General features: G+C 38.9%; 4 protein-coding genes and 1 non-coding gene across 9 annotated transcripts; 4 read left to right on the forward strand and 1 right to left on the reverse strand.

The window, feature by feature from the left end:
- Positions 1-5,302: 5,302 nt before the first annotated feature.
- On the reverse strand, positions 5,303-6,637 carry LOC121505650 (E3 ubiquitin-protein ligase TRIM35-like). The gene has a single exon (XM_041781166.1). It carries the CDS (start codon positions 6,635-6,637, stop codon positions 5,303-5,305), a length of 1,335 nt encoding a protein of 444 aa, XP_041637100.1.
- A 12,689-nt stretch (positions 6,638-19,326) lies between these two features.
- On the forward strand, positions 19,327-123,564 carry glceb (glucuronic acid epimerase b). The gene is made up of 7 exons (XM_041784256.1): positions 19,327-19,476; positions 26,690-26,739; positions 68,946-69,049; positions 92,437-92,966; positions 105,902-106,147; positions 118,778-119,070; positions 122,323-123,564. The coding sequence occupies exons 4-7, from the start codon at positions 92,450-92,452 to the stop codon at positions 123,052-123,054; spliced, it is 1,788 nt and encodes a 595-aa protein (XP_041640190.1). The 5' UTR covers positions 19,327-19,476; positions 26,690-26,739; positions 68,946-69,049; positions 92,437-92,449; the 3' UTR covers positions 123,055-123,564.
- Positions 123,565-146,148: 22,584 nt separating this feature from the next.
- On the forward strand, positions 146,149-168,681 carry paqr5b (progestin and adipoQ receptor family member Vb). 3 transcript variants are annotated; one of them, XM_041784360.1, is made up of 8 exons: positions 146,149-147,309; positions 150,595-150,722; positions 160,075-160,280; positions 160,802-160,928; positions 162,335-162,379; positions 163,391-163,487; positions 165,658-165,802; positions 167,738-168,681. In XM_041784360.1, the coding sequence occupies exons 1-8, from the start codon at positions 147,256-147,258 to the stop codon at positions 168,016-168,018; spliced, it is 1,083 nt and encodes a 360-aa protein (XP_041640294.1). In that variant the 5' UTR covers positions 146,149-147,255; the 3' UTR covers positions 168,019-168,681. The 3 variants fall into 3 exon arrangements, with proteins under 3 accessions (XP_041640294.1, XP_041640315.1, XP_041640305.1); XM_041784381.1 differs by having other exon boundaries at positions 160,185-160,280; XM_041784371.1 differs by lacking the exon at positions 162,335-162,379.
- A 1,546-nt stretch (positions 168,682-170,227) lies between these two features.
- LOC121507798 (kinesin-like protein KIF23) lies at positions 170,228-186,883 on the forward strand. 3 transcript variants are annotated; one of them, XM_041784141.1, is made up of 23 exons: positions 170,228-170,299; positions 170,975-171,041; positions 172,371-172,499; positions 172,768-172,873; positions 173,174-173,310; positions 173,398-173,510; positions 173,615-173,785; positions 175,928-176,040; positions 176,233-176,354; positions 177,307-177,409; positions 177,517-177,596; positions 177,726-177,845; positions 178,035-178,194; positions 178,339-178,503; positions 178,737-178,903; positions 179,028-179,201; positions 181,470-181,688; positions 181,925-182,239; positions 184,470-184,703; positions 184,914-185,002; positions 185,833-185,893; positions 186,069-186,109; positions 186,252-186,883. In XM_041784141.1, the coding sequence occupies exons 1-23, from the start codon at positions 170,286-170,288 to the stop codon at positions 186,265-186,267; spliced, it is 2,916 nt and encodes a 971-aa protein (XP_041640075.1). In that variant the 5' UTR covers positions 170,228-170,285; the 3' UTR covers positions 186,268-186,883. The 3 variants fall into 3 exon arrangements, with proteins under 3 accessions (XP_041640075.1, XP_041640082.1, XP_041640088.1); XM_041784148.1 differs by lacking the exon at positions 184,470-184,703; XM_041784154.1 differs by lacking the exons at positions 181,925-182,239; positions 184,470-184,703.
- Positions 186,884-232,591: 45,708 nt separating this feature from the next.
- trnae-uuc lies at positions 232,592-232,663 on the forward strand. The gene has a single exon. It is a non-coding gene; the product is annotated as a tRNA-Glu (tRNA).
- Positions 232,664-288,358: the final 55,695 nt, after the last annotated feature.

A 288,358-nucleotide genomic window follows, 5' to 3' on the forward strand; every position in this document is an offset into this window, starting at 1 on the left:
ACTAGCCATTCGCATTGACAACCGTTTGAGAGAAAGAGCGCAGAGAGAGTCAGCAAAGGCCCTCCAGCTCCCGTCCGTAGCTCCCCCTCTGGTCAGTCTGCTCTTCAGTCTCCTGAACACACTAGGTCTTCCGTGACTTTTCCCCACTCATGTTGATGAACCCAAGACGTTAGGCCGCACCCCACTAACACCCAGTGCGCGCCACAGACGCTTTAACCTTAGACTGTGTATCTACTGTGGTCAGACAGGTCACTTTCTCGCTACTTGTCCCCAGACGCCAAAAGACAGGGCTCACCCGTGAACGAGGGCACTCGGGTGAGCCAGACCTCTTCCTCCTCTAGCCCTCCCCTGCGCATAGCCGTTCCGCTAGTGTCCTCTGGGGCGCGATTCCGTGCCATTAGTGCGCTTGTTGACTCGGAGCTGTCGACAACTTTATTCAGGACACGTTAGCTCAACAGCTCCAACTCCCCCTTGAACCCTTACCGACTCCTAAGAACGTCACGGCCTTAGACGGCAGGTTGCTTGCTAAGGTTACTCACCGGACAGCCCCCATAACCCTCATTATCTCGGGTAATCACAGCGAAAAAATTCAGCTGTTTGTTATTCCGTCCCCTCACGCTCCCGTTGTTTTAGGTCTCCCTGGCTCCAAGTACATAATCCTCAGATCAATTGGAAAACCACTACCATAACCAATTGGAGCGTACACTGCCACTCTCACTGCTTGCGTTCAGCCAATCCACCGGTCAGTCGTCCTTCCGTCACTCCCACTCCTCCTGATTTATCCAATGTCCCTCAGGAATACCATGATTTAGCCCGGTCTTCAGCAAGGACCTAGCCGTCTCTCTCCCTCCTCACCGTCCCTATGACTGTGCGATCGATTTGCTCCTGGCGCGTCCCTGCCCAGTAGTCGCCTATACAACCTCTCCGCCCGGAGAGAGGCCATGGAGACTTACATCCAGGATTCGTTAGCCACAGGTCTCATCCGTCCCTCCTCGTCTCCTCTAGGAGCTGGTTTCTTTTTTGTCAAAAAGAAAGACTCCACACTCCGCCCCTGTATCGATTTCAGAGGACTTAATGACATCACGGTAAAAAACAAATACTCACTTCCCTCATTGACCCCTCTTTCGAGCCTCTCTGTTCAGCCCAGGTCTTCTCCAAGCTAGATTTAAGAAATGCCTATCACCTCATCAGAGTTAAAGAGGAGACGAATGGAAAACAGCCTTTAAGACCCCTATTGGCCACTTGAATACCAGGTCATGCCTTTTGGTCTCACTAACGCCCCTGCAGTTTTTCAGGCTCTCATTAATGATGTGCTCAGGGACATGCTCAATCGTGTTCGTATATCTTGATGATATACTTATCTTCTCCAGGTCACTCCAGGAACACCAGCAACATGTTCGTTTAGTCCTCCAGAGGCTACTAGAGAACAGACTTTATGTCAAACCCGAGAAATGTGAGTTTCACACCCCATCAGTCAGTTTTCTAGGTTTTATCATTGCCCAGGGCCAATTACAACCCGATCCTGCTAAGATCAGAGCAGTCACTGATTGGCCCGTCCCAGGTAACCGTAAGGAACTCCAGCGATTTCTAGGCTTCGCAAACTTTTATAGAAGGTTCATTAGAGATTACAGTAGGGTGGCTGCTCCCCTCACTAGGCTCACCTCCCTAGTTCCCCTACCGGTGGTCACCTGAGGCTGCTGAGGCATTCACCAGGCTCAAGACTCTGTTCACGTCTGCTCCGTCCTCAAGCACCCTGACTCCTCCCTCCAATTCGTGGTGGAGGTGGGCGCCTCGGAGACCGGGCGGGGCTGTTCTGTCGCAAAGAGACCCGTTCACGAAGAAGCTTCACCCTTGTGCCTTCTTCTCTCGTCGTTTGTCCCCGTCGGAGAGCAATTACGACGTGGGAAACCGAGCTGCTGGCTGTGGTGTGGGCACTACAAGAATGGAGGCACTGGCTGGAGGGCACGCGACAGCCCTTCATCATTTGGACTGACCACAAGAACCTCGCCTATCTGCGCACGGCGCGCAGACTCAACTCCCGTCAAGCCCGGTGGGCTCTTTTTCTCAGTCGTTTCCACTTCACCCTCTCCTACAGGCCAGGCTCCAGAAACACTAAACCTGATGCCCTTTCTCGTTTGGACTCCCCTTCTCGTGAGAGTGTTGAGCCGGACCTGATTCTTCCCCCCTCCTGTAGCGTCGGTGCTGCCACATGGGTCATCATCCAGGCAGTCAAAGACGCCCAGAAAGCCCACCCGGACCCCGGAACTGGACCCCAGACCGTCTCTTCGTCCCGGACTCAGCTCGCTCTCCAGTGCTCCATTGGGCTCACGCATCAAAACTCACCTGCCACCCGGTTTCCAGAGGACCCTCGGGTTCCTACAGCAGAGTTTCTGGTGGCGGGCATGACCAGAGACACCCGTGAATTCGTGGCTGCTTGCTCCACCTGTGCCAGAGGAAAATCCTCTCATCAACCCCTGCTGGCCTTCTGCGTCCCCTGTCCACTCCTGGTCGTCCCTGGTCGCACATAGCCTTGGACTTCTCACCGGTCTCCCACCTTCTGAGGGAAACACAGTCATCCTGACTATAGTGGACCGGTTCTCCAAAGGCGTCCATTACGTCCCTCTCCCCAAGCTCCCCTCTGCCTTGGAGACGGCTCACCTGTTGGTCCTCCATGTCTTCCGTATCCATGGAATTCCTAGCGACCTCGTGTCGGACCGCGGACCCCAGTTTGTATCACGTGTATGGAAAGAGTTCTGCAAGGAGCTGGGGGCCACAGTCAGCCTATCCTCGGGGTACCACCCACAGAGCAACGGCCAGACTGAAAGGGCCAATCAGAGTCTGGAGGCGGCCTTACGTTGTGTTGCTGCCCATCATCCCTCTACCTGGAGCTCTCACCTCCCCTGGATTGAATATGCCCACAACTCTCTCACCTGCGCTGCTACCGGCATGTCTCCGTTCATGTGTTGCCTCGGGTATCAACCCCCCCTGTTTCCCGAACAGGAGATCTCGGTCTCCGTCCCTTCCGTGCAGCACCATCTCCAGCGCGTCAGAGAGGTGTGGCGGACAGCCAAGGCGGCACTCGCGCCGGCCGGCGCAATAAAAGACTGGCTGGCGCCACCGCACTCCTGCCCCGGAATATCTCCCTGGCCAGAAGGTCTGGCTCTCCTCCAGAGATCTACCCCTCGAGACAGAATCCAAGAAATTGACCCCCCGCTACGTTGGACCTTTTGAGATCACCAAAATCATCAACCCCTCGGCAGTACAGCTCAAACTTCCTGAATCCATGAAGATCCATCCCACCTTTCATGTGTCACTACTCAAGCCGGTCTCCTCCAGTGATCTGAGCCCTCCTACCGTCGCCCCTCCTCCCCCCCGGATCATCGATGACCATCCCGCCTTCACCGTTTCCAAGATCCTGGACGTTAGACCTCGAGGCCGGGGTTACCAGTTTCTGGTAGATTGGGAGAGTACGGCCCGGAGCGCTCCTGGATTTCAGAAAACTAATTTTAGACGACAACCTTCTTCGATTTCTACAAGGCGCACCGGACAAGCCTGGCAGGACGCCAGGAGGCGTCCGTTGAGAGGGGGGTACTGTGGTGTTTATTTTGGATTGCATATATTACTATGGGGAAATACAGGTTTCCGGAGCTGGTTGCTGGCTGCTAACTTGAATCTGTATCACCTGAGGAGTTCACCCTGCCCCTGGTGCTGTGGAGAGGCACACCTGCAGCGAATCCTCTAATCACACCTGCTATTTAGGACTGGCTGCAGCTCTCTACAGCGCCTGAGTCTTGTCTACATTACCTCACGGTAAACGTCGTCTCCGGGCTCCTTCTCGTGATCCTTCAGAGAAGTTCTTTGTGCTTTTGATGATTCCAGTGATCTCTAGTGTTTGCATTTTTGTGTACATTGTCGCTAACGTGCCTCTCCTCCTTTTTTCCAGTGCCTCCTGCTCAATTCACCACAGCCAGCTCCAGCACTCCCTCACTCCCTCCTGGACTCTTGGAATCCCCTTCCCTGGTGCACTTATCCTCACTATAAAACTGTTAAAACTGCTTCCGTCTCCGCACCTGAGTTCAACCCTTACACTAAACATCACAGTTCTGGTCTGATTTGTGCTAACATGGAGGCAAAACTATGTGACTCACAGACATTGGAGACACCACAACTCCAATTCTCCACTTTCAAAGTAAAAGCATGAGATGTCATATTTTACATGGCAAAAACGGTCAATATACAGGGCAGAGAACTGCATATTCAACAGATAACAGATGGACAGTGAGCATGCAATACTGCATGATCCAATGTGACATCTGACGCTTGCGTGCAGTTAGGACATAGGTTACAGAATCTTTAGTTGCTGTATAGTTGTAAAAATAATCTATGGTTATATGGTTTATGGTTTTTTATATGGTTTTGAAAAGCGCTTTATAAATAAAATGTATTATTATTATTATTATTATTATTATTATTATTATTAATAGTTCCCCCAAAATATACTTAAATAAAAGCTAAACTATTGATTTTAAAAACTACTCTAAGAGTGTAAGTGTACAGAATTGCATGGATGTGAGTTAATGTGATGAGTTACTTTCCAGCCCTGGATTTAACGGCAGGGCTGAATGATTTGGGAAAATAATCTAATTGCATTTTATATATATATATATATATATATATATATATATATATTTTTTTTTTTTTTTTTTTTTTTTTACTAACAAACACAAGCAATAAATCATTATTTGTTACACTATATTGTAAACGACATAAACTAGAGCTGAACGATTTTGAAAAATATCTGTGATGATTTTGAGTTGTATTTCAAATTGGATAGGAACTGATGTATTGAAGGGAGTTATGTTTTTCTAATATTTAATAAAAAAAAAAAAGAAAAAAGAAAATCTTACAAAAAAGAAGGATTATTGTAGACTATTCTAAAAACATGTCTGTGGACAATTGCATGATCTGTAGTGCATAACATCTCTGCTGCAAGAAAAGTTTTAACTGCTATTTTGACGCAAATTTCAGGTTAAAGAAATATCGCATCTACTGCAATTTGCAAAATGCAGCAGACCATATTGTGATTTAATCTAATTTTTGATGAATTGCCCAGCCCTAATTAACAGTATTAAAAACTGGATACCTCCCAGTCCCAAGTTGCAGATTCCTCTGATTTACTCATTTCCCTGAATCTGTGATTCTGTGTCTTTAGGTCAAAGAAAATTAAATTGGAAAAGAAATTCTTGGGACTTTTCAAACAGACCCTCTGAGAGAGTCATCATCATCATCATCATCATCATCATCATGTAACATGCACCTCCTTTGGTAAAATCCTGACTTCACCCTCAGTGTTAAAGTAAGGAAACACTTTGTCAGTGAATTTGAGTTTTAAGGTGTGTATGTGAGTGTTAGTATCAGCATCAGAGAACGACAGTTTCCTTCTCTTACAGTCCAGGTTTAATCTGATCCTCTGGGGTTTCTTCTTCACTGAGAGAACAGTGTGTGAATATGGGGGTGAGCATGTTGTGTATTTACTACCATTGAGACATATTGTCTGTAATATATCCCCTAAGCTTCCCTCCCTTGGCAGAGACTCTGTTAACACACCCAGTGACCACTGAGGACTGTCTCCCACCTCGACGTCCCAGCTGTGAGTCTCTGAGTCGAAGCCCTCAGAGCCCAGGACGGAGCGGAACTGAACAAACCTCTCTGGGTTCAAGGGAAGATGCTGTTTCTCTCCTCGTCTTACACTGATCAGATCATCAGATAGGAAACATGTACAATGAGCGGTGTTTGGGTCCAGAATGACAGGCGTGTAGGAGACCATGTCCTTCATCTTATTCCAGATGTTGAAGCTCAGGTTGCCCAGATGTTTGGCCTGATCAATGAGAGCTCCTGAAGGCATCCGTGGATTCTTCAGCCCGAGGTGGGGCTTGAGTCGTCCCATTACAGCCTTGTAGTTCTTCAGGAATGAGACGTCTTCTTCTCTCAGCTCGTCCTGTGTGACTTTGAATGTGAGTAAAAGAGCTTCTATCTCCCTGTTCAGAGCCTCGCTCTCCTCCTTTATCCACTGACTCTTCTGCTCCTCTTCCTCTCTCACTGCAGCGACTCTGGCCTCCTCTTCCTTTTCTAGAAACTGGTGAAGCTTCTTGAACTGCTCCTTAATCTGCTTCTCTGTGTGAAGAGCCTGGGTGTGAATGTGTTCCAAAGTTTCATCACACTTCACTTTAACTCTTTCATAATCACATAACTGCCCCTGTAAGAACCGCAGAGTCCACCGAAACTTCATCTTGTGTTGTTGAGCAGCTTCATCGATGGTTGTGATTGTGTGTTTAGTGTGTTTTTCTGAATCTTTGCAGACAACACACACCAAATCCTGATGCTCCAGACAGAAGAGAGTGAGTTTGTCAGAGTGCAGACTGCAGAGATACTCACTCCGGTTCTTTAAAGACAAGCTGAATCCCTCTGAATGTCTCCTCTTACAAACTGGACACTCCTTGTTCTCCGTCTCCCTCCAGCAGTCCTGCACGCATGCTTGACAGAAGCTGTGGCAGCAGGACAGCACGACCGGATCTTTACAGATGTCAAGGCAGACTGGACAGCACTGATCTTCCTCTTCCTTCAGCCTGGATGCCATTTTGTTCCACAGAGAAGCACAGAGAGTTTTTCTCACTTTGGCTCTGTGTTCCTTTAAACTCTCGCTCAGTTTGTGGACTCTGGACTTTCACTTCCTGGTTGAAATGTTTGTATTATCTCCCAGTACTCCCTCCCCCTCCTGTAAGAGGAGGAAAGTAACAGCCTGTTTCCTGTTTTTTTTTAGTGACGCTAAGAGAGGAGGCAGAGCCTCTGCAGAGCAGGGAGAAAGGAAACAATCTATTTTTTCTTTTTGAAGTGAAGGATGTGAAAAAAACATAATGTTTCTGGTTACACTACATCATTGTAAGGAGAACTGGTTCCACCTGAGTGCAGTGAATGTGTCTCAAGTGACAGAAGTATAAAGACACCTTTGTCTGGAAGGTCCAGTCACTGGTTAATGAGTATTCCTGGCTACCTTTACACCAGGAAGACAAAAGAACACTCAAAGCAACTCAAAATGAGAAAAGGTGATTGAAAAGTATAAGTCAGGGGATGTGTACAATAGTTTCCATTGCACTGAACATCCCCCAGAGGTCAGTTAAATCCATCATCAAGAAACGGAAGGACGATGGCACATGTGTAAATCTGCCTACATCAGGCTGTCTACACAAACTGAGTGACTGCGCAAAAAGGAGACTAGTGAGAGCGGCCACTAAGAGACACACATGACTACTCTGAAGGAGTTCCAAGCTTCAGCAGCTGAGATGGAGAGACTCTGCAGACAACAACTGTTGGCCGGGTTCTTCACCAGTCAAAGCTTTATGGGAGCGTGACAAAGAGAAAGACACTGTTGAAGAAAACTCAGATTCAATCTGGACTACAGTTCACCAAAGGCATGTGGGAGACTCCATGGTCTAGTGGAAGAAAGTCACAAGCCAAAGGGAATCAGTCATTCAGAGGGTCACTGAGGAAACATGAAACCATGGGCAAAGGAAAGTTATTTTTTCAGGTGGAAAGCCAAAGGATTTTTTTAGAACACAAATCCTTTCTAGAAAACAAAAACCTTATAATTTCCTAATGGACTCATCAATGGTAGATGGACAAAGATCCCAGAATAATATAGAAATGAGCAGCACTTCACCCTCAGAAAAAACAAAGTGACCCCTTCACCTGCTACTCTCTCCTTTGACTCACTTTTCCCTCAAGAACTCCTATGATCTTGTGCTCTCTTGTTTCTAGCTGCCCTGCATGGCTGTGCTGCAGCATTAGCCAGTGCTCTATGCCCCCTGCAGACTGTACGTTTTTTGCAATTTTCTACGTTTCTGGCATGCTAGACCTTGCCAAGCGAATCTCGTACAACATCAAATTTGATGTGTGCAGACTGTATGATGACAACTCCAACTGAACGCTGCTGGATGGCAGGCTACAACGTACACAGGTACAGTATGCAGGAAATAAATATCATCATTGTGCAACCATCTTTGCCACCAGTGCCGTGGTGAATAATGACGCAAAGCAACAACAAATTCATTGTAATTGTAGCATTCATATGCTTAGAAAAATATCTGGCATCAAGATTTTCCTCTTTGTCAGAAGACAAAGTTCTATGTTTTTGGCATTGTCTCCATTCTAATGCTAGATTATTTGTTTGTTAGCGCCACTATGGTATTTATTGTTAATCATTTCTTCCTGCATTCCCATTGGTCTTTTAGTCCAGTGGTTCCCAAAGTGGGGGTTGGGAACCCCTGGGGGGTCGCAAGACACTGAGTGGGGGTCACAAGATTCCTTCCAACAGAGTACTTTTCAATAGTTTTAAATTGTAAAGATTTCTGTAGAAATAAATGCTTCAAATTGATTTAATTTAATATAAAAACATTGTAATTTGTTGAGATTTGTGCTGAAATCAAAGCAATGTTTAAAAAACCCTTCACATGGCGATTCTTGAACGTGCATGGCTGTGTTCAAATATGCCACAACCAATCTTAAGGCAGCCTAACACCGGAGGACTTTGCTGAAACTCTCAAGACTCTAAAAAGACTGACATCTGAGACTCACTCACATCAAAAAAGCCTTTGAGTTTTTAGTCTCTGACTAAGATCTTGCAAAGACTGTTGGTCACTAACTAACAGACTAGTATAGGATTCCTTTGAGATTATTTCCCAAAAGGAAATAATTATTCTGAACAACAATTTTTGAGCAGAGAACATGATGTAGAAGGAGATGGAGATGCCATGTAAGTTAGTATTTCTTCTAATCTGATGTTTTTAAATCATTGACATCGAGCAGAAACAAAAGGAAAGTTAAACACTGAAGCAACTTTGCATGTTACTGCAACAACCGAGGAATTATCCCAGACAAACTTCAGAATTAAAGGACCGTATGAAAATGCAAGTCATCTCACCACAAAAACAAACTGATCAGGCTTTAACTTTGGAAATCCCAGTGGCGGTTTACCATACCTGTCATGTCAGCCTGGAATGAATTGACAGACAAGGCACACAAACACACAGGTGCAGAGATATGACAGCAACTCTGAACAGAAACATTTTTCAATCTCTTGTTATGAGTGGACATTCAGCGGCTCTAGAATGATCTAGGCTCATGTTCACATTTTGAAGAATGAGGTGAATTAATGTGCTTACGCACAACACCGGCTCCCATTGGTCATAGACAAAAGTCGCGTCACTGAGAAACACAAATTGCATACGACCAGACTTAAGACTTACGATAATATCAAACACGTTTGGTAATATTGTAACGCCAAAACTAAAGAAAGACCACCTTAAAACGGCTAAAATCGGGTCTTATGACCACCTTACACCTGATGACTGAGACAACAGGAGCGAGCTGCGATTTTACCGAGACTCCATGATTTTATTCTGATTTTGGAATTTTGCCTGAGACTTTGAAATTGGAGAATATGGCCACCTTTAGGGACAGTGGGGGGTCCTGGTCTTCGTCCATGTTAATTTGGGGGTTGCAGACTGAAAAGACGGTCATCCTAAAGTTCCTACACTGTCAGAATATTATCCACAAGATTTACAGCATAACGAAGGACCACAGTTTTAGAGCCACTACCAAAGATATCCACGGTTGGCCATCTTTTGTCTGGGACAGCCCAAAATTGTATACCAGGCTTTAGAATGCATATAGTGGACGAAGGCATGTACCATTGGTCAAAGCAAAACAGCTGCATGCACAAAATGCAGCGGTTACAGAGCATGTGGAATTTGTGGGTTTTTCTGTTTTGAAGTTGCAAAAAAATTCTTCGCAATTATTAAGAAGGGCTGCACAGTTCATTCAGATGTTGGTCATGGCCTTTGTGCAGAGTTTGCATGTTATCCTTGTGCATGCATGGGTTCTCTCCTGACACTCTGGCAGCCTCCCACAGACCGAAAACATGCCCCTTAGGTTACTTGGTGACTCTTAATTGGCTGTAGGTGTGAGCACGTCTGGTTGTTTGTTTGATAAGCGGTGTAGAAATTATATAAAAGTCTTTATGTAAGATCAAGCATGTGGGCCTATTCCTGATAAGAAACATTAGAATATCTTTTTGTTTCTAATAGCAGTATATGACTTTTTCTTGTGAATCCTGGGGGGCTCGGCCTCTCTTTGATACAAGCAGAGGGGCTCCGGTGAAAAACGTCTGTGAACCCCTGCTGTTGATCACATCATGCTTAGTCTAACTTGAGCATCTGTGCACTGTCACACACACTTTTTAAGCTGCAGCTAACTCCCTAAGTCCCACTTCTTTAACTTGCTGATGATAAATACACTTCTATATTTCAATGCACGTCTTAAAATATGAAAAAGAACAGCACAGCTTGCAGGGAATTGGTTTCTAAAGCAAACTGCATCCAGGCCTGTATCAGTCATTTCCCAGGGTGTCTCGTGTAAAAATTTGCATCCGATTTTCTCCCTTTGCTCTCCTTCTTCCTCCATCAGCAACACAACCGTATCGCTTTCAAGGACTGAGCATGTAAATGAGGAACCTAACTAACAAACTGTTATCAATCCGACTGGTCTCTGTGGGTTTTTGTGTATTTTATGAGTCAGTGAAGCACTCTTCATTAGTGTAAATTAGATTACGCTCAGCACAGATAAACGTGGTGGAAAATAAGATGCTCCAAGAATCAGTGGTTGACATTTTAAGGCCTCAGGAAAGAAATGATTGGATGTTGTCAGGTTGATACAGCCGTACAAGAGAGAAGTTTTTTGAATGTCTCCATCCACAGTGAGACCTCCCTCCTCTCTTTATCTCTGTCCACATGCGCTGTCAGTCAGTTCATTTCTCTCTCTCATGCCCGAGGTTGATGTCAGATACGGAAAGCAGCACTTTAAAGTGGCACACCTGCTCTCCTTTTCCCAAAGTTTAAATGAGAAACGGTCTCAGAATCCCAATAGCTTCGGATCAAATGAATGGTGGGGATTTTGAACGCCTTATCTCTCTCAGTCAGTCAGGTTGGAGTTGGCGCCCGCTACAAAGACACAGAGAGAGGACTACAGCCTCAGAGATCCTTCCAGCTAGCCCTGTGGCTGCGGGGGAAACAGCTACATCTGTTCATAAATTTTGTATCCGATATGTTGCTCCATTTTCACTGCTTTTTAAAAGAAAATTCCCACTAATGTTTCATTTTGCTGATCCTTTGCTATTAGACATTTTTGACAAAAGTTAATCTGTCTGTGCAGCATTTAAAGGAGGGAATTTGATTTTTGAGACAGAGCATTAAGCCTGCTAATCCCTATTTTATGCTGCCGTCGCCCTGGAATGATTTCTGACAGGTATTAAAAGTAGTACGGGTGTTTGAAGTTCATTTTTAAAAAGCTTCAGTGAACTTGGAGGTAAGTAGCGACTTTGAGGGTTTGAGCCACAAAAACACACATAAATCTTTTCAGCTGTGTGTGTTTAATCAGCCTGTGAATGGAAATTTTCAAAGAAGAAGATGATAATTCCCATTAAATTCCCCGTTATTCCTCACTGGGAGAGGTTTGATGGAGATGCTGCATACTCTGCATGTCAACCAGAAATGTGATTACGGTCTGAAATACTCTTTTTTGAATGAAGGACCCTCTCTGAATCTCAGAGCTAACGTGTTCTCTTTCTTGGTATGAATTCTACAGCAGAGGAGAGGGAAAATGATCTGCTTTGAATTGGCTTGATTTGATCTCAGCTTTAAATTCTGCACTTTTATACTGGAGTACTTTTGCCCACAATAGATCTTTCCTTCAATGGACTGCAGAGTTTTATTGTGTGCAAAGGGAGAGGCTGACTTTGCCTATTGAGTGGAGTAATGGGCTGGGATGATCATTTCCTTTATATATTAATCTGTTAACAGCTCCATTATCCTCACACCTGTCACCGCCAGACATGAAGTAATATCAAATTAAACCATGCTTTGTTTCTCTTTATCCTTGAAGCCAGCTCATTTTGAATCAGTTTGAACAAAGATTTTCATTTTGGCCATGTTTATTCAGAAATAATCCACTGGAAACTTTTCATCTGTAGTTTAAAAAAGGCTCCCATTATATAGACCAAAATCTCTGTGCCATATGAGTAGCTGGCAGTGTGACTTTGTTTTGACACATATATGCACACATGCTCCCATGAGATGCAAGCGTACAAAAACAGCTAACACAAGAATGTTCATGTGGACTGAAGATAAGGAGGAGTTGCTACTCTGACCCTTAACTACTTAGAGAGTAAGTTTAAAGAAAATTGTGATTCAGGGTGAGCAGCAACTCCAAAGTCAGCCCTTATTATTGTAGACCACACAAGCTTCTGATAGCGATGTATGAGCCCCTGAAAGGCTAAATGATAACCTCAGCTCATTTTTCCAGATGTGATTTATTCATTTACACATGTGTTGAATGAGTAGCTTTAGCAATAGCCTGTTGGCCAACATTTGCCTCCTTTTCAGGGCTAAATAAGTTCAAGACAGTCTGGCTGCAGACCACACATCTGTGATGACACTCCCACACTCTATTTGAGAAGCTGTCTCTTTTGTCATGGAGGTGATGTAATCTGTCTGTGCAATGCGTAGATTTCTTTTTTAAATTTAAATTTATTCATAAACGTAGTCTGGCAGTTACACTCACGAAATAATAATAATAATAATAATAATAATAATATTGTACAAACATTACAGACTGAGCAACACTGATAAATAAAAGAGTGAAACAGACCAGAGTTCTAGTCCAGGATTAAGTTATGTATAGACCTGTTTAAGAAGTAGTTACATGAGCGCTGGTTTGCTTTAGCTTTGTTAGCGAAATCTAACATTGCTACGCTAGCTGCAAAATTAATCTTATTACATAAGCCAATATAGCTTAGTTAGCTTTTAAGGAACAAGGATGTCTTTATAATCCCCGAGGGGCAATTTGCTTTATTGCCAGCAGTACCATAGAAAGCATTCCTCAAATCAAAAGAATCAAAGACACATAAGAAACAATAGTAATGACAGTACGATAAAAAACATTCACAGCGTCAACTTTAGCAAATTTAGCTGAAGCTAACGTAGCTAAGCATAGAACATAACAACATATATTTCGTACCTGCTTTGTGATCTTAGATTCAGCTATGTAGCTCTATTGTCTACATAGCTTTACACAGCTAATGGAGCTACATAAGCTACGCTTGCCATGCTAGAATGTTTTCATGGATTTTTCCTGTAAGCAGACTGTTTACTTGACTTTATTCGTAATCAGGTTTTTGCAGGCCAGGTTTTTAACTTTTGGTATCCTACTCATTACTGTAACCCTTTCCCTAACCCTAAACAGAAGTTTCATACGTAAAAAAGATGTTTCAACAGATTTTAACTCACAGGAAAATCCAAAGAAAAAACTGGAGCACATGAGTCACTTTTTGCATTTTGATAAGGTGCAGAGGACTAATGTTTCAATGCACACCGTGTCTTCATCAGAGTCAAACACAAGGGAGGCTCTTTAGTTTTACACCCTCAACACAGTTGAACCATTTGGACTCAGTGAAGAACTTAGCCTCATGTTTTTTGTAATGTTTTATTTTGTTGTAGATAACTTACCTTTACAAATTGTCGTCTATGTACACTTTACTTATTGTATTTATTGTGCAAATTTGTTTTATGTTCACACATTTCTGATTTGATCAGAGGGCTAGATATGAGTGCTGTCACAGTACTGGTTCACTGTGTGCTGACTTCCTACTTTAAGCAGCCAATCAGGGTTGAAATTCTGTAATGAGGAAGGTATTTACATTTTTTCAAATCGCACAACTGCTGTTTGACTCTGATGAAGATGCGGTGTGCGTTGACACAGAGATGTATGGTCTGCAGCCAGAGCCCTCTCAAAAAGTTTAAAACAAGTTTTATTTGGGTTCAAAAGTTCCCTTGTACATTGCCTCAGTTTCTGGCATTACTAGTCAAATGATAGATCAGTTGGCACATCCACATTATTAACACTTCCTGAAAATGAAAATAAGGCTCACACCATTTTAAGATAAAGGGAGTTAACATTTCAAACAGGCTAAACTGTATAAAGGCGACAATTGTAGCTTGATAAGAAGTTGATTATTTAGATTAAAATAAAAATATGGTTGTTGCAGCTTAACCTCACAATGGACCATGTTTTTGCAGGCCACCATGAACCTCCCATGTGGCCTTACTACTTGTACATGGCTGTTGATTGGAACTGTAAGGAACTGTAAGGTACGCTTGTGAAGTCTCCACTTTCATGGAGGACTCCATCCTGCCGGTTTACAAAACAAAAACTGTGGTTTGTTTATAAAGCTTGTAAAGCTGATGGTTTGGGCAGATTCCATGACTGTCATGAGGCGGATCCATCTTACCAAGCTTCAAGCTGATAGGATTGTCCTGGTTAGAGAATCTCCAGACCAATAAGCATCATTTGAGGAGAATGAGGCGGTAGCAATGGGAGTAGTTTAGTTGAAGGAAATGCAAGCCTGCAAACCGCTGGTAGAGAACAGCTACACTAGAAACAGTTTTAGAACATTTTATCATTAAAGAAGAGCAAAGAACCACACTGAAAGCTTTGGTCGGTGAAAAAGACGTTTTTGATCTGGCTTGGGCAAGAATTTGATTTACCACTTGGCTCCTCTGATGGTGAAGACTCATGTGTTGACATGACAATGGCTGCCTGTGGAACTTGTTCTTTGCAGTTAACCCCTAAGCAGCACTCCTGCTACATATATGGTTTGTTGCTCTGATTGGCCTGTAATTAATGTGACAGACAGATAGAGTGTCCGATCACCTTCTGAGATCTTTTTAAAATGTTCTGCCAGTCTTAGACACTGTCTGTGAGGTGTTGTCCAAATAGATGTAGAATATATCTTACACCATCCTCCTAAACACTGGAAGTGATAGATCCTTCAAGCCATGGCTCTAAAACTGTCAAACAAAGACACACCTGTTTAGATAGGTAATGATCCATTTTGAATGCACTGCGTCTATTCTCATTTCTGGGAAGTGTGTTTTTGATTCAATACGCTCATACATGTCACTCATGTCATGTGACAGTCTTGTCTTCATGTGTTGCTGTCACTGTGGTGACTGCATTTTTGTCCCCTCTTCTTCTCTGCTTTGTGAAGCATTTGTGACATTTTGTGCATTTTTTTACTTACTTAATTTGATATATAGACTTTATGCAATGAGTGCACATTACCTCTTGTAATAACTCTAAACAATAAAGTCCATCTGCAGAAAGTTGGATTTAATGCTTTTAATAGGAGAGACAGCCTGGCGTCCTTGTGATTACAGTGGAAGAATATAAGACTTTTACAGGAACTGAAAATGAATAAAACTGAAAGTAATTGAAATGTAACCTTTAGAAAGTACATGCTTATATAACAGCATAAAAACTTCAGTTAAAAAATCATTTATTTCCAATCTTTTGACTTTAATCAGGACAGGCAGGTGGTCTACATGTTGAAAAGGTGCTTTGAGTCTAAAGATGATATAACACATCTGAACAACAGAAAGACTGAAAAAATCTATTTAGTCTGCATGACATTTACCATCCTCATCATTGTAGACTGTATCTACACACAGTACTTTCATACTCATACTAAGCATGATTAGTGATTTAAATTTTCATTTTTATTTTTCACCTTTTTGCCACTAATATTTTACACTTTACATCAATTTTTTACCACTTTAAATCCACATTTGCCCCTTTTAACCAATTGCCACTTTTTAATCCCATTTCCTCAAATGCCTTACATTTGCATACCTACATTGTATTTATAAAGCCCGTTCTTAGATCTAGACTGATTTCTCTCATTTACTTGCCATTACAAGGGTAGTTTTCCAGTGATAGTTTTGTTTCAGTCATTTTCTCAAGATAAAGGGAAACTAACTCATTTCAGGAGAACCAACATTCTTATCTGGAGATGATCCAAAAAATTGCCAAGATTTTGACACTGAAAAATGGGTCAAATTAAATGCAAGGTTGCATGTCCTTTTAGGCCAGGGGTCATCAGCTCTATTTGCACAAGGGCCAGATTTTTCTAAACAGACACTGAGGGGGCTGGACATTGAAATTAACTACAAAAAAAAAAATCAATATTTTGGTCTGATTAGTATGTTCATGTAAAAATATTATGTCCTTTAGAACTTTTTAGCCTTTTGAGATCAGCCCCTGTCACCTGTACTGCAGGGGGCAGTTGAAATATTTAACTACATATTTCTGGATCCTCAATGCCCATTACTGAGTTTGATTCTTTGATGGTTAGTCATGATTGGCCACAAACACATAGAAGAAACAGTTCTTCAGTGTAGATCCTCAGAAAGTGAAACAGCACCCTCAAAGAGAATTGTGTAGAAAACTGATGTGAAAAAAACTGCTTTAGTCAAGATAAGACTTTAAGCATATGTTTACCATGCCAACTACAGTCCTCCTCTATCAATAAAGGCATTAAAAGCCCAAAAATATATCACTGTAAAACACTGCATTCTATATCGCTTAAATTTTCTGAATTTAAAAATCTTCCAAGGGCCGGATGGGAAGTTGTGTGAGGGCTGATGTGGCCCCCAGGCGGCCAGTTGATGATCACTGACTTTGGGCTTCTGTAAAATGAAGTGACTAGATACTGACTTACTTTAAGAAATAAATTAAAACTTTGACCTTATCATGCTTGAGAGAAAATGATTTATCACAAATTCAGCTAATTTTCTTTCTTTGTAGGAGTTTAATATCTTTTTTGGCTTTTTTAGATGGGACAGCTGAAGAGAGACAGGAAATGATGGGAGAGAGATTGATGGAGACATGTACTAAACAGTGCCAAGACTGGGAATCAATCCTATGACCAGCCCATTGAGGACTATAGCCTCTGTATAAGAGCACCTGCTCTACCAGCTGAGCTAAACCAGTGCCCATATAGGAGTTTAATTTCTGGTCAGATATGGTAGTCCTTATGGCTAAGGGATCATCAAGGGTTCCCATTTTCCTATTAAGGATTTCAATCATACCATGATGCACAACATGAACAAATGAGAAGACTGACTTCCCTTAACCTCCATGTGAAACTTTGACTAGAGAACAAAAGCAGACTGTGGATAATCTTTACTAATTGGATCTTATGAGCATCCTTAGGAAGCTCTTTTATTGCTTGGCTGTCAACATCACAGTCTTATGTGGGGATATAAGACACTCATGATGAAACTGTGAGATCACTTTCACAGTTTTGTTTCAACAGTGAGATGTTAAGGTCTTGCATCATGCATGCATTGTACCCTGAAGTCTTTTTGCCTGTGAATGATATCATCTTCCTTTATTCTTCCTCACGGATTATTTCATAAGATTTGGCATCAGGATGTGCTGAAGAAAGGAAGAATCACTCTTTAATTTAAGTCTACTGTGAGTCACACTCAGACAGCTTCATGCAAAAGACATTAGCACTCCGAGAAAAGCTTGAAACTGCACTTTACGCAGCAAATATGAACATTTCATAAATACAGCAGGACATGCTTCCCTCTTAGGGCGAGAGTGCCAGAGTCAGACGTTTTTCAAGCGAGGGTCAGGAGTTTGATCCCCAGCTCCTGAGACCAAACGTTAGTGTGTCCTTGGGCAAGACACTTAACCCCAGTCACTTCCTCTGCTGTGCCCATGGCATGTAATTGTGTATGGCTAAAATCAGTTCATACAGCCACCTGTGAGTGAATGGGTGTGAATAGATAGGTGTGACCTGCAGTGTAAAGAGCGCTTTGACTTGTCAGACAACTAGAAAGCGTTTGACGAGTAAAAGCTCAAGGCTGAAGTCCGTTTACCATGTATGCCACAGTGACCTCTGAAGCTTGTTTTTTTTTTTTTTTTTTTGTCAAAATGAGGGAGAAAAGCTGTCAAAGTGGCATCACTAGCCTCTTAGCTCATGGCTTATTCTTCCCTATTCATGTATGTTGCCTGAAGCCTCACTGCAGAAGAGCATAAAAGATACAAAGCCATGCTGGGTGAACACTGGAAATTATTTATGAGCTGTTGTTTGGATAAGGGGTCAAGTGAACTCCAGTATTAGGAAGTCCCTGTACTGTAATGCATAGTTTGGATGAAGTTTAAGTGCAGATACCTGGTATCCAAATTCAAAAATGCATAATGGAAACAGGATGGTAGATGCTAAAGGCTCAGCAATCCTTCAAAGGGATAGTTCTCCCTTAAAATATGAATAAAAACAAGGATACATAATACTTCTAGCCTCTTTGAGATCAGGATCAAAACAAAACAGAATTGGTCTCACTGACAGACTCAGTCTGAAACCAGTTTCTTCTTGTTTATATACACAGCAAAGGAAAAAAGAAGAACACATACACACTTACACATGGAAAACAAAGCTAAAAAAGGCAATAAGAATGAGGTTGTTCTCTGTGGAAGGTTTAGAAAACAAAAACACTGTGATAATGCCTGACAATTTTATTGGCAACCAAGGAAGCTTTAATAGAAACGCATCACAAATGAAGATTCAGAATCAATAGGATGGTCAGGAAATGATGGGAGACTGTATGTATCAGGATTTTGCCACTACTTGCGATAATGGTAAAACAGAAAAATGAATTTTCAGTATTTCCCATACAAGAGTTAAAAGAGGAAGTGCTGCAATTTCCACAATTTTGCTTTTAACATGTCTAACAGTTCTGACAAACAGTATATATATATATATATATCATCACAGGAATTATTTAAAAAAAGGTGCAATTAAAAAAATGAATGGCATGAATTTAAAGAGCAGAATTGTTTTAATTAGTTATAAATATTACTATAAAGATGTTTCTTGTATGTCAATAATTAAAGACAGAAGTTTTACTTCAGTAAAGCCCATAAAGTGTTGCTGATTTGCTTAATGCTGTTTTCCCTGTCACGTTTTTGTCGTAAGGTCTGATTTTATTTATATTTCATGTCTTCCAAATGCAATATTTTAGTGCTCTAAATATAAATAACGTCCTGTGTTAACTCTAAAGCTTTTGGAATTGCTTTGTGTATGAACGCTGCTCTATAAATAAACCTACCTTGCCTAGTGCTCCTCTTTGACTCGTTTCATTTGTATGTATGTGAAACAATAAATTATTTTTATTTTCTGCTCATCTACAATGCATAGAGACTCGCTTCAAGACCTTTCCACAGAGCACTAACATAACAAACCCTTGCCTCAAGCCGGCCCATTTGATTGGCTCGTTGATATCTCACAGTTCTCTTGTTATCTCGCGATACTCAAAATCCTTCCCAGTGAGAGGCAGACCCTCAACTGTATTCAGTTGCTGTTGTGGCTGGGAGGCAGCACGGTCAGTCAGTCTCTTTAGTCAAACCGCTATCAGCCTGAGGAGAAACAGGACTCTTTTACGCCGACCGACCGACTGAAAACAACTCTTACGGCCGTCCCTGACAAAACTCCGGCTCTGCACGACATCTTTAATCCTGCAGGTAAGGTTGCTAACGTGAAGTCTTGTTGGCTCCCTCTGTCCAGACACTCATTTGCAGAGCTAGCTGATATTCTCACAGTTCAGTTTCACATCAGCAAAGACACATTTAAACCCCAGCAGCCTTCGTTTCTTCGTCTAGCACATCATACACTCGCAGCATTCCAACATAAAGTCTCAAAGCCAACCTTTAGCTCGTCGGCCGGTGTTAAAGGAACCAGAGGCGGAATGTGGGAACTTCAAATCTCACTGTTGACTCTGTCTGAGGAATGTAAACCCCCCGTTAGCTTGTATGCTAACATACATCTGCTTAGTATAAAGTAGCTGTTGGCTGCTTCACTAGCTTAGCAGGCTAAGTTGCTTAACAGATGAATACAAAAATTAAAGCTTTGTCCTGTTTGAGAGGTTGTGATGTGGTGGCCACGAGGGAGCCATGATAGGCTTTTTGTGAGTGAACCAGAAACTGACAAACTTCTGCTAGCTAAGGTCCAGTCACTCGTGTTTGTCAAAGGCAGTTTTCAGTTTGTTTACAGCAATGCCGTTTCAGAATTTCACAACTGTTTTATTCCGATATATCTGGGTATCTTGTGAAATGATAGGATTTCTGTTTATGTGCTTAAACTTCAGTGTTGTCCCCCACATCCGTGATATTCCTACCTTCTAGCGACACGCGATTATGCTGACCCCCCGGTTCATGGTTGTCTAAATCTTTGATACTTTTTGGATAGCGCATGTTTGAAAACATAAATCTCTGTTATTTAATGACGGAAAGCAGATAACCCCTGTTTCATAAGACAGTTGCATAGTAGATGGGGGAATCCATCAAAAACTGCAGGCATAATCCTGCACACTGTGCTGTGCATGTTTGGTTGAAATTAGTCTGCAGCAGGGTTGGAGTTTAACTTTTATGGCTGGTGGATTCAAAAGTCTCACAGTCACAGAGATTTTTTTTTTTTTACCAGCCTCCATACTTTCACAAGTAGCATCATTTGTTAACGTATAATAATGAAGGCTTATAGTACTCAAGTCAAAGGCTATTTGATAAAAGAGAGCAAGTGTGTAAACTATTCAAACTATTGCTAATGTTAAACCTCCTTTTTTGACCAGTTCATCCTCAACCATGCAAACATCTATGGGGAACTATAGATTAATTTGCTTTTACTTGTGTTACAAGTGGAAGACTCACTAGACTATTATGTTTACTACAGTCTCACGCCAAAATTCAGGCTTTGTTTAACTACAGTGGACTTGTGACAAGCAAGACATTTATTCAAACACACCTTTAGCAGATACTCCAGTTGCAATGGAGAACTACTCTCTAGTGAGTCAAACCATCCCTGCACACGGCTGCCTGTAAACATTTGACAGCAGCACTGACACAGAGAAGAGGAGGTGAGGGTTTTTTGGTCAGCTCCATGAGCTCGGCTTTGCTCATAAAGTCAGAAAGAAAAAGCTGAAAAAAAACAGGTTTAATTAATGCTTTTACAGTAACAAAATCACTGTTAGGTTAGGCTCACCTGCCCCAGTGGTCTGAAAATTGAGCATTCACCTGACTCTAGGGCTGAACAGTTTAGGAAAATCATCTAATCGATTTTCCTTATATACCAAAAACAAGCTATAAATCATGCTATATTATAACCAACACAGTATTAGATAAAAATAGAGCTGAACAGTTTTGAAAAATATCTAATTGTGATGATTTTGACTTGTATTTCAAATTGGATAGGAATTGATGTGTTGAAGAGAGTTATGATCTTTATGTCATTCTCTTATTTAGTAAGAAAAACATACAAAAAAGTAGGATTTTTGTAGAGTATTCCTAAAAAACTGCCTGTGGATGATTGCATGATATGAAGTGCGTAACATCTCTGCTGCAAAAAAAGATGTAAACTGGTATTTTGAAACAAATGTCAGCTTAAAGAAATATTGCACCCTCCACAATTTGAAAATTGCAGCAGGCCATGTTGCGATTTAATCTCATTTTTAATTAATTTCCCAGCTCTACCAGACACTCCTCAAAAGTACCTACATTTGACAGGAGGTAGGTGCTAATTTTCCCCTGTGGTCTGCAGGAATTTGCCAGAAATTTATAATCATCACAAACAATAAATTACCCTGCATTGAGTGCTCATTGTTTATATTTTTGATACCATAAAATCAAAGCCTGAAATGATGCGCTGAGATTATTACAGAAGAGACCAGGGGGGTGCAGTGAATTAAGAAATCTTGCGTATAAATATATCTGCTGACTTGATTCCACTGGGAACAACATCCTTTTGGCTCTGGCTGACATCAGATACAGTACTACCAGATACATGTCACCATTATGGAAGCATTGGTACAGATGCCTCTGTTAAGTGTAAACTATTTTTTACATTTTTTCGTACACCAAATTCAGTAGGGCTCAGCGATTTGAGGAAACAATCTAATTGCGATAATCTTGTTCAATATTGCGATTTGATATGCAATTTCTTTTTTAGTTCCTCATATTATGCATTTTCAACCAACCTAAGCAATAAATCATTCTATACTTTAACCAGCATAATATTGAATGGATACAACAAGGGCTGAAAGATTTAAAAAATATAGATTTAATTGCAATTATTTACACTCATATTGCAAACTCTACATGAATTGTTGTGTTAATGGGAATGATAGTATTTATGTTTATATCATTTTGATGATACATCTACAAAAAGAAGAAAATATGAATTTTTTGTAAGAAATATCTATATCTATATCTATCTATGTTTGCATGATGTGTAGAGTATAAAATCTCTGCAGCAAAAAAATGTAGTAAACTGGTATTTTGTCACACATTTCAGATTGAAGAAGTATTGCACCTTCTGCGATTTGAAAATTACAGTTGACCATATTTCGATTCAATAAATTTCAATTAATTGCCCAGCCCTAAAATTTAATTTATGAACTTTTATTGGGCCTTTATGAAAACATGTTTGTCTAGTGCCATGACGTCCTTAATAAAGTTTAACTTGAATTGAATTGAAAGCAGGTGTTTGCATTGAAGTTGAACATTCTGGTATTGTGACAGTCTTAGTTCTGTTGCTATAGACTGGAGGTAAAAGATCACTAGTGAACACTTATCCTGAGCCAGCCCCCCACCCTAATCCCTCTGTGTACATTGTTCAGGCTATTTCAGGAAACTGATGGTATGTGCCTATATCTTTTTAAAAAGATGGGTATGAGTATTTCATGCTGATGATTTTTAAAACACAAGGTTTGTTAAAAATATACTCAGTTCAAATCAACTTAACTTGCACAGAGATATTTCGATACAATGAAAATAATGCTGAAATTAAAATAATATATTAGAAAGTGTAGCTAAACAACAAAATAAAGCTGCAAAGTAGAAGTAAAGGATTATGCGCTTATGTGGGTATGATGTAATCAGCACTAATGAAGAAGGTGAGAATAAAGCAGAACAGTATGAAAGCCGACTGAGGCTTTGTGTACAATAAGGACAAAAGATGTCATATGGGTTTAAGTGGTTCCCCATGGTTGAGCCGAGTGTACTGCTGAAGCTGCTCCTATGTTGCTGAGGAGAGGTGAGAAAAATCTATAACTGACATGGCTTCAAGCTAAAAACAATGATTCCTCTAATCCCTCTATGTACAGTTATGATCAGAAGCCTTATGGTTAGCTTTAGAGGCTGCCACTCCAAAGAAAGACTGTTTGTTTGTGATGTTAGACCAATTTTCTGTTTTGTTTTTGTCCGATCTATGCTGACATAAAGGATATACTTTTTAGTAAAACATCCTCCTTTAATGCTGATTTCTTTCTGGTTGGATGATTATGAAATACTTCACTTGTTCTTTAGAGGAGGAAGGGTTTTTTTTTTTGTTGCAGATTTTATCTGCACAGCCTGTGAGAAAAGGCAGAATGTAAGAGCAAGCTGTAAATGAACGTGCACCTCAGTAATGAGTTGTTGGATCCACTGCAGCTGTATTTTTGGTGTCTGTTAAACCTCCACATCATCATGTCCTCTGAAATAGGAGTCGAAAAACTTTTGTTGTTTGACGTTTTGTTGATGGAGGCAGAGGGTGTTACCTACAAGCGAAAGACCTTGTTATTTTCGAGTTAAATAAGCAGATTAACTATAACCATAAAACAATGTAAAATTCAACAGTTTATATACCAATCAGTTGTTTTCTTCTGTCTTTTGTGACAAAGATGTAGTGAGAAAAAGAGCAGAAACCTTCCTTGATATTTCTACACTGCAGAGTAACATACGCAGCTGAAAACATCTGATGGAAATAAACACCGTACATGAGACGACATCTGTGTTTTTCAAAAGACTTCTGGAGCTTATTTCTGCTGGTGTGGACCTTGCTAAGTGTATGTCTCTGAATCTGAATTCCTCACATGAGACCAAATTAAGGAGTGTCCTTGGCTCCTCTTGTGTGCCCAATGCAACATGTACCTCATGCTTACAAATACTTTGATGAAAGAAGGGACAGGAGCAGCTTCATTTTGATGCTTTAAAGAGGTACATTTTCATACAGTAATGATGATTGATCATGTATTTACATTGCTGAAGACTAATTTGGATTTAATATGTCAAACTACACTCCAGGCAAGATGAAAAAGACGACAACTGAAAATCAAATACCCTACATGCTTCTCATTTTGCTAAAGAGCCAGCTGAAACATGTTTGAATGCTTCTTAAATTCCAACTCACTTATCAAATGTTACACTCTCTGTCACAGCTAACCCACTTAGATTTGGACTCTGTAACAGAGTTTGTCCCCATATGCAAGTGTCTGGCAGGGGTCCTGGTTCACAGCTGCCAGAATCTGACCACATGGAATACTTTGTTTGGTTTAGATAACTTGCTGAAACTGCTGTTTGTGGGTAAAAAAATCCTGGGTGTGGAACCTTCCTCAGAGGCAGATAAAAGTATCATTGTTTCACTGATTTACTCTGCTTGAATACAAGACTGTACAGACAGTTGCCAAGTCCAGTAAAATACAAAATAGGTGTGGGTTCATAAGAGACCAATCAACAATGCTAACCAGCTCCACCCAAATGAAAGAGAAGAGAAAAATAAACGCAACAGAGATTTTAATGCAGACCACAGCTAGAGGTTCATTCACACAAGGGCCAGGTACAGTTCTGAAGCATGCACACTTTATTTACTTTGTGGCTTATTTTGACTTTCTTTGGTCAGAAATAACTCTGCAATTCTTTAAATGATAGCCAAAAGGAACACTTGTATTCAGTGCTACATAAAGTTCATGCTGCGCAGCTTTATCGGTGTGCCTGCATGAACAATCGTACCATGCCAAAGCCCCCCTCTTCAATCCATGCCCGAGCTAAGGAAGTGTACCGTGCCTGAGCATAGGACGGAGCACTCACACTAGGGATGCACGCAGTTAATCAGTAAAACGGTTAAAATCATATATCAAATTAGCCGGTGCAGGATTCACTAGTCGGTTAAACTAATTACCTATCATTTTTTTATAAACATGGGCTTGAAGTCCCTGTCTATAATGTTCTTTTAAACTGTAACGAACCTCCCGCCACTAGAGGCCGCTGTAGCTTCAGTTAATGGCCACTGCCTTTGAAAGTTTTTTAAAGTAGTAAATGGAAATAAAGTGGTATGTAGGCTGTCGAGGGTTGAGCTCATGTTTAACTACTCACCTGATGTGGCAAATATCAAAGCACGATATTAATCTGCAGAGAGGAACAAAAACAGGTGGTGCTAGCTTTTAATGCTGGCCACGCCGTAGAGAGTGTATCAGGCTAACATCACACCCGCTGACACAATGACCCTGTGAGGAATTTGACTGTTTTCTAAGGGTTTTCTCCTCTTTAGACTCGGTTAAATGAAATGTAGCATTTAGCCGAATAGAGAAATAAACGCTTAGGAACATCCTTAACTCACACTGGTCAAATAAACAGACTTTGGGGCTCAAGCACATTTGCCTGACATGAGTGTATATGTGACAAAAAGCAGCCATCTTACAGTAGTAGACACAAATGAACACCATACTTGTCAAGTTTAACATTGTATGAAGAAACCTTTAAAAAATGAGTGTAAGGAGAAACGCAACAAAACTGTTAAGTTTGTCTTTGTTTTCAATGCGTTGAACCTTCAGGACACTTTCAAAATAAAACGACTCAACTAAAAAGGCATAAGCAAGCATAAACACTAAATAGGAGATATGTTTATGGCCAAGGTAGCCATCAATATGTCTTTCAACTGTTGTTTTGTTTTTGTTGTTTCTCTTGTCCCGCTTTCTGCATCACCCTCTTCTCTCTGTTCCTGCTTCTCCCCCACCCCCTCCCCAAGTGGCCCTGGCAGATGGCTGTCAACACGATTCTGCTCCAGGTTTCTGCCCGCTAAAGGGCCAGTGTAACAAGGCTAAATTCTGCTAGCACTGAGCTCATGGTGCTAAGCACTTGCTCTACAATACATCAGACCAGCCCTTTTTGTTAGGTGTGTTGATATGACTTCAGTTATGCAGCTAAATAAAAAAGATGATCGATTGTTTGATTCTGAAGGGATTGACAATGCCAGTTGATGCCAGCTAAGCCAATAGAAAAAAATCAGATGCAGTAGCCTGGTTTCAACCTGTAGGGGGCAGTCAATATGTGCAGTTCTTACATGAAATTTAAGTGTTTAAACTTTGTACTCAAATGTTGAAAGTCAGGCCTGAATTATTTAACAGCACTAGTAGATGTAGTACCATAGGGCCCTATGAAATTTAAACAACCAAAGGGAACTGCAGTATCTATGGAATCGAGGAATTATTAAGCTAACTGATACTCGAATGTAACATCATTTAGACCACGGGACTTTATAAAATCTCGAGTCCGTCCGACTCAAGTTTGAAGCCTCACATTGCTCAACACTGAGCTATGTGATGTTTGCCGGTGTTTCATGCAGCTGCTTTGACATGCTGTTATTGTTTAGGAGGGGGTGGGGTGAGTGTTTGTGAAGTGAGGCACAAGTAGTGCCCCACTTTAGTGACCCCCCCCCCCCCGCGAACATGTTTCGGATATACATTCCTCTCTCTAAAAGCACACAGCATTTCACAAATTTCGTTCTATTGCCCAATTCCGTGATTCCGTTAACGTGGAAATCATAGGGCCCTATATCCATTACTTTTCAGCTGAAAATGACGTGGTCTGAGGGTTAAGGTGCATTTTAAATGTAAACGAGCTCCCTCTTACCCTTTCTCTCTTCTTTAAGGTGTGTCCAGACGAGTGGTGTGCTTCTACGGCTGTGTGTGGAGATACCAGGTGAGGAGCAGTTACAAAAACTCATTGTGATGTTGTGAAGACCATAAAGTCTGAACCCAGCATCACATTTTGCATTTTAGACAAAAGTTTGACCATAAACTAAGGACTGGGTTGGTAACTTTTAGATACCCCAGATGTACAACTATAGGCTTCTTATTAAGATAAGAAAAAAGTTGGAGTTGTCATGATATGTCTAAAATCAAAAAGTATTAAAAAAGTATTAAGTATCAAACTCACTTGTAAAGTTAAGAGTACTAGCTTTTAGATAATTTTCCTGTATCTAAGCTGTACGGACTTATAATGCTCTTTTCATGCATGTGTGGGTTCTCGCTGGGTACTCTGGTTACCTTCTACTGACCATGAAGATGCTCATTTTGTTAACTCAGGAGTCTAAATTTCCCATAGGTGTGAGAATGAGTGTGACTGTTTTTTTAATCTCTATGTAAGCCAAGTGATTGATTGGCGAGCAGTCTAGGGTGTATGAAATAAGTGGTATAGAAAGATAATAGATGCATGGATAATCAGCTACACTTTTACCTTGACTTAGAAAATTCTGACTGAGATGGTGTCAAACCTCCAGAAATGCTTTAGAAGTATAAATTCTGAGTTTAAAGTGCAGTATGGGGTGTTGTTTATAGTCCAGATACTTTATCCCCCCACTTGTAATCCAGATCATCATAGCAGTCATTGCTTCAACTTTGGCAACCAACATTGATCACTGGCAGCCAGCCTGGCTACGGTTTCTAAAAGTTGCCGTCGGGCGCTGTCTGGTTTCATTTGGTGCTCTGAATTTACACGTGAACCAGAAAGGCAGTGGAGTGAAACAGACACAAAGCAGTTATTTCCCCTAGTGGAAAGTGAGGTGGAAGATGCTCACATTTCAGAGCCAGAAGGAAAGAGTGGTATTTTCTTGGCATGAAAAAGAGATGTATCTTCATGTGTTAATGTTCATCATACTCTCATATTTGTGTTTTCCTGTTAGCTGCTACACATTTATCAAGACATACTGATTAAATTATGTCCTTGTGGATCATGAAAACAATCAAAATAGGGGGTTTCAGTTAGGAATAAATTGTTTTACCTTGATTTTATATGCTAGTTAAGCTACAGTGTGCATCCCTCAGTGTTTAGGTGCTATAATGAGCCTTACCATTAATAAATGTATACGTATGGTGCTTTCTTTGTCTCTCATCTTCACACTTTTGATCTTCACACTTGGACACACACGGATAAAAAGCACACCTGAACACACACTCTGAAAATATTCACACTTATAGATCAAACACTTGCTAGTGTCTGTAAAGAATCCCATTATTCTGCTGTATAATGTGATAAATATACTGTCTGATACAGCGAGCATGGTCACATTATACTGTTTTCTTTTTAAATCACTGGACATCGTTTTCCAGTGCTTTGTCTATTGGTATAGTTTTTCATCGTGATTACACATGAACAATGTCCCCATGTTATGAGGTATGGTTTAAGCTGTAAACATGCAGCATTAGGTTTTGTTTGAAGTCTTGTCACCACTGCCTTGTACGATCGCTTGTTTCCTGGTTTGCATGTTGGTTTTTCGGAATTACTGCTTTAAACTACTTACTGCCTAAAGCTGCTTAAAACTAGCTGATCCCTGCTTTGTACCAGCTGGCAGGAGATAACAAGTGAAAAAAAGACATATATGTATATAATCCAGGAAACAGATTAGTGACAATTATTGGAAATAAGAATTTGAAGTTAGTTTGTGTATGGTTTATGGTTTGGTTTATGCGAGTTCATAGCCAGGGCAAGTGTGCCAGCAGAGACTTGCAGAGGAAACCTCGTTCCTCCGGGTGTATCTGCACTATTTTTGAGAGGTGGCAGATTGCAATAATTCTGCAAGAAGTTGGCGGCTTGCTAAGTAGACATTCTCCTAATCAGCTCTCAGAATTTACAGAAATGCCAAGAGAGGCAATGCAGTTTATTGCTCTGTGAGATGTTGTTTATTATGTAGGTGGACACTAATACTTCATTTAGGAAAAGATCAGCTTCTGAAATAAACCAACTTACAACCAATTTAGAGCATTACAAAGAGCAGTGAAATCCATAAATCTCAGCACCTGGTGAAGTAATCCTTTACTCTCTGGTATTGATCAACAGCTCCATCCGCCCCTCCTAGATGTATTAAGGCCATTTCCTGCTGTGGTGCAAAATATACCATTTTAGGAGCGACTCCACCAGCAGAATCCAGCATGAAGAAGGATGTTGTATATATCCAGTTTCATGCTGCAGTTCTGTTCCATGTACTGAATTATAGAATTGTTTTATTGTTTATTTACAAAGTTATGCACCCAGTCCTTTCATTTTTGCAGAGTTCCAAGAGTTTTTTTTAATGTGTCTCTGCCTTTTTCAGCCTTCTTTTGTATTTCCAATACTGCAGGGATAGTGTAATTAGGTTGTGGGTAAATATTGTTACAGAAAGACCCAAGCCCATCCAGCATCATGAAGTGCTTTAATGCGGACTCTTTCATTTTCAGTGAGCTCTCCACGTTTTACCATTTTGAACAGGAATGAGGGATTTCAAACTGAATTCACTCAAATTTGAGCCGGCTCACTGGGCTTCTCTGAGAAGTCAGAAATTAATTAAGCATAACATTCAACCACTAAAACAAATTTTTCTGTTCAGGAACGCAAGTACCGAAATTTCTGGACTATAAAGTGCACCTGGATATAAGCTGCAGCAGCTAAATTTAGGGGGAAACCAAATGTTGCTTTCGTTGTTCGCGCAAACTGCCTGTCTCACTCTTTTCCGGCCTCCAACATTTCCTGCTGGAGCCCGCCTCTTAAAGGTGGGGGACGTGGACCGGCTATAGAGCCCATAGAGTTTAAAGGTGGGGGACCATAACCTGTAAAATCCATAGATTTAGAAGGTCCCCTAGTGGCCGTTAGCTGTAACTAATCTATGTAAAAATCCATAGAATAGCCGCATCGTTGTATAGGCCGCAGGGTTCGAAGCATGGGAAAAAAGTAGCGGCTTATAGTCCGGAAATTACGGTAAATAACTCTAATTTGACATATAAATCAAGAAATATTAATGTGCTTTGCTATTTTTTCAGTTTTTTAAAATAAATCAGTAAATTTTAAAATTCATGGATAACAATAATAATTATATTTTAGCATTAAAAATATCATTTGGGTTAAAAAGCTTCTACATATTGGTGTATTGCAGAATTGCAATACACCAATATATTGCAGAAACATAAAAAATGATTTTGGTAATTACCAATGCTTTTAATTTAGGGCAGCTGTGGCATAAACCTTACTTTGGTCAGGGTTAGGGTGGTCTAATAAATTTGTTAAGCACTGTATATGCTTCAATTTCCTTTTTTGTTTAGAAATCACAATATACATATCACATTAAGAAACTATTAAAGTGTCCGTTTTTCCTATATTATTTAGCCTTGGTGTGCATGGAGTTTACTTAGAATTATTTAATATAATTAAACTAAACTCTTTAATTCCTCGAGGACCACTATTTGCCATAATTTTTGGCATACAATAATATTATGCCACCCATCAATAGGCATGGAGTGAAGATCACCCGTTTATTCTGTTGTGTAAAATAACAAAATATGAAAATAAAGGGAAACGAATTTACACAGGGAGCTCACGTTGTTCGCATAAACTACCCATAGAGCTGGCAGCTTTGTGAATGATGCATCACTACATTTTATTTTCCTCAGTTTATCAGATTTAAGATGTAGAGCTGCCTGCTTATCACAGCTATTTTTGGTGTATTTAGAGACCATATTATATCTCTTTTTGCATGAATTTCAAATGGTTGAATATGTTTATCATGTTGTCTTTAGGGGAAGCTACAACTGGTTAATCCTCTGAGCCGTAAGCTCTTCTTTTTTTTTTTTTTTTTTTTTTTTTAAACCATTTCTCTCACCTGGATTTATCATTTTAAAAAGCGTGTAAAACATCAACCCTGTGGTTCACCGTCAAGCTCCAAACCTCATTTTTGCTGCAGCAGTGCCACTTGAATTTTAAAAAGGTTATGAAACTAAAAAGACAAAGGAAAAAACTAAACATAAACCAAACATTTGTATTTGTTACACACAGTAAACAGTAATGACAGATGATAATTCTCTCATCTCTTGGGGACCAAAAAGTGAACAAATAATCATTCTGTGAAAAAAAGCCTTCTAAACATTGACTTTTTACACAAAAGTTTTTGCACTTTTTTGTGATAGCTTTATGTGAGAAATTATTCAAAGCAGTTCCTGTCTGTAGTGACACAGAGGGCCACATCACAGACTCTCTTTCTCTCCGTTAGGAGCTGTTCAGGCCGTCTCCTGCATGAGCTGCCCAGTCAGACGTGCAGTTTTACAAAGCATGATTCACCAGTGCAACAGCCTGCTATTGGCTGGCACAGCTCATGTGACAAAAACAGTCTTGTGGCTAATACTAAGCTAGCAGCAGAAACAATTGAAAACAGGTTAAAAATGGATAGAAAACGTGTAAACACTGTAGTTACTGGTGTGAATTTAATCTTTAAATGCCATCCAAGATCTAGGCATGCGAGAAAAGCCTCCATCGGAGGCTCTGAAGGATAGAATGATTAGAACAACATAACAAAGGTCTTCCAGTGGAAAAAAATAAGTGACTAGGACTTACAGTTCAAAAGTTATTTAACTTTAAATAGCCCGTGTCTTTCTTTGTCTTATACAATGTTAGTCTCAGAGGGTTTACAAACTGCAGTTTATTTAACACTGTTCCTGACTGTTGTGTTCTCTAATTCGTTAACTGCTGACATTTTTTAAGCTTTCTTGCTCTTCTAATTAGCCTGAGTATATGGTAAGGCTCCCTTTGCACCTCACTCAAATGAAAGAGAGAGCTGTATTGGTGGGAGGGTTTGATTATCTTGTTTTCATGATCATGTGAGTCAAAATATAATAATGTATAAACTCACTGAATTGCCCAGCACTGTTGTGATGCATCATTGTCTGACAGTCCTCAGTAAGTCAGTTATAACAGAATGGCTGTATTGTGATATTATCAATATCATGGGCCATAAAGGTGGACTGTGTCATTGTGAGTTTTCCCGTGACTGTAATAGTCACTGAGCTGTAAGTGTGTTTGAATGGCTCAAAAATCTTCCTGATTCTGTGACATTGAAAATGTTTTTGTCTTATTCCCCTTTTGATTTTTGTGGTTTCCAGTAAATAATGATCACCAGGCTCTAACTGCTGAATTTGGCAGAGTGCAGTTTTATGTCTCTGTGCTTTGATTTATTGTTGATGTATGTCCTTCCAAAGCCATTTCAGTCTCTTCTCTGATGAGTGCCCTTAATCAGCACATTTCTCCACACTGTACAAAAACAGTCAAGTGTCCTTGTGGCTTAAGATGTCTCTACTTGGTTCTTATATTCGGCCCTTTTAAAACATAAAGAGGCAAAGGACAAAGAGCTGTCGAATGGTTAGAAGTGTTTTATATTTAACTCCACTTATTTTGCACTCTTTTTGTGGCTCTTGTTCTGCAGAGTGGGAGCAAAGTAGAAACCAGATATACTACTTACAGCATGTCCAGTCCTTTGCTGTGGAAATAACTAGCTTTAAACCTGAGGCTACTGCTTGCTGTCTTTGATCCACCTGCTCCCTGGATTATCTGTTGGACTATAAAAGAAAATCTTCCCTGTTATTACACCACAATGGCAGGTTTAAACATGTCTGTCTCAGTCTAATTGCATATTTTAATGCAGACGGTTGTCTGCCCAAAGCTTGAATATCTGAAGATTTAGCCACTGTGATGTAGCTGGGTTAAAACCAGTGTCTTCTGAGTAACACTTGATTTTAAGGTGTTAGTCCAAATTTGACTTGGAGAAATTTCTATCATATTTTGTATTTGGCTCTACCTCTGTAAAAATGTTCCAGCTAGTGTGCTGTCTTACTTATTCTTCTTAAGTTATTTTCTGTTTAAATTGTGCTGCAGGAATTTAGAGTGTGTCATTTTACATCTATTATTATCAGATAATTCTGAATTATGGAAGATGAAACACATTGAACATAGAAAGCTAATGCAACATTTATTTTCATCTGTGTTTACAAGACCTCTTTTTGGAGCATGTTTATCATCTTAATTAAGCTTTAAAGGAAAGGTCTGTGTGCGACTGAGTCTTTTCTCACACTCTAGAGGCTTTCCCATCTGTTTCCCACCAACAGCCCAAAAAGATAGTACTGACTAATTATTAAATGATTTATGTATTATTCTAAATATTTTCTCTGTACTTTCTTTGGCATTCATTGTGAAGTTAATATTCTACAAACTTCTGGGATCTGTATGCTTGCAAATGTTGCCCTTAATGATGGTTAATAAATCTTGAGATTCTCCAGTTTTTGATGATTTTAGAGAGATAATGGAAATATTTAGGGAGCAGGAAGGGTTGTGCATTTTTTATTTGCCAGATTTAATGTGCATTTTTGATACTGCACATGTAAAAACCTATAAATGTTATAAAAATATATCTACTCTTTGAAAAAGATGGAAAAGATGGTATAGTTGACAAAAGGAAAGAGCAACATTTTATAGTAAGGTGTGTCTGAATTAACACACTTAAGTAATCCAGACTTGAATTCTTCCAAGTGCATGTAGCTTTAGAAAAGCTTGTTCACATCCACTGCTAAAATCCTGCTTTGTTTTGTCCACAACTTCCAGGCCATCAATCATAAACTAGTGCAGAGCTGAGCCTTCTTTTCCGGGGCTTTTTTCCATCTTTAGTAGTGCCACCTCCTGCTCGATATGTTGACTCTTAAACAGTGGTGGGAGGAAACTAGTGACATTACTAGGTGAATAATCTCACATCCAACATAATGCAAGTTGTAAATGTTTATAATTGACTGGTCTGAAGTCAAAACATCCAGAAACAGTCAAAATTGCACAAGATGGGATCACAGTGGTGGTTTGAAAATGGTCTGAAGTTGGTTCCCAGTATATGGCTACCTTTAGTAGGCATATACTTTAGGATTTTAATACAGCAAACAGCATGAACTTCATCACAGCAGCTGACTGAGCCAAGCAGAACTACAAGCTCTCTAAGGCACCAATATCAGAAAAACCTCCAGTGAAACCCATCCCTACATGCACCTTCATCCCCAATGTCTAGGTCAGGGATGTCGAACTCAATCACAGCAGGAGCCAAATTCGGAATTTAGGTCTAACCTGAGAGCATAAACTGTCTCCCTCATTTTCAGCAGTGATGAATTATGAAAAAAAACTAAGCACTGATGATAAATGAGATAAAAAAACAATCAAAATGACAAGTTTAAAGGCTCAAAATCTAAGATTAAAAAGTCAAATTTAATCATTCTAAAGGTCAAGTATGATTTGAATTTAAAACCTGAAAAGTCAACCTATGAGATAAAACGTCAAAATAATGAAATAAAAAGTCAAACTTATGAGTTGTTGGATGCAAAATTGAAAATATGAAATAAAAACATGAGTCAACTTCTTTTCCTGCATTCTGACCTTTTATATAATTTTTACTCTTTTTTTTCAAACTTTAATGACTTAACAAGGAGTTTATATTTACATTTTTATGTTACAAGGAAATCTGCAGAACTCAGTGGGCCAGTTATGATAAAAATTGCTATGATCTTATAACTGTACCATGGTCTGTATTTGGTCCTCGGACCTTGAGTTTGACACTCCTGGTCTAGATCCAAACTGTGTTAAACTGTGCTGTTCCTATGAGATGCTATCAGTGCTATGATCTCATTGTGGTAGCAAAGCAGTATTTGCTACCACCTGGGTGGCTGTAATGCTGTTCAGACAGAGCATTTTTATTGGGGTTGTGAGCCTGAACTGATAAAAATAACCCATCTGTAATTCTGGTGCAGACTATGGAGGGATCCAACCTTAACCATTTAGCTGGGTAATTGCATGCATCCCTTGAGAAAACATGCATTAATTTGTGTTTTCCCTGGCCACATTTCTTAAAATTCATGCATATTTTGTGATAAATTTGGATGGAAACCCCACTAATGAGACAAAGTTTTCACTAGTACAGATTTAATGTAATGTTTCTACAAAAAAGTTCTCCCCTCAGTCACATATTTGGCTGTTAATGGCAATGTCAGAAAGTGAGGAGGGTTTCTTTGTCTTTTTACATGAGTTAGATTTGTGCTTAAAATATTGCTAAAATAAGACATGCATGTTGCTGACAACCTATCCCAATGTTCAGGTTGTTCTCATTGTATTATCATTTAAAACACTAACCTAGGACTTATGCCGTATTGCCCATACCTCCTTCTACAAGAGAGAGGATTAGATGTGTGTTGTTAGTGACTAATCTGGCAGATGGCACTTCTACCGTCAGTGCTCTTTTTCTTGCAGAAGTTGACCAGAAAAATCCTCTTTAAATTAGCCGTTTATTTCTGCTCCTCACATCCCACCATCCTCCGAGCTGCTGTCTTGTGTATGTTGGTCCTCTGAGACCCTTTATTGCCATGATTCACTTGTGCTCTTCTGCTGCCTGCTGAGTGGATTGTGGATATCATAAAACAGGCCAGTTTTATATCCACTTTACACAAAAGACCTGTGTTTAGATGTTGTCCTTTTTCCCAGCAGGGAGCTGACCCTCCTCTGACTCTTTAGTCCTCCAGGGGGAAGGGAGGAAGTCCAGGGGCCAGATCACATATTTTATGATAGGGGGTCTGGCATGGAAAATTAAATTCAGACTTTAATCATTTATTTTCTCAAGAATCCCGTCTTAAAATAAAGCAATGAGAAACACAGTGGTAATACTGGGATTTGCACAGATTTAGGGTTAAACAGCAAACACAAAAATTACTTGTAAGATTGGAAAATAAGTCAAATGCTGGCTGTTCTGTGTTTTAAGAGTCCACAGTGTCATCACACCACTGTCGATAATGAGAAGTGCCTGCTGTTTTCTCTCTCACTTGGGCACTAAAGCACCCCCACCGTGGACCTGCTGGATGTAAACATCCCTTTTCTCTTGACATTATTGCCTCCATTGACAATAAAGTGCCATATTAACTGTAATCCGCCACATATAGCCTCAACAGTCTTACAAAGCCAACTCTTAATGCATCCAAGAACAAAGTAAGCACTAACATTAGTGAAGAGGAAGAGAAGAGAATTCTGTGAGTGTAAGTGGCTTTCTAGCAGACTACCACCCTTTTCACAGAATAGTTAAGCGCTGTTGTGTAAGTTACTGATATCATGCTGTTAGACCATTTTCTTTCAGATGGCCTAAATGTCATTGATGTCTTTCCCACAACATGCTGGGATGTCATGCTGTGATTTTCCTTCTTTAATGGTGTTGAAAGTCAGTTCGTCACTATGCTTGCTGATGGTCTTACCAACAAAGAGCTGATGGTTTACTGCTTACAAGCAACTTCTTAACTCCTGATAAACAAAAAACAAGAACTGTTACAGTATCTCTGATGATAATGCTGTCCATTAACATTATATTGATGCTAATGGTCTGCATGCTGCAGTAAACTGGCTGCTAGCAATACAAAATGCTTGGGGGTACATTTTCATGTACGGCTGTGCAATGTGCAGTGCACCTGCGGTCATTTTATTGTGTGTTAGCTGTATAACACTGCTAACTTTTTAGATTAAAAAATAGGTATTAAAGGAGCAAAAACTGTAGATAGGATTGCCCTCTGGACACGTTGGCGCTCAGAAAAAGTCATCAGGGTGCACTCTTTCAACAATCAAAATGCCTTTATTTTCACAGAGTGGCCATGTAAACCCTTAAAACTCACATTTTAAGCTATTTCAGCATTAAGTCTTAATCATGAAGATTTTGATTCGACTTCCTCATGAAGTACTCGGAAATTTAATATGGCCTTGTATTTATGCTTCTCCCTGACACTTATATAGGTGCAGATATTGCAGAATCAACATGGATGCAAATGCTGTGATGGCAATTTAAAAATACACATCCTCTTAGATGCAGCTAACAAAGGGCCAAAAGGTAGCAGCACGGTAAAATACATGAAGCAGTGCTTAAAACTAAAACATACCACCAGTAAGATTAGATGAGATGAGATAAGATAAGATGAGATAATACTTTACTGATGGATTATTTCAGGTTTCTGGAGAAAACAGGGAGTTGGGAGTTGGTTATAAGTCATTGTTATGTGGAAATAAATGTATTGGCATGAGAGGAAGATTCGGAAACTTCACAGAGACAAAGAAAGACTGGGTTATCTCAAAGTTTTACTTTGAAGCTTCGGTCATTTGACAAATGCACAGGCCAAGAACATTGAATGCACACATTGACAGTTATTTATACACTAGATGCCCGATCCAAAGAGTCACCCGATGTGACCACTTCAGTTCCATAAAAGTACATTCCTTGACCACTATTTCTAGTAGCCTGCCAACTAAGCCAAACATAACTTTGTTACATCATTCCATTGTAGAACAAAATATTTTCTCACTAACAGTCATGCAATATACAAGCTTTGCAAAAAAAGGTAAAATACTGCAGAAACACCAGTCTTCATCTACTCATCTACAATGCTCCATCCTAATCAGCAGTCAATAACAACAGCTAGGCTTGCTACACCTGTCTGATTTGTGCCATCACATGTTGAACTGAGTGATTCTTTAAAGTCAAAATTCCCCTCAATTTTTCAATGAAATCAGAGGATTACTAGCAGCACTTTAATGTTTTATATGCAAAGACTTTAATCACACAGAATAGCTGATGCTGAAGGCTGCATGCAGCTACTTACTGAGCGTGAGTAATGCTATTTAATCTCCGCTCATAGGTTTGTTTCAGAAATTGCAGTGAGTATAGGTTTTCTGCAATTGTAAAGCAAGGTATCCTTGCAAATATGTGGGCTTGGAGTAATAATGAAAGCAGAATATTAATTTGGAAGGAAAAGCAAAAGCAGGAGAGACAATAGAAAGGGGAATTCTAAGTTAAAAAGCTAAATAGTATGGCATTTGCATTTTTAATAGCTCAGTGAGAATAGTCTATTTTGATATTCTTTGATTTAATTACCTCCGGCAAGGAGGTTATGTGATCGAGTGGGTTTGTTTGTTCGTTTGTTTGTTTTTTTTAGCAACATAACTCAAAATGTCATGGATGGATTTTCATGAAATTTTCAGGAAATGTTAGAAATAGCGTAAGGAAGAACTGATTAGATTTTGGGACTGATCCAGATCACCGTCTGGATCCAGGAATTTTTTAAAGGATTCTTTACTATTGGGAGATAGGGCTGCGCTGTTACCACTTTACACCAGGAGATGGCGGGCATGAGTAACTTGTCCAAAGTTTTGGAGTTTATAGAGTTTGAAAGATGCACACCCTGTCGAGGAGACAAGTCGGAGCCTAACAGAGAGAAAGACTGCGAATTGTAGGGAGAATACTCACAATGCTGGGAGGAATAGAGGAATATTCACCCTCTGCCATGACTTTCACACGTAGCGAAGCCAGTGCTTTGCCTCATCGTGTCTCCACCCCACCGGCAAGGGAGTAATCTGCAAATTAGATTTTCGAAGTGATCCGGATCACCGTCTGGATCTAGGAATGTTTTTAAAGGATTCTTCACTATTGGGAGATAGGGCTAATGGTGGAGGTCTGTGCTCCCTGAGTGCTTTTCTAGTTTACCCCTGGAACCATTTGTGAATGGAGCGACCGGCTCTGCAATTTTAATGGATGTAAACAGCACAAAACTTTACGTTTTTAATATTGCATCTCAATGCTAAAATGACTTCCTGCCATCCATCAGGACCATCTCAACTCCTACCCTCCATATGTATAATGTGTATTACAGTCCAGTTCCTTATTACCAGGATGCTAGCAGATTCAAAACATTCAAAAGCCTAGCCAGCCATCTTTTTTGCTTACTAAAACCATAAACAACAGCCAAACTGGACAAAAATGACATAAGTGCTCGTGTTTCTCTTAAATTGAATAAGATTAAACACAAAATCTTCTGCAGAGGAGGAGGCCTGGATCCATCCTCCAAATTAGTTGAAAAACTTGAACTGTCCGCCCAATATGGTGCATATAGAAGTTTTAATGAGTTACAGTTTTTGTTGAAGTATTTTGGTTTTCAAAAGTTGGATCTTCCTCAGAAGACTCAATTTTCCCAAACACAGCAAACAGACAAACACATGATTATGGCTGCCTTTGTTAACATTTAGCCCTCTCTTCTTAGCCAACAAACTGTGTTAATTTTTGGCAGTGGATTGAGAGGGGGTGGGATGAGTCAAGGCTCTCTGTGGGACACGGCTGTTCTAAAGCCTTGCCCTGTGACCCTCACAGCACAGCCAGCCGTAGCCCGCTTCAAAGGCAACAAGCAGACAGCTTGTGTCTGCATACTTTGGAGCCATAACCCCACCCCAGGCACCTTCCTCTGCACCCCTCATCTATGCTAAATACCAACCGACAAAAGAAAGTGGCCCCTGTTGCCCTAAGGCGTGCATACAACTGATATGGACCTATGCTCCCGTCTCATCATTCACCAAGCTTTTAGCTTTCAGAGAATAAGTCTTCAGAAGAAAATGTCCAAAGCTGATTTTTGTGTGTGGATGTAACCAGGATTAAGTCTTTCCAAGGAGTTGTAACTCTCTACGGGGATCGGGATGCTTCGGTTGGCTGACTCATGATCATGTGTGGAGTGCTGGAGCCTTTGCCGTCTGTCCTATCTGCCACTGTGTCAGAACCCAAAAATAATTCCCCTGCCCCTTCACACACATGGGTTAACCTCTCCTCAGGCCGTTTATTTAGTGCTTCTTTTCTGTGCCACAAATGTCTCTTGTGACAGTGAGACTTCCAAGTATCTTTTCAGTGGTAGTGTATAGGGATGCTCCAGTGTCGTCTCTCCCTACTGGTGATCTGGGGACGTTAATAACGCCTCTTTGTGTTTGGCTGACAAGCTGAAAGCTTTTCGCTTCATTTTTACTCACTACACACACTTTCCTTGTCATTCAGTTGTTCAAACAGTTGTGGAAGTGATGCTATAAAAACTTGGCACATGCTAAACAAACAGCACATTTGTCTCCCATGTCCTTGGTTTTTGGTGGCTGTGCCAGTGGAGCATGTACATTGACTTTCGTAGTTTGTGCTCAAGTTTTTGTATCCATTCTGCTTTTAAAGGAAAATGTCTTTTTTGGGGGGTTATTTCTTCAAAATTGTGGCCATTCTGAGCTGTTTGGGTCACGCTGACTCTCTATTTACCACCTCTGCTGCCTCAGAGGGAAACATTAAAAATCAGACTTGAACAAAACAACTTGTACCTGAACAAGCAGGTTTGGCTTTATGTACATTTTAGCTCTATTTCTTATCTCTGTGCCCAGCCAAGACAACACAACAAACAAAAAAGGGGATTGGATAAGGGATATTCTGGTTTAACCTTTCTGTTGGATATTGCTCTGACTGTAGCTCAAATAGTTACAGATTTTTGTTTACAGCTCAGTTCTGCACTATTCTGTGTTTACAGCAAGCATGTTAGTGTGCAGCATCACAAAAGCTAACAACGGTAAAGCAGTTTGGAGGTATTTCATTCCTTTTATGCCAACTTCATCAATTTAAAGCAGTTCACACACAGCTCATGGATTGATAGTTTTACCCTTAAGAGATCTGAGGGACATTTTGGGCTATTCAGTTTGTATTTTCAAGCCATTTTGGCTGTGTTGAATGAGTAAAGCAGATATTTGCCATAGGATCCTTATCTTTAAAAGAATTGTCATCTCCTTTTTTAGCCTAAAATGACTAAGAAACACAAAAACTAATGTATTTGTTCCTAACGATAAAAAATGTCCCATTGAAAACCATTGAAAACCCTGTTTTTGACACCACATTTATCTTAACATAAACTAATGCATCCCGTTGTGTTAAAATTTTCTTTTGGAGTACTAGCTTTCAATTTTTTATTTCATGTTCCTCCTATAGCCTCTAAAACTGACCTATAAAGTGTGTTGCACTGTGGTATAATTCTCTGTAATTCTCTGTCAAAGTAGTTTAACAGAAGAATAGTTTAAGCCTCTAAATGATGTTGTACTTATGAAGGAGTTCTTTTCCATCCAGTTAGCTTATTGAAGGGCTCCGCTAATGTAGTGAAATGTCTCGGGGCAGACTTTTCCATCACCCTCTCAAGAGCCATCTGCGCTGACTTCCCAATGTGTAACTACCTAAAGTGGATAAAGGATGTCTTAGTTAATAGTTTTAATAGCCATCTTTACAACTCAGCACCCCCCCCAGTATGGCTAAACTGGGAGACTCTGAAACTCTCATGCTCTCTGGACAGAATTAGTATTGTGCTACCTTCCTTTGCTGAGCCTCTGTGACATTCACACTTGATTAGGCTTGCAAATGAAGTTTTCCTTCTTTTGAGGTAGGAGGCCCAACCTTGGCCCCAGAGACCTGTTAAGTCTATATTAGATTGGCTGGACATATTAAGCAAGGAGGATTGTAGCTGCAGCCCATGCACTTGCTTCATCAGCACTTGTTTCAGCTCTTCGTCATGGCTCTCCCTACTTTATGTTTCAGTCACATCCAATAACTGAGACTGAAGTAGAGAAAGTAGGACAGAGTGGCAGGATACACTGATGACATGATCACCTATGCAATCTAATGAAATCTATACTCTACTACTTTTCTGGTTGAGGTGTTGGAGTGTTTTATCTTGGAGGTGTTCCTAATATTTTGCCTCCTCTATTTAATTGTGCAAGGTGAAATAATTTCTGTGTTCTCTTAACTACAGCTTGTTTATTTTTTTTCACTTGAGAAGAATGTTTTTTTTTTGTCTATTCTAAGCACTTGATCAGGATTGTCTCAGTGAATCACCCTGCTGTTAAACCTCTTGTTTATTTAGGGAATTCATTTCAATCTTAAATTTAAGCTGAGTAAAGAGAGTCACATTGTTATTTAGTGCTCACTGTTTGTCAGCATGTTGTTTCAGTGCTGTTTGTTGCTCTCAAAAAAGCTGTTGAAGTAGTTAAAAATGCAGTTTATATACAATTTACTTGTAATACAAAGAATTTTTGGATCATTTTTTCACGTTTTTACATTGTAGCTGTGTAGTTTTGAAAATTGCAGCAGGCTATATTGCGATCCATTCTAAATTTCTATTAATTGCCCAGCCCTACTGTGCATTCCTGTTTTGTTTCAGTTCAAATGCTTTCTGAAAGTCTGGACAGCAAAAAAAAATCATGCAAAATGTGCTTATTTTCCAAACTGGATCCAAGCTGGATTTGAGGGTCGTTTGATGGTAATTCCAGTGAGATTACTGCAGCACTTCTGCATCACAAACACAGAGACTTCCATGTCCAGATCTGCTGAACCATTAAGTTTAACATGTTTAATGCTTGGATTAGTACAAAAGGCCTCAATACTACTTCTAATTATTCTCTTTGAACTATTTGCCAGAGAGTTGACAGAAGTGAAAACCTAACCAAATCACAATTTTACTTTAGTCTAAAATTAAAAGTTATACTATAACCAAAAGTTAAATAAAAATGAAAAACTGTTATTAAAATGTACAAACAGGGCTTGACACAATTTTTTTCCCCCTACTATTCACTGTGGCTAATGGTTTTCCAAAATTACTAGCCAGTCTGATTTTTCACTTGCATTTGTTGCCGGGAAATAATGTTTTATATTATTAAGGTTGACAGTGTTACGCTATAATTTACCTGATTTACAATCTTTTGAAATGTAAAAGAACACGGTTCTTCCAAATTTACTGTCTTTCCCCTCATCTAACCCAGGAAAAACACAACTGACTAACAAATGTAGGATGCGGCTTCACCACTTTGCAGTTTATTTAAAAACCGGCCTTGTTGCAGATAAGCATCTATTTCACAGACACTGGCACTAACGGCCAAGCACAGGTAGAGAGGAGAACAAGTTTTGATGCTGTAAATTTTAACCCTCCAAAGTGGCCAGTGGGAGTCGCTGTCATACCTGCCACGGCTCAAATCCACATTTGGCAGGTTGGCTGGTGTTCATAGTACAAGTCTAATTGTATCATATAAAAAGTTGAGTGTTTTAAATTGGAGTAAAAATAACTCTCCAATTTGTCTTTTTCACAGCTCATGGTATGACTACTCAACTTGTTTTTGGTAAAAGGCACTCTGTTAGCCCTGACAGTATTGTACTTTTAGTTCTTCCTCAATGTAGGCAGGGCCCAAAGCACAGCTTCAGGTCACTGCCTTTGAGCTTTTAGTTTACCTGTGCATCTCCTTGAAGCTTTTTGTCACAGCAAGGAGATGCATTTTGTCCCAAAGATGGCTGCAACCAGCAAGATATAGATAGATGTAAGTCATACAGCAGAATGACTCGCATTCCTATGACGCTTCTTGTGACGATGCTGTCTGACCACCCAGTGATCAGTGTTGATGTCACATTTTTGTTAAAAATATAAATGAATGAATAAAAAGCGGCCAGGACCCAGGTATGATACCTAATGGAAATTCAAAAAGGGTTGAACTTAGACAAGTCGAGCCAGCATGAGTTGGTAGAAATGCACCAGATGAGGAGTCACAGATAGCGTCAATAATGGTTCTGTTCATTTCAAGTGTTCCAGTCAGCCACAGTGACAGCGTATACAGTACCACAGCTCTGAAAGTGAAGCAGCTGTTTTTGACTATTTAATGCTCAGGTTTGAATATTTAAAGCTGTTGTTGTGTCACCAAAAGGACAAGGCACACGACTTATGTGCAAAGTTTTTCTGTGCATGGGAATGCATAATACGATGGATGGATGTAAATGAAAAATAGAAGAGCTGTGAGGCCTTGTAACATCTGTATCATGTCTGGTTAGTTATGATGTTGAGCTAAAATCAAGAAGGAAGCAGAGTTAATATTTTCAAGAAACCTGAAGTGCTTTCTAATTATTTGATTTTTTGAATTTCATGTTTAAAAAAGCATTTTCTTTGAGGCTGTCTGAATTAATTTCCTTGACATAACGTCTTATTAATAAAATGTGTTATCTTGTGGAATCACTTCAGTTAGTTAGCACGTCTAATTAGCTTTCTAACAATGTCTTACATCACCAAAGGGAACAGGATTTTTCATATTTTTTAATCAAATGATGTCTAGAGTCAGTTATTTTCTGTTTTTGCTTCAAATGATTGGTTTTACTTTTGCCAGAGCTTTGTCTGTTGCTTTTTTCCCGCCAACAAATGAGCCGGACATGAGTTGTCATTTCCAAACCCTCTCTGCTAATGAGCTTCTGCCCACTAGCAGGTCAAAAAGGTTTTAAGTTGGAGCTAACTGGTCAAATTCAGACAGCTCTATTCAAAATAATCAAAATGCCATTTCTACACCACAGGGAAGCACAGCGGCTCACTGCTGCAGCGCCGTTTCCTCACAGTAAGGAGGCTGCTGGCCTTTAGGAGATTTCCTCTTGTCCCTGTAAGTGAGTCTCTTTCAGTGTTCTGGGGTCCATCCACAACCCTTAGGCATGTGGGCTGGAAATGGAAATCTCTAGGATGCACTTTGTAAGAGTAAGACTTGTGGGAGTATTATTGTCCTTGTAGGTCCCAGTTGAACATGTTACATATGCTGTAAATCACTGCTGGCCAGTGTGTGTTAGAGGCCAGGTAAGTATCAGAGCTGAGATGTAAAAAGGCTTTTTAGTTGACATTTTGAGCAGATTAGAGTTAGCAAAAAATAGAAAATAAAGAGATTGGTTTGGGTGAAGAAAGGTTTTGGATTGGGATGCACTATATTGGATTTCTTTGGATATGCCGTTATATTGAAGGATGAACAAAGAAACAAACTTAAGTCCTTAAAGCATATTTTTTAAATCTAAAAATTGAGGATTAACAGCTAAGGAGTTCTCCACTGTAGGCCACTTGGACCTGCATATAACTCCACAAACTTATTTGTACATATGGCCAATATTTACAAAGGATATAGGTTTATTTACAGCAGATATACTGGTTGTAAGTATCAGTAGAAATGCTCTTATCTGCCAATACTAATGATCAGATTTTAAGCTAATACCTGGTGATGCCAGCATATGCCAATAATACCCTGCATCTCTAGTTTTGGATATCTTCAACACCAGATTTTGGATGGCTGAGAGTTTGAATGATACTTGAAAAAACAGGTAATGCAGGCTTCATATGGGCATTTGAATCATGTAATTATAATTTATATATAATTTTTATACATAGTCTGTTTTATTCTCAGGCATTATGTGACCAAATGCAGTGCGTTGTTGTATTTTCTAATACCGTGATACGCACACAAATATTAAAGAACCCATATCAGCCTTATCAACGTTTCATCCTTTATCCAAAATAAATCCAAAAAGGCAGCTTTTCCTTCCACCACTAAATTGGGCACAGATGGCCAAGTGGTTAGGTTGCAGCCTGCAGCTCCTTTCCTGCATGTTTCTCCCCAGATATCTCATCCTTGTTTCTGACTCTATGCACTGTCCCCCTCACTAAAAATAAAGGCATAAAAGCCCCTAGATATATTTTACAATGGCCCTGATAAATCTGAGGATAGCTGCTTACTAGAATTAACTTACAGCATTAAAATGCATTGCTGTGGAACCCACCACCTCCAATATACCAGTCAGATTTAATGGCCTCGTAGGCTTACGCAACAAGGAATTTGACTTGAGTAAGCTTTGCTCTTTATGTATGGAATTAAGTAGTATTTGAAAAATAAATAAAACTGAAAAAAGTGATTTCAATATGTACAAGCTCCTGGTAGGCATTTTTCCAGTATGAACAAGTCAGTGTGTATTGATGGCATGGTTGCAAGATGCAAAATATGCAAGAATGCTGACTAGACATGATCGGAAGTATAAGATGTGCAAGGATTTACATGAACTGCGTAAGATAATTTAAGATTGCTTGAGATCTTTGGGTGATCACGTATACAGCATACACAGGTCTCAATGAAGAGATAGATATCCACTCCTTTTTATAATGTGTATGCTGTGATTTACCTCTGCCATCATTACTCAGATTTATGAGTTTGTACATTAAACTGCTAGTTGTGAAAGTTATGGAATATTGTCTAGAGACTGGTCTATCTTGCTATTTATTACTATGCTCTATAATTTTCCACTCACTTGGTTCCTTGAGAATACTAAAAGAGTATTAGCTTTATAAAATGACAGGATGAGATGTACAAAACCTCTTGATAGGATGACGGTTCATCTCTGATCCATCAATAGCACCTACAGTACTTATAGGCGCCTCTCCAGTTTAATAATGTATTTTATGACGGCTTCCAGCCTGTTGCTCATTACATTATACTATGGAGGTTCTCAGCCGAGTTACCTATATGTCTCTCTGCATTTTAACACAGTTCAAAAAATTTGTTTTTGCAATTTTTGATCTACGCAGTCATAAGTTCTTGCCCTGTATCTACCTGTGTATATTTTGTTACATTTTACATATCTCTATAATGAGGTTAACAAGTAAGCACTATATCTTGAACATTTGACATTGTAAATATTGCACGTAGCCACTGGGTTGTATGTAGACGTGTTTTTTTTGTCCTTGAAACATGTTCACGTGATGACTCTCAGATCGGATCATGTGATTGTCTGTGTGACTACCTCCACCTGTATATAATTAGGTGCTTTGCACTCGTCACTTTAGTCTGATCAAGAGCAGCTCTGCTCGAAACATCACTACTTTGGTGCAATAAATAATTATGTTTTTGGAGCCCTGCAGTGTGCGAGACATTTTTCTGTTCTTTAATTTATTTTTACACACTGGTATCGGCATCGGTCCTGATTTTTAGAATCAGTGCATCTCTACATCACATTGACTTCTGTATCTTCTGTATCTTGGGAGACTATCTGAGCTGTTCATTATCACTTTTTTTCCACGAGTTGAAGACTCTTGTTTTTGCTCTTACATTTTTACATCCACCTTCTCATTATGGATGCCGCTGAAGTGAATAAGCCGCAGGAACGCTGACTGCAGAAAAAGGAGTGAATGTGCTGTCTCTGTAGAGCTCAACGTATAAAGAAGTGCTGCTGAATAAATAGGCTTTTCTGTACCATCAAAGTGAAGGCATGTCTCTTCTCCTTTGCTTCTCCATACCACGCTGTATACTGCTTCCTTGTGTCTGAGAAGTACATTTGCTATTCAGCTCAGCTCTGACAGCAGCCCTGTTAGCAATGACGAATTTGATGGACGATAGCTTCCTCAATGTCATGTCTCCAACCAGCTCTATCCATCTACAGCCAGAAATGCTGTTGCCAAGGGAGGAGCCCTTGTTTTTCTGGGAGGATATTATGGAATACTACTGTATGTGTACATTGATGGGTTGTCATAGATACAGGTACCTATATAAACAAGTAATCAAGCAGTCAGTTGATATACTTCAACCCGTGTTTTGTTGTCTGTTTAATGGACCGTAGACTCCTTTTATTCCCCAGTGTTGCATCATTGCCTAGAACAAAAGAAAAGGAAATGAGGTCGTTTAAACATTTCTATCTGCAGTAAAGACAAGCATTCAACTCTGAAGGTTTCTAACTGCATCATATAATCAGAGGTTTAATCTACAGTGAGCAGTAGATCATAATAATCAGCCTTATTTTAACCAATTACTGACAGATGTGTTGGATAACTAAATCAAAACATCACTGCAGTATGGGGTTACAATACATGCAATGAATAGCACATCTTAATTTTGTTTTATGTATGGCCCCTGTATCGAGCATTATCTAAACCGCAACCTGGGCAGGGATTAATTGACTAAACGGTTAATCAACTGACCCAACTGACGCTGATCAGTGGGATCAGTGTTTTTTAGGCACCAGTGTTGTAGATCAGAGCTTTTCAAGATGGATTTGCCTGATTCCGGACATGGAGTCAAGCAAATCCATCTGCTTTGCAAGGTTAGCAGAGTATGGTGTTAGCGGAGGTCCACTATGCTTCATGAACCACTGTTCGATGTCGCAACTCCTTCGCTGATGCAAATCTGTACATCTCTGAAAGTACAGTCACTCACTCAGTCACATACAGACTCATGAGCAGGGCTGACCTCGGCAGTCAGCTAAGAATATATGCAAGCTGTGTCAGCTTAAACTGGCTTATTAGCTAGAGCAATACATAACCACATTTAGGAGTGTGGACAAACATGTCAGGAGGACTGAGGGCTAGCTGTGCCAGCAGAGCTAATGTTGGTCACACTCTTCAATATTAATCGCATTGTTTACAAGCAGACAATTTTACATAAGTAGCACAAAAATCTGACTGTTTTCTGAGTGTTTTCTCACCTTTAGATTGGTCTCTTAATAAGAATTTAAATATCTGTTTAACAAACCAGGAAAATAGTCAGCTAGGAACAACCTTAAACCTGGGAGTGAACAAGGAAAGAAATGCAGTTACCCAAACATCCACTGAGGCAGCTTCATAAAACAGGCCAATGCCAGCTGACCAGTATGTTAATATTTAAAGCTCTTAAGCAGAAATAAACATCCTGGTATCAATAAAAGGTATGGATATGTGATATTGGATCTTTGTTGATATCTGGTATGCTGATATCTACAAAATATCTTAAGCTGATTGCAGAAATTTTCATAGCTGCCCATACTGATAATCCACTTTTTAAGCGAATATCTGCCAATACTGATACGAAAGGTTTTGGCTTCAGCATCTTTTTTTAAATCATTATTAGATAATTTCTTCATCATGTTACATTAACAGGTCTGGATTTACTTTCTTGAATTAACAGTTAAGTTTCTATGTTAACTGGGGCTCTGATGGCCTAGTTATTAGTTTGAGTGCCCCATGTAAAGCAGCTGATGCTAAGTGGGTGGCCTTGGTTTGGAATCTCATGCCTTGTCCAGCCTAAAATTCCCCACTTGTCATCTCCCTGCTTTAGTTTTAGAGAAGGGGCATGGTCTCAGTAACAAGTTGGGGCTGCTGGGTGAATTCTGGGAGTATCTAATTTGAGTCTCTCAATTTGAAGAAGATGGAGACAGGTAATATTATAACCTCAAGGCCTATTAAAAGATCTTAATCTTCATTTTGAATGGTATTGTTAAATATATGCTAAACTTGTTGTGTGTTTATCACTATCGATGTTATTTAATGCTTATCTGAATATTTAAATAATTGTACCTGATTGCAGGAGATTACAGTATAGTTAAGTGTAATTATTAGGAACCTGCTTTAGTCATAGCTCCTGATAGTTTTGCTGCTTGTGAACAATACTCTTTTCTTTAGCAAGCACTGAAAGGCCAAACTTGAAAATAATTTGTAAACAACCCTCTCCCATGTGTCAGTGTCCACGGGCCAAGAAGATGGAAACAAGGGCTGAGCCTGAACCGCAAGCTACGTACAGTATACTTGGGGCCAGATACATAAATGATGCATTAGTACAGCACACACACACAAAAAAAATCCTCTTCCCCTACGTGATCTAGTGTATTTAAAAACAGGCCACAGGCAGGTAGAATGATAAAGTAGAAATAATCTTGTCTTCTCTGCGAGGTATTTGGATATGGGTATTGCCAACAAAATCACAGATTTCCATTCATGTTTGACTGCGATACCAATGTACATAATCATAAAAGGGTGCATGCGCTAATTCAGTGATAATATGCAATCAGGTGCTGCAAAAAGCTGCATTGACATGTGATGACAGCTGCTCTGATGTTATTATAGAACCATGCCAGTGCAACACAATTAGAGTAATTGCAGTCTTTCTTTTCCACCAATTAAATGAGAGATTGGCAGATCAGGCAGCCAAATTGATTCACAAACATGTAATTAAGATCATAGACATATGGATACGACATGTCTGAACCATCTCACAATAGCTGATATTGATGTAGAAGCCTGTAGAAGCAAAGAGGCTTAGACATAGACCTGCAGAGGTTTCAGAAGAGATAAAACTTTATTGATCCATAGAGGGAAAATTCTGGTGTTGAAGCACCCAAGACAAAAAGAAGGTGGTAAATATACCATAGAATTTGAAGTAAGGGTAGCTTACATAAACAAAATAATGTTAAGATAGCAGGCATGGCTGACATTTAGAGTGAAATGTGACATGTGATTATGTCAACTGAATTAGTAAGATTGATAGCGACCAGTTATGTAAACAGCTGTGTAATAGCATTTAACATGGGATAGTATGGAATAGGCCACTTTGGTAATAGGTGTAAGATGTTGAAGATGCAATTAGTGCAAGACACACAGATCTGATGTAGCAATGCAGAACAGTGAAGTATCACATCATGAATAGTTCCATCATCTATGATTGGGGATTGAGCTCAAAACCTGCATCCATAAAATGTTCTGAATTTTTCAAACCCCCAAATCAACAGTGTTTTATCTTATCAGCACTGCTATCAAGTAGGGAACATGTATCTATCTATGATCATTTTGACTCATTCTTGTTGCGTATTGAAGGAAATTATCATTTTTATATAATTCCCTTTTTTAATACTTAAATAAAAGAATTTTTGCAAGCTATTCTAGAAAATGTTTAAGTATCTGTGCTGCAAACAATGTATTTTGACACAATTTAGATTAAAGAAATACTGCATCATCTGCTACTGAAAATTGCAGTAGATCGTATTGCAAAATAATAATTAATAAAATTTCAGTTAATTTTTAGCCTTACTATCAAATCTCACTTTATGATTTCACTGGTGTAAAACTAAACATCAGTTCTTGCAAGGGCAACACTAGCTAAAAGCATAGAAGCATTTTGGATATTAAACCAAAATGTTGTACCTTCAATTTGAAGGAAAAAAGACACCAGAGGCGCTGCAGGTGTCAACAATCAAAACACTTACTTTAGCTATTACAGGACAGTTTTTTCCTCATCTGCTCACATCAACTCCGAAAAGTAATCTCAAACTTTGTGCAATTAGTTAAAAAATAAACACATTATGATTAGTTTCTCACTCATGAACACCTAATGAATTGAAGAACAGTCCACAAGACCCTATGTTGATGTGGTTTCAGGAGCATAGGAGGTGATTTTGATGATGTGTGCTAGGATACCCAATGACCTGCATACTTTAGGAAACTCTTGGTTACATATCAAGCTTTTGAAGGCACCACAGATAATACCAGGAGGCACCCTGGGGAGCTGCAGCATCCCTGCTTTTTAACTTGAGCTTTACTCGTCTTATACCATTTCTTCTTTAAATGTAGTGATGTTTTTCTTTAAAAACAGCTTACGCAAACATTACAATAGTTAAACTACACAAATAGAATTGATGATTACATTTATGAGCAATTTAGACAGTTCTATCTCTTCAGCTTGTACCACTTTTGGACCCCTTTATTTTTTAAAGATTTGGTGCATATTGAACTATAAAGATGGATAACAGAGATGGTATCATTTTAGAATATGTGGTATCTAAAATGGGAGTGAATTTGTGGTATGATTGCATAAGTTGTAAATAATTAGAATGCTGAACTGATCTGAAAGAGGCATCTTCACACACTGTTCTTCTGAAAAGCTTCCAGTGGACATTTGGACTTTCCATTTGGAAAGTGCGACAGCCAAGCCACATGGACATTTTGGGTTACAAACTGAGTTTCCGGCTCAGAGACTTGTAAGCAGTGTCAGAGATTTGGCATGGCCTTGTTGTACACCCTGTAAAACTAGAAATTACATCCCGAAATCACCAACAAGCTAACAGTGGTGTAATAGCCCCAGTGCCCTTAGCATGTTCCTGAGTGGCTGTGTAAACACAGATGGTGTAAGGTTAGACCCAAAGGGAAGGAAATGGCCTAAGAGCTGCAGGGAGAGATTGCAGGGATTTATCTGAGAGCAATTACAGTGAGGAGAGAAAACAGGAGATTGACAGTACACTGCCGCCCTCACTGGTAATAATTTGCTTGGAAAGGCCACTTACAGCTAACCCTCCTGAATATAGCACAGCTAGGATCCTCTAGAAGAGAGCCCTTTTTCCCATCACATGAAGGCTTTTACCTTCCCCCTGACTTACATGTTCAGCCTCGTTGCTGGATGGCCTGCAGACACTTGACATTTCTGCTTCATTCTTTAACTCGGCGAGCCGGGGTGATTTACATTTTAAATCTCACCGCAGACACTTGAACGTCTGTGTGTGTGGACTTTTAACTTGTTTTTGTGAAGGTGAATATGGGGGGCTGAAAGGTTCAAACCAAAGCTTCTCTCAATGTCAACAAGGGAGGTCCGGCTTATTCCAAGAGACATGCTATCAAGTGAAATCTAATCTCTTTGCAAAGGGATGGTTATTTTTCTCACCGCGGCAGGACCGCTGTTATTAAATAAACGTGTTTGTTGAAGAGTCACACCAAGAAAAACACAGCATGCCTTCATTTCTTTAAGTATTTCAGCAGGAACCTTCTATCTCTGTAATTATTCCCGCAAAGACCGCTGGTGATCTTATCATTTCATCAGGGAACCTGACCTTAGATTCCTCTGGAGGGAATTGAATAAACTCTTCCTCTCCCACATAGAAATCATAGCAGGGTCTTCTGTCTGCTTCCTGCCCCTTCCCTCTTCCTCTGTTTAACGAAACCGTATCTTCCCATCCTCATACTGTCATCGCCCTTCACCTCCCAGCAGAGGTGAGGCCCAGAAACAGAAAGTTTTATGGCATTCAAAATTTCAGTACTTTTGGGATTCCTTGCACACAGCTGCATCTTTTTTTCATACGGGGTAAAAGGGCTAGCATTGTAGCAAGGAGCAGTGCTGAAATAGGACTAAGTTATTAATGGTGTAAATGTGGTCTACATTTGGACGTTTCTGGAAGTGAGCGTTTGCTTTCCTTGAGTGTGCCTGTTATGATAAATGACCTGAAAGTGTCCCACTTTCCTCTTCATTTTCTATTTCTGTCTCGCTCGTGCCAGCCGTCTCTTCCAGTCCAAAGTCTTGACATTTTAAGAGCAACTTTGTCTGATTGATGAATAATGATACATGCATATGCAGAATTCAGAGAGGAGAAGAATAACCTCTGCCACCCTTCCTCTCTCTGAAGCTCTTTGTTCCCCTGCCTTTACTTCTTCATTCCGTCATATCTGCTGGAGATTGAGCGATATATACCATCAAAGCCTTTTTGAAGCTTCCCACTCTCCCCCAAAATCCTTTTGATTTCCGACAGCATGAGCTGCTTAATATTCCAAACTAGTCGGTGGCCTTTTCAGAGAACTAACAAGGTTCTGAAGATGCAAGTCTTGTCTTCATGTGAAAGGCAGCTGGGGCACAGCCCTCTGCTTTTTCAGAGCTCACACCGAGATGTCTGTGCGACTAACAAGTTCAAAGCTGCTCATCAGATACACAGAGGCCGCTAGGACATGCTCATGTGTCATATGTCTCCTTGTACTTTTTCTGCAAGAGCGCCTGTCCTTTGTCCTTTCAAAGACATGATATGTCCTCCTTCACTGTGGGTGTGACTCTCCGTTTGAGGGGCTATGTGAGTCAGGAAGAGAGACTTTGTTTTGGTTTTCATGTGCTTGAAAAGAAATATTTGATTTGTGTAGATGTGCTCCTCTTTAGCCCTGAGATTCGTTATCATGGGATGGTTATAGGCATTTTGTATGTGAGATGTTTTGACTGCTGTGATAATTCAAAGGTAACCATATGTTTTTCTTTTCACGAATAAATCTGTTTATGGAGGAATCTGGTTTCTGAATGCAACTGCAAATATGAAGTGCCATTACGCCTCCCCCTAATTTAGAACATGCAGTATTATTACTACATTTTGTGCAAATATGACATATATTTGCAAAGTGCATGTGGAGCATATTCAGATGTGGTCAAGCAGTGATGTCTGTGTCTATGGCAAATAGCTCCATTGAAGAGAGTAATTTATTACATGTGATTTTAGACATGAAAGCAACTCAATAATATTCAGAAAAACTCCAACAACTCAAAGAGAAACAGCAGCATGCAGGAAATTAGAAAATCCTCTATCTAAAGCCTGGAAGAGCTTTAGACACAACACTCCAGTATGGTCTGGTTTAGTTTTATCATGGTTTAGCACATTAAACTCTGATCTTACCCATGCTTCCTCAGCTGATGTACATCTCACCAGCCTCTCAGATTATTATAATGGGAAATCCACCTCTTTTTAAGAATTCAAGATCATTTGGGTCAGCTCAGTACAGCTGGTTGTTTGGCTGCCAAACAGCTCTTCATTTGGTACTAGTCTGGCTTTTTAAATGTGCATTAAGTAGCACCAAAGATTGGAGGAAAGGAAACTGGCACTCAGCTATAGTAGCTCAAATTAAAGAGTTTCACAAACAGACTCGTTTGTGAATGGCTCATCATCACCGCTCAGGACTTTCCAGCAAGGTTATTCCATTGATAGTTCATCACATTTCAATTAAAAGCATGTTTGTTACAAAAAATAGTATTTTTTGTAAGTTAAAGAAGCCCCTCTAGCCTCTTAGCTCTGTACAAGATTTGTTGACTCTTGTCCCCCTTCATGTGTCTAGATCAGGGGTTCTTAATCTGGGGGTCAGGACCCCCTTTGGGGTCACAAGACACTGAGAGTGGGTCACAAGATGCTTTCCTAAGAATTAGAAATATTTTCAGTCATTTAAAATGGTATATTTTACCCATTTATTTTCAAAAAATGCATAAAATTAGTTAAATGTAGAATAAAACCATGGTCATTTGGGGAGATTTACACTCTAATCAAGGTAATGTTAAAACACTCTTAAATGTAAGTCTACATGACTGATCTTGAATGTGCATGGCTTTGTTCAACAATCCTTCAACCCCCCTCAGGCGCTGCAGGAGTCTCTGGTCTCTGGCACCTTTATTTTGGGGGTCGTACGCTAAAAGTTTGAGAACCCCTGGTCTAGATGCCACTAGACGCCAGGTCTGCAGGACTGGGTAAATTATGGTATTGATCACCTCCACACCAGGTGAATCATCTAAACTGTGTTAAAAAATCACTATTTGGAAAGGGCAGGGATTGTATTCGAATGTAGATTTTTCTGATGATAACTGCAGCATACAGGTCCATTAAGAGCTTTAAAGTACTAACTTTCCTCTGTTCTCATTCATTCTAATGGCTGATGGTGAAGAACTTATAATGTTTATGTTGGTGTGATTCTTACTGTGGATATCTGTAAAATTCCTGTTTTAAAATTGCATATTTTTGACTGTGCTGAGAGGACTGTGAAGTTGTTACTGTGTCTTGATAAAATAAGAATTTTTTTTTGCAGGTTTTTTTTTTAAATGCATCCTGCCAGAATGTCTCTAAAAGTTCCATATGGCTGATACCAGTGGCGGATTTTCCAGTCAGGCTTTAGTCACATGGACTAGCCCTGATTTTGTCTTGAGAAACGGAATACAATCTTTTTGCTTTTATATGCAGAATAAGTCATTTATGAATTCTGCAAGAAAAAATACAGAGAAAATAGTGATTTAAATAACTGTAAGGTGCAGCCCCACTCTGTTTAGATAAACCAGATATGATAAAGTCGACCTCTGGGCTTGCACCACCATGAATATCTCTTTGGTGGCTGCTAGTTTGAAATATCAGCTTTTGCATACTTAATGAGATAATGAATAATTCCTGCTCTTTGACTGGTTTATTGCTTTTCCTAAAGGTTGTTTGTGTGTTTTTTTTATTTGCTGCTTTTGAAAATTATAACTGTAGTCTGATGGTATAGTCTTTCAGCTTTTTTTTCTACAAGGATAAAAACAGAGTTCACTGCTGAGAGCACCACAGAGGCCTGACAGGCACCAAGGGTATTTACTCAGCTTCCAAAAACTTCCAAACTCCTATTTACTTTCATCTTGGCTTCAAGCGTGTCTTTGCTTCCTCCCACTCCAAGCCTTATCCTCTCATCCTGTTTCTTCCGTTTAGAGCTAGAGTGCTAAGCGGGAGTGGCTCTTAGAGACACTTCAAAATTTGAGTTTCTCTGTTTTGAACTGTGTTTGCGCACAGACTCCACCCGCCCCTCCAGAGCCTGTTTGAGCATGTTGCCTTAGCCTCCAACTGTGAGACTCTTATGCTGACACCACCATGATCAAATGTCTGAATGCAAAGTAGCTTAGAGTGTATGTTTAAAGTGCAACTAGCTTTTGATCCAGCTGGTGAAATGTAGAAATATTTGTATTTTTCTAAGACAATCGACAAATGTAAAATAGTCCCTGCACAGAAAAAATGGAGCTTAGAGTGGGTGAACAGCTGAGCACAGTCTGGGTGTAAAACACTGCAGAGTACCCGTATTTTTTCACAGGCACAAAAAGGGAGCGACAGAGCCTCTAAATATATGCAAAGCACCACAAAATAACATCAGAATTTACTGTCTATATCCCTGAACACTTGTGACAGCCACAACGCATCCCCCCCCGTATGTGTTACAAGCCCACTGAAACCCTCTTTGTCCGGTTAATCCAGTGTGAAAATTACCCTAATGTTTTGAGTGTTGGGAGAGGTTGGCATGGGCCCCATGCTTTGGGAGCGTATGAGTAGCATTGGTGACTAGCTCAGGCCTCCAGGTTTGTTTTAAAGTGGGCTCATTAATTCTACTCTGAATCACACTGAATGCGATAACAGGTTTTTAAAGCAATGATTTGGGCTTGAGGTGTAGAAAAGATCTGCATTTGGCAATGGGGTGATTTATTGTTCTATGCAAATGTGTGATTTTAATCAGACTAGTATAAAGTAGAAGCATGGCATTAGGATTAAACACTTTTTGTTTCCTTAGAAAGGAGGATATGGCCTCACACGTACCTGTGAGCACAAAACGTTTATAAAATCATCTTGAATACATGTCTGACAGTTTTAGAAATATGGAAGCCACACCCATACCTTGACCTTAAAGTTCATCTCTAACCTCTTTGGAAGTTGTTAATAATAATTTACTTTGTTGGTGCAGTAGTTTGTGGCATAATTTCTACCCCTGGCCGCTAGTTGGCGGCAGACTTCACCAGCTGGCAGCAGGCATTTAACTGTTCTCTAGTCTCCTCTGCTTAGACAATGAGATCACGCAAGCGCTCATGCCTACTGCTGCAGTGCAGCTTCTGCTGCATTCTTAGCAGATATATGGACTTGTTTTGGCTTCCAAAACATTAAAAACGGCACAGACTTCTACAGGAGTCAAATCATTTGTAAGATATGCCACGTCAGAGTGAAATACTTGGATGACACGACGAACATGAGCATCATAGCAATAGCTCAGCGGCTAACAGCTAACGTAAAAGAAGCCTGCTGAAGCTATCACTGATTTTTACTCATGTAACCATAATTACCCAATCAATACTTTGTTTTTATTGTAAGGACCTGCACCGTCGTAGTGTTGTTAAGAATGACAGCTTCCATGATACGATTAAAAAAAACAATCATTGAATTATGTTGAATTATTTTACACCTTTTTATGGGTACCATCACTTTTGTTTAAGCCAGTTTCATTAGATCATTTTTCAAATGATTCTGTTCAACCCCAATTTAAAAGCATTGTCTGATTTTCATTAGTTAATTTTCAGTAAATTTTATTTATTATTACTTCTGTCAGTTTAAAGTTATTTCAGTAACCGTTGTAGGTTTTTCTTCCTCTAACGTGTATGTCCACATAAAACATTAAGGATTACCTTTTGGTGTCCAAATACACATGTAAATGCAGTCTTTATAATGCAGGATGGATAGGACACCCCCCCTAGGTAAAATGCTGTGATTTAGATGGTTGTTCTAAAAGTATGCATTAAGGCACACATGCTTTTGCGCATGTGTTTGATCAGTTAGAGAGAGAATTGATGATTTCATTTTCTTTTTGTTTTGCTTTGCCAGCAGCAGTTGTTAGCATTTATTCCAGTAAGCTTCTTGAACTTGATGAAATGTCTGATAGGAAGTGATCACATGTAATAAGTTGGTTCCAGCTCTGCAAACAGAATTGTTAATTAACCAAGCTCTTTACTTCTCACACTCAGGACTGTTGGATATAGCTCCGGGCATCAGATGGTCAACGATTGCTGGCGCCATGGTGGCATCAGTGGTGCGATCATTCAGTGTTTGGCCAGCCACAGGCTCCCAAGAGAGAATGGATGTATTATGAATGCCCAACAGATGGGTCTCCATCTCTTTTTTCCCCCTCAACTACAAGTCCTGATAGATGGCTCCTTGTGTCAGGACAGCAGCAAATGAAGAGCAACTAAGATAATGAATGGCCTAATATCACTCTCAGTCTAGCAGCAGTAAAGAAATATCCTCAGCCTAATGTTCAAAATGTATTCGCAGGAGAGAGCCATAAAGCTGATGTTCATGATTCATATGCAAGGTGTCAGCCACTTGCTTAAGAAAGGTCGATTAAATGGAACAATATGTAAAGGCCATGAAAATGGTGTCAGCGCGGTGCTGAGCTTGAAGAGCCACATGCTAAGCTGCCTACAAAAGAGGAGGTCAAGTCGGCTTTCATACTCTTAGATCACAGGTCCTTGAGAATTCATTTCTATAACACAAACTATAACTTAGTTATGTTTGAAAATGAAAATCCCTGCAGAAATACAAATAATAATCTGCTAAAAAAAAAGCTGTTCATCATCCTGTTTGTTGTTCAATAATGAGTTGATTTGTTTGTTTTTACCTGTGCTAATTATCTGCTGAAGCAAGTTGAAACCAAGGTCACAGAAGTTTCTTTTCCCCAAGGAATCATTCAACAAAGCACTTCAGCATTGCCATTCAACTCCTTTTACCTTTTATAATTTGTTGAAGGGCACTTTCTTAGGATGATAAAAGTTTAAAACTTTAGAAGTCTGCTACCGTTAAGGAAATTAATTTCAGTCGCTGAACATGTCTGGCTATGTCTTTATCGAGTATTTCCTCCAGGACAAAAGTCTGCGAAAATGTTAATCAATCTCTTTCTGAACAGAATCAGTCAGGTACTGATGCACTGCAGTTAATTATTGATATAGGTACAAGTTGATGATCAAAACATTTCACAAATACATGACCTTAGTTATGCTGTGTTGCAGTGTTTGTTTTCCTAATATTTGTACAGGCATGGCATCTAGTTAGCACCCAGCTGCAATAAAGCATACCTTAATGAAGGTTATAATATTCAGGGCTTTTTTTGATTAAAGTAAGTGTGTTGTTTGTGATGCTCTTGAACTCTCCTGAGAGTTCTTTCTGTTGTTTAGCAACCCTCATTCATATGTATAAATGAACCAGACAGCAGAATACCAATGTGGAGCTGCAGCTGATGAAATTGTTTTCACTTTGAATTAATCTGCACTTATAAAATCAATATGAAATTCTGGGGGCCCAAGGTGACCCGAACCAACCACTGCTTTTGTCTTACAGGTAGGGATGCACATTCTTGATGTTTGCTGAAATCTTATATACATTTCTAAAATCATTTTGGACTATGGCAATCCCATAATTCACATTTTTTCATAGTAAATAACACAAAGTCACCCTTTTACTCTTATAATGACAGGCTGTTCATTTTTAAAACAGACATAAAACAAGACAGCCAACATTGGATTTCACCATAGTTTATAAATATTTTACAACCCCAATTCCAAAAATGTGAGGAAACTTTGTTAAATGTCAGTAAAAAGCAGACTTTTTGACCTGGTACGCCAGATGGATTTATTTCACATAACCATCTTGCGTGCCATACATACACAGTATTTGGGAAAGGGCAGAGGCTTTGAAAAAAAAACTCAGGAGGGTGATTGGATGAATGTTCTGTTTGTCACATCTTTACAGGCCAATCAGAGCAACAAAACACGTGGCGTAGCCGCTACCGAGCTGCGCCCTTACCGAAGGATTAAACTCCATCGAGAACGGCATAAGGCAAACCATGGTGACTGTAGACATGTCAGTACACGACTTTTGTTGTTTTTGAAAAGAAAACAACTCACTGCTGTTCTTTGTTCTTCTTTTAACGAAGAAATGTCGTCAAGTTCTGATAAAACTGACACTTTAAGCAGCATCCACGCAAATGTCTTCCACCACAATTGGACCGGCCTCTTGTTGCTGCTTGCTTACGTCACAACTTTGCCACGCCCGAAAGTACTGTCGCTGCCTTGTCTACCTTGTCGCTGATTGGTCCTGTCATTTTCTAACCGGGCCCGAATGTGTCGGATGGGAGCTTTGCAAGATGGATTCACTAGTGAGAAACACAGAAATGGGTGAATCCATCTGCTTTGCAAGGTTAAGAAATTTTACCATTTTATTAAATATTAGCTCATTTTGTGTGTCATGGCAGCAACACATTTTAAAAAAGTAGGGACAGGGCCATGTTTACCGTTGTGTAGTATCACCTCTCCTTTTAACAACAGCACCGGGAAGTGAGGAGACCAGTTTCTGGAGTTTTGGGAGAGGAATTCTGTCCCATTCTTGTCTGATGTAGGATCATAGCTGTTCAGCAGTCCTGGGTCTTATTTGCCAGATTTTTCATTTTGTGGTGCTCCTTTCTGTTGATGAAAGGTCTGGACTGCAGCCAGGCCAGTTCAGCACCCAGACTCTTCTACTGCAAAGCCATGCTGTTCTGATGGATGCAGTATGTGGTTTAGCATTGTCTTGCTGAAATATGCTAGGAATTCCCTGAAAGAGTCGTCACCTAGAGGGGAGCGTATGTTGCTCTAAAACCTCTTTATACTTTTCAGCTTTGATCACTCCTTTCTAGATGTGTGAGCTGCCCACACCATAGGCACTAATGCAGCCCCATACCATGTGATGCAGGCTTTAAAACTGAGTACAAGCTGGATGGTCGCTCTCCTCGTCAGTCTACAGGGCATTTCATCCATGGTTTCCAAAAAGGATATAAAGTTTGATTCATCTGACCACAGAACAGTTTTCCATTTTGCCTCAGTCCATTTGAAATAAGCTTTACCCCAGAGAAGATGGCGACATATCTTGATCATCTTCACATATGGCTTCTTCTTTGCATGATACAGCTTAGCTTTTACATGCATTTATGGATGGAACAGTGAACTGTGTTGATTTATGGAAGTGTTCCTGAGTCTGCAGCAGTTTCCAGTGCAGAACCTGTTTTTAATGCAGTGCCATCTGAGGGCCCAATGATAACGAGCAGTTGTGTTATCTTTGGATCAGGTGATAGATGCAATATTAAACTGTTGCCACTAAAAAAAATGATAAATTAGCTAAGATTTACCTCATAGACTTGCTACAAAGTGTAGTTTTTGTATATATATATATTATGTCTCTTCGGGTGAGTTATCTCCGGAAAAAGGCTTGTAGGGAACAACTTGATGTTTCATATACAGTTTTATCTACTGAACAGCAACTATAAGCACCAGTATGCTTTTAAAAACTTGATTTCCTGGGTAGAAAAGGATTCTTTATTAAGAAATACAACAGCACACTCACATCTACACACCCTGAGAGTTCTTACAGTTTGATAAGCTGGTTGCACTGCTGTATGGAGGCCTTTTTGGTTTCACACTGCACATTACAGTTTGTATTTTACTATCAGCTATCTGATTCTGGCTTTTATAGAGGTACAGCATGTCTCTGCAGTCAGAGGCTCTACGGAGATGCTTCTTTAAGCAAAGCAGAACTCTATCCAGATGTTTAGGTTATCTGGGATGAATGAACGTTGCCTAGAAAATGCAGAGATGGCAGGAGTGGTGCAGGATAAGCTCCAGGAAGAATGAGCTGCTTGAGGCTGACGTTTACTCTCATTTTCTACTTCTCGCCATCTGCCTGCAGCACACCTGCCTCAAAAAAGCATCAGTACTCCCATACAGTAGCCTGGGACTATTGATTAAGACTGCTGACATTTCTACTTCCTTTTCACAGGCTGGGTACAAGGTGTGCCATCTTTTGGATGAAGTCGAGACACAGACACACATACAGATGCACACGCTGCCCTTTGTGTCATCAGAGCATGATAAAGCTGAAAAATCTTTATTAAAAGTAACTTCATTTCACTCGTTAGAGCGAATGAAGAAGGCACTGCAGGGTGTAGCATCAGGCTCCAAATATGAATCATTTTAGGAATTTAGCTTCCTAACTCTGAAGTCTTGGCTCTGCTTGTACTGTAAATCTATAATGTTAATAATGTTGGTATGCAGATTTTTGTTTCAGTAGTGATTTGACACTCTGCTACATGATAACTAGAGCTTTAAGCTGTCTGTTAATCAAAAATAGTATTACAGTTTTGTCGTATGAGATTTTACTATTAACCACAAGGCCAAATTTGACTCCTGAAGTTTAAAAACCTCAGAGAAGAGGCAGTAATATCTGTCCCAGATGCTGTAGGGGTGTTGCCACCCACTCACAGGACACACAATCTTCTCCCAATTCACAACAAAAAAATCTACATTCTGTAGATTCGTCTTTCTGCTCTGCTCTATGTTTGAACCCCTGAGCCACAGTCACATTCATGTCATGACAAGCAGATAGTTTATTGCGGGAAAGCCAGAGTTTGATTTTCATTCCGACATTCCTGCATTTTTAAATGTCAGGTATTCTAATATTTCATTTCATTCATGAGTGGTATGAAGTTCTCTTGTGTTTGAGATGTCTGAGATATTAAGTTGATGCTAGATAAAAACTATTTTCTGATGCTGCTCTTCACATTACTTTTTATGACGAATAATTGAATCAAACAAGTCATTCAGTCTTTAGGTTTGTCTCTTCCTAAATGTTCTGTTTCTGGTCAAGTGGATCAAGCAAAGACACATAGAAGCTGCATGTTTGGCTGCATGTTTGGCCTTGTGTTGTTCATCAAGGGCAAGCAGTGAAGGTATCCATCATGGCTAAAGGTTGAATAAGTATTTACCAATCTCATTGTTTTTCTTATTACACATGGACTACGGCAAAGCCAAAAAGCCTGTACGGTAAGATCTTGAGTGTTAATGGAGGGTATGCACGTGACGTCACAGCAGCACCACTCTCTGCCATTCCAGCTGCTGAGTGGCAGAAGGAGTAGTCTAGAGACAGGAATCCAAAACTAAGCACTGATGATAAATGATTTTTAAATCTAAAAAAGTACAAATGATAGTTTAAAGGCTCAGAACCTGAGATTAAAAGTCAAACTTTTTAGTTCAAAGGTCAAAACAGAAAATTAGTATAAAATGTTTTAAAAGGTAATGTATGAGAAAGAAAGTCAAAATCATGAGTTTGAGGGACAAATTAAAGAAAAAATTCCAAATAAAGAGTTTTATGGTCAAAATATGAATTACAATTTGATGTCATGAGTTTTGTATTTCAACATGTGAGATAAAATTCCAAATCATGAGTCTTTAAGGTCAAAATATGAATTACAATTTTTAAAATGTGAGTTTAATAGTTGAAAATATGGGATTAAAAGTCAGAGTTTGGAGTTGACAAGGTCAAAAATGGAGCTAAAATTCAAAATCCTTAATTTTAAAGGTCGAAATATGGGATTAAAAGTCAGAATTAGGAGTTGGCAAGGTCAAAAATTAGCTAAAATTCACAATCATAAGTTTTTAAGGTCAAAGTCTGAGATTGAATTCCATATTGTACATTTTGAAGGTCAGAATATGAATTTAAATTTAAAAATGTGAGTTTAAAATGTCAAAATATGGGATAAAAGTCAGAGTTAGGAGTTGGCAAGGTCAAAAATGGAGCTAAAATTCCAGATCATGAGTTTTGAAGGTCAAAATATGACTTAAGAGTTAAAATATCGAATTTAACAGGTCAAAAGATGACATTTTAATATCATAATTGTGAGGTGCAAAAATTAAAATATTAAATGAAAACAAAAATTTATTTATTTTCCCACTTTCCTGACTTTGAAATTTTAATGACTTCACAACATTTTCAATCATTGAGGATAAAACACAAAATTAAAAGAAAAAATATTTTTTTGAAAGGTATGTGTATGAGATATGAAAGTCAGAATCATGAGTTTGAAGGACAAAATTTAAGATAAAATTCCAAATCATGAGTCTTTAAGGTCAAAATATGAATTTAAATTTAAAAATGTGAGTTAAGTTCAAAATATGGGATTAAAGTCAAAGTTAGGAGTTGGAAAGGTCAAAAATGGAGCAAAAATTCAAAATCATGAGTTTTAAAGGTCAAATGTGACTTAAGATTGAAAATTGTGAATCTAAAAGTCAAAACATGAAATTTTAAAACTCATAATTGTGAGGTACAAAAATTAAAATATGAAATGAAAATACAAATTCATTTCTTTTCCCACATTCATGACTTTGAAATTTGAGAACTTAATATTTTAAAATCATCAGTTAAGTTTACACTTTTTAGTGGAGGAAATCTGCAGACCTTGTACTGCTGGGCCTGTTATAATAATAATAAAAAACAAAAAGATATGATCTTGCGGGCCAGGTATAATTGTACCATGGACCACATTCGGCCCTCTGGCCTTGAGTTTAACACCCCTGGTTTAGATCCTCAGCTGATGGGATATGTTTATAGAAATGTTTGGAGCTTCTATGTTCATTAATAAAGACACAAGGTGAAGCTGGGATATTACAGACACTACCACAAGCATTCTGTTAGAGATGAATATCAGCTTAATCCTACTCAGGTCTCCTTCCTCTTACCTTAAGAAAAATTAAGGCCTTAAATTTCAGCAGATCTGGGCTTTGAATATCTTCTGGGGTTTAACTACAGCAGAAAATATGTGAACTTGACTCATTTATTTGTTGTTAAATGGATTGCAGTCTATCAAAGTGTTTCTTTTGTGTTGTCCATTGCACTCCCCTCACTACTTTCACTCTTTCTCTATTTTCCCTTCAAGTGCTCTAAAAACTGCGGGGGGCACGCTATGACAGAAGGAGCCCAGCTGGTTTTATTTCCACAATATCTAATTTAAGTGCTCTGTCAATAAGCGCATTCCATGAAAAGATCAATATGCTCTCCTTGACGTGGCAATTTAGCTCCTTCTTTAGTTTAATAGCCTGTTTCAGCCGAGGCTAGAAATACATTGGTGAGATTAATTGCAGAGTAAAGTATCCATGTCACTCTGTGCATATTTGCTCTGACGGATTGGTTGTACGTTAATGACCCCGCTGTCAGCAGGCCTATAAATTCATCACGGCTTCTATTACAAATATGCATTTGTTTCCTCATCTTAATTTATTAAGCATCCCCGTCAGTGTCTATGGAGCATTGATTTAAAGTTATAATTAGTCACAGCGAGAAAAGAATTACAACATTTAATAATTTTCTTTCCTTCAGTAAAGTTTATATTGAAAAGCTGCTGAGCAGGAAGGTGAAATCAATCATAATTTACCTCCAGAAACATTTAGCCTCTTACAGGGTTTTCTCCTAAGAATGTGGAGCCGGTTTGGACTGAGATGCTCAGAGGATGGAGAGTTTCTTCTTCTGCTCATATCGACTGATCTTCAACTGTAACTAATACTCAACATCATGTCAGGCATGTGAATTTTTAACATGCTATTGACCAGTAGCCTGTCAGTTTTGTATTACATTCCTGCAGTATGTGCTTGGAGTTATAAATCCCAAAATGAAGTCTTTGGCTTCGATGCGTGTTGAAATGACAAATGTCATTTTTGTGGAGACTGTAGTTGGTAAAAGCCCTCTGAGGCAGCTGTCCTGAACACAGGAGGAAGATAAGTCTGTGTGGTCAGAAAATACAGTAGGAAGTAAAACACAGAATGTTGCTCTGTTAACATGATTTAAGGATTTATTCTGTCTTTGTTTAGTTTGGACAGTGGAGAGTGGGAAATCAGGAGAGTCTGTGATGACGCACAGAAAAAGAGCTGCAGGTCGGCCTTGAACCCAGCTGACAGCTTGGAGGACTGCTGCCTCGGTACACAGGGTGTGACCTCACTTCACATCAGCACCCCTGTTGTAATTATTTTTGACATTTACCATGTTGTTCTTGTGCATATGGTATATTTTGAGATAGGATAGTGGATAGAGTTGAAAACTGTGTCGGGAAAGAGAATGAGAAAAGCAGGAAAGGAGACACAAGCAGGATGTGAACAGTGTTTTTTTTTTCATTGCAGTACAATAGATTATTGAAAGCCATACTCAAGTCGGGTAACACTGTCAGTTAAAGACAAAGGATTGAACCGAACAAAACAATAATAAATCAGTAAAAGAATAGGGCAGGACAAGAAAAAAGTACCCTGAAATATGTGAATTTCAAAATAGACTGCATGTACGTGTTATGACTGTTACCATTAGACTGTGAGCCTGCATGACCCAACCAAAATGAAATATTCTTCCAGGGTTTTATTCACAATGGATTGGGCGTGACTGGTAGAAAACATCTGTCCTAACTCTAATGGAAGTCATGATCGTGTAATAAGTAGTGATGTGAATCTTTCAGTATCTCATGCTGCAGAATCGATTAGAATCAAGACAAACCGATTCCAGATTTACAACACTTTCCCTATTTCTTATAAAAAGGTGATAAACTCAGAATCTACTCCAGTCTCCTGTGCATTAAGGGGCTGTAAAATGTTACATGACCCTGAAAGCTTTATAAAATCTGCTCAAAATAATGCTTTTATACCACACTAATTACAATAATAAAGAAAAAAGGGATTTTTTTTCTTAAATTGCAAATATTTGATATGAATTAAATATGTGGGTGTAAGCAGAGATATTTATTTCTCAGACACTCATCAGTGGAAAAACAATCAGTGGACAGAACAATGCTGTGGGATAGCAGGTGTTATGGTTTACCAAGTGACCGAGTTAACTGGTGACTTTTCAGCTGAAAGTGTCTGTGGTTGTCGTTTGCATAACAGGGCTGAACGTTTTTTTTGTTTGTTTGTTTTGTTGTTTTGTCTTTTTTTGCCCAATGTTGCGATTTTGATTTAAACGCGATTATTTTGTAAGTTCCTAATTTTTTCAACAAAAACAAACAATAATACATTCTAAATTGTAATCATCACAATATAAGATTAAACTAGGGCTGAACAATTTTGAAAAAAAAATCTCAGTTTGTGATGATTTTGACTCATTTTGCAAATTGGATATGAACCTTTGTATTACTAGGAATAATAATTTTAAATAATTCTTATATTTAATAAGAACAAAAAAAACAAAAATGAAGAAAACAAGATTTTTTCTTCACACTATTCTAAAAATATGCCGCTAGAATGATTGCATGATATGTAATGCATAACGTCTCTGCTGCAAAAAAGTTTAAAACTGGAATTTGACACAAATTTCAGTTGAAATAAACATTGCACCCTATGTGATTTGAAAATTGCAGCAGGCCATATTGTGATTTATTCTGATTTGCGATTAATTGCCCAGCCCTGATGCATAACAATGATAAAACACTGACCATTTCCTGGTAAGTCTAATTTATGCTTAGAATATATGGATTTAATGAAAAACTAAACAAAGTGCTCTCTAAGTTTTCAGTATTGGTTATTATCCCATATGCATTTGGCTTGTTGACACCAGTTAACATGGTCACTCGTTAAACCTTATCACCGGACTTGGATGTAAAACAGATGTATCCTGTTATTTTGATTGTCCGTGCCAGTCAGCAGTTGTTGGTTGATATGTTTCTTTATTTTTACACTGGTTGAATTTGTCTGTTTGATGTGAATTCATGCATATAAACCGTTCTGAAGCAGGCTGCATTGCTTTAGTTTAGCACAATAAGTGAACACATAACTTCAGGGTTCCTCTTACCTGGGATTGTAGAATCCGCAGTGAATCTTAAGACTGTTCAAACCGTCAGACACAGAATTGTAAACATTGCAGACACTGAGAGCTAGTGTTGCTTATGCTAAAAGCGCAGCGTACGAGCCACACATCCTCCTGCTGTATTTGTTATGGAAAACGCACATGGAGGAGATTCCTTGCAGCGGGTCTGCAGTTGAAAATGCATGACATGAGTTATAAAGTACATTCAAAAATATCGATTCTTGAACATTTTTAATTGATTTAAAGCTGTAGAAATTAATATTTGCAATTCTGATGCGAAATGATTTTTTTCAGAACTTCTAGTAATAAGACTGAGATATTTTTGCATAGTGTAAGGGTGGTGACACATTAGAGACTTTTGCCCAGATCCGAGCACACTTGACCCAAAAGTCCAGTTCATTTGATTGATGTGAACACAAGCATACCAGACTATGCCTTATTCCGCTCGAAGAGGTGGCGCTCAGTTCATGTGAACTCAAACAGGACCTGCAGGAAATGTGAAACAACCATGCTCAAGTACTGGGTACTCATCAGCAAGTACTTATAAAGGTAATTTTACGCTTCTCCTGTCTGTTCAAAAACTGCCCTATCTGCATAGCTTTGGCTGATTTCATCTACACAGAGCAGAAATTAGTGTCAAAGTCAGAGGTTGTCACAGCTGCCTCTTCGTCTTTCTTCTTCTTGGCAGATTTGCAAGCCAGATATACATCACCGCCACCTTCTGTATCAGACAGAATAGGCCCATTTGTAGTCAGGCACAAAAAGATGTTACTGTTACAGAAGCAGAAGCATGGTTGGGTCATGCAGAAGCAGGGGAAATAATTGCCTTCTGGCGCTTTACAAAACAATCATGCCTCATGTGAAAACACCCAAGTCTAGTCGGTTTTCTCATTACAGGCTGCCAACAATGGTTTGGTTTTAGTTCTCCAAATGACTCAGAGTTCAATCATTGATCCATCATCTCTGCTATCCTGATGAGGATTGTGGTGGGGGAGGAGTTAGAGTCATCAATTAACCCTTGAACATGCCAGTGCACTGTGAAAAAAATGCTTGAGCACCCAAAGGGAACCCAAACAGACACAGGAAGAACATGCAACCTGCCCACTGAAACGTTTCCACAGGCTGTAAGACTCAAGCAGGAATCCTTTTTCTGTAAGGTGGCGGTGTTAACAATGCACAGCTGTGCAGCCCGCCACTCAAAAATATTAAAATACATTAAATTTTCAGAAGGACGCATGACCCAACAGCTGCGAACCAGAGGACATGCAGCATCTGAAAAGGAGTTGATAAGACTGTGGATAAAGGGTCTGAGGAAACAAAAGGGAAGTGCTGTTTCAGGAGCTACCAGCTGGGACTTCGGTCTGACAATGATAAGGCTTGATTAGTGTCATCAATTTAAATCAGGATTTAATTGGATTTGTGGTTACTGATGCTTGTGGCTCACAAAGGAAAAGGACAAATTCTGAAATTAAAACCAAACCACAATAGCATCTATACATAATTTTGTGTCTATCTGTTAATAACATCTACATCATGTACCCATACTTAAACCTTATTGACTTCCATGTTTTATAATGACAAATAACCTTGTATGCATACATATGCATCCTTTATCTTATACATCTTTAGGATCAAACTCTGTTAGGCATCGATAATAATTTTCCACTTCCTCCTCTGTCCTGTGCAGGTGCTAAGCAGAAATTTCCAGCAGAGCAGGTGGTGGAAAGACTCAGTGGTGAATGTCGTCAGGATGTCCAACCAGTTGACCTTTTCCTTGTGAATGGATTAGAGGTCAGTATCACTGATATCACTGATTCAGGCAAACAACCACTCACATTCAAGGTCATCAGGTCGTAAGAAGCACAAACAGAAGAAAATTATTATTTAGACATCATTAAGCTCTGACATTTTGCTCATGCACAACCCTTTATTACGACTGAGCACTGGGTAAATTTGCTTTATGAAATGAACTCCCTCACTGTGTGTGAGACTAAATAACTCACTCTATATGCGATGCAACCTCTTTTGCATGCCAATTTGTCCCCCGCTTCATTACATGGACAAATTAAATCTCAAACTTAGGCATGCTGCTCGATCCGCTGTGAAAGAAAGCCCGGACTTGCTTGTATGATGAAATGATTAAGCGTAGCTGTTACAAGTCCCCCTAAGCCCTGCATTCATCCTCTTGTCATCAGTGAATCATCTTTGATAGTGTAAGGAGAGACAGGGCTCTTTGAACTAACTCCGGCTTCATTAACTTGCATAACACGGATAATTGTGTCTGCGTTAGGAGAAAGTGCTGGACTTGAGACACTGACACACAACCCGTTCAGCATCGTTAGAATCTTTGGTTCGAGGGCACAACACACTCTCCCACACAGAGCCATCAGCTTGTCATTTAGTGTACGTTAATGTTTGTGGCTTCTATTTGTTAAGAGCCTGAAGTGATCACACAGTGCAGGGTTGAACAAATTTGTTTGATAATCTCATTGTGAAAGTCATTGCGCTGAATGTTTATGTGTTTCAGTGGGAGGCTGAAATCATGACATTTGCCAGTCGCAAAACTTCCCAGGCTTCTTAGTTGACTGGTTGATAATCTAAATTAGGTGAGGGGTTTCAGGAAGACAAAAATGTTGTTTTACACAAGCAGTTAAAAGGTACAGGAACACAGCTAACATCCAGTCAAGGTTTGCATTCTTTTATTTTGAAGATATATTTTTTAGGCTTTTTTTATTTTTACTGGTAGAGGAGGACAATGGATAGAATCTTAAACAGGGATGAGAGAGTGGGGGTGGGGGGCAAGAAAGGAGCCACAGACTGGACTTGAACCTTGGATGCACCATGGAGCACATCCAACCACTAGGCCATCAGCAGGACCATGAGGTTTGCATTCTGCTTCCTTTTTGTTTAATTTAAAGGGGAAATATGCAATTATCACATTTTCAGCTCTTTCTAACAAAAATATGTGCCCCTGGCCTGTCCCCATTCCTTCAAGTACCAGAAGGTACCCCCCCCCCCCAACCCCCCCCCAACCCCTTCAAAGTCAGTGCACAGTCCGTGTACAATTTGGGTCCATGGGCAAGGTCCTTAACTTTGGATAAAAGAGTCTGCTAAATGATATCGTAACATCGGACGTGCCACATCCATTTCCGGGGGGTACGGTCAGGGGTAAGGTTAGACAGATCAGTAACATTTAAAGCCACGGAAACAGCTCTTTCTGAGCAGGGCTGAAACAGAGGGGTTTTTAGACATGCAAAAATCCAGTACCTGGAGTGTTTATTTCAGCAACAGACTTCACAGGCTTGTTTTGGGGACCTCTAAGACCAATATAATCTTGTCTTAAAAGGGTAAAATATGTCCCCTTTAAAGATTATATTGACCAGGAAAACCCTCTTTGAGATCAAATATCATTTTTACCAAAGTGACCTGGACAAGACTGGCAGCAACATATTTTTGACAAAGGTACCTATATAAGTTGTAAAACACAGATTGACCTATCCTGGGCCACAGAGCAGATAGTTATCAGTCTAAGCATCCAATACCTTCAATCTGCTTTAGGGAAAAATGCAAAGAGACCAGCAGGGTGGACACCTTCCAGTTGGTTGGCTGATTGGTTGGTATAAAAACAGAAAGGCTGGGTTAGTTAATTGAAATTTAGCTGAAATCAGAGCATGGCCTGCTGCAGTTTAGAATCGCAATATTTGTTTGAGCTGAAATGTGTGCCAAAATAGCAGGTTAATATTTTTTTTTGCAACAGCAGAGATGTAATGCTCTGTACATCATGCAAACATTAAAGTTGAAATCTTTTTCAAGAACAGTTTGAAAAAAACCCTACTGTCCTTTTTTATGTTTTTTATACCTAAACAAGAGAATGACATAAATGATCATTCCCTTCGATACAACGACTCATGTCGCATTTGCAATATCGGTGAAAAAATTGTAATAAGATATTTCCAAAATGGTTCAGCCCTAAATAACAGGCAGAATAAACTGGCTAAGGACTGAGGCACCCAAGGAGGAGGACTGGCATTCAATTACAGATATATAAGAACAGATATATAACATCTTTCAGCTATTTATCTATGCCACATATTTTCTTTTATTTATGTAAAAAATTTGGTTTGTAGTTTGTAAAAATAAACAAAAGAGATGAGAAGGTAAAGACTTTGCACAGCCTGGTTGTTATGTTCTTTATATTTTCTAACAAAAAATAATTTAAAAACTAAATAACAAGCGGAGAGAGACAGAGAAAAAAAAGAAAGGTTTTTAGGGGGGTTTTATGATTGTTTCTCAGCAGTTTTGTTCTAAAGAGCTCTGAAGCCCAATCACAGGTCACACATGTGCTAGATTTGTTTGTATTGTGGCTCTGCAAGGTTCTCCACCCCTCCCTCTGTCACAGCCTTTACTCTTGATGCCTTTTACGTTCACCAGTCAGCAAATACAGTGTATTAAGCCCCTTTATCATCTCATTAAAAAAGCATGTTAACATTGTCTGCTAGAAACAGATATTAAAATGAGAGAGAAAGGGATTTCTAATGACCCCTGAAAGTCTTCCTCTATGTCTTGACTTGCAGACTTACAGTATTTTCAGTGCACCTTGGTAAGTTTATGCTGCATGCTGTCTGAACAGTATTTATGTTTGGATATTACAGAGCACAGGCTAGATTAAGTGAGTCCTCTTAGTCTTTATTGTTATAAAATATGATCTAAAGTTATTTTTATGTAAGTCTAAATAACTGTGCTGTGATCACAGAAACCATTTGAATACAGGCAGGTTGACACTGAATTAGTTGTCAGTTCATTACTGCATAATTTGTTATAAAATGATTTGTGTAGAGCAGCAACAATCTTGATGGTTTTTTAGGTTTATTTAGACTACCAGGAGGATGCAACAAGGACAGTGCATTGATTGGGTTAATCCAGAGATAATATGTAGGTTTTTCTTTTCCCTAATCCCAGTGACCAATTGATTGGTCAGTGCAGGGTTTTAATTACAATCTACCATGTTTTTTCTTCAGTTGACTGCAACCCTAGAGACCAGCTCCCCCAGACCCAGCAGATCCCAAGCCACAGGAGCAGTTAACCTGAAGCCCTCTTCCACATTTAAAGATAATTTTTGAACAAATGAATGGGTCACAGTGAAAAAGTGTTGCTCCCTACATTCCTTAAACGGCTAAAGTTTGCAGAAATGTTAGGGTAGTTCAGTAAATATTGATTCATAAATGGAAGCATGCCAGTATTTTTGGTCTGGGAGTGGTCAATGAAAGCCAGCCAAGTCAAGCATGCATACTGCTTTGATGAGTTTGGGCCTTCAGATCTTTTATAAGCAGCAATGCTGCATGGTATAAAGCAGGGATGTCCAAACTGTGGCCTGGGGGCCAAATGTGGCCGGCAGTCCACTTTTGATTGGCCTGCAGCAAATCTATAAAGAAGAAATAAATATAGCCCACATTACAACATGAAGCTCTTGCTTACATGTAACATACTGCACAAAGTGGTGCTACCTTGCTAATTCTGTAAACAAACATTTTGATAATAAGAATTGATGTTTTTTTTTCTAATTTGTGACTACTGTGGATGGCAAACAAATTGGCAACCAAAATTATAACAATATCTTGATTTATAATGGCTTTTTTGATGAAGCAAATAGCAGCACCAATAGTGTTCCAGGTGCATAGCCAGTGGTTGTCAGGGCCAACCAGGGCCCCCTGAAATCTGATTGGCCTCCCCAAAATCCTTAAATTGATTGGCTGTTTGCCTTGTCAACCACTAACTAGCCATGTGAGCACTCTCAAGCACTGAGAATATCTTAGCCTACATTAGCCTGGTTATAATAACTTTGATATCCTCAATGGATATCAATGGCACCTCAAGGTGCAGTATATAAAAGTGGCCCCAGATTTGCATATATTCTAATGTGGTCCTCAGTGGAAAAAGTTTGGACACCCCTGGTATAAAGTACCCAAAGATTTAAGGTACTGAAAAGATGCATGAATATTTACATACACAGACATCCCTGTAATCAATGAAAGACATAAAAGCAGCAGAAAGAAAAACTTTTTCGCTGAGAAGATAAGCATGACTTATTCCTAGGGTTAAAACATAGCCCCAGCTGTAACTTCTTTATGAGCTGTAAAATAAGAAGTTTATCAATAAAGACCCCAAATACTTGTTAGACAATGCCTATGTTAGACATAGGCAATTCAACTGTGTAATTCAGTTCACCCTAATCTAATGATAGATGGCAGGTTCAGTGGCTTTGCTGTGAACAGACAACAGAAATAAATTAATTTGTGTCTAAATTAATGCACCAGTGCTGATTTTTATTCTTTGTTTCTGTTGAACATTTAACAGTTCTCAAAAGGATTAAGCTGCAGGCTTCATGTCTGCATCATTAACTGAAAATGAGTTGCAGTGTCATTTGGACTTTTGAACCAGTAGGAATATATTCATTACAGAAGAGGAAAACAAAATCTAGAGAACAAGCCTTTTGTCAGTTATTCAGATTGATTAAACACTTAACAGCTGCTAATTGGCTTTATTTGATTTTTACTGCAACAGTTATTGCTCTCTGATGCTGTGGTGTTATCAAAAAAGAAACTACTAAACCAAATAAATAGCACAGATGAGATGTTGAACACTATTTGAACTGTTGATAATTGCTGTTTAAATGTGTTAAGCTCGGGTGCTTTATAAAGATCAGGCACAATGAAGTGGCAGTAATGTGCCCTAAAGCTGCACTGTTATAGGACACAAGGACATGAATATTGTATCATTTAAAAGAAATTGTAGCTGCATGTCAATTTTGAATTAGTTATGGCTTTGACACTCTCTTAATTGAATCTGCATGTAAGACTTTTTCCACCAATTGGCATATGCATTTTTAGATAAAACTGACCTAAGATGCAGCATGTGTGCTCACAGTTTGAAACTTCTTGCTGCCTGTTGACTCGATCACCCACATGAACTTTCAAAACTTACATCCACGGTAAGATTTGGGCTCTCAATTTTTGTGAATGTGAATTTTTTGAATCTGATCTCGCAGCCAATGTTAATGAATAACATTTACAAAGCGGCATTTGGAGGACCTTCATTCACCATCTGGCAGTAGTTCTGCACTACAACGTGTAGCCAATAAAAATTAGAGTTGTTCCGATTCTGATACCAGAATGTTCTCAGTCAAATATAGGTCTAAATTAATTTGCTAGTCTGAACGGTCAGTCCAGAAAGTTCACACTGGTATCGGATCATTACTCGGTATCAACAGATACCCAACACCTTGGTATCGGAATCGTATGGGGAAGGAAAAATTGGTATCACAACATCCCTAATGGTAATAATAGAAAAATGTATGTTGGAAATGTGATAAAAATCATGTGAAATTCTAAAATTTTTATGATAAGTGACTTTTTGGATATTTGGAAATCAGTACCCCTTCCCTGCAATAGACAGACCATGTCAGTCCAAATACACATCATGACCTGTACCTTTAGAAACCAGAAATGTCGAGAGGCATCTGGCTGCAGCCCTCTATGGTGGGACGTTCAGCAGCGGACCTCTGCACTGGGGCGATGATGGTTGCTGCTCTCAAACATGACAGATGAACAAGAGGAGCTCAGGAACACCTATCCAAACTTTTTTTAAAGCCTCTTTTGTTTGCTGGTTTTAACTAAAGTAATTTTTCTGTAAGAAAATGATAAGGATTCAAAACTGAGTCACTGTTTCCCCCTGTGAGGATTAAGACATGAGAACATCATCTTTATGCAAAAATAAGTGATAACACACACAAAAATGTGTTCTATTTTACCACTAAAGACACAAAACTCTTTTATCCATTCGTTTTTGTGTGTGTGTGAAAATACATTATGTTCATTATCAGTTTTCAGTGAAATTCTACTGTTAATTTCGATTCGCAGCCGTTGTCGTGGAAATCTAAGAGCCGTTGTTGCTAAATGTTTTAATTGTGAGGGAATGAGTGTGTGGTTTTGGACAGTGCCAGTAAGTGGCTGTTTTACACAACAGCACAGTTTAATGAAAAAAAAAAGATCGAAAATCTACCAAGTCTTTCAGTTTTGGCTTGGGTAATATTGCCTACGTCACTACCACAGTATAGAGGTCTGCTGCTGAACGCCCCACCATAGAGGTCTGCTGCTGAACGCCCCACCATAGAGGTCTGCTGCTGAACGCCCCACCATAGAGGTCTGCTGCTGAACGCCCCACCATAGAGGTCTGCTGCTGAATGCCCCACCATAGAGGTCTACAGCCAGATCCTCTTGGAAATTTCTGGCTAAAGATCATGCTGCTTAAACCTAAAAACACAAAATAAACTTGGACATGCATGTGTATTGGTGACAAGTGTATTCATTTTGAAAGTTTTGTATCAAGACAGCTGATGTTTTTTTTCCCCATCAAATTATATTAATTACTATGAAAGTTTCATTTGGATCAACAGCTTAATAAGCCTTCATGTCAAACCTACAGAGAAACGAACCGTCTTAAACTTTTCATGATTCCTGAAATCACCACCCACCAACAATGTGTCTGATCAAGTCATTATGTAATTCTGAAGTTTTACTGAGAATGTTTTTAATGATGCAGGATGGCTTTGTCAGAAGTTTAGGTTTTTGTTTTTGAGTGGGTTTGTTTGGCCCTTTAGCTCAAAAAAATCTTGTTTTCTTGCTGAAATACTTTTTTTAATATTGAGTGCTGTTCTTCTCACTTAGGAAACATTGCCAAAAAAACATCAGTGCCAAAACAAGTTATTGCAGTGCATTTATTTGTTTCAATTGTTGCCAAAGCAGAGTTTGCATTCAGGGACTCTGCTGAAACTCAAAACGCATTACTGTTTCCTTTTAGAATCAGTGCACACTGTCCAGATTTGTGCACTAAATCCTCTCACAGCATGATTTGTCTTAGAATTAAGCATCCTTTCCCACTCCCGGTTTTTCAGATCTAATATTTCTCCATGATGTGTTAGGACAAGCAGCTGGCATGACCTGCATAAAGTTATTTATGCATTTCTCTCTTGTCTCTCCTCCATTTGATTAGGAGTTTGTTTAATCCCTCAGTAGGGTTCAGTTATAAGCTTTTTGGTTATGACCTTCTTAATCCTTCTACAGGAGATAAAGCACACAGTCGCATTAACTTCAAAGCAGTTTACTCTCTTCTAAGCTGCCTTTAAACAAAGCTTTATTACTGAGCACTGGGGCAAGTTTAGTTGTTGGTCTGTTGTGTTGGTGGAGGTTTGTCCGCTGAGCATCTGCTATTATTATCAGTGATGCAGAAGGGAAAGTGACCATATGCTGTTTGCAGACTTGGAGTAACACCAACAGTTTTGGTCTCAAGTGCAAGTTTGTCAGCCTCATGGTGTTACCAGATCTAAACCAGTGTCACTCAGAGCTATATTAGTATTGTGTTATTAATACTGTACTATTATAGTATAAAGAGAGTATAAAATGAATCGGCTTCCTGTTCATTGTTTTCAATACAATTTTCTTAGGCCCTGTTTGGATTTGCAGGGTTTTTTTTGTCTTTTAAGCAGTGTATTTTCAGGCTTCAAAAACCACACTAAACAATGTCTTAATTTCTGGTGTTTTCACAAACATGTCGCTGATTGATCAGGACGCTGATCTGAGGGTTGATTGATGATGAAATGTTTTTTCGCTGCCTTGATATCACTAGATTTGGTGACTTCAAAGCCCATTTGGCAACTTATTTTAAGACTTACTCGACAACAACAAATGCTGTGGCTGTCAGGAAGGCTTTGGTGACAGTTCAGCCGGCAGTTTTCCTTGAAGTGAGTCCCCAGTGCTTCATCATGAATATGCAGACCCCTCTGCTTGCTGTGGCTTCAACTCGGTGCTTTCAGCTGCTGCAACTTTGCGAGAGGACAGGAAGTGAGGGAGGGTCTAAAGGTAACATTTTTTAAGATGCAATGGTTACCTGGTTCTAGTGGCTTGTCCACACTTTTTGTAACCTTAACTTTTCATTGTTTTACTGCCTCAAAAGGGTTTCAGTATCTGGATTTTAAAGGGAATGACTTCCTTATATAATTATTTTTTTGGCTGTTTGCTGTATAGATATTATATTGGGGTTCTACAACATTTAAAAGGTTATGCACCCAGTTTCAAACTCCATTGTGTGTGAGTATGGCACCTACAAGAAAAATGAACTAAATAAGAAATGAGGATCAAATTAGAAATCTCTTTTTCCTCTACATACAACAAATTGGCACTTTCTTCTCCTTCCCCCTCCCTTTCTTCCTCTCAGAGGTAATATGAAAAGTAATGATAAACTATTATCATTTCGTGCTTTCATACAGGAAAAGATTGGACTTAAAAATCCTTGCCTCGTTGTAAATAGTGAGCTCCATCCAGCTGAGAATTTGTTTTATACAGGAATCTGAAAAAGTTTACTACTTTAGCACCTAAAATAACCAACACACACTGATTAATTTCCTCTAAATTTCACATAGGGATAAAGATATTTTTTCATTTTTTAAAAACCTCATGATGGTTTTAAAGGTCACATATAAACTTGTCTTAAAGGGGTAAAATATGTGACCTTTAAAACCTCATGATGGTTTTAAAGGTCACTTATTTTACCCCTTTAAGACAAGTTTATATTGGTCTCAGAGGTCCCCAAAACGCCTGTGAAGTTTGTTTCTGGAAAACACTTTGGTATCAGATTTTGCATGTCTGAAAACCCTCTGTTTCAGCCCTGCTCAGAACGAGCTGTTTCTGTGTCTGTGGTTTTATATGTTAATTAGCTTTCTAACGCCGCCTCTGACTCCACCTTTCTCAGGAAATGGATGTGGCCTAATGGATGTGGATCTCCTGATCCTCCTCTTAGCTGGCAGCTGAGAGGAGGATCAGTAGGGGAGGGCCAGCCAAACCTGGGGGTGGTGCTAACTCCCCACATGACATCATGAGGGGAAAATCTGAGAACGGCATGTTTCAACACACATTTTCGGAAAGGTGGAGAAAGAAGGAGGGGTGAATTTTTCTGATTCTTGGGGGGATTGTGGACAGGTGAGGGGCACGTATTTTTGTTAGCAAAGTCTGAAAAAGTGTATTTTTCATAATATGTAACCTTTAATTTAGCCTGTGGCTGCTGCAGAATCCAGCATCTATGGCTATTTATAAACATCATCTTTTCTCATCGCTGATCTACACCTGGAAAAGAAGAACGTAAGAGTTTGAAACTCACGCTGCTGTGGATCATATTACATCTGGAATCCACGTTAATCAGTTTGACTTAAGAGAACAATAAATATATCCTTACGTATTTAAAAGCAACTGATAAGTCTGGAATTATTTTAAGTATCTAAAAATAAGATGTTTATCCAGATTTGTCAGGTGAATCAGGTCTAAAGTAAGTGTTCAGCAGTATTTGTGACTAGAAATAAGATGGACTGATGTCAGAGTTTTTGTAGAAGTAGCTATTTGTTGTTTTAGCAAGTGCTTCTCCTCATCACATTAATGAAGTCAAAGAATCCCAGATCAGTGCCTGTCTCGACTGGTCTTGATGAAAAAAATCCCAAGTCCAGCCAGTCGGAGACTGAGACAAGACCGTTTCCGAGTCTGCCAAATTGAGAGATTAGGGGAGAAGCGCCTTAGAAAGAGAGGTGACCAAGAACCTGATCACTGCAGCCCTTCACTGATCTGGGCTTTATGCAGAGTGACTAGACAGAAGCCTCTCAGTGCAAAACACAGGAAAGCTCCATGTGCAAGTCAAGCAGGCTTTTTATTTTTTGTAAAAATTTCTAAAATTCTCTTTTGACTTTGTCAATATGGGGTATAGATTAATGAGAATAAGATTTTTTTTTTTTTTTTACTGTAGCATCAGGCTGAAACATAAGAAAACTGAAAAAGTGAAGGGTGTCTTAATACTTTCTGAATGCACTGTAATTCTAAAGAAGTCTAGATGGAACAAACTTTGAGCTGCACGACTGTCAGTTTAAAGAGATAAATAAGAGAAACCTAGACTGATAAATCTGGGACTTCATGCCATGCACTATGGCTTTTGTGAACCATTACACCACTACAGTATCATCCAGCTCTGCTGAAGACAAGGAATGTAATGAGACAATGAACTCACTAATACTCACTTTTTAATAGGATTTTTAGTACCAGTGAAGAAGGGAGCAGTATGCCTGACTTCTTTTCCTTTGCCTTTTCTGTTTTCTATTCATACTATATAGGTAGGTAGAATTCTTTTTAATCCCAAGAGAAATTTTGCTCACCTCACATACACCCTTAGTCAAAAATTTCCGGCAGACTGGCCCTAAAATCTTCTTGAGTTGGTTGTTTACGTATGCATCTCGCAGTGTGAGCCAAAAACACAAAGCCACAGAATCAGGCCGGGAGAGACAACATGTTGAGAGAGGAGGGGTGCCGGTGTCTGTATACATGTTTGTTTGCACAGGAGTGTGCCTGTTTGTACGGAGGAGAATAAAGAGAATGTAAAGGAAGGAATTAAGATTTGCAGATTACAGAAATATTTGAAGTTTGTTGTGTTTCAGTGATGTGTTGTAGACAGGGTTTCTGCCAAGAGAGAAGTGTGAATATTTTAAGGAAAGACTTTTTTAAGTTCATAACCATTTGACGCATCTTGTAGATTGAGAAAGTTGAAATAGTTGGAAAGAGATATTTATAGTACCTCCTCTCCCCTAGAACCATGGTTGAAGCATGAAGAGCCAGGTATTTTTTTTTCATAGCAGATTTTGCCTTAAATTCACCCTGATGCCAACACAGCATCATAATCAGGCTCAGAACCACAACAGACACACACAGAGTATCCTCTCTCCACAGGAGCTAACATGCCTCCCAGCTTCAGCATAAGCTGATAATTTACAGGCAGCCTCAGACAGCCTGCCTCTCTCCAGCAGTGGAGCAGAGCAGTGAAAATGTCAGGAGTTTAGTTAAGGCTACAACACCTGAACCTCACGCATACACCGAGGCTTCTGCTCCAATAGCTCCCAGAGGGTGGCTCATGAGCACTCGGCTTTTATTGCAGCGATGACTGCTTGTGATTTTTACGCTGGAGGACTGCAGGAGAAGAAAAACAACTTTATTCAGCCATCCCTACACTCACTGCGGCATCAGTTTTGACAAGTTGTAAATGTTTTACATCTGCACGGGGGACCAAGACACAGATTAGCAGCTAGTTGTATCTCAGCTACATCTAACAAGGTCACTTCATTTGGTTTTCTCTTTTTTGTTGCTGAAAAGTTTTTATTTCAAGAGACTCTTGAGAGATCTGATAGAATCTTCTCAAGCCTCGTTATCAGGGATTTACAGGAGTAAGTCATCCAAATATTGGCATGCGTCAGAAAAAATATCCAGTCAATGTCAGGGACAATTTTAGTCTTAAGCCTGGGGTTCACTCTCTGCATTTGATGAAGCAACCATCAGGCACCCAGAGGTCTCTAGTATGTTGCAGCCCATCCCAGCTGAAAGGCGAATGCTCACAGTCAGAGTGTGAAGCCTTTGATGATCTGCAGAAGCAGCAGCAGAGCCCAGCATTATCAGACATGTGAGCGCGCTGGGACATCAGGAAATCAAGAGTGTGGAGATATTCTCTGTCACTATGTGAAGCTTGAGCTGCTAACGTTTCCAAGTGTCAGCAATTACATGTTAGACCTGTCAGACAGAGATCATTAATCACAGAGTCAGATAAAACACACCAACGATTTGGCATTTTCAGCAGTTATAAGTGAACATTTTGAATAGAACGGGCATTGTCTGAGCTAAAAAACTACCCAACTATGTTATCAATGCTGCCTGAGATATAACCAGTGACTGTTGTCATGATTTGTGGCCTTCTATTTAGTGAAATGATTCATCAATTGGTCCATGAAATTAAGAAAGCAAAGAACTTGTCAGTGAGACACAGCTTTAAAAGGAACCCTGCATGATCAGACAAGTTCATCTTGATGGATAGATATTTGTGTCTCCCATATGTATATTGAACTAAAAAACTCACTAACTATCCCAGATACCTGCATTTAGAGTAAATGTGAGCTCATAAACTCACCAGGAAGCCACCATGTTTTGGTCCACGCTGGTAGTGTGACATTACAGTGCCGCAGCGCTCCTCACCGTTGCTATGCAGTAACTGTTTTTCTGCTGCTTTCAGCTGTTGCTGCCATAACAGCTTTCATACCAGACATGAGTTTGCTGCGTGTTGGTTTTGCCTCCCTGCTGTTAAAGCTCTGTCATTCCTCCTAAGTTTTACCTCAATAAACCTCCCTACAAGTGACTGGATAGTGGAAGCGTTCTGGGAGCTTTTCAAAATTCAAGCAGTATGCACATACGAAGGGAGTTTCTCCAAAGAAATGCTAAAGTGGACTTTTACTTGAAAAGCGCAAACCAGAAGTGATTTTGCTCTGTGTTTATCTTTACCTGAACCGTATGTAAACAGAAAGCTTCATAAAGAATAGAAGTTATTAAACAGATGCATTTTAGCCCTTGGCCTTTATCTGGTTCGTCAAGAAACAGATTTCAAACATATTCTACCGATGTGGACATAAATATTTACTGTAACAAGGGAAATATGGTTCTGTATTTATCATTTTCCTGTCTAGATGGATAGATAACCACTCATGGTGCAAATAAAAAATAGAAGAGACATCAAATCTTAAAATTCTCTGTGCGTGAGACGTGCAGCGTCTCTGAGATGCAGCCCTAACACTGGCCGCCAGTCTGAAACAGTGGTTACTGCATAGGAATGGAGAGGAGCGCTGGCGGCACTGTGACGTCACAGCGCCAGCTTTCAATAACTAAATATCGGTTATTTTTGAGCTTGATAGGATAGGAAAGTACCAAAGTTACCAAAGTAAAGCAAACATAAGCCATTTTTTTAACCCAAAGACTCTTAATGATCTGAGTTCTTCTCAGTATCACTTGTGTGGTGGAAAGACAAAACAACAATACATTTTTAACAGAGTGAGCTGAGTAGAGTTTGAGTTACAAAGTAAAAAAGGCCATGATAATTTTTAATGCTGAAACCACTTTCTTTTCTTTACAACTAAGCTTATCCAGTTTTCTTGACATTTTTTTGTTTTCTTGATTTTACATCCAAAAACGCCATCATATTATATTTGCATTGAATATATTAAAATATAACTAAGCTAATTAAGTAAACTAATTAATTTCTGTTATTCCAGTGTTAGCATGGATATCAAACTTTTTGAATGAATGTTTTAGGACATGATACAAAGTTTGTCCATGGATCTCAGTGCATGCTACGCCCACAGTTGGAGTTTTTTTAAGCTGAACTCAACTCTATTTATTTGTATAGCACCTTTCATACATAAGACATGTAGCCCAAAGTGCTTTGCAAGAAACAGACGGACAGCAAAGATCAACTAGAAAAGCACTCGGAGAGTACAGACCTCCGCCATTAGCCCTATCTCCCAATAGTAAAGAATCTGTTAAAAAAAATTCCTGGATCCAGACGGTGATCCGGATTACTTCCAAAATCTTATCACTTCTTCCTTATGCCATTTCTGACATTTCCTGAAAATTTCATCAAAATTCATCCATAATTATTTGAGTTATGTTGCTAACAAACAAACTCACAAACTAACTAACAAACCCTGCCGATCACATAACCTCCTTGGCAGAGGTAATAAAACAAAAAAGAACAAAAGACAGTTAAGAATAGAATAAAACAAATTGAGGAAATAAAATCAATACAGAAGAGAGACTAATAAATTAAAAAGTCAGTAAAATACAAAACCATGGATTAAATAATGATAACACTAAGGTAAAAAAATATTAAAGAACAGTAAAAAAAAATTACCTTTTGTTGAAAGCCAGATTAAAAAGATTTATCTTCAGTTTTCTTTTAAAAACATCAGTGGAGCTTGTTAGTCAGATGTCCAGAGGGATTGAATTCCAAAGTTTTGGGGCATAGAAACAGAAAGTTCTCTCCCCAGAAAGTTGAAGCTCTGTGCTATGTTTCAGATGAGAGAGCAGAGGAGAGACATAGTGATGTCTCCTCATCCTTTAAAGTTTTTATTTAATTCCCCAGTCAGCCTGTGTGCTTTTTTTTCCATTCACCTCCATAAACAAACCCATGTAGCAAGCTGTCTGGACGTTACTTACTGTGATAATTAAGCCTTGCTATCACAGATGGTTTTAATTATGATTTTTGTAAATTTTTATAATGGTTTTCATTTAAATCTATAAGCATTTCATGGCCTAGCGGCATAGTAATGCCTGAAGATATTCATGCTGATATCACCATGTCGTGATATTTTGCATCCCATAGCAATTAACATAGCAGGATGGCGAGTGAGCCGACGACCTCTTAGTGCCTCTGAATGTTTATAGTGAAGACAAAAGGTCACAGGGGCGTAAATATCACAGCTTTAAATGGCACTGTGAATTGGAATTAAAAACAAACTATGCATATCCTTTTCATAGAGAACTGCAGCCATCAAATGTGTTTCATTTCTGGGAAAATAACTGAAATGGTGCATTAGTTTATGTAGAATACATCCCCTCTACTCATTTCTCAGGGAACTCACTCTTTCAGGCTGACATATTTCTAAATAGCAGCACTACACAAAGCTGAGTGAGATTTATCATTGTTCCAAGGTCTTCATATCTGGAGAGGTTGCTTGCTATGAAAGCATAATAAAAGTATTTTGAACCCTCTGAATACTCCAGTGCTGTTGTTATTTTTCTGTTTTTAACAAACTCCTCTAAGATATAAGTGAGCCGGAGTCAACATACAACAAGAGCAAAGCAGCTACTGTTAGAGCAACTGGTGAAATGTTTGCCTTGTTATCTACCCAAGCACAGGCTCCGACATGACTCTCTACCACTTTATTTGTGAAAACAGGATCTGGAGAACATTGTTACACTAAGGTTTTAATATAAAACCTTATTTACAAGACATGCCCAGGAAGCAGTACATACTGTTCAGAACAAACTGTGTGAAGTAAGATTCAAGATTAACTTTAGGGAGAAATGTTTGCTGCAGCCATAAAAAAGACACACTCAGTAAATATAAGATAATATAACATTAGATAAATAACAGCAGGTTTTTTAAGTAACAGTGCAAAATTGCAAAAAACCAAACCATATTCCAGTGCCTACCCTGCCTTATTTCCACTATTTAAGAGTGTTATAGACTCAGGGATAAATAAATTTTTAAACCTGCTCAGTCTACAGTGGAGAACTCTGAACTTTCTTGCCGGAGGGCAGCAGCTCAAACTCTGTGTCGAACATGGGACAGATCACTTAAAATCTTATTGGCTTTTCTCAGAGTAGTTTTACAATGACTGGTTAAAGTTTGGATTTCCCTAGATTGGTCCTGACAATGCTCCACAACCACAGCATATACACTCACTGGCCACTTTATTAGGTACACCTTGCTAGTTCTGGGTTGGACCCCCTGTCTTCTGAACTACCTTAATTCTTCATGGCATAGTTTCAGCAAGGGGTTAGAAATATTCCTGAGATTCTGGTCCATACTGACATGATAGCAGTCAGTTTGAGATGATTTGAGCTCTGTGGCATGGTGCATTATCCTGCTGGAGGTAGCCATCAGAAAATGGGCACACTGTGGCCATGAAGGGATGGACATGGTCAGCAACAATACTCAGGTAGGCTGCGGCGTTTAAACTAGTGTTTCTCAACTGGTGGGTCATGACCCACTGAGCAGTTTTCAGTGGGTCCTGAATGTGTGTCTGGAGAAAAGAAGTGGCAAAAGTCTATGAAAAACCTGCAAATATACTGTTTATTTTACTCTTTTATTGTGATAATGGGTACATTTAAATGTTTTATCAATATTTCAACTCATTTATCTTCTTTTCTTGCGATTAAAGAGCTGTTTTTACCATGTTAATTAGGTAATCTCTCAAGATCTCTGGAAAATTGGCTGAAATTTACATGTTATCATGGGGAAAGAGGGGTGTAAAACAAGCCAGTTTTGCCCTGTCTCTTGTTCCTGCCATTCATTCTGTTCCATCTAAGATCTTAAGTGCAACATTTTTATTTCCTAAATGTGCATTGTTGATTTTTTTCAACAAAAAAAATGTGCCAGGAAAATATCCCCACACCATTACACCACCAGCAGCAGCCTGAATCACTGATGCAAGGCAGGATGGATCCATGCTTTTATGTTGTTCACGCCACATTCTGACCCTACCATCTGAATGTCGCAGTTGAAATCAAGTCCCATCAGACAAGGCATTGCTTTTCCAGCCTTTTATTGTACAATTTTGGTGAGCCCATGCAAATAGAAGCCTGTTTTGTTACAACCATGCCTTGGTTGTAACAAATGGTTACTTGAGTTACTGTTGCCTTTCTATCATCTCAAACCAGTCCGCCCATTCTCCTCTGGCCTCTGACATCAATAAGGTATTTTCATCCACACAAATGCTGCTCACTGGACATTTTTCCTTTTTCTGACCATTCTCTGTAAACTCTAGAGATGGTTGTGTGTGAAAATCCCAGTAGATCAGCTGTTTCTGAAATACTCAGACCAGCCTGTCTGGCACCAACAACCATGCCATGTTCAAAGTCACTTAAATCCCCTTTCTCCCTCATTCTGATGCTCTGTTTGAACCTCAGCATTTGTGTCGACAAGCAACTGAACAGGTGTACCTAATAAAGTGGCTGGTGAGTTTGCAAAGAAATGCAAGCTAATGGCAGAATGAGGCTGTGTCAACTCCAGCTCATATTGAGACTAAACACCCCAGTCTGGTAACCGAGGCACAGGAGTTTTTGACTGAAGACTAGAGAAATTGCAGTCACAGACAAAAGCAACAGAGACATTTATCCCTGTAAATACCAAGGCAACATGTGTGGGCGCAGCTTTTTGGCATTGACAACGATCAGAAGTAAGAACTGAGCAAGGCTGCAGGTGGAGGATGATCTGCACTTATTCCTTCTCACAGTGCAAACTTGATAAACATCCATCTTTCCAAGGCAAGCAAAAATGTCATCTTAAAAAACTGTTAATGGATGAGGTATAGTTTTTTACATAAAGAGTTTCAAATATTTTTAAATCCTTTTTTATTGGTGTGGGTGGCGCAGCTTTTAGAGGAGGACCTGATTCCTTTTTAGCAGAGCTCCTTTTGACCCAGACATGGCAGCGTTTTTAAGTCAAAGATGAGCCCCTGTTCTCTGAGTTCACTTACTCTTTCATTATTGAGCTCCAACATAATGAGGCATGCTAAATATTTACATGATAAAATCTGTCATTCTCTGTCAAGTAAAACTCTTAGTGTATCATCCCCTTATTCTCTTTTAATGTCTCTATTTTTAATTTAATGTCATACAAAATAAAACAAATATGCAGTCCAACTCTTTGCATCTTTCTCTTGTTTTTATGCAGATGATTTCTGCCTCTGCAGCAAGTTTCCAGTTGTTTTAACCGCATAAAAATGAGAAAGTAGTGGATTATGTTTCAGATGTTGTGAAGAGTGATAATACCTGGATCTGAACTCTCATCTGTGAGCAAACTTCTCTCACCTGTGACATTAGCTCCTCTTCCAATGCTGATTTCTGTGTCTGCAGGATGCGATGCTCTTCCTGCTGCAGTGCTTAAGCCCTTGTCTATCCACCTTGAGCCTGAGCTCAACACCAGCGACGAAATCACTATAAAAAGAGCCAATTATTTATAGTCGGCTCCGTGACAGGGCCAGTCCCACTTATCTTTCAGGGTGCAGTCCCCTAGGCCTTCCGCCTCGCATTTTCAGCATTGTCAGAGCTCCCCCGACGGCCCGATCTTTCATCACTGCACCAGGCTGACATTTCTCCAAATATCAATGATAGTTTTTATGTGTTGCAATAATTTATCAGGCTCAGAGATACACCAAAGCGCTTTTTTTTTTTTTCCAGCGCTGACTGGAACACAACAGCAAAAAGTTTTTATAACTAGAGCTCATAAGAAAGAAGAATTTGAGAAATGTTTTTTTCTTGTGGAACATAAATAATTCAGTTGTGTGTTGGAGACAAAGATGTGCTGTGTTTTCACGTCTCAACCCTTTTATTACACTAGCACAGCCTAAATGCAGTGTTTGGCTTTTACAGTTCCACTTCTAAGCCTTTATTTAGTGGGAGCTTTTCTTCATCTCCTAAACTTTCATATTAACTTTGTTCACAAAGCTGCTAACAACCTGCAAAGCTGTGGCTGGGCTCTATCGCCTAATCACTGCACATTAATTGAGCTGACCTTTAGTAGTGTCTTGTTGAAGCTGAGGTATTGAAATGAACTTGCGGAGTAATGATTCTCCTCCTCTCCCTCCCCTCTCATCAGAGGAGCGGACTCTCTCGTCACTGTAATAGCAGATTCTTTGAGCAGTAAGCTGCAATTAGTGTGGAGGAGGAGACCGCGCTATGTGTATTGATTTCTCTCAGGCTCAGTGTAAATGCCACAGGAACACAGAGGACATGAAAACATGGATCCAGGCTGGCTGATGGAGTAACATGGCTGGATTGTTTAAAGGATCCATTCATGTATTCATGGCAGTAGAAACAATCAAAACACCAGTTTGTGCAAGCTCAGATATTGTTGAACAGCATTGAATATAATGCTTGTAGCAAGTCGAGCCTGTTCTTTATCAGTTGATTAAAGTGCTGCTTTTGGAAGCTAAAAAATCAATTGATGTTATCACAAAGATTGATAAAGGTAAAAGTTGGAAATGCATTTAATGAGATGCAGACAATATGAACAACCAAAAGAGCAAAGCTGACATTGTTTAAAGAACACAAAATGATTTTATTGATAAAACTTTATTGTAAATACTACTATATACCATTTTCATAACCTTTTTTCTTTGTTCTCTGCACTCTGCCAAAGCTGGGTTCCCTGCTTTCTACAGCTGAGAGGCAGAATAGCTACAGCTGCATTGTTTTTTTTGACAGATTTACCTACAGTGGAGAAATATCACAGATTTTGAATGTCCGACACAAACTACATTACATTTTAGTCTAGTTTTAGTCATCTTGACGAAAACAAAACTTAGTTTTTGTCAGTTTTAGTCATCACAGATCTATTTTTGTTAGTCTAGTTTTTGTCATGGAAAAAAGGCTGTAGACAAACATTTTTAGTCATATTTTTAGTCGACGAAAATCACACTGGTCCATCCTGATGTAAGCCAATTCAATCACCGACCCCAACACTGATGTGGTTTCAAAAACAGCACATTAAATGATTCTGATTATTAAAGATCACATATTTGACCCCTTTAAGACAAGTTTATATGAGTCTCAGAGGTCCCCAAAACATGCCTGTGAATTCTGTTGCTGAACAAACACTCCAGTATTGATCAAGTTAACATATTTCAATCCTTAAAACACACGTTGATCTATTAGGGAATGATAATGAATAAAGAGAAAGACTTCAGCTGGCACATTCCTGTTGGTCCAACATAAAACTCCACTAAAATTAATTTTTTATACAGCCAATATTTACAGCTGATACAGGCCAGTTTTCATAGCCAATAATCTGCCTATATTGTTCTTAGAAAAGACTTGTAAGGTTGTGGCTCACAGATAAAAAAAAAACTAACGCCAGCTCTAAAGTTATCATTTTATTGTTTATATCTTTAAAATGTGATCTGTGCAAAAATAGGTGCAAGACTTTCACTGTTAGTATGTGTAAAGATGATCATGCATGAATATTTGTGTTGCAGGAACAGTGACCTCCTCTTCTGTCTGGCATACCTGTTCAGTATCTTAACTGTGTTACATGAAGGTTTTCTTAATCATACAACAATAAGTGATATTATGTAAATAAATGTGCGTCTAAGGTTTTAGTTGGTGGATCTCGTTTTATTTAAGCAAAACAGAACCAGCTGTTGTTCCTCCTCATTGGTCTGTGAGCTAAACAGCTGTTGGCTTCAGCTCCACTTTGAAAGTGCAGACATGACAGTGATTGAAATGCTCGTTTTACTGTGAAAAGATGCAAAGAATTCTTTTGCTTAGCTTCTCCAAAGGTTGCAGATATCCTTGATGACAGTTAAAAACAAACAGGAAGTTTTTTATGATGGACAATTGGGCAAAAAATAATAAAAGCACCTCATCCTCGTTGCTCATAATGCTGGGTGGTAAATGAGGCATTTTATGAAAAAACAGCTCAACCCAAAGCTTAGAACAGGTCCAAAACCTACAGCTCTGTACATGGACCACACACAATGTGTTCTCTGTGGTGTGTGATCACCAATAGTCTGTTTTTCTTTTCTTTTACCTTGTCTGTCCTTGTGTGCATCTGACTCATCTCCACCAGACAGCAGAAATGTGGGTTTGACACAAATTACAACTTGTCATCTATTTAGGGAAAGATGTTCCACAGTGAATTCTCTCGGGTGTATGGAGTGCCTCATGAATGAATGAGGGAAAATGCTCCAACACTTTTATTGCAGACTTCACTGTTGCTTCACAGTGTAATTTGTCATGTAGCTAATTAACATAGTAATTCTTTTTTTTCCCCCTCACCCTTGTTTTGATTAGCAGTCATTATCTGACAAACAGACAGACTCTTAGCTAAGGAAGTGTCATGCAAAGGTAAACCATAGACTCTTACAGTTATCATAGTTAAATTTCATGTGGATAAAGAGAACATCGGGTCATGTCTTTGTGGGCGTGAGTACTTGAAAAAGACAGCACTGACAGTTACAACAGACCTGCTGCAGGGTGAGAGGAAAGATCCTTATAAGCAGAAACTCTTCTTAATAAAACAACTTTTCCTTAACTTTAACAAAAAAGAAGCTTAGATACATAATTTTAGACCTGTAAGCTTTCAAGATTGAAAGTCTTTATTGTTAATTCTTCAATATGTACAGGAGATATAGAGGACCAAAAATGGGTTTCTCTCTTATCCATGATGAAATATCAATAAAATAGAATGTAGACAAAACCCAGCAAACATCATACATACAATATAAAAAACAGTTTATATTTAAATTGAATGGCCTGTTCTCCTCACTTTGCTGTCCGTTCATGGTCTTGGAGAGAAAAACATAAAACCATCAAAACTTACTTTTTTGACCCCAAAAATGGAAGAACAAGTGTGCCCAAAAAAGTCTTTAGTCATTCTTGTTTTTTTGTGTAATACATAGAAGTCTTTGAGTTTGAATTTCCGTTTTTTTTTTCCTTTCGTCTTCTGTTTTTTCTTTATAGTCTTGTAACTTTTTATAAAACCAAGTTGCATCGCTGCAGCACACATGCAGTGCTGTGAAAAAGCATTTGCACCCTTTCTGATTCCTGATTTTTTTTGCATCTCAGTTGGATTTAAGTCTGGACTTTGACTTGGCCACTCCAAAACCTTAATTTTGTTTGTTTGGAGCCATTCAGAGGTGGACTTACTGGTATATTTTGTGTTTTTGTCCTGCTGCATAACCCAAGAGCACCTGAGCTTGAGGGCATAAACTGATGGCTGGATGTTGGCCTTCAGGATTTTCTGATAGACAGCAGAATTCATTGTTCCATCAATCACAGCAAGTTGTCCAGGTCCTGAAGCAGCAAAGCAGTCCAAGACCATCACACTGCCACCACCATGTTTAACTGTTGGCCTGATTTTGTTTTTTTTCAAATGCTGTGTTATTTTTCCTCCAGATGTAACAGGCCACACACCTTCCAAAAAGTTTAACTTTTGTCTCCTCAGTCCACAGAATATTTCTCCAAAAGTCTTGGGATCATCAAGGTGTTTCTTGGCAAATGTGAGATGAGCCTTTGTGTTCTTTTTTGTCAGCAGTGGTTTTGGCCCTGGAACTCTCCCATGAATGCCATTTTTGTCCAGTGTCTTTCTTATGGTTGAGTCATGAACTCTGACCTTAACTGAGGCCAGTGAAGCCTGCAGATCTTTGGAGGTCGTTCTGGGTTCTTTTACGACCTCCTAGATGAGTCGTAGATGCACTCTTGGAGTAATCTTGGTTGGCCAACCACCCCTGGGAAGGTTCACCACTGTTCCCAGTTTTCTCCATTTGTGGATAATGGCTCTGACTGTGGTTTACTGGAGTCCCAAAGCCTTGGAAATGGTTTAGTAACCTTTTTCAGGCTGATAGATTCCAATCACTTTGTTTCTCATTTGCTCTTGAATTTCTTTGGATCATGGCATGATGCGTTTCTTTATGAGATCTTCTAGCCTACTTCACTTTGTCTGACAGGTTCTATTGAAGTGATTTCTTGATTCAACAAACCTGGTGGTAATCAGGCCTGGGTGTGGACAGTGAAATTGAACTCAGCTTTCCAAGAACTGTGGTTAATCACAGTTAACTCATGGTCTAACAAGAGGGGACATTACTTTTTCACATAGGACCAGATTGGTTTGGATTTTTTTCTCTCCTTGAAAAAATGAATAATCATTCAGACACTGCATTTTCTATTTACTTGGGTTGTGTTTGTGAGATATGAAAATTGGTTTGATGATCCGAAACATTTAAGTGTGATAAATATGCAAAAAAATCAGGAATCAGTAAGGAGGAAAATGCATTTTCATGGCACTGTATTCTTAAAGCTCAGGTTGTCCTGAAAAAAAGGATGTTTAGAGCTTGACTGTGCACCACAGGGTTGATGTTTTACAAGCTTTTTAAGACAAAACATCCAGGGGAGACACAGGGGTTAAAAAATAGCTTAGGGCTCAGAGAGTGAATTATTTTGTGTGACAGACAAAACTGATGTCACGATTTAACTAACACTGCTGCTTGCTTCTCGTTTGCTGGAATTTTTTAGTGCCTTCATAGACATGATGTTAAAAGGAACAAGCTTGCAAACTCACAAATTGTTTTAAATAAATGGACATTAGTAGGAAGAAAGAACACTTTCTAAGTAAGTGTTTGAAAAATATGGGTTTACACTAGATTTCCTGGTTTATGAAAGACTTGGATGTTCTGCTTTAGGAGGGTTTTAGCTGGCCCCAAAGGATTTTCAGGTTTCAAAGTAGGCCATGGCATACTTGAGTTTCAGAAGGGCAGCTAATGACCATTAGAATAATGGAGATTGTATTATTTTAAACACATGCTATCCAAAAGAACTTGTGTATCTAAAAATTTACAACCTTGTTCATAGTAAGCAGTAAGTCTGCTGTGCTGAGTTTTTAGGGTTTAAATTTCTAAACAAGCCGATTCCATGTGATTTGTTCTTGTCCTAAACATTCCTCCTCAAACTCCTAGGTGAAAAAGCTTTAAATTTATCCCTTGTTTTTGTGTCATGCAGGCAAGTTGTGACCATGCGCTGCCTGGCTGCTCGGGTCAACTACAAGACCCTCATCATCATCTGCGCCCTCTTCACACTCATCACTGTGCTGTTATGGAACCGCTGCTCCAGTGACACCACCTTACGCTTCCTGCCCCGCGCTGCTTTGGTGGCTCCCAGTCCAAAGGTGGGGGATGCTAGCATCAGCAGCCAGCAGCACCCTCCTCAACCTCCTGAGCCCCCGCCTGTCGTCGGGGGTCTGGGCGGGATTAAGTTTGAAGAAATCGACTGCCTGATCAATGATGAATCCACCATCAAAGGCCGGCGAGAAGGCGGAGAAGTGTACCTGCCCTTCAGCTGGATGGAGAAATACTTTGAGGTGTACGGCAAAGTGGTGCAGTACGACGGCTACGATCGGTTTGAGTTCCAGCACAGCTACTCGAAGGTTTACACGCAGCGGGAGCCCTACCACCCTGACGGGGTCTTCATGTCGTTTGAGGGGTACAATGTAGAGGTCCGTGACCGTGTCAAGTGTATAAGCGGAGTGGAAGGTAAGACTTGTAAACAGATGTTCATCTCATGGATGTTTTTATATTAAGTTTTTTACATAGCCTGTTTCAGGAACGCCATTTGAAGGCATGAATGTCAGTAGTTTTAACAGCATTACATTACAAAGTCCTGTACTGTACTGTACATCAGTAAAGTTTGGGTTTTAGTTTATATTGAATTTTTTGTTATTGTCATTGAAAGGTTAAACATCTACGAGATACTGCATACACTGTCAATTATTGATGAGACAATGCTAAATATAATATTAAACCAGTCAGTACAGCATTTGTAGTTCCATAAGAGCATGTAAATAAGCAAAGCTTAAAATGCCATATGGCAGGTAGATATTTTTACCAGTATAAGAAAACTATGCAGCGCTATATCCTGCTCTCTGCCTTCTGCACGTAAAAGTGTAAAGCTTCAGCCCAGAGATCTCTCATTCTCATGTGCTACTGTTGAGGTGAAACCAGTCAAACCACACTCAGAATACTTCTGATACGTGGATCAATTCAAATGCATCATTGGTTTTTACTGCCAACAGGTCAGAGCTGATTTTTCTGTGAAATAAAAGCAGCAGTGAGCACAACCATGCAATCATGTCTGTGTTCATCATGCAAGTGACTGACAGTAGTCAGAAATGTGTTGTGTTTGTCCTAATGCAGGTTGGAGACGCATCCATACAGAGAGTAACAACAGCTAGTTCTGCTACACCGGGCCAGTGTTTATTATCCTGAATCAGTGTGTATTGCGATATGTATTGTCTTTGGCTATTTGTATCATGCTGCATCTTGTATCATGAGGGTGTGGGAAATATCCAGCCATAGAGACCGTACGCAGTAGTAGTAGAGGACCCCGACTTTAAGTGTTCATCTGAGGTGCTCAAACCTCATTACAGTGTCTCATCTTGTATATGTATAAGTCAGTCTGTGGTGCTTTACTGGCATACACAAGTAATGATTTAACACAAACAACACCTCTAACTTGCTGTGACTCTTAACTGTGTTGATATATATTTAGTATATAAATAAGACACAACTGTCAGACTTAAATTTGAGAAACCTAGAAGTATGTACGCTGTTTTTTCTTGCTGAACCAAACTTGCCCTGAACCATGGCCCTAATACCGAGGCACAGGTTGACCTGTGACCTCTGTGAATTCTTAGTCTTTTGCAGAGGGAGGTGTAAATCAGTGCGCTCTTATAACACAAAGGGAAATTGTGCTTTTTTATTAAATCCAGCCCTTATCCTGGAAATAAAGGGTTTAGTAAATGAGGTGTAATTCATCTTAGCGATGCATGATAAAAGTTTGATCTTTGAGAAAGTGAATAAGGACTTGATTAACAGGACGGATCAGATTTCAGAAACACCTACTCCATCTCTGCCACCTTTCCCAGACTTCGTTATACTTTTTTAGCACAAACGCTATCAAACATCATTTGTGTCGAGTCAATTAAAGCTTAATCTTTTCTTCGTTCAGACACTGTCAGCAATTCTTCGTAGAGGATGTCAGTAATGTGACTTCACCCCTCCCTCTCTCGCCACACTTTGCGTCCGTCCTCAAAGTTGTTTTCTTCATTTGGTTCCTTTTAAAGTAATTACCATGAAGGATCAATAGCTCATTTTAAAAAGCTATTAGTTCAAACCACATTGTCATCAATAAACTTCAGCGCCTCGCTCACTTGAAGAAGTGGCCTCATGTACTTGCCTCAGATTCCAAAATAGATATTCATTGTCTTTTTCTCTGTTGTCAAAATGCAGGAGCCAACAGTGGCACAGGAGACAACATTACTGCAGGAAGTCAAAACACAGGGGCTGAAAGTTTCCCTTACAAATCCAAATATAACACTGTTGCATTTGATAATGTTGGAGGGAAAGAAAGCTTTGATTTGTATACATTTCACCACAGTTCTGGGTTCTTTGCCCCCTTAGGAGTAAGCTTTTGTTTCAGTTGGGGGGATGCAATAAAAGATGATACATTCACTGGCACAGAGTCAGTAGCTGAGCTTAGCTTGATGAGTAATGATAGCAAGTGTCTCAAAGAGCAATTTGGCGACAGTAAATAGGTATTTCTGCAGAGATGGATTGTGCTGTTTCCCATGTAGGCATTTGTTTTCTACACAGTGATACAAATCTGTTTCTTTTTTCATCTCACAAACACACAGCTATAGTATTTTCTCTGTCTCCTTGTGAAGCACAGATCATATCAGGAGATCAGCCTAATGTATAGTCAAATCAGATTTACAATCGTTCTTGTACTAATGCCCCAGCAAGAGTTCATACATTAACATATACAAAATAGACAGTCAATGCATTTTAACAATCTAACCTTATTACAAAGTTGAAGTGACACAAAAGCAAATTAGAAAATGTTTTTAAAAATGAATGTAAATGAATAAATACAGATTAACGATCATGTTGATTTCAGGCTACACCAACAGAGGCTAATGCTAACTACTCGTTCCCAAAGTACACATTAAAGGGGTCACTCTTTTACCCATTCTGGATTCCTTACAGCACATTGGATAACCTCTTTGAGGAATTATTTATCATACCAAACTATAAAAGTTGGTGGATGTACATCAGTCCAAACCTGTAGGATTGAAAGGCAAGTTGCATACAGCACAATAAATCCTGTTCACTTGTGCATAAAATCCTTGAAAATGTAACCAGTTTTTCTGAGTCAGATGCATATGTGAAGGCAAACATGCATTTTTAGTCTTCTGACTATTCATAAAGGCTGCTATGTGGCCGCATGTCCCACACATACATATTTGCACATGGGCTGGGAAATGTGGCCTGAAATCACTTTTTTTTTTTTTTGCCTTTTCACAGGAAAAAGATTTTATTAGTGCTTTTGTGTTCAGCTCTTTTTAATGCATCTGTAGTTTAAGTTTCATTTCTATCCTGCTGAAGTATGCCAAGCTGCTATTGACAACACCACATTTCCTGATGTGAGCATTCACAATGAAAGCCCGCAAACAAAATAACATCTGTGGATCTAGTTCTAAATAAGTTGTCAGAAATAGGATGTTTATCATCGAATTAACTCAGTTTTGGCAGAGGTGACACTAAGTATGCAGATCAATGGTGTCAACAGCTGCATCTCTGGCTTTGTTTAACGCCAAAGCTGGCTTCTTCAAATCGTTATTACTTATCACTATTTAAGATTAAGTGTATGGACATGTGACTAGGAGCAGGGGATCGAAACCTCGACCTTCTGGTTTAGATGGGCAACTCTATGAAGCCGCAGTCAGTCAATTTCAACCAGACTTTACCTGGACTTTTTCCTGCCAGCCCTCAAGTGTTTTTTCCCCGTGGAGTCAGTATAAAGTGATGTATGAAAGCAGCAGGAAATATTCCGGATAATTCAACACAGGTGAGCAGGCACTGGCAGGGGTCATAGTGTTTATTTCATGATACCATTGTAAGACCATTGACTGTACAGGGTGGGACTAGAACTGTCTGCATGCACAAAAATGAGCCTGCTTCATTATGCTTTCTGTTTTCCATTTGTCTATGTAGTTTCTATTTAATCTAAGTCATGTTTTTTCAAACCCGACTCAAAGGTACAACTGTACTAGATTGAGGCTCTATTAGACGTTTCGCCTTTCTTCCAAAACTCTTCAGTTCGTAAGGTGTCCTGCCCAGGATTATAGCCTCTGATGATCATTCATATGCTAATGATTTTGGTGGTCACCTGAGAGTTGTTGACCCAGTTTACCTCAGGGTTTGGACAAACAGCTTAGGAGGATTTCTGGGCAGTCCTGAAATCTTTCAGAGTGCATATGTGAAAACAATCAGCCATATTAAGCAAGTTTTCCTTTTGAGCAGACATGGAGCCAGCACCAAGAATATATAGCTCTATTATCCATGTTTAGTTTCATGCCATTAAATATGTTTATCCCTTCTTTAACAGAAGCCAGAGTCTTGCAACCAAACAGCTATTGCATTTATAGTAAATTCTTCAAAGAGGCTGTTACATTAATGCAGAGAAATGAAGGATTTGTATTCACAAATAGCTTCATTTATTTCCAATATATCTGATTGTTTTATTATCTTGGTTTCTCATTTCTTTTTGCAGCCTTTTTTGATACAAATTATGCCTCCTTTACCATTATGTCACCAACTTCTTCTCTCATGTAAAGAAATATGTTTAAGGCAAAAATGGGTCAGACAGGATCCTAGCCAAGTCTGTCTATACCTCTGGGCTGCACAGCAGGAAGCAGAGTTATTCTCTTTCTCTCATTTCCTGCACACCATTTTTTTTACCACAAGACGGAGGTAACACATCCACAGTCCCATACACACACCTTTATGCACACACACACAATTTACCAAGGTCCATTAATTAAGCCCAAGGCTTCTCGCTACTTAACACTCCACATGCGCAGGCACACACCTCTCTTCAACTTAGCATATTTTTATAGGTGAAAATAGCAGTTCATTAATTAGCCTGTCACAGTCCTTGAAACCACAGGGCTTAAACAAGGTCAGAGGAGCATTTCTCTCTCAGCACTCCCTGCCACCCATAGAAAAGTTATTTAATAGGACCCTCAGCAAAAGTCATTAAATGTCCTGATGGCCCTTTTACATCCCCCTCTTCTGTAGTATTCATTTGAGATTGAACTTGTGACTGGAGTATGAATCTAGTATGTAACAATCCCATGCCTCAAGCTCAAAATTTTAGGTTGAACTAAATTATTTTGAGACCATTTCATTTAAATTTGTCAATTCACAGCTCCAAAATTCTATTACAGGACCAAATCATCTCTAGTAGGGCTTGTTTCCTTTGGGTAAGACATGAAGGTCTCACTTTTCCCTGTTTCTCCACAGCCTCCATGAGTCAGAGAACAAAAGTCTAGAATAATGAAGCTCCAGCCAGGCTGCTATCATTAGGGAAGTAGTTAATTTTCTCTAATGACACCCTCTTAAATCACAGCTAGTCTCTTTTTTAAGGTCTCTCTCTCTCTTTTTCTGACTCCTTGTTCTGTAGCAGACTATCACCGCTTAATACACAGGAAATCCAAAGTAGGGATGCACTGATGGTGAAAATCAGGGTCAAATCAATACCGATGTTTAAGATAACTTTTAAGTCGACTGCAGATGCCAGTGTTTTTCTATTAATTCTTTTTGGTGTGACACATAATTATGACATTTTGGCAGGTTTTTTTTTTTAAATTTGAAAAAGCAAGATATCACTGTTTCCAATGCATATAATATTCACAACATTATGGATGGTCCTTGATCCCCCATGAGTTTTTTATTTGATTGCGTGTCTCATTGGGAATAACAAAGGTTAATTACAAGAAGTCAAAATGACTTTTTCCATGATGCGTGTCCAATATATCATATTCAAAATCACAGTTGTTGGTGCATATGTACAACAAAACCAGAGTGCTTGAGGTTGTTGCACACTGGAATTATTTTTAATTTCTTCATTGGAACATTCAGCAGATCAGTGCAAGCTTTCACATCAGCAATGTAATTTCACCATGCAAAATTGCGGCTCAGCTATAATTTTTTGGAACCATGGACTTTTTTTTGTTGTTGTTGTTGTTTTTGAAGTCCCTATGGGCACAAATCTGACCAATCAAAATGCTGATTGCTTATGATAGAAGAGTTTTAAGGCAGACAGGAGCAAAAACATCCTCCTCTCCTGCACCGCATGATGCATGAGTTTGTCCCTTAGGAGCAGGCAGCCCGCAAGGTCCACGTGAACGTATATGTGCTATGCACACAGCTGGAGCCGATTCCAAACTAAAAGGCCTTTGCTCCTATTTAACATTAGTTTCCGCTTACCTCCTCTCAGCAAACCTTGAGTGTGCCCTTAATATTATCATTAAAACAATTTATTTTATAGAATAAATGAGAAGTCAGCCCATCCTCCAAGCTAACTTGGCTGAAGAGAGACATTCAACATTAAAAATATGACAAACAAAAGTAAAATACAAAGAATATTATACATATGTACAAATATGTATTGATATTCTAATAGTGTAATTGAGGTGCTATTCATTTTGTCTGTGAATGTGTAAAATATTGACGAATGCATTCACTTTTCTGACATTACAGCTGTTCAGACTGAAAAAACCACAGATATAGATGCATTAGTTTCTCGTACAACCTTTGGATGGCTCAGATAAATTGTCTTTATCTTGAATCTTGGACGCTATTGCAAAGTACTGACGCTAGAGCCAAGTTGCAACAACTCTAAATGAGAGCTGTGGATCTTTTATGATATTTTAATATACTCCACTATTTCTATCCCAGTATACACTGTCTTGATTGTACAGACTTGTACTATGTATGCTCAGAATTTTATCTAATGTAAAACCTTTAGCACTAATTTTGCCAAAGCAAAGTGAATATTTGGAAGAATATGTCTATGTTGGCCATATGCATTTAAAACCAAGACTTTACAGATACTGTTGAAAAACACGCAACCTTTTTTTTCCTCACCGTCTGACATTAAATCAGACTAAACTTTTCCCGTTTTAGGTCAGTCAGGATACCTACATTATTTCTGTTTGCGGGATGCCAGACCTTTATGACTTGGGTCAAACATTTTGGGTGTCTTCTACAAACCTTTCACAAGAGTTTGCTGGAATTTTGGCATGTTCCTCCTGACAGGACTGGTGTAGTTCAGTCAGGTTTGCAGGCTGCCTCTCTGGCACACACCTCTTCAGCTCAGCCCATAAATTTTCTCTAGGACTGAGATCAAGGCTTTGTGATTGCCACTCCAAAACATTGACTTTGTCGAAGGTGCAATATTTCTTTGACCTGAAACACGTTTGAAAATACCAGTTTGATACAATTTTTTGCAGCAGAGATGTTCTGCTCTAATCCAGACAGTCAAGTCAAGTTTTTTCCTGAAGTTTGAAAAACAACTTTTCTTGTTTTGTATGTATTTGTTTTATTGAAAATGAGAGATATTAAATCATCATTCCTTCAGTACAGCAATTCATATCAGTATGTATTCAATTAGATATTTTTTAACTGTTCAGCCTCAATTTAATCTACTAAATATTGTGTTTATTATAATATGGAATTATTAATTGCTTGTTTGTTGAGTAATACATATCATCTGTGACTACATATTTTATGTTTTTTATTATTCACCATATTTTACTTATTTTTCCTCTTTGTTTTTAGCTACTTTGCCATTGCTGTTGATTTTTAGTCATTATCATTAGTCTGCATGTCTTTGTCTGCCTTGCTGCTGCTATTTTTATGCATCTGTGTGGTTGTCCATCTATGTCTGCTGTGATTGTTAGTCTTTATGCCCATTTTATTCTGTTTAATTCAGTCCTTAAAAGCTTAACCAGGGACAAGGACTGCTAATTAGCCATGGCTAGAAGTCTTTTATACATTGCATCAGTTGCATTGTAATTAAATGCAACAATGCTGATGTATCTTCTCTGACAAATAAACTGATAAATAAATTAAGAACTTGATTTGCATATTAAATCACAATCACAATATTAGGAAAAATATCACATTTTGATTATTTTCCCAATATGTACAGCCTGATTTTAGACTAACTGTTGCCATCTTAAAAGCTAAAAATGCAATTTCACTCGAAAGCTTTCCTCGATTCTTATTGCACGTCATATCATGTCTGTATTCTCAGTAGGTTGTGGCACAATGTTCAGCCCTTTAACACATCACATTACAGTCACTATTTAATGTTAATATCAAACATAATGCTTTTTAAATATCTGCTCCCATTGATCCAGAAGCTTCCATGTTTCACACCTGCAGGAGGACTAAAGCTCGTAACATCACACAATGTTAAGATAGCAGAGCTCATTTGCTGTTGACACAGACTTCAGCGGGCTTACAGCCGACTGTAATTGGTGAAAGACTTCATTCTTCAGATTTCTAGAAAAGTCCGCTCTCTGGAGCCATAAAAATATGCCAAGGCTTAACAGCCAATTCCTCATGGATTACTTAGTGTTATTCAGAGAGTAGCATGGCGCTACAGTGTTAGGATTCTGACAGTCATTTGACTTAAGTTGTCATGGGAGATGCCAGTAACGAGACAGGCATGAAGCAAAGTCTGGCAAGGGATCGGAAAGTGTGTCTCGGCATGTGGGCATTTATTTAAGTGTGTGTGTATGTGCATTTATTTATTTGCTTCTCTGTAAGGAACTCATTAATCAAATGTATGGGCTCTCAATCAGGAGCGGATTGTTGAAACTTTTCTACTCAGATGTTGTTGCCGTTGATCCAAGCTCCATGCTTGTCTTATTAAATAAACATGAAAATGATGATTGATTTGTGTTCCATTAGTAGTGCCCCTTCTTCAGGGAATTCACTGGAAAAATAATGCATTTCTGATAGATTATTTTAGTTTTTTGCCACTGGGTGTACTATCCAATGATTTTCAAACTTTAAACTAATCCATTCGTGTATTTTGCACATCAGAAAGGCCCCCCTTGGAAAGGAGTTGCACATTTTATGTCATAAAATATGGCCAGAATTAATTTTTGGGTCCTTAGGTGAAAGTGCATGGATCAAAAGTGTCTTATTTCACATTTAAAGATGCTTTTTTCCTCTTAAACAATTGTGAACTTCAAACAGGATAATAATAGGAAAAATTCCTCCCTCTCTAAGCCATCCATCTCTGCATTTCTTGGTATGGTTTAGCACGAATGGATGAAATATGAAATGGACAGGTACAGATAAAAATGCAAAACTTAAACTCTGCTTGACACAAGCCATCTTTCACTCTGACTTTGTGACAGTAAAAAAATCAATACAAACATATGAACAGTCTTTTTGGATTGCAGTAAATCTCCTCTCTGCAGGGAGCTCTTGGAAGATGTGCAATATCCTCTACCTCTGCCTGTCAACCTGATTGCTTGTTTTCCTGCAACGAGTTTGGTTCAAAGTTATGGAAATCTAGTCCAAGAATGTAAAAAGAAGAGAAATAGAGTTTTAATTAAGAAAGCTAGCTCAATTCTCTAGTATAGTTCTTCTACAAATAGTTGTTAGCTCTAATTTCTTCAGTCTGGGTAGAAATAGATCATGGACCTGTCGCCATATCGACCCTTTCTGAAGTCTTTGCAGAAGGGTCCAGTCAGAGTTGGGTGGAGGGTTTAGTTTTGCCTCATTACTGGCACAAAGTAAGCTCCATATTCTGACAATGAAAGCAGCAACATCAGGGTTTTAAAGTGGTGGGTTTGGACCCAAAAGTGGGTCACAGATCTGTAGTAAGTGCGTCACTAATGTGTGCCTGGGGAAAAAGTTAAAAACTCAATGATGTATGGAAGCCCTAAGCAGACATGCAAGGTATAGCCAATAAATTATCCAACTGCACATCTGAGGATAAAACTGTGTGGTTCACAGTCGTACTGTCATATATTGCTGTAAGTTTTCAGTAAATGACGTCTTAGTCCACTGCTAGCTACTGAATTAAGTGCATGTGTTTTTGCTAATGCATCAGAAAATGATTAACTTACAAGTTGAGCAACTTTCCGAAAATTTTGGGTTTCCTCCAGTTTGTTCCAAAATGTCTCCAGGAATTTGCTTTTGATTTCTTTCCTGATCAGGATGTAGAAGTTTTGAGACAACTTTGGCTCACACTGAATGGATGTTGTCATGCAGGAGGAGGGTTTAAACCTATTGACCTTTGGATATCTCCAGAAACTGGCTGATGGCTTTTAGGCCAGGTCAACCTACATTATATGGACAAAAGTAGTTGGCTGCCTGACCATTATACTAACAGGAACTGTAATGTTAAATACATGTGTTTTGATATGGAGTTGGCCCTCTTTTTTAGCTATTAGAGCCTCCACTCTTCTTGGATGGCTTTAGGAGATTTTGGAGCATTTCTGTGGAATATTTGTACCCATTCGTTCTGTAGCACATTTATGAAGTCTGGCAATGATGGACGAGAAGGCCTGGTTGCAATCTCTGTTCAAGGTGATGCCAGAGGGTCTTGATAAGGTTGAGGTCAGGGCTCAGTGTGGGCCAATCAAGTTCTTCCAAACCAAACTCATCAAACCATGTCTTTATAGTCCTTGCTTTGTGCACCAGGCACAGTCATGTTGGAATAAAAAAAAAAGGTCTTCCCCAAACTGTTAGCAGAAAGTTGGAAGCACAGCATTGTTCAAAATGTCTTGGTATGATGAAGCATTAAGATTGGCCTTCAGTGGAGATAAGGGACCTAGCTCAAACCCTGAAAAACAGCCCCATACCATTATCCCTCCTCCACCAAACTTCAAACTTTCCACAGTGCAGTCAGCAGGTAATGTTCTCCTGGCATCTGCCAAACCCAGACTCGCCTGACTGACTGCAAACAGAGAAGCGTGATTCATCACTCCACTGAACACGTTTCCACTGCTCCACAGTCCAGTGTCAGTGTGCTTTACACCACTCTATCTGATGCTTGGCATTAGACTCTGTGATTTAAGGCTTGCATGAAGCTGCTCGGACATTGAAACCCGTTGTGGCTCCTGCCACAAAATTTTTGTTCTTACATGAATACCAGTGGAAGTTCAGAACTCTTCCACCATGAGTGTTGGCAGCTTTTACACACCATGCACCTCAGCAGTCATTGACCCTGCTCTGTGATTTCATGTGGTCTTCTGCTTTGTGGCTGAGTTGCTGTTGTTCCTTGACTCTTCCACTTTCTAATAATACCACGTTCAGTTGAATAAAAAAAGAAAGGGGTCAACCGACATTGGTTTTTCAAGACAATACCAATTCTAAGTAATTCATGAGACTGATTAACTAGTATTTGGAACTGATTACATTCATGATGACTAACAAAATGGGCTTAATGTGGCAACAATGGAATTGCACGACAAGAAAAATGAAGCAAAATAAACAATTGAGCCACAACTCTATCAAAGTGAGAAATGGCACAGAGTAACACAGTAGCAGCAGGAAAACAGGAAGTGATTCCATATCGTCATGGGTTCAGTGGCACCCAGGGTTAAGTGTTGATTGGGTAATACTACTTCCTGCCAATCAGATTATGTTGTAAACACATTATTTGTGAGGGTGAAAATAAAGCCAGAGAGTAAGAAACACTCTGCAGTGGAACCAAAGAAGTGTATCCTTGCAAAGCAGATGGATTCGCCTGTTTGTGTTTCTCACTGGCAAATCCATCTTGCAAGACTCTCATCTGAACAGATTGGGCCTGGTTAGAAAGTGACTGGACCATTTAGCATAGTTTGAGGAGTAAGAGGCAGTATTTCTCGGCGCAGCAGAGTCATGACGTAAGCCAGCAGCGACAAGAGGCTGCTATAGCATACGTTTTTTCAGATCTTGACGACATTGCTTCATTAAAAGGAGAACAAAGAACAGCACTGAGCTGCTTTCTTTGCAAAATCTGGAGTTTACTCCTCAGTATCAGTGCATACTTACGACGTCACGTTTTGTTGCTCTGATTGGCCCGTAGAGGTGTGACAGAATGTTCATGTTCAAGTTTTGTTTTTGTTTTTTTTCAAAAGCTCTGCCCTTTCCCAAATACCATCTATGGAAGGTTTTTTGTCAGGTTAAAAGAAGTGCACTTTTTTAATTAATCATTCGTATCTATTATTAGTTAAAATAAAAGATATAACATAAAAATTCCAAATATCAGCCTCTATAATGAGTCAGGCTGATAACCAGTCAAACCGTCTAAAAAAGGTTCCATCATACCATCACTATACTGGCCCAAAAGTGCATCAGATCACCAGGAAAATTCTTGTCATACTAAATTACCAGTCCAGCCTTGCTGCTTGATGTATGCACATTTTATTTCAAAATCACAAACCAAATAGTTTAGCATTAAGTGCTGTCATTTAAAGTTGTCTGTTATTTCCTTTAGTTATTTACTTCAGCTGCCCCTTAAGCTACATGTGTGGAAGGTGCTTTGTAAAGATAGCCGAAGAAAATAATTACTGTTATTAACATTTAACACATTATTGCTACTTGAACGCTCAGTTAGAGGAGAGACAAGAGGAAATACAACAAGACTAATGATTATCTCCATCAGATGAGTGTTAACTTTCACATTTGCTTTAATGCATCTAATTTACCATTGAATAATGTTTCTGTCAGAGGCTAAAAGATCAATCATGTACTTTCTGAGTTTTACTCTGGAAGACAGAAAAAATGTTTTTTGTTCAGAATTACCGCTTACTTGAGAACCAGCACAGCTGATAAGTTAATAAGTGATCAGTTTTGTATACAGATTAGATTAGTTTAAATAGATCAGGAACATTAAACCCGGCCTGGATCAGAGTATATGCTGTAGTCCTTTGTAGAAGAGTGGGCTTTGGGTTGCTCATGTGCCCTCCCTGTCACGAGGTCTTTATGTGAACTATTTGTTAATCAGAGTGATTCTGCTGCCTGAGCTATTTCTGGCTTTGTGAGCAGGGAAGCTAGCCTCTGGTGAGATACAGTATCTTAGCTTGAATTTCAACACAACGGCCAGTCATTTAACAAAGCTGCTGGTGGTTTGTTTTCTTACTTTTTCTGCTCCTCTTTTTTCACTGTTTTCTGCTGTGCCTCTGTCTCTAAAAGCCCTGGGATTTAATCTTTGTTATTGTCAAAGTCGATCTTGTTAAGTTCCTGCAGTTTTGAAACTTGAATGTTTAGCATCCATTATTAATGCTGTACCAGTTTTTTTTTTTTTATATGGCTGAGGTTGTGAACTTAGAATGACACCCTTTAAACAGAGTCATTACTTCTGGAAGAAGTAGAAGCTGTTATCTGCCCTCTTGAAGTGAATATTTGCCTGAAATAAACTGCAAAGAGATAAAAAAAGAACACTGATAAACAAGATGATCATCCAAGACCCAGATTTAGAAGCTCTTTAAAACACAATAAAAGAACAACCCATAAAGAAAAATTACAAAACAACCCTTCCTGTGTCTTTCAGATAAAGAGATCTTGCTCTGTTTTTATCTAACATTGTGTTCCTTATCTCTCTTCTCTCCCAGGTGTACCTCTGTCCACTCAGTGGGGTCCTCAGGGCTACTTCTACGCAATCCAGATCGCTCAGTACGGCTTGAGCCATTACAGCAAAAACCTTACAGAGCGCCCTCCCCACGTTGAGGTCTATGACACCGCCGAGGAGAGGGATAGTCGGGCCAGCTCAGCGCCCTGGAGTGTGCCAAAAGGCTGCGGTCTGAGCCGCCTCTATGACAAGAGCAGAGCCACCTCTGTGCGTCAGTTCAGTGCTCCAGGTATGTAAGCCTTCCATGAGCCCAGATGGCCTCCGGGCAAGGAGCTTATCTCCTGTTAACTGTGGCTGTAGGAGGCCCAATATGCGACTTCGCCCTCAGGATGGGATGATAGTCTGCGGTGAGTCACCGCCGCAGACAGGAAATACTGCCAGACAGAGCTGGTTGGCGGCAGACCCGAAAACATAATAACAGATTCCAAAAAATTCAGATTATTTAAGAAGCAGCAGACACAATATCACACATTTCATCCTCTTTTCTTCACTGACTCAGACATTGTCACATTCATGGTGTATAAACACATTGTGTGAAATGCTGCAGACAGGAACACTTCTACTAAACAATATTTTCACTGCAGACTTCTTCTGTTTATGCGGAGCATGAAGATCAGTGGTTGAGATGATAACTCTCTTCTCTGTATTTTATCAGCCGTTGACGATTAACCTCCATAATGTCTGTGGAAGGACAAAATGAAGCTTTAGGCTGTTGTCTTTTTATATTACCCTGCACAAACTACTCTACCATTTGGGCTTTGATGAAAGGTTGCTTATCTAATGCCTTGTCGCTGTTCAGAAAATTCGATAAAGGTTTTTTTAAACTGAAAAACATAAAATCTGGTGCTTTAGATACTAATTAAAAAAGCCCTCAAGGGAGCCAGGTTGGCTTTGTGGGTCGCAGAATTGATTCCTGGTCTCGGCACATGTTTAGTGAACACAAGGATTAACAAACTCAAGTCTTTAGAATGCATTTTAAAGTTGGAGGAATGAGGATGAACAAAAATACTAAAGCTAATAAAGGTCTGTTGATCCTGTATAAAACTTCATAAATGCATTCATACATACAGTGTAGCTGATATTTACTGTTGACATATTGGTCACAAATATACACAGAAATGTTAATATCTGCCAATACTGACATCATGCTGATTATATTGTGCATCAATAATATAAACCTTTACTGTGTAAAATACTTAATGCAATGGCTGAGCTCTGAAATTAAACTTTTTAAAAATGATTTTATTCTAAACAACTTTTTAAGTGCATTTTACCATGTTAACAGGATTAACAGTTTTAAGAACCATGCAAGTACATCTTTACTAAATAAACCTCATGTCTACAAATTGGGATGGTCCAGTACCATTTTTTCCTTCCCGATACAATTCCGATACCAAGGTGTTGGGTATTGGCCAATACAGAGTACTGATCCAATACCAGTGTGAACTTTCTAGACTGACTGTGCAGAATAACACATTTTTTAGACCTATATTTGACTCAGAACATGGCTCAACAAATAGAATCATAACATATAATATCTCTCTGACCCTAAAGTTGTTTTCCTGCTCATTATTGAGTTTTACTGCTAAATATAAAAAAAACAGTAATACGGGGGACTACCTCACAGGCTTTCTCTATTTCTACTTCTTCATGATCTATTCTGGCAGCATCACGTGATTACTGAACAGCCTGCTATTGGCTGACAGACCCTGACAAAGGATCAACAATATGGCGGTTAGCATTCGAGCTAGCGGTAATAAATTATCAGAACTGGCTTAAAATGGATAAAAAGATGTTCAGTATTGAGTCTGCTGGTGTGGATTTAATCATTAAAGTCCCTAAAAGTCACACGAGTTCCAGGCTCACAAAAAATGCTGCCACACGGGATTCAAAGGCATCAATAGCGTCAATGGGGAAGCACAATGACTAACTTCAAGAGGAAAAACAAGTAAGAGGCAACGATTTATGGTTCAAAAGTTTTTAAAGTTTTGATAAACTATGTCACTTCTTGTCGTGTACGACAGCGCCGGTCTGGAAGGCATTTTAATGATCACATTAAGAGAAAAACTGTCACCATACTTTTGTTGCTGCAGTGGGTCCTCTGGTTCCTCTCCACTGCTCGAAACATGGTAACTTGTACATGCAAGGCATTCGGGCAACGAAGAAGAATTGATCTCTCGTTTATAGTGCAACATTTAGCATGTCTAAACAAGCAAAATATAAAGATCAATCAAACGGTATCGGATGGGTGCATAATCTCGTGTACTCGCTTATACCAATACCTGCATTTTAAGCGGTATTGGATGTATCTCTGAAACTGGTATCGGAATCGGGACAACCCTATCTACTAGTTATTTGAATAGCAACCAATGAATGATTAGTTTTTACTCATGAGCCAAGATGCATCATCAAGATCAAAATGAACTCTAGTGCAGTGGTTCTCAAATGATGTGGCAAGGCACACTGGTGTGACTTGAACCAAGTCTTGGTGTGCTGTAGCGATTTGTACAACCATACGTAGTAACTGCAAATATATAATAACTCCAGTTCAGTCAGGACTTCTTTGTCAAGAAACACACAGGATTGCATCACCAGTTTTTCTTTTTTAGCATTTGTAAATTTGCACCTACTATATATATGTGGCTGTTCTAGGAAGGAGGAGCTGGGGTGGGGGAGGGGAGGGTTGTAAAAAGTGGCTTGCAGAGGATGCGGCAAAGCATAGTCAGGTTAGACCAGTTTAAATAAAGCAGCATGAGTATGATTATCTAATAGCGTGCTTAGAAGCAAATCAGCTGGCCATCAGCTGATGAGGGCTTGTGTGAGATCAGCTAATCTCCATTATGTAGAGGCCTGCCTGAACTAATGCTTTTCGCGATTAACTGTGTAACATGCTTTAATGTTGCTGCAATAACAATGACACCACTCAGTATCATCCGCACTGAACATTAGGCATGAAACACTGAGTGTTAATGGATAATTACTGGAAATTTTAAAGGAAAAACAACAATAGGTTCAAGCACTAGTGCGAAAACAAAAAGAGGGATCACAGTCCAGTACCTATTTTGCCTTATTGTCCTCTGTTGTTTTACAACACAGGAATGAATGATTTTTACAACAGGGCACAATAAACTTCTAACCAGAGGAGCTCAATGTGTAGACCATGGTAATGGTCATTAACAGTCATACTGGTCTGCTTCAGAGTTGCCTGTTCAGAAATAGTCTGTGGGGATGTGTGAAAAAATATTAACAATACTTTTAGTGGTCTGAATATGTTCTACATTTGTTTGGGACTTTTGTCAGCTGTGGATCAATACACATTTTGTGGTCTAGTGAGTTTGTAAAGCAGCAGTATTTGTTGAATCGATTCCAATAACAAATATTATCTCTATCTGTGAATGCATGTCAACCATTACAAATATAAACATCATTAAATAATCTGTAATGGGTGTGTGAACTGTAATGGAAGTCTAGAGAACATATGGCCTTGCGATCACTTGTTGGCTTTGGGCTTTTCAGACAGTTTATTGATGCAAAAATACAAACTGTGTCCCTGCCTTACATCTGTGTATGAGTCATAGTCATTATATGTATATTTCAGTAGATCCAGCCATTTTCTGAAGCTCTGGTTCTGCAGGATTCAGAAAGTCTCACATAGCAACTCGCCTGTGACGCTAATGTTAGCTCATTCTGCTCCAGTCGAGAGCGTTCAGAAGTGTCATTTAGCGATCACCCGTCAGATATCATTAGCTCTGGAATGATCAGAAGTGATGTGTCTGTAATTTTATCACTGTGACCAGATGTTTCACATTAACATAAATATGTTCCTGTTTTGTACAGCTCATGTTCAGTTTCCTCCTTAAAGAGAGCAAAGCACCAGCAGCGTCACAGCAGATTTCCCTCACTGACATTAAGCTTGCTGATGAGTCACCCATCGAGTTTGGTCCAAAATGTCATTGAAAACTTTTGGTGGTGTTGTTTTAATGAGATTTAAAGGAATTTGAACTCTTTTGGCAAAGATTTAAACAACAGTAATAGCAAAAAGATAACTTTGTCATCTAAAACAGTTCATTTTCTCCTTCAGTGCAAAAGACCTCAGAAGTGGTGACTTTTGCTCCTTATTATATTATAAAAAGACTGAAGGGTAAAAACTTGAAGAAATCGAATGTCTTTGTATCCAAGGCTGATATAATTCAGAGAAAATCTTCTCCAGCCTCCTCACACTCTGCAGTCATTTACTGTGTGCAGCCCTCTCACTTATGCATCTAAAAATTGATCTATAAAGAGGGAATATTTTGAGAAGTCAAAAACAGACTCCCTCTTCACTCCTCCTTTGTCATTTTCATTATGCTTCAAACAGAAATGTTTTTTTCCAGGCAACAGTATGTGGTGAGAGTTTTATCATTTGAAAGAGTTCATTTGAAGCTCCACTGTTGCATTCACCCACAATAACAACAATCTTTCCCAATTTGCTTTGGGAAATTTACTCTTTTATCATCGTCTATAAATGTTCATTTGGTGAGATGGTGTAATTACAAAAACAAAACCATGCCTGCTGCCTGGTTAAAATGCTCACTCTTGTATTCTCTGCGTCTCTACGAATTTACAGCGTACCATAAATGTTTCTAGAAGAAGAAACACTACTTAGTTAAAGAAATCAGGACTTTCTTTGGCATTATGATCTGCCTTTTTGTTAGCGATTTATGTTAAAGCAGATGCCTAATCTTGATGACTTTCAACTATGATTTGAAGACTAGCTTGCATGAAGCTCAGCAGCTTAATGTGATTTTAAAGAAACAGAGCTATAAATAAGCTATATCTAAATAAATAAGAAGCCAAGCCCGAACAGAAAGAGAGTGAGGGGGTTTCCAGCATGTAGCCACCAACTTTTTTGCCGCTGTAAGCCTGGCCAATAAAGCCCGTTTTTTGCAAACCGCAATACCAGTGAGTGGGAGGTCATTTAATATCAGAGCTGCAGGTGAACAGGGCAGCACAAAACCAAATATTGTGGCGAGGTTAGATGCAACAGACTTCCAGAAAGCTGCCACAGGGGGACATTCCCAAAACACATGTATAAATGATCCAACTGCTTTTAAAGAGCAGAAAGAGCACAGAGGGTCAGTAACTATTTTCATTTTATGCAATTTGACTTTTAAGCTCTTTATAAATAACATTACAATCAGAAAGCTTTTTAACTTTCAACCCTAGCTTTTGCCAAGTGTGAATTATTGTAAGTAAGCCTCAAAAACAATACAAATACGCTCAGTTTTCTTCTGATCAGGGAAACTATGAAATAACCAAACAACTGCTAGAACCCCATATACTTAGATTACAAGTGCATACAAACCCCTCTTATTAAGGCATCATCCCAAGACACACTTCTGTTCATCCACAGCATGTTTTTGCATCGTCGCTGGGATGGAGATCAATGCCTGGGTGCATAAAAATCTAGTTCAGTATTTTGTCACAGAAATCAATAGCATTTAAGCTCATCAATACTGCTGTCAAGCCTCATGGGTTCTTTGATGTAACATTATTTTATCTTATCACTGGTGCAAAAACATATATCAGGTCTTCAATCAATATTGTGCATCAAATTAAACCAAAATGTGCTACCTTCATCTGCTGACTAGAAGAAAAAAGACTGGCTGCCGTGGGAGTAGCATACATTCTAAACACTGGCTTCATCTGCTACAGTTATCTTCTTCGTCGGTTCAGATCAGTGCTGAAAAGTGCTGCTAAACTTTGAAGCCCAGCTGCTTATAATTATTGATCCAATATGGAAATCTGTGGTGAAACTGGACATATAAAATTGAAGTAGAGGACTTAACAAGCAGATAGATGGTTATGAGATGATGTGTTACAAGGTTAATTCTGCAAAAATGGCTATGAGGCTGAAGTAAATAAAATGTGTGTGTGTGTGTGGATGTGATCTATATCACAAATACTCAGTCCTGCAGACCTTCTAGAGACATCTAGCCAGAACGAGGGAGACAAGATTCCTGAGGAGTCTTATACTGATCTAAGAGTCTAGCTGAAACACTTTCATATAAAAAAATGCTAATTTTGTAACAAACATGCTTTTAATTGAAATGGTGGTATACTATCAACTGAAAAAACCATTCTTGATAAGCGACTGAGTGATGATGTGCCATTAAAAGATAAACCTCTTCTAATAAATGGCTCTTTTATGTTGGCCACAGTAGCTAGTTTCTGTTTGAGTGCCAGTTTCCTTGCCTCCATCCTTTGTCGTTTTCTTTATCCCCATTTAAAAAGCAAAACTGTAGGGTTCAGAGAGCCTAGTGGTTAGGTCCAGCACTGTGTACGTGGGCTCAAGTCTGGCCTAAAGCTGCTCTCCCACATGTCTCTCCCCGCAATCTCTCATTCCTGTTTCCAACTCTATCCACTGTGCTCCTCTCTAGATAAAGGCATAAAAAGCCCCAAAATATATATTTAAAAAAACCAAACTGTTACCAGTTTGGGAGCTTTTTGGGGAACAAACAACCAGCTCTACTCGGTTAAGCTAAATGAGTTGGATCGCTTAAAAGAGACAGATTTCCATCTCAACAAGAAAGACTGGTTTGACATCAGCTGAGGAAACACGGGTAAGATCAGAGTTTTATGTGCTGAACTGTGACAGAACTGTACAAGACTAAACTGGACTGCTTTGTGGAAACGGACCACACCCTCATCCAGGCTTTTGCCAGAGGCTTTTTAAATTCCTGCATTCTGCCATTTCTCCTTGAGGTTTTATTTTTTCTTTTGCCAGAATACTTAACAACTTTTAGGACACAAAAGTGGCTTAAGACTTTAGAATGTTTTTATTTTGGCACTTTGAGCGCTTGGCATAGTCATAAACAGCTCAAAACATGACCTTTATGGTAGTTTTTCTCTATGCAGAAATCCCTTCTTGCCTCCACTGAGAGGTCTCTGCTGCTGCATTACATCATCTGCAAAGAACCTGTTGTTAAGACACATGGAGTTTGCTTTTTTCAGCAGTGTAACTTGGATATAACAAATGGAATCATAACTGTTTCAGCCTTTTAACAGAAGCTTATACCATTTCTGTTAACATGGACTTTTGTCTTTCCATCAAATAATAGAAAAGTATGTATTAAGAACTAGGATTAGAAAGGAATGTTGATGAGGGTGTTATTATCAATAAAAATTCATGATCTTCATCCATTGTCTATGGGAAGACATCCTGAGCTCTAACGAAATGTGGCGATGAGACCAGAAATAATTACAAAAACACACTTGTGCCAAGTATTTAGGCAAGGTATTGCAAAGCAATGTGGACACACCAACATACAAATAAGTAGGGCTCATGATAGCGTAGGTCACTACAGCATAGCTACAGCAAAGATTTAATGCAGAGGTATAAACCAGACTCTGGGACGAGGCTCAGTTTCATTCTGAAGCAGAGGTAAAGCAGCAGCTGTGGTTCTTATCTCTGAGTGGTATAAATATGTAAACCGTACATAAAATCTGAGTTTATTAGCAGAGAGAAGTGAAATCTGTCCTAGTTTTATTGCTGTAAAATGACCAAGGCAGCGAGCTGGTTTGTGCTGGAGTTATTTTTGGAATTTGAAGAAGTCAAAATCTTGTACCCAGCGCTGACTGTGAGCTGTCTTTTCTTCTCCTTTGATCTCCTGCTGATATTTCCAGGACACTCTCCCTCTGAGTCTGTGTGTGTCCTCTGTGAGCTGCTGCCTCGCCTGTCATTTTCACCTTCTTCTAATTCTTCCACTTTCAACCTCTCATCATCATCATCAACAATTTCTTTTCATTCCTCCACCCTCCACTTTTCTCTCTCCCTCTGCTCCTCTCACACCTCCCCATACAGCTTCACCTCGCCTTCAGAGCCTTCTCTCTTTCCTCCACATCATCATGTTTTCATCATCACTCCTCAGCCCTCCCTCGGCGCTCCTCTCCCTCCATTAATCTTCCTCTTTCTATCCCCGATTTCAGTCAGTCCTCCACCTATATTTACTCATTTCCACCCACTTTTCACCCTTCAGCCTTTTTGTGCCTCCTAAACGTTGCAATCATATTACCTCTATCCATTTTGCCGCCGTTTTCTGCTCGCTCATCCAAACTTTTCTTGTCTCTGCTGTCAGTTTCTCTTTCTGTCTTTGCCTCCCTCTGCTTTCTCTTTGGGTCTTTTTTTCTCCCCTCTCCTTACTGTATCTAGGGCAGCGGTGTTGAACAGCCTCTCAAATCCTCTGACAAGTGGATCAATCGTCTGTCCCGTGATAATAACCTACCATCTACCATCTGCACAATCCTGCACGAAAACTGTCCAGCTCTGAGCGCCTTTATTGTCTGAATCTCTGTTTCTTGATAGTTCAGAAATGCAGTTTGTTCACACCAAACCCTGCCAGAAACAGAAAAGTGATCCGAGTATGAGGATACCGCCGAGTTTCAGCTGTCGACTCTTTGAAAAAGTATTCAACAACTTTGGAAGGTTTATGTTTATTGTCTAGAAACGTTGAAATAGAGGGCTAAAAGTGGGTTCCTTTGACACTGATGAACAGGAGAAAACACTTTAGAGTTATGAATATTTAGATTTCAGCCCCTGGTAGATTTGGTGACACCTGTGGTTATTGTGGTTACACTGAGTGCTGTTTAATAATTCAACACTTCTCTAGCAGCTTCTTTGTCAGAAACACAGCATCAGCTGCAGGTGTAGCTTATTTTTCACTGCTCAACCAGACAAAAACTTTGTTTTGATAAAGATGTCAGTCACTTAAGGACAGACGGGATTTGATTTCAGCCAAGGGCAATAAGCTGGTCCTCTTGATGACGTTACAGGTGTGCTACCTGTTGCTTTGTCTTCTAATATTTGTGCAAACATTTAAGTAGATAAGAGAGTTTCAGGTATGAGTGCTAAAACCCAGGGATGAGTTAGCATTTCAGCACTTTTGAATTTTACTCTGTTTTATAGGGATGAGGTAGTTTAACATGGTTTTATTACAGCATGAAGCTGATGTGCTGCTCATGGAGTTTATAGCAATTTCTAATTTTCGACTCTTGACCCTAGTTGGGCCTTTATATTTTTTTGTTTTTCCTCTATTTTAGCAGGAAGTACCCACTTCCTACACGAGTTAATGCATGGATCTGCTACCGTTTTGTTTAGCTTTATAATTTGCCAAGCTAACTGTTAGCGCTATAAACCGAACATCAATTCTTCTTCACTGCCAGAAAGCACATCATATGGGCTACTGTTTTAGAGCAGTGAAGAAGACGCAAAGGACCCACTGGAGCAGCAAAGAATGGTGGCTGCGTGACAGTTTTTCTCTGAATTTGATCATTAAAACATCTTCCAGACCAGTGCTGTCGTACACGACAGGAAGTGACACAGTTTATCAAAAGTTTGACAACTTTTGAACCATAAATCATTGCCCCCTACTTGTTTTTCCTCTTGAAGCTAGCTGTTGTGCCTTCCCATTGACGCTATTGAGGCCTTTGAATCCTTTGTGGCGGCATTTTCAGCGAGCCTGGAACTCGTGTGACTTTTGGGGACTTTAATGATTAGATCCACACCAGTAAACGAGACATTGATGCCTTTTTGATCCATTTTAACCAAATTACGATTGTTTATTACATCCAGCTCAAATAATAACTCAAATGCTAACCACCATATTGTGTACTCTTTGTGAGGGTCTGTCAGCCAGTTGCAGGCTGTTCTGTAATCACGTCATGCTGCTCAGATAGAACACGATATAGAGAGAGATAGAGACAGCCTGTGATGAGCCTTGTATTACTGTTATTTTAATATTTAGCAGTAAAACTCAATAATCAGCAGAAAAACAACTTTAGGGTCACAGAGATGCTGTACATTTTGATTCTATTTGTTGAGTCAACTATACAGTGCTTAACAAATTCATTAGACCACCTGTCATATTTCTCTCAAAGACCATCCAGCATCATGAAGTGCTTTAATGTGGACTCTTTTGTTTTCGGTGAGCTCTCCACATTTACCATTTTGAGCAGGAATGAGGAATTTCAAACTGAATTCACCCAAATCTGAGCCGGCTCACTGGGCTTCTCTGAGAAGTCAGAAATTAATCAAGCATAACATTCAACCACTTAAACTATTTTTCTTTTCAGGAATGTAAGTAAATAACTCTAATTTGACATATTAATCAAGAAATATTAATGTCCTTTACTATTTGTCAGTTTTTTTGTAAATCAGTAAATTTGAAAATTCATGGATAACAATAATAATTCTATTTTAGCATTAAAAAATATAATATAATAATAATATAATATAATATAATATAATAATATTTTTTCAATGTACCATATTTAACTTGTTTATTGCATCATATAAAGCTCTTTATTTGCCATAATTATACATAGTTTATAGTAGGTAGGTGAAATTTTATGTTAGAAAAAATTTTTTGTAAATATGGCAAACTTATATTTTTCAAATTTTACCTCTTTTTGCCAAAACATCTCTCAGCCCTGATGAGATATGCTGGTGGGCCAGATGTGGCCTGCAGGCCTTGAGTTTGACCTCTGTGGTTGAACGGTGTCACTTGTGCATGGTCCATTTCCACAAAGCGGTCTGGCTTGGTTCAGTACAGCTTTGTCTTGGTTTAGCTCTCACTTGTGCTTCCTCAGCTGGTGTCTCACCAGCCCCCAGCCTCGCCCAGTGTGATGGGAAATAGGTCTCTTTTAAGAGATCCAGATCATTTGGCTCGGCTCAGTAGAGCTGGTTGTTGGACCTCAAAAAAGCTCTTAATTTGGTTAACAGTTTGTTATTATTTAATTCACATTTGAAAAGCCAAAGAATGGAGGAAAGGAAACTGGCACTCAAACAGGAGCTAGCTACCACAGCTCACATAAAAGCTGTTTTGGAGAGCAGGCTTGTTCATGAACTGCACATCATTACGTGGTCACTCACCTTGCAAGGTTTACTTAGTCTATAGTACATCACAGTTTCAATTAAAAGCATGCTTGTGACAAAATGAAGAATTTCTGTATATTAAAGTGGCTCAGTTAGCCTCTTAGCTCAGTACACAACTCCTCAAAACTCTTGCCTTCCTTCTTCTGGCTAGACAATGCTAGTAGGTGTGCAGAATTGAGAAAGATTGTGATATTGATTGCCTCCACACCAGTTAAATCTGTTAAACTGTGGTAAAAATCACTGTTTTGAAAAGTGCAGGGATCAGACTCAGTATATGTACCTATTTTCTGATGATAACTGCACTGCAGAGGTCCATTTTTGCTAACTTTCCTCTGTTACCATTCATTCCTAATGGTTGTCCCCCACTTCCAGACCCCCGACACACATTCAGGATCATGTGATCACAAACCACCTATTACAGCAACTTGTAGTGAAAGCAATAAAGCCCCATGAAGATTTAGATGAATAATTAAACCAGCATTTTTTTTCCTTTGTCGTGTCACTTGAATTTGACATAGCATACATTCTGCTTGTGTTAGAGTGTTCCTTCACCACACATGCTCATGTATACAAGCCTGCTTTCACACTGACTTCCTCCCATCTGCATGTCATCTCTGACTGCTGCCTTATTGCTAAACAGCCAGAGAGCCGAGCAGAGGAGGTGGATTCTCGTCTATATTCCCCTCCCATCCTTTATTGATGCCAGAGTAATCGCAGGGCCAGAGTACAAATCCACTTACTCTCTGCATTGCCTTAAGTAATGGATTTATGAGTGCATTAAAGAGCCGTAGTCATCCAGAGGCCCCTGCCAGACTGGCTCTCTCCTTCATTCTCCTGCTGATCGACTGTCTTTGTGTTTCGTCTGCTCTTGCTTTCTCAGCTCATATCATGTGAGATCTCTCCCTCTCTCTCTGATTCTCATCGTCTTCTCACTATTGCCTCATTTTCAGTCTCTCACATCTCAGTCTGCCTTTAAAGGCACTTGTGCCACATTTCATTCCATTACCCTCCTTTTTGTTGACTCCTACTCCTTCCTGTCTTCATCCTTAGGGGCACCCTGATGAGAAAAGAGCATTTCTGTGTGTTATTTTTTTTGTTTGTACTGTGCAGAAAGAGGCCAAAGGAGAGAGATCATTCCAGAAAGTGGTGGTGCTTTTGGGGCTTGAAATGAATTCAGAACAGCGAGTAAAGTGGCTGACTGGCAAAAAAGTTGATATTATGTATGTGGAGTGGTGGCAGAGTGGGAGCTGAATATCATCTTGAGTTCATATCTTTGAGTTTGGAGAGGAAGGCGATGTGGAGATGCAAATAGAAAAGTTGCTGCAGTGCATCAAATCTTTCTTCGGCTCTCTTGTTCCAACTTTTCCTGCTTTGTTCTTTTCTCCCGTCTGTCCGGTTCCCCTCCTAATTAAGCCCAGTGTGCAGTGACACATCTGTTCTGAGCATCCCATGAGGAACATGTCCCTGTGTGTGTCTTAGGCTCCGTCATACTGCCACACTCACAGCTTCACACAGATAATATTACAAGGTTCTTGGTTATAGAGAATGGGGTTTTAATCGCAGAATTTCTCCTAACTTATCCGAATCTTATTGATCATCAGAGCATGTGAATAAAGGAGTGAATCTTTCGAACAAAGAGGCCAGCTTTAAAAGACTGAAATCATCAAAGAAGAGAGTGTCAAAGCACACACGAAAGGCTTGAGTCAGTCTGCTTAAAATAGGCCTTTGTCATCCAGTAATCGTCTCAAGTTCTTAAATTCAGTCAGGAGAGGTTCACTTGATTTTCCTGACTGAGTGCACTCAAAGGAATGCTTTAAAAATGTCTGCTCCTGCAATTTCAGCTTCTTTTGAAACAAATTCAACACCTAACCAAACCATTTGTCTGCTGCACCCCACCATCCTCACCCGACCCCACCACCCTCACCCAATCTCACCCCACCACCACAGAGTCCTCAGAAGGTGTCTCCCTCCAGCTGGGTAACTCCAAAGACTTCATCCTCAGCTTGGACATCAAGTTCACCTCTAACGGCAGCGTGTCTGTGATCCTGGAGACCACAGAGAAGGGCCCGCCCTTCACTATCCACTACGTCACCAACACGCAGCTCATCGCTTTCAAAGACCGTGACATCACTTACGGAATCGGGCCACGGACCGCCTGGAGCACCCTGACCCGTGACCTGCTCACCGACCTCAGGAAGGGCGTCGGGCTGTCCAACACAAAGGCAGTGAAGGCCACAAAGGTGAGTCAGAGTTAAGTTTTGTGCTAAAATGAGCATCTGTTCTAACTAAAACTATTTATCTCTGCTAGAGCTAAAACAAATAGATGATCATTGATGGACAGCTATGTGTGATTGGAAGGTTGCTTCAGATTCACATGTGCTAGGCTTATAAATATGTAACGTTTGCTAATTTGTTGCATCAGATGGATGATCAGATACCAGTGCTGCATGATTAAATCAAATTGCAATTGCAATTGCAAAACCCGTCAGAGACTGCAATTATTTTTGTATTAAGTAATACTCAAAAGGTTTACAAATTGTCTGCAGAAAGGCCTTCAAGTTTACCGTAGTGCCACTTTGTATTTCTACTTTGTAGAAATACTTTTATTTTCAATGAAGGAATAACTTGTATTTTTTAGAGAAAAATGTTATTTTGCAAGCAGTACTGTAAAACTTAAGGTTTTGAATTTTTGATGCTAACTTATATTTATACGTTTTGGGTTGCGAAATGCACAGTTCGAGATTATCATGGTTCTCTGCATTTCCCTTGTTAACCAAGCAAGAAGACTCATGAAACCATTCTGTATTTATCATAATTGCAATTGCAAATCACAGTTTGTCCAGTTTAATTGCAGTTGCACATTATTACCAAATATAACCCTATCAGATACCAAAAACATCCTGCAAGCATTGTTATTAATTCTACAGTAAAAAAAAAAAAAGCTAAGCAGTAGGGGTGCAATGATACACAAAATTCCCGGTTCGGTTCGGTTCAATACGTTTTTGTCACGGTTCGATACTTTTTCGATACAAAAATAGAGAAATTTCCATGCCTTTTTTAAATTATTTATTGAAAATTAAATGTATCTGGTCCAGCTATACCTGACACATGTTCTGCTGTGCATACTTAGCACCATATAAAACAAAAACAGCACCATCTAAAAATAAGAATAATATTTAAAAAATAAATTTATCTGATGGAGAAATCACCCATCTTATGTGGTGCATTCTTAGCAGCAGAGTATATATTACAAATAAATTGCTCCCTAAATATTTTTTGAAACATTCTAACAACACAGTATCATTTGGGGGTCCCTGATGATGTATTATCTATTTTTGTCAGAATATAAAACAAACACACCCAATCCCTGACATGAAAACAATTTTAGAACCACTGTTCTATGGTGTACAGTTCTATAAGAATATTCAAAAAAACATCAAATGCAAAATTAAATGTATCTGGTGCAGCTATACCTGACACATGTTCTGCTGTGCAGAACATATCCACTGAGCTTTCAGCGCAGAGCGCCTCATCAGAAGTTGATAAAATAAATATAAAATTGCATATTGTTCAATTCAGTGGTCTCACTTCGGTCCACTGCTGTATTGAACGGTTCAATACAGATACATGTATTGTTGCACCACTACTAAGCAGACATCTTGTCAACATAATCTTTGGGCTTTCGGGAATTTTGTTTGTCTTTTTCTCTATTCCTAAACATTTAAACCACTCATTAATCAAATAAAAAAAACAGTACACCAGTGATACGCACGCATGGTTCTTGAGCCACTTGTGGCTCTTTTGTGATGACTTGAGGCTCTTTTAATTCTTACTTTGAAAATAATTAATTTGAAAATAAAACCTTAGGAACAGGAAATTTTCATATCAGAAATTATTCATTGCAAGTCACATCAATGAGGTTGTTTACCACGCTTATACAGTATTTTTTCAATTGTCAAACTTTCACCAAACTTTGTTTAATATTACCATATTAAACTCATCTTTCTAAATAAATTATTATTATCATATTTTTTTTTTTTAAATAAGAAGAAAAAAATTAACTGAGATTGCATAATTTTATCAACAATGAATATTTTTATTAGTGTATTCCCAACAATGAATTCTGTGCATATGTTGTGTTTGTTTTTATGTTAAAGCTGCATTTTATTTGTGATGTGATCAAAATGATTTACAAGATAGCAAGGGGTCGACTGATATTGAATTTTTCAGGCCGATTGTTACAGGGGTCTTTAAAGCATCTTTGAAATACTTACATTTGAGTCCTAGAATTGAAGGTTTTACAGGGTTCTTTAAAAAATGTATGATTTTTGAGAGGTCTTAAATTTTAGGTGGCACTTTTGATTGAGACATGTCAGAAAAATCTATCTGATCTACACTGTGTAGTTAGCATTGCATTTGTTTTATGAATTTGTGTATTCATGTGACAATTTGAAGCATTTTAGGCAGCGTATTTTGCACGGACTCACAAACCACTAAAGGATGAGAGAGGGAGAAGATGGGGAATTGCAAGTTTAACAAAATTTGACCTCCAGTTAAATATGATCAGGGATGGTTAGCAAGGAAGTCCAAAAAGCACCAAAGCTTCATGATGCAAAATTGTAGTGATTCTCTTTAGTTGGGTATTAAAGTTCTTAGAAAGTCTTAAATTTTAAAAATTGGGCAGCAATCCTGTATCCTTAGTTCATAAGACCAATAATATCTGTAGCCGATGTGCATTTACACTACTAGTACTTAAATACTGCAGATGGTGAAGATGGAGATCATTCGGATTGATTTTGAGCTGCTGACTGGCTGTAGACAGAAACCCAGACACTGCCTCCAGGCTGCTCTGGAGCTGCTGACTGAGAAGCTAAGCTAGAGTCAAAAGACATGATTTAGCAGATCAGCCCCTAAAGAGGGAGAGTGTTTGATGATTAGGTATATACTCTTAGAGGCAAGGCAGTCCAAAAACAGTAGGAATTAAGGTCTGATTTCTTTAAAACACAGCAAAATAAACAATTTAGCTCTAGCCTTAGAGAAATAGGTAGGGATACACTGACGTCAGTGTTGATTGGCTATTTCTCATGTTAAATCCAGCCAATAAGAAAGAATTTTCAACAGGGAATTTTGTGAGACTTTTCGAAATGAAAACAGATCCAGAGGGGAAGACACGTTGCTGCGGAGCTAAAATTGTACTCTTTAATCCTATCTGTAAAATAAAGCACCAACACAGATAATTTGCCAGATGGCAAATATCAGTCCTGATAACTGGCCAGGCAGATAAATGTTCACCCCCTAAAGATGACTATTGGTGCATAATTTTTTAACACATTTATAAAACTTACAAATGTAGATGATTTGTTGGTAAAGATCTTTATAAAATTAAATAAATCATTTTCATATTAATTATAACACTTTTTTATACAGCATTGTTGACTTAATGTCCATTATATAATCAGTCACTGGTTCTTTTCTTCTTCTTCTTTGTCTAGATCATGCCCAGACGGGTGGTGCGTGTAGTCCTTCACGGGCGTGGCTTTGTCGATAACGTCACTATCTCTACCACGGCACACATGGCCGCCTTCTTTGCAGCCAGCGACTGGCTACTACGTAACCAGGACGAGCGGGGCGGCTGGCCCATCATGGTCACACGGAAACTGGGTGAAGGCTTCCGACCTCTGGAGCCCGGCTGGTACTCGGCTATGGCTCAGGGTCAGGCCATGTCCACTCTAGTGAGAGCGTACCTGCTCACCAAGGACCAGGCTTACCTCAACGCTGCCCTCAAGGCAGTGGGACCCTACAAGGTGCCTTCAGCGCAGCACGGGGTCAAAGCTGTGTTCATGAACAAATATGACTGGTATGAAGAATACCCCACCACGCCCAGCTCCTTTGTCCTCAACGGCTTCATCTACTCCCTGCTGGGACTCTTTGATTTGACTGAGACGGCCGGGGAGAAGCTGGGCAGGGAGGCGGGGCAGCTGTTCAGCCGCGGCATGGAGTCCCTAAAGGCTATGCTGCCGCTCTTTGACACGGGGTCGGGGAGCATCTATGACCTGCGTCACTTCATGTTAGGCACTGCGCCCAACCTGGCACGCTGGGACTATCACACCACGCACATTAACCAGCTGCAGCTCATTGCATCTATAGACAGCTCTCCCATCTTTAAGGATGTGGTCAAACGATGGAAAAACTATTTAAAAGGGATCCGTGCCAAGCACAACTAGACGCACTGAAACCATCGTATGGTAAACAGCAGAGATGACGGCTGAGAGGTTGAATATATCCATGTGTGAGAACTTAATGAATGTGAGGCGGTGCTCACATTGTGTGTCTGTGTGCGGTGGAGGCTCATAAACTAAAAGACGAGTTTATTCAGCTGCAGCTCAAACACTAAACATTTCTCGTCTGCTCGGTTGCAGGTTTTATCTCCTCTGCAACATCAACTGTAGCTCTCCTCTCTGGTTTTTCTTTCCTTGAGCTAGTGTTTGTAATTATGCACAGACCTAGTTTCTGAGTGTGTGTCAGTGTGTGTGTTCAGGAAGAGCACATCGTGGGAGCGTGTTGTTTAGAGTAACAATATAAAATGTCAGAGGAAGATGAAACTCCTTGGGTTGTAAAATCGGAGTCACATTTCCAACATTCATCGACGCATCCGCCACAAGCTTCTTCTCCAGGTTTATTTTTTTACGATTTCAGCCAGATTTGCAAAGTTTATTAAAATAAAACACAAAATATATTTTAAGAGTCATTTTTGAGGAGAATGTTGCCAAAAAACTTTATTATGAATCATGTTTTTGTTTTATTTTTCCCTCAAACCTCATTTTAGCTCCAAACCTTCAAAGCTTAAACATTTTAAATAAAAAAAAACATTTTTAAGTGAGATAAAATAATCTCACTATCCTTTTTTTTACTTTCTGCTTCCTTACTGGCAGCTTCCTGTTCTGTTTTAAGCCCCCCACCCTCTCTAAAAAAGCGATAACAGTTACAAATAATATTGGAGGGGATTATGTTGTTATTCCTTTAGCGAGCTCATCTCCATTTAAATATTAATTTCCTTTTATTATGTTTATTCACTCGTGGATGAGGTGTTTGTCAAGCTGCTTGAAAATGGCTCTAAAGGATAAACACCTCAACCCTCCAGTTTTGAGTCCAGATGGTTAAAGACTGGCTCTGCTTCCTGCAAGTCTCCATGCTTCCTGCCCACAATTCCTCTGTTTTTTCAGCCAAGTTTCTGAGATGAAACACGACAAAGTAAAGGTAAAAGCAGGGCTGCATTTACACTGCAAGCCCTGCTTTTACCTTTACCTTTTCTTAGACTTTTCACTTTAAAGGACTCGCATACAGAGGAGCTAAAATAGCTAGATTTCAGTGTGACTTGTGCTTTAGCCTGCTGTATGAATTCAGCCTGAAGGTCTCCACAAATTTAGTCTCCCTGATCCATTTTACTCCTGCAACAATCCTAAAAAAATATCCCCCTTATTACTGTTTATCTTAGTCCAGATGCCTCTTCAGTGCTGGTACATTCAAGCAATGTTGCAAACTGTGTCTCAGCTGCAAACAAAAAACAACTCAAGTCCTTTTATTGGCCAAAAGCTATCCATGCTCTTTTGCAGGTCATAGCTACTGCATCTCTTGACTTCCTGTCCTTGAGTCATTCTAGCATCAGTGTCGGCATTCACAAATCACAGAACTTACCCACTGAGTTAGAAGTCACTGTCACAGATGAGCTTTGCATCTGCAGAAGTTAAGAGAAGCTAGAAAATAGTCAGGATGTTGATGGAGTCAGTGAGCCAATTTTATTCATTTTCTCCAACAGTGTGATGTCTTGAAGCGGACATGGCTACATCTGATAACTATCCCTCATGGCTAAACTCTATTAGCATCATCCTCCAGTTCCAGCCACTCTGCCGATGAGCAGCAGATGTGAATGAGTCAGTCTTGACCAATTCTGACACATGACAGTTTGGACTGCACACAATTTTTTAATTGTGGTTCAAAAGGGCCAGCTGTGTCAGATTTAAGCCTCATATTTAGACATGCACACAGCAGATAAGGTAATAACATGCCAAAGCTCTGAGTGGACATTCATCCATGCATTTTATTGACTTCATGTTGCCATAATGAACTGATTTGGGGTTGTTTTCATAAGATTTTGGCCTACATACACATTATTCGGGTATAGCAAATCTAGTTCTCTAATCACAGCTGATTATTTTATCTCATTATCTCAGGAAAACAAAACAAAAAGTAGACTGGGCACTGTGATAGACCAGATTACCACATTGTGGGGTCAGTAGAGCTACAAAAAAGGCTCACATGACTTAATGCCCCTATGTCTGCATGTTTATTGTAAATAGAGAAGCTCAAATATTCCTCCAAAGTCATTGAAAATGGACTTGGTGAATGCAGAATGAAATCTTAAGTCACATAATCTAACTCACAATGAAGCAACATAATGGTGTGGAGGCTGACTTCTGCTGAAAGACTTTGGGGCCTCGTTCTGGTACCTGGCCAACCCAACCCAATCCTCATTACTCCGAAGACAGTCACAAAATCCATTATGGAAAGAAATTACACCTGTTTCTTTTACTTCTATTTTCTATTGGCATTTTATTTATGAATCTTTTCAAATACTGAGGCAGTTTTTATTCCATTACTGCCTTTTAAAACACGTTTCTCCCTTAAAAGTAGAGATTCAGGCACTGGCACAATTTTAAAAGTATCAAAGAAGCGCTAGTATTGGAAAAAACCAACGCTACCCAACCCTAGTTAACACTTCTTTCATATTAACTTAAATTTACCATGAGCACTGAAGTAAACACATAGAATTTAAAGAATAAGCACGACAGCATGCATTGCTGTTATTTCTCACACTGATGAGGTAAGAGAAGCCTATTTTGAAATTGTGCTTCTCCAACTCTTTGTGCACTATAGACTAAGTCAAGATCTTTGGTAAACAACTGGAAATGACTCCTTATCAGTGGAAAATGGAGTATATTAAAGGTATTCAAAGATCCCAGTGTATAGGCTTGGAGGGCAGAGAGTGTAGTGGCAGCCTTCTTTGACCCCTATGTGGAGCTGCAGCAATGGGCATTTTACTCATCCATGTTTTCAAAACAACATGTTAAACTTAAAGTTTTTGTCACTGTGAACAACTATAAGAGTTACAGCCTGAACTTAGCCTCTGTAATGTTTACATACCAGAATCCTTCTCCTTACATTGTCCAGAGTGAAAGTTTACAAAAGTATGGGCAGTCATTACTTGATGTGATAGAATAATGATCACTGTCAGCTTAGCACAATTACGAATAGTCATGTGCAGACAAGGCCATCCATAAAGCGGGGATAAAAAGGAGAGCTTTCTGGTGCCCAGCCAAACTGAGGGCCCATCGAGTTCAGCAAAGCCATGGTCTATTGTAAAGTTAAGCTGTGATATCCATATTTTATATTTAACCTGAGTAATAACCATTCTTATTAAGAAACAAATATCTTTATTCATGTGTGTAGTAAATAGCCTTCTTAAAAATGTACATTCCTTCTGTCAAAAAAAGAATTAAAATGGTTTACGAATTGTTAGAATGGGTTAATAATGGCAAAAAAAAAAAGTTGGAAGAAGGTGGTGAAGTTGAATTTTAAAAGTAGCATAAATGGGTTGAAGTGGCAAAAATAGGCATAAATAGTGGTAAAAGGGAGTTAAAATGTGTCTGAAATGGCTTTAAATTGGCAAAAATGGTTGGAAATTTGGTGAAATGGGATAAACTTTGATATAAACTGGCAAAAAAGGTTAAATGAGAAATAAAAAATAGGCAGATATTGGCAGTAATTGGTTAAACTACAAAAAATGTGCATATCAAATGGTGAAATGTGGTTAAAATGGAGAAAAATTGGTTGTAAAAATGGGTTAATAGTTGCAATAATATGTCAGCAGGGGCAACATTAAGCTTAAGTGGCAAGAATTGGTTCAGAAGTGGCAAAAACAGGCAGAGAAAAAGTGATGGGATGAGTTTAAAGCTGACAAAAATAGGTGTTAAATGGCAAAAAATGTGCTAAAATTGGTGGGAAAAAAATGAAGAAAAGGGGTAAAAAATTAACAAAATTGGTGTAAAGAGGCAACAGTGTAATATAAAAAATACAACCTTTCTTGCCTGCCATTGTGCTGCTTCATGAGTGTGACGTCACATTAAAGCTAAGGATGGATGTGTGCCCACTTAGGCTTGTGTTGTAATGACTTACATGCTTTTATTTCCATTAGACTCTCCTGAACTGCCAAACTTAAACGCCATTTAAATCCCTGACCTTGCTTTCATTGTGAAAATGTTCTTGGGTTTGAACAACAGCATTATTAGCTGCAGCCTCATTTCAAAGATGTTGTCCCTTTTGACCTTCAGAGATGTTTGTTTACCTCTGTTTGTCTCTGACTCTGAACTTCCAGATCATAATTGCCGGATACAAGTGTAGGTTGTGTAGATGTTGTGTGTTCAGGTGGAGCTTTCTCTCCCTAACATGCCAATTTATAACATTTAAATCGGGAATGCGCGCCGCGCTGAAGGTCGAGGTGAAGTCTGGACAAACACAAAAGAGGCTGTCAGTCTCAGCAGGCTCTCATTGCTCCTCTGGGCTGCTGCGGGTGCATGAACTCAGCGTTTTTAATCTGAGTGCTGCCCTGTTGACCGCAGCGCTGAGAGAAACGGCCTCGCAGAGACACTAACAATTCACCCGGCTAATAGGCCTGAGAGGCTGCACGCGGTACAGTCCCCAGTCTGAGGATGAGTCAGCATCCAGTGGCATCGCACCGGCAAAGAAAAACAAAGTGGAGCCCTCAGCATTAATGAGGCTCTCATCGATCTACCTTAAAGATTATTAATGGGAAGCAGGAGACTCAGGCTGGTTTGGCCCTCTGAAGGTGTTGATGGTGGATTTTCTTTGGCCATTTTCATAAGACTTTGAAAACTTTTCTCCTCATGGTCGGCTTTAAGTTCAGCTTATGTAAAGACGGATTCAAAGAAGCCTATAAATCATTTTAATGTTACGGTGGTTTGAAGAATTGGCTTTGCCACTGAGACAGCTGATTTGCTTTCATTCAAACAGGGTTTCAAATCCTCTGTGTGTTTCTTTATGACCGTATGGCTTTCTGTGGAGCTCTGCAACTACATTTAGAAAGAAGTGAGGATTTATAACCAAGTGTTGGGGCCACGGTTAAAAAATAATCACACATTATTGAGAAAGAGAAGCTTTTACATTTCAAGAATGGGGAATCATTTTAAGAGGGAAATGTAGGAAATAAGAGCAGTGAAATCCAGTAGATATTTTATATTTTGTTTGTTTATTGAGCTCCATATCGCAGCATTTAAAGCCTAAGCTTGCCTGTGATGCCCATCTCTTGCTGGGCCGTTTTTTACATCAAACACAACAAAAAAAGACATGACAGTACAAAACCAAGCTTAACATATTTTTAAGAGCACAAAACTCATAACTAAAGATGCATTGATACTACTTTTTCAAACCAAGTACAACTACATGCATTTACCTCCTTATGTATTTACGTACATAACCTCCATGCTCAGTTAACTAGAGGCAAACCTCTTGCTGCAAAGTCATACTGCATATAGTATCGGCCAGTGATGTGCAAATAGGCTGTCTAAATGGTTAAAGTTACATCCACAAGTCTGTTAAGCTGTTTCTGAATATTTTATGTCAATTCAGGCCCATAGTGGCAACTGCTCCATCTAAACTGTAACACAGCCAGCTGCCACTAGTAGCCCCCGTTACACCTGCAAACATAAAAACTGCCCACAAATGTAATAAACCATGAATGTGATACAAATCTGCAGTTTCTAGTGTAATAATCCCACAAATATAAGAAATTTCACACAAATGTAGTAACAGTTACATTTACAGGGATTTATTATGTTGGTGTGAAGGTACAAATCTACAGCTTGTAGAAATTGTAATAATTTCCCTCAAAGTTAATATGAATATGAAAAAGAATGTTTGTGGTTTAAGTCACCTTAAACTCAAGACATTTTAAAAGAATGTAGTCATGGCAATTTTGTGTTCGCCTTGAAACAGGAAGTAGTACAACCGTAAAGCTTAGCAGAGTGGATTAAAATGTGTTGAAAGGTGCTTTGAGGAAGTTATAAATTAAGGAAAGAAACTGTTTTCACCTAGACTGTGTTATTATTTTACTGTAGCTTAAAACCCTTAACCAAAAATTTGTTTTTAAGCCTTAGGAAGTTTGAACCCTGTGTGTTTAAGAAAGTAACTTCTTTTAACAGGGAGAGACTTTAAACTTTGACACCTCACTTGTGAAAAAGTCCTGTTTTTGTCAGACTTTGTAAACTGTGTAGTGGCTTGCATTTGGATAAGACAAACCTCCCCTGAGGGCTCAATTCAAAAAGAAACCCTTTCATTTTGCAGACTTTTACAAAATTGACATCAATCCAGTGTTTTAAGACTGAAAAAACTACTTCCTGTTTCATGGCGAACAACAAAATCACCATGGCAACTTTTTTGTGACTTGAGCTTAAGCTGACTGAAACCTGTTCACATTCCAGTTTTTTGGAAGTTAATCCAGTTCTGACAGGTAGTGAATTTTACCTTCCCACAAACCATTAAATCCCTGCATGTTTGCAGAAAGGAAACTGCTATTATATTTGTGGGATTACTTCATTTAAAGCTGCAGATTTGTGTTTGTTTGTGGTTTAATACGTTTATTCATGAGCACTGCCATGCTGCCAAAGTGCTCTTTAACTCGATGTAAACAACAGCAAACTGGTAGCATCATTTTGACCTGGGAAGTGGGGATAAAGAGGCTGTGTTAGGTTATATTGAGACATAATCAAAGTATTGCGTGACAATATTGAGCTCAAAATTATGGGAGTTAACCTGCAAAGAGGATTGAAGGACAGCAGTGCTACCACTGCTAACTTTAGCCACATTTTATAAACCAATTATGCTCTGTTTACAGAATGTATTTTCTTGATGTAAGACTAGCCGACTAAACACTTAAAATCTGCATTTCATGGGATGTGAAATTATTTGCTTTGGAACATGACTAGTATCTATGAGTGTGAGAACTATTACTTTGGCTTGGTATTGGCACTGTTAATCAATACTGGTATCAGAATCGGGTCATCCCCACGCATCACTCAACAATCCTGACTCAACAGTCAGATGAATAGGATGCAGCAACTCCCATAGAATAAAATATAGAGGAAAGCACTAGGTAATTTATGACCACCTGACCCCAGTTAAAAAAGGACGTTCTTTATTTAGAATCATTTAAGATCAAACTTGATTTCTGCAAAAGGAAAAGTTAACAATGCAGATGCAACTACTTCTAAAACATGCAAAATTACATGACGTACTGTACTCAGTCTGATCGTTCTTATTCTTTTATTTATTTTATATTTTAAATTTTTCTTTTCTCCTCATACACAGCTGTCCTGCTAGCTCATAGAGTTATAAACTGTGGATGAAAGATAGGGATATTGATGCTATGGTTTAAAATGTTAAAACACAGAGAAAGGTTACCTATATTGTTTTATTCTGATAATACAGGTTTATTTTTCACTCTTGCTGATTTTTCTTTTAATTCTTGGTAGCATTTTCCTCCTAGATACTTGCAAAACCCATATTTTGCCGTTTTTACAGCAGATGTAGAAACCTGTAGTTTAAAGGGAACATTCAGGAATAGAAGTTTTGAGTGTGATTCTTTATTTTGTTTATACCAAAGTCATTGATTTCAGTAGATTTGAATTTGTATATTTTTGTGCAAAGTGATTTCCATTCAGCATTTAGTGTCGTGGAGACGTCACAGAGAGACACTGCCTTTTGAGAGCTATTCGTTTTTCAGATGTAGATTGAGTAGATGATAATTAATAAGAAATGTAAAACTTGCTTCTGTCAAAGGGGATGTGTGCAAGTAGAGATAAGCATTTAGTCAGCTACTGTTTTAATGAACCAATAGCTGCAAATCCTCCTTCAGAGTTTGCTTTTTTTATTGGACTTTGTGCAACATTCATCATTTGTTGGAATAATTTGCAGAGACGTGAGATATTTTGCTAGATAGACACAAAAGCACAACTGCCATGTTCCACTCTCATCTTTTCGGGTGTGTTTTGTTGGGATTGCTTGGTCTTTCTGTTCAGGATAATGAGCAACACCTTCATTCAGGAAGCTGCTATTATTGTTCACTGTGGCACAGCTATGACAACTTCAGTTTCCGCGTTTTTATGGTGTTTTCCTCTGTTGTTTTCTCCACTTTTTGTTGAAGACTTAAACATATGGCCGCTGAGGTCAAATGTGATTTATGCAATAAAATGTTTACTGGGGTTGTGACACCACAGGAGACCCAGAGCGGTTGTACAGACTTGCAATCCAAGCACAATGTGCAAATGCTACCATTTTTTATTCTAAGGAAGAGAGGTGTTTATATACAGAGTAAATCTTTGTGCTTTAAAAGTTTGCTTTTTAAAGGTGTAAAAATAAAAGCATTTTTCTTAATCTTCTTGTCTGTTTGTTCTCCTTTACTCTTTTACAGCTCACATAAAAGATCAGTAGAATAAAATGTCATAAATTTCAACTCATGGAAAAGAAGAGAAAAGCAAAATGTCTTGTAAAAATAATAATACCTTGTCCTACTTTTGTGTGAGTTCCCCAAGAACACATGAAATTGTCATCTGAAAAGATTGAATTATGTACCATATGAAGATATTTCAAAAAGTGATGGTAATTTATGGATAATAATTTTTTTACAGATAGGCCCCATGATACGCTCTAGATCTGAAAAACTGAACCCCTAATCTGATGCATCAGATAAATAAAACCAGTTGTCCTCATTTAGACATTATCCTTTAGAATAGGGGTGTCAAACTCAAGGCCCAGGGGCCAAATCCAGCCCGTGGTACAGTAATACCAGGCCCACCAGATCATATCTTATTTTTATTATAACAGGCCCACTGGTATGACGTCTGTAGATTTCCACCAATTCAAAAAGGTAAACTGAACCCTGATGATTTAGAATAACCCTGAGTCATAAAAATGGGAATATGTAAATAGTTAAAAAAACAGATAAAAAGTCAGGAATACTGGAAAATAAATTTATGTTTTAATTTCATATTCTTAATTTTGCATCTCACAGTTATGACGCAAAGTTACGGTTTTGACTTTTTATTTCATATTTTGACCTTTTCAATTCCCAATTTTTACTTTTTATCTTACTCTTTGACTTTTTATGTCCTCAATTTTACAATTTTAAGAAATATTTTAACCATTTAAAGTGAAGATTTTGATTTTTTTTTTCTTACATTTTGACCTTTTAGCTCCTTACTTTGACTTTTATCTCATAATTTGACCTTTTAAATCCTCATTTTAAACTCTGAGTAATATTTTGACCTTTTAAACTCAAAATGTAAAAAAAAATTCTCACGCTTTGATATTTTAAACCAATGATTTTGAAATTTATCTTTTATTTTGACCTTTAAAACTCATGATTTCAAATTTTTCTCATGTTTTGACCATTTAAAATCATGATTTCAACATTTTATCTCATATATTTGCCTTTTAAAAACATTATTTTGACTTTAAATGCCATGTTTTGACTTTTTGAGCTAATATATTTTATTTTTTATTACAGATTTTGAGCCTTTAAAGGTTTTTTTCCCACATAAATTATTGCTGGTGTGTTGTTGACAGTTAATGGTTAAATTTTGACCCTGTTCGGCCCTCAGGTTGGACCCAAATTCAGGATTCGGCCCCTGCTGTGATTAAGTTTGACATACCTGCTTTAGAATAAGTCAGATGAAAGATTAGTTGAGTGACTCTATTTTTTACTGAGCCCAGTTTTATTTTTTACTTTTCAAGAGAAAAAGAGGAAAAATTAGCTTTTGAATGCCCAGACCACTACTGTATCATTATCATACTACTAATAATAAATGTTATACATCTGTAGGCATATTTGAATGATTCTACCATCAGTTCCTCATCATTTATCAGTGTGAAAGACCTCATAGATAAAGCTGTAAACTGAACATGTTTTGAATTCGGCTGCCACAGAAGGAAACACATTAGTTTATGGGCATGATGTGTTCCTGTTCCTGTCATAGCAGCTGAATTCTCACTGAAAGTGTCCTGAAAAGTCCAAGAACATGCATGATCTCTACAAAAGAGTGAAGCTGTGTATGATTGTATGTAGGAGGGAAGCCACAAAGCTTTTTCAGGCCCTCTGCGGAGAGCTCAGGATGAAGGTACTAATAAGGCAGAATAATATGAGACAATAATATATAGTGATCTTTTTTCCCAGTATTGCAATTGCAATTTGACGTGCAATTATTTTTTAAGTTCCTCATCTAATGTGTTTTTCAAAAAACACAAGCAATAAATCATTCTATATAATAACTAGCACAATATTAGATCAGAGTAGGTCTAATTGTGATTTATTTTGACTTATGTTGAATATTGAACAGAAACAAGAAAAGTAGTTTTTTTTTTTATAATGCACCGTCTGTGATTTGAAAATTGCAGCAGGCCATGTTGTGATTTAATCTAATTTTGTATTAATTTCCCAGCCCTTGATACGTTGCATTTACTTATTTGTGGACTTTAATTGTGAAGATTTCCAGCTTTTTATTGACTGATGTTCTCAAGCACTAAATGAGCAACTTAAAGACATTACTTCCGTTAATATAATAAACTGCCAATAGATTTAAAGGTCACATAGTATGCAAAATACACTTTTTTCAGGCTTTTCTTACAAAAATATGTACCCCTAGCCTGTCCACAATCTCTCCAAAATCAGACCCCCCCCCCCAATTTAAAGCCACAGACACAGAAACAACTCACTCTAAGATGGGCTGAAACAGAGTGGTTTTTAGACATGCAAAAATCCAATACTACCTTCACAGGCATGTTTTGAGGACCTCTGAGAACAATATAAACTTGTTTTAAAAGGGTAAAATATGTCCCCTTTAACATAAGGTTGGAGGTAACAGCTCGGTGATATTAAAATAATTTTAAATATGTAGTAGCAAAATTAACATAATTCCAAAAATATCTGTATTATAGTAAATGTCGTCTATATTCTGGTCATAGTATATGATTATGTAGCTCATCAACCACAATAGTACTTCTTGGAGCTGTTCCCCTCTTCTCCCTCTTCTTCTCCATGTCTCAGATATAATGTCTCTGGGTTTCTTTACAGCAGAAGCTTGGGTTAAACATGTTCCTTTTTCGACTCCTTTTTTTCTACCCCCCATTATCACCAGCACTACTGTTTTCAGCTGTAGTGCTGGTGATAATGGGAGCAATGGTTTGGCACTGGGTAGTTCCTGTGATCTGACTCCAAAGATAAAACGTTTCCTCTCAGCTGCTTGTGTCTTTGTTCGTTCACTCTGACTCTGTGGTAGAGAAACAGTTTGTTCATACTGCTCATCGTCCCTGTGAAGCCGCTCAGAAGAAAAACAATCCTTATAAATAATTTACCCTAATTAGGCTATTCTGATCCAGTGAGGAGCGCAGACACCTGAGAAGGTCTGTGTCTGCTGCCACCAGCCTGCATTTTTCATTACCTTCTGGCATTTCTACAATCCGGCCATAATTTCTCCCACACAGCCACACACTTCACCCCACACATTTCATTCCTCTCTTTTCCTCCACGCTAATGATATTACCGTCCCTCCTGACGGAGAGTCTGTCTCCCAGTCCGGTAATTAGCCCAACATAAAGCCCATAAACTGAGTCTCTTCATGGCCTCTGCTGCCATTCATGAGATCACTGCGATAACATTACAGTGGATCCTTGGTTACCAGCGTCCGGAGGCCGCAGGCTTCACGGTGTCCATAAATTTACTGGCTTGATAAAATTAACACTTCGTTGAACCCTGCGTTATTGGATTTGTTTGTGTGATGTTGGGGGTCTCTGAGGAGATGGGGGAGGAGAAAGTGGTTGTAGAAACAGAAACATTAGATCTGCTGTGCTTTATGAGGGCAGTTTGTAGATTTACAGCATCTGAGGTTCACCTAGAGGAGCAACTTTCCTCTTGAGTTTGGATCTAAAAGCAAACAAAGTTAGATATTTGGAAGAATAAACTTTTTTGCCCTCTGGCGGTATGTTAAAGATGAAAAAAATCAATATCTCTCATATCTCTCTATTATAGATACTTTCAAGGCTGCAGCAGCTTGGCTTAGCTTAGCAAAAAACTTCAAGCAGAGACAACAAGAAGGGCTGGCCCTCTTCAAAGGGAAAAAGCACACAAACAAGCACCTCTGAAACTCACAAATTAAGTTTTAGTGATGTAAAGGGTCTGCTCCAGGGTCTTACATCACCCTGTCTGGGTTTCTTTTTGCTAAAACAGCCTTATACTGTACACCCTTGGTTCTTAAATGGTGGGTCAGGACCCAAACGTGGATTGAAAGACGTTTTCAGTGGGTCAAAGATGCCTGGAGAAGAATAAGCAGCACAAAGTGTGCTCTTATTTTGAAGGCTGTGTCTCTTTTGTTCCATCCCATAGTACACCGCCTCATGTTTTATTTAAAACATTCGATTATTGAAAAATTGATGAAATGTGGGCTGAAATTTGTTGTTAAGGAGGTGGTGGGTCATGATGCAGGACCAGCTAAGAGCGCCTGCATGTTTCCTGTGACGGAGCAACTTATAAAAGACTAAAGTGTGCTAAAAACCATTCATGTCCTTAATGTTCATGTTATCATTATCTTAGAATCCAAATCCTCTTCATCCATCAAAAAGGAGGATGCTTAATGCCTAAAAAAACACTGCTAATTACTCTTTATGTCTAAGTGTGTCACTACTCCCTGAAGAAGGCTCAAACTGAAATGTGTGGGTGTATTTTTAATGTTTCTAGCTCCATGAATTAAAGCTCTTTGTTATTTTCAAACCATCCTGTGTGCCTGGACCTGTATCACAATGTTTTGTGGTTTTAGGTCTCCCTTTTTTGAAAGTATTCCTTCTTTGAGCACCTGTGGTTTGAGGGTTACCAGAAGCACTCCCGCTGTCTCTCTTTTTCACTCAGGCATGCCTGCACACCAGACTATTTTAAGCCTGATTGTAGGTAGTGATGTTCCTGGAGAGATTATTTCAAATCTGGTTGATTGCAAATCATAGCTGCATTAAGTGAACTAGTCCAACCTTAAGAGAACAGTCCAAATCTAGCGCTATTTATCTAGACAGCATCATAGTGGTAGTGGGTAAACATACAAAGCTGGTTTGCAGACATTAGCAGCGCTAGCACCGCCAGCCTTCAACATTAACATTCATATCTGTGCTCAATGTCGTCACCCAATGCTTCAGTAATATGTGAGTATGACCTGACACAGCCTATGTACAACTTTATCTCCATTTTTTACCTCAGTGTAGTTCTAAACTGCACCGTTCCTACAAGAGAAAAAGCTTTGCTAACTATTTCCACCTGTTTACAGTCTTTATGCTAAGCCAAGGTAACTGCCTGCTGACTGTAGCCTCATATTTTACAGACAGAATAGACGTCAGTTATCGATCTTCTCATCCAACACTCTGACAGAATGAGAACAAGCAGAATTTCTAAAATGTTGCCGTTGTCCTTTTGAAACTCTTCCTTGTTATTAGCGCCTCCCTCAGCAGTCTGTCTTAAAACTTCACTAAATCATCAGAGAATCAGTTTCTCCCCCAAATGCTCTGCCAAATGGTTTTCAAACTTCACCTCTTATCTTGTTTCATTTGTGCTGCTGAGCTGACAGCGCTGTGAAATTCAGCTCAGCCTCTCTCTCTCCTCTAAATGAACACCAGAGACGGAGGAACGGCCATTACACCACAATAAAATAAATCTCTTCTCTCAGCTTCCAAACCTGGTAATTGCTTTCTTTTGCTCATCCATGAGCAGCTGGAACATTTGCTTAAAGTGTTTTAGAGGATGAAAATCTTCAACCATGCAATCAGCAGTGGAGTCAGAGATGACGACGAAGCTGGAGGAGGAGGAGCAGTGGGGAGTCGAGTCGATAGAGAAGTAGTACAGAGACGTACAGGAGAGGAAGAAGAGACAGATTTCTATATTGAATGAAAGAGAAAGATCTGTGAAAGTCTGAAGCTCAGCAGAAGAAGGAAAAAGAGTGCCTGGAGTGTCACAACTATTAATAATGTATGAGGGGGGCGTCCGCCACACGCTCTCCTCATTTGAAGACACAAACTACACCTCATCAACCAAAACACCAGGGAGGCCCCAACACTGAGAGCAGCTGCAGCACAGCAGCCTGCGTCAGTGAAGAACATCACACATCTGTCCCGACAACACGACACAAATAATACAACACAGGCGACACCTCGTTAGCATTATTATTCATATTATTATCACAAATACAGAGAGGGACAGCATTGTTCCATCAAGGAATCAAGCAGCAAAACAGGATTTGATGTGATTATTCCTTCTTTGACTCTTCCACTGTTTTCCAGACTCCATCTTTGCCATCAGGCAAATCCATCTTGAAAAGCTCCAATCCCCAACTGCCATGCTGAACTAAACACTGTTTGGACCAATCAGCATCAATCGAGGAGAACGAGGTGGAATTAATGGGTGGGGTTAAGGTGTACTTAATGCCATTTTCAATGACGGCCTTCAGTGTGATGATTAGCTCAGTATAGTTCTGGCACAGCATCAATTTTACGAGAACTGGACCATGTTTCTGCATGAAACGAAGACCTTTTAAACAACACTAAAAGCTTCTCATAATTGGAAAGAGGTTTTCGCTCTACTGTCGTCCTGTTTTGGCTTGAGTTTGTGAGAGTTACGGGGGGGTTAGTTGTGTGAGTGGGTATATACAATGGCTGCTAGTGGAGTGATTAGCTCGCACTTATCCACAGCGGTATTTTTGTCAGAGAGCCACACTGAAAGCTTTTCATGATGGCAAAGATGTTTTCACTCTTCTCCCGGTCTGCCTTTGTATGGGTTTGCCATCGTTACGGATGGGGTTTCCTGGAGTATCCGAAGGTAGCTATTAGCTCAGATGTAGCTGTAAGAAAGTAGCAGTTTAATCAGAGCTGAACCACAGTTCCTATTAAAACAAGAGCCACAACGAAAGCTTGTCTCAGCAGAGAAGACGTTTTTAAAAATCTACTGCAGCGGTAACCTGTCAGCTCAGGAGAAGCACATGTGCACAACGTAATTTTGTTGTGTTGCTCTGATTGGCCCGTCATGAATGTGACAGACAGAATGTTCTTCCAATCACCTTCTGAGAATTTTTAAAAATGTCCTGCCCTGTCCGGATGCTTTTTATGGGAGCTTTCCCAGATGAATGTGAAACATATCCATGCGATGGATATTTGGAACAGTCAGCGTAGCGTGTCAGACTACATTTCAGAGGATATTCATGTGTGATTTATACATGAAACTTTATTTGACAGGTGCACCTATAAGAAATGTTTTAATAATCCTATAAAAATGTAAACCTCCCATAGATTAAACAACCTGACACTGAATAAAATAGCTGAAATTATAACCCTCTTGATCTGTTAGAACAGCAGTTCCCAAACTTCTCCTGTGGGCCCCCCTTTGGCATGGCCCTGCCGCCCCTCACTGTACATATCAACATGTAAAAATATGTAAACAATAACTGTCAGGATATTTGTGAACAAATTCCTTTTATAAATTTATTTTTCTCAAATTTACTACATAAATAAACCTCACACTTTTGTCGCAATAACAACAACTATCCCCTTAAACAGAGTTATAATGATCTGTCCCTGAAGACCAACAATTCCCTGAAAATACAATCTTTATGAACATCTTCAAGATTTAAACCCCTGACCTTACATAATTTCATTGACCATATTCTTTTTTTTGTCTTGATTGAGTCAAGGATTCAGGATTTTGCAAAAGAGTGCAATGTTTTCAAATCCCTCCTTCATAGCAGTGAGTGCTACTTTTCCACTCCAATCCAAAATGTAGACAACATCTTGCACTAGAACTTCCACTGCATTGCTGATGCTGAGGTGGTGTTGCTTAGCCTCGCCGTACCGTGCCCCCTTGGGGGGCCCCACAGCCAACTTCGGGAACCACTGTGTTAGGATAATCAAGTTTATCTTGCACACCTAATGCATGACAGTTCCTCTTCTTTATGCTTTTTGTTGTTTTGTGTTAATTATTTCTGTCCATCATCTTAATGGTATGTGCAACCTCAGTGTTCATCAGAAACTGTCAGCTATCGTCATTTGATTTATGCCATATGACTCAGGGAACAGATGTGATTTTATTAATAGCTCTGGTAAAACCAGGTGTTACCATTCAGCACCTTACAGGCACGATTTCATCTACAGTGTGGCATTTACATCTGCAACATGAACACTGTCACCCCCTTGTCCTGGTGAGGAGACATTTACTTCGAGTCTCAGTTTTACTGCAGAATACTGTATCACTGAGAGCAGCTTTTCTAACACTCAACTCAGTGGTTTGAGCATGAAAAGAAACAATTTCAATTTTATTGGCTTACAATTAAAGGGTAATAAAGTTTTCCAGAATAACAGCATTATGAAGTAAAAAGTCAAAATCAATGAGAGGAGAAGAAAACAGCCTCTAAAATGTTTGTTTGCTTTATAAAGTTTAGTTTGATTCTTTCTGATAGTGAAAGAATCTAACTGCTTATTGGCTTTCCTCACAGTGTGCAAGCAAATTTGTGGCTCAAGTTGAAATATTTGATTTTTCATGGCGGTTTAGCCAAAATTTTTGCAGATATTTTTTTTACATCATGAGAATACAGCTGCTTGGATCTGGTATGTCAGTCGCACTGATACTGTTCACCCGTTTATTGTTGTAAAGTGTCTTTTTCTGTTTACATCAAAGCCTTCTGATAAGTAATTGGTCATCAGTATTTTATCAGACTATGAATGTTCTACAAACAGAAACCAGCAGACTTAACAAACTGAGATCACAACACCTATGTACGGATGAAATGTCCACCCCCTTGAATGTTTTACCCTTTTGTTGATTTTGTGTGTTATTTGTATATTTTATATCTAGGTCAAGATAATTTTGCATTTTTCATCAAAAAATAACAAAATAACACTCTTTAAGGTCAAAGTGAAAACGTATTTCTACAGAGTAACATCAATTAAACAAAAATATGTAATGTGAAATAAGTAATTGCATAAATATTCCCCCCTCAAGTGATTGCGGCATAAAGACACCTGTGTCTGGACGGTCCAGTCACTGGTTTACCAGTATTTCTGGCTACCATTACTTCATGAAGTAAAATATTGAAAAAAAATATTGAAAGGTCCATGTCAAGGGATGGATACAAAAAATTCCAAGACACTGAACATCCCCAAGAGTTCACTGAGATCCATCATCAAGAAATGGCACATGTGTAAATCTGCCTAGATCAGGCCGTCCTCACAAACTGAGAGAGCGTTCAAGAAGGAGACTAGTGAGAGAGGACACCAAGACACCTATGACTACTCTGAAGGAGTTCCAAGCTTCAGCTGCTGAGTTGGGAGAGACTCTGCGGACGACAACTGTTATCTGGGTTCATCACCAGTCAAAGCTTTATGAGAGAGTGGCAAAGAGGAAGATACTGTTGAAGAAAACTCAGTTTAAATCTGGACTGTACTGGTCAAGTGGAAGAAAGTTCTTTGGTCTGATGAGACCAAAAAGGTGCCTTTGGGCCAACAGACAAGACGCTTTGTTCGGAGGGCACCAAACACTAAACGTTGCCATAAACACACCATCCCCACTGTGAAGCATGGTGGTAGCAGCATCATGCTGTGGGGATGCTTCTCTGCAGCCAGCCCTGAGGAGCTTGCAAAAGTAGAGGTTAAAATGAATGTGGCAAAAATATAGGACATTCTGGAGGAAAATCTTATTCAGTTTGCAAAAGAACCATGGCTTGGGAGAAGATTTGTTTTCCTGCAGGACAATGACCTGCAGCATAAAGCTATACCGAAATGATTTTAAAACTACAGGTTGAATGTTCTAGAGCTGTCAAGTCAAACACAAGACCTCAATCCAGTAGATAACTGGACCTGAAAAGGGCTGCCATGCCCATCTCTGTACAACCTGACAGAGCTTGAGCAGTCATGCAAAGAAGAATGGAGTAAAATTTCAGTGTCCAGATGTTTGCACCTGACTGAGACCTATCCACACACTCAGTGCTGTGACTGCAGTCAAAGGTGACTCTACTAAATACTGACTCGAAGGTGATGAATATTAATCCTGTCACTTATTTTATATGACATATTTTTCAACTTGACATCACTTTGTAGAAATCTGTTTTCACCTTGACCTTAAAAATGATTTTTAAAATTTTGTCAAAAAAGCCAGATTATATTGATCACGATTAATAAGATTAATGGGGGGTGAATACTTTTTTAAAGGCACTGTATATTTTCTCACAGCCAATCTTGTAGAAATATGTTGGTAAAACATACATCTTTGTGGCATTTTTAATCAAAGCAAGTGCTTAAACTCTGCTGTAAGCCTTTGAATCATCTGAAGTAAACAAAGTAATTTTAATATTAAACCCATTAATGTCTAAATCAGCAACAGTGCCTCCATGAACGCTTCCTGTGAGGAGCTGCTCAGTAGTTGTGCTGATGTTACACAAACACTCAGGGCCACAGGAGGCTCAGCTTGGCTGCATGGGAGAGAGAATGTGTGAGTGCATAGAGAGGAGGGAGGCTTTGACCTGAAGCAAACTTGTTACTTTTTCTCATTAACAGTCAATAAAAGAGGCACACAGCGCTCCAAGACCTTTGTGTCCCTGCAGTGATGCACTTTAATTCCCTCTGATGTCTCCACAAAATGTAGCTTTGTAGTCTGAGGTCACAGCGTGATAAATGAATTAATGTGAGAGAAAAACAAGAGAAAAACATCAGATCTAAAGCTGGGGACACTGAGATTCATGTGCAGATAAACCTTCAACACAGGCTAGAAATATCCTGCATGAACAAACACCTTTCAGTGATTTTTACTCCTCGTTTATCTTTATAATCAGCTGCAGAGCCTGTAAACACACACACAGCTGAGGAGCTTTACTAACACAGCACTGACACCTTGTGGTAAGAGGTGGTAGTACAGGTATCAACAGATACCAGTAGGTAACAGAAGTAAAACAGCTGAGAATGAACAACAGTCATAGTTTCACATATTGAATCAACAGTTCTCTGGTTGTTGTAGGATTGACTCTTCGTCCCTGACATATACAACACAGGTATACAGCCTTAAATAGGAGGAGCACATAGAAGAAATTTAAGGTTGGGAACAAGATATGAGAAATTTCATCGATGGGCCTAAATACTTGAAAAACTAGAACCACCTATAGTTTTTATATGCCTCTCTGAAGTGTACAATTAGCAGGCAGTGAGACAAAAGTGGTGGGTCAAGCTACAATAGAGTAAAAAACTACACTATATGGTCAAAATATTTGGCCACACCTCTTAATTATTGAATTCAAGCATCTAGCTATACAGTCTCCATTTACAAACATTTGTGATCCTAAATGGGTCGCTTTGAGGAGCTCAGCAACTTCAAACATGAATGGATACCATCTTTGCAACAAGATGGTTTGGAAAATTTCATCCCTGCTGAATATTCCACAGTCAACTGTAAGTGAAATTATTGGAAAGTGGAAGCTTTCAGGAACAACAGCATCTCAACCATGAAGCGGAAGGCTATGAAAATCATGGTCAACAACTACTTAGGGTAACCTGACACGCTAGATGGATTTGTTTCCACACATCCATCTGGAAAACCTCTCATAGACAGTGTTTAGAAAAGGGCAGAGGCTTTGAAAAAATCCTCAGAAGGTGATTGGATGAATGTTCTGTCTGTCACATCATTACAGGCCAATCAGAGCAACAAAACACATGACGTAGTCACTACTAAGAAGTTAATCTATATAGGGCTGCATAACGCAAACCATGACAACTGTAGACATGTCAGTACACGACTTTTGTAGTTTTGTAAAAGAAAACAACTCACTGCTGTTCTTTGTTCTTCTTTTAAACAAGAAATGTCAAGTTCTGATAAACCTATGCTTTTGCAGCATCCATGCTAATCTCTTCTGCCATAACTGCACCGGCTTCTTGTTGCTGCTTGCTTATGTCATGACTCTGCCATGTCCGAAAATACTGCCCCTCGTTGCTGGTTGGTCCTGCCATTTTCTAAATGGGCCCAAACGGTTCAGATGGGAGCTTTGCAAGATGGATTCACCAGTGAGAAACAAGGAAGCAGGCGTATCCATCTGCTCTGCAAGGTTATGCTTAAGGCACATGTTGCATAAAAGTTTCCAACACTCTGCTGATTAGCTGAAGAGTCCTGAACTTCCAGTGACATTAATGTAAACACAAAAACTGTGCAGATGGAGCTTCATGGATGGGTTTCCATGGCTGAGCAGCTGCATGCAAGCCTCAAATCACCAAATCCAAAGCACACTGACACTGGACTGTGGAGCAGTGGAGTGACAAATCATACTTCTCTGTTTGGCAGTCAGACTGGCAAGTCTGGGTTTGTCAAATGCTGGGTACCTGTCTGACTGCATTGTGCCAACTGTAGAGTTTGGAGAAGGAGGGATAATGGTGTGCACATAGCACAAATTCACTTACTTTCTGTGCTAACTGCTATCCTTAACTATTGAAGTTAGTGTACTTCTTGTACGTAGACATGAACAGAGCAGCAGTGTCCTCAGAAGCTGCTGTGGTTCTTTTTTTATCCTTTGAATATGTTTTGTTGTCATCATCTGACCTTGTTTTCTCTCCTCTGGCTCTCTGAGGCAGAACTATCTTTGCTCTACTTTGTTTATTGTCTTGCGTCTAAAGTTTTATTGACTCACTTATTAACTCACACATTAACTGTACGGGCTGACTCTGAGCCAAACCAAACCCACTCCTAGTCAGACATTCACTTCCTGTTTGTGTACACTTGAGATCTTCACCTGAGCTGTTCCTGCTCTGGGCTCCTGAGAGAAGCAAATTGAGATCCCAGGATGCTTTACTGCAGATTTTGTATTACTTCATCATATGAAGCTGTTGTGGCTGCAGCCTATAACATTGCCTAACATGGCATGTACTTAAGAAAGAATAGAATGGAAAATACTCTAGTGTCTACTATTTGTGTGCAAAGGACAGAAATGTAAATGACATGTGTGAAAACAATGCCACTGACAACAAAACATGGTGACTCATTCAACAACACTACGGCCTTGAAATACAGGGATTTTTAAAAGCAGGTATAACGGCGCTGCATAGATAGAGCTCTGCAGGTTTTAATTATGAATATCGAAGGAGTGCCCAGTGTGACTGACTGGCCACAAGTCCGGGGTGTACCCTGCATCTTACCCAGCAACAGCTGGGATCAGCTCTAGCCCCCACTAGTGATAATTTCATCTACCAAAACTGACTAAAACTGTTTGTTGACTACATTTTTTTCTTGAGGTAGACTTAGATGAGCTAAAATAGATCTATGGTGATAAAAACAGAGGAAAAGTAAGTGCCAGTTTCATGAATGAGACTAAAACGTTAACTAGACTGTTCAAAATCCAGGTCTGTGTAGAATACGTGTAGTCTTCTTCAGTTCTCTCTGCCAGAACTGAAAAATCCTTTTGGAGGAGAGGTGAAATGTCTTCAAGAACCTCAATCAAGTCCAGTTGCTCCCTTGACAAAAACTAAAACCCCCTTTTGTTAGAGTTTTTGCTGTAGAAGATCTACACTCATCTGCCGCTTTATCTGTTACAGCTTGCTAGTACCAGGTTGGACCCCCTTTGGCCTTCAGAACTGCCTTAATTCTTTGTGGCGTACTTTCAATAAGGTGTTGGAAACACTCCTCAGAGTTTTTGGTCAATATTGACATGTTAACATCAACCAGTTGCTGCAGAGTTGCTGGCTGCACATCCATGATTCGAATCTACCGTTCCACCACATCCCAAAGGTGCTCTATTGGATTGAGATCCACTGGATCCACTGGAGTACAGTGAATACTTGTGTGACATCGTGCATTATCCTCCTGGAAGCAGCCATCAGAAGATGGGTAAACTGTGGTCATAAAGGGATGGACATGGTCCACAACAATACTCGGGTGGGGCAGTTAGTACAAAGTGTGCCAAGAAAATACCCCCCACACCATTACACCACCACCGGCCTGAACTGTTGGTACAAGGCAGGATGGGTCCATGCTTTCATGTTTTTTTACACCAAATTCTGACCCTACCATCTGAATGTCACAGCTGAAATCGAGACTCATCAGACCAGGCAACATTTTCCGCTTGTGTGGTCTTCTGCTGCTGTCACCTGTCTTCTTCAAGGTTCAACGTGTTGTGCATTCAGAGATGCTGTTCTGCATGCCTTGCAGAATTCACATTCTCCTCTGGCCTCTGACATCAAAAACACATTTTCACTCACACCACTGCCATTGACTAGATTTTCTCCCTTTTCCGGAACATTGTCTGTAAACCTTAGAGATGGTATTGTGGAAAATCCTAGTAGATCAGCAGTTTCTGAAATACTTAGACCAGCCCATCTGGTCCAAAACCATGCCACATTCAGAGCCACTTAAATCCCCTTTCTCCCTGTTCTGATGATCCATTTGAACTTCAGCAGTCCACATGCCTAAAAGCATGACTTGCTGCCATGCGATTAGCTGATTTCTCTGGCACCTTTGACTGAGATGGGGCATGGCAAACTTTATCAGGGCCAAATCATAACCACACGAGTTTCGCCGTATCTTCAAAACTGTCAGGAATCTCTCTCCTGAGAGACTTCTGTTATCAAGGCATCTGGCCCAGATAGTAGTTGGTATAACCTTGGTAGAGGCTTGGCTCTGTAATTGTTTGCTTCATACATCATGGCCAGATTTTGGCCTTCATTCATTTCTGAATGTGGGCCACATCTTTGCTGTTCATTTAGCCCTATCCAAGCCAAAGGAAATTTGCAATCAGGGTGTTCTCTCTCCATTATCCACAAGGCTTGTTCCTTTGGGTTGCAGGTGGTGGGCTGGAGCCAATCCCAGCTGTCATTAAGAGAGAGCTGGAGTACACCCTGGACTGGTCACCAATCAATCCTAGGGCTGACATACAGAGACAAACAACCAGCTAGGCTCACACTCACACCTACAGACAATTTAGAGCCACCAGTTAACCTAACGAGCATGACTTTGGACTGTGGGAGGAAGCTGCAGAACCCACACAGACACCACACAGAAACGGTGGAATCTTCTTGCTGTGAGGAAAAAGCGCTAGCCTCCGCACCACCATGCAGCCTCACTGACTGTGAAGTTTCCTATTGATTAAAAAACTCTTCATAGATATTTTTCTGCACTCATTAGACCTAATAACAACATTGTGAACTCAACACACTCTGTGAAGAACATTTTCTAAAGAATGAGTAAACAGAAGCTCACAAGCATTGGTATTTAAAACCAGAATGATCTGAGTTTTCCATTAAGCCTTGAAGATGAAATATTAACTTATCTTTTGTGTTTGAACTAAGGCAAGCGTGACATTTTGTTATAGATCACTGACCTCAAAAAAGAAGAAAAAAGTCACCTGTAAAGAAACAACTGAAATGTATTTAACTCTTTCTTTTCACAACAACAAAAAAACAACAGAAAGCTCTGCCTTCTTCTGCAGTGACAGGTTGACTGTTTGCTTTCATTGCCTCAGAGTTTAAACAAGATAACATGCCCGAGGAGCTCAGGCTGGGCTCAGCCGTCCCTGTTGGGTGTGACCGCTGCCGGCACTCTGAGGGCGGACGGTGACATGTCAGCTCCAGGTGGAGAGAAGGACAGGAGAAGTGTCATGAAAGAAACTCTGTTGACTTTGCAGCCACAGATTCACACCCTTCATTCATGACGGCAGCTTTATCTGCAGAGGGTGAAACTCAGAGAGCACTTGTTGAGTTTCTCTTGTTGGCAGTTTGTGACAGAAATATGGCTGAAAATATCAGCCTTGGTTGTAGATTGTTAATGTCAATCACAGCTTTTTTTCTGATTTTTTTTCCTTCTGAAACCTGCCATACTGGCCAGACTGTTATCTCTTTCAGAGAGTGTTATGCAACAACAAAAGAAGAGCTTTGTTTGGGAACAACAGCTTTCCTTTGTGGATGTTAAGATGCTGTAATTGAGTAAAGGCCATTATTTTGGTAAAATCTTGAAAAACTGGTTTTCCTTAACAAAATGTTCATGACTTCTGTGTCAAAGCAGCTGTTGTGATCAGGCCTTTGTGTGACTGAGATTACACCTGTGTGCTCATGACCTCTGGAGAGACAGGAGCATTACAAGGAGGAGGAGGAGTGGCACAGGTACACTGGATATTCTCGCCGGGTTTGAAGAGGGAGGAGATGAAACCTGGAGGGCAGCATGGCAACACAAACCTCATAAAGACGGAGTCACACCCAGCCGGCGGCCTCACTTCAGCTCTCACACCTGACGGCAGCAGCAGCAGCGGTCTGCAACAGACATGCTCAGCCTCATCAAGTTACCACGAGTCTTCACCATCAATCAAGTGCCCAAAGTAAGTTCAGCTTCACTTAAAGTTTGCTAAACTTATCTGAGATTTGAGTGTTCACACTGACAGACTGAGCAGGAAACTTTTAAAACAGCTCTTTAAGATAAAACTTAAGGTTTATTTATAGTGCTTACAGTCAACTTTTCACTGTCATACAATGGTTCCTTTCAAAACTCATCTTTAAAAGTGTAAATAGTTACTGTAACATTTCAATTCATATCCTGAACTTTAATTTACTTTAGTGTGAAAATTAATCTGCCCTTACTCTGGACAGAAATCTACTCAAGACGGATGATAAATGTCTTGCAGCTTCTTCTCCTTATTCCTGCTCTGCACACTTGACAACTTAATCTATTCAGGTTCTGCTGTCCATACCATCATAGTGACCAGCAGCTTACAGCTGAATTAACTGCTGCTTCACTGCAAAGACACTCAGATGAACATTAAACACACAGGAGAGTCTAATTATGGTCTTCTTTTATGTGTTAAAACATGCAGCCAAACCAGACTGGTACAAGGGACCCTGCCTTTAACTGGGACTGGCTCTGGGTCATCAAGACCCAAAATCTCACCATCCAGCCCTAGAATTTGAGAATATTACAAAAATGTTAAGGCTAAATCTGACTGTGGGGATGTACTGCTACTAGTACTTACATGTGGGTAATCACCAGTACCTCTTACAAACACGAATACTTGATAATACACTGCAGTCTTTAAAATTATTTTAAAAGTCATCTGATATTACTTAGTCCTCCTCTTATCAGTTCAACTCTGCATAGTTTGCAGTCTACAGTACTTTTGGTATCTTCATTTACACTATATTGCCAAAAGTATTCACTCACCTGCCTTGACTCGCATATGAACTTAAATGAAATCCCATTCTTAATCCATAGGGTTTAATATGACGTCAGTCCACCCTTTGCAGCTGTAACAACTTCAACTCTTCTGGGAAGGCTTTCCACAAGGTTTAGGAGTGTGTTTATGGGAATTTTTGACCATTCTTCCAGAAGCACATTTGTGAGGTCAGGAAAAGAAGGCCTGGCTCTCAGTCTCTGCTCTAATTCATCCCAAAGATGTTCTATCAGGTTGAGGTCAGGACTCTGTGCAGGCCAGTCAACTTGGCACAATGCAGTCAGACAAGTACCGTTCTCCTGGCAACCGTCAAACCAAGACTCATCCATCAGATTTCCAGAAGGAGAAGCGCAATTTGTCACTCCAGAGAACGCGTCTCCACTGCTCTAGAGTCCAGTGGCAGTGTGCTTTACACCGCTGCATCCGATGCTTTGCATTGCACTTGGTGATGTATGGCTTGATGCTCAGCCGTGGAAACCCATTCCATGAAGCTCTCTACATGCTGTTCTTGAGCTAATCTCAAGGCCACTTGAAGTTTGGAGGTCTGTAGCGATTGACTCTGCAGAAAGTTGGTGACCTCTGCACACTCAGCATCCGCTGACCCCACTCTGTCATTTTACGTGGCCTACCACTTTGTGGCTGAGTTGCTGTCGTTCCCAATCGTTTCCACTTTGTTATGATACCACTGACAGTTAACTGTGGAAGATTTAGGATTGAGGAAATTTCATGACTGGACTTGTTGCACAGGTGGCATCCTATCACAGTACCATGCTGGAATTCACTGAGCTCCTGAGACCGACCCATTCTTTCACAAATGTTTGTAGAAACAGTCTGCATGCCTAGGTGCTAGATTTTATACACCAGTGGCCATGGAAGTGATTGGAACACCTGATTTCAATGATTTAGATGGGTGAGTGAATACTTTTGGCAATATAGTGTATGTTAAAACATCTACTTTAACAACGGGAGGTTAACATCATGCTGTAAAACCATATTGAGTGAGGTATTAGCAATTTTGTATCTTTGATTATTTGTTTTTAAGACTATTTTTGGACTTTGCCTTCATTTGATAGGAAAGCTGAAGTGAGACATGAAATATGAGGGTAGCGAGAGGGGGAAGGTATGCAGAAAAATTTTGTATTTAGATGGACTGGGATTTGAACACCAGTGCAATGAGGACTGGAGTATTGCAACTTTTGTGTTGATATTCTATTTTTATTTTAGATTTCTGTATCACTTCTACATTTCTATAGTTCTGTTTAATTCACCTGTCAGCAGAAGTACTACTGTTTTTATGGCCTCTTACTATTTTTATTCTTCCTCTGTGTTTTGCACTAAAACACTAAGTCACATATTTTGTATTTGTAAAAATGCTTGGTACTAAAACCCTTGCTCTAATTTTGATTATTATACAATACGATACAATAAAATACGGCATGTTATGATACAATACAGTGTGATATGATCTGATACAGTTAGGTATGGTATAATACGATACAATACAATGCAATGTAATACAGTACAAAACAATACCATAAAATACAATATGACACGATACGGTACAATACTATGCAATACAGTCAATACAGTACTATACAACATGGGGAGGGTTCGTAGGTGTAAAGCAGAAAGCCTTCAACAATAAGGATGTGAGTCTCCTCTCCTTAGTGTCAGACTTTGGGATGATCTCAGTGTCCAGGGTGTTATTAACACCATGAGATTTCTCAAATTTCACCGGGTTATCCAACCATGTGTAGATCGTACTCATCATGGCGTCCATGTCCAGATCACTGATGACATCATACTGCCATCTTCACCAACTTCAATCTGATCGTGGGGCTTGAAGAAGTCATCCTGATGGACCACACAACAGTTGGGCAGATTTTTGATCAGTCTCTTGGTGAGGGTGGTTTTCCCTCCATTGGTTGTATCCATTGGATACATTCTTTTTCAAATTTGAAGTTGATAAATAAAAAATTATCCACAAATTGAATACAATTTAATGTAAATCTCCGACTCCTGAAAACAGAGCAGTGGCTGTCTGTGATTCCTTTTCACAGTTAAACAAAAACCCAAACTGCTGTGAGCACAAAAGAAAGATTTCTGCTACCCAAAGTTTGGTTAGAGACTTAAAACAGAAGCATCTCACAGGAAAATCTACATTATGTTCACTCCTATTTTTTCTTTCTTGCTATTTAAAACTCTCCTTAGATTTAACAGTTTTTACCATCAGGGAATCTGAATCATTTTGTGTACCAGTGTTTCACATTTTTTAATATTTTAAATCCATCCAGCTCCTCTTTTAAATATCCCTCCTGTGTATTTTGTTCCACTTTTTTCAAGTTAAAAAGTCTTCCTTTTCCCCAAGAGGAGCAGAAAAATGCTCTTTAGTGAGCTGCCAAATGTACTAAGGACTAATGTTTCCTTTTGTTTTTGGAGGTTTTCCATGAAGACGGCATCATCTCTGGATACAGGCACCCCTGCAGCTCTGCCACTGACTGCATCCTCAGCCTCTTCCAGCTGACCAATGAGACGCTCAACATCTGGACCCACTTCCTGCCCACTTGGTATGACTTACTGATGTTATTTTTGCAGCAGTGCATGTCGCATTTGGGATTCCTAGCGTGCACATGCTACCTACTGTATCATTAAGAATAACATGTGACACACCAGAGGGCTCATTTAGTCGTTTAAGAGGCAGTTGGACTGATGAATGCAAAACATCCCAGTTAAGACACAAACACTGCCTTCTTTTAGTCAGAGGGATGATTGTCACATTTTTCACATTTTAAGAGGCGCTATACCTGCAGCAGAGTTTTCAGCTTGATGGCAGTTCTTACCTCTTCTGCAGAAAGTTTTTGCCTCCATGACAGCTAGAGGTAATTTTTCATTTCTTCATGCAGACAGGAATCTTGCAGGGCTTGTTGAGCTTGCAGGTCAAGGAGTAATCCAGAATTTTCTTGCATAATTTCATCGTTTGGTTTCACAGTTTGACATTTTCTTAAATGGAGGATTTATTAGATCCTTTCTGGCACATTACAGACTAAAGACTGCTTTAGTTTGGCAGCTTGGACTTTCATTAGTACCTTTCTGAAGTGTATTTCTATCAGAATGTAGCGTATAGAACAAAGTCTGTGTTAATCACCGTTAGATGCATCATGCCAGAGGATCAATTAACTTGTAATAAAGCTGCTGTTGGTTCAGTGGATGGTAGCCAAATCACACAGGAATAAATCTCTATTCAGTGAAGTAATATGAGAAGGTCTGCACATACAGACAGGTTTGTTTTGATGAATACATCCCAGCAACCATGAGGGTACAACAGACCTCCTGCTGTGTCACTGTGCTGCTCTGTCAACCCATTCAAAAGTTCAACAAGCTTTGAGATCAGTGGGATTCTCAGTTTCAGGACATTTTCTTCATCCTTAAGGAGATAGATAGGGACCTCACCAGCATTAATAGTTGCTCTATTATGGAAGCTGACATCAGCCTCCCTCAGCAGTTTCTGTACAGTCTGTTTGAATGGCACTATGTGCTTTATATTTTCCTTAATTCAATAAAATATCACCACAAAACATCTGTTCTGGTGGGGACATTTTCCCACTGTTATTGTTGAAAAAGCTGTTTTTTCGGAGGTGTTGCTGCTTCTTGATTTTGATTGGAAGATAAATGCCATCTTTGCAACAAGACAGTTTGTGAAATTGCAAGGGGCAGTTCATCCTAGCTTGATATTCTACGGTCAACTATAAGTGATGATAGAAAATGGAACTACAGTAACAATGTTTAGGAACAATTTGAACTCACAGAGCAGGGTCAGTGACAGCTAAGGCCAGGCGACTGTGGCTAAGTGGGTAGAATCGATCATGTTGCAATCACAGGGTTGTGGGTTCAATCCCACGACACACCCCAGATTGCCCCAACTGCTTCATTGCATGTAAATGGATATTTAAATGGGATTGGCTAATACTGATGGCCACAGCAACCTCTACCACCAGTGTGCGAATGTGGTGTAAATGGAATGAAAGGTGTTAATGGTTTACACCTATGGTGTAAAATCACATTGAGAAAAACCCATGCCAGCTCAGGTCAGGTGTGTTAAAGTGTCCAACGCTCTGCTGATTCCATAGCTAAGGAATTTGGAAATCCTATTAACATTGATGTGAGCACAAAAACTGTGCCGGGGGAGCATCATGGAATGGGCTTCCATAGCCGAGCAGCTGCATGCAAGCCCCATATCACCAAGTCCAACTTCTTTGGAGGCAAAGTCATGCTTCTCTAGCAGTCAGATGGATGAGTCTATCATCTCTTATCCTGTTCAGGGTCACGGGGAGCTGGAGCAAATCCCAGCTGCAATTGGGCGAGATATGGGGTACACCATAGACTGGTTGCCAGTCTAACACAGGGCTGACATGTAGAAATAAACAACCTGTCCCTCTCTCACTCACACCTACGGGCAATTTAGATTCACCAGTCAATCTTACGAGCATGTTTATGGTCTGTTGGAGGAAGTGGAAGTCAGAGTACCCGGTGTATACATGCATGGGGAGAACACACAAACTCTGCTCAGAAAGGCCTCATCCTGTTTATGTTGTTGGAAAATGAGGAAAAAAATAAAGTTATAAAAAAAAAAAAAAAAAGAAAGGCCTCATCCAACCAGGATTTAAACCAGGAACCTTCTTGCTGTGAGGAAACAGCGCTAACCCCTGTACCCCTGTGCAGTCTGATTACCTGAAGTGTGTTATATATGTTTTTTTGCACAACAAATATCGATTCAAATTTATAACTCAAATATTAGATTGATTAAAAATCATTCATATAAGAGTTGTTGGCATCTGCATTATTTACACAGATTAGTCACCTTATTCCAAACCATTACCCTTCTTTAGTCATGCATCAAAAAAGCATTTATCACTGTTTTAATGACAGATAGATGATCAGAAATGCCTCATATGATGAGTTAAGTATTTACTTATGCTTTATAGTATGTAGTTATTATAAAGTGTTAACTGATATAGCTGTCACAAAAGTGCCATGCATTATCCGACTAAAAGTTAAAAATCAAGCCATGTTGCATTAATACTAGCTGCAGCAACTTCTAGCAGGCTTTTTAAAAATATTTTTCAGCTCCAGATTTCAAGATTCGCTGTCGCTGGACTTCTTTCTTCAACCCGTTCTGGATTATTGAATTTTATTGCCCATTACTGCCTGCAGCAAAGTTTAAACTACCACCTTCTGCATGATTTGTGTTATGTGTAGCGGAACCTTTAGGAGTTGATCCTAAAATGCTCTAATGCATGAGCTGCCAGTGATAATGCAGCATCTGTTTGGCCATTATTATGAGATTTAATGTACCTATATGTGGTTACATGCTAAGAACTACATGTTTGGGTTTAGTCTAGCCCACAGTTAGATAAAAATACCAGTTTTTCTGTTATTCTTACTAAACCAGCAGTTAGAAAATCCTTTACTAATCTCTGTGGGGGAAATGCAGTTTTTAACACTATGTTGTTGAACGTGCCACATATGCACAAGTAGAAATAAACCCACATGCACTCACAGGATGCTGAACAATCGGAGTGATGTCAGAGTGAGAGGCTATACATAAGAGAGCAGTTAGCAGTTCGTTGGCTAACTCAAGGACACCTTGTCAGGGCCAAGGGCTTGAGCACCTCTTCAGCCACCAGCCTTATCTCTATTTACAGACTCTGCAAAAAGATGCAAAATCTGTACACAGGGGTGTCATTTTCATTTTTTGCCCTCTGTAAGACATTTGTAATCCAAACTGTATTACCAATCATTTATGAGCAGGATATAGTGTACTCAGGTAAAACGTTCTTTGTTGACACCTGGAAACAAGTGGAACTTTGTCCATGCCATTGACAAACCAGCTCTCTTCAACAGTGTTCATATGATTTATTAATTATATCAACATTTGAATGCTTGATATCACAAAGTGTAGATGTCTTTGACTTGTCCACTGAGCTGTCTGTGAGTTTCAATGCAAAGCATGCAATTATTCATGATTAAATAAATCCATTCACTTATTATAGACCTAAATTAATCCCCATTGATAAGTTAATATTGACAGGCTTAGTACATTCTAATGTGGACTTACAGGGGCGTAGGTAGGGATTTTGGGCCCCTAGAAAGAATATTACACAGGGCCCCTTTTAACCACTAGCCAAGCAACAAATATGTCATTTTTACAAATATCTATGCATTCTAATGTATTTTTGAGCCATAATTTCCCATTTTATAAGCAATATTTTTACTGTGGTTGAATTGAATTTACTGGCATTATTTCGCAGTGCTACATTTGGAGATTTTGAAGGGAGGAGCAGGGGCCCCCTCCCCTGCCCAATATTTTATTTTTTTATTTGATACAAATTTCTGTCTTTTTACTGATTCATTCAGTCACTTTTTATTCAATCATGACACTAATTACACTAATTACACTTTTCCCCCTTGTGCTACACCCATGTGGACTCATAAGACAGCCTGTACATTGCAGCTCTAAATGCCACACAGAAAAGGAAATCATGCCTGTGAGTTGTTTAACTGCTGGCTTTACCAGAACTAAATAAAATCATCTCCATTCCTGGAGGTAGAAAGCATCTATCAGATTATGACAGAACATTACAATGGGTTCAGAGAATTCCACCAGCCCAAATACGAGACTTTGTCTACATTTGAAAACCCATCTATCCAGTTCAGTTGAGTTCAAGATCCTTTATCTGCACGAATGGTAACAACTGTTGTTACCAAAACAAACTCAAACAAAACAATTAACAAGAATATTTAGACAGTGTCTGACAATTATAATAAATTAATACTTACATACACATACAACCATATAAATAGATAAAGTCTCGAAATCAAATGAAATCCATTATATATACGGTTTAACCCATTCAGGGTTGTCGGGGCTGTAGCCAATCCCAGCTGTCATTGGGTGAGAGGTGGGGAACATCCTGGACTGGTCACCAGTCAGCCAGAGGTATGACATGTAGAGACAAACAACCAGGCATGCTCACATTCACACTTAAATTGAGACTGTAAGCCCTATTTGCAGGAATGTTAAAATTACTCCTCTTACAAAATCAGAGCAAAACCACTTGCTGGACAATTTTCTTTGGCTAAATGAAGATTGTTTTAAACCTCTTAGAATTCTGGGTAAAAGTAGTCAAACACACCTTTCCCAAGAATACCTAAATTAGACTGAATGCTGTGTCTGAACCATGTGACCTCTTTAGAAAGGTAACACTCTGAAGTTTCTTCTCTTCCTGACTGAATTTGTATTGTGAAACAGAGACCTGTTGATGACTATAGCTGGGAGGTATTCGCTGGAAAACTCATCTGGGCCGAAGCCTAAAGCCTTAGCTACTTCAGGTTTAAAGCTGATAACAATAGAACAGAAAATGAGGATTGCACACCTGTTTTTAGTAGGAACAGTCCAGATGTTTTCAAACTAGAGATTCCATTTTTCTATTTAACATTGCTAATAATTGCCTGGGAAAAAAGACGTTATATCAGCAAATACAGTGGACTACTGAGAACTACAACAGCAAATCTGAAATTATACAAAACCAGTCTATGGCTCTTTATGGATGTAATCCTGTTTTTGGACTTAAAATTTGACTCGATTTTAACTGTTTGGACTCCTGTCTGATGTATCAGGACTGTTTTTGATGGTAAGCTTCTCATGGTTAGCTGTGCCACTTTAATTGTTTTTTGTTTGTAGCCTGACAAATGCATTAACTTTGGCTGCTGTGGTGGTTTCACCCAGGAATAGTTAGGGTGGTCAGAATCCTGAGAATCAGGGCTTTCTGCTGGTGTAAAGCATGTGGCATTCTTATGAACAGTCATTTTGTAAATAACTGATGAGTTGAAAAACAAAATCAGCCCGCTGGTGGGCCCTCAGATTTTTCAGAGGATAAGTAGCCCACCTTAAAGTTCATGATGTGTGAGAAAAAGATCTAACTGTTATAATGAAGCTAAATCCTGACTTTGTAAACTAAACTTGCCAGCTGTAAAGTTGTGGTTATTCATTTTGCTACTTGCAGCATTTATTTCATTTGTCTGTATTTTTAGAATAACCCCAGTGTGGCTCCTTTGGGTGCAAACATGAAAGAGAAAAGCAGCGGGGCTGCATCGATGTAATGCTGGTGTGACCGTAAATGATGCAGTTATTTTGTTGGTTTGCATGTGTGTGTTTGTGTTAGTGGATTTAACTTCACTACAGAGGTTTGTGCCCCCACCAGCTATACTGCTCTCCCTCCCTGCTGAGAAGCCAGTTGTTTTGACTGCACGGTCCAGGGAGAAAGCGTGTGTGAGCAAGTGTTTGAGTGTTTTATTGTTTGTGCGAGTATGTGTGTGTACAGGATGCACTGAGGAACCATGGGAGTTTGCATCGTGGGATTTGGCGTAGACCTACATGCCGGTCGCTAATGAGCAGATCTGTGCCCAAGGCTTTCATATGAGTTGGCACAATTAGTTAAGTGCTCAGTGACGAGGAAAAGCACAAATAATGTTGATTTGTTAATGAGGTGCACTGAGGCAGGGGAACAGTGGCAGCCATACAGACACTTAAAAAAAAAATAAAACAGCCTGCTGATAAGGTGAAGCTCTTTGTGCCACACTGTTTGATGTTGTTTAACTCACAGATGGCGGAAAAAGAAGGATTTAATTGATAGAAAAACTGCTATGATACCTGATCATAAACATTCCGGTGTCACCCCCATCAGCAGGTAGTGAAGGGAAGAGATGACAAACACAGCATGAGTCTGAAATCCATGGAAACAAAGAGCTGATTGTCTGTGCTGTAGTTATAGTATGGAGAATAGTGACAGTGTTTTCATATGTTTAAAGGAGGTGTGTTTTAGTTTTGTATTGTTATTAAGTCTCTCTTGAGTATTTGTTCAGTATTATCTCCCAGCTAAGAAGAAGAAGATGCTCCACTTTGTTTATGTCCATTAAGCATGACTTTGATCTTAATGAAAAATGTTTTATAGGTTGAGTTGAATAAATGAAAAATACAGCTTCATATTTATACAAGCGTAATCATATTGAGGAACCATTCAGCAAAAATGAGCTGGAAGCAGGGGGACTATTTTTTATTTTGATCAATTTATGTTATTTATTGTATGTATTATCCCACATGGGGAAGTTTGTTTTTGCAGCAGTAGCCAGCATACATTCAGACATCAAAAGTAACATCAGACCACAATAAACAGACTTTAAAGTAGGGCTGGACAATTAATCGAAAATTAGATTAAATCACAATATGGCCTGCTGCAATTTTCAAATCACAGAAGGTGCAATATTTCTTTAACCTGAAAATTTGTTTCAAATACCAGTTAACAACCTTTTTTTGCAGCAGAGATGTTATGCATTACATATCATGCAATTTTTTAGAATAGTTCACAAAACTCCTACTTTTTTGTATGGTTTTCTTATTATAATATGGAATGATTTAATGCTTGTGTTTGTTGGGAAAAAAAACATAATATCAAGGACTAGAGAAATTATTGCATATAAAATCACAATTGCAATACTAGGTGAAAAAAAAAATCACAATTAGATTATTTTCCCAAATCGTTCAGGCCTACTTTAAAGTCAGACAGTAAAAATAACACAATATTAGAAAACTATCAGAAACATCCAGAATAAATCAGTCAAGAGCTTATAGCAAACTGAATTTATTTAAATGGTATGCAAAGTGCACTGTGGAGTATGCAAATGTGCAATAACATTGCAAGAAGATCAACGTGAGGGTTAATTTCCATAAACAGTATGAGTTAAGCCTTAAGCTCCGCCTTCCTTGGTTACATTTCCAGCTTAGAAAAATAGTTGCTTTCACAGTGTGTTTTTATGAAGCTCTGATGCCTTTACTGGCTCTGCTGATCCTGTTTTCGCCTCTCATGCTTCTGTGACTCCCTTTAAAAAACAGCACAGTGGAGGGAAAACTTCTTCCCGCTTTTACATCTTTGCTGCATTAATAGTGAAGGTGAAAAATCACATAGACTGTAAATATCATGGCTTTAAACTGCAATGTGAAATGGGCTAAAATCTGTTGTCACCGGGCTTCTTCACATTTGGAACATTTGAAGATACACCACATTTTGACTAACCAATATCATATTCACACTAGACCAGTGGTTCTCAACTGTTTAAGTCAACTCCTAAAGGAGAATTGCGACCCAAATTTTTGAGGTTTTTTTGGTCAATCAGATGTAGTTAATAAAAATGGCAGAGCTTGGGCCTAAGACAGTACAAAGGGTGCAACAAAACAATGAAACAGGACAAAACATGCATGTTTTATAAAGTCTCAGAGACATTTTGATGTATTTTTTTCCCAGGCGCACCTCCACGACCCACTGAAAAGGACTTTGCGACCCACTTTTGGGTCCCAACCCACCAGTTGAGAACCACTGCACTAGACCATTAACAACATATCTGATGTTGAAACTGAGACATTTTACCATTTTTTAGAAAAAAATGTTCTCATTTTGAATTTGATGGCGGCAGCACATCTCAAAAAAGTAGGGACAGGGCCACGTTTACCTGTGCCTTGAGAAATCTTCAGTTATAATTTGATGATATGCAAACATAGATTGATTTATTACCATTGTGAAGCGTTACTACTTCTTTTAACATCAGTCTGTAAATGTTTGAGAAGTGAAGAGACCAGTCGCTGGAGTTTAAGAAGAGGAGTGTTGTCCCTTTCTTGTCTGATGTAGGATTCAAGCTGCTTGACAGTTCTGGGTCTTCTTTGCCATTTTTTTCTAATGGCGTGCCAAATTTTTTCTATAGGTGAAAGATCTGGACTGCATGTAGGCCAGATCAACGCCTGGATGCTTCTACTGTGAAGCCATGCTATTGTGACGGATGCAGTTTAGCATTGTCTTGCTGAAATACGCAAGGCCTTCCTTTGGCCCAGAGAAGGCAGCATTTCTGGATTGTGGTCCCACATGGATTCTTCTTTGCAAGATTTGACTTTCATTTGTGGATGACACAGTGAACAGACAATGTGAAGAGAGAAAATGATTTCTAGAAGAGTTCCTAAACCCATGCAGTGATTTCCAGTTCAGAATCATGCCTGCTGTTAATGCAGTAATGTTGCCTTGTCCCTTGCACACAGAGATTTATTCATATTCTTTGAATCTTTTGATAATATTATGCACTGTAGATGGTGGATTACTCAAAGTCTTTGCAATTTTACACTAAAGAACATTTTTCTGACATCTTCCACATTATTTGGGTGCAGTTTCATGCAGATCGATGAACCTCTGTACATCTTTACTTCTGAGAGACTCCTCTCTAAAATGCTCCTTTTTTATCCCAGGCCATGTTACTGACCTGTCGCCAATTAACCTAAACAGCTGCAAAATGCTTCTCCGGCTGTTTAGTAGTGCCTCTTTGAATAGCTTTATAAACAGACCATATGTCCTGTTTCTTTGTAAATTCTACTGGTGGAATATGTTTGAGTCTCTCCATTTGGTAGCTCTCATCTAAGATTTTGTATCCAGAATCTCAGAGAGGGGTGATTCTCTTTGCACCATTTCCTTGTGACTGCCTTCTTGGCTGCTGCCAGCAAAATTGCAACCAATATCTGCAATCATATTGAACATTATTCATTGTCAGATTACCAAGATATAAGCCTCCAGCTGTTTTTCACTACTACCACTTACTTTTCAAGCCTTTTGTTACCGTCCCTACCTTTTTGAGATGTGTTGCTGCAATCAGTTTTTTTTCCATGTCTCAGTTTCAACATCTGGTATGTTGTTTTTTTGTTCTATTGTGAATGAACTATGTGTTTTTAAGTGACCCAAGTTTGGAATTAGGGTTGTATTACAAATGTGCTGTAAATCTATACAAGTTTATATAATGTCTATATAATGTAACATCTACCTCTGACAGGTACTTCCTTTGGAAACTAGTCACAGTGCTGCTGATTCAGAGAGCATGGCAGGACTCATTCACCTGGCCTCTTCTAATCTTCCTGCTCTCCTGCTGCATTTATCCGCTAGCGTCCAGCTGTGCTCACACCTTCAGCACCATGTCAGCGCGGGCTCGCCACATCTGCTTCTTCTTTGACTATGGAGCTCTCAGTTTCTACAGTCTGGGTAGGTCTTTGTGTTCACGAGAACCATGGAAGAAATAAGTGACATTTTTATGCACTGAGTCCTAAATGTGCACAATGTTGTTTGTGCAATTTAGTCTGTAAAGTGACCTTTTTATTAGTAACTTGACTAAATGACACAAAAGGAGCTGCATTTTATTTAGTATCTTCCCCTTAATACAAGAAAGTCCAGAAATGTTGGGAGAAATCTGTCAGATGTGATGCACATTTGAATATTATGGCAACCCTAAGTGGACATGCATCCATATAAAAACGATGATGGACAATGGCAGCATGGCTTGCCATGGTCTGACAAGGGTATGGAATTATTTTTAGAAAAACATGCTTTAGTAGTTGCAGATTTTAATGTATTAATTTGTGGTGTTTGGATGAGGATGTATTCTGTCTCTATTGCGTATTAATGTTGTTGTTGTGTTGTTAGATATCCAGAAAGTTTGTCAGTTTGACCTGAGCTCATCCTTTTTCTAATGCCTTTATTTCCCTCTTAAATTTGTCCTGATGCAGGATCAGCCATCGTGTACTCCGCGTATGTTTTTCCAGACAAATGGGTGAACAGCCTCTACCACCAGTGCTTCATCCCCATCGCTGTGCTCAACACTATCGTCTGCACCACAATGGCCTGCTACTCCAGGTACGATGGAAACTTTTTCTTTCTGAAACTCTCTTTTTAAAGCTGAAAGAGCAACTTTTTTTGCATGTTAACAAGCTAGCATGCTTACCTATCACAACATACTAACATTGACTAGCCCTAGTTTAAGTTTTAGGACCTAACATGAATTCCTCTAAAGGCTAAAAAAAATGTTAACATTTTAAAAAAATGCACATTTGTACAGCCCAGTTCAAAAAAAGATATTGGTTGGAACCTTCATGAGCTAGGGATGACATTTTTCATAACTCTTCCCCTTTGGTTTTAAGAGGGATAGGAGTTATGCATAATCACTGGGCATGGCTGATATAACTGCAACTCAAGTCAGCACAATGTAGCTGATAGCCAGGAGGCTTAAGATCTGCTTCTTTGGCTTTTCCTGGTTCAGATGCCCCCTTCAGTGACTAAATGACCGACATCATTGAAGCTTTGTTCAGTTTTTCTGCAGCCACTGAGAATGAGATGCATGCATACATTTTATTTACTCATTCTTGAACACATGCAACTTTTGATGGATTTCTTGAGACCAGCTTTTTTCCCTCCAAGATAATGGGGATAAGAAGTTTTGGACTAGAGTAAACACAATTTACTCATCATAGCAAAACAGAATAAAATAAAGGGGAAGTGTGTCCACTTAGGACTTTTATTCATCGTAGACTTTTTGCCAGTTTTTCTCCAGGCACACATTTGCAACCCACTGAAAACAGCTCCAGCTTTTGGATCCTGAGCCACTAATTGAGATTTATGTATATGTTATAACCCAAAGATTCTTAATTTACTATTCTGAAGATAGGTACATAGTGAGTTTAATGAAGCTGCCACTAACAAATGATTGACACAGTTGCTTGAAAATGACTCAGATAATTATGTAACTAAACAAACTTGTGAATTACTTGTCTTATTGTGTTGCATGAACTACTAATCCCATAATTAACCAATTGTTGCAGCTCGTTTCCAACATAACATTGTAGCATATTAACACTTAACTTTCTTATCTTGATACTGTACTACTCAGCATTTTGAAGCCATCAAAAATGAAAAAATAACTAATCTTGTTCTTAAGTTTTTCTTAAACTAAGTTACTAACAGACCTGTCTTATTGGTCTTTCTTGTGATTTTATTCCCTTCTCCCCTGCCAATATCAATCTGATCAAATTTAACTTCACCTAATCAGATCAATGTTACACATTTAAACTAAATCCTGGTTAAATAAAATTTTTATTTGGCAAATCTCAAATCATTTTAATGTGTTGTTATTTAGTGAAATGAAAAAATGAAAATTACAAAAGCATTTCTGTTAGTTTTAGCACTGTTTTATTATCATGTTCTGGATTCATGTTGGCATGGTGTGGCTAATTATTGTTCTTCACTCATCTTTCCCCTCTGCTAAGGCTTGGCTTGCCCTTTCTGCAATATAATCATGACACCGTGACAAGGTAAAGACTATGCATTTGCTACAAATATGCTCCACCCTTTGCTTCACTGTTCTGTCCTAAATGTACTTCACTGTTCCTGAGATGATTGTGCAATAAAGCAAAAGATAAACGCAGTTTCCTCTTTTATAGATGTGTGATCATTAAGCCTTTAAGTCTTCAGACAGACATCAGCCCACAGACACTGCTGAAGGAGATTTCAAAACAGGATTGAGCAAGTGACTCTTAAATGGGTGTTACCTAACAGTGACTATAGAGACCAAACCCATAACAGTGATTTACTCTGATTGTGGTTTCAGCTGAGCAGGTTAGAGGGCATGACAAAAAAGTGGTTAAGCATGTTCTGTGACAACCAAACTAAAAAATTAAAGATGGTTGCTTTGTTGTTACTTTTACAATTTAATATATTAGCTGCATGGTGGAGAAATGGTTAGCACAGGCACCTCACAGCAGAAAGGATCTTGGTTTGAGCCCCTGTCAGATAGGACCTTGCTGCGTGCTTTCCCCATGCAGGCGTGGGTTGTCTCCTGACTCTCCTGCTGCCTCCAACAGTCCAAAGACATGCTCTTTAAGCTAACTGGTGACTCTAAATTGTAAGTAGAATATGAGTTTACCTGCATCTGGGATTGCCTTGATCAGCCCGTTCCTGAACAAAACAAGAAGTATAGAGAATGGATGGACTGATGGAGGTTGATGTCATTTTTAACAGATTTCTGCATGTTCAATTTTAGAAGGGAAGTAGACCCACAGGATTACATGAAAATCAACAACCTTTACATTAATTACCATTTGAATAAAGGTGGATAATTCTTATTAAATCCATTTAATTTTCAGCTTTATTATGACATATCAACAGTCTTTTTTTAATTAAACTACTCTCTGCAGTTACTGTGATGGTTTCACAGAGCCTCCTCAGCAGCTGTTAATCCAAACACTAACCATGGGGATTAGGCAGTGAGTCTGCAGTTTTGTTTTGCATTTTTAAAATTTAATGTTGTTCTCTCTTTGTTCCAGATTCCCTGAGTGCCAGAGGCCCAAGTTCAGCAAATACCTGCGTGTTGTTGCCTTTGCCTACCCCTACCTGTTTGACAACATTTCTTTGTTCTACAGGGTATGAACACACCTGTGCACTTGATACATCTGTGTCTTTAAACAAAGCGGCTTTAAAACCGCTTAGAAGAGTCTTAAACAGAGATCCCTGTGCACAGCCTAGGTTGTCAGGTGAGAGGGGCCACTGTCACAGACAATCTGAGACAACATACAGTGCTTAACAAATTTATTAGACCACCCCAACCCTAACCAAAGTAAGTTTTATGCCACAGCTGCCCCAAATTAACAGCATTGGTAATTACCAAAATCATTTTTTATGTTTCTGCAATGGTTAATACACCAATATGTAGAAGCTCTTTAACCCAAATGACATTTTTGATGCTAAAATATAATTATTATTGTTATCCATGAATTTTCAAATGTACTGATTTACAAAAAAACTGTAAAAATAGTAAAGCACATTAATATTTCTTGATGAATATGTCAAATTAGAGTTATTTACTTGCATTCCTGAACAGAAAAAAAATAGTTTTAGTGGTGGAATGTTATGCTTGATTTGTTTCTGACTTCTCAGAGAAGCCCAGTGAGCCGGCTCAAATTTGGGTGAATTCAATTTGAAATCCCTCATTCCTGTTCAAAATGGTAAAAGGTGGAGAGCTCAGTGAAAATGAAAGTGTCCACATTAAAGCACTTCATGATGCTGGATGGTCTTTGAGACAAATATGACAGGTGGTCTAATGAATTTGTTAAGCACTGTGTATCTCAAAATGGATGTGCCATAATTTACCAGTACAACATATTTCCAATCTAGATTTAGCCATGTTCTAGCCATGTTAGCTTAAGCTAAAGCTAAAATGGCTATGCTATGTAACTTACGTTACTACATAAGCCAGTGTAGCTATGTAGATAACATTGCTATGTTAGCTTAAGTTTAAGCAAATGTAGCTATTTTGGCTATATACTTAAGCCAATGTAGCTAAGTTAGCTTTATTAAGCTATATTAATGTGAGCTTCAGCAACATGCTAAAGCATAGCTATGTAGACAAAGCACCTATGTAGCTTAAATTGCTACCTAGCGAGCTTGGCTTTAGATATGTTAGATACAGCTACATTATTTAAGCTAACTTAGCTTTAGCAATGGAAGTTTTAACAATGTGAAAATTTAGCAAATGCAGCTAAAGCTAACAGCTATACAGACAGTGTAGAAAATAGCTTATATTGCTGCTTTGTGACCTGAGCTGTAGCTGCATTAACTATCTTGGCTATGTAGATTTACCTAAAGCTAACATAGCTACACTACGTTATTAACGTCACTACATAAGCAATGTCGGTAAGTAAGCTTTAGCAATGTGAACTTTTGCAAACATAGCTAAAGCTAAAATAGCCATGATAGCTGTGCAATTAATGTTACTACACAAGCCACTGTAGCTAAGTTAGCTTTATCATAGTGAGCTTGAACAAACGTAGCTAAACCTAACGTAGCTATGTTGACAAGGTAACTTTGTAGTCTAAATAGCTGCTTTGTGAGTTTAGCTCTAGCTGTTAGATACATAGTTACGGTGCTATGTTAGCTACATTATCTATAGCTAAGTTAGCTTTAGCATTGTGAGCTTTAGCAACATGAGCTGTAGCTCATGTAGCTAAAGCTAACTTAGCTATGCAGATTACAAAGATATGTAGCTTACATAGCTGCTTTGTGAGCTTAGCTTTAGCTATGTAAGCTAGCTAGCTTTGTTATCTACCTAGTTTATGCAGCTAACAGAGCTACATAAGCTACGCTGGCAGTATAAGATTGTTTCTGTGGAGAACAAGCTTTTTTTCCTGTAAGCACACCGTTTTCTCTGCTTTATTAAACATTTAGTAATCAGGTTTTGCAGGTCAGGTTTATAACTTTGAGCTTTTACTATCCTCACCCTAACCTTAAATGGAAGTTTAATCTGATTTTATTTCAAAAGTTTTAGCATTTATTTCTGTTCTGAGATAAATGGTGTCAGATGAATGGTCTGCAGTCAGACTGGTGTCGGTTGGTTGCAGGGTCAAAGTAAACAGAGGACGGAAACAATCCGCCTAACACTGAAAATGACTTTAGTGTGTCTTTGTCACACTAAAGTCATTTTCAGTCGTTTACACTTCGGAACACTTATCTCCTCTTAGGTAATGAAGAAGTTTGCTATTATATGAATAATGATGATCACACTATAATCTGTTTAACCTGTGTGTGTTGTTTACAGGTGTTTCTGTGTGTAGGCGAGGGCTGTACAGACAACGACACCAACATCCTCCACTTCTACCACATCTCCTTAGCTTTCCTCACAGGCTTTCTTTTTGCCACTCATTTACCAGAGCGCCTGGCTCCAGGGAGCTTCGACTATATCGGTAAGACTGAGCACATGATTATTATCAGGAGTAAATCCTGGTTCTGTTTGCCCAGAGTGCCAAATAAAACAGATGGAGAATAATCAGCTGTATCTGTGGCGTTTATGTGCTCTGCAGACTGTTTCAGTATCTCAGTTTGAAGGGGGACTTGCATATTAAAAAACTGACCTTTTAGAGTAATGTTAGTGTCTTTTGTCTTTTATCTTTGTGATCAGTGAATTTACAGCACACAAAGCAGAACTAATCTTGTACACCAGCAGTGTAAGAGTTTTTCAGAACACAAGAGTAATATCAGCAGTATCTAATACATTTTTCCAGAGCATTCAGGAAAGACCCCTACATTTGTTCAAAAATGTTATGTTACAGCCTGATAATACAGTCTTTTAAATTCATTTTTTCTCTCATTAATCTAATCTCAATACTCCAGAATGACAAAGTGTAAACAGGATTTTAGAAATATTTTGCAAATTTATTAACAATAAAAATCTGAAATATTACATTACCACAAGTATTTCACACACTTCGCAACAACACTGGAAATTTAGCTCAGGTTCCTCCCGTTTCTCTTTAATTATCGCTGAGATGTTTCTACACCCTGACTGGATTCCATCAGTGGTCAATTTAATTGACTAGACATGATTTGGAAAGGCATGCACCTCTTTATAGAAGGCCTCACAACTGACAATGCATATCAGAGCAAAAACCAAGCCATGGTGTCAAAGGAATTGATTGGATTGGCTCAAGCCACAGACCTTGGGAAGGCTACAAAAATTCTGCTGCACTGAAGGTTCCCAAGAGCACAGGGGTCTCTGTTTGTTCAAGCTCATGTTGCTGTTAACATGTGAAAACATTGAGATCTGTGTGTGACTGAATTTTTGATTTAGATTGTTGGAAAGCTGTTCACCTCTTTCCTGGCTTGGTTTAATGTGAGCAGGGCAAATACCTGAGCCCATGACATCACTAGTCTTGATGGGGACTTACCCTGCCCCCCAGTCACAGTGGTGTGTGGGTCATTAAAGGTATCATAACAGAGAGATTTGTGCCAGAAAACAGGAAATTTAAACCCCAACTTCTGTCTCTCTGCTCTGACACTCTGACACAGAGCCATACAACTGGGCTCTGATCAGATTTTATAATTTGAGAGGATTGTATTTCTAGGGAGTGGGCGAGGCATCAGCTCATTCAACTGACACCTCCACACCATCCTAGATTAGATTTTCATATCATAATTCATAACACAGCGGACTGGCATACAACAAACTGAAAATTCAGATTTTTTAAAACACTTTACGGGGACTTTAAAGTTGCAGAAATCTTTTTAAAGTGTGTAACTAATCTTAACGTGGGAGAAGTGCAAATTGGGCAAATATGATGCATTCATGGGCCCCTATAGTATATGAAGAAGTAATTTCTTGACCATAAAGATTAACTCATGTTACAGTTCCCTGTCATATGACTCATCCCAGATTTCTGACCTATTCTCTAAAAGTGTGATGGGGTACACTTGAGCCAGGCCCAGGTGTGCCAATGTAGTTTGGACAATACTACAACTATCCAACAAGACTGCACAATTCAAGTTGTAGTATGTGTTGAAGATGCTATTTTGCAGGGGTATTAATATGGTGTGCCTTGTGATTTTGGTTGGAGATTAGGTGTGAGCAAAAAGTCTAAAGACCACTGAAATAAACTATTAACTCTCAACCTTTGTGAATTCACATTCTCATTTATATGTTCTCATTTGTGTTAAACATTGTGAAATTATCTGAATGCATAACCACTTCTTAATGTTTTCATTCTGTTAAAATCAGTTTGCAGTGTGACTCATTTGCTTGTTGGTTAAGGCTTAATTTCACCCCCACCCCCACCCCCCCATCGCACTGTGGTATTTCTCCGTGCTGCCTGAGCTCAAACACGACTCGATTGCTCCCTCTGCAGGTCACAGCCATCAGCTTTTCCACGTGTGTGGCATCCTTGGCACTCACTTCCAGATGAAGGCCATGGAGCAGGACATGATGTTACGCCGCTCCTGGCTGCTTGAACACTCTTTACCCATCACCTTTGCCAACTCAGTGGGTGCAGCGCTGTTTTGTGTGGTGCTGAATCTGGTTATCATTATTCTCTACAGTCTACCTCTGCTCTCTGGCTCGGTCTGCAAGGAGAAGAAAGATAAAATTGTTCCAAAGAAGTCCTCAGCCAAGGTCAGCCGCCACAGCTAGAGCTTCTGATTTAAGGCTGAGGAAATCTCAGCTGGGCAGAAGATGGAAAGATGTTTGAAAAAGCGCATCATGGCTGATATGCTAAACAACACTCTTGGGATATGAGGGCTGGAATTAACGGGCATTATAACTCTATCTGCACTGAACTTATGCTTGTATTTGGCCTTTTAACATCTCTGTGATGTCTGCAGTAAGACATCAACAAACAAACTTGTTACTAGAAAATAAAAGAAGTCTAAATTTCTCTAAAGGGAATTTCTCCCATGAATGTAGCAGCTAGATTATATTTTTATAACCATAAGTTATTTGTTTTTTTTTATATATTTTTTTTGTTTAATTCTCTGACTTTCACATGGGAGGTATGACGAGACTGTAAGCTGCAGGGAACAAAATCGGTCAAATTCAAATTTTAAATTGGAAGAGTACAGTGTTTTTCAAAAATCTGAATTCTTGGCCAACACAGAACGTGGAGAAAAAGCAGACAGTTATGACAGGGGTAGAAGAATGTTTGCTGTTGTGTATGTTCTGCCTGAACTAGCAATCTGATCAATGAAAAGTTAAGTTACTGTTGATATGAAGAGTAGAGGAGTAATACATTTAGCCCTAAATGACTGCTGTTTCTGTAATTTTACACCTCTTTGATATGGCACATTTTCCCTTTAATGCAACACCTAAAGTATTTATGTATAATGTTATTTATTACGATTTTTTCAAATAAACTATTGACAAAACCTGCCTGTGTGTCTGATCTAATACTAAATAGAAGCCAATAGAGTCACTTAGCCATATATCCAGATTATTATACAGATTTTTATTGTTCATGGGCCACAAAAGTCTGTTTTCAATAAATGCAGCTATAACACAAACAGAACAGCAATGGGAAAAAAGGAGGAAACAAAGAACAAGGCGTAAATTTATGATTAAGCATTTTTGATAAAAACTCAATTTTTTTTATTTTTAGGGCAGAATTTCTTTTTGCTAAGCACTTTTTTGTTAAAGTTGGTTTAAAGATAAATATCAAAAAGTGATTGAAGAAGGTTTATGTGTCATGTTTGTGTTGGATTGTGGTTATTTTTGATATGAGACACATTTGCACCATGAGTGAAGTTATCCACAGGGTTAGGGTATGGCAAGGTTGTTTTTTTTTCTGAAGGAGACATTGTATTCTTCATCAGTATGAATTGCCTTGCAATAAGATTGACTCTCTGCTTTATGCCTGCTAGAACCACCTTGCCACTGATTTTCATATTGTAAAATATTTAACACTTTCAGTCGTGTAGTTTAACTAGTGTGGTCCAACGTAGACATGTTTCAACTGCTAAATTTAACTCCATTTAAGTTTAATTAATGCTGCCGATTTTGCTGTGTATTTTACTTTATCATAGAGGTGTGACTTCACCTGAACAACCTAGATGGAGATCTACTCTCTTGTTGTTCTTGCCGATTAGGAAAGATCCTATTTTATGTTGCAACTCCTTAGTAGCTACTCAGCAGTCAGTACTTAAGTAAACTTTAAATGAAATACTTTTTTAACTTAAGTATATTTATAGACCAGTACTTTTACTTTTACTTCAGTACATGTTAGCCAGAGTAATTGTACCTTTACTTCATTACAATACTCATGTACTTTTTCCACCTCTGATTACATCCAAACATTTTCAAAACAACAAATTTCAGACACAAGTTTTTACCAGGGATGCTTCGTTCAGGGCTCTGACTATGTTCGGATTTCCGAATTGAAATGTCGTTTTTAAATTTTTGATTTTGTGTTTCAAGAGTTCTAGAAACATTACATCATAACTCCGAAATAAATAGTACCTATTTTACTGCTAAGCACTGACCTATAAGGGGCTGTACCGAATTTATTATAATAATATCATATATTAAAAACAACAAAGAATATGCCAACGTAAAATCGGTTCATTTTGGCGGTCAGACTATGGTTTACCTAAGCTCGTCGTATTCCTGGTAATATAATGTAAACTGGGTTGAAAGCATCTCTCTAACGGGACGTTTTTCGATTTAGTGGAAGCCTTCGCTGGATTGCTTTAGTTGGAATATCGTTTATCATATAATTTGAACGCCACATGAATGCAGGAGGAAGTACAAATATGGTACAGGGTGGCGGGGGCGGGACTTCTGCTCCTCCGGCCGAGTCTCGTCTGTGATTGGTTGTTATATCGGACACCGGAAAACCGTTTCGGGAGAGGGACATTTCAAATCGAGGAGAGAGGCGCCCAGTCTACGGGAGTTTCTGAACACAAACAATGCACAGACAAGGGTGAGTAGAACTGTGTCTTTTCGACATAAACAGCCAGATGAACAGCGAACAAGATATATTCTGGCGATAACTTGTATACAATCTTACAACCAGCAGTCTGTTGCTCCCTAACGGTAGAAAACGACTAGCTAATGCTAGCATCGGTAGCTGTGTCGCTAAGGCGACTGACTCGTTCAGCTGAATGTCAGACTCGGTTTAAGGGCTGAATGTTCAATTCTTAACTCAACTGATAGGTTGTTTTTGATTCTTATTGAATCTAAATGTTGTAAAACATATGACACGTTGGTCTGTTGCGTTTTAACGTTTAAAAAAGTTACTATAGGTGCACGTTTTTTTCTGAAAATCATCTATAAATTATCGTTAGCAAATGGCACCTGAGCTAACTGCCAGTTACGGAAAACATGAACAAAAAAAGGACGCTATAAAAAAATAGTCGTATGGCAGTAGTATATGAAAAAGCATGTAGACTAATCTACCCACGATTGAACAGTTTGAATATGCTTGTTTTCTCTGGTTTTGTATCTCGTTTCAATTTTTAGTATTATTCTATTATTTCTGAAATACAGACTGTCATATAGAACGAGACAAACTATGGTAATATAACACAGCTTTCTGTATAATAGGTTGGCTATGTTGTGGATTGATGTTGATTCTGTATTGCTTTATCACTTTCAGCAAAGGAAAGACTCCTCGGAGGCCGGGCCCCAAAAAGCCACCAAGTGTAGAGAAAGACCCTGTTGGAGTAAGTGAACTCAACTTTTCCTCAAACTCTAACAACACCAGATAGCAGCAGCACTAAAATGACAACTTCTTTACCATTTATGTTACTTCAGTCACTACTGAAGTAACAACTATTCCTGGAGTCCACAAACATTAAAAATCCATGCAGATTACAGTGATAGAATTCCAAACAGGGGAAACATACAATATTTAAAAATCACAATTAAAACAGGAGTAATGATAGCAGTACAGTAACAGCTACAATAGACACCAAGATGAAGCTTCTGTCAACCAAAACTGCATTCATTCATAGGCTTTTAATAAATACAGACAGGATATTTTGAATGTAATGTTTCCTCTTACAACAATGAGTACAGTGATTACACATGACACAAAGGTTCAGAAACGATACCATAAAGATTCTAACGTTTTGATAAAATATGTAGAATTTAGTTAAACCCATTTGGAAAGAGACTGAGGCATCAGATATTGTTTTGACCTCTTGTTAAAAACAGGTTCATTAGCTTACCATGTGATGCCTAATGTCTGACCATTTAATATCTACATACGGATAGAAAATTCCCCCAAGAGCTACATTTGTATTTTGTTAATCTACTGATTTTTTTTTTATATACACATACAGTATATAACACATTTATATTAAGAACTATGATGTCAGGGGGATTTGATCTACCAACATGGAATTAGTGCCTGACAATACTGGCTCACACAGTCCTCAAGATAGTGTGTTTATGTAAGGGTACCCTACATTCCGCTCAAAGATCTGCCGAAGGAGTCAGAGCAGGGAAGTTTCTGGCCGTTGCTCAGGAGAAAGGACCAGATGTGGGGATGGCAATGGTCCTAGAGACAGCTTGGGGGGTGGGGGCTGGGGGTGCTCCTATCATTGCTCTACCACCACGAAGGCCCAATCCCAAGGTCCACATTCACTGACTTTGAGGCCCGCTTCCACTAAGCCTGTAAGGGCTTAGGGCTGTCCTGCTGTCAAATCATAAAGTGCGTGAGGGATCTCTCGCTGACTTTTTGAGCCCTTCATGCACCCTTTCCTTGAGTGGGCATCTCTGTAGAGACTTCAAGCCCTTGCAGCCTCATGCACTCAATCACTTTCCGGGTGCAGTCAGCTAAGTCAATAAGGGCTCAGGGTTTGGGGAGGAGTTTGAGATTCAGCCAATATGTCCTGTGGTTAAGGGAGCAAAGCATCACTGGAGGGTAGCCCTTGGTTGATGACCATGCAGTTGTCTTAATGGCACCATCAGAGTAAATGCCCTGCAGGTAACCCCTTACCTGTGCTACCACGCTGAGATCTTATTGATTAAGCTATTCCTCTTTGTAGGTATACTGTCGTATACGTCCACTCGGAGAAGGAGATGTGGAATGTTGTGTTGAGATGATTAGCAGCTCTACCATTCAGCTACATCCTCCTGATGGCCTTAAAGCAAATCGCAATGGAGAATACAAAGAGGTAAGCACATAATAAATATTTCTGCTTCGAGAGTAATCTGAACATGCAAAGCAATTATATCACTATGGTATATATTTGTACATTTCACTTGAGACGTTTTCATTTTATACAGCACTACTGAAAAAACAACTCATAGAAATAGTTTGATAAGAGGTTTATTCATTTTGACCTTTAAATTAATTATGATTGTAATTGATGTATTTGCACTAATTGTCCATTATGTTTTGAATGCCATTCACATAAACAATGTTTTCTTTTTGTTGTTTAGACCCAGTACTCCTTTAAGAAAGTATTTGGTATTAATACCAGCCAAATTGAGCTGTTTGAGGATGTTGCCAAGCCTCTGGTGGAAGATCTCATTCAGTGTAAAAATGGTACGTGAGTTGTATGATGTTTGATGTCCATATGGAATCCCAAAAATTACTTGTTTTGTCCTTTCTGGGAAAAATATGATTTTGTTCCTTAACAGTGCTAGTTAAATCGGTTTTGCTTACTGATTAATCCACAAAAGTCTGTCTAGACAGAATGTTTTTTTTTGTTTGTTTTTTTAGCATAAATTTCTGATTTAGGAATATACTTCCAAATTTGTTACAAACCAACATGGTGAATAATTTCATAGACAGTGAAGTCAGTCTGAACCCTCTCTGTTACCAGTATTTAATTTGATCTTTTAGGTCTGCTCTTTACATATGGTGTGACTGGAAGTGGTAAGACATTCACCATGACTGGCTCACCTGGAGAAGGTGGTCTCCTCCCTCGTTCTCTAGATATGATCTTCAACAGCATCGGCCCCTTTCAGGCCAAAAGATTTGTAAGACTTTAATTCTTTAATGTTTTGTGTTATTGATCTCAAATTTTTGAGATGAGTGTGACATTTATTGTTTGAAATCTTCATCAGGTGTTCAAACCTGATGACAAAAATGGGTTGGAGATTCAGAATCAAGTTGATGCTCTCTTGGAGAGACAGAAGCGGGACAGTCAGCCCAGTGTGCCCAAAACACCGTCATCCAGGTACTTCAGAGATATTTCCTACTTTACTTTCTGCTCATAAAGCTGAGTGTGCTGTCTGTAAAGTATATGTAGGCCAATGTTAATTGTGTTGCATTATTTTTTAGGCAGAAGGCTGACCCAGAGTTTGCAGATATGATCAGCCCAGAGGACGCATGTAAATCTGAGAATGTGGATGAAGACTGCTGTTATAGCGTCTTTGTGTCCTACATCGAGATCTATAACAACTATATCTATGATCTCCTTGAAGATGCTCCATTTGACCCAATCAGACCCAAGTAGGTGACATTAGTTAAAAGTTGTGCATGCGTTTTTGGAACAAATTTTGATGAATTGCTCACTGTTTTGTAGAAGCACTCAAATCTAGGGACACATTACACTTTTTTTGTTTTGTTCATGAGCGAAGGAAAATGGAGCGTGGGATTGACAGATGGAATGGTGCAGTGTCTGGGCATTGTACTAGACCATCATGGTGAAGAGAGAGCTGAGCTATAAGGCAAAGCTTTCAGTTTACCAGCTGATCTATTGCTGCGTTCCATTTGTCATTGTAACTCGTATTCTGACTTGTTTTTCCAACTTCCGACCGGAAGTGGCAAATAGAACATCTCTCCAAGTCGTATTTACAACTCGTGAACTCGGTCTTTCACAGAGCACCCCAACCTCAACGTCCCAGCATGGCGGTACAAAGTATTAAGTATAGTAAAAAACTTTGATTTTGATCTGTTTTCAGAACCTTTGCTGTTTGTCAGTGCATTTTTTAGAAATTATAAACACAGCACTACCCTGTGGTTGCATGTCGTGTGCAGCAGCGGTCTTTTAATACATGAAGTACTGCGCAATGTGTTGTATTAAAGGTTAATCGGCTAACAACTTATCAATAATGCTAAAGACAATGACGGGCTGATGCAAGAATGGCATCCGTCCTTTTTCCAACTTTTTTATTGATATATGTGAAGCACATACATGCATACTTACAAATATTACTTAAATGATTCAACCATGTATATATGAATTAATACACTATATACATGGGGTACCTATGAATTAAATAAACATATTAAGGGATTCACCAATGTCCAGAGATTTCATTGCTTTCTTGTGTTTCATTCCATGTAGTGAGCTCATATAATATTCTATTTCCACTTTAGATTGTTGTATCTTTTATAACTTTTTAGTCAATTTACACCTATGGATATAATATTTATCAAACGATACAAGTAAATTCAAAATATAAAGCTTTTGAAAGTTTCTTTTTCCATTGTCATAATGATAAATTACATCCTTTTCTTTTAACTGAACTTTGGAGCCGGTGTGCTCTACACCCAACCAAAATAAGCGGATATGGAGACACTCAATATTTTTTTTTCATCTCGTTATGACAAATGGAACACAAACAACTGGGAAATCCGTATTTGCAGACAAATGTGACGTCATTCCCAGCTCTACCTTCCAACCTCCAAGGTAAATGGAACGCAGCATATGTTCTAACTCTCACTTACAAGCTGTAGTTAATGGCATAAAGTATGAGATCTCTGATGTAAGTGGCTGATCTGAGTTCCCTCTGAAAGGGGGTAGGGCTCAGCACTGGAGCTGGCCTGGTGTAAAAAGGGTATGAGTAGAGCCACTGCCCTTTTGCATTGATCAGAGCCAGTTTAAGTGGTTTGGGCACCTGATTAGAATGCCTCTTCCCCTACTTCCTGGAGGTCCTCCAAGTACATTCAACAAGGATGAAACCCCAAGGTAGACCTAGGGATTATTTATCTTATCTGGCCTGGGAATACACCAGGATCCCTCAAGAGGAGCAAGAAAGTGCCTTTGGGGGAAGAGGGACATCTGCCAACTTACCTAGTCTGCTTTCGTTGCGACCTGTCCTGAGCTAAGTGGAAGAAGGATGGATGGATTACTTGCACCACAAAAAGTTTCATGAAGTTGTACTTTTTTAGTTTTATATACTTGAGTCATTTTTAAATCCTGTTTTTGTTAGGTGGCTCGCTGGAGGCACGCCTGTAAGGAACAATGAGTTCATGTATGTGGTCAATGAAAGTATATCATGTAGTACTGCTCTGTATATCTGTAGTGGTAACTTGGCTGTAGCTATGTAATGTGTCGGTGATCAGTGTATTTCCATCCCATTAATCTGGAGCTCTGTAACTAGCATAGCTTATTAGCATTGTGACATTAATGTGGCTGTTGTCTTTAGTGATTGGCTCCCTGCTGTTACTGTTAAAATTCCTGAATGGCTTACATGTGTACCCAGCGTGCATGTGTCTGTACCCCTGAATGTGTCTGTTGGTTTCCCTAAAATGTTCATTATTTTAATGTTGACACTAACATCATTTTGGCTTTTGCTGCTTATTTTACTAAAGTAAGACGTCTTTGTGTTGCATCAGTGTGTACTGATTTTTATCAACTTGTTGTAGACCACCTCAATCAAAAATTCTCCGTGAAGACCAGAATCATAACATGTATGTGGCTGGCTGCACAGAGGTGGAAGTGAAATCTACAGAGGAGGCTTTTGAAGTCTTTTGGAAAGGTGAGCTGGAAATATATAATTATCTTTTTAATGATTTAGATTACTTCTGTATTGCATAAAAGGAGGCATCATTTTCTTTTCTGCTTTAAGAGGCCATTTTCAGCATTCTTATTTAGTTTACAATCAATTATTGCCAGAAAATTAGGCAACATAACACATCTAATGTTAGTGATGCACTTATTTTGTTTCCAGGACAAAAGAAAAGGAGGATAGCCAACACTCAACTCAACCGTGAATCCAGTCGTTCCCACAGTGTGTTCACAGTGAAGCTCGCCCAGGCTCCACTTGATGCGGACGGTGATCACATTCTACAGGTGACCTGCAGTGCCTCAGTTATACATTTAATTATTCATTTTAAATGGTTTAATGACAGAGATGCAATTTTTAAAAATGATATTTATTTATTACTTTAATCTAATCTTGTCATGTTAACAATAGGGTTTGGGATCATGTTGACATACGTCAGTGCTTTCTGGTAAATCTGCCATGTTGCTTGCTATCGCAGTTCATCTAGCCCATTAGCAGTGTATTTGCAGTAGCAAGTTTTCTGTCTGTTGCCTTCATTTTCTTTTCTCATGTTTTGAATTCACAGTGAGGGTAAGGTATTTTTGTGTGACAGGGTGTAGCACCGCTTTACACGACTGTTATGATGAAATAGCCAATTACTGTGTTCTTTTCACTTATGCAGTAGAGGAAAGTTCATTCAGGTGCTGAAAGTACATGACCAGAGTTAATGCATAAATATTTATTTTGTCTTTCATTTGCCAGTAAAATGCTAAAAATGCTTACGTTGATATGCATCCATTTATAGTCTTAACGTTATGTGTAAGATAATATGTGTTAATAGAAATAGTGTTTAAAGAATCAAGTAAATGTTTAAAAGATGACAAGTTATTAATGTTGAAACAAGTAAAAGCAAGTAAAGATGCAAGATAACTGGATTGAACTAACTTTACAGACAAACTTTTTCTAAAGGCACAATAAACAGATGTTTTTTAACCCTACATTTATGAGCTCACAATTGTAGTAGACCTCATGTATTCTGGAATCTTGTTCCACTGGTGAGGAGCATGAGACCAAATGTAGTTCAGACCTAAAACTTAAGTCCTTCAAGCATGCTAGATTAAGGATGAGAATGAATCAAAATTCCATACTTAAAACATGCACATACAGCCCAAATCAGTCGTTTTAGTTATTGACTTTTTAAGCTATTATCTTCCCTAGTATATCCCTAGTTAAAAATACGATATGTTCTTTCATCTGCAGGACAAAAATCAGGTGAATGTGAGCCAGCTGTGTCTGGTTGATCTGGCAGGCAGTGAACGCACCAACAGAACCCGTGCAGAAGGAAGTCGTCTCCGTGAAGCAGGTCTGTTAATTTCTCTCTCTGGGAAATGCTTTTGTTTAAATCAACATGCTGCATTTCAGTAATGTTCAGTTTTGTTACTGAATGTCTGATTTAATCGTGATTTACAGGTAACATCAATCAGTCCTTGATGACACTGCGAACATGTATTGAAGTCCTGCGTGAAAACCAGATGTGTGGAACTAATAAGGTTTATATTTTTAATCTGTACATTATAACATTATTTTTACTGTTTCTCTGGATTATATTATGTTGAGTAATCATTTTACAACTGTTTGTATCGTTTAGTCAGTTTAGTTTCTGGGTCTTTTTCTTCCAGATGGTGCCATACAGGGACTCTAAAGTTACACATCTGTTTAAAAACTACTTTGACGGAGAAGGAAAAGTCAGGATGGTTGTGTGTGTCAACCCAAAGGCTGATGATTATGATGAAACTCTGGTAAGATGTGTTTCTCTTCAATATAAACAGTTGGCTTTTATTAAACTTGCTCTCCCAGTAGAGAATCAGTTTTAAGTTGTATTTAATTTTGCAAGTTTTTAACTTGGTTTTGTTCTTCTGTTTGACATTCAAACCTTGATATTAGTGTAGTGCATTTTTGATTTAACTCGTTTTGTTTCTTTCTTGCAGCTGGTGATGCGTTTTGCTGAGATGACACAGGAGGTGGAGGTTGCTCGGCCGGTTGATAGGCCTATTTGTGGCCTTGCAGCTGGACGCAGGCACAGAAACCAGGCCTTCAGAGACGAGCTGTCACGTCGCCTAGAAGAGCGGGGAGGTCCAACTAATGCTGGTAAAGCACCCTAAAATTCATATTAGTAGTTCACTGGGCTTTTCAGGCTGTATTCCTGCATATCATGTATTCATGTCAGAAATGTAGCTATTTAATTTCCGGTTTATGTGACTAATTCTGCAAGCTTCCTTCTTATTCCCACAGTTGATGACCCAAGTTTGATGAGTCAGCTTATTGAAAGCCTTCCAGCCCTTCCTCCCTGTGAGCTGGTTGACCCAGCTGATGATCAGATGTTACCCCGCCTGATTGAGGTCCTGGAAAGGAGGCATCGTATCCGCCAGATGATGACAGATCAGTTCAACAGAACTGGTTTGTGCCGTCTTTTTCTACAGCCAAAATAATTGTCTTGTGTGGTTAGAGAGCAAACACAGTAATGTAATCCGCTGAAGGCAGTTTTTAAAATTCTGCTGCAGACACATGTTTTTTAAAGTGGTAGAAAAACCTCCACTCTAATTTTTATAGCATTTTCATTGGTGTCTTTTCGTGTCTGCAGAGAGAAGCCAAATGGCAAATGGGTTAAACTGATGTGTTTTCTCCTGCAGCCACAACACTGAAGTCCATGATTCAGCAGTTTGATGGGCAGCTCAGTGCAAAGGAGAACTTCTTTCATGATCAACGAAGCAAACTAAGTGAGAAAGACAAAGTCATCACCAACCAGAGGACAGAGTTGGAACGATTAGAGAAAAAATCCAAAACATTAGAATATAAGGTGTCTTTTCTTTTAATTATCTATTTAATTTTTTCCAGATTTACAAATCAATATTTTAAACTTGCTCCTAGAAGTAAGGGTTTTTTACTTTTTCCCTACCTAAACTACCTATCCTTCTCTTCAGATTGATATCTTACAGAAGACTACGGACATGTATGAACAGGACAAGCGCTCCCTTCAGCAGGAGCTGGAAACACGGGAGCAGAGGCTGCAGAGGGAGCTGTCAGAGAGGAGGCGCATGGAGCAGCGCATGCAGGGTGTGATGACAGACACCAAACTCAAGTGGGAGAAGGAGTGTGTAAGTGGAACTACTGTCAGCAGCAAACTTATCAGGTTGCTTGGTTTGTATATTGAAGGCTTGCAAAGCAGAAGCACCAAAAATTGTATCCATACCGCATGTTAAAATGGTAGAATGGTAGAATTTACAGCCTGGTTCAAACCAATGATTGTGGCTGGAATAGTTAATGATTTTATAGGCACATACCTGATGGGAGGTGATCTTTTTTTAATTAATCATTTTAGGTATTAAGATAATATAGGATGGCTGATACAGGGAGTCTGCAGGGCCTTAAAAATATTAAATGTTGATGAATCAATTTAGCCAAATTTAAGGCTTTTAGTAAGTATTTAATCTTAAATGAAATACCACTGTGGTGTTATATTCTGTTTTTTTATGTTCATATTAATCTAAAGAAGCTGTAGGGTAGTTTGAAGCCATAGCACAGATTATAAATGTAGTAAGATACTGAATGAGTATATCTTCATGTACGCCTGGAGCATTTTAAGTCTGCCCAGACTTATGAAAGTTAATCATTGAAATTAATCCAACCCAATTAAAGTGATTTAAAGCTGTAACAGGAAAGTGAGCATTGGCACATTAATGCTTTAGAACGAATTGAAGAGTATTATGAATATCCATCTATCTTCTCCCGCTTATCCGAGGTCAGGTCACAGGGGCAGCAGCCTAAGCAGGGAAGCCCAGACTTCCCTCTCCCCGGCCACTTAGTCCAGCTCTTCCTAGGGGATCCTGAGGCGTTCCCAGGCCAGCCAAGTGACATAGTCTCTCCAGCGTGTCCTGGGTCTTCCCCAGGGCCTTCTCCCAGAGTGACGTGCCTGTATCACCTCACCAGGGAGGTGCCCAGGAGGCATCCGGACCAGATGCCCGAGCCACCTCATCTGGCTCCTCTAAACGTGGAGGAGCAGCGGTTCTACTCCGAGTCTCCTGTATGGCTGAGCTTCTCACCCTATCTCTAAGGGAGAGCCCAGCCACCCTGCTGAGGAAACTCATTTCAGCTGCCTGTATCCGTGATCTTGTTCTTTCTGTCACAACCCACAGTTCATGCACGTAAGTGAGGGTAGGAACATAGATCAGCCAGTAAATCCTGAGCTTCGCCTTTGGACTCAGCTCTTTCTTCACCATGACAGACTGATGCAGAGACCTCATCACCACTGATGGTGCACCGATCCGCCTGTCAATCTCCGGTTCCCTTCTTCCCTTACTCGTGAATAAGACCCCGAGATACTTGAACTCCTCCACTTGGGGCAGGATCTCATTCCCAACCTGGAGAGGGAATTCCACCCTTTTCCGACTGAGGACCATGGCCTCAGATTTGGAGGTGCTGATTCTCATCCCAGCTGCTTCACACTCGGTTGCGAACCGTTCCAGTGAAAGCTGTAGGTCACGCCCTGATGAAGCAAATGGAACCACATCATCTGCAAAAAGCAGAGACCTGATCCTGAGGCCACCAAACTGGACCCCCTCAACGCCCTGGCTGCACCTAGAAATTCTGTCCATGAAAGTAATGAACAGAACCGGTGATAAAGGGCAGCCCTGGCGGAGTCCAACCCGCACCAGAAACGAGTCCAACTTACTATAAATATCATCAATCTCAAATTATGATGTTTTGCTTTTTAGTGTTACTATGGAGCAAAACTTGTTAATGGCATGTCTAGACTGTGGTATGAAGAGAGTCTTAGAAAAAGGTTTTTGAAGTATTAAATATAATGTCGGACTTTCTGTGTATACCCTGTGATAGGACTGCAAGCCAGCACATTTGTCAAAAGGCTGAAGACCCACCTCAGCGCCGTATCTTCATCTGTTTCTAGGCTGAAAAAAGTTAGTTTGAGACCTTCTCTCAGTCTGGCAACTGCCACAGATTGGCTTAAAAATGCTTCAGGAGCCAATTTGAGAAATCAATAATTTTCCATCCAATACTTTTATTAGTGAGATAAATTTAGCTGCATATGTATTTTAAACTTAAAGTATGATAAATGTTTTGGCATTCAATTTAAATATTTGTTTTTCAAGTTTAAAATTTTTCAAACTGTTCAGAATGAGCAGAAATGGCTACATATTTCCATATAAAACCTTTAGGTTGTTGCTTAAGTGCAGACTGAGTTGAATGAAGGCCAAGCATGCAGAGTCATTTTCTTTAGTCCAAATAACCTCTGTGTGGTAAAAAAAAAAAAAAAAAAAAGAAAAGAACAGTTTCAGTACTTGTAAAATATGTATATCTCAACATTCTGAGACTTTTCTTCCATCTTTCTATTTTTGTTGTATTGGTAGGAGAGGCGAGTGAATGCCAAGCAGCTGGAGATGCAGAACAAGCTTTGGGTAAAGGATGAGAAGTTGAAGCAGCTCAAGGCCATAGTGGCAGAGAGCAGCAGCAGCAGCAGTGGTGGAGCTGGCTATTCTGTTGAGCGCCAAGAGAAGCCCGAGAGGCCCTCAAGAGAGAGGGATCGCAACATGGCTCACAAGAGGTCTGCCTCACCATCACCACTTCCTGTAAGTAATTTACTCTTATAAAGCCTTCTTCAGTGTGACCTCCATTAATCTCTTGAAAATTTATTTAACCCTTGAAATTTTGCATGTATTAATTATTATGATTATCTTTAAAATGAAGTCTTAATTTCTATTAATTGCACACAGCAGCTGCTCTGTATCACCTGGTTGTGTTTTTGTCTTAACCTGGAGTTCCTAACATTAACAGTGCTTGGCTGCATTCCCTTGACACTTTTCAGGACATCAGCCAAACTCCTTCCAACCAATATCGAGCCAAAGTCAGGGCAGTTCAGGACCCTTACCCCACCTCCACCACCTCCTCCTCCTCTACAGCCTATCCCTCTGTTGCCTATTGCATCTCTGAGTGGGAGCAGAGGTTCCCACTCAGAGATGGAAACTCCTGTACTGGGACTCCTCAGTACGGGGGCCGGACTCCTGCCCACTGCCAAGGCACCAGCAGCGTGGGTCGCAGGAGAGGCCAGCGCTGGGCTCCTGACTCTGGGGCCCCTGCTACGACTCTTGTCTATGGGCTAGACCTAGAAGCAGGCACAAGGGTTAGTGTTTGTTAGAACTTAGATGTCTTTAAGATAATGTTCTGCTCTGCAAGTTTAAGCCTTGCTGCTTCGTAGAACTGCACCCATAGTGTTATCAGTAGATGACTGCTTGTTTAGAAATGCATCAAGTAGAGTTCCTGTACTACTTTTGACTGGAGTTTCTCTTAGACTGTGAGTTAGACCATCCTGTCATGCTTTAAGATCTTCTTTACTTGCATCCTAAACTTAAAGAGTAGTTAAATCATGTTTCAGATCTTGTAGTACCCATCTGCCTTTCAGAATACCTCTTTCATGCACTATTTCGCCAACATTTCAGCAGCACCACATAAGATAACAAACACAAAAATGTGTTTATTTCAGCATTGCAGTGATTGTTCAACAATATTGCAGAATTTTGCATGATTATCTATCTGATTATTTTTTTTAAGTTAAACAGAAATAGATAAGGAAATAGAAAATCAAAAAAAAAGAACAAATAAAGACAAGACTTTTCTTGAATTCTAACTAAAAACTGCAGTGCTAGTGTGGTTAGCTTGTTTATAGTCTAATCTAATAATTCACTGATTATTTTGGGTGTGTCAAATTCCCTGTTTTAATCTTTGTAGTTCATATTTGGTACATGGGAAGTTTTAGAAGCTTGAAATGTCAGTTTGAGATACCAGCAAAAGCAAAAAAAAAGCAATGCATTTTTGTAACTGCTTATTTGCAACAGAAGCACTGAATATCCAAGCACTAACACTAGCAAACATCAGTATTAAGGTTTAAAAAATGACCCAGTTTATGGGTGACTTTCAACTGAATAAGATGACAACAGAGCATTCACAAATGGCTCTTTGTGTAGTGTGATGAAATGCCAAACAAAGAGATTTTCATGTAGATTGCAATGAAGGCATCAAGGCTTTTTTAGGCTTCAAGATAACTACCTGTGTACAGAGAAATGCCTCTTTCAGTCTGGTCGTCAAGAGCCTCTCTATTAGTGAGCGCCCTTGAGGGGAATCACTTCATTTGACAGTCACTGACATTTGTGTTAAGTAGGCTACTTAACCACTACTCACTTTCTCTTGCTTTTATGGCTCCCAAATACTCTAGAATGAAATTATCCACTAAAATGCACAGTAGCCTAATGTCAACATCGGCACTTCTGCCATCCACTGGAGTGAGTAATGTCATAGTCATATGTCTCTAAAATGTCTAATTTCAGTTAAACATCATGGATGTCCCACTTTAAACAAGGGTTATGATAAAAAAAAAAAAGGCCTCACCATCTGGTCTTATCAACTTTTTAGTTTGCCAAGGTCTTGCTATGCCTAGTTTTCCTTTTTTCTAAATTACACAAATGAACAGCAACATTGCTCGATGCAGTTGACCTGATTTAGACTTTACTTATTAAAACCTGCTGTTTCATACAGGGAAACTTGACTTCTATAAAATGTCAACATGTGAAACTGTTTAATGTTTTGGCCAACAAGTTAACTCATCCCGTGTTGGCAATGTTAATTGGAAATTAAATTTTACAATAATAGATTCCAGACTTGTCAATTGCTGCCAAAATCTGTGATTTACTTCCAGCGAGTCTAATAATCAAAAATAAATCAAGTGAAACAAAGCAGTTATTCAATCTGATTACAAGGCTTTCTTTAACAACCACCATGTGGAAATGAAATCCAGCATCAACCCTGGGCCTGTGGGCCATATAAAAACTTAATATGAGGAGCAACAGGAAACAGTTTGATTCCTTAGTGACCCTCTTCATTTATTGATACTGACACAGAGAAATCTTAAGGCTGAACACTATCAGCTGTTGTCATAAAACAAGGGGATATTTCAAACCATAATCAGTCTCTTGTGCTTTACAGCTGATCTCTAACCAAACAGATAAAACACATTTTTATTCCATTTGCATGTCGGCTTTAATACCACACTAACTCCACACCACTTTTGCTCTGCTTTGCATGTTAAATGTTAGTCTCTTAACAAGGCTGTAGTCATGTAATGAACATATGTATTGCTGGAAGGCTAGAACATTTTTTTGGGATGTGATCTAAGACTATATGTGCAGGGCTACAAGTCCTTAAAAATACTTTTTTTCCTTGACCTTCAGCAGTACATTTTTTCATTACACACTAACACCCTCTTATGATCATCCTCCACTACTAACCCAGACAATTTGTAATGATGGTGTCACACGTGAATAATCACTGATTTGTCTCTCTCACACTGGGATCACCAGACGGCCACCCCGGTTCGTCCAACGCACAGGCGCTCACACTCTGCGGGTGGGGAGAAATGGGTAGACCACAAACCGACCTCTAATTTGGACCTAGACACTGTCATGCAGCCAATCATACCCAATGCAATCAAGGTGTCAACCCCTAACGAGAAAGCTCTGTCTAAATGCCAAAAGTACGTGCTTAGACATCAGGAGCTTGCCTCTGACGGGGAAATCGAGACCAAATTGATCAAGGTAAAATTACTTGACTACTCAATTGAGACCTTTGGCTATGAAATGTCTTGCATGAATCTGATTTTGACTCATTCACATATTGATTTTATAAAATGGGGGCCTGTTTCAGATAATTATGAGACATTGCTTCAGTTTTTCTGTTTACTGTGAAGATGCATTTCTTTCTGAAGTCTCCTGTAGACATTTGTGAGTTTTTGTTTATTTCCACAGGGTAACGTTTTTAAGACCAGAGGTGGAGGACAGGCTGTACAATTCACTGACATCGAAACACTTAAACAAGAATGCCCAACAGCACCGAGGTACAGTAACTCCACTAATGCTTTGGTTTTCAGGATTTTTTTGTGTTCTAGGATATTTTGTTTTAATTCTCAGGCAGTGAAAAATAAACTCTCAACCCCCCTGAACTGTTATATTTGCACAGAAATCTGCTATTTTAATCAACAATGGAATGGAATAAGTTTCTAATAATGGTTAATAATAGTTGGATTTTTGTAAAACTGATCAAACATAAGCCAATTTTTGAAAAAAATGTTTAAATCTCGCTTATTTTTGAAGTTATTTGAATAGCTGTAAGGACCATAAAACGAAAGAAAGAAAAGATACCCCAAATACAGTAAAATATTTTTCTCCTCTGCACTTTTTCTGAATGTAATCAAAGCTTCTGGGGACCGGATGAGAAGCTGTGGGGGGCCTGATGTGGCCCCTGGGCCTCCAGTTGATGTTTACTGTAAATGATTAGAATCTCCAAAAACAGTCACAACTCCATGACTATGAGCAAGGCCGGGTGGACATTGACTATGAAAACACAAGCAAGATAAGGGTTAACTGTATCAAACTGTAACACTTGGTGAAAATAAGATTTTAGTAAAGAGGCTTAGCAGAGTTTTCATCTGTAGATACATGGATAAGAATTCACTGGCAGAGAAAAACATGTTTGTTCATATATTTGTAAATGAAAGTTTTATTAATGAGAGGGACCTTTTAACACAACACAGACCAAATTAAAGGAATCTCCCCAGCCTTTACTACTAAACTGATTCATTTATTGCATCTGATGTTTAATTTATGAAAATATTCAGGATGGAATAATTTTATCAGCGAGGACTGACAAAGACCTTCCTTTTTTCAGTCGCAAGAGGCGTTCAGGGTCTGCAGAGGGCCCAGCTCATATAGACAACATAGAAAACAAGGTAAGCTCTTTGTTAAATCTCTTCAAAAATAGACACAGTTGAACTCTGCATGTGATCTGTGGTTATCATATTGTTCATAACAATCCAGAAAATTATTTGAAACATTTTAAGGTATCAATAATTTTCAATGGATGTATTAATGTGCCAATCCTTCTCCACCTTTTTGTCCCATTAGGCTCCGGTGACGAGCACAAGTTCAATCCATGGCTATCAAAAGTAAGCAAACATAAGTGTGCATTTGTTACGTGTGTATACACTGTTAACAATCATCACATCTTCTAGTCATCATAACTTTCTAGCTGTTTCCTTTGTTTAAATCTGTCTTTTATTTATTGATTGTTCTCTTTATTTCCTGCAGACGAAGGAAGCCTTGAGGTGCTGTTGATATGAAGGAACTATTTTTTCTTGCCTGACTTTTTGATCAGTGAAGGGACTGCCATATGAAGCTATGCATCCTCTTGAGAGTCAGCACATTTTTCTTTTGTACCGTCTTTTTTTTTTTTTATAAATTATCGTGCAATTCTAATTTAATCAAAGCTGAAATGATACTATGCTGGACTAGTGTGCTTTCCATTTTGGAACACTCTCATTTAATCTTAGAGTCATGTAAATATTTATAGCCCAATATGAATATTCTTTTTTCACCTTATATTTTCACTGCTTTTTACTGCTACCCAAAGATTAGAATATTTGAGCCTTAGAACAATGGAAAATGTTTATTTTTATAGTTTGTAGTGTCAGTGGTTGCTTTTTCAAGGATAATTCATTCATCAGATGTAAAATCAAATATGAATGTGATTATAAAAAGAAAAGTAGAGGATACAGCCATTTTAGAATAACAATGTGTCAGACTTCAGCTGTATATATGGAGCTGTAAAGCAGGTGCTGAAATCAGTCTGTTTACCTGTAAATAAGTATTGCAGTTTATCTGTGTTTACTGAAGCTTTGAGAATGTGTAGCACATTAGTGTTTTGGTGGCATTAAATTTATTGGAACAAAAAAGTCTTGTCATGATTTCTTACCTCACAAAGGCAAAAGGTGTCAAAGTCTTTATCTTATGACCATACCTATAGACAAAATCCCCGGTTCTTTTTAAATTTACCTCCAAGGGGAAAAGATTGACCTCCTTTGATTAACTACATTCCTCCCACTTTTTGTCAAATCCACAATGAGCCACTCAGCCTTCAAGTCAAAGGCTCACTTGAAGGCTAAGCACACAGTTTGCCTTGCTGACAAGTCGACACTTCATGCATGTTTGTGCAACATTTTTGGTCTTTCAACAGGTAAAAAATGTCAAACCAAACTGGAAAAAACCCAGCAGAGGCATACACTAGCAAGCCTGTATATATTTTTCTCACCTTGGCTAAAATCCTGTGGACTGGATCTTGATGCTTGTATTCTGATGGTGTGAAATTCCACCCACATGTTTCAAATGCTTGGAGGATGTTGACATAAGAGGAAAATGTTGGATTATATGTTCAAACCTTAGCTTAGTGTCAGGAACAGTTTGTCTTCCTTCTTAAATGAACTTAAAAGCTAAACATTAGAGTCTTGATAGCACAGAGCCCATATTTCAGCCCTGTTTTTCTCCATGCTGCGTTTTCTTTGCTCTTTATTTGCTTTAATTAAACAAAGGCCTTTCAATGCTGGAGAACTAAACTTTTCAATGTTGAAAACTCATCCATTAAAGTTTTATAGAATTCAGTCTGTACTTTTTGTAATAAGCAAAGCACATTTAACGCAAGCAGTCACTACCAATGAACAAGAGTGAAATTTTACAGGAAATTTGTTTTGCTGCTTTCCATATTACACTTTTTGTACTAAAATTTATTTATGCATTTCAGACAACAGTCACAACATGCTTTACACTGATATACAGAGAAAAAAAAGTGATGATAATGAAGACACCTCATGACCACAGTAATAATCACACCAGAACAGCAACCATTAAAGGCACATTTCACTCATTTTAAACAGCTCACATGAAAACACATGATCATCAACCAAAAACAGGTGAGTCTGACTTAAAGTCATTCACAGATTTTGCAGAACGCAAAAATGGGTAGCCCTTTTCTGAGTTTTGGTGCTATGGTTCAGACCCTGAGTCTCCATGGGACAAAGAGGTACTCTAGTGCAGGGGTGTCAAACTCAAAGCAGGGGCCGGATTCTGAATTTAGGTCTAACCTGAGCGCCTAACAGGGTCAACATTTAACCACAGTCCTCACTTTCATCTAATTATTTTTACTCTTAGGTCATCCACCTCTGCCAGACAAATCTCCACTTAGATTAAACACACTAAAGTAGGGTTGTCAAACTCAAAGCCCAGAGGACAAATCTAGCTCATGGTACAGTTATACCTGGATCATTTCATATTTTTTTTATTATAACTGGCCCACCAGTATGAGGTCTGCAGATTTCTTCCAGTACAAAAATGTAAACTTAACCTTGATTACTTAAAAAATATTTGCTAGTTAATAAACATTTAAAAAAGTAAAGAGTAAAAATGACTAGATGAAAGTCAGTGAATTTGCATTGGAAAAATATTACATTGACTTTTAATTTCATGCCTTGAACTTCTGAACCAAGAAGTTTGGCTTTTTACCTCAGATTTTGAGACTTTAAACTTATAATTTTGTCCTTACTGATGAAAAAGAGGTTGACAGCTATGGTAATGCTGACCCTGTTAGGCTCTCAGGTTAAAACTAAATGCAGAATCCGGCCATGATGTGACTGAGTTTAACACCCTGGGGTTAGATGTTGGCATGTGGCTGCAATCATTGGCAGAACAGAAAAGCTATGATATTCAGGGTGAAGAGGAAAGTATGGTTTTGCTTATCAGATCCATCAAATCTTGAAATATAATGAGATGGAAGGAGCTCTCACTAAGTCGTTCGGGTGGTGTAGACCTTATATGCACTAGTTTTTGAACAGAGGATTAAAAAATATTGCAGTCATCAACATTAAAGTTTGATGGAGTGCATGGTGGTAGAAAGACCATGTTCTTAATGGTGTCAGATAAAACTTTAAGATTTCTTCTTGAGGAAGAGAATAATATTGTACTTAAAGGATAGAAAATGAGCACAGTCTGCTCTCTGGTTAGGAAAATGGTCAAATATACATTAATCAGAGGGATATTAAACTTGTAGTTTACATTCTGAACAGCAGGTGGAACCAAACACCTACAGAAAGCAGAATTTCCAACAGGTCATTGTAGAGTGTGTGTCTAATGTATAGATTGGAGAGGCTAAAACTAGACACTGTCAATTTCTATAAACCAGAACATCTACCCTGAAAATCTGCTTTTCATGCCAGGTGTTACCCATGCCTGGAGTGATTCAGTGATTTGATGACTGGCCCATCCCTGTATGGAGGTGAATTGCCACCTACTCAGTCACTGCCACTGACATTCAACAGCTTGTGTTTCCCAGAATGCCCTTCTGCCTCACTGCAATCATTTCACAGTGACTGGCTGGACAACCAGGATGATGAGGTCACTGATTTGCTGAACTGCTTCTCTGCCTGCATGATGAGCTGTCATTAATGTCCCCCTGAGGTTGAAATCGCCACATTTTCACTTCACAGCAAATGAAGCTGAAAAGTATGCGTGCTAATGGGGAATATGTACTTGGCTAATTGACTATGGAAGGCAATTAGGTTATTGGAACTGGATGATCAAAAATGAACTGTTGTTTTTTTTTTTTTTCTGTGTCGGGGCCATTGAGCGTGACGTCAAACGCGCTGCCTGCCCACTGAAACATGCTGTAATGAAAGCTGACATTGTGGGAGGCTTAAGTTTTAGATCATAACAGATGACTGTACCCTAGTAAGATATCCTTCATTTGTTTTAACATTTTTAAAAGTTTTATTTATGAACAAGGACCACATTTTAAGTTTTTTTTTTTTTTTTTTCTCAGGGTAGCCCTTCTGGGATGTCCTGCTTTGGCCAATCCATAAGAAGCTGGGACCAGGAGGATTCAAGTCCCAGTCTAGACATAAGTATGTAATTAGTCTGGTTTCTAAAGAGAAGCCAGCTAACTTCCCTAGTACTGCAGAGATGCTCATTAGCAAGACACCAAGCCCTGACTCATGAAAATATTAGCTCATTTTGAATTTGATGGCAACAACACATCTCAAAAAAGTAGGCACAGGGCAACAAAAGGTTGCAAAGGTAAGTGTTACTATTGACAAACAGCAGGAGGAGCATTTCTCTTTCTATTTATATTTAACACAGTGCCCCAACTTTTTTGGAATTGGGTTGCTATCTTAACAGTTGACAATATTGCATTATCTCAAGTTACAAATCTGTGGACAAGTTTTCTAACCTTGCAAAGCAGATGGATCCGCCTGTTTCCGTGTTTCTCACTGGCAAATCCATGTTGCAAAACTCCCGTCTTAACCATTTGGGCCTGGTTAGAAAGTGACAGGACCAATCAGCGACAAGGGGCAGTACTTTCGGGCGAGGTGGAGTCTTGATATAAGCAAGCAGCAACAAGAGGCCGGTGCAGTTATGGTGGAAGACAGTAGTGTGGATGCTACCAATGCACCAGTTTTATCAGAACTTGACATTTCTTTGTTAAAAGAAGAACAAAAATGGTACTGAGTTGTTTTCTATTCATAAACGACAAAAGTCGTGTACTGACATGTCTACAGTCGCCATGGTTCATGCAGTTCTCAGTGGAGTTTATTCCTTGGTAGTGGTGCACACGCACCTCTGTAGTGACTACAATGTCACATGTTTTGTTGCTCTGATTGGCCCGTAAAGATGTAACAGACAGAATGTTCATCCAATCACCCTCTGAGTTTTTTTTCAAAGGCTCTGCCCTTTCCCAAACGCTTTCTATGAGTGGTTTTCCAGATGGATGTGTGAAACGCATCCATCTGGCGTGTCAGGTTACAAGCTTTCAATAAAAGAATAAAAATCTTGCTCATAGTAACATTAGGGCTTTTGAGACTGTTAAAGTGTGTACTTCAGGAAGTTTCTGAAATGGCTGATGAATTACCTCTTCATGAAAAAATGCCGAATATTTATCAGTCATGTGATCCTGTGTTTGATTTGTGTTCTCCTCAGGATGTCCATCCTGTCCTGTGGCAGTCTGAGCACTGGTTGGAAGTGGTTTTAAATGTAGGACACAGCTATCAGCTGATCTCTGCACTTGTGTCTCCAGGCTTGCTTGGGAAAATATTGACCCTTCCTTGCTTGTTTAACTAGCCAGCCTTTAAGCAGTGTCAGAGCAAACACCACATGACAGCGGTGCTTTACTAAATGGCTTCTTTAACTCAAACACTTGGTAATGGCTGCTTAAACACAGCTCCTCTTATATGCAATGGATTTTGTGTTTATTTTGGTAAATCGTATCAGACACTGAATTCAAGTTTGCTGCAGATTATCAAAAAAACTCTTTACTCATTAGTCCAGCAATAATTCAAGATAGTATCGGTTTTTCAATAGGCTATTAATGATATTTTTATTTATCAATGTATTATTCCAGTGTATTTGTTTCTGTCTTAGTTCATGTTTTATTCATATTTGTTTAAACTAAAAGATGCTTGATGTCTGTCAGTTATAGGCTAGTTAAGTTTCTGAATTTCGATACATTTCTTGAACTGAATCCATTTTTATTGCATATATCACCTCATTTTAACTTATTCCACATTCATTCATTTCACAGATTTCTCAAAAAGTAATCAGTGTGGAATCTGGTCCTTTGTAATTTAAGCGGTTAAACTCTACAGGACTGTAGCCAACCCTCCTGGACGTGGCTGTAAGAGGAAATTAATGACAAATTGAAGAGACAGATAATACGAATGGTAACCAAAGAGCCCAGAATAACTTCCAAAGAGATTAAAGGTGAACTCCAAGGTCAAAGTTCATCAGTGTCAGATTGCACCATCCACCGCTGTATGAGCCAAGTGGACTTAATGGAAGACGACCAAGGAAGACTCCACTGTTGAAAATAAAACATTAAAAAGCAAGACTTGAATTTGATAAAATGCATATCGATAAGCCACAAAGACTCTGGGAGAATGGCCTTTGAACAGGTGAGACAAAACTGGAGCTACAAAGAAAAGAACACTGTAGGTACTGTGAAACATGGAGAAGGTTCGGTTATGTTCCCAGGCTGCTTTGCTGCATCTGGCCCAGGGTGTCAATGAAAGTCTCAAGACTATCAAAGGATTCTGAAGCCAAATGTGCTGCCCAGTGTCAGAAAGCTTGGGCTCAGTTGCAAGTCATGGGTCCTCCATCAGGATAATGAGCCAAAACTCACAGTTAAAACAGCCAAGAATGGAATAAAACATTAGACTATTCTGAAATGGCCCTCTATAAGCTCTGATCTAAATCCTGGCGAATGTAGAAGGAGCAGAAACATACAGGCTGGAGGAGGAACCCTTCAGACCTGAGACAGCTGGAGCAGTCTGCTCACCAGTGGGCCAAAATACCTGGGACAGGTGCAGAAGTCTCTTTGAGAGTTACAGAAATTGCTTGATTCATTGCCTCAAAAGATTGTACAACAAGATATCAAGTAAAAGATACTATTATTTTTGTCCAGCTCAGGTTCATTTGTTTTTTAAAAATGATTGTGTTGAACCGCAATTCAAAAGCAATGTCTGATTTTCATTAGCTAATTATCAGTACATTTTTATTTATCATTACTTTTGACACTTTTAAGTTATTTCAGTGACCATTGTAGGTTTTACTTTCTTTTACAGAAGGACACCAACAATTTTGTATATATGTGTATTATATTTCTCAAATGCACCTGTATATTCTATGGCAGCGGTGAGTTTACTTTGAGGGCCCATCAGAGTATCATCTGTAGTGTTTCCCCTGCCATGTATATGATGGCCTGCCACCCATATCTAATCTAAGGATAGAAATATAATGGATATTTCTGCAAACCTAATCCTAAAAGCCATTTAAACTTAAATCGATGATGATCTGGGCCCCATTCGCCAGGTCCCCATGTTTCATCAACTGCACTGACAAGATGGACCTCATTCACCAATTATTTTCAATAAAAATTGCACCTAAAACCCTCTTAAGAATATTCTGACATTCAATAAAGATTTCATATCTTTAATTTGTTCTTGTTCAAAATCAAAGAACCCTCCAGAACACACCACAAACGTTCAAGTGCTATGTTACAGTAAAATGTTGAATTATGCAATCATCTGTGCTCAAATTTGTTGGATTAAGTAAGCCACTATAACATATATTTTAAATATATTTTTGTATTTTTCATCATTTTCTTTTTTCATGATAATGCATGTTATTTCTAATAAAAGCACCATCTACAGTGATTTTAGTAAATGTGTTTGTAGCATATTTTGAACATCCGCTACTGGTGCTAAAAATGTAATTAAACCTCCAGCTTTTGTGTCATTTGGAGCAGCACTACAACCACTTTAAAACTATTGAAATATTTCGATGCATTCAGATTGTTTTTATGGTTTATTTTAACCTTGACCTTATTGACATCTTGCTTCTTTTCCACTCACTCCTTGTACCTTCAAAGTTTGCACACAGCCCCGCGCAGCAGTCTCCTGCCCGTATATGGGCATGAAATGGGTGGGTCTTTATGTTAATTAGGAGGAACGTGCGCGTTTCCACCTGGCATTCATCAATTTAATAACTTAGGTACAAAAATTAGCAGTTGAAGAATAATGACCCCCACACAGGCTTCCCTATCTAATTCCATAATTTATTCCTTAAACATATGCCCCCCCCACCCCCCTCCTTGTAGTTGGTTTGACCCAAAATTTGCTTCACGAGCTCAACTCACAGTAGCGGGTTCACGGACTTCCAGTGGAAAAGAGGTAAGAGATGCTAACGACAGGTACCAGTGTGTGGGATAAGTTCTAAGTTTTGTTTTAAACGTTTGATATGTGCTTGTTGCAGACACCATTATTATAATAATAACAATAACTTTATCTTTAGAGCAGTTTTGAAACAAGGGTTTACAAAGTGCGTTGATGGTTAGCAACAACATTATCCCTAATCCAACTGCCTTGCTAGCTGATAACTTGAACGTATTTCCGGTTTAATACTTGATAAAATCGAGTTCAGAGTGAATCCAGAGGACTAACAGGTAATTTTAAAAACAATAAATCAGAAGAAAACGGTAGCTATGAGATAATTTGAGGTCATTATCAGTGAATTAGCTTCATCTGAAAAAACGTCATAAAGCACAAAGTGCACAGGATGGTAGGTTATTGTTAGAGCGATGTATATAGATAGCCCTTACCCCTGTAGTACCCCTTTTGTCTTTACTGATAAATTTTTTTTAATGGCAGAAAATTACCCAAATATTTTACTTGAATAAAAGCCCTGCATTCAAGATTTATTGATAAAAGAGCCAAAAGCAAAGGCCAAATGTCTCATGCAGAATGTCTCATAATAGATTAAAATGTCTATTTTTTATAATTGGTTGTCATATTTTGTATTATTAAAAGTCAGTGCCTCTACACATAAGTCAGTGCCTCAAAACTATTCTTTTTGTGTAAGTCTATTTTTTACTTTCTTGCAGCAGGTCTTTTATAAAGCTCTGTTTTTTTGTTATTCAACCATTTCAGACCAGTCAGAGGTGGATGTGATGGTGGTGTCATCTAAGGGAGGTTAAGGTGCAGATCTGAGAGAGGCAGGTAAATAAGAAGGCCGGATAATTATGACAACATGTTGGTGGTGTTAACTATGGAGTAGTGAGAGTGCCAAATTACAAAAATAAATCTATAGAAGAATAAGCAAATAAAAGTGGAAATATAAAGACAAATAAATAAAATAGAAAAAAATAATGTGGCTATATAAAGTAATATTAATCAAAAAATGAATCCATAAAACAAAAGGCTAATAAAAGTAGAAATATAAATACAAATTAGTAAATAATTTAAAATATAAGAAGAAATGTGCTTATAAATAAAATAAAAATAAATGATGTAACTATATAAAGCAATATTAATCAAAAAATAAATCCATAAAAGAAAAGGCTAATAAAAGTAGAAATATAAAGACAAATTTAAAAAATAAGAAGAAATGTGCTTATAAATAAAATAAAAATAATGTGGCTATAAAAAACTGAATCCCTATAAGCTTTATTGGCCAAGTATGCTTACGCAACAAGGAATATGGCTCTGGTTAGCTTTGCTCTCAGTGAACAGGAATTATGAAATACAATAAATAAATAACTGAAACAGTTTAGAAAAAAATAAGATTTAAAGATGTAAAAGTTCTTGTTAGGTATTTTTTCTGGTGCAGCGATAATGACAGGACATAATCAGAATATAAAACATGCAAGGAAGCTGGCAGATTTACATAATTTAGATTAAATAATTTGAGAGAGTAGATTAGTGCAAATGTACATATCAAGCAAGGCATTTTACTACAAATGCCTTATCTGTAAGCATGTAAGTTACAGTGATAAGATTCATCACTTGCAGCATTTGAGGACAGTAAATAGATTAAATTAAAAACTCTGTTCCTTTACTCCTCATGCTGCTGTGTCAGATGTTGATAACTGATCCGGATGAATTAATCTCATTAGTGAAAGGTACAAAAAGTAGAAATAAGCAGAAGGGATTTTGCATTATTTCTCAGATTTTCTTAAAACTTTAAGTGTCCTTAGAATATCTGTGAAGACACATAAATATCAGAAAGAAATCATAATAAATTTCTTTAAAAAATCATACTGCTTATGTTGCTGAGTGCATACATTGTAAAATGCATAAAATAGCACCATTCCTACTGTTTTTCCGAGATGATCCTCATCTATTTTAGCCACCCCACTAATTTACTTGCATGACAAACCTATTATTGAATTAAAATTTTTATTTTTATTCATTAGATACAAAAAAAAAAAAAAGTTTATTTTTTAGCTGTCCCACTCAGCCAGTGTTAGTTTTGGCAGCTATATTTAATTTTAGTCTGAGTTTAACTCTTTAAATGAAATGCGTTTTAGTTTCAATCACATTTTAGTCATTTCTGCCGATTTTTTTGTTTGAGTCTAGTTTTAGTCGATGAAAACTCAAAACATTTTAGACTAGTTTAAGTCCATAAAAGTCCATATATTTCAGTCTTTACATTTTAGTCCAAGCATTTATTTTCTTGCCTAAGTCTGGTACCAAATCATGGTAGTGTGTTCTATGCACTCTGCCAAACCTGGTGTCCCTGCTTTCTACAGCTAAGAGGCAGAATAGATATAGATGCATTGTTTTTTTGACAGATTTACCCACAGTGGAGAAATGTCACGGATTTTGAGTGTCCAACAAAAACTACATTACATTTTAGTCAAGTTTTAGTCATCTCGATGAAAACTAGACTTAGTTTCTGTCAGTTTTAGTGATCACAGATTTATTTTTGTTAGCTTTAGTCTAATTTCTTTCATGGAAAACAGGCTGTCGACGAATAGTTTTAGTCCTAGTTTTAGTTGACGAAATCAACACTGCACTCAGCCTTATGTCCCACTTAACCTGAATCCAGTTTGTTTTATTTTCTTTCATTTTAGGATAGGCAAATATGATAAATAGACCACTGCATCAGGTATGCCCTTCACAAGATGAGACTTCTGGGGTCAACTCACAAGGTGAGTGCAGAATAGCTATCATAACCTTGTTAAGTCTACTATTGCTAATAGTTTACTGTCCCTAAGGAAGTTGTTGGAAATCCAAAAAATAACTTTCAAAGCTTTTTTGTGATTATAGTGTATGCAGTACTTGAGACTGTCTCATTTGTCTTTAGATGGGCCTGTAGGAACTCCATTCAGCAAAATGGTTGGAGAACCATTTTAGAGTCAAATGAAAGAGCTCCTCAGTTAATTGTGATCACAGTTTGCCTATAGCTTGAAAATGCATTTAACCTTGAATGCACTTTGAGTCTACTGTGAGTAGTTGCCTATTAGTGCCTGCTTTAAAGTGTAGGATACATTATTCACTGATATAAAAAATGTGATCAGGGTTCCTAAGTTTCAGACACGTCTTCTCCTGGCAGCTTTAACTCAAAAGATGTTAAACATCTAGAAGGCATATTGAAAAAGAAAACAAAGTCTCTGGTTTCCTGATGGAGCTTGGGGTTAAATTTAGATTTGCAAAGTCATGTTTAGTGTGCTTGGTGCACTATATGGTCATATTTTGACCATACATGCAATTCATTGTTTCAGTGTCAAAATGCTTAGGCAGCAGGAATACTTACACAGGAGACTGCACAACACAGTGTAGTTTTATGTGGAATTACACTGGAGAATACTTAGTAATGCATACAGAGTAATTCTGTTGTTTACTTCAGCGACGCAGGATTAAACAATTGTCACTTTGATAGCTTTTCCTTTGTGATACACTGCCTCAGAGTATTATAATACTAGATCCATCTTCCATCTGGTACCTCTAGCATGTCACATGCCTTCACCAATACATCCTGCTGTGTTTTAATTGCAGAGCTAGTTTTGATCTGAACACTCTCTAAGGGAGTTAAAGAATCTTGCTTTGAATCTTGCCTTGTCAGTCATTCAGCTGCTCTGTCTCATATAGACGCCATGATGGAGTCAGGTGAGGAAAGGTGTTTTTGTGCTGATAAAGGACATAAAGGCGTTGGCATTTTTCTTTATCTTTGGAGATTAACAGCAGATTATGTAGATATGAACAGGTGTGGAAGTGGCTAATTTTTAACTTCTTAGTGCCAGTATCTGCAGCATGTGTGTTTATATCAAAGGATCCATTTGACCATCTAATGCTCCTCAATGACACTCTCTGTCCCATTGTCTTAGAAAATATAGGCCGAACCCTCTTCCCATCAGCCCTCTCATCTTTCCACCTACCTCCTGTGGCTCCTACAGAGTAAATAAATAGTGTTTGAACAGCCGTTTGCGTATGTGCATCTAAGTGCCTGTGTGTGAACATTCAGAGTAAGCAGAGGCGGATTGGAGCTGTGCTCTGTGCCCCTTGTTTCTAATTCAATATTGTGGTTGCACCTCAGTAGTCCAAACCTATTGCTATACACCTTACCATGTTCAGTAGATGTCAACACATCTTATCACATATGTGACTGTTAAACACATGCAGTGGGCGTAAATAATGTTGCTCCTTGTAAAAGGAAAATTAAGCTGTGGGAACCATTTATTTTGAAAGTAAGGAAATTGTTCCAAAGGAAACTGCCAAGGGCAGCTGTCTCCAAAAAATCTGTTTATAGGCTTCTTAAGGATAAAACACCATTGCTACCTAGATAACATTAATTGGCAAAAGTGCTGCGGCGAATCATTAAAGATAGAAAGATAGTCAGGGGATGTTGATATACAGTCTGCACATCTTCTTAGAATGTTTTACAGCTTTTCCCTTATATTGAGATGAAAGTTAAGTGGACAGTGTACTACAAGTGAGAATGTTTTCATTTTAAAAGTTATTGAGGTATTTTGCATTTTATATGGATACATAGCTGAACATATATAATTAAGTCATATCTGAACTTAAGATGACATGAAAATGATTAAATAGGTCTCTCTGGCTGCGTTCATACTGCAGTTGAAAGTGACCTGAATCAAATTGTTTTGCTCACATGCGACTTGTACCTGATTTTTTCTGACAGTGTAAACAGCGCTAGTCACATTGAATTTTGACTGTTTCGAATTAGATTCAGGCCACTTTGGTATGTGGTTCTAAATCAGATATGAATCTGATCTTTTGGAAGTTGACTGCAGTTTGAACAGCCAAACAAAAAAATCAGATCTGAGACAAGATCAGAATTAAGCATTAAGGTCTGCGGTGTGAACGTAGCCTTTGGGTTCACTTCTTTGTACCTGCTCCTGTAGTTTTGAGTTTCCCTTCTGTTATGCGGAGGTGTGTAAAGCTGATGTTGACTATACCGTATTTCCTATCGAAGGCATTAAGAATAAAAGCACTTGAGAAAAAATAATAAGTACGAACTTTATTGTGACGGACTTGACGTAAGTAGTGTGTTTATCATTCATTTAAATGTTTTGTTAATTAAGATGAATTCATTAAGAAAATATTTAATTGGAGATTTAATTTTTTGTCAGTTTGAAGTTTAATGTCACAAAAGTATTTCAAATATCATTGACCATTATCGTATATTTTTCTCCTAATTGTATTGATTCAGGTACCTTTAGGTTCCAGTACTGTTTTAAAAGCATCGATTTAGCACTGTATTGTAAAAAACCCAAATGATACCCAACCCTCCTCAACATGGACTTACATCAAGCGAGTCCCGAGTTTAAACAACTGTTTTGGCTGATTACTGCAGCGCTAAGCAAAAAATAAAACCCAAGATGACAAAGCTAATGTTAAAGCCCCAGACAGACCAACAGATACGCTCTGCAAAGCAAGCACAGTTGCTATGTTGCTGTAATTTCATCAAACACTGTTTAATGTATTGCACATTAAGAACAGCTGCATGACTGAGTGACGTTCAGTGAGTTACCTGGCTGCTTGTAATGCTGGAGCAAAACATGCTGATGACAGGACTCAGACTGAGCTGTTGTCTTTTACTTATCGCTTTGCAAAACTAGTGATGGTAACAGTTACCGTGTGTGCACTACAATACAATGCATGCATTTAAACTTGTGATGACGTTGCAAAAATCCATTCAGTGGCAGAAATTTTACCGTTGAAAGTACTGATAATGGATTACTGCCCACCACTACGGGGATGGTCTCAAGTGCGCTTTTCTTTTTTCTTTTTTACTTTTTTCCACTCTCTAGTAAGGGTGGAAGAAAAAAAATCAATACAGCATAGTATCGTGATATTTTGCCTGTTGATATATCGTATCGTCTCGTCCACCAAGTATCGATTTTTTTCAAATTAATTCTAATATGAACTGAAGTCTATAATAACAGAAACATATGTGGAAAAATGTTTGTCCAGTGAGTTCGGCAGAGGTGACGGTCAAGGAGCAGGAGAAAGTTAGTACAACAATCATGGCAGCAACAGGGGAAGGACATTAGAAATGCAAGCAGAGCCAAATGAGATGGAAATGATACATATGGTTAGCAAGAAGTGCTACATGAAAATAAAATACTGCGGAAATACGATACATATGAGGGCAAGACTAATGCTAAATCAGCTAAAAAGTAAAAAAAAGTGGTATAGATCACAATGTATCGCAATATATAGTATCGCAATACTCAATGTATTGCAGAATGTTTAAAATTGCAATAATATCGAATCGTGACCCAAGTATCATGATAATATCGTATCATGGGGCCACTAGTGATTCCTACCCTTACTCTCTAGTGTGACCACACCCATATTTGGGTGAAAACAAGCCCTGGGACTGAATGGTGGTAATTTAGAAAACATCGGTAGCAACATGATTAAACGAAAAAAAAATGAAACGGCCTATTTATACTTTGATGTTCATTTTCAAATTATGAATGACTCTAAAAGAAGAGCTCTTTGGCTGTGGGCTGAAACTAGAAGAGAGTGGGACCAGTGTCGTGTTCCTATTGACATTAGGAACATTATTCTCTGACAGCAGGAGCTGTGGTCTGCCATCTTGTCAATAGATTCTTCCCACATTCACTAACACATTAACAATGTTTTAGAAGTTAATATCCAACTCATTAAACAAAGTATAAATCCACACATAAGGTATGTGGTGTCAGTTGTTACATTTCTGGTCACAAGATGGGGCTGTTTGTCCAGTTTGATAGAGAGAGTCTGATTGGACACACAAATAAACTGAATAACTTTGCTTTATTTATAATGTCACAATGCCAGTCCTTGTTTAGAATAGTCCTCATTGCTCTTTGGATTTGAGCTAATAACCTTTAACCTGTATGGTTTTCATTGTATAAGCTTTTGAATAGCTACAGACCACTCTTGCTGCTTTAAATTTGGAATTTCCCCTCGTGGGACTAATAAAGGAATATCTTATCTTATCACATCCGTCTTATTTACCACCATTCATTTTGCTGGAATGTTTTCACCCAGACAGGGGCAGGGCTGGGAAACTGGGCAGTGTATCTGGATGGATCGCTCTTATCAACTGTTGTGTAATTTTGTTACAAAACTTAGCATTTATAAATATAGATGGCATCAGAGAAGGTCAGATAAGTCTACATTATATCCTACCAGTGTTTACACATTGGAGGTGGAAGTTAACAAGACTTTGTTTAAATAGTCTAACTTTGTGTGATAACAGCAAAACTCCCCCAGACTGCACCATACCAAATAAACAGTCTGACTGTGGAAAGCTTATTTTGGAACAGTGAACTGGAACCAATGTTTCTGAATGAGCTGAAGTTTTTAGTGTCATATCTGAGAAACCCACATGGGCAGGGGAAATCTGTCATATGCAATAACATCACTCAGTATTGCAATAAAGCTATGTCTTGTAATGAATAACCTAATAAAGTGAGTAAGCCTTACAGTCCAGAGGTCTGCATGCATAAGACATTCTTTATGTATCATATTATCATCCCTGGTTTTTGTTTGAATGGTTTTGGACCATCAGTGTTGAGGTTGGTGCATTTGTCACTTCAGTTGCTTGACTTGAGTTTATGCTGACTTTGCTTTTATATTGTGCTTTTTTTATTCAATGCAATACAATTCAATACAGTGAAAATGATCACCCATTCAATAGTCAACATTAATAGCTAACCTACAAGTTTAATGAATCTGTCGTTGATCTTTTAAAAACACTAACAAGGCTTCTGGAGGCAGTGTTTTTGCTTTGTGTGTTTTTCACAGCAGCTAAGATCAAGCTTTATGTGCTGTGTGTGGCATGTGAAAATCCCCTACTTTCCTTTCTTTAAAGTTAAGGCAGGGCTCGTCTTTGAGCTTAAGCTGTAACATCCTCTGCAGGTGATCACCACTGTTGAGCCTGTTTACCCGCTTTGCCTGTTGATCTTGCTAAAAGCCTCTCACACCCCCTTAATGCACACACACTCTCTCCCTCCCACACACACTATAAACACAAGTGTGTGCGTGCCCAGTTTAAACACACACATTAATAACAACTGTAATACCATTCTTTGAGGAGGGCTTTTACAGGTTCACCGTTGACTTTAGTGTTTAATCTTCCTGCACAAACGACCGTCACTTGATGTGCAAACAAATCTTTAGTCACTGTCAGCCAACTCCCAAGCTCTCTATAGTAGAAGCCCAAGGGCAGAGCTGGGACTTCTATGTGCCCTTAGATAAATAAGACCTTTAATCCACTAGAAGTTGTTTTAAGGTCAAAGGAAAAACGGGGCATGCAAAAAGTTGCACAGTATCCCTTGGAACCACAGGAAATTTATGATCCAGTACATAAATTGCTTTTTGAGATATAGTCAATTTTGTAACCTGTAAAAAAAAAACAAAAACAGATGAGTAGTTGGACTCTTCATCTGATGCTGTAATTGGTTCAAACTTCACGCCAGCTGTTAAACTGTTTGGCGCGACCAAGTTTTTGCAACTCCATAACTACAGACAGTGCTTAACAAATTCATTAGACCACCTATCATATTCGTCTCAAAGACCATCCAGCATCATGAAGTGCTTTAATGTGGACTCTTTCATTTTCAGTGAGCTCTCCACGTTTTACCATTTTGAACAGGAATGAGGGATTTCAAACTGAATCACCCAAATTTGAGCCAGCTCACTGGGCTTCTCTGAGAAGTCAGAAATGAATCAAGCATAACATTCAACCACTAAAACTATTTTTCTGTTCAGGAATACAAGTAAATAACTCTAATTTGACATATTTATCAAGAAATAATAATGTGCTTTACTATTTTTACAGTTTTTTGTAAATCAGTAAATTTGAAAATTCATGGATAACAATAATAATTCTATTTTAGCATTAAAAATATCATTTGAGTTAAAGAGCTTCTACATATTGGTGTATTAACCATTGCAGAAACATAAAAAATTATTTTAGTAATTACTAATGCTGTTAATTTAGGGCAGCCGTGGCATAAACCTTACTTTGGTTAAGGTTAGGGTATTCCAATAAATTTGTTAAGCACTGTATGTGTGGAAGTGTGTCAAAGGTGTGTGTGATGGATGTCTGGTGTGTGTGTGGGTTGTGTGTCTGAGCGTTTTTGTGAAAATGTAGAGGTGAAACGAGAGCAAGGCCAAGTATGTGTGCGGGCCAATTTTTTCGGTGTAGTCCGTGGAATACAATTCCCGGGAAAATACACCACTTCCTGTTGGGGGGGGGGCTATCAGGTAGGGACAGATAAGAATCATGTGACAGGTCATGCCCACAACGTGATTTCAACGTAGGAAGTGCTGCAAATACCCGTGGTCTCGTTTATAAAGATTTTTGTTATGTGCGCTTTATTGTGTATTTTTACAAATCCATCACTGCAACAAAAAAGCACTCTGAAACATGGTGAATAAGTGAAATGTTAGTGTAACTCCCCAGATTTTTTATGCAATAAAATGATCGATCAAATCATTTCTGTGTTGTGCTGGAAAACAAATCTTCTCTCCAGTCCCCAGACTGAATAAGATTGTCCTCCAGAATTTCCTGTATTTTGACAAATCATTTTACTCTCTATCTTTATAAGCCTTCCACGGCCGGCTACAGAGAAGCATCCCCACATCATGATGCTGCCACCACTGTGCTTCACTGTGGGGATGGTGCATTTGTGGTGCTGTTCAGTGTTTGGGTTCCGCCAAACAGAGCGCCTTGTCTGATTGCCAAAAAGCTCAGTTTTGATCCCATCAGACCAAAGGACATTCTTCCACTTGACCATGGAGTCTTCCACATGACTTTTGGTGAACACTTCTTCAACAGTAGTCTTCTTTTCACCACTCTCATAAAGCTTAGGCTGATGAAGAACCCGGCCAACAGTTGTTGTCTGCAGAGTCTCTCCCATCTCAGTTGCTGAAGCTTGAAACTCCTTCAGAGTAGTCATAGGTGTCTTGGCCTCTCTCACTTGTCTCCTTTTTGCATGCTCACTCAGTATGTGAGGACGGCCTGATCTAGGCAGATTTACACGTGCCATATTTCTTACATTTCTCCATGATGGATTTAACTGAAATCAGGGGGATGTTCAAAGCCTTGGATTTTATTGTATCCATCCCCTGACTTATACTTTTCATTCACCTTTTCGGAGTTTCTTTGAGTGTTCTTTTGTCTTCATGGTGTAATGGTAGCCAGGACTACAGATTGACTAGTGACCAGACTTTTCAGACACTGGAGTCTTTATACTACAATCACTTGAGACACATTCACTGAACTCAGGGAATCCCCATTGTGAAACTACCAGCATCAAATCAGCTGAACCTCTGTGGAATTAGGTCAGCCACTTTAAAGGGGGTTGATATCTATGCCATCACTTATTTTCCATTATTTTTATGTAATTGACATTATTTTGTAGAAATCTGTTTTCACTTTGACATTAAAGAGGGTTTTCCTTCTATTTTGGTTAACAAAAAGCCAAATTATTTGGACCTCTATTGATTTATAGAATCAATTAAAGGGGTCCTTTAATTAACCTTTTTTAGAGATAGACACACATAGCTGATACTCACTGTATACCCAAGTTTTCCTGCTGTATTTTACTGTTCACTTCCTGGTCTTGTCATTGCATACCATCAGTGCCCTCATGTGTGATATCAGCTGCTGCCACAAGGTGTCGCTGTGGTCTGCTTATTCTTCCATTCCCATTTTCCTCCTTCCCTCTCCTAACTGTTGACTCCCTTCCAATAAGAAACAGATGGGAGACCTTTGCTGCAGGCTACTACCAAATGGAGCAAATTCTCATTACAACGTCTGCAAGCTCTGTTTATTCTCTCCAAGTTTCACCTCCACCCTTTGCACCACTTTGCCATCTGATGTGCTGAGCCCTTGTTTCTGATGCAGACGTGTCAGTTAAATTTGCCTTGTTTGACTTATTCCAGGGTAATTGTCATCTTTAGTACAAAATGGGAAACAGACATCATTTTTCTCCATGACTGCACTGTGACCTGTTAAATTGCCATGCAAGCTGTTTTGTTGATCTTAGACAGTGTAACTTTTGAACGCCAGCTTCTCATGAAAAATGTGTTTCATGCTTGTGGCAGAGAATGTTATTGATAGTCTATTGTTTTTGGCCTAAGCTGTGGTACGAAAAAAAAGGAACCCTTCACTTAACACATTATTTTTATATTTGTACAAGTGACATTTAGAGATCACTGTAGATATGTTTAATGTTTCTGTGTGAAATTTTTGGGTTTGCATTATAGGTGTACTTCAGACTGTTTTTGTTTTGTGATAGGCTCCTTATCCAGACAGGCACTTTCAGATGTAGTGAGTCTGTCTGCACCCCTACACTATCCTCTCACCTTCACCTGAAGTCATGCCGTCTCTACCCACAAACTTTTCTCTCCCTATTACTCTCTATCATAGACAAATCCCCAGCTCTGTTTGAGTCCCCAGTCTGGGAATCCAGCACTTCGAATGGAATATAAATGACATCATTATGTAATATTCAATCTGTTGCTGCAGCAATATCCTATTCCTCAGATAGCCCCCTTCACCACCCTCCCCATATGCTCCGGACTCGCTGGTCTCCTGTTCTTTTTCATGGAGAATATTAAAGAGTTATTAAATTAATCTGTGCTCGCTGGCGCATGTTATTGCAGTGCAGAGATTTGTGGCGCGAATGAAGCCGTTAGGCCGCACCCTAAGCTGATTTATTAAGGGTGCCAGGGAATCACCAAATAGACCTGATAACCTGTTTTATTTTGCATAAGTGAACACTTTCCCTCAAATCCGCTTATGTCGTTCCTCTCCCTCGCCTTTTTTTTAAATACAAGTTCTTTTTTGTGACCTGAGGTTGTGCTGCATTTTTGTCACAGTCTCTTTGTTGACCATTTTATATATAAAGTGATTGAGAAAGTATCGCATTTAATTTAATAAAAAACATTTTATTTTTGTGTTTGTTACACCTTGATTGAGTGGCAGGCAGTATTTTTTGTTGCTTATTTCATGGAAATAAGGCTGGCCACACACTAGTGGAGACATGGGAGACCACAGAGGAAATAACATTCCAATTCATTTTTCATCTTATAACCCTTTTAAATTATTGATGTTCCTAGGTGTACAATTTCCCATCTGATTAAACACAAAATATAATTGCCATTTATTCTAACGTCAACTAAATTAATTCTGTAAACCGTGCAACTTCACACTGCAACACTGCAACAATATGATGTTGGTTTGCAGCAGTGTTAATTTTGGCAGCTATATTTAAGTTTATTCGTAGTTTTAGTCTTTAAATGAAATGCATTGAAGTTTTAGTCAAATTTTATTAATTTCTACCCTTTATAGTTTTAGTCGACGAAAACTCAAAAACATTTCAATCTAGCTTTAGTCCATAAAAAGTCCTCACATTTTAGTCTTTAATTTTAGTCCGAGGCAGATTGCTACAGTTGCACTGTCTTTTGACAGATCTACCCACAGTGGAGAAATATCACAGATTTTGAATGTCTGGCGAAAAATACATTACATTTTAACATAGTTGTAGTCATCTTAATAAAAATAATAATAATTTTTGTCAGTTTTAGTCATTAAAGACCTTTTTTTGTTAGTCTTAGTCTGTGTTTTGTCATGTAAAAAAAAAGCTGTCGACGAACATTTGTAGTCATAGTTTTAGTCAATACTGGTTTGCAGAATGTTGCAAATGCTAGCACTGCAGGCCTTCAATCTATTTTGTACGTCCACATTCCTGAGCTGAATATCTTCTCTAACTACCTCAGTTGTATGAAAGTGTAATCTCATGCAGCCTCTGGACAACTTTATCCTCAATTTATAGATGAAAATGTTGTTAAAACACGCTATTCCGATTATTTAGGAAAATAATTGTTTGTGACTGTTAATTCAATGACTAAATGTGGAAGATAATACAATGTCTATCTAAAAATAAATCTTTGATGATTAAATCTCTGATGAGAAGGAACTTTAGTTGTAATCACAGAGACTATAATAAGACTAAAATGTTGGTGCTGGATTGTTAGAAATTCAGAATCTTAGATTTTGCCATTGATTGAGAACTGCCTTAGGCTGGATCTGTAGAATGGACCATGAAGAAGATCAACAGATCTGGTCTGATAATGGTGGATCTCAGATCTAGTTACAAAGAAGCCATTGTTGTTGCCATAACTAAGCAGTATGAGCATTCCAGTTTGAGTAGGTGACGATTCTCACACTTTTTTTTGGCAATAGAAAAATGGAATGGAGAATAGTTTTACATGCGGTAGCCCATACTGTATTACCATAAAATTAAAAGATGAATCATACTGTAATAAAGATCTACAAGGTTTTTTCTTGACAAGATGTCCTAAATGTTGTAAAATCCCAATATTTGAAGCTAATTTATTTGAGCTGGTCATCAATAAGAACACCAAAGAACTTAACATATGAAACATGTTCAAGCACATTATTATCTATGGCAATAGGCTGGATATTATCCAACAGAGTTTTACTTTAAGGCTTGAACATTATGTGAGCACTCTTTTTAACATGAAGAGATAATTTATTGCAGTTGAATGTGCAATCCAATTACAAGACAAGACAAGATGACGTAGTTTGGTATGTGCAGCTACAGTTGAAACCACAGCTCTACAGGCTGGTCCTAATATATGAACGTCCGAGTTCTTTGACACTCTGAGAAAGAGCGTTTCTCGCCGAAGCCAGTTGGGAGATGTTCATAAACCATCTTCTCTGCCAAGACAAGCTTATAATATACCTCTTCACTGTTGTTTGCTAATAGCTACCAGTAGCCATTGTATACACTGGCAAATCCTTCCTGTAATGATCACATTCTCATACCGAAGCAGGACAGGGAAAGAACAAAAACATAAAAAAGCTTCTGTGTTAATTTTTGCTCTTTATTTCATACAGACATATGGTCCAGTTCTGATTAAAGTGCCGCTATACTATGCTACAGCCGAACCAATTGCAGCACTGGTGGCAGCCATTGCTATTTGCTTTCAGTACTATACCCAGCTGCAGCTACCGCCTCGTTCTCCTCAAAGACATGATTGGTACAAACCTTTTGCAATTCCTCACAAACTTGTGGATTGGAGCTTCAAAGATGGACTTCCCTGATAACATGCTGGCAAATCCTGCCTTGCAAGGTGATATAAAAGTACTTAAAAGAAAATGATTGTCTTGACTTGAAGTAAAGAATAAAATTTAATGCATTTTTGCAGACTAAAACTATACTAAAACTTTCAAGAGTGAAAATTACTAAAATTGGACTAAAATGAAAGAAGACTAAATTCAAAAGAGCTGCCAAAATTAAGACTGGTTTGTGTTGAGCCTTGAAATGGGGCATTTCCCCAAAAAAAAGGAAAACAGTGGGGAGCAAATTTGGCCTAAAGTCAGTCTCAAAATCGTTATGTTTCTGTGGATCTAAAAACAGGTTAGATGGATCTTTCTTCTATCATTATAAAATCTCTTGCCAGTGTCAGTGCTTAAACCACTTTTTTGACATAATATTTTCTCATTGCAACGTAGACAATATAAGGCATAGTTTTTATAAAAATGCAAAGAAAAACGTGGTTTAGCTATGATTATTAAACCCTACACAACACAGTAAATTTAGACTTCACACAGGAGCTTTGGCATCCCTTATCTAATTCATTTTCTGACTCCAGGCCCGCTGCCTGACAGAGTATACAAACAGTTTTGGTGTTAAATAGCAAAGTGTTAGACAGCTGGGATGAAGCTGCCCGACAAGTGCATGTGTAATGTGAACAGCCAGGCGTCTGTGTGTTCTCTCGCCCTGACAGAATCAGCAGACTTAACACCGGTTGATTCCACCCCGGATTCCTAACCTCATTTATCAGAGTGTATGCCAGCAGTGTAAACATTTAATCCAGCGTGAGATTTTTGGGCTCCTTTGGGTCAACAGTTTAGCTGTTGCTTTTTTCCACGCCTCGAGACAAAGTCTGCTTTCAATTATTTCAGCAAAATTGCTTTACAGGGTCCATGCATGATTAAATATTCATTATGTTAAACTAAGCACTTTCTTTGTATATAAATCCATATTAGATTTGGCTGGCAGGCTGCCTGAAGCCACATGAGAAGGATTTCTGGTGCAAAAAAGACTTGGACCTCTTAGCAGCTCTTTTCTATTAGGTCTGTTTGTTTTTGTACTGATGTAAATCACGATTTGTTGTTTTCCTACCTTTTTTGTCCTCCTAGCCAGGCACACCCAGCCTATTCAGTTAGGATGGGGGGTTTAAAGTGGGCATGGGAAAAACAAACAAGCGTGTGAGTGGGTCTGGTAGCAGAGGAGCAGCACTGATCAGTCCTAAAACTGGACTGCTACTAAAAAGTGGTTATGCTCAGAACAAGACTTGTATTTGCCTGTGCACACTGTTTGGAAAACACAGTGAAGGGAGCGAGGGGAGCCATTCCATTTCAAATATGACTGGTTTCCCTGAAAATATTTACCTAATATTTTTCTCTTTCCAAGCAAAATTGACCTCTTTGATTGCAAAGATTGCTCCAAAGACCTCATGGAAAATAAAGCCAAGAGTATTTGAAATTCTTGAGTGGATTTGCCAGGGCTGCCTAGCGTGAGCCCGTGTTTATTTGTTTTTTCAACTGCAGGGGAGGGGATCAGGCTTGTGTTGACTCAGAAGGTATTTGGTTTGTCTTCTGTTACAGACATCAAGAAAGGGCTCTTACTGCAGATGGTCAGAAATAGGACAAACCAGGAGCAGCTGTGTACTTTCATTCCTCAGGAAGAAAAAAAATTAAACCTGTCTCTTTGCCAAGTAATATGTTTTATAATTTGCTTCTGTGGTATTGTGTCTTTTATGGCTTTTTTGTCATTATTTTCACTAAACCAGAGTCCAATAATGCGGCCACTTTACTAGCCGTCTTTTCTTTGGCAGTGGAACCTGTCCTGCTTGGCCCTGAGCTGTTGGAGTGTGGCTAGCTGTAAGCGAATAAGGAATGCATATCATTCTTGAATGAATTGGACAAGCAGCGACCGCAGAAAAGAGAGCCCGGTGTTCTGAAGAATAACACCAGAAAAAAGGAAAATTTAATAGCAGAAGCTTTAGTTCTAACCTCCACAGAGGGATGTATGCCAGGCCAAGAGAGGCAGTGCAGCAGAATGATATAGGATTTTTGGACAGCTTTGCATTTACTGTGGGTGGTCTTACATACAAAAGACCCGTAGAGGGTGTGTGTCTGTGTGAGCATGGAGTGCTTGTAACCCAACAGTCTGTCATTCTCACACTAAAAAAGAAAAGTGCATAAGCTAGCATGACATACTTGATTCCTCTCCCAGTAAAACACAATCAAAACGCACACAGTTCATGTTACTAAGATAATGACCTCCCGCCCAATCACGCCATCAGAAACACGGTAGAAACACAGGATGCACTATAAGACATGAAGTAAATCAGGTTAGCTTGAAATAAACAGTGCAAACCAAAAAAGTCTGCATGTACATTGTGATATTATACATTATTATGGTGCTTATTAAAGGTGACACAATGCTGTCAATCAAGAATGCACGATATAGGATTTTTGCTGATATCAGATATGCCACTGATGATCAGCTTGAGGCCCGGGGCCAAAGCTCCCCATCCGGCCCCCAAAAGATGATTAATGTGTGGAGAAAAAGCTTTGGTTTTTTTCTTTAAATCTCTCCAGCTATTAAATTGATACCAGAACAGTCAAGACTGCAAAAGTTTTTTTTAATCAAGAATGACTTAATGTTAGAAGCCCTTTTGCAGAATTAATAGTAAATTTGATGCAAGGATAAAACATCATCAGTCCAGTCCTGATTGAATCTGCAGTTTCCTGTCATCTTTTCACATCAGGTGTTAAAGATAACAATTTTCCTGCCTGAGAATCAAAACAAAGGGCTGCTTCCTGCACAAGTTTTCCACCAATAAGGATTTCCCATTTCAGCTTCAAACTCAGTGGCTAAAATATTTCAGTTGCCCCCTTGTAGGTGGCTGCTGTATTATCGTTAGAAACTGCCCTCACTGTTAATGTGTAAAAATGACTTGTGTTTTAAATGAAAGTATGAATACTAACACAATGAAATGTTAATAAGATCAGAGTTTTTATTTTATTTTAGTTAAGTTGAAAGTACGGTTTCCTAAGCATCTGTCCACCACATTGCTGGCACAGGCGCTTAACAATTACGTGCAGTGACTAAGTTACATATTTTTTAACCTGTGAAGTGAATTGGATAATTTCCCACCGCACACCTGGTGATCTCTCACAGTACAGTACTTTGCCGCGGCACAGTGGTTGAAAATCACTTACTTAAACTAACTAAATAAATGAAACTAACATGTTAAAATAATTTTAGTTAACTGAAACTAAATAAAAACTCAGCCTTTCCCAAAAAAAAAATCCCAAAACTAAAACTTTTATCTCTTTAAACAGTTTTTTTGATGATGGGCCGATGAGGGTTCACGAGGCTACCATCAACTGATGTTCTACCAATGCATTGGTGCATTACTAAAATAAATTTTACTGTAATTGCAATTTGACATAGGTCAGTGGTTTTAAAAAGTATATTTTTATTTCTTCTTGGATCTCTAGAAACCTAGTGTTTTAAAGTGTAGATCCTTAAAGGTATGAAACTATCCCTTTGCTGTTATTCTCTACAATAAACAACAGCTGCTGTTGAAACTGCTAAATCAGGCACGTTTATAAGTACATGTTTATTATCCCAAATTACCATGTATCACTCCTTCATTTCTGGTGTCACTCTAAACTTTATGGTTCACGTTTACTGTTGTTGCCATGTCTGTGCTTTTTGTTGTGCTTCCTCCTTTGGTCAGCCTGCTTCCTGATTGGCTAATTCCCCATCCACGCAGCAATGCTGCTCATGCCTGCTTGGGGCTGTCCTCTGTGATCCCCCTACAGCAGAATGCTGATGATAAACATCAAACATGTTTGATATTTGCAATCTCAGGATGGAGCGGCTCTAATCAGCATCCAGGCAGAAAACTCACTCTTAACACATCACACACCACAGGATAATCTGGCAAGATAATCTGAAGAACCATCTGAAAACAGACCTTTGGTGACTTTGGTCAGAAGTGGGGAATCAGGCTGAAAATCAGCTTGATTATCTTATTGTGTTAGCCCGGCTTAACTTTGCACAGTCTGATAATTGATAAACAGTTTTTGGATGTGATAACCATGTTCAAAGCCTGTTTGGGTGTCAGTTGTGCTTGGAGTATCAATTTATGTGCAATGTTTGTAGCTTTTATTTTCCAACTTCCTGCTGTTGACTGGACACCTTAAACTAAAGGAGACTTTTGTAAAATATAATCTGCAGAAGAGAAACCTTTGAACAGTGTTTGTCACCTTAAAACTCACAAACAGGAACTTGACATTCCTGCCACCTTCATTTATTGGTATAAAGGCAGTAGGGTTCGAAAAAATGTTTGTTTTTGTCAGCTTATGTGCTTTAATAGGCCACCTTGAAAGATGCAGGGAGTCTTTTGACTCGGTTGTAGAACTAAAGCTAAATGCAGTACTACATTTCTTTTTAAATGCATCATTTGAGTGGATATCAGTCCTCTGTTCCTTTCCTTTCACTTTGTCCAATAGCAACCCTGCGGTATCAGCACGGTATGAAATCTCACTCACAGGTTATGAATGGCTCCAGGACTGAAGAGGGCAAATGGAAAACGATGGAAGAACAAGGGCTTCTCCATTATGAGAATTAATCTAATCGCAGCTCCAAGCCAAAAGCAGGCTTCGTTAATGGGGCCTGTACAGTCAATTATCCTAATTGTTCCATTTACAGAACCTGCTGCTTGTTTCAGGAGCAGACGCTGGAACTTGAGGGATGAGCTCAGTCACTCTCCATAATTGTAATCGTCAATAGATTCACTCATGAACGCCAGGGTGGCCATAAGGAGGATGAGGATAATTGCAGGTCGTTCAGGGTGTGAGTGATTATGAGAGGTGGATGAAGGTTCAATTCTAATGAAACTGAACATGTGAGTGGAGGACATGTTTGGTGTTTTTTTAATATAAAACACATGTATTATGCATTTTATTGTTGTGCTAAATATTAAAGGTTAAGTCTACTATCCCTTGCAGACTGCTGTAAAGAAGCCTCTGCAGCTAGAGAAATTTAACTTTTATATCACAAGGTAGAAGGTAGATATTTTTGCCAGCTGTTTTACTCTCATGGCCTGTCTACGATAACACACATGTCTTTGTTTGCCAGAAGTGTCAGCGCGTAGGCCATCAGACAGTCCCTAAGTGGGATAGTCTGGACTCTTAAGTGCTGTGAAATACTTAGACCCACACTGTGACCCTGTTTGGACACCCAGTCCCAAATCAGTCAGCTTTTCAAAAAAAAAAAAAAAAAAAAAAAAGGTCCAAAGAAAGACTAAGGAAACTGTGGAGGAAATCTTTTCCCCCTTTCTCAGGCGTATGCTTTCCTTCTGTTTCTCTGCACATATTCAGTCGTCATTACGGCTGTTTCAATTTGGAATTGTTGGAGAGTGACTAACATGCAGGCCCCATGGAGAAGGTCAAGCACTGACAGCCATTAAACTCACTTGTCTGAGTTATCAAGTGCTCTGCTTTGTGACCACAGAGTGTTTGATGAGCTGCACCATAAAATCACTCATTCTCTGTACTACATTGGCCTTTGCAGTGTTTTACAATGTACAAGGTTTTATAAAACTTCTAGATTTAAAAAGACTGCCTATTCTTTGGGTTGATAGGTAGAATTTCTCATGTTAAAGCAGAAGAGAAAAACAGTTTCTCCCTGTGGCTTACCACGGTGGCTTAACACCAACAACTTTCAGAGTTTAGAGTTCTTAGTTGTATTTTCTAAAATGTCCTGGCAGAGCTCTCGTACCTGTTGCACCATTCGTGGTTGCACTAGTAACCAGACAAAGTGAAATTCGAAGCTTTAACAGACATGTCGTTCCCTGTCTGACTGCTTCAAACCGTGACCAGCATGTCAGACACAAGTGAAAATATACCTACATAACCTAATACTGTCAAGAATAATTTCCTTGAATCTTTCAGTTAATTTTTTGGCACATTTTTTCTCTGTGTTACCATTTTAATTTCTCATATGTGGACTTGTTCTGTGAGAGAGAAATTCAAATTAGATTACTATGGCATGATTTGCTTTTTGAAATATTTGAAATAAACAAATGTGATTAAAATGCATCATTTCAAAGTTAGTAAGATCATTGAAAATCATTTGTTTTTTATTTTAAAATTAAAAGATTAAAAATGATTGTAGAAGGAAAAATGTATGTGTCGACTTTCAGACAGGAGCAAAAGTAACAACACGTCTAAGTACTTTCCTGTTTATTAAAATAAGTTGCACATTTCAGGTGGTGCAACCAGTGATTCAGGTGATGAAACTGCAAACGTGTCACTTTATGAAATAATAATGCTATTTAAAGCTTGTACAATATTTACTTAACTTTGAATAAGGTAAATGAGGTATCACATATTTTAAAGAATTAGATTAATTACAATTTTGCCTAGATGAGTGTGTACACTTTATATGTCCGGTGGTACAACTAAGGCAAATCATCTTTTTTCTTTTTCACATTTTATTTGAAGGTCACATATTTTACCCTTTTAAGACAAGTTTATATTGGTCTCAGAGGTCCCTAAACATCCCCGTGAAGTTTGTTGCTAAAAAAAAAAAAACACTCCAGTATTGGATTTTTGCATTTCTGTTTCAGCCCTGCGCAGAATGAGCTGTTTCTGTCTGTGGCTTTAAATGATAATGAGCTGTCTGACTTTGCACCTGACTCCGCCCATCTCAGGAAATGGATGTGGCTTAATGGATTTGGTTCTCCTGATCATCCTCTTAGCTGGCAGCTGAGAGGAGGATCATGAGAGAAGGGCAGAACTTTCTTTCAAGCTGGGAGGGCCAACCGAACCTGGGGGCGGGGCTAACTCCCCATATGACATCATGAGGGGAAAATCTAAGAACAGCTTAACAGCTTGTTTCAGCACACATTTTCTGAAAGGTGGGGGGTGGGGGGGGTGGGGTGGGGTGGTTGGGGACAGGCCAGGTTACATATATTTGCTAGAAAAGCCTGGAAAAGTGTACTTTGCATAATATGTGACCTTTAACAATATTCTTATCCACTTTCTAACGAGATCAAAAGTAAAGCATGTGTCAAAGTATTTATCTGTTTAATTTGATATTAGTCACAAATTTCAGTTGGTGTAACTGCAATGAATGAAACCTTCATTGGCCTGTTTATACTTTCATGTTGATATTATTATCATTAACACCTTTTGACCAAATTTAGTTCCTTATGCAAGGATGTTAAGTGTATTGTAAGATCAAAGGTTTTGCCTGATTTTCATGCATTGTTTTTTACAACCAGAAAGATCATTCTCATCGACCCTTCAAACTCATCAGCGAGCTGGAACACACAGCACAGTTTGGCAGATATTTAGTCCTATCCAGTAATCACATTACCTCCAAGCAGAACTGAAGACGTTCTTATAAATAAGCAATCACACAGTGGCAAATTTAATTCAGTGCTTCATAATTAACCTTGGGAGGAAAACTCATTTAAGTCTATTAAATCATCAAATGAGCTCAGGTAAAGCTAAACTTGATTATGCTACAGCAAGAAAAAAAAAGTCTTGGAGGTGAGGAAATACCATCATTTATGGCAGCCAAAGCAGCTCTCTGTTTGAGCCGTTAAATTGTGGCTCACACATCAATGCAATTAAACTCGTCAGAGGAATACTGACTTTCTGGTTGAATTCACAATGTTAATTAGCCGGTTGGGATTTTTTGAAATAAGTTATTGCTCAGCTTTATCTTGTGCTCTGGGTGAGTGATTCTCATAAAGACTAGAGTCTTTCTCTGTGCCTTCCTATCATAGGCAACGTGTGGGTTGAACTTGCAGAATAATTGCAAGGAAGTGTGTAACTAATGATTTCCACAAAGCTGCAGCGCATAATGTGCTGCTGTTTAAAATGCTAATTTCCTCTTGTTTATTCAGGGAGCATATTCAAATTCCAAGTTACATACGTTGATGTTTCTTTACTTAGATTAAGTGTAGTTTGCAAACATGCACCAGATTCCTCCTTGCAGATTTGTTGAAGTTTTTGTTTTATGGATTATCTTTTTAAATAATTCAGATCTAATTGATGCAACCATTGTCCTGAAATCTGAGTGAAACAGAGCTTTAAATATATATGGTTAATGATTTTTTCATATCACACTTTGTTTCATCAAGTGGAAAGCTTGTTTAATAATGTCTGCCTTTAAAAACACAGATAAAATGCTAATAGATGGGGATTAAGCCGGCAGGTTTCCTTTGAAAGCAGCTGATGTCGTGGTGGTTGCCCTTGCATTGCCCATGACCTTTGGAGCTGCCACCAGTGGCCACATATAATCCATCAACATCTAAACTTTCCCCTGAGCTTGGTCAAACACATGTGGGAGAGCAGCCACTGACATTAAAACTCAATTAGCAAGGCCACTTTCTAAATAATACATTAGCGAAGTGCATTAGCTGCACCTCGTCTGGTGCCCAGAGCACAGTTCTTGCTCTACATCTTAATATGTCAGGGCTACAACTGTCTGGAAGCTAATTTGTTGGAATCGGGGGGTCATTGGGATGCAGATGAGCTCTTGCAATTACTGCTTTGTCAGAGAAAGAAGACAGTGCATGGAAAGTTATTTCCTGTATCTATGTCAGATGGGTGTTTCCACTTTCTGCCTTAGAGGACTAACGGCAGGTCCCGAATCTATTTATTCACAGGGGAGGGATGGAACCAAACAAAACCAGCAGGACTCAATGTGCACGAGCCATATATTTGTTGAACAATCTGACTTTAAAACTTACTTTTAACTAAAAATGTCAGGCAAGTATGACCTTTGTTTAAGACCTGTCTTAAACTTTTTATTCAGATGTAAAGGTACTGAAATTTCCTCACATTTTGTACATTTTATAGGCTAAATAAAGCTGTGATAAGGACTGAGTATTAAGCAGGCTTGTGTAATTCAAAAGATTTACGTGGCTCTCCACAAGATGGCAGTGTGAATAAAGTAGGCAGGCATAGTATCAATGGTAAAGTAGACATCTGTCAGCTGGCTCCAGTCATCCATTCAGTTTTGCACAAATTTTTACACAGCCATGAGATAAAACACGTCCGTTACCAACAACAACAGGGAGTCATCCACTGTTATACCTCCATGTCCTGTACAGGTGAACAGACGGGCTACCAACGTCTCCCATGGAGCTGCTTTACCCACACAGCCGATGCCGAACCAACGGACTTAATGAGTGCTAAAGCCGCTCAGTGACAAACACACAGACCTCTCTGAGGAGTACAAAACATACCAGGCTAGCATTTAAGCTAGCTCGCTGGCATGCTAGTAAGCTATTTATTCATATTTTATCATAAGTAACATTAGTGTATCAGTAGCACTTTGCGATCTCCCCCACCCTGCATCATAAATAGCATGACTGGCATATTAGAAAACAGGAGTTCATAAGCAACAGATATATGATGTTAAAGTTATTTGGTGTCTTGTATGTGTGTTTTTTTTTTCACAACTGAATTACTAAACAGCTTATAACAGAGCTACTGACGTTCTTTCAGGTAATTATAGTGGCTCTCTAGTGACAGATTAAACTATTAGTTAAGAAGAAAAAGTTATCCATTCTCTGTGAACCGATTGGTGCCCAAAGTGAACATAAAGGCCTGGATAAATATAAATAATTAAAATGTCATTTTGTTACTGGAGCATGTTTTAGTGGGAATGACCTGCTCATAGATTGATAGTATCTACTTTATTATTGAATGATATGAGCATTGTGCAGGACAGGCCTCCAAAACAACATTTTATGTGTTAAAAGTTAACAAGTCAAATGTTAGTTGAATAATATTTTATCCAAATAATAGAATCTAACCACAGATTAGCAACTGGCCCTGATATACATGAAATTAGACATGAACGATAGCTCTGAAAATTTACTTTGTAAATTCTGAGGCCCATAGTTTTGCATAAGAACAGTATATTTGACAAGTAAACATAGAAATACTTGAATAGATACATAAAGGAACTAAAATAAAATCACTCAAACATTATTATAAATGTATTTTTTTATACTTGATGATTGTATTTAGGATTTATACTTGTAAAATTGTAAAAGTATTAAGGGGGGCCTTGATTGTAGTCAAGTACTGTGTTTAGAGGAACTGTAGTGTTTGACATCTTTTCATTCTATTGGTTGTGGTCTGAGTTGTGTTTTGTTGAGTTGGAAAATGTTATGCTTGTTAGTTTGCCATGATCTTTGGACTTCAAACAGTGTGTGACAGGACTCTGTCGATAGACTTGGAGACTTTTAAAGGTTATGCTCAGAGGACAGCTAGCCCCAGATATGGGGCCTCTAGGAATGAAAGGGTTAACATCTGTAAAGAGTTGTTTTTGCATTGATGCCAAGCTTATTCATGTAGACTTTGTAATTGCAAAGGAATACTCAGTTGTATATGGTCATTACTCGGCCACTTACACCACAAGGGTTATTTGGTTGACAGCATATCACTTTTTCAAATAGAAGTCTGTTTGTTACAAAATGAGGAACGTTTTATAATCACAGGAACTCAGCTAGCCTCTTAGAAGAGTATGAGATTCCTCAAGTGTCTCGTCTCCCTTCATCTGGCTAGGCGACGCTAGGAGGTTTGCAGGACTGAGTAAACTGTGATTTTGACTGCCACCACACCATCTGCTAAATCTGTTAAACTGTGGTAAAAATCCCCTTTTTTTTTGTAAAGCATAAGGATTATACTCAATGTATGTAGAGATTTTCTGCTGATAATTGCAGCATAGAGGTCCGTTTAGAGCTGTGAAGTACTAACTTAGTCCCCAGGGCCACTCCTGGCCAAAGTTAGGCCCTAAGCAGACTCTGATATGAGGCCCCCAAATTATGATGTACACAGAGAGAGAGAAGAAAACAAAGGCTCAAAGTGAGGCCCCCCAGGGTGATGAGGCCCTACGAGCTATGCGTGGTTTGCATATAAGCAGGGGCGGGCCTGTTTGTCCCCCACTTCCAAACATCCAAGAGACATTTGGGATCATGTGATTGCAAACAACCTATTGTGATATTAAACTAAGCATTGGTATTGATGTTAAAATTTCATATTGGGACAACAGTAGTCCCCACTGTGTACTCTATGTTAAGCGTAGCAAACATAACCAAGCGGACACATTAAACTTTGGCTGTAGCCTTTGTTAACATACCTGTTAAAGTATCAGTATGCTATTATTAGTTTTGGCACTCCGAGCTTGTAATGCATCCAAATCATTACTGAGCTTCAGTCTTGCAGAGATACTTTCATCATGGGGGGAGGAATTAAGAGGGATCTGTCCTAGGAAGGCCTAATATTGAGCAAGAGCCTCTTTAAATACATGACTTCTTTACTGAATTCTCTTTGGGCATTTTCTCTTTCATTTCTTCTTCTGTAAATAAACTGGCAGCCGAAGCTCAGAGCCAAACATTGGGAAGGTAAACCCAGACAGAATTTTCCACCCTTGGATTTATGCACATCCCTGCTGTGTCCATGATCCCCACCTTAGTGAATGTGCTGTGGTTTATACACCACCATATTGGTAACATTATGAAATCAAAGCTCGTCTTAAAAGCATCCGCTTGTGGCGCAGTCATAATACCATATCCATTACTTGGAATTTTACAGTGTAAAATCCCATTCAGGAATGCTACTGCTGAGCAGGGCTGCAATCTGCTAAAGCACAAACATAAACAAATACTATAAATAGATTACAGGAGGCCTTATCCTGTATACAAATAAAAAGATTCTCTCTGTATATATACTGAGAACAGAAAAGCGCTAATCTGGCTTTGTTTCACTTAGAGGCCTCATTTGTCATCCCATTGCTCAGTCTTTATGTAATGACTCTGGCTCAAAAGCACACTGATAGTTAAAATAGCTTATTCTTATTCATTGGGTCACTTGCATTGTTAATCTTTTTTAAAAACATAAACAGATGAGGTGGAAGTAGAATCAATTGTTTGTAAGGAATCCCAAAATAAAGGCCTTAACTCCCACTGCACAGCTTCAGCCTTGGAGGAAAACAGTTACAATCAGGAGCCATAAAAGATAAATACATTTGCAAGTGATTACTGTTAAGCTGGTTCCTCGTCAACACCAACCAGGACATGAAGGTCCCTGCCAAAAACAATGAAAGCTCGGGGTTTTTGCATCCACAAAAAAATATTGGAAGGCATTGTTGAGGGATAAACGCTCTCAGCCAAAGTGGGTTGGATGTTTTCCTTGTGTTCCTGGCACAGCCCTCAGTTTCTGCAGCTGTCAGTGGTGTGGTTTTGCTAAGGCACTGTGAATCCCAGGCTGACTTTTTACTGGCTGTGGTTGTCTTTGTGATGACAATGTTGAGACTGATCTCCATCCACCCACACTCATTAAGGTCTAGTGTGCATGCTTTTCTATGGCTTTCTCACTCTTTTAACCATGCTGTAAAATCCCAGTCTCATTTTACTTTTAGATTTGAAGGTTTTAACTACGCTGCTGTGGAGTCCATACACCACTACAAAATAATTCAGAACTCATGTCCTGATTTTACATCTATGGACATTATTAATGCAAGTTAACCATCTGCATCACTGCACACGGCACTAGCTTCTGCCGTTTCTACTTTTATGTCACTCAACACTCACAGAGCTGGCCCTGCTTGCAGCTTTGAATTATGGGAAATATTACCACTTTTCAGTCTTATGTTATTTTACAGAGCGTTTAAAAAGTATTCACCCCCTTGGGTGTTTCACCTTTTTACTGATTTTATAAATCAATCATGGTATATAGCTTGGCTTTTTTGACAAAAATCTCCTAAAACCCTCTTTGATGTCAAAGTGAAAACAGATTTCTACAAAGCAATCTTGATTTAGTACAGATACTTAATTGGTAAAGTAAGTGTTTTTATAAATATTCACCCCCTTTTAATGTGACTGACTTGGTGCTAGTAGTCTCAAAATGAGTGAAATGGAGATCATCTGGATGTAGTGAATGTGTCTCAGGTGATTGTAGTATCAAGACGCCTGTGTCTGGAAGGTCCACTAACCGGTTAATCAGTATTCCTGGCTACCACTACACCACAAAGACAAAAGAACACTCCATGCAACTCATAAAAAAGGTTCTAGAAAGGTATAAGTCAGGGGATGGAAACAAAAACACCTCCCAAGGTACTGAACATACCCCAGAGTTCAGTTAAATCCATCATCAAGAAATGGAAGGAGTATGGCACATGTATAAATCTGCCTAGATTAGGCTGTCCTCACTAACTGAGTGAGTGAAGTTTGAGAAATCTCACGGTGTTAATAACACCCTGGACACTGAGATCGTCCCAAAGTCTGACACTAAGGAGGAGGAGACTCACATCCTTATTGTGGAAGGCTTTCTGCTTTACACCTACGAACCTTTGATCGACGTGCTGAACCAACGTTACTTTATTTCCATCCCATATGAAGAATGCAAAAAGAGGAGGTGCTCTAGGAACTACACGGTGCCAGATCCACCCGGCCTGTTCGATGGCCACGTCTGGCCCATGTATTTGAAACACAAGAAGGAGACTAGTGAGAGAGGCCACCAAGACACCTCTGACTACTCTGAAGGAGTTCCAAGCTTCAGCAGCTGAGATGGCAGAGACTCTGCAGAAAACAACTGTTGGCCGGGTTCTTCACCAGTCAAAGCTTTATGGGAGAGTGGCAAAGAGAAAGCAGCTGTTGAAGAAGTGTTCACCAAAATTCATGTGGGAGACTCCATGGTCAAGTGAAAGAATGTCATTTGGTCTGATGAGACCAAAATGGTACTTTTTGGCCATCAGATGGGCCACTAAGTTTGGTTGATGTCAAACACTGCACATCACCACAAACACACCATCCTAGTTGTGAAGCACGGTGGTTGTAGCATCATGCTGTGGGGATACTTCTTGGCAGTCAGCCCTGGAAGGCTTGTAAAGGTAGAGGGTAAAATTGATGTGGCAAAATAAAGGAAAATCCTGGAGGAAAATCATATTTAGTCTGCAATAGAACTGCAGCTTGGGGGAAGATTTATTCCCATTTAGAAAATAACCCAAAGTATACAGCGAAAGCTACACAGAAATGGTGTAAAGACAACAAGGTGTATGTTCTGGAGTGGCTGAGTCAAAGCCTAGACCTCAGTGCAATAAAGAATTTGTGGCTGGACTTGAAAGGACTTCACACCTGATCCCTGTGCAACCTGACAGAGCTTGAGCAGTTTTGTAAAGAAGAATGGAGTAAAACTGCAGTGTCCAGATATGCAAGCCTGATGGAGACCTATCCACACAGACTCAGTGCTGTGTTTGCAGCCAAAGGTGGATCCACTAGATATGACTTGAAGAGGGAATGAATATTTATGCTGTCACTTAATTCGCATATTTTTATTTGACATTACTTTGTAGAAATCTGTTTTCACATTTGACAGTCAAGAAGTTTTTTTTGTCTTTATTTGCCAAACAAACCAAATGATATTGACCATGGTTTATAAAATCAAAAAGTGTAAAAAGGGGGACTGGCACTGGACTTGCTTTCGGCAAACTAACACATTTTCAGTTGAAAAAACTACAGAGACATGGATTACTGTTTTTGAATTAACCTGAAATAAAAAAAGACACAAATCTGCAGTTTTAATGTTTAAAGACCCAAAGTAGCCTCTATAAAAATGCAATGCTAACAGCCAGCTTGTAGTACAGTACAATAGTAGTGTACAGAAGCGAAGTTGGCAGAGTTTATTGTAGACTTCAGCTGGTTAACAGTGATTGTTATGCTTTGCTATTAAACCACAAACTGTATGTGACTAATGGAAACATTACCAGATTTGGATTCACTCTGGGTTGGTCATTCTAAAGGTTGAAAAGGGAAATGTGAACGGAAGTACAAGGCTTATCGTCTGCACCTTTTAACTGCAGTTATAAATTTAGATACCACTGTCCAAGGCAGAGACCACACTGATATTTCAATCCCTTCTTATCCTCAAGAAGCATACAGGAGCTGTAGCCACTAAAAACAGCTCAGCTTAATGTACTCAGACTATTTCGTGCAGGTTTTGCTAGTGTAGAGGCTAATTAAATGAGCCAGCATCTGCAAAGTCATAATGTAAATCCCTTATCATTTTACAAGAGAAGAATTGCAGTCCCAGTTGATGTTAAGCTGATAAAAGTTAAACTGTGATCAAGGACAGAGGTCATGGAAGGCTTTAATTAGCCAACATTAGAAGAGAAAGAGACTCCTGCACTTTGGTATTTCATGTATCAGTGTTTACTTTTCTCTCCACTTTATTGTATAACTTCCTGTATTAAATACTGTTATCATGCTTACAGCTCTGTTATCCATCCATCCATTAAGATTGTAGCTGGATCATAAGTCATTCAGCAAAGATAACACTTCCATAACTGACACTGATGTTTAACTTTCTCACAGGAAACAGCTGCTGCTGTTAATTATGACCCTCTTTACTATTATCCTTATTAACAGTCTTTGTTTTTTACTGTTAGACAAAAGAGAAAAGCTATGTTTGTTCACTTGCAAAACATTTACCCAAATAAATAACTGTGTTCCAGGGCAGGGATGGCCTAGCAGTAGGAAATGCAGCTTCAAATCTGACCTGTTGCATCTTTCTAACGACGTTCATCTATTTGCCAATTTTACCGAATCGGCCATTTAAATTGCATTTAAATGACTAGTCTAAAAAGGAGAAAATACTTAGAAAACAATCAAATTCATCACAGGGTCATTGTGTCTACAGTTATGATGTGAGCCTGATATACTGTGTAGAGCGTGGCTAACATTAGCAGCTAGCTCCTCTTGCCTTCGTTCCTCTTTGCAGATTGATATTGTGCTTTGATATGTTACCTCTTTTCTATTCTGTTGAGTAATGGTGAGTAGAACGCTATACATACATAACCTACATAGCCTACATAACACTTTGTTTTTATTTTCTAGTTCAGACATCGTCATACTGTTCTTGTAACATACTAATTGCTAAGATTTTCATGTTTATGTCTTGTGAAACAATGCTTCTATGCAATAAATCTTATACCATTGGAAAAACCTGTTCATTTCCCTTTTAAATGGAGCTACATTTGTAAGAAACCTGCATTTGTTGGATGAGCAGCAGAGCTGACTACATATGGGTTACGGCCATGAAAAATTTGCTAAATCATCCCTACCAATGGCCATGGTATTCTGTTGTTTTCCAAGTTGTAGTAGTAGTAGTTTTAGTTAACATGTGCAAATCTAATTTTAACAACCTCAGAAGTTTTTTTTTGTTTTTTTAATGATTTATTTCTGGGCTCTTCATGCCTTTATTTGACAGAGGAGGACAGTGGATAGACCCGGAAACAGGATGAGAGTGGGGAGAGACATGTGGCAAAGGGCCACAGGCTGGACTTGAACCCGGTCCGCCTGCATACATGGGTTGTGCCCTAGACCGCCAGGCCATCTACATGCCTTTCAATCTCAGAAGTTTAAGGTCTGAACTACATTTAAAGATTGGTATCAATATCGATATCTGCTAAAACAATTTTGTAAATATTTACATATGAGATATTAGCAAAAGTTCAATATTGTGCATCCTTAATTTAATATAACCAGAATTATTCCCTACTTTATCAGTTGATTTTTGCCTTTGTTGGTTGACATCAAATAATCTAAATTAGGTTGTGTTGCTTTTATTTTAGATTCTTTTTTGATTTTTTTTCTATCACAGTCATATTTCTGAATAAAGCTAAGAAACAGACATCCATACAGTCATGGACAAAAGTATTGGCACCCCTGGAATTTTTCCAGAAAATACTCGCAATTACAAATGTTTTTGGTATACACTTGTTTATTGCCTTTATGTGCATTGTAACAACACTAAAAAATCTGAAGAAAAAAGACAAAATTGACACAATTTTACACAGAACTCAAAAAATGGGCCGGACAAAATTATTGGCACCCTTTTAAAACTGTGGGTAAATCATTTTATTTCAAGCATGTGATGCTTATTGAAACTTACCTGTGGCAGTAACAGGTGCTGGCAATCTAGAAATCACACCTGAAGCCAGTCAGAATGTTTAAAAGTTGACTTAACCTTTGTGTTGTGTGCCTGTGTGTGTCACACCAAGCATGGAGAAGAGAAAGGGGAGTCGAGAACTGTCTGAGGACTTAAGAAGCAAAATTGTGAAAAAATATGAACAATCTCAAGGACAAGACCATCTCCAGAGATCTTGAAATCTCTTTGTCCACTGTTTGTAATATAATCAAGAAGTTTATAACTCATGGAGCTGTGGCTAATCTCCCTGGATGTGGATAGAAGAGAAAAATTGACAAAGGAATGCAACGCAGGATAATTGGAATGGTGGCTAAACACCTTCAGTCAACTTCCACACAAATTCAGGCTGTCCTGCAGACTCGGGGTGCAATAGTGTCAGCTCGGACCATACGTGGATGAAGCGCTATGGCAGGAGACGGAAGAGAACCCCACTGCTGATAAAGAGACATAAAAAAGCCAGACTGGAGTTTGCAAAAATGTACCTGAGTAAGCCTCAATCCTTCTGGGAGAACATTTTGCAGACAGATGAGACTAAGGTAGAGCTTTATGGAAAAGCACGTCATTCTACTGTTTACAGAAAACAGAATGAGACCTACAAAGGAAAGAACACAGTACCTACAGTCAAACATGGTGGAGGTTCAAGGATGTTTTGTGGTTATTTTGCTGCCTCTGGCACTGGGTGCCTTGACTGTGTGCAAGGAATCATGAAATCTGGAGACTATCAAAAAATCTTGGGCCGCAATGTAGGGCCTGTTGTCAGAAAGCTGAGTCTGTGTCAGAGGTCATGGGTGTTCCAGCAGGACAATGACCCCAAACATACCTCAAAAGCACCAAGAAATGTTTGGAGACAAAGCGCTGGAGAGTTCTAAAGTGGCCAGCAATGAGTCTGGATCTAAATCCCATTGAACACCTATGAAGAGATCTTAAAACTGCTGTTGCAAGAAGCCCCCTTCAAATCTGAGAAATCTGGAGCAGTTTGCAAAGAAGAGTGGTCCAAAATTCCATTTGAGAGGTGTAAGAAGCTTGTTGATGGTTATAGGAAGCGATTGGTTTCAGTTATTTTTTTCTAAAGGTGTGCAACCAAATATTCAGTTGAGGGTGCCAATAATTTTGTCCGGCCCATTTTTTGAGTTTTGTTTAAATTGTGTCAAATTTGTCTTTTTTCTTTGGATTTTTTGTGTTGTTCCAATGCACATAAGGGCAATAAACATGTGTATACCAAAAACATTTGTTATTGCAACAATCTCTGGGAGAAATGGTGTATTTTCTGGAAAAATTCCAGGGGTGCCAATACTTTTGTCCGTAACTGTACATCAATGACAGTGATTTTCTTGACCAAAGGTCTTAATTTTACTAACTTATATCCTGACCCTAAACAACACATGCTATTTCTTTATTTAATGCACCAGAGATTTCAAAATGCTGAATTTTCATGATATTAGGGCTGCTCTGACCTCAGATAGAGAAGATAAGTGTGAAGCAGTCTGAGAATAATTGCGGCAGAAGCTGGCAGGGACAGCAGAGTGTGGTGCATATTCGGTCTCTGGATGAAAATGAGTCGAAATGAGTCATGTATGAGTGGGGATACTCACAGGCTGCCACAAGAGCTGTCCAAGTGGCTTTTCAAAAGAGACATAATTGCTTTCCTTTTCAACTGAGCTCACACTGGTTACAAGAAAATAGCATACTGAGCTTTTTTTTTTTCCTCTGCAGAGTTTTAGAGAAGCTCTTATAACAAAGCTAACGTCACATTGAATCTGATTGGTAGAGATCGCACAATAACTCCTGTTATTAGCTATTGAAAATGACAAGGCTTTCATGTTATTTTCTACTTAATACATGTACAACTGAGTATTAAAATATATATTGGGATAGATAATCACAGTTCTTAGTCCGGTGGAAGCTGCAAAAATAACTTCCTTTGTATTTTAAGATGTACAAGAGTCTTGCGAATCATTTTAATTTGAGAACACAAGAGAAGTGTCTCTTTTGACAGATATTCAATCGCTTTGAGGAGGAAGCAATTTTGTTCTTTAGCACTTAATCATATTAGGTGCTTTGTTTCAATGTTGTTTCAAAAAAGAAGTGTTTTTTTTTCCCTGTGAAGCAGCAGTAGTCAGCAATTGCAACCACAAACTGTGATTTTCTTTGAAATGAAGGAGTGTTGTCCTAATGATTTTGGGAAGTATGTGAAGTACAGATTAAAGTCTAACCCTGAGATCAGCCTGTAAATTGTGTTGAATTCGTTTAACTTCCAGTTAAGCTGTTTGACTTTGTTCTCTCTTTAAAGATGGTGTTGGCTGCGACATGGAAGTTTGGGCTTCTGTTCCATGTGCCTGTTCAAATGTCTGCCATGAATTGCCCTTATTTTCTGAATCAAAAAAACCCACAATGAAGTCAGCCTTCTCTAGTACCCCCTCACTATTGTTCCTTTGTCTTTCTGGGCTTTTTAATTCTCTTGTTAGAAATATAAATAGTTTAATTTGGCCGATGACTTTCACTGTTGAGTGCTGGCTGTCCTGCCAAAGCTAATATTTGTTTAACATTTATTGGCAGTAGTCAGTTAAAAACAGTAAAGCTGTTGATGGGATAGTCTTTGGGGAACTCAGACAACAATAAAACACTTACCATCATGCTGTGTGCCAGAGGAATTCTTATTTAGATAAAATGAGGAAGTGATACTGAGATGTGGCATCATTTTTGACCAGGATACTGTTGGCAGAGGCCCTTATTAACACCCCCCAACGTTGAGTATATTCAACGAATTTTTAACTTGGACAGTTAAATCAGAAGTGTGGGAATTGTTGGCATTTCTTCATCACTTTATTGGCTTTTTCGTTGCATCACTTGTTTCACCAGTTTCTACAATGAAACCCCCAATTGCTACTTTCGAAGAGGTGTAGAAAAGAATCTCTGGACTTTATCAAGGCTTAATCTCCACAGAACTTTGTGTTCATGTTTGCAGAAAAAACACTTGTTATTGTGATGGCCCATGGCACAACAGTGTAGCTCTGTGTGTGACTGCAAGAAGAATTTGGTCAAGGATCAGTTGATGCTGAAATACCAGTGATATTCCCTCAGTCACCTGCCAAGCAGATTCTATCTGACCTTCAGGCACAAGGTAAATCTATTTTAACCCAGACCATCTGTTGCCAGCTCAGGGAAAGAGGGTACATGATAAAAAGAGAATCTTATTGCAAAAGAATCTGAGAAAAGCATAGCTGGGCTGTAGTTGTACACCTGAGCATGCCAAACTCCTCAAGGTTCAGGTGACCTCAGATACTCCTCAAAAGCAGCCACTGAAACCCCTGCACTGGTATGTTAGTCGACGTCTAAATCACAATGAAACACAGGGGTGTGATCCATTTGTTGAAGTGGTGGCTGTGGGTCAGTGGTAGAGTTGGTCATCTTTCAACTGGTGGGTCAGGGATTCAATCCCCAGCTCCTTCAGTTGCGTGTCAAGGTGTTCTTGGGCAAGAAACTGAACCCTTAGTTGACTGCCAGTCGGAGGTGTGTGAAATTGCATAAATGAGATGAATTAATGATGACATTGAAAGCCCAGTTCAGACCAAAGATTGGCGACGAGACAAGTTGAAACTTGCAACTGCTTGCAACGTTCCACTATGCAACGTTCTAAACACCTCCGAGTTCACACTGCTGCGACTGATGGAGACGATGCATCGTTTCCATGGCAACAACTCTCATGGCCACTAAGGCTATTTTAGAGTGATTTATTTCTGAAGTTACCACACAATAAATCTGTCTCTACAACAGGGATCTTACTACACATTCATGATCATGCCTAAAATTTATATCGTATGTGGTTTCAAGTAATTCATCACTAAATCCCTCTTGTCGTCAGCATCGTAGCGCAGCAGCAAAATTTCACACTACATATAAACACAAACATGCTCTGCTAGCTCAGTCTTGTTAAAACGAGGGTATCCACTGAGAATTTAATTTCTCATGGATTATCTCATAGGCTTGCACGTCCTGTCTATGTGGAGCTAGGAAAACAAGAGCTTTTTCAAATGATATAATCTATTTCTTTTTTTTTTTTTTTTTTACATTTATCTGCATGATTGCATCTATTTTTTACACAGACACTTCAACCTGTCAGCTATGCTTCTAAGTCTGATGTGCAGCTGATGGAGGAGACAGGAGTTTACAGGCAGAAGTGTTGTAGTAGGGCAGCGAAATTTCACTCCTGTCAGGCAGGAGGTCAAGGTCCATCAGGACCAAAACCTCCTGCCATAAGAACAGTTTCTTCCCCTCAGCTGTCAGCACCTTGAACAGTACTCCTTCCCTCTCCCTACAGACTCTCACTGAACCCCAGATCCAGCAGAGAATAAAGCAAGTTCATACGGACATGTGTTACATTAACACTCACTGGACTTTATCTCTGCTGTTCATAACTCCACACTGTGTGTGCCATCCTCTTTAGAATAAGAAAAACCACTATAAACCATGTACATACTTTTGTGATGTTTATATTATATTGTGTTTTATAATTGCACTTTGCGACGATATACGGATATATTTCTTCTATGACAGTCTATTCAAGTCTAACCCCTTAATATATTGTATTTTTATTTTATCTTTATTAGTCTCTTAATATTTTTATTCTTCCTCTGTTAACTTTTTTTCGCACCAAACACCAAGACAAATTCCTCGTATGTGAAAATATAACTGGTAATAAAACCCATTCTGATTCTGATTCTACTACACTGTCAGCAAAATACATAACAGCTACATACATTTAGTACATATTTCTGCATGCACTATAGCCTCACACTGGTAGATATTTAACACATTATTCCACACCTACAGTCTCAACTACATTGAATGTAGTAACATATTTAACCTCCTAAGACCCTGCATGCACATATGAGGACATCACATTTAGGCTTTCTAAAGAAGGCTTTTCCAAAAAAATTTGGGATATATTTGTTAATTTTGGAGCATTTGATTTGAGTTTTTGGGAGGGGTTTGTGTTTATGTTTGGGGGAATTTGTCAGGAAATTTTATTTTTTTTAATTTATTTTTTTCATGCAATCACAATAAAGCTTTTGAAATTTGCCTGCACATTTTTGATTGAATTTCCTCAGGATTCCATCTGAAATAATTTGCTTTAAATTTTTAGAATGTGTATTTGATTTTTTGGGGGAGGGGTGATTTGGAAATTTTGTGGGGAATTTTTGTAAATATTAGGGAATTTGTTTGAAACATTTTTATATGGAATTTTGGGGGAATTTATTTGTAAATTTTTGAGAATTTGATTAAATATTTTGAATGGAATCTGCGCTGACATTTTGGAGAATTTACTTGAAATTTCATGACTTTTCATTGATTTTTTTGGGGGAAAATCTTTTTCAAATTTCCATATTTTTCCATGAAGTTTCACTGAACCATTTGATCCATGTTTAAGGAAATTCTGTGTACAGGATTTTGAAAGAAAATAAGAGTTTTCATTGGATTTTTTTGCAATGTCTTGGACAATTGAGACTATTTGATTTTTTTATGTTTTGGGAATCTCTTTTTTTTTTTAAGGAAACTGCATTCCATCAAAAGGTCAGGTCTCAGGAGGTTAAATAAAACACTTGTTTGTTCAGATATCGTGCATTCAGCAACACCTACTTATCAAAGTCACATTTGTTTGACTACCTCCCTTCTCAAATGTAAATTCATTATGATTCTAAAAAACATGCAAACTAAATAAATGAAAAGCTATTCTCTATTTCTGTTGCATTCCTTCTCTATACATCACCAGGAGATGGCAGTACCTACCATGAAAGCTGCTTACTCTGGCAGCTGATGTGTACCTGTCCTCCCCAGCCCCCACCTCTGCTGCTCTCACATCTATATTAAAAACACACAGAGCCATACTCCTCTGATCCATCTGTGTATTGGCTCCATTTTTCAGCCTGTCTGTGTTTTTTTTTCTTTGGTTATATATACCGTGTGTGGGGGTTATTGAAACATCAGCTGGTTTCTTTGTTTTGAGATGTTGACACAGCAGAGACTAAAGCTTTAGACACTGATTAACCTGTTTGTACGCTTTTATGACCTGCTCTAGTGATGATGACTGCAGACCTATGGACAGTGAACTCCAACTGCAGCCTATCAAAGTCAGCAAACACTTAGCCTGAACTGAAACAAACTCAGGCTAATGTTTCACAAAGCCAAAGCAGTTCCTCTTAGATTCAGGCTGTTCCACTGAACCTTCACTTCAATCACTGGTTTCCTTTAAACCGAGGAACTATTTTACTTAATAATAACGCTGTTTGCTGTTGTCTTTACAATCGTAGCTCTGTTAACACCTGGGATGAGATGTGTATCTCAGGGTCACTTCTTATCCTTTTTCTAAGCCTTTGTTTTGCTGATGACGAAAAAGAAACAAAGCAAATGTCAGTTGCTATATCCTCACATTACATTACTCAATCCGCACCTCCACTCACACAAAAGGCTGAGACAAAGAAAAACCAACAACACAAAAAACACTGAGTCACTAAATGTTTAACTAGTGTGGAAAGATGTCATCAGTCCACACCCTCAGTCTTCCCCTTTTCTCTCTGGGGCACAACCTGAGGGACACTGGCCTTATTGCCCAGACAGTGTTCCCTCACTGTTGTTCTAATGCTAGTCAAACATTATTTTGAATGGCCAAACTCAATAGTGGCAGTGTTCGGCCTGGCAGTGTAAATATTAGCAGAGCACACAGAGAAGCAGGAGTTGCTATGTGTGTATCTGTGTGCTAAGTGTCGTCTCTGTGTCAGCTTTGTCGACATAGTACACAGAAGCAACAATAAAGTTGGTGAAGACAAAGAGAAAAGGGAAGGAAAAACAAAGAGAAAGGAATTTGGGCTCATTCTGGCCGTATGTGCTTCCTTGTTTGTCAAAGAAAGACATCCACGTTTTTCTATTAGCTGTTTTTTTCTTTCTCCTGCAGTCGATGTTTATCACAAATTCTCCCTATTATATCTGTTTGACTTGATTTCAAATCATTCGCCGCTGTTGGGCGTTTTAGTCTTTACCGTGCAACCCTGCTAACAGTCTTAACACAAAAAAAGCGTTTCTTGCTTTGTTGAGAAAAGTCAGTTTGTTCTGCCAACAGTCTTCCTAGAAGTCACATGGTCGTCTACATAAACACGAGTCCTGTTGCTCTCTAACTGAAGCTGTTTTTGCAGATTTTTGTACAGCTGTCAAAGATTTTTATGCAACAAGTTCAATGACCATCGGTACAACAGCAAAGTCGTGTACTCTCTGATAACTGATCTAATATGTGGTACTTTATGTCCTTTGGTAATCTGCCATGGCAAACGTAGAAATGGCTTTGTTTACTTTTACCTGAAGAGAAGTTTGTTCAGTGGAAAGTCAAACAGCAGCTAGTAAAGGACATGATTTACGTAGAAGCATGATTGTCAGAATTTAATGTAGGGCTGCAACAACAAATCAACTGAATCAGTTTCCGTCAGGAACACTCGTCATACATTTAACCGTTTCAATGCAGAATGGATTTAGAGTTTTACTTGGTGGCAGGCCCGCCCACATTTGGCTGGACCCTGGACAAACCCAGTGAATGGGCCCTCCCCAGCTGTGATTTATTGATGATGTCAATTCATGTGTTGGATCAGTAGCAGTGGTGCTAGCATGCATGCTAGCACCACTGCAGGCATTCCCATATGGTCTAGTGGTAAGGATTCCTGGTTTTCACCCAGGCGGCCCGGGTTCAACTCCCGGTATGGGAACATTGTGTTTTTTCTTTTCCCCTTGTGGGGCTACTAAAGGAATATCTTATCTTATCTTATGCTGGATAACAGTTACCTCATTTTAAAGCTGAAAATAATGTTAAGCTATTACTGGGTTCTGATGTTGTGCCAGTTTTTAATTCTTTTAGCCACTTTTCTGAGCAATCTTCCCTCTTACATTTGCTGTTTTCCATCAACTTTGCAAACTTTTCAACATCTTTGCCTCATTTCACCTTCTTTCCATCACTTTTTCCCACCCTTTTTTTTTGCCAAAATTCCATTTTATTGTCCTTTCCTTCAATTTTTGAAACTTCTAACACATTTTCCCACTTTTTAATCCATTTTCACCACTTTTTTCCCACCAATTTTTGTCAGAATGAACACATTCTTGCCACTTTAAAACCCATTTTTGCTAAAATTTCATTTCACTACCTTTTCTGCCAATTTTCGCCCAGTATTTGAATGCTTTTCGCCACTTTTTTCCATGTAAATTTGCTACTTTAAACATTTTTTTTTTCACTTTAAATAACTTTGTCTTCTTTTAACCATTTTTAAATTGCATTTAACCATCTTTTCTGCCCATTTGGCTCTTCTAAAGCCATCTTGCCACTTTCTACATCCTTTCCTCCATTTTTTATGTCTGTTGTTTGCTGACAATAACCCATTTTTCCACTTTTCAATTTTGGTTGCCTCTGTTAACTCATTTTGCCAGAGTAAACCAATTTTTGCCACTTTCTGCCAGTTTTTGCCTCTCATAACCCATATTTTCCACTTTCAACCAATTTTTGCCACTAGTAATCCATTTCCCTTCTTTTCTGCCTGTTTCTGCAATTTTAAATCAGTTTTTGCTATTACATAAAATCCTAAATTGGAACACTTTTATTCCAGGAATATGGTACTTTTTTGCCTCAAAAGACCTCCCCTACTGTACACAGCCCATGATCTTACATTTTGTATTACATGCTACTACTGATGCCTGGGGTTTGAAGCATTGCTAATCCCATGTTTCCCATGTATTGTAGTCTTTTTCTTGTATCCAGATCTTTCATAACATTAAGAGATGACTTTCATATATTGGGTTAAATGTTTCTTTGTCCATCAGTTCCCCTTTTTTTTTAAATAAAATTTTCTATATTCTTTTTGGTGCAACTTTGTATGTTAATGCCATTTATGCCCTGGATTTGGGTTTTTAACTCTCATCTCTGTTTAACAGCCGACCACTGTGAGGCTGATCGACTGCATCTCCAGTAGACCAGAGCTTAGGAATCACCTGCTGTCACAGGTAATTCTTTATTTCAGCTCAGATGTGTTGTTTTTGGCTGTGCACTCACACTTCTGCAATAGTCACGGATGGGGTTCAATTCTACTGCAAGCTGGTAGCAATGGCTGCCACCGTAGTATTGATTAGTTTGGATGTAGCTTTAGCGTTAGTTTGATCAGAAATGGACAACATTTCTTTATTGAAAACTTTTGCTGGAGGAGAAGAGTTCATGTTACTATCCAGAGCTGCACATGCCTGCTACCTCATTTTGTCGTTCTAAATGGCGCATAAATGTGACAGACCAAACATTCATCCAATCACCCTCCAGGAATTTTTTGAATAGTCCTGCCCTTCCCATGCACTTTGTATGGTAGATTTCCTGGATGGATGTGACATGCTGTATAAACCATGCAACAGACATAGGAGACAGTCCACCTGGCCTGCCAAGTTACATTTTTGCAGGTAAATATAGACATAGAGTCAGTCAGAATGCAGATCTGTAGAGACCCTGTCTTTAGTAAAAACAGCAATGACATCTTAAAGTCTCAAGCACTGCAACTGCTTTTAACTGATTATTCTATTGTTATTGTTCTGCTTAGATAAATATGTGCATTTTAAAAGTATTTGTTTTAGAAAAAACCTTTATGGATCATCATTGTTAACATCTGACTTTATCTGACTTGTTCATGGAAAAAAGTCAAAAAGCTTTTACATGTTTCTCTCAAACATCAGTATGGACAACAGTATTGTCCTAAGAGGTCCAGTCTGTTAAACTACTTCAAAGTCTTGGTTGTGTAGAAGAACTCTTAGATATATATATATATATATATATATATAAAAAAGTGAGCTGTGTTATGGATATGATTGTTGGTACAAGTTGGTTTGATATGTTTTAGTAGAGCTTGGCAGTGCTCACTAACTCTTAGAGGTGTTCGAATGGATGGGAACAAATAGAAGAATCTGTTTTCTCCAGACAGTTTGTGGCAAAACAAAGAGAAGAAGTTCTAAGACAAATGAATGTCTTTCATCATGTTTTTGACAATTCTGTCATAATAGCCCTCACCTTTATTCACCTACTTTCATTCATATCATAGGAAACATGACATCCTAAAAAAAAAGCTGTTGGTTGAAAGAAATAGAAAGAGCAGCTGTGAAAATGTTTGCACTTTTATCTCAGGAGAAATGGGCGGGAAGTACAAGCATCTTCAGCTGGTAGGAAAGCTTTCTGTGGAAATACTGTTTGTTCTGGGCACAGACACAAAACACCAATGTAAGTGATGGGCTAGGCAAGCAAATAAACAAACAAGCTAATATTGACTGTAGTTTTATTTTTGTTGATGTGTGCCATATGTGCCTGCTGTCCATGCCAAACCAGGCAAACAAGATTTATCTCACTTTGTGTGTGTGTGTTTTTCTCAATATGAAAAACATAAAAGCCTAAATTATCTCAGTGTTATTGTTGATTGAGCTAACTATCCAAATTGTATTATCATTAATGATCTTATCTCTGACTCCACGGAGCATTACCACACCAACTCAGGTACAAGTCACACTAAAATATAAGAAGCATTGTGTTTGCTGGGTTTCCCAGAGAAAAAAAGGTTTTCTGATTTATGTTGTTATGCTGTGTTCAAGTCCATGTTGTGTTTTTTCAGTGCAGCTCTATAGCTCCTTTACTACCATCTAATTTCGCCAAATGGAGTTTGCAGCCCTGCTAGTAGTATGATAGTTGAGCTCTCCACCTGCAATGATTATGAAGTAAGACCCACTTCCTGTGAGCTGCACTTCCCACTTCTGCTTTTCACGTCAGGTCTGTAATCGAGGGCATTTTTTCCTTTCCTTCTTTCTCTCTTTATTCTTCAATCAGACCACCGATCCAAAAGGTTTGTTAACAACAATGCATAATCATGACCAAGGGATGAGCAAGGATTTTTGGCTATTTGGATAGACATTTATGGAAATATGAAGACTTCAAGTGACATATATATATATATATATATATACAGTGCTTAACAAATGTATTAGACCACCCTAACCTTAACCCAAGTAAGGTTAATGCCACAGCTGCCCTAAATTAACAGCATTGGTAATTACCAAAATCATGTTTTATATTTCTGCAGAGCAGAATCACTCCACGAGCGCTTTGCCACCGTCAGTATTCAATTCAGTGGACATTCTCATTCACTCATTCTTATTAAAGAGAGGGCAGAGCTATAGAGCTCAAACAGAGAGAAGAACAGGAAGGGAGGGGGAGTTAGGAGTTGATTCTATACGGTTCTCATCTCATCTCAGTCACATATCGGAGCTTTAAAGAAATTACACCCTGCATTTATTTGTCAAAATGTATTACCACACCTGGCAGTTAACTGGGACCCAGCGGTTGATTGGGACCCGGTGATTATTTGGCATTTTACGGTATGCTTGAGATAACACCTTAAACCCTTTGTCGAAGCCTACCGGTGGATGCTGGGGTGGAGGTGGTTTGAAAGGGAGAACACAGCTGGCAATTGCAGGGGAAAAGATCGGAAATTCCTGATTCTACAATCGATGCATCTTTAACCCCCAGATGTGAAGCTCATTTGAAAGTTGTTTGCTAATCGCCATGAATAACAAAAGAATAAGGAAGCAGCAATGACTGATGACAGTTGCAGTGCAGATAAATTATACAATACAATATACAAATTTTCATGGAATGATTTATATCCCTACTATGATCTAATGATGCATATAAGCTTTCAGCTTGTGTGTCAAAACTTACATGATACAGGTATTTGCGTTGATTTTGCCCCAAGGCTGCTGCATAACTACCGAGCTCATGTTGCTCTTGGCCATGGGGCCAAACCTGTCAATTTCCTTAGCTTCAGTTCCAGCCTCAGGCCCCCTGTACTGTAACCCTGCTCTGACACACTGTATTTCTCATATATTTCCCTGTTCCGGCAGGTCAGTTTCAGGATAGTGTAACATTGGAGACCAGTTCTAGTACCTTTTAGTGTGTCTGCCTCTCCTCTTTTGTATGTGTGAGCTAGGGTGTGCATTCGTCACTCTGCGCGTTATATGTGCTTGTGTATGTGGGCTGCATCTCCAAAGAGAGGATGCCAGACACTGAGGCATGGCCCTGGGCTCATTCTCATGCAGGCCCATGGTGTGGAGCTGAGGCTGGGAGATAATTGCTTCTCTGAGGAGTGGATGGCCTTGGAGCTTTCTTCATCTAGTGGTGCCAGCCACCAAGCTGTCCATCATATGGGCCTGATGACTGACATCCTCAGAGGAGAAACAAAGGCTATTAGCAGTATATGTGCACAGCTGCGGCGCAAGCATACAGAATTAACTTAAACACAACTTGCTTGCATACAAAGTGAGACAACGGCACATACACCATCAACACCATCCTTGTGTGTTTCCTCACTTCCCTTCCCATTATCATCCTCCTTCACCTCCTCCTCTTCCTGTGCTTTCTAATCTCACTTCACACCTGCTGTCTCTGACATACATGTTTCCCCCGAGAGGAGAGAGTGAAGCTTGAGTGAAGGGCTAAGGCTTGGTGTGGGAGGTGGAGAGGGGGAGACAGATTGAGCCTATTTTCTACCAGACCTCCCTTTGGCTCTGGTTTGGGCTTCAAAGATGAGGTGTATCCACCCACAGGGCAACATTTGTGCAGGATAAATCGGAAAGAAGGTGTGATAATCCATGTGGACATTATACTGATATGATTTTTTCATAATCCTTAAATGTGTTTAGAAGTCTGTAATCACCAGAAGTAAAAAAAAAATGGGTGCATCTTTATCATAGTTGTTAATCTGAGCTCAGTAAATTATCAACTATAAAATGATTTGGATTTAAAAGACACAAACTGTAGATCTACCAAAGGTGCCAAAGCCCAAATTCATCCTGCTCCTTGTAGATTGGCATAACTTTGACACCGGTGTGTAATTCAGCTCTCTCCACAGGGTGTGGAGCTCTAATGAGGGGGAAATTTGTGCTAGCTAAGCATGTCCAGATTTATGAGCCAGCAAGGCTCTCCAGCTCTGCACTGACAACGGATATAAATACAAGGTCTCTCAGAGGGACTGTATCACATGGGGAGTTTGGACCCTCCCAACATGGCTGCGTGTGAGGTGGTGGTTTCACAGGGAGTGAGCACAAATGGTGCATTTTACGAATCATGGTCTGTTTATTTGGGTATAATTTTACCAGTGATTTATTGTATATGAATTACATTTGCACCTGTTATTGTCACGGGTAAGCTGCTTCTGCTCCTGATGAAATTAATGCTGTGTTTTAGTGGGAAACACAACAAATGCTAAGAAAGAAGTTAAGTAGCATATGTGGCATTTTTTAGTCATTTTATTCAAATATTGTTGCAGATACCCATCCATTATATCAATCCAGTAAGTTACCTGCAGCAAAGGGAATGTAATCCAGAGATCTTATACTGTAACTTATAGGAAATATAAGATATTACTATTTTTTTTGTGTAGGAGTGTTTGATACTGTTGTGCACATGTGCAGCATGTCTGCAGAAGTCGATGCTTGAACACATTCATAATTTCTTGTCTATGTAGAATTGCCACAGATGGGTTGAAACCTGCAACAGTCTAAAAACTGACCAGTTCACACCACTATACCAAGAGGAGTAACGATGGGCTGACCCACTTTTTCTTTAGTCCCAATCTGATTCTGATACCGACATACCAATACCTGTTATTATTTCCTATATTTTTTTAGTATTTATTTTTCTTACTTTTAGTGCCTTTAATGATATAGGATGACAGTGGATCGAATCAGAAACAGGGATAAGAGAGTTCGGGAGAGTCATGCGGGAAAGGGCCACAGGCTGGACTTGAATCCAGGCTGGCCATGTACATGGGGTGCACCTCAAACCACTAGGCCACATGCACTCCTTTAATATATATTTTTTTTTATATCAAAATTTTTTTCTTTTATTTTTGTTATTATATGTTAAGTTGCACAATGCTATAGTAAACTTGAAACAGTATTTACTATGCAAAGATCAAAAATAATTAAAAATGCATAAAAATTGTACATTTGTTTAACCTTTGTGCTGTCTTCACATAGAAACAGGTAGCAGCAACAAATGCATAGTTTTCAAATTAAATGTTTGAGTCTGCAGTGCACAGTGCAAAAGCAGCAAACTGGCTACTGCAGCAAACTGATTATTTAACATAACAATGCAACACTGAATAAAAAGTGAATACATAGGAATGATATTTACAAAAATACAAAAACCTTCAAATAAGAGAAAAAATACTTTAGTGGGATAAATCTAGGGAAGTTTTCAAACTAAAAATTGGCAATAAAGGAAAGCTGCTATTAAAAACAGTTTCCCAATGTGAGTATTCACAATAAAAGCACATGAGCAAAACAATAACTACAGACTTTTATCCTGAAGGATTTATCAGAAGTACCATATTTATCATCGATTAAACTTAGATTTAGCACTGTGTTTACTGTCAGTCTCACTGTCACTCTGTATAGCTGCTTCAAAGATCTCGCTCATGGGTTGATTCTTTCAATCACTGTGGACCTAAAACGTGCCAGTCATGCGTATGAACACCTTTAAACAATTGTTTAAGCTGTTGTTATACGAGTCACTGCAGCTCGTATGAAAGCCACAGGCAGGCTGACATAACATGCTTGCTTTGTATTGTGTTATTTGTATTTCTGGGTGAAATATAATGATTATTAGAATTAGACTGAGTTGCCAGCACTCTGCTAAGCTAGCGGTGGCATTGTGTGTGCATGCAACACATTTGCAGCCCAGCCAAAAAGGTTGGGATTTGGATTAGTGATGTGGATGCCACATCGTCCGTCTGATATAAACAATATTTTTTATTTATTTGACTTTATTTAACTACGAAAACCCTCACTGAGATTAAAAATCTCATTTACAAGAGTGTCCTGGCCAAGACAGGCAGCAGCACATTTAACAAAGACACAGACACAAAAAACAAAGCAATTACAATCACAGAGATTCCAAATCTTGAGTGTGTAAATACTGGACCAATATTAGTGATAATGGATCAGATCCGTCTATAGAGGTGATTATTCATTGTTTACAAGGAAAATGACTCTAACGGTCGCTCAACTGTTAGATATGGATTTCTTTAGTTACTTCACAATAAATTGGTCTCTGCAATCAGGACAGTACGGCATATTCTCTGTTTTTCATGTGCTTTTTTAGTCATGATATTGCATAACATCATATACAGGTGCACAGAAGAAATCCATCACAAAATCCCTTTTGTCATCACAATTCTTAATAACAAGACTAAGCTAGGAAAGCGTTTTTGCTCTCGCATGTGCCATGAAACTGTGCTGCCATCCTATGATAGATGTTTGCTGAGAAAAATTAATTTACCATGGACAAATTTAGCTCCTATAGCCTTGTATTTCTCATGTATTAGCTCACATAGAGGCACATCTCCTGCTTACATTAAAAGCTGATGGGGGAGACAGGAGTGTGAGGTTTCTGTGTGAAAAGTTATAAAGAGAAAGATGCAATCATTTCTAAAATCCACAGCATCGATATGAATACTCTGTTCGTAGCTGTTTATGGCCTTTCAAAGACAGATTTCCATTTCACATTTATCTGCTTTCGGTGTTTTGCAACTGGCTTTCTGTAACTTGACAACCTGAATCCCACCATCATGGGTCGGCTTTACTGGAACCATGTCAGCACAGTTCAGACAGTTGCAAACTGGGCTTTAGACTGCATGCAAAACATGTATGTATGGACCTCTGCTTTACATGCGTAAATCATAAAACAATTGTGAAGAGATATATCTTGTTATGCAGTATAACAGCTTCTTTACATAACCCACAGACTTCCATTGAGGCAGACGCTGCCAATGTTATCACAATGTTTTGCTGTAATAAAAAGACCTAAGAGTCCTTTAAAAAAAAAAAAAAAGAAGAAGAAGAAACCCCACAAAAAGCGTCATTAGTAAAAAGGCTATGATGGATTTTTACAGACTTCAAGTGTCCTCAAATTCAACAATAAATGTGCTAACAGAGAGAGATCAGTGCTCTTTCTGCTACAGACTTAGATGGCTAAGCAATCACATTTTGAGTGTTGGATTTCCTTCCTTCTTTGGGTGGGTGTCTCACTGAGTGGGTGTCTAAGTGGTTCCAACAGGAAGAAGGTGATTAAGTCTGCCTGAAGGTGTGTTTTCTCCACATGTTTTCACTGTTAAACCCTTCAATGAACGTATTCTTTCTTGCATGGTGCTTTGCATACATGGCGTTACCTTCTCTGGGACTCGGCTCTTATCCTCGTGTTTTCTTTGGATGGTTGGTCTGAAATTTAAGATGAAATGGCATAGGCATATATTTCTTTTGCAAATTAGGGCACCTCATGAAAAGGTCAGTGGTTTCACTTGATTAAGTGTATGACTTTCATTTTCATCTGTTTTGACATGATCTTGACACCACCCTCTTGTTTAGACATACTTCAACCCAGCCATTTAAAAACCATTTGGTTTTCCACCCACAGTTTTGTCTAGATTTTAACGTATCATGACCTTTTCTCAACCTCTGCCTTCACTCTTATCCGGGTGGCAGAGAAAACAAAGTAATCTTAGAAACTTGAACCCTGTCAAAATTTGACATTTACACCACTCTTGCAGTTTCATAAGGGAAATGAGCAATTTTCAGGGTTTTGACTTTTATTGTGAAATTGTATACGCGTTAATCGTGCACAAGTTTGGAGGTGAAAGTTTACAGTGATGCTTCTATCAGGACAGACAAACTCTGTTGCAAATACAAGGTGTATCAATGTAATTATGACCAGTTTTACCAGATGTTAAGTTTTAAAGTTTAACATAATACAATGAAGAAACAAAACAATCTTATGGCTTTATGCAAATAAATTTAAATGGTGTCAAAAATCAAGGAAAGGCTAATATTAGTAAAGTAATACTTTTAATTTGTCGTGATGTTTTTGTCACATCTTCAATCGAGGGAAACCACTTCAGAAACTATCAGTTGCAATCCACAGGAAGTGACGGTTCCAGATCCATCAGTTTGCCAGGTCACTGAGGCCTCAGAAGAGAATTGTTATTTAGGTCTGTGGGCACAGGTGCACATCGAAGGCTTAGTGTCTTAAAAGGAGACACTCAGGTCAATCTGAGCAGGAAGCTTGAACAACAGAACAGCCCCTTGTATTTTTATTCTGCCCTCTTCAGCCAGGACAGAGCCATTAAGGAGCACTCTGGCTGTCAGCTGAAGTTTTCTTCCCTGCATCTTTCTGGCAGGCAAAGATTTGTTCTCTTGCTGAGAGAATTGGTTTGAGACTTATAGGTCTATTGTCCCCATGATGACAGTTTTCCTAACAGCTCTGCTTTAGCCTGCACCTTCAGCACCCACTGTCATCAGAACCACAACACTGCAGGCAGAGCTGCACTCAATACTCTCTAAATCTACTTTATACTCTCAGTGCACTGTGAACCATGGGCTACAAATTTACTATTCTTGAATGATGGTTTTAATTTATTTATCACGATCAGCAATACTAAACAGTTGAATGACCTGTACTTCTTAATGGTTTCATTCTTATGATCTTTGACATACTGGATGAGATCCTGCACACTGAACTGTGCCATTATTGTACAGAGTAATAGGTTGCTTGGTTAATAATGTTGGTTTCTTGAAAATTTACAATTAATACTGCTGAAAGAAAAAAAAAATCACAATGTCAACTTTTCTAACATCATTCAGGCTTATCAGTAGGAATAATTTTCTCCAGAACCACAGCTTGCAACTCTCAATCTTTACTGCAAAATAAAGGTGTGATTTATTTTTCAGCGTCATTGTGAAAATGTACATTTCATCTCACCTCTCATCACCTCTTTAGTTTCCTTATCTGCTGGTGAAAAATGGTATCTTTGATGCTTTTGGTTTTCCGGTTTAATAAACCCTCACATTTTTGAGTACTGTTTTAAGCAGGTTTTTTTTTTTAGATATAATGAGAGCAAAATACAGTAATACAAGTTAAAAATAAACAATTCCCATTTTTTTACTATAACAAAGTTATAGTAAACCATGTTCCCATTGCAAATCAGTAAATCAGTAAGATTGATTGTTCTAAATAGAGCAGTCAAAAATAGTAAACATCATTGAAAATGATGTCATAAGCATAACAATCAATGCATTACATTTAAAAAAGGAGGGGTCTAGTTTAGAGAGAAGACTGACATTTAAATAATTAAGAAAACAGTTCAGTTTTTTTTGTTGTTAGAACTGCCTTTCATGGTTGAACACACCTTCTGTACTTTGAGAAATGACATAATGTCATTTAGCCACAACGATATAGAAGGAGGTCTGAGACTTCCAGAGGAGTAGGATTTGACGTCTTGCTGAAAGAGAAGTAAAAGCTAATACCTGTGATTGTAAAGAGTTGAATTTGATCAAGTGAGATCCCAAATATAGCGACAAAGGATTCCATCTTTACCTGAATTCCTAGAACTTTTGACAAGGTCATAAAAAAGTCACTCCAAAACAGGGCTGGGCAATTAATTGCAAATGAGATTAAATCGCAATATGGCCTGCTGCAATTTACAGATCGCAAAAGTTGCTCTATTTTCAAACTTGAAATGCATCAAAATATCATTTTATACTTTTTTTTGCAGCTGAGATTTTATGCACAAAATGCAAACATTCAAGTTTTTTTAGAATAAAAATGTCTTTTTTGCTAATGTACATGTTTTTCTTATTTAAAATGAGATTGTCATAAAAATGATTATCACCTTCAATATAGTGATTGATATCAAATTTTCAATATGAGCAAAATGCCCTACTGCATTATATCCGATATTTTTCGCATTATAACAGAGTGATTTATTGCTTGGATTTATTGGAAACATATAAGATAAGGAAACTAAAAATAATCGCATATTAAATCGCAGTCACAATATGGGGGGAAAAAATCGCAATTAGATTATTTTTGCGAATCGTTCAGCCCTACTCCAAAATGCATGTAGCCAAGGACAGAAAAAGAACATATGACTAAAGTTACACGAGGAAGCATGACATCTATCGCATCGATTTGGAGCATTAGGATATATTTCAGGTCATCTAGTTTTGGTAAGATGGACCCTATGTAAAACCTTGATCTGTATTAGCTGCGTTATTGAACTTATACTATGTACAGCTTTATCTCCCCGTTGATCAGTCAAATTTGCCCCTAAGGCCGGCCACACACTAGACGATTTTTAGTTCTGAAACGATTTGTAAACCATGGGAGACCACAGACATGAGGACAAACAAGTTTTCATCTTTAATCCTCTGAACGCACACACTAGACAACTCAGCCAGACTGTCAGGTCACTGGAGGCCGACCCGCCAACGACCTCCGGTGATCACGTGACAAAACAGACACGGATGTCTGTTCCTCCACAACAGGCTGTCCTGGCATGTGTTACAGGTGTGGCAAAAATCATAAAATAAGGGAAAGACTCAGGATAAAATTCTGGCTGGATTTATGGATGAGAGCGGTGAAAGTATGTATGATCCAGCTGTGACACTACCTCATCTGCTCGCTCTCATTGGTTGTTGTGGGTACTCTGTCAGAGTCACTAAGACCTAGAATCATAAATCCTAAACATGTCTGAGATTTACGATTCAGGGTCTTGGAGGCTACAACTTAATTTGGAGTAGTAAAACAATCGTGTCGACACCGCACACTTGAGGATTATTCAGACAAATTATTGTTTATCACGCTTGTGGGGGGAGGCAAATCTTGCCCCAGATCAGGCTTAAAATCCTGTAGTGTGTGTCCGACCTAACTCATGTTTCCAAGCATTAGTTTAAATGAACAGGTTATCTTTAAGACCCATACATTTTAGATATCAGCGATTTCTGATGGGCTTTCAAAGTCAAAAAGTTGTCCCATGGCTTGGTAGAGGGGAGAGAAGGATCACATGGATAAAGTGAGTGTCTGATTTGAAAATAAAGAAATAAATGGCACTCTTAATGATCTTTTATACATCACTCATTGATAGTTTGCCTGCTCTTCATTTAGGATTCTACAAAGCAGATTAATTTTATACTTCACAATTCCTGACATTTTTTGTATTGTTGTAAAGCTGAGTAACATGCGTGAACAAATGCTCTGATGATATGGATTTGAATGACATTCAGATGGTGATATTAAATGCATAGGGGACATAGAGTGAATGTTTACCTGCATTACCATCATTAGTGTCGCTCATCATCATGAGAGAATTTAGAAGCAGTGGAAGTTTCTTCATGTGGCTCTGTGAGAGCCTGAGGGACTGAGTGGAATATAGGAGGATAGCAGGCATCCAGATATGTGTGGATTATAGAAAATCCTTTTCATGAAACGAGTGCCTCATTGGAGGAGGGAGCAGACAGGGAGTGAAGTAAATTGATTTGTCACTGTAAAATGATCCTTTCCCTGGGTGACGCAGAGCATATTACTGTTAGTGGGGGGCAGGTCAGGTTGATGTGAGGACCAGAGTGCATCTAAGCATTAATTTGAGAGCATGAAAACATCAGAACAGGAATACTGAATGCAGCATCAGAGAGTGTGTAGTATGTGTGTTTAAAAGTGTGAGCTTGTGCCTGTGTCTATTTGAGTTTCTGATCAGTGAATTCCATTATAGACCTCATCTGGTGCCTCACTCTGTCCAAACTAACCACTGACCTTCATACTTATTCATTAACAGTTCAAAATCAAGGTAAGTAAATCCTGGAACACAACAGATGAAGCAGACATTGATTTAAAATCAGTGCAACCTTACAGAAAAAAAACTCAGTTAAAGTGCATAAAAATGTCTTAACGAAACACTCTTTCCCATGATATCATTGTGTTCAGGTGCAAAGAAAAATGGTCAGGAACCACTGGTATATACTGTATTACTATAACAGGAACAAAAATTGGTTGTTCAACGTCCGATAAGTGAGTCTTTAACTATACGTAGGAAAAATAAATATTTAAAAATAAAAATATGTAGTAAAAAGGCTCACGTGTGTTGGTTTGTGTATTTAGGTTTGAGAAATGGTAAAGAATTATAGAAGCTACAAAATATGTAAGAACAGAGCCAATCTAACGTTAGACATTACAAAACAGCAGATAACATTCCCCTGTAGATGTAAAAGCAGGGAGAGACAAAGATAGAAGCTCTGAAACCAGTCAGGGTTAGTCGGCTGTAATGGCTCTGCCTTGTTAATGAGGAGGTTTGCTTCAGCTCCATGTTCACTACTGTCATGTAGAACCCGTTTTAACCGCTGCATACACAGAGCAGGAAAGACCCCTCTTCCTGCTGTCACAGCCCCCTTCCTCCTGCCCTTTAGATCCTTATTTTCTTTTCCCAGGAGGAACATTAACAGGACCTTTCTTTTTCTATGAACTTGTGTTGTATGAGTTGTTCGACAGGACTACATGTCATACCTTTATCCTAAGACTTTGAACAAAAGGCCATAGAACGTCATACAAAAAAGTAGCAGCATGAAAGTCTGCATGAAAACCTGTTTCATCCCCAATACCTGATGCTTTAATTCAGGGGTCACTGGCTGAAAAGTTTGGGAACCCCTGCATAAAAGGTCAGGGGGGACGGCTAAATGCTTGAGGGCTCATCTAGTTTTTACTTGAACTAGATGCAGCAGGAACAAACATGTTACCTGCTGAACGTGTGTTTAAATCCATATTTCACTTATCTTTAGTCCTGGAGGATTAAGAAAAGCAGACTGTGGCTGTCTCTCTACATGCAGAAACAGTTTAATCCCTCCTGTCTGTTAGCGTCTCCATGCTAAAGTTCAGTTAAGTATTCGCTGATAGACAGTCTATTCCTGCCAAATCTGTCACAATAAAAGCTTTCAATGCTGAGCATCATTGAAGACTTTTATTTTGAAAAGCAACTTCAGGAAACTAGAAAAGCACTCAGACAGCGCAGACCTCCGCCATTAGCCCTCTCTCCCAATAGGGAAGAATCCTTTAAAAACATTCCTGGATCCAGACGGTGATCTGGATCATTTCCAAATCTAATTTGTCGAATTCTCCCTCCCCGGTGGGATGGAGACACGGTGAGGCAAAGCACTGGCTTCACTACGTGTGGACTGTCATGGCGGAAGCACCCATGGTCTCACCGGACGACTGAAAGTCATGGCAGAGGGTGAATATTCCTCTGTTCCTCCAAACATTCTGAGTATTCTGGCTACAATTTGCTGTCTTTCTCTCTGTTATGCTCCGACTCGTCTCGTCAACTGGGTGTGCATCTTTCAAACTCTATAAACTCCAAAACTTTGAATAGAAAAACACCAAAAAATGCTGCTGGGATTGAAGTTACTCATGTCCGCCATCTCCTGGTGTAAAGTGGTAACAGCGCAGACCTCCTCCATTAGCCCTATCTCCCAATAGTAAAGAATCATTAAAAAAATTCCTGGATCCAGACGGTGATCTGGATCAGTCCCAAAATCTAATCAGTTTTTCCTTACGCCATTTCTGACATTTCCTGAAAATTTCATCAACAACCATCCATAACTTTTTGAGTTATGTTGATAACAAACAAACAAACGAACAAACAAACCCACCCGATCACATAACCTCCTTGGCGGAGGTAATAAATTGTTTTCATCATCAACAGCATTAACTAAGAAAATGAGATGTAAGGAATATTTGCAGAGTAAATACAGGTTGAGAAAATAAAACTGAGACTTTTAAGCTCCAAACAGTCATGACATAAATGTGATTGTGTTTCTAGCTGCATTTCCATTTGCCTTAGAAATGCGCAAAATCTAAATAGTGCAATAAAAAATGGTTATGGAAACACCTGAATTTCGAAAAACCTCTCAAATATTGCTAAAAAGTTTTTACAGTCTCATGAGGAGGTTTTTCAGACATTTCAACATAGAAATATGTATCGCAAAAGTGTAATGGAAACACTTTTTCTGCATTTAGAAGTCACAGGACATGACGTACGGTGGCCCATTACCAGTCCACTCCGAGACAACATGGCGCGGTATGTGTGGACAGAAGAGGAGACGAGACTTTTTTTAACATCATGCTTACACCCTTATACGTGGCTTTTGCCATACATACAGACTTTGCCTATGATCTATAATCTGTTGCCTTTGTGTTTTGTTCAAAATTATCAAGGCAACCGTTGTAGCTTTAGATGTAGCCATAACCGTACCAACAGGCAACAGGTTTTGAGCATCCAACTTCCTTGCCATGAATTCGTGCAAGATGAGATTTTACAGGAATAGCAAGGCTCATGCCCGAAACTTCAATGGAAACACATTCAAAGCACAATTGTACTTATTCGAAATTTAAGAAATACCGCTTTTATTTTGTGAAAAACTGAAACCCAGCTTCTGATGGCTGACACAGAGAGCTGACAGGTCCAAAAGAGCAGATAGAAGATTCCTTCAGTTAGGTTGTAGCATTCTTTAAAATCGGAGAGGAACGTATTTCTTGTGAGTGGGCATGGTTTTGGCCAACTCAACATTTAGCAACTTCAGTCAGTTGTCTGATGAACTCCACACAACAGACATTCCGTAAATTTGTCTAATGATTTTAATTGTTGTGACCTGATATTGTTAATATTGAACCCAGCCCCCCCACATAAATGTTGCAGCCACATGCTGGCCATCAAGCCCCTTTTTGCTTGTGTCCTGATTCGGAAACAACACTAAAGCAGGTCCAAAGATGTCTGCAATGTGCCTTATTGTTGTCAAATGCCAGGCTTAGATGTCAATGAACAGTCGCCCTTGGCTATGTGCTCAAAGATAATCATCATAAGTCATTCCTCCCTCTTGAGTTTAGTTTCCTTTGATTGGGCACTGGTTGTTTGGCCACCTGTAGGTGGATCATACACTAATAGTCGCTGCCTTTATGAGACGGCTGATTATCTTTGACCCTATAGAAATCAGACCTCACATGCTTCACATGATTGCCGCTCAGGTAAACACTCCCCTAGCTTTACTGTAGAATGCCATATATATATACAACTTAATCATTCTTTTTACACGGCTGGATTGTCATTAGGCACAGAATGCAGCACAAAAAACCATAAGTGTTGAAGGAATTTAACAGATGCTCTTTTCTAAAGTGGCTCACAGCTGAGTGAGCCTGTTCACTGTTCTGTTCAAGGACAATGTCAGTACATGTGGCAACTGCTCTCATTCAGTTTAACTATTTTTCTTTGAGTCAGAAATAAAAGGCACATAGTTGTTTTTCTGTGATAAGTGGTCCTATTTAAATAAATCATCGTTCATTTGCAGAGTTGCATTTTCATATATTTGCCTTATGAAGTTTCTCTCTTTCTAAAGGTGCAGTGTGGTATTCAGAGCACATATATTCCTATGATGACTTCAGTTTCTACACGTCCTCAAGGTTGTTCATATTGTCATTTCAGTATATATTTTCTGTATTTGTCTTTGCATGTGACTCAACCCTTTATTGTGTTGCTTTCTTCATGCTTGAGAGAATTATACCAGCATTACTGGTTGTTTGTATGCACTTTTCCAAGCCTTCAGAGATAAAAGCACCCTTATTGATGTTTTGAAGGCATGCACTAATGTGGGCACACTCAGACAACAACCTGCAAATCCATAGATAACATGAGTTTGGGGAAACAGAGAGCAAAAAAAGCTACAATGGAATTCAAAACAACGAGATGCCTTGAAATGGTCAGTGTATCCTATGATTTGTTGAAGGGCAGGCAATATTGTTCTCTAAAGCAGCAATTTTTGAACTGTTTTTTGCTCAAGGCACACTGAAGACAAAGCCAAAATCTCAAGGCACAAATCCATCCAAACTGCCTCTCTATGTCATCTTTACTTGATGCTTAGTTGTAGTAACAATGCATGGTTGATCAAATTCACAATGCTCACCTAGACATGCATTGCTACACCATTTGGGAACAATTTAAACAAATACATGCTAAAATGTAGATTTTTTCAGCAAACATTTCAGCTGTGTCGGCCCTATTCACAGTTGTTATTTAAAGCAATCTGCTGTAGCAAATTAAAACTTTTTTGCACTTGTTTTTTCTCATTTACATGCTTCTATTAGGTACAGTTATAGAAAAGCCCAGTATTTCATCGTTACGCTGATGATACACAACTCTATCTCCCCATAAAAACCAAACAATTAGTCAGACTTAAACACTCTCACACAGTGTCTTGATGACATCAAATGCTGGATGGCTGAATATTTTTTTTTTTTTTACAAATGAATGAAAACGAAACTAAAGTGGTTCTCTTTGCGATTTGAGCTCAGCTCGGTGTGGCTTGGCTCAGCCAAACTGGTGATGGAAAAACAAATCAGCTCGGCTTGGTTTGGGTTGGCTTGACCAAAAGTCATAGTGGAAAAGCACCATGAGAGGGGGTCTCCAGTTGCCTTGACAAAATTAGAATATTTTTGAAATGACACATTTGCTACTGTATACCAATTTTTGCCTGTTTTCATCACTTTTCCCCACCAATTTTAACAATTTTTTCTTATTAAAGCCATTTTGACCATTTTAAACCCTTTCCACCAGTTTTTTTTTTTCCTTTTTTGCCATTCTTAAAACAAATTTTGTCACTCTCTGCCTATAATTGCCTCTGTTGACCCATTATTGCCTCTATTAACAACTTTATACCACTTCATACGCCCATTTTTGCCCATTTTAACTAGGGGTGTTTATGATTCATCTGGATCTGGATCCATATACAGTGCTTGGAAAATGTATTAGATTACCACCCAAAGTAATGTTTATGCCACAGCTGCCCTAAATTAACAGCATTGGTTATTACCAAAATCATTTTTTATGTTTGTGCAATGGTTAATACACCAATATGTAGAAGCTCATAAACCAAAATGATATTTGTAATGCTAAAATATAATTATTATTGTTATCCATGAATTTTCAAATTTACTGATTTACAAAAAAAAAGAAAAAATAGTAAAGCACATTATAATTTCTTGATCAATACGTCAAATTAAATTTATTTACCTACATTCCTGAACAGAAAAATGAGTTTTAGTGGTTGAATGTTATGCTTGATTCATTTCTGACTTCTCAGAGAAGCCCAGTGAGCCAGCTCAATAATCGCCATTTTTACCTTACGCTTTTGTTTTGAAAATTCCCCCACGTGCTTGGTTTCCGCCCATCCACTAGTCACAACACCATTAGGAGTGGATAGCAGGTAATGGCTAGCAGCCAAGTGAGTATCAATATTGTGTTTTTTTCCTTATGTGAAAAGTAACAGATTGTGGTAAATGGGTTCACAATATCATCTGATATTGATCACAGGCCTCTAAATCGAATCAATACGAATCGTGGAAGACTTTGTGATATCGGCAAATATCAAATCATTGTTCTGAGAATCGATGTTGTATCGTATCGTGATGAAACCGGTGATTTACATCCCTAATTTTAACCATATTTAGCTGTTTATTATTCCCAGTTTTTGGCAGCTTAACCCATTTTGCCCATTTTTCTGCCTCAGTTAACCCATTTTTGCAAATTTTGCTTATTTTGTGCCACTTTTATTGATTTCTTACCACTTCTAACTCATTAAGAATCCTGTTTTATCACCTTTCTCACCATTTTTTTGCCATTTTCAACCCATTTTAATTCTGTTTTAAAGCAAAGGGATTTACATTTTAAGAAGGCTACTTAGTATGGCACAATAGAATAAAAGCGTATTTGATAAGAGTGGTTACTATTCAGGTTAAAAATCTGGATTTAGCAGCTTTACAGTAGTCCCCCAGCTTGGCTGGGCCCCAGAAATCTCCCCCATTTACCCCCCCCCCCCCATGGACAGCCTTGTCTGTACATGACTATTCTTGAATGTTCATGGTTGAGTTCAACCACTTTCAGGTACAGTGGGGGTTCCTGGTCTCTGGCACCTTTATTTTGGGCGTCGTGAGCTACTGAACTCTCTATTTACACGTTACATACAAGCATTAATGTAAAACAAAAGACCATGAAACTCAAAGAGAAGATGATTAAAAAACCAGTCACAAAGGGAATAGAGTTTTGGTATATCACTGCTCCGGGACTGTTTGATCTATACCCATAGTTTCTGTAATAGTTGTTCTTTTGTGTTTTACTGGGATGTTCTTTCTGTTGAAGAAATCAAGTGAATCACTTTGCTATCACAGCAAAGGGGTTAAGCATACATTTTCAAGGTAGCCATTTCTTCCTGATGTAATTCCCTCTGAAAATCAAATGAATCATTAGACAAACACAATCAAAAATGATTGCTGCAATTATGTGGTGTACCAGCATTTCAAGCTTTCAGTTTGTCTGTAGGCTTTAGCTGACTGGACTTCTATGGCAGACTTATTGGACTTTTAGTGGCTAGTCAGTAGTCATTAATTACAAGGCCAGCTGAGCTGACACTCACTGATTGGAATGAGAAGCCCTGGTAAAGGAGTGTGCTGCAAATTTTTCTGATAGTTCAGGCACCCATTTCATAGCTGTATACACTGCAAAACTGTAGCTACAAGGATAGTAGAGGTAGGAATGTGAATTAAAAGAAATATCATCTTGGTCACAACCATCATTGCAGAGTGCAGGAGTACAAACAGCAGGAGGAAGCTGCAGAAAAATTTTGAAACCAAAACATATGAAGCTTCGTTTTGATATGAGACATTGCACCTCAATCAGCGCATTAACAGGAGAGATGTAAAGGTAGATGTCTCCTTCTCACATGCAGATAATGACTGAACAAATGTAATAACAAAGAAAAATGGTCAGCAAATATACTTGGGTGGAATTCATATACTCAAGTTTTATCTAAATGGGGGAAATACTGATATTTTTAGACCCTGCTGTTACCTTTTTGGAGCGATACTGAAGTCACATAACTATGAATCTGCAGTATCTAAGTCCCAAACAAAGACAGTAGTCAATGTGTATTAAAACACATTAATATGAAGCTAAATCATAGTGTGTTCTTCACTCCAGGCTTTGTGATTTGAATCTGATTCTGTCACTTCTCACCCTGCCTCTAATCCCTCTCCTCTGCTGCTCTGGCCCAAAGCTCCCCTCCCCAAGCTCATCACAGCTTGTCACATCATTTTGGGGTCACTTCATTCAGAGACCAGCAGCAGGAGACCACCGCAGGTTCTAAAAACAGATGTGACAGGCCTATTAAAATGAGTGATCTCTCCTGCCCCGCTCTCCTCTGTCGCTGCAGCCAGAATGGGTACTAAGCTGTCTTCCCCAGAGCACGGACAGAAGCAGCAGGGCGCAAAAGGCCTGGAAGATAAGGTGACTGTGGCACATAGCTGGCATTGTGGCAGCTCCCAGAATTATCTCCTGATGAGCTTTTCAATTTTGGGGGGAGGGCAGTGGAACCTGAGCTCCCATGCCTTACGGCTGTGAGGCGCACAGCGAGAGATAAACATAGTCTGGGAAGAGAGCATGCACATATCCATACAAATGCTGCAACAACTGGATGAGTAAAGTCACATCTGATTTTTTTCTTTTCAAATTTGATCCACAAAGAAACATCATATGGAGAGTTAAAACACAGTATACCCACAAATAGTCGGGGTAAACACAGAGCCTGCTCCAAAGAGACTTGCTGCAGACTCCACACAGCATTTTTTTTTCAGTGTCTGCGATGAAAGGCATCTACAAAGTTTCTTTTTGGTTTACTGCAGCCATACTGTATCATTGTCATTTCTGCCAATCTCCCTGAGACAGAAATAAAACTCTGCAGTCCCAGCAATAACACATTTTCAGCTTCTGGAACAGAAATAAGCTTATATAAACATCTCTGGACAGAGCACATCTGATAAAAAACATTCAGTCATAAAGTTGTAGTTTCAAATAATCTGAAATCTGTAAAATCTCTCATATGTCAATGTCATAAGCTATGTTTTTGCCTCTCAAATGTCAAAGCAGCATTGGACCTAGGAAGTTTGAGGGACAGGGGCAAAACTAATAGAAAGGGCACCAGCTGTGTCTGTGTAAAGAACAAATACATTTAACATTTAAGGGGAAATACTTAAAAACTCTGGATATCACCACATGTTTTTATATCATATTATTATACTTAATCTCTGACCTCAGCCATTTGCCACATCTGCTCCTGAGCTGGGTCTTGGTCAGCTTCAGTTAGAAAAATGGCTGCTCTACTTAAGAGATGTAACTGACAATATGGCAGTAAATGTATTTTGAGGAGATAAGTCAGGTTAGTGAGGGCCCCTTTTTCATGTTTAGTCTAATGAAAGCATCCCGGTGGGCACGAAACCAAGTTTTGTCCCATTAAACTGCGCACTAGAAGGCCTTTTAACATATTTTGGCCAATGGCAGGACATCCTAGAACGCACTTTACCATGTTTTGTCCAATCAAAGTCCACCCTAGAAGGCGCTTTACAATGTTTTGCTCAATGGCAGGGCATCCCAGAAGGCACTTTACCATGTTTTGTCCTATCAAAGGGCACTCTGTGACAATTTGTCCACTGGAAGGGCACCACAGAGGGCATCTCACCATGTATTTCCATTGGAAGGGTGCCTAAGATGGCACTTTATCATGATTTACTGTATGTACCACAGGGGCAACCAAATGGCACTTTTGTGCCTCTTAAATGAACATGAAGTCCAAACTCGTCCTCTGAATACACGAGTGTTCCAAAGGGGGTTTTCTCATGCAAGAGTAACTTCTTGTGTTAGTAGAGAAATTGTACAAGACAAGTAGTATCTGATACTATTTTTATTTTGCTATAGAGGATTCTCAAGTGAGGATAAAGAGGCAGAGGTAATAAATCAACTCATGAAAAAAGTAAAAAGTCTCAAGAAAAGCAATCCATATTTCTTGAAATAGCCAACTGCAGAGCCTTCTATGAATGCGACCTCGGTAAAGTCTATCATAAAAACAAATCAAAGTTTTTCTAACATTCCTCTTCAACACCTTGGTCCATGTTTGAATTGTAAATTTGCTGGCACGAGGTGAGATGGAAGCTGCTGCTCCAGAATTATCTATTCTGTTGGAACGGCTGCCAGACTGTGTGAGAGGGTCTTCCTCTGAGGGCCGCTGCTCTGAGCTGCTGTCTCCTGCAATCCAACCTGATCAATGGCTCGCTGTGATGAGCCAACTCCCTCTCCCCGACTGAGGGGCAGAGGAACCGGGGTGAACAGAGGAGCAGTTTTTCCTCAACAACATTAATATGACATCAAAGAGGTCAGGGTTACATGTCATACTTTCTAATTCATCAGCTTTGTGGGGCTTGTGTGCATGAGTTGATTAGGGATAATTCTTATGACTGTACATCTGCACAGGCTGCATCAGACTGTCTTAAATGTGCATGGATGAGATGCCAAACTGTTAAATCATACTCATTTAGCTTTATTAATCGTGTGTTCTAGCATAGATGAATCAAACTGAGTATTGTCTAGTCATAAATAATGTAAAATGAGCAATTTAACCTTAATATTTAGTAGAGTTTAGAATTTCAAAGCCTTGAAAGACCACCAGAATCATTAGGAATCATCCTACGGGGATTTCATGGCTGTGGACCAAAAGTGTAACAGATGGATAGATCAACAAACTCTGCCGTCTTTAGGCACCACCAGCTGCAAAGGAAAAGGAAACATAAGCAAACAAAGAATGCACATGTAATATGTATAAATTGACATGCAGATAGATGACCCGTGCAGCATCTATGCAAAGGCACAAAGAAGAGAAAATAAGAGAGGCAAAGTGTTCCAGAGACAAGGACGTGTCTCAGCGGGGTGGTTGAGGGAGCAGGGGAGGTGATGGAAGCTAAACTACCATGAAACTGCCTTCCGTCATGGATTACCAAGGCAGCGCTTTTCATTACCTGCCTTTCATAACAAGATATTTATGGCAACAGGAGGTGTTGGAGAGACATGAGACACATGCAGCCCATTTGCCTCAGAGATCCATTGCCAGTGTTAGTGTGAGAGAGAGAGAAAGAGAGAGTAAATGGTGCAGAAAGAAAGTGAATGGTGTAGGGAAATGGCTTCTGCGATATGCTATATTATTGTCTATTTCACAGTTGTGTGAGTTTGCTGACTAGATATTGAAGGTGTTTTTAACAGGAGCATATCCAAGTTAAAGGAGGCAGATTAGATCATGCAGAGGTGAGGCTTATGACTGGTTATAAAACATATTTTTGATTGATTTCAGGCCACTTATATTACCTGCTTTTAAATAACTGTTTTATGTTGCTCCTGTCTGAGGAAACTCATAAGTTCAAGCATTTCTGTGAATCTGTCTAATCTAGATACAGGAATACACAGTGTGTTTCCATCTCTCAGATGTCAGACCCAACTTTGTACTGGGCAAGAGTGCTCAGGGGTGAGCACTGCAAATCCAAACTATTTTATTCCAAATTACATGAAAATTGATCTTGATACAGAGCATAGTTCTAAACCATAAGATTGAATTAACTTGTGAATAAAATGTATTTCAGCTCTAAGATAATCAGCTACACTTTTACATTTGCAGGTTGGGATTGTGATGATGGGTGTTACTGACCTTACAAAGCCAGATTTCATCTATCTTATATTGATCTGCAAAGAGTCAAAAATGCTGCCAGAGCTAACAGCTGACTTTAGCCACACTCTCTTTAGGGACAATATTCCTGTGAGCATTTTCTCCAATTTAGACCTGTTAGTTTAACACAACACTAATTTGGTTGTACTGCAGGCCAGTAAACAATGGCTGCTGCAGGTGATGCAGTGAGCTTGGATGCAGCTATGGCTTTTATTTCATTAGAACTGGACAACATAGGAACTGCACTGAAAGCTTTCTGTGAGGGGAAAGATGTTTTTGACTTTGGCAAAAGATTCACCAGTTGGTTTCTGTGATAGTGAACAATGACTGTGGCTACCTGTCAAGCTCATGCAATGCAGTTTACTTGCTGTGCTTCCACATTTTTTAAGACAGGGGTGTCAAAATCAAGGCCCGGGGGCCAAATCCAGCCAGCAAGATTCGAACATATTTCTGCAGTATGAGATCTGCAGATTTCCTCAAGTATAAAAATTTAAACTTGTCCTTGAAGATATCCTTTTTGAGTCATAAAATCTAAAAAAAAGTAAGGAGTAAAAATAGTAAGATAAAATGTCAGGAATGTGGGAAAAGAAATTAATTTGTTTCAATTTCATATTTTCAATTTTGCATCTCATAATTAGGACTCAAACTTTGGATTTTGACTTTTTATTTTGTACTTTGAGCATTTCAACTCATTATTCTTACTTCTTACATTATATTTTGAGCTTTTAGATTCATAATTTTACATTTTAAGTCATATTTTGACCTTTTTGATTAATTATTTTGTATTCAATCTCATATTTATAACTCTAACTTTCACTTCATTACCCCATAGTTTGACTGTTTCGACTCACAATTCAAAGATTTCAATCATATTTTCACTTTCAATTTCATGATTACAAATTTTATTTCATATTTTGACCTTTTAAACTCATGATTTGACTTACTTTCTAATATATTTGCCTTTTTAAAACATTATTTTTCAATTTCGTGTTTTGACCTTTTTAACTAATAAATTTACTTTTCTCAGATTTTGAGCCGTTTAATGTACCTTTTTCAACTTTATAAATTTCAAAATCAGTGCTAAGTTTTTATATCATATTTTATTTCTGGTGAAATAAGGTTGACAGTTAATCCAAAATCCGGCCCCTGCTGTGACTGAGTTTGACACCCCTGATTCAAGATGTCTTGTTGCTCTGATTAACTTGCAATAAATGTGACAGAATGTTCGTCCAATCACCTCCAAGAATTTTTTCGAAAGTTCTGCCCCTCCCATACAGACTATGGAAGACTGCACATGGCTGTGAAATATATCCTAAGTAGGGCTGTCAAAAGATAAAAATCTTGAATCACCATTAATTGCAGAGTTTCTGTAGTTAATTGTGATTAATCACAGCCTTTGTATCACATTTTAAAATTCCACTATATTGCATTAATTATGTCATTTTGGACTTTTCTACTGTCTTAAACTAGGAAAAACTGACTTCCTGTTTGGATACAAGTCTACTTCTATAGGTTGATCAAAGATTTTCACATGAACTTAACCATGGAAAAAGGAACTTGTTATGGATCAAAAATTAAATAAGATATCATTGAAAAGGTGCAGATGACGTCTGACTCATCCACTGAGCTGTCTGGGAGTCTTTTAAAGTGAAATGAGACATCAAGGAGCAGTGGTGGGCTTAATACGTCACTGCAGCTTCAGGAAGATACTGATGCACCTTAAACAAAGTGTGCTGAAGGGGACAACAAAGCATGTGATTAATCACAATTTTAAAAAAGAAGGAGTGCACTAATTGTGGACCATAAGTAATTGCAATTAACTCGATTAATCTTGACAGCGCTAATCCTAAGCAATTGATATGTGAAACAGTCTATGTGGCGCATCTTTTTAGGGAGATAGGAAAGGACAAAAGGCCACTCACAAAACACAAGCAGCAGAATGCACATTGTCTTTGACTGCTCAGTGTGTCGTATTTGTACTCCTAATTTCATGGAGATATGGGTTTGAATATGTGATTGTGTCCTAATGAGTCCTGATTTCTGATTTTCCTTGTTTGATTTTTTTAAAAAAGAAGAACTAACGAAGATCCATACTAATCATTCATGTGCCTCCTTATTTACAGTCTTACTGATTGTGAGCAATGGCTGTGACCGTCCAAGTTTATTTTGGGGTAAGCCAGTCATCGTCTACGTGAGCAGCAACAGTCGAGGTGCCTGACACCTCCAAGATCAAAGCAACCGTGTCCTCCATTCTCCCTCTCCCCTCACATACACCATCACTCTGTGCATGTGGGCGTGAGGAGTGTTGTGTGTGCATGGACTTCCAATCAGTGGAAGCTGCGGACGACCGGTGCCCTACGCTCGAAGGCAGCCATCTGTCAGCTGACGCTTGGTCGCCACGGCAATCAGAACGCTCTGCAGCAGGTCCAATCTGTTCCACCACAGGTAGAGCTGTGGGAGGGTAGCCATCACTCCACACTCTCGCTTCTTATTTCTTCTCTCCAATCCATCTTTTGTGACATAATCTCACATTTCTCGCCCCATTTTCGTTTTACTCCTCTATCAGTGTTATTTGAACATTTATCTTGTCCTTATCAGCCCATTTTAATCGCTTTTCTATACCTCTTCACCTTGTTTGGTTATTTTACTTTCCTTATGTTCATCTGCCAGCTTCAATTTACTTGCAGAAAATACCAACTCAAAACTTTTTTTCTAAAAATGTATGCGAATTTGCAAGTGAAGCAGCAGGTCTTTGTCTTTGAATGTAGAGCTGGAACCAAAATAAACAGCCCTGAGATCCTGAGCCAACTGCTCTGCATCCCTTTCCTGGCAGGGGCATCACACCTCTTGTGTCATAATGATGGCAGTGTGCTAAATGTGGTTCACCGGTGGTCACTCCTGCCTGCTAAATGTGCCATGCTCTACCCAAGCAACGTCAGGCAGAACTCTCTCTCTTTGTGCCTCTCTGTTGGCTGGAGGCCCAACTGTTAATCTGATCAGAGCCACACTAATGGCAGAAGGCAGCCCTCCTAACCAGACTGCCAACCAGGCCAAGAAGCCTGCAGCAGCGGAGGTGACATCGTGAGCTCTACACTCACAGATGAATTATTGAACAGGACCCAGAACAGAGCTTGAGGACTCTGATTTAACTTGGCTGTCTTTTTAAGTCCTTAAACACATAATACATTCATTTTCTATTATAGTGTAGAAATTTTATGTGAGATTTTTAATTACTTAATATAACTTATTTCTGTCATGATGGTGATGTGCACATGCCTAGTAGTCACATCACAAGGACGTGTGGGTGCATGTCACACTGCTGCTTTGGTGATTTGGATTTTAGCCCAAATTGCACATTTTCTCATTTCTGTGACAAATGTGCATTAAAGTCTGCCTTAGATCATCCGAAGCCAGAGAAGTGAGCTCTGTGCAATGGAGTCTGTGTCTCTCCTCCTTATGTCAGGCTGCAGGTGGCCAGGCCCCCTCACCCTGACCCTTCAAGCAGACCCTAAGTTACTTGAGACTCCTCCCAGTGCATGCCAGTAAACTGACCATTCACATGGACGTGCTGATTTTTTATTGTGCAGCTTAAATGTGAGCGTGACTATAACGGCAGCTTGCGTCACCTATGTGAGCATACAGTTAAGCATCAGTTGCACTCTCAGGCCTCTCAGGCTAACTTAACTTTTAATGTTTTTAGTAATGGGTGATGCCATTTAAGGAACACAGTGGTGAGTTTATTTGTAGAGTTGATGAAGAAATTAGTCACTCCGTCTCCTCTTATTCTCATCCTCCATCTATGTGTCTGAAATTGACATAAAGATCCAGTAAGAGAGCAATTTCTTATTTGATGTAAATGTAAAAGATGTGATAGAAAGCAATCAACTTTTTTGGCACCCCTCTGTAGGGGTACCAGTCTTACCTATCCATCCCAAAAAGGTGAAGCTACAAACAAAACAATGGCGTTAACATTGATGTTACGTCAGCGCGTGACACAACTGCTCGGCTCCAGGCTGCATAATAAAACACAGAAGTCTACTGTGTGTGGAGCAGGTGAAACGGGAGAAAAACAGACTAATATCAGCTTAAATCAGGGATATTTGGACTCAACATAGATCCACACTCTTTCCTAGTCCGTGGATACTGATATGTGGGCACAAATCGAGTTTCCTGATGTTTATATGTACCTGATTTTAAGGATGGTGTTACTCTATAGAATATGGATTTTATCCATAAAATCATAAAATTAAGAGCAGAGAGAATTTTTGCATGTGTTCCAATTGAAGTTACAAAGCTACTTTAGCCAGTTGTGTGATGAGATCAGCATGTGATTAATCTGCATTCATGTTTAAATTGCAAGCCTGAGGTTGATTAATTGAAATTAATCCAAAATTTTGACATCACTAATAATTGGTTAAACTGACTCATAAGTCTTGCACTGGCTAATTTGATATCCAGATTTTTAGCTGGCTAACCACTTGCATTTCTAGTCTTGATACATTTTATGTTTTTAATAAAAGTCATATCATATCTGTGCGTTAAAGAGCTCAGTATTTGAAAGTTTTTGGACCAGTCCCATTTCTTACGTTCACCCCCTAATTCTGATTGCCCCCTTTCCCCTTAAAACAGGTTTACAATGTGTACAAAATTACATTTAGATGCAATGACAGTACTGGGCATTTCTACTGCAAGTGTTTTTAATGCTTGTTCAAAAGGACTATAAAGCATTGTAAAGCATTACATTATGATACTAGATTGTCGTCATAACTGTCAAATGTAGCTGATGATTCAGAAGACATCCTGGGAGATTTCCGTAGCGTTCAGTTTTGAGTGTGTTTTTTTTTTTTTTTTTTTTTTTTTTTTAAGATATATTATGGGCATTTTTGTGCTTTTATTTGATAGAGGAGGATAGTGGACAGTCAGAAACAGGGATGAGAGTCGGGAAGAGACATGCCGTAAAGGGCCTGAAGCCAGATTCGAACCCAGGCCATCCGCATACATGGGGTGCGCCTTAACCACTCGGGGTCAGTGTACTTTCTGGCAGTTCATTTTCCTGTTTCAAACCATGACTGAAGAAACGGGAGAAACTGTACTTATTCTGTTTTTTCGTTTTTGACCAAAAGATGAAAAAATGAGCGTTTTTTCCGTTTTTGACGAAAAATGGAATAAACAACAAAACTGCTCGTTTTTCCATTTTTTGTTTTTTTGATTAATTTTTTTTTTTGTTCCCTTTTTTTTAAGAAAAACATGAGGAAAAGGGAATCATATGACCCATTTGGAAAGGTGAGCATTTCAAAATAAAAGCCTCCATGTCAAACGAGCCATCTATTGTCTTTTATAATCTGTCAGTCTGTCTGTCCGTCTGTCCGTCCACAGGTGTAAATATATATATAAGAGTGTGTGTATGTGTGTATGTATAGGTATAATATAAGAATAAAAGATTAAAGAAAGAAGGTAATAACATTACACTCCAATAAATTTCCAGTACATTAACAATTTACATTATTTATCATACATTGTATATAGAGCATTTGGGCCTATTATAATACTGTAAAATTCAATAGATGGCATTTGTTTTAAAATGGAGGCTTTTATTTTGAAATGCTTACCTTTCCCATTGGGTCACATGATTTCCTTTTCCTCATGTTTTTCATTAAAACAAGGAAACAAGAAAAGCGAATTGAAAAAATCAAAAATGTAAAAACAAAAAACGAGCGGTTTTTCATTTTTTCCATTTTTGGTCAAAAACGGTAAAACTGCTCGTTTTTTCATTTTTTTCCATTTTTGGTCAAAAACAAGAAAACATAAAAGCAGCACATTTTTCCTTTTTTTCATTTGTGGTCAAAAACAAAAAAAAATGGAATAGGGACAGTTTCTCCATTTTTTCAGTCATGGTCTCAAACAGGAAAATGAACTGCCAGAAAGTACACTGACCCACTCGGCCACCTGCGCCCCAAGTTTGGAGTGTTTTAAGGGCCATGCAGCCACTTCACCTGACCCCTCCATTCCAGCAAGAATCATCCTACCATCCTAAGAGCAAGCAAAACATCGGGGTAGAGCTAAGTGGTAAGGGCAAGAGGTCATTTAGTATTGAGCTAAACGCTCTGTAACATTGATGTCAATGGCAGATATTAAGGAATTAATGGCTTTTTCAGAAGCCATACCATTAAATCTTTATGGAGTCTGACCACCTCTGAAAATATAAACCCCTCCTCCTCTGTTCAGAATACTTTCGCTTTTAGCTCTATGAAAATATGTGCTTAGACACACTGTGTGCCACACACATAGGCCCTGCTTTACCCATTTGACTGGATCTGCCAGTTTACAAGGCAAACTCTTACAGTAAAACTTGAGCTGGCGGTGTGACCAAGCATGTTAGGGCTCTTTCAAATCTTTCATGGGATACTCCAGAATAAATAGCGTCTTGGCAGCAGCTGGTTAAATAAAGCAAAACATGCAGATCAAGTTCTGCAGAAACTTTAATCAGATATTCTCCCTTTACTTTCAGAAAAAAAGATGTTATCTTCAAGCCATGGTGATATGACATCCATTGCAAAGCTAAAGCAAAAGCTATCCAAGTCAACATTTACATTTATCTTTAGACAAAATTAAATTTCCACTTTTGGTTTTTTATGGTTTGTACTTTTAAGTCCTGGAACTGTTGGGTGTCCACATCCTTTGCCACACCCACAGCATTGGGCTTTCATTTCAACCAATCTGTGAATTCTCTTTGCCAATATCACCCACTTCCAATTAAAATATGAATATCATCCACAAAATGTTACGTCTATCTAGTCCTTGTCTTTGGCCTTAATTTTAGTAATGTTTCTGCCAGTTCTCTCCCCTCTGCTGGAACAGTGCTCTAACAAAGTAAGCAGAAGGGACTGGCAAAGTAAGAGCAGTAAAATTCAATAACACCCTTTAATTCACTCAGTAGAACTGGTAAGATTCAAACCAGACAACATATGCTATAAAAATTTAACTTTCACATTTGTGTTTTAATGTTAAAAAGATGTAACTGAACTGTCGTTAAGGACCTGGAGTTGGATCCACCACAACCAACTTTAATTCTTTTAGATCTCAGTGCAGCATTCGATACTGCTGATGACATTCTTTTAATTGAGCCAAGAAGAAACTAGGTAGGCATCAGGGACTTAATTCTATTCTTATCCTTTAGACCAGGGGTTGCAACCCCCAAAAATGAAGGTGCCAGAGACCAGGGACCCTAACTGTACCTGAAGGTGGTTGAAGCATAGATGGACACACGAGAATAGTCATGCACAGATAAGGCCGCCCTTAAGGTAGGATAATGGGGAGAACTTTCTGGGGCCCAGCCACACTGGAGGTCCATGGAGGTCAGTAAAATCATAGTCCATGGTAACAAAAGCTGTGATATCCATATTTTATATTTATCCTGAATAATAATCACTTTCATCAAAGCAACAAATGTGTATTTTTAATAATTTGTGCCAAAGTGTATAACCATATTAAAAATGTAAATCCCATTTTCTGAAGAACAGAATTAAAATGTGTCAAAAAATTGCTAAACTTGGTTGAAAATAGCAAAAAAAAATGGTGGAAAAGGTGGTGAAATGGGATTTTAAAGTAGCAGAAATTGGTTAGAAGGGGCAAAAATTTGAGAAAAGTTGCAAAAAATAAAAAAAAAATGGGTTAAAGTGACAAAGATTAGTCTACAGTCTACAAGAGCTGATGTAAGTTCACTGCAGTTTTTATGACACACAAACTTTCCAGAGATGAGGAAACAATTTCACCTCTGTATGACTTTAAATAAATGTTTATGAATACTTTGTGAATAATGGCATAAATATTATTTTGACATTGCTTTTACTAAGCCATACCCAGGAGCTAAATCAGTCTGAGACTCCCAGCAGCTTTTTTATCCATGTGTGGCATCGTTGCACATTGATTGATTGATATCTTTATTTTGATCATGCAAATTACTTAAAAGCAGTTAAAAATACAAATAAGTGGACATCAAAAAATGAAAACAAAGCAAAACAGTAACTTGCATCTGCAAATTCTTTTGCATCCCAGTTTACATGATCGAAAAGGAGCAGGAGGGAGTATAAACTTATCTAATCCTACATCCTTAAGTTTGACTATACTTCATAACTGAAATCATAACACTGACAAGGATGTAGTTGTTCTTAGGGTTTCCTTCATTCAGAGAGGAAATAATCGGGGTGGTGGTGCTTCAGTGAAAATAGCAATATTGCCTTCTTTTTACATGCACTATCTGTTATTTTGAATATCTAACATGGATTATCAGAATCTGTGCAGGGTGAGGTTGGGATTTGACAAACCTGTTAAGGGTGCAGGCAGGAGTGGGATTGAAGAAGGAGTCCTGCGGGGGGCTAATGTTCTAAACTCTGGTCCTCTCAGTCTCAATCTGTGTTGCCTGGGCTGCTATCGCTTTTGTGGTACCTGTGATGTTAATGTGATGTTTATGAAATCTTAGCTGCAGGGTATCCAATGATGTCTGTGCCCCAGCTATGATCTGTGATGTCTGATTGCATGCAGTCTCATGATGTCTGGATCTTGAAGTCTTGTGAAGCTGCTGGGTTTTTATCTTGGTCCCTTCAAATGTAGGTTCTTGAACTGTTTGGATCCTGCTGATATTGTTCTCTTGTCTTTGTCTTTTGTTTGGTTTTGTTTTTTCATCTGTTTGCTTCTTCACGTGTCAAAGCACTTTGTAAACCCTTGTTTTTATTTGTGTCATACAAGTAAGATTATTATTATTAACAAGTTTTTTTTTTTTAAATGTCAAAAACACCTTTTAATTCCAACCATATGAAGAAGAACACAGGCTTATAGGATGAAGGGTCAGAGTTACTGTCCAGCATTTGTGACAGCACCGTAAACGAGTTACCAAAGTGGGGCCAGGCCTCCCACTAAAGTGAATTTTACTGCATCTGTTCAAGTTAAGTTCAGCCAAAACAGTGGAGGCACGGAGTTTATATGCTCAACATTGTGAGCCAAGCCACTGTAATTCAAACCCCAACCACAATGCACCGTTGGGTTATGAACACTGGAACATAAACATGGTCTTTTTTCCCTGAAAGCTTGTTAGAAGCTGGCATTTTCTCCTTTTCTCTCACTTGTCTTTCAACTAGTGGTTTGCAAGTATTCCCCCAATACCTGCCAACCACAGCATTAATGCCCTGAGGTCCAAAATAAATGAAGATTATACTGAGCAGATTTATGAAAACACCAAATATTTTAAAGAGAGATGTGAGAGGAGGGAAATTCAAGAGGGCACTGACAAATGCTGCAGACAAATGAGTTTCTGTTGTCCTGCTCCCTTTCAAAGTAAACATGCAAAGCAGAACACGACTGTATTTTTGAATGCTGCATTTAGGAATAAAGAACAGGCTGAATTATTTAAACTATCTGTAATCACTGCATGGATTTTCCTCACAAAAACACTGCCTGTAAAGAACTTCCTACTCTACGTCTCTCATGTCTTGCCTAACTTTTTTCAGAGAGCAATAAATCGACCAAACAGGAAGTTAAAATGTCTCCTGATAACTTCATCCTCTTGACATGTCAGGGATTTTTTCACAGCTCTTAGCTGGTAAGATGCCAAACAACTCAAGCATGATAGAAACAAGCCACGTCTTTCAGAGTGATTATTATAGAGCCTAATACATCTTAACATAAATACAAGCTTCACGCCTTGCTCTGACACTGTGGAAAATGCCTGTGGCTGATTTCCAGCTGTTGTGGTTTCAGGCTTTGCGTCTGATGACAGATGAATATTGTGCTTAAAGAAGGAAGAAGACAGTCTTAAGAAAGAAAACTGGGTGGATGGTTATTCAGAAGTATGACACACTGTTAGGTGCATGTTTTAAAGACAGGTTTGTACTTATACCTCTTTTGGTATGTTGATTTAGGAAACGCCTGTCTGTTTATCACTCACTCACCTGTTGAAAGATGACAGAGATCTTTTGTTGAGATGGCCAACCCTTTGGACTATAACTTTAATACAGTTGCAGCTGTGGAGAGAGGGTGGCAAAGAATTTGGAAGTAATCGTTTGAAAACTCTCCTTTCTCACTAACCTTGAGATTCTATGATTAAGCAGATGTATTGTAGAAGGGATTATAGCAAGCAAATAGAAATAATCTGTTAAAATCACAAAGTTTAAACCACTACACCCACATGTTTAAACAGATTAAGGAACTTCCAGGTAACTCATTAATCATAGGTGTGTGCAGAGTGTCAGTTAAAACTAAGTACTTGTGGTTATCACCACTCCTTTGCAGCTGTGGCTGCTTCAGCAGGACTTGCACTCAATTCTTTCATTTTTCTGTAATGCATCAAAGTCAACATCATGAGAATAGTCCACTTTGTATCAGAGAACAGGTAAAATTAAGCAGCTGAGTTTAATTTTCTATATCTAATCTTATTAAATCAAATTAATATTTACACACCGTTTTTTTTAGTCTGACAGAATTTATCTGTGAAGAACGTCTGACACGTTCACTCAAAAACTGAAGGTCTTGATCTTCCAATAGTTTAACACTACACTAAGTAAACTCATATTTCATATATGTTGGCATTAGTTTTCAAACGCACAGTTTCTGTTTATTGGTATGATCATATTTGAAATATCATGAGTGAATAAAAATGTCTGAATGCAAAATAAATCACAAGAGCTGCAGGAAAATTAATGACTATCATCACAGGGGTTTAATATTTTTAACTCAATTTTGTTACACTTTAAAATTCCTCAGTTGTGCATTTAGAACTATTTTGTTTCATCTTTGATTTTTGTTCCTGTCCTAAACTAAGGGCAATGGGCTTCCTGTCTGTTTTTATTCTGAAAGAAAACAAGGATCTTGGGGGAGATAATGATATGAACTTACATGAACTCCGTTGTGCCATTCTAATGATGCTATCCATGCCTTCGTAGCTTTCAAAGAACTGTTCTACCAAGCCTGGAACTTAGGTGACTTTCCAGGGTCTTAAAAGATTGAGGGTCAATCCCATTTCTCCTCCTTAGCCCTTATCTAAGCTCTTCCCCTTGGTTCCTGCGCTTTCACGTCAGGTGAAGGGGTACCCCAAATCTCTTTTGAATCAAGGGCTAGGGCTAAGAGCCAAGGGCTACATAGGCCTCCAGGACCACACTTGAAACCAAGCGGTATGATGAACTCCCCACACACTTGCAAAATGGCACAATGAAAACAAAGGAGGCGCATAAATGTAAATATTTTCAGTGTCATTTAAAGAGAACAAGGCGGTACAGGTGGGGTTTAGCTGTACTGTTAGCCAAGAACAACAGCCACTGCTTAATGTAGCGGTTAGCTCAGATGTAGCTTTAGTATAGCAGCAGTTTATCAGAACTGGGCCACATTTCTGTGTGAAATAAAGAGCAGAGAACCACACTGAAAGCTTTTTATGGTAAGAAGATGTTTTCGCCACTCTGCTGACCTTCTTCAGTATGAGTTTGCATTTGTAATGGCAGGGCTCGACAGTGTGAGCGTTTCACTCATATTTGCGCCTAAAAATAGGTGTGTACGAACTGTAAAAAATGTGCAAACAAAAAAATAATAAAATAATTTAGAAAAACAGCCAAAGGAGAGATCCATGGAGGAGAGACGCCTCGCTTGGTGTCTTTGTAGTTATAGCAACATGTCGTCGTCCATGCTTATTTATTCGTCTCATGTTAAGAACGACATGTCGGACAGCTCACCGTCTCGCTGGCTGCTCATAATGCCCCAATGCAAGAGCAGCAACCCCAAGACAGCATAATGTGGTGTTTTTTCATTGTTTATGTGTAAAAAAAAACGGCGGAAGGAGCTGGACTTCCCCGTTCCATCTTCTTCTATGCCGGCTTTTCTTCTTGGTTGCTGTTTGTTTGTGACAACAGTGCCCCTAACGGGCAGAGGTTGTGGGTGGTCAGACGGTTTTGTCCGTTTGGCCAAGAGCAGTGTGAATGCAAACCAAACCAAAGGAAAGGCAACAATGTTGCACTTACCGTTCTGAAACGGACCGAGTCCCCAGACTATACAAAATATGCAAAAACGAAACCTATTAGTCACTTAGACCGACTCTGACTAAAGTTGCCAAATTTAAAGTAAATTTAAAGTACTGAAATTGGCAACATTAAGGACAAAATAAAATTGCAATACTTTTTCAAAACTTGATGATTTTACCTTTCTAAACATTTTGTATACAAATTCATTAAATAATTTTGCTTGTAAACGTCTATTTGCATCACGTTTATTGCGGAAAACATTTTTGATCAATTTTCATTGTGCCCCTAAATTTCTTTATGTGCTCCTAATGTTTTCAACTTAGGAGCACATGTGCTCCTTGGGGAAAAAGTTAGCATCAAGCCCTGAATGGGGGTTTGTGCTACAAGCTGGTAGCAATTAGCTTGGATGTGACTGTAGAAAAGTGCCAGGTAATTTAGACTTTGACAGCACTTCTCTATTAAAACAACAGCAAAGAGCCATCTCAGTCTGGGCTGCAGCACCCTGACGTTTGGAGAGGCCGTCTTAATGATTGTTGGAGGGTAAGGGCAAAACAATACAGATAATGAACAACATAAACTTGAAATTTGGTACATGATTGAGTTTTAGTAAAATGTGTCTCCTTCACAGATTCTATGATTATGGAAATGATTAAAACAGTGTTTAAAAGTCTGTAAACAAGATGAAAACTGTATTTATTGGGTGTCCTTTGACTTGATTTTGGCTTGAGCTGTAGTTTTGGCATTTCACCTTCACCTTTTTAATTCTGAGCCTCAAAGGTTTCTGATAAAGTCAGTGTTGGCTTTGCTTATCACTCATTTCATATTTGACAGTAGATGGACAGTTTAATTAGTATGACATGCCTCTATACTCCAGAGGTAGTGCTTTTATGATATGACAGCAGTATTATTATACTTTCCTTTACATTTGTTACGCTACTTCATATTTCTCCTCATGTTTACCTGTCCATTATTGGGTTCTTGTTCCCAAGTATAGACCAGTAAGTGTTCTTCAGGTGTTTTTTTGCTGTCAGTAAACCATTAGCTTCTCTCTTTGCTGTATAATTAAGATACCTCTTGTAGAGACAGCACATATAAGAAGCATAAGATGCCCCCCCTGTGTGTTAAATCCTACCTCCCTTTACAGACCCCTTTTCTCCCACTGCAAGCTATAGCTGTCAGGAGGCAGAACCCCAGGGAGCCCGCTTATGGTATTTATAGCACACAAGCTCTCTAAGTGATAGATGTCACCTTCACGCCACAGCCTCTGGGGCACTGCACCAACCGTCCTGCCCCACTAACAAGCTGCAAAGTGCTGTGGATGCATATGGAAGGACAAGAGGAAGTGTGGGGCGGTGGGGAGAGAGTGTTCCTGGCTTGTGTGTAAAGGACACTGGGGAGTGGAAACAAACAACACGACAACAAAGTTGTTGTTTTATCAAATGTGTTGCAGTTTTTCCCACCTGGCTTGTTTGCCTCTTGGTCTCTCACTTGTTAATTAAAGCGCTGAGCTGTATTGTATCCTGGTGAGAAGTTTGTCTTGGGAAGAAGCAGGTTGTGCTTGTGGCAGTTTGGAGTCTTGTGTTCCTCCCTTGAAGCTGTAGTTTGATGATGGATGAGAGGGAGGGTGATGAATACAAGCTTGACAACAGGGTGTGACTAAATGAGAGATCTCTTGGCCTGGATCCCGGTGTGTGTAACTTTATACAATCATGCACAGTTTTATGTGCAAGTCACTGTTGAACCACTAACTCTGTGTGGTTTGTATAACCATGGAGCATGTGATATAAACAGACAATAAATGTATGTCATGTAAACAATGATCAAACACATGCACATGCAGACACTTACATACACAAACTTTTATTTACCACAAAGAGCCGTCATTGTTCCAGCAGTGCAAAATAAATACCTCACAGCTACTGTCATTGTCACAGAACATCATCCTCTGACATTTTCAATCATCCTCTCTGACAGAGATATTTTTGGCCCAAACGATTGTTGTCCTTTGAAGGCATCTGTAATACAAAATATATTTCAGGTCTGTCTGACAAGTGGAATAAGCCTGTCAGGAAGCTGAGGCTTGGGGAAAGGAGCTTTTGGCTGAGGACTCAACTTGGCTTTGTTAAGACATCAAACTCCTACTTCAGACCCAGTGAATGCACCGCCACTGACCTCAGAAACTCTGAGCATGAGTCCATTAAAAATAACTGAAATAACTCATCTCTGATTGTTTTTAGCCTTGAATGATTAAGCAGTCGTACTCTCCAGAGTACAAACCTTTATAAACTGATTTAGTCACGCTACTGTGTAAAGGGAATTCCTGCCCTGTCAGTTCAAATGCACTCTATGTATTTTATCCTGTTGAATTTTTATTTATTCTACAAAAATTATGCAGTATCAAACAATTTTTTCCACTCAGTACTAGGGGTCTCATGGCTTTTGCATTCCCGGTTCGGTGCACGTGGTCACATTACGAATAACGTCCAAACTATTTCAAACAACAAACAAACATGACAAATACTCTGCCACTAATCTGAGTGGCAGTAATGTTCCTAAATGTTGTCTAACTGCTGTTAAACAACCAACGAAGAAGAGGCAAGAGCCGGCGAAACTAAACACACGAAGAAGAAAAGAGACCTCCTGCTACAAGAGAAGCAGAGGAGTGAGACCCTTATACCTCTCCTCACCTCCCTACTGTTTTAAAAAAGCAGAGGGTCAAAAACATCACCATCGCTGACCTGTAGAGGTAGAGAACAGCAGCTACAAGTGTGTATTTTATTTAACTTTATTAGTAAATACAAATCTTACAAGCAGAATAACGTCTAACAGAGTTAAACTTTTAGACTGAGTGAAACAATTCACAATTAAATACAACACAATGGACAAAAAAAAAAGAGAGAAAGCCATTATAAATACATTTAAAAATAAACCAGTAATAATTATCTGGGGTATTAACTCATTTTTACTAATTGGCTTTTAACTGTTCCTTATATGTAAAAATATAAAAATAAAAAAAAAAGGAAAGAAATTCATTTTTTAAATTTATTTTTCAGAATTAACTACAACTTTAAACCTCAACATTCTGTAGCAATAACAACCATCCCCTTAAACAGAGTTTTAAAGATCTGTCACTGAACACGAACAATTCCCTGAAAATAAAAACTTAATGAGCATCTTTAAGATTTAAACCTCCAATCCTACATAATTTCAGTGACTATAGTGGAATTATTTGGTGCTATAGATATTCTTAATTCTTCTGTCTTAGTTAAATTTCAGTGCCCAGCTTTGATTTTTTTATATTTATTTGTTTTTTTTGTTTGTTTTTTCGGATTGAGGCAGCAGCAGAAAAACGTATCTCACACTGGTAGGATGTTGCAAAAGGAGGGCGTGTTGTCAGGACTCTCACTGCCTCCTGCTCCCTCCAATCCAAAATATAGACATCTTAAGACGGCCTTACACCTAATGACTTTTCCTCCGATTTCAAAATCGCAGACAAAATTCCAAAGTCAGAGTAAAATCGTGGGAGTCTTGCTAAAGTCACAGCTCGCTCCTGTTGTCTCAGTTGTTAGGTGTAAGTTGGTCATAAGACTTGATTTTAGCCGTTTTAAGGCGGTCTTTCTTCAGTCTTGCTGTTGCAATAATATCAGATGTGTTTGATATCGTCCTAAGTCTTAAAGGTACAGTGTGTAAAAATGGGACTGTCATCATCTAACAGTCAATTCTGGAGTGTGATGCTCATTTCTCTGGTGATAACTGTGGGAACCAGTGAAGTTTAAAAATCAATACATGCTTGACTGTTATTTGGTTCCTTCTATGGTGCCATAGAAACAGGCAAAATGCAAAAATCCAAGATGGCAGCGTCCTTGGAGGGGACCCTCCCTATGTATGAATAAAAGGCTTATTCTGAGTAAATTTAAAACATAAATTTAAAAAATCTGTTATCAGATGTCAACACTAATTTAGATCAATCTGCTTATAAATGTTATGTTTCATTTTAACCAAGCTCGTTTTGCTAAATGCTAATAGGCTAAATATTACACACTGCACCTTTAAGTTTGGTCTTATGCAAATAGTGTTTCTCAATGACGTGACTGTTATACACCACCAATGGGAGCCGGTGTTGTGCGTAAGCACGTTAAATCACTTTATTCTTTAAAATATGAACGTGAGCGTAGATCAGTTTACTCTGAATGAATGTCCGCTCACCTAACCCTAACCCCTGTGTGTTTGTGTGCCTTGGCTGTCTATTCATTCCAGGCTGACATGATTTTCAGGATTTTCAAAGTAAAAGCCCGATCAGTTTATTTCCGTGGCGCTATTTTAATGTGCATTTAAGCTCTGTTTATTTCTATTCTTTCAAATCAGGAAATATTAGGCTGTTTATTTCTGTTTTTCCTTTTCTTTTGCATTTTTTTTGTGTTTCTCTTTTTTATCTCATGTTTAATACATCAGAAATGTGCTAACTATCACTGATAGTTGTGAACACGAGATGGAACAAAGCATAAGCTGCACTGTTAGTAAAAATGAACTGATTATAATGATAATAATGTTCCTTTTTATTCATGAACCGAGCCTGTACTGAACTGTTCAGTGTGAACCAGGTATGTTATTCAGTTAACACGTTTTATATTTTCAAGAATGGGATTTCTGATCTAGGTACATATTTAAGGCAGGTATAATCTAAAATCATCTTATTTTGTGAGACTGCATGGAACATCTTTAATTCCAGAGAACAGGAAAAAACCTTAATAATGGACGATAAATTTGAAAGTCATTAGCATTCAGTGTTATGCTCTGTGTTGGGTATTGTAAGAAGCAGCTTGGTGTGTATTTAAGTGTGTGTCTGTCTGTGTGCTGAGAGCTTTAGGGGCCAGAGAATGCGTGCATGCCCTTCCCTGACAGTGACAAAATGGTCAGTGAGTTGCTGAAATTCATCCCTGCGAGGGTGAACGTGTTGACATCTCTTTAATTCAGCTTGCCATATGACACTGTGCCTGGCTCTCCTCTCTGAGACAGCGCGGTGGACACGGATATAGGCTGTCAAGCTCACGTAGTGTGTTGAAATACTTCATACATGCCAAGTAAAAGGCTAGAGGACAGAGCTGAAGAGGAACACTACAAGCTTCACTGTGTTTGACTGGACTGAAGGGCTACTACAACAAAAATATACACAGCCTATAAAGAGTATTAACGCCCTTGGATGTTTTACCCTTATGTAGATTTTATAAATCAGTCATTGTGAATATTATCATTATTATTTATCTTATTTTTATTTTTTACAAAATAGAAGATACAAAAAACACTTTAATGTCAAAGTGTAGTGAAAGTAATTTGAATTGAATACAAATATATAACTGGTTAATCAGTATTCCTGGCTACCATTGCACCATGAAGACAGAAGAACACTCCAAGATATTCAGTGAAAAATGTTATTGAAAAGTATTAGACAGGGGGTCGATACAAAATACATTTCCAAGGCACTGAACATCCTCTGGAGTTCAGTTAAATCTATCAAGAAATGGAAGGAGTATGGCACATTTGTAAATCTGCCTAGATCAGGATGTCCTCACAGCTGAGTGACCGTGCAAGAAGGAGACTAGTGAGAGAGGAAACCAAGACACTGATGACTACTCTGAAGGAGTTGTGCAAGATGTGCAAGCCTGATTGAGACCTATCCACACAGACTCAGGGCTGTGATTGCAGCCAGCAGTGCATCTTCTAAATTTTGACCTGAAGGGGATGGATATTTGTAGTAAAACTTATTTTACATTACATATTTTTTATTTAATTGACACAACTTTGTAGCAGTCTGTTTTCACTTTGAAGTAAAAGAGGGTCTTTTAGTAATTTTATTTGTCAAAAAAAAGCCAAATTATATAAACCATGATTGAGTTATAAAATCAATAAAAGGGTAAAATATCCAAGGGGGTGAATACTTCTTATAGGCAATATTCCATAAAGGGTTGTTCTCGTTAATTGACAGCGCCAAGAGCCAGATCTGTGCGCTAGGGAAGTTGTAGATGTTGCACAGTGAAAAAAACATGCAGTGAGTTGGCTGGACTGAAACTTTCTGCTTTTCAAAATGTACTTAAGGTGAAATAAAGTATGAAAATATTGATTTTTTTTGGACATTTTGAATCAATTCAGAAGCCTAGAAATTGATATTTGTGATTCTGATGTGAATTGATTTTTACCAACACCTCAACATGTTACAAAAATATTCCTCACTAGAACTTGTGGTGTTTTTTTCTACAGCATTTCCAGCTCTGCAGCATGACAATAAGACAGGGATTATTTTGGTGTGTGTATTTTTTATTTATCTATAACTGTGTGTTTGTCTAGAACCCTGCCAGCGCAGTATTATGTGCTGACATTTCTGTCCATTTGTCTGTGCAGAGACTGAAGGTGCGCCTGTGTGACTCAGAGCATTTGTACTTTATCATGTCAGCGTGACCATCCACTAAGTTGTGTGTGTAATTTGTCTGTGGACATGAGCTGAGTGGCAGTCTCCTGTTACCAGAGAGGCCTTCCTGGTCAGCTGACATGCACTGTCAGGAAGTGTCAAGAAATGTGAGTGTGTGTTTGAGGGTCTGAGTGTGAACATGAACACGCTCATGTATGAAGCTTGTGAATGTGCGTGCATGTGCCAGATAGAGAGAGGTGCTGCTCTGTAGTCCGACACAGTGGATACACGATCCCCCTGCCGACAAGTGTCATCAACTCCAGCTGCTTGGGGGTCTGCGGTGTCATATGGGTTAGAGGGGGCTAGACGGGAGTGCTGGTGCTGCTCAGGGGAGATGGGGAGAAATTGGGGATAGGGATGTTGGCGGTGAAACGGTCGGGGGAGGTGATAACAGGGCCAAGCTGAGTGCAACCAGCAGGCCTCTGTTGGTGATCCTAGTTTCAGCACTCAGGCGTCCACCTGTCGTTTCCTCTTAAACCTCCTTCAACCCCCTTTCACTCCCCTTCAGAGCACAGCAGAGGGAGGGTGGCTGATGAGTCCAGCGACCCAGTTAAAGGCCACTGTGGTATGAAACCTAAAATGAGGCCCGACATAACTGTGGCATGTTTGCTTAGATTAGATTTGCATTGTCAGATGTTTTCAGGCAGCCCAACACGAAGCATTTACACCTCTATATTTAGGTAGCATGCAGGCTCCACTGCAAGTCACAGACAGATGCAATTTGTTTCATCCGCGCTTTTATAGCTATCATGTGCACCTATAAAAGTGTCACACTGTGTACCTTTTGTATTACAGCCTAACGCTGTTTAACAGTGCTGATGGAGCAGGATGCAGCGAATGGATCCAGGGCTGGGACGTCTCCTAGGGTGGTGTGAGGAGTTATTAATAATCTAATTTTCACTACTCTGATTGAGTCAGCAGCCGGGCCAGTATATGTTTTGGACAGCTGCCATGCTTTCTATTGTTAATTAATGGCAGGGTAATTGCGAGCCTTTTCCTGAATCACCGTTTGCTCACCGCACCACTAAACTTGTCTGAACACACAACCTTTACTTTGACAAGAAGCAATGAAGCGCCAGTTAAAGCTTCTCCTCAGTCCTCACGTCCTGAGATCCATCTGGTCTCCCATAAATCTGCTCATGTCCATCAACAATGAAATGCAGCTGGCACACACATATCACACCCCCGCACCCTCACACCAGGAGTCAAGTTTGCTCCAAGTGTGAAAATAAGATCCGCTAGCTTCAATAAATGCCTCATAGCAGCGCGATCAGTCAGAGGCTTTCCAACTATGTGTGGCCTCCTCTGGCTAAACCGGTCTCATTAGCAACAGGGGACCTCATATTTGCAGCACAGTTTAACACCGTTTAGATTTACACTCTGCCTGTCGGGCCAGACCTGGGCCCCCGGCAACCCGTCCTTTTTTTAAATCTTGTTTTTATTGGTGTCATTCAAGTAGTATTAGGTAAGTGACATCAAATCATCATCAAAATGTTAGTAACGGTAATAGGTTATTACGGTTTAAAGTAGGGATGCACGATATTCGATTTTGCCGATATCAGATATGCCGATATTTTAAAACTCATTTTGGCCGATGCCGATATTTAATTACATTTTTCCCCTGTAAAAAACACTGATCCCATCCTGTAAAACAAATATTTTTTAGAATATTGGTTTTCTTTTTTTCAGATTCAGACAAAACATTTGATTTTTATCAGAAATGAAGGATGTATTGTTTTTTTCCAAATGCAGCCATACACTCATGAAAAACTTACAGTAATGTCTTTGGATTAAATGTGCATTATATGCTACATGTATTTTTAACAGTACAGCCAAAGTCATCTGCGTCTTTGAAGGCAATAAAAAGCAGTAAAATAACCTGCTGACACTGAGCTCCACAGTGCAAAAAAGAAATAGCTTATAAATTTAAAATGATTCTCCTAATTACTCAGCCAGTTTGCAGGATGGCTCCCTAACATTCTCCTGACAAAGTGCTTTAAACAACAACAACAACAACAAAAAGACAGATTCTTGAATGCAAAAAATCTAGCTATAGTTCAGAACTTAAATATGCTTTTGAATTTTTGAGACTCAAGATGAACAACAGAATTAAAACTTCAACTGAAGTAGTTCTCCTGATTCTGCTTTAAACAGCACTAAGCAACCAAGTTTAATGGACATTTCACTGTGAACAGCTCTGCAACAACACAGTGACACCCACATGAAGACAAAGCACTTTCATGCACCTTCGAGTGTGCATGGAAGACAAGGTACACAGAAGTCTGTCATTGCTTTTGTCATGTTTTGCGCATGCCACGTAGGATGACATGCATGTTCTTTTCCTCTTTTTTCCATATCTGAAACGTGTTATCAGAAGTGGCTGCTGAATGAGTACTCCTGTGAGTGTAGGACAGGCTTTTTAAGAGTGAAGTCCTCATATCCACTGAGGCAGTGAGGCTCAACATGCTAACAGGGTGGACACTTGATTTCCATATATCTGTGTTGGAGCCAATATGTTTAGCTTTAACGAGGAGCTTCTCTATGTGACTGGAAACAAAGTTTTACAGTTCAGGTCAGGCTATAAGCACCTGCTAGGTATAACATAGCGGGGCTTTAAATGCATCATTAGCCCGTGGAAGCCCGTATATTCCTCCACGCTGAAAGGCTGATTACCAAAAGCTATAAATTCAATGATTTTCCTGTTCAGCTCCTTATCTTTGGATGGTCGCTGCTGTATGTTTTAGATTTATCGAATGACTTAAGTAGAGGCTGTTGACGAGTTTTCCCTGGCACAAAGTTTTGTCATTCTTTATCTGAAAAAAGTCCTTGTAGTCATCAGCATGACGTTTTTTTAGATGCAAAATAAAGGCGTGTTGTTGAGTCCTCCTTGCATCTCATGTACTTTACAAGCAATGCAAACAGCTACTTTGCTGTCTTGTTCCCACACCTCAAACTTCTCCCACACAGCCAACATGTTGATTGTTGTTGTTGGCGCACGTCCAGCGTCATTGCGTGTGCTTAATTATGACTTCACGTTATCGGCCATACAGATCAGCGTAAATTTGATTATTGGCTGATACGATAATTAACTTTTTAAGCTGTTATCAGCCGATACCGATATACTACCAATAATATTGTGCAGCCGTAGTTTAAAGGTACAGCATGTAAAAGTGGGCATATAAGCGACTAATATTCCGATTCTAGATGCAACGTTCACTTCTGGTGGTACCAACGGCAACTTTAAAACTGTGTAAATGTTAAGCCCAGTTTAGATTGGAAATGTAGTGAGCCTGTTTTTGAGCTCCGCTGGTGACGGTCTAAACCGAGCCACTGCAGCTCGGATCAGTCCATCGAACTTTGACACGATCACATTTCTTTATAAAAATGAAGAGCACAGAACAGCACCGAAAGCTTTTCATGACAGAAAAGATGTTTGCACTCTTCACCTGTCCTGCTTAGGCATGACAGTGGGGTTCAGTTGTACTATGAGCCAGCATTACTATAGCTGCTGCAGGTTTGGATGTACCTACAGTATAGCAACAATTTAATCAGAGCTGGAAACCATTTCTTTATTATAGGTGCAGTGTGTAAAATTTAGAATATCAACATCTGACATTAAATTCTAGAATGTGATGCTCATTTCTCTGGTGATAACTGTGGTAACCAGTGGAATGAAAAACATTTTTTGGCTCCTTCTGTGGTTCCATAAAACAGGCAAAATGCAAAATTTCAAGATGGCTGCATTTCTGGAGGGGAATAAAAAAGTTAATTCTGAGTTAATTAGAAAAATAAAATATTTTTGCATTCAGGTGATTAAATGCTTACATGGATAGGCCTACTTATAAACACTTTTTTTTTTTTTTTTTTTTTACCAAGTTTGTCCTGCTAAATGCTACTAGGCTAAATATCACACACTTCACCTTTAAAACAAGAGCAAAGAACCACACTGAAAGCTTCTCTTGACAGAGAAGATGTTTCCACACTTCTCTGGACCAATGTTTGGTGTAACACAGTTACTGTAATGATGTTACATCTGTCAGTAACGCAAGAGTGTAACACGCTACTGCTAACGTAACGTCACGTTACAGTTTCTGTAACATAAATACCTTGATACTTGTGTTACTGTAAATCCTACAACGATGTGCAAAACAGGAGGACAGAGGAAACAAATCAAGTGCAACACTCACTGATCCAGGTGACGGACACATCAGCTCAAGTCCATGAAGGAGGAAGAGGGAAACGGCAAAGTTGTTTAAATAAGGACATCTGTAGATGCTTGGAGGTATGAACACTATTTTGGATTTTGGACAAGAACATGACGGTGAAGTGTAAACTGTCCAGGCACCTGCAAAAGCAGCTCTGCTAAATAAAGACCTCCAGAGCCCCAGTGAGGCTCAAGATAACCAATAATGATGCTGCAACTAAAAAGCAGCAGAGGCTTGATTTCCAATATCAGCCAAAGTTAACACGAAAGCTGAGATAAACATGTTTGTGGCAGCAGACATCATGAGGGAAATGTTCCCTACCATAGCCTTGTTCTGTGCGGTGCTGTTTGGGTCTGATTTTCACAACCTTGATGCCACATTTTTTTATTACGCAGCAGAAAGGAGCGATCATGTGCAAGTCCTCCTTATTAGAATAAGAATTTGTGCTGGCTGTAGTGTTACGTAGAATTATTGACTATTTTTAGTTGACTTTGATAACATGACTTACCATAACATGACAGCAGACTAACTTCATCACTTTTAGGTTGGCATCACTCATGTATCCTTATGCCTTTTATTGTATTAAATAGTGCCATTACATTATATTATATTACATTAGTGGGGTAATGTAGTTTTGCATTGTATTTATTTTTGGCAATTGAGTTGCAGAAGATCTCAGGTGACAAAGAGAAATGTAACTAGAGTAACTAGTAACTTTTTGCTGTGAGTAACGAAATAATGTAACTAATTCCCTTTTTAGATAGTAACTAGTAATTTGTAATGGATTACTTTTATGAGTAACTACCCCAACCATGAATGCGACAGACAGAACGTTCGTCCAATCACCTTCTGAGACTTTTTGAAAAGTCCTGCCCTTCCCAAACACTTTGTATGAAAGCTTTCCCAGATGAATGTGAAATATATCCATGCAGTGGATATATGAAACAGTCTACCAGGCATTTCAGGTTAATATTAGGCGATGAAACACTCATTTAAACATACTTCTAATATATTCTTACAAAGTTTTTAAATGCTCTGTAATATTACACACTGTTCTTTTAAAGAAAGGTTGTGTAACTGTACATGCATTTGCGCATTACTCAGGATAAGCTTAGACTGTGCAAAGACAAGTGTAGGGACTAATGTGTAATGAAGCCAGAAACATGATCTCACACTAATGTGGTGTCACTCTAGATGCCTACCCCAGAGTGTTGAGGCATTCTGGGAAAAACTCCAACCCTCCATGACCTTGTGTCAGCACTGCCAGCCAATTTCTGGAAGGTCCATCATGATTCCATCTTCACTGCCTCTTGTAAGGGATTGGCTCTAAACTACAGAAAGTATTGAAGTCCCCTCTGTACTAGCGGTCATACCAAAAAGTAGTGCTATCAAATGAATCTTTTTTGAGAGAGGCTGAAGACATGCATGGTTAGTGAGGTGTTATTTTTTTTTATGCTACAATGTTTTATGTCACTAAAATGCTGTCAGTAATTTGTTTCCACATGATAAGGACCACAAGTCTTGTGACTGGAAACAAACAAACAAAAAAATTAAGTGGAACCTGAGTGGTGTAATTTAAATTTTGGTTGATCCTATTTTTTAAAATCAATTTTCACTTGAAATCGCTTCCAGTGTTTTCTATATGACCAGATTTTATTGAATCTTTAGGCATTTGCAGAACACAGGCATGCCAGAATGGTGCATAATTTATACAATATTATGCACAGACTAACAGAGACATATGGCTTTGGATTTGAGAGCTAGAGATTTCCAGGCTAACGCCACCAGTTATCTCCAATGAGGACTCTGTGATGAGCAGAGGCACGCAGCACTGGCCAGGTGGCTCTTTGGAAGATAGAGCCAAAAGATGAAACCACCTCAGTGTCAGCATTTTAATTTGATCTGCCATGTGCACATATGTCTTTTAAGTCTGTGGGGAGTCTCTTATCCATTGATGTGCCTCGCCAATGGCCTGCAGTCGTACAGGTTAGCACTACGGGCTAATCTGTAGTGAGTCGGGCCCAAAAGCCTGAGCCAAGTTGATGGCAGAATGAGTGATCTCCTCTCCTCTGATCCCCAGCCCTCAGTTGCCCACCATGTGCCAACTATTCAGCTCCTTTGTAATGGGTGCCAACATGCCCAGACGGATAGAGGAGGAGCAAAGAGACCCAAACAGGATTTGAGAAGCAGTAGTCCTCTTTTGGGCTGTGGGCTCAGTCAGTCCAGGACTGGCAAATGAGGGGGGGAGAGGGGTTGCTGCCTCACTGGCAGATCATATGAGCCCTCAGCAGCTTCAAAAATGAGTATAATGTGTCAGTAGTGTAATGATGCATAGAAATTAAAGGGTAAAATTTTTATTTTTAAAATCAAAAATCTGTGTCACATTTTTCTTTATGTCTCTGTGAAAAAAGATCCATTTTATTTACTGCCTGATATAAAGTAGTGAACCTGCACGTGTTAGAGCAACAAACATGTAGATAACATCCACACAGCCTATAAACAAGCTTACTTTGATTGCTCTTAACAACCTCCTATTAGAGTCTAATTAGTGACACTCATTTCTATTGTTAGTTATGTCTGTGTGATAAACACACCTGAAATACTAGTCTATTGCCAAAGAAGTTGAAAGTTAATGGTGTTGGGATTATCTACTAAAGTGACATCTTGTTAGCCCACCTCAAAACATGAAAAACATTTTTGAAGTTTTCAAAAAAGCACCTAAAGGACTCTCAGACTGTGAGAAACAAGAGTCTTTGGTCTGTTGAAACCAAGATTGAACTGTTTAGTCTCAGTTCTAAACATCATGTCTGGCATAACCATCAGTCAACATCTGTCCAATACCATCCCGACAGTGAATCATGGTGGTGGCAGCATTGTGCTGTGGGGTTGTTTCTCAGCAGCAGTGACTGGGAGACTGCAGGGTGGAGGGAAAGCTGAATGGAGCAAAGAACAACCAGTTCTACAGGGCCCAGGATCTCAGAATGGATCAGAAATTCCCCTTTGAACATGACAGTGACCCTCAGCACACAGCTGAGACAACACAGGAGCAGCTTAGGGACAACTTTGAATGTCCTAGTGGCCCTGCTAGAGCCCTGACTTGAACCTTATTATAATTTCTCACTGTATAGGAAACCAGAATTTCTATAACAAGATAAACTAGTTGAGATCTCAAGAAAATAATCCAAAAGTCCCTGTAAAGTGATAAAGTAAAATCTTTATTTTAGGTTTGTTGTATGGCAGATCAGTGTGAGATGAACCACCAGGCCAGATTTCAGTCATGAAAAACATCTCTAAGTTTATAAAATCAAGCTTCAAAATCATGAAAAATGAGGCAGTGAAATCTGCTCTAGGACTGTGAGGGCGTTTCAGTTGAATGGGATTAAGCCACGCCCACTCAAGAGAAATACACTCCTCTCAGATTTAAAAAAAAAACAAAAAATGCTACAACCTGAATGAAAGAATCATCTGTCTGTTATGCTGGACCTGTCAGCTCTCTGTATCAGCCATTCTAAACATCACGTCTGGAGGAAACCAGACATCAGTCATCACCTGTCCAAAATCATCCCAACAGTGAAGCATGGTGGTGGCAGCATCATGCTGTTGGGGTGTTTCTCAGCAGCAATGACCGGGAGACTCCAGGGTGAAGGGAAAGCTGAATGGAGCAAAGTACAGAGATATCCTCACTGAAAACCAATACTGCAGAGCTCAGGATCTCAGACTGGGCTAAAGGTTCACCTTCCAACATGACAACGACCCTCAGCACACAGCCAAGACAACAGAGGAGTGGCTTAGGGTAGGGACAACTATGAATGTCCTAGAGCAGCCTGAGACTTGAACCCTGTCGAAAATCTATAGAGACCTGTAAAAAGCTGCCAGCTACTCATCCAACCACTGAGCTTGAGAGGATTTGCAAAGAAGAATGGCAGAAAAATCCTCTGATGCAAGTAATGCAAAGCTTGTTGCTTCACATACAAAAAGTCTTGAGGCTGTAATTGCTGCCAAACGGGCTTGAAGGGAATAAAGGGTCTGATTCATTTTTTTCTTTTGCATAAATTTAAGATTCAAGATTTCTAAAATCCTGTTTTCGCTTTGTCATTGTGGGGTACTGAGTGTAGAGTAATGAGAGAAAATTGAATTTAAGCGATTGTAGCATCAGGCTGCAGAATTACAAAACTGATATAAGTGAAGAGGGCCCAAATACTTTCTGAATGTACAGTAAATACCCCAATAAACTGCTGATACTCTGCATGCTTCAACTTTAAATGTGACATTACTTCCAGATTAAACATTAAACCCAGAATCTGATTGCAAAGAAAACGGTAAAGAAAACACCTCTTTTCTTTCCTCTGCAGACATTAAAAGGAAAGCTCCACACAGCAATAAAATCAGCTAGATTTTCACCGTGATTCATGCCCATAAAACTCAGCATCTCATGTATCCATTCAGTGTCAGAACAATTCCACCATTAGTGCTGTGTGAAGAGCCCTTGAGAGCGCTACGTTGACGATGGAGTCCTCGCTCCTCCTTTCTCCTCCACTCAGCAGCCTGCCCACATTAACTCTCCAGCCCATTCAGCTGTGATTAGAAAAGCCTCTCAGCTTCCAGAGTTTGCAATCATTTGACCATAATGAATTCCAATCACTCCCTCCTCCGACCCTCTGCTCCCACTTGTGCTTGACAAGTTATAAGGAGGAGAGTGCAGAATGGAGAGACAAAAGAGCGTGAGGCAGTCGTAGAGAGTGAAGTGTTCAGCCAGAGAATAATACACTGAGAATAAAGCCAGAAAAAGGCTTGGGCTGAGTGTAAGGGAGAAATACAGCATCCATAGTTGCATAGAAAATCTCTATATAGGAGAGGACAGCAAAATATAAATGTATCACAAAAACAGCAGTTATACATCAATGTAGTTTAAAAGGACAATCATCTTTCTCAAATCCATTTGAACAGCAACTCTCAAGTCAAACCTCTGGACCCACCACTACCTTCTTCTCCTGAATGATGATGATTCATGACCTTATTCTCAACCACTCACATTTATTTGATAAAAATGTTGCAGTTTGGATCTAAGAACCTTCTTCATCACACAAGCTCTGGGAGGGAATGCATGCAACCATTATATTTTTCACTTTATCATGGGAAAGCATTGTTATAACAAGATGGACAAGCTTAGATCTCAAGAAAACGATCTAAAAATCCCTGTAAAGTGATGCTCTAGGTTTGTTGTATGACAGGCCACTGTGTTGTAAAACTAAGCTTCAAGAGCATGAAAAATGTGGTGGTAAAATCTCCTCTAGGCTGGTGTGGGTGTGGCAGCAGAAAAACCAAAGCCACTCCCACTCAAGAAATGAGAGCCTCTCAGATTTGGAAAATTCTGAGTAGAGGACTCATCTGTCAGCTCTCTTTGTCAGCCAACTCAGAAACAATCGCATTTATATCATGACAGTTAGAGCCAAAAAGTCTCAGTTTCATTTTCTCATCCTGTATTTATCTCTTCATGTATTGTATCTCATTACCCGAGTTAGGTGAAGTTCTGTCTCTCTCCTATTTATGAGACATCTTTGTTGTTAATTTGCTGCTGAAACGCTCAATTTCCTGAAGTTGCTCTTCAAAATAAAAGTCTTCAATGGTGCTTAGCTTTGTAGGCTTTTATTGTGACAGACTTGACAGGAACTAAACGTGTCTATTAACACATACTTTGTTAAACTTCAGCATTGCTCAGTGTTGCCAACTTAGCGACTTTGTTGCTTTATTTAGCGAGTTTTCAGACCCCTCTAGCGACTCCTTTCAAAAAAGCGACTAGCAACTAATCTAGCGACTTTCTCTGGTGTTACTGGAGACTTTTGGAGACTCCGACGTTAAAGCATGTATCATTGTTGCTCCTCTCCGTCGGCCCCTCCCCGTCCCAAAACACTCATAGGCAGCAAAGTCCTCGCAGCAGTCTGTCTCAGCTGGTCTCAGCTGCAGTCGGAGCAGGATATGCCCACGTCCCCCATGTCAGACTGCAAACCAACCGCTTTGTGAAGGTGCCTTAACAGTTTTTTTCTGTTGTCTCTTTTTGGTCGATTTAAAGTTGTTAATGAAGACTTTATAAAAAAAAAGTTAATGTTAATGTTTCACTGGAATTTGATGTTGGCTTGTAAGTGGACCATAAGGCTTAAAACTAAACCAAAAGTAAGAAAGCTGAACTTCTAAAAAAAATTGAATAATTAATAGAATAATAAACTAAAAATAAAAATTAAAGTTACTCTGCCAGAGTATCTCTCGAGTCATTTTTTGCCAGTCCCAAGCCCAGATAAAGGAGGAGCGTTGGAATTGTGACATTATAAAAACAAGAATTGACAGGAGCAAGTTCATTTGTAGTCCAAATATCTTAAAGATCTATTTACTCACCTTTTGTCTACTACAGCGTCCATTACAATTAAATGCATACCCATGATTATGCAAATTAGGTGATGACGTCATTTAGCAACTTCTGGCGACTTTTAGGACAGCCAATAGCTACTTTCCTTACTGAGGAGTTGGCAACACTGGCATTGCTATGCTAACACACAGGAGGGATTGAACTGTGGCTGTTTGGAGAGAGACAGCCACCATCTGCTGCTAGGACTAAAGACAAGTGTAATATATATTAGAACACACCTTCAGCAAGTAAGACATTTCTTCCTGCTTCATCTGGTTCAAGTGAAAAATACACAAGCACTCTAGCATTTAGCTTGCCCCTGATCCTATGGTGAACTCTGGCTGCAGTGTAGCTGCCTGACTCTGTGAAGTTGGGGATTGAATTTACTGTTTTCTGGTACAAATATCTCCATTATGATTCTTTTAATGACCCGTAGACCACCATGTCTGATAGATTTTGGAAATTTACCTCACAATGAACAAAAACAAGCTGGCTGTTAACTTTAAATGAAGGCAGTGACATCAGCTAACAATAGACTGTATTGAGAAGAACTGCGCGGTGATTGATATTGTAGCCTGGGGGAGGGGGTGGGGGGTCCCTAAAGTGACCGGTAACATGGTGGAGGTCTATATTTACCCTGCTAAGATTAAACCAAGCCAGGAATGAGGTGAAAAACTTTCTAATGGTCTAAATCCTAAAATTCAGTCACACATAGATCTTCATGTTTTCACATTTTTATAGCAACCTTGTTCTAACATAGATATGTTAAGATGCAAATTTTGGATTTTGATTTACAGGGACTTTAATTTACTTGTTAATGAATCAAATGGAATAAATAAAAATATGGATGTGGATCTATTTAGGGCTTCTGTACATTTTAGACTTCTTGCCTAATGTCTTTTCTCTAGGTATATTAAAACATTTATAACAAACACTATATGATACTATACGTTACTATACTACAGGTTTATTGCAGATGATGTCACACAGCAGCAGGGAAATCAGTCTCTTTTAAGAGATCTGTATCATTTGGCTCTGCTCAGTAGAGCTGGTTGTTTGGCCCCCAAATGGCTCCTAATTTGGTAACAGTTTGGCTTTTTAAATGTGGGTTAAATAACAGCAAAGGATGGAGGAAAGGAAACTGGCACTCATTTGGCAGTCTGCTACAATGGCACACATAAAAGAGCCATTTCATAGAACAGGCTCATTCATGAACGTCATGAACGTTGCTTACCCCACAAGGTTTGTTTGGCTGATAGTACATCACCATTTCAATTAAAAGAATATTTGTGACAAAATGGGGATTTTTCATATGTGAAAGGGGCTCAGCTAGCCTCTTAGGTCAGAACAAGACTCCCTTCATCTGGATAGACGACCCTTTATAATATTGATTGCTAAAACCCCTAATAACCAGATAAACTAAATAACAGTAATAGCTTGGATTTATACAGTGCCTGTCATGGGACTCAGGCCACTTTACAAAAGTACCTACATGTTAGTAGAATATGCAATCATTAGTAAATGTCATTGTAAGCATATCACCACTGCTGTAATTTCATTACATTTAATTTTCATACCATAAAACAAATTCAAAATTAAGAGTCTAACCTTTCTTCTTTCTTTATTTGACTCTTTGAACTAAGCTGTAGTGAGAGGCTCTGGGTAGCCATAAACAAAATTAATTAATAATACTATGTTTCTGTTTATCTGTTTCATAGCTGTTTCTCATGAATAACAATCTGGCAGTGGAAATTCTCCTAAAACCCAGCTGTGAGAATGTGCTCCATCCTGCTTGTTCTCTACGGCTCTTTCATCACTGTGTCACAGTGACGATGCTGACAGTGCCGTGGTGATGACCTTTCCCCATCGCCATGCCAACATTCCCGGGTCCCTCTGGCCAGCAGTGTCCCTGTCACCTATAATCAGCACCACAGTCTGGCCACCAAGCTGCCTTCTGAGTAAGACCAGCCGAGACACAAACACGAGTCAGAATCTATTAAAATTTGCTGCCAAGCTGTGAATATCCCCTACATTCATTGGATTATCATTAAAGCTAATGAAGATAAGGCCTGTAATGAAATTCACACTATGATACGATCAGATCTTCTCATTGTATTAGCCTGAATTTAATGTATGAAGCTAATTAATAAGCAGCTCACATGAGCCAAAGGAGGAGAGATCAGTTACATTTTAAAGTAAGGGTTTAGGGAAAATGTTTTCTGCTTTTAAAGCAACAGACGGTCGACAGAGACAAGCCTTATGGTCAGATGATGACTGTGTTGAAACTTTGATCACCTTATTTGGCTTTTTGGCGTATTAGACACATTTCTGTTTAAAATTCTTGCATCAGATATAAATACAGTACAGCAAACTCACATTAGCACACTGCATAAATCATGCGCATTTTATAAGCTCTAAAATACACTTTCAAATACATTTATTATTGGTACATTTTTTTTTATTTTAGCATTCTCTGGATGTATAATTAGATTATTCATTTCTGCATTGTATTCTTTTTTAATGTTTAAAACAACACAGGCAGTAGCTCAATAACAGAAGGGTGAAACTGTAAGCTAATACTGTCAGCTTAAAAGTAATAATTGAAGGAAACCTAGAATTAGGCCTAAAAATTTTGGACTTTCTGTTTATTTTTTTACTGATAAACTGAATAGGATTTTGAATGTCTGGCAAAAACTACATAACATTTCAGTCTAGTTTTAGATAAAACTAACCCTACTTTTAGTCAGTTTTAGTTATCAAGGATTGTTTTTGGCTTCTTTCTTATAGAAAAAAAGTGTGGACGAACAATCTTTAGTCAATGAAATTAATACTGACAATGACCTGTGACTTTCCGCTCAGAATCC

The sequence above is a fragment of the Cheilinus undulatus genome, linkage group 1, assembly GCF_018320785.1.
Source record: "Cheilinus undulatus linkage group 1, ASM1832078v1, whole genome shotgun sequence".
NCBI classification, from domain to species: Eukaryota; Metazoa; Chordata; class Actinopteri; order Labriformes; family Labridae; genus Cheilinus; species Cheilinus undulatus.

Excerpts from the sequence above, each read along its gene's own strand:
- glceb (XM_041784256.1), top strand. The coding sequence starts at position 92,450 with ATGCGCTGCCTGGCTGCTCGGGTCAACTACAAGACCCTCATCATCATC. Across the intron at positions 106,148-118,777 it reads GCGTCAGTTCAGTGCTCCAG|AGTCCTCAGAAGGTGTCTCC; the intron begins GTATGTAAGCCT and ends CCACCACCACAG. Across the intron at positions 119,071-122,322 it reads AGGCAGTGAAGGCCACAAAG|ATCATGCCCAGACGGGTGGT; the intron begins GTGAGTCAGAGT and ends TTCTTTGTCTAG.
- paqr5b (XM_041784360.1), top strand. The coding sequence starts at position 147,256 with ATGCTCAGCCTCATCAAGTTACCACGAGTCTTCACCATCAATCAAGTG. Across the intron at positions 162,380-163,390 it reads AATCATGACACCGTGACAAG|ATTCCCTGAGTGCCAGAGGC; the intron begins GTAAAGACTATG and ends TCTTTGTTCCAG. Across the intron at positions 165,803-167,737 it reads AGGGAGCTTCGACTATATCG|GTCACAGCCATCAGCTTTTC; the intron begins GTAAGACTGAGC and ends CTCCCTCTGCAG.
- LOC121505650 (XM_041781166.1), bottom strand. The coding sequence starts at position 6,637 with ATGGCATCCAGGCTGAAGGAAGAGGAAGATCAGTGCTGTCCAGTCTGC.
- LOC121507798 (XM_041784141.1), top strand. Across the intron at positions 177,846-178,034 it reads ATGATTATGATGAAACTCTG|CTGGTGATGCGTTTTGCTGA; the intron begins GTAAGATGTGTT and ends TCTTTCTTGCAG. Across the intron at positions 181,689-181,924 it reads CCTCACCATCACCACTTCCT|GACATCAGCCAAACTCCTTC; the intron begins GTAAGTAATTTA and ends GACACTTTTCAG.